We start from the raw sequence: 288,358 nt of genomic DNA, 5'->3' as shown, positions 1-288,358 counted from the left end.
GGTGCCATAGGTTCACCACCCCTGTAGAATATTATGGGGTGAACAAAATGGTGAGACTCAACTTCCACGTAAACAGAGGACCCACTTTACCAGCAGCAGTCTGATCGAAGCTGGGCGGGAGAGCAGTTAAAGTAAGGTGAAACATAAATCCCATCATATAACTGACTGCTTTCCAATCACGTCTCAAAATAAGCCTGGCCTTATGTCCAGCATGCTCTCAGGAAGGAAGTAGGGCCCTACGTTCAATAGTAGATCACGTGCAATGACATCATAAGGATATGAACTGCAATTTTATTGAAAACCTGAGCAAGGTGAGGCACCATTTATTTCCCAGTGAAGCAGACTTTTTCAGAATTGGATTGGGGCAGAAAAACTGAGTAGGCTAATTCAGAAGTTTCACCCCAGCTTTCCTATTGGAAATCCTGGACTTCCTTTAACCAAGTTCCTCATCTGATCTGATCTGTCCAATCCCACCCATTTATCACTGCCAAATGACTTTCTACTTCATCTGCTCCAGTTCTTTGTGTCCTTGAAAAAAAATGTTGCTGATTATAAACCCTTGCAATCTGACCAGAAGATATTTTTCCCAAAGTGCCTTTCAGGGACCATGCGTATGGGTCCTCTGCTGTAGTCCCCTTCTCTCAGATGTCCAATCCTGCACTCTAGTCAAATAGCCAATGTGGCCAGCTGTAAGGTTAGATCTTCCAGAGCTTTATTTAATTGATGAAGTTTGATAAAGATCAACAAGACCTCCTAACTAACAGATTTTCAATATTATTTTCATCTATGCAAGAGAAAAAAATCAAGGTAACAATGTCACTGAGGTTCCTGATAATACGTGGCATTTCTCTTGTGGATTTATCTTCAGTTAGGGAGCAAATGAGTTATCATTCCAAGTTTGAGTTCAAATCTTACTTCAGAGACGAAAGCTGACATAGTCAAGAAACTGAAAGCTTGTACACTTCCATGATTCTCAAAATTTAAAAGCATTGAGTGTTGGCATTCCCTCAGAAAATTACACCTACTCAGTGCTGTGCTTTTTTGTTTTAAACCAAGAAGTAATATGCTATAATGAAGGGACTCTAGAAAAATAATTAAATACAAGTTAATTGTATTTTGAGCAACTATTGAATGCCATGCCCCAAAGCCCACAGCAATTTTCCTTGCCAATATTTAATGTAAAATTGCAGGTAAAACAAAATGTGGAGCTGGAACTTACCAATGCACAGAGTAGATCAACTGCTTCCAAGATAAGTTCCTGATGGCCAATCCGCGTGACACCTAACTCCTCGAGTTCCTGATGTGTAATGTGTAAAAGCTGCTCTCCATTGATCTTCTCCCTCTCAAAGTTCTTTATATATTGTTGGAGACAGTCATCAAGCCCTACATACAAAATTAAAACAAAAGGATTTTAAGTATAACAATTAAATCACACATCTCTCCATAACATTGTAATTTTCTTTTTAATTATATAGCTATTTCCTTTCTGGAAATTATTATTGAATCTGGTTTCACTACCTTATCAGCCAGTGCATTTCAAACCAGAATGTTATTAAAGCTTTAATGCAGTTGCAGAACATGAAATTAATTCCATCAATTATTACAATCATCTCCTGGCCCACACAAAGTTCTAAAGGTATACAAATAAAGATCATAAACTTTCTTACTTGGAGACATGATTAACTGTTGAGGTAGATATAGGCACATAATAGAGCATTTCCAAAAGTGGGTTTGGCTACATTATTCATATTCATAAGTTTGTTGTACAGAAAAACAATTCCTTTGCATTCATTTATTACCTCAGTGCCACAGCATGGTACAAAGTTCAAAGTTCAAAGTACATATATGTCACCATATACTAACTTGAGATTCATTATCTTGTTGGCATTCACAGTAAATACCAAGAAACACAATAGAATCAATAAAAAAAAAACTGCACACAGCAAAGAACCAAAGTGCATAAGACAATAAATGATGCAAATACAAAAAAAAAGAAAAAAGACCCCCCCCCCAAAAAAACTTGAGAACCATGAGTTGCAGAGACCTTGATGGGTTGAGTGAAGTTATTCAGTCTGACTGAAGAACCAGATGGTTGAGGGGTAATAACTGCTCCTGGACCTGGTGGTGGGGTCATGAGCCTCCTGCATATACCCCTTGTGAGAAGAGAGCATGACCTGCAGGGCAGGGCGGGGAGGGGGCCTGATAATGAAAGCTGCTTTTCCACAGCAGCGATCTTTATAGATGTGCTCAATTGTGGGGAAGTTTTTACTTGTGATGGATAGAACTGTATCTACTTCTTTTTGAAGGATTTTCCATTTAAGGTCATTGGTGTTTCCATACCAGGCTGTAATGCAACCAGTCAATAGACTCTCCACTGTGCATCTGTAGAAGTTTGTCAAGCTTTTAGATGGTATGCTGAATCCTCGCCAACTTCTAAGAAAGTACGGGCACTGCCATGCCTTCTTTGTAATAGCATTTATGTGCTGGACCCAGGACAGATCCTCTGAAAAAGTAATGCCGAGGAAATTAAAGTTGCTCACCTCTGATGCCCTATGAGGACTGGCTCACAGAGCTCCAGTTTCCTTCTCCTGTAGACAATAATCAGCTCCCTGGTTTGGCTGATACTGAGTGAGAGGCTGTTGTTGTGGCACTACTCACCCAGACTTTCAATATCCCTCCTATAGGTTGATTCATCATCACGTTTGATCCAGCCGACAACAATGGTGTTGTTAGCAAATTCAAATATGGCATTATAGATGTACTTAGCCTCACAATCATAAGTGTAAAGCCAGTAGAGCAGAAAGCTAAGCACACAAGCTTGTGATGCACCTTGCTGATGGTGATTGTGCAGGAGATGCTGTTGCCAATCTGAACTTATTGGGTCTGGATGTGAGGGATTTGAGGATACAGTTGCAGAAGAAGATATTGAGCCCTTGGTCTGGAGCTTATTGGTTACTTTTGAGGAGATGATAGTGTAGTCAATGAAGAGCATCCTGATGTATGTATCTTTGCTGTCCAGATGTTTCAGAGTCGAGAGAAGACCCAATGAAATGGCATCTGCTGTGGACCTGATGTGATGGTAGACAAACTGGAGCAGATCATCAGGCAAGAGTTGGTATTTTTCATTACCAATTTCTCAAAACACTTCATCACAGTAAGTGCCACTGGATATTAGTCACTGAGGCAGGTTACCACATTCTTCTTGGGCACCGGTATAATTGAAACCTGCTCGGTACCTCAGACTCCCAAAGTGAGAGGTTAGAGATCTCAGTGAACACTCCATCCAGTTGATGAGCACAGGTCTTTTGTACTTGGCCATGTACACAGATGGTACAGATGATGCTTTCTATGATTCACCCTCCTGAAGTATGCTCTCACATCGGCCTCAGAGACCGAAATCACGAGCTTGTCGGGGCTGTGGGAGTTTCTGAAGGTGCCTCTGTGTTCTGTTCATCAAAGTGAGCACAAAAGGCTTTGAGCTCATCTGGGAGTGAAACCTCGTTGTCACATATGTTGCTTGGTTTAACTTAGCAAGAGGTGATAGTATTCAAGCACTGCCACTGTTGTCAAGCATCCTTCTGTGATTCAAGTTCGGTCTGAAGTTGCCATTTCACACGTGTGCTGGCTTTATGATGGCCAGATACTTTACTTGGTCACCACTGATCTAACCCTCAGCAGATTGTGGATCTTTTGGTTCATATGGGTAAACTGGTTGGGTAAAATTCTGAATGATTTTGGGGGGGGGACACTCATCCACAAGTGGCTTTATAAAGTCCATGACAACCATGGCGTATTCATTCAAATCCTCTGATGAACCGCTGAATATAGCATAGTCTACTCACTCGAAGCAATACTGCAGCTGTTCCTCTGCATCGGCTAACCACCTCACCTCTGAAGCCTTACTCTTTAGCCACTGTCTGTACACAGGTGAGAGGAGAACAGCCAGATGATCAGATTGTTTGAAATGTGGTCCAGGGTGGGAATGGTTGGTGTTCCTAATTGTAGTGTAACAGTGGTCGAATGTGTTCAAGTTCAAGTTTAATTATCACTCAGCCTTAAACGTATCTTCTGGGGCCAAGGTGCAAAAACATTGTCAACAGTCAACATAGCACAACGTACATAAAAAAAGGTTTCACCTGCCTCCCCACCACTTGGAAGCCTTCATGTTTTATTGAATTGAATCACAGTGGATTTAATTTGGCCTTTTTTGACACTGATCAACAGGAAAAGACTCTTTCATGTCAAAGTGAAAACAGATCTCTACAAAGTGATCTAAATTAATTACAAATATAAAACACAAAATAATTGATTGCATAAGTATTCACCCCCTTCAAGTCAGTATTTAGTAGATGCACCTTTGGCAGCGATTAAAGCCTCGAGTCTGTGTGGATCGGCCAGTTTTACACATCCGGACACTGCAATTTTCCCATTCTTCAAAGGTCAAGTTTAATGTCAGAGAAATGTATACAATATACATCCTGAAATGCTTTCTCTTCGCAAAACATCCACGAAAATAGAGAAGTGTCCCAAAGAATGAACGAGAGTTAAACATGAGAACTCCAAAGTCCCCCCAGATCCCCCCCACACATAAGCAGTGGCGAGGATCTATCTCCCCTCCCCCTACCAGCAAAAAGTAGCAAGCATTGGTACCCTCACCGAGCCCAAACGTGTGCAAAGCGATAGCAAAGACACAGACCTTATAGTTACCACAAAATTCATCCGAATTCAATAACCCACAGGTTCTCCTGGCAAGGGAGAGGGAGGTGTCCCCCATTTTCACAGCAAGCAGGAGAAATAACAACAACCCGCAGGTTTATGGTCTTAAAAGTCTGTTTCGTCACTTTTTTCAAGCTCTGTTTCCGAAGATCACAAAGACCTCGGGTCTTCAGACCCATGGCAAAAGATTTTCCGGCCTCTCCAACGACACACAAGGCTCTGGCAGTGACACTGACCCTCGATCCGCCCATCTCCAGAGCCCCAAGATCTTAGGCTTCCGAACTCGATCGAGATTCTCAGGCCAAACCCTTGAATGTCAAATAACAGCATGTCCAGCTTGTCTTCCACTGAGTGACCACTAGAGGGCAGAGCCTGCAATCCAGCATGGACTCCACACCACACCGCCTCTGGTGTCTCCCCTCCTGGACTGCTGCAAAAGGCTAGCCCGTGGAATGAGGCACATTCCTCACTGCAACCAAGGCCATGCAGTTCCCCTATCAGTCTCACCAATAAACCAGTGAACCAGACTTGCAGTATTTATATTACCAATGTCTAGTAATATAAAAGAGGATATCAAAAGTCTTTTTCAGATATACAAAAGAGTAAATGAGAGACAGAAGTGGACATCAAACTGCTGGGGAGGTAGTAATGGGGGACAAAGAAATGGTGGATAAATACAGTGGAAGACACCAGCAGTGTCAGGGGCAGAAGTGAGCATTGTTGCCTTACTAAGGAGAAGTTTCTTGGGAAGCTCAAAGGTCTGAAGGTACTGTAGATAAGTCTCCTGGACCAGATGGACTACACCCAGGGTTTTGAAAGTGGTAGCTGAAAACATTATGGAGGCAATAGTAGTGATCTTTCAAGAATCACTGGAATGGTTCCAAAGAACTAAAGAATTGAAAATATCCCTCCGCTCATTAAAGGAAGGAGGCAAAAAGCAAGAAATTATAGGCCAGTTAGCCTGACTGCAGTGGGTGGGAAGATGTTCTACTATTAAGGATGAAGTTTTGGCATGCAAGGAGACACATGATAAAATAGGCTGAAGTCAGCAAGGTTTATCTTGGGCAAAATCTTCCCTCACAAATCTATTGGAATTCATTGAAAAAATGACAGGCAAGAGAGACAAAGGAGAGTCAGTGAATGGTTTATATTTAGATTTTCAGAATGCCTTTGACAAGGTGCCGCACATGAGACTGCTAAACAAGCTAAGGGCCATGGTATTACATGAAAGATACTGCACGGATAGAAGCTCGGCTGACTGGTAGGAGGCAGAGTGGGAATAAACGGGGCCTTTTCTGGTTAGCCGCCAATGACCAGTGGTGTTCTGCATCTTGACCTTTTTCCACACTGCAAGTTGGATCGAGAGAAGATCCTGAAATCTCTCTGGCATGACTTCATGCAGCTCACCTAGGAGGGCTCAGTATTCCTGAAGATCATCATCTGGTATTCTTTCTTTCTCTTCAATTGCTTCAATTATTTGGTCTGGAGACTTAAGCAAAACTGTACTGAGAACCTCCCTTACTGCTGGCAGAACCCATTCCTCTCCAATTGTAATGGACTTTCCAGACTGAGCAATGAATTGCATGAAAGTTGTATGAAGCAACATCACTGTTTTGTTGTGAAGTGCCAGCAGAAATGTTTTGAAGTGCTTTCCATTTCTGAATCTTATTAGCTAACACTGCACTACAATAGTGAATGAGAAAAATGCACAGGTTGGGCCCAGAAATAACATAATTTCATCAGTTCAGATTTCTCATGATATGCCAAATATAGTAACATTATATTGCATTTCATAACCATGACACTTCAAGCAAAGTCCAAGTTTTAGTTGTCAGGTGCTGTAAGAGGACAGATTTGAACTTGTAAAGGAGCTTCGACAACCTCAGTTATTCTAAAGTGTTACTTATCCCTTGCAATAATAATTGCCTCTCTACTTAACACTGAAGTTCCACCACAGTCATTGCAACATCTTCAGAATCAGATTAAAAGCGAAATCACAATCATACTTATCAAGGGGCAACCTAATTAAATTCTTGAAGAACTTATTGCACTTTAAAGTAGCACTGAACCAAGAGGATGTCCTGTAACTGTCACAGGGCACACTGAAGTGTTGATCTAAGAGTATATTGGGTTAGCAAGAGATGAGGTGATTACATGACCACTGTAATCAATTACAAGGCACTGAGGATCAAATACTTATTATACTGTAAGTAATTAAATTAAGCCTGAAATCCCTCAGTTGCCCCACTTGCTACCAAGTGCACCCCATCGGCCCTTTATCTTCCTCGGCCCACTTTGGTAACCGCTGACACATACTATTTTCTAAATGGGGAGCTAATTCAGATTCGCAAGCGGACTTGGGAGTCATTGTGCAGGACTCCCTGAAGTCTAACTTGCAGGTTGAGTCGGTGGTAAGGAAGGCAAATGCAATGTTGGCGTTCATTTTTTGAGAGCACAAGAATATAAAAGCAAGGAAGGATATAATACTGAGGCTTTCTGAGGCATTGGTCAGACCGCACAGAGTATTGTGAGCAGTTTAGGACTCTTTATCTAAGAAAGGATGTTCTGGCATTGGAGTGGGTCTGGAGGAGGTTCACGAGAATGATCCTGGAAATCAAATGCTTCACATATGAGGAGCGTTTGTTAGCTCTGGACCTGTATTCTCTGGCACTTAGAAGAAGGAGGAGATCTCATTGAAACCTATTAAATATCGAAAGGCCTAGATAGAGTGGATTTGGAGAGAACGTTTCCTATAGTGGGGGAGTCTAAGACCAGATGGCACAGCCTCAGAATAGAAGAGCATCCCTTTAGAACATAGATGAGAAGAAATTTCTTTAGCCAGAGGGTGGTGAAATTATGGCATTTGTTGTCACAGATAGCTGTGGAGGCCAGTTCATTGGGTATATTTAAAACTTGGGTGGTGAGGTAGAGATATGACTCCACCAAAGGAGGTGTAAGGCACTCTTTCCATCCAGTAGCTTGCAGGCCAATTCATTGGGCAAGGTAGAGCACATGTTTATTCACCCCGATCAAGCTCATGTGAAGCCATGGGAGCAGCTGGTGCACATCAGAAATCCTGGTTATGTAACCACTGATGCCAGGCAGATAATCTCTGAAGAGTATTGATATTGGCTGTGATCATCTGTCTTGTAAAGATATTACGCAGAGGGCAAACCACTTTTGCAGAAAATTTGTGAAGAACAATCATGGTCATGGAAAGACCATGATTGCCCAAGTCATATGTCATGACACATAATGAATACATGATATTTAAAGTGGAGGTTGATAGGTTCCTGATTAGTAAGGGCATCAAGGATTATGTGGAGAAGGCAGGAGAATGGGGTTGAGAGGGATAATAAGTCAGCCATAGTGGAATGGCAGATCAACTTAGATGGGCTCAATTTCCTAATTTTGCTCCTATGCCCTATGTCTTATTGTGCAATGTTGTGTCAAACTAAATAAATCAGTAAACAAATGCCTAATGAAATCAATCCCTTAGCCTCCATTCACTCCACACTATTGTGCCTATCAAAGAGTGTCATACTTGCCTCCACTGCCAGTACATTCCAACTGAGGAATGTGGTGTCAGCCAATCTGGGTGGTAGAACAGGGAGAAGGTTGTTGGGAGCTGGGATAAGACAGGAGGGAAGATGGCTGAGGATGCCGTCCCTGTTACACAAGTTGCTTTGTGCAGATGAATGGCTTCACGGAAAAAGGACCAATACTCCCGTGAAGAGTTCATTTCTTCGAGATGGATTTTGAGCGACCTTCGGAAGGAGCAGTGTGTACATCAAAGACAATGGCTTTTAGAAGATTTGAGCTCCACCGTGCACATGTGACTGTTTAAGTATCATGGGCCATTGTTGTTTTCTCTTTCTTCCCTTTAGTAATTAATTGCTTAAATTTACATTCTTAAATATACTTCTTTATAATTGTAGGCAGTGTACGATCTGCTATTTCTTGCCGATGGGTAATTGCTGGGGGGAGTAAATCACACAGCATTCTCACAAACTGGGGTTTGGATGGGCGAGACACCCCAAACTCACGGATTTGGCGGGACCGAAGTCGTATTCACCATAGATGTATGAAGCCTGAGCAAGGTGGGTTTCTCAGTGCGGGGTGCAGTGGCTGTTAGCGAAGAGCAAACGTGCCACATTTCCAGAGATACTCAGGAAAAAGGGGCTTCTCATCTATTCTCCATAATCTTATAATCCATTCGATCTCTCATTGGCTCCAGGGAAAATCCTTGAGGAAGAGAAATGCCTTGTTGCTCTTTCTGAAATCTATTATCTTATCAAAGTTCAAAGTAAATTCTTTATCAAAGTATATATACATCACCATATACAACCCTATGATTCAGTTTCTTGTAGACATACTTAATAAATCCATAATAAAATAATAACCATAATAGAATTAATGAAAGACTGCACCAACTTGGGCTTTCAAACAATGTGCAAAAGACAACAAATTGTGCAAGTATAAAAAGAAACAATAATAATAATAAATAAATAAGCAATAAATATCAAGAACACTAAATGTAGAATCCTTAGAAGTGAGTCCATAACTTGTGGGAACATTTCAATAGTGGGGCAAGTGAAGCTGAGTGAGGTTATCCCCTTTGGTTCAAGACCTGATGGCTGAGGGGTGTTAACTGTTCCTGAACCTGCTGGTGTGAATATTGAGGTTCCTGTACCTTCTTCCAGAGGAAGAGAGCATATCATGGTTAGCAGGAGTCCTCGATGATGGATGCTGCTTTCCTGCGACTGCTTTTCATGTCGATGTGCTCAGTGGTGGGGAGGGTTTTACCCATGATGGACTGGGCCGTATTTATTTTTTCTTGTAGAACTTTTGGTTCAAAGGCAGTGGTGTTTCCATTCCGGGCTACCATGCAGACTGTCAATATACTCTCCACTACACAGCTATAGAAGTGAGTCAAACTTTTAGATGTCATGCTGAACCTCCACAAACTCCTAAGGAAGTAGAGGCGCTGTTTATGAGCCAGACTGAGGAACTTAAATTTGCTAACCCTCTCCATCTCTGATCCTCCAATAAGAACTGGGTCATGAACCTCTGGTCTGCCCCTCCTGAAGTCAATAATCAGCTCCTTGGTCTTGCTGACATTGAATAGGAGATTGTTCTGGCACCACACAGCCAGATTTTCAATCTCCCTCCTATAAACTGATTTGTCACCACATTTGATTCGGCCCTACAACAGCAAACTTAAATATGGTATTGGAGACGTACTTAGCCACACAGTCGTGAGTGTAAAGTGAGTAGAGCAGGGGCTAAGGCACAGCCTTGTGGCGCACCTGTGCTGGTAAAGATGGTGGAGGAGATGGTGTTGCCAATCCAAACTGACTGGGGGCTGCAAGTGAGGAAATCCAGGACCCAATTGCATTAGGAAGCATTGATGCCAAGGTTCAAAGGTTCATTTCTGATCAAAGTATGTATCCATATACAAATCTGAGATTCATCTCCAGATAGCCACAAAAAGAAAGAACATGAAAGTCATTCAGAGAGAAACAAAGAATCTGCATCCCAAACATCAACCCCCAATCCCCTGCCCCACACAAAATGCAACAAGAGCATTAACCCCTAAATCCCCTCCCCTCGCACAACAGGAGAGGAATGAGTGAAAAAGCACAGAATATAAAGTCTTGTCTGAAAAATGTCCACAGTCCATAAACACAACATTCCAATCCATAAACACAGAACCGTGGTAACATCCTCTGACCTCACCGACACCGTAACGTCCTGGGTAGGTCTGTAGTCTAGTGTAGTTTTTTTTTTGTGTTGTTTCACGTTGTTCAGTGTTGTTTTTGTACTGCTTCATGTAACACCATGGTCCTGAAAAACAGTCTCGTTTTTACTGTGTACTGTACCAGCAGTTATGGTCGTAATGACAATAAAAAGTGACTTGGCTTGACTTGATAAGTACATGGTCAACATTTGTATCATCTTCAATGTCACATATTAAAGTTTAAATTGTGAATACATTTTACAGAAAGTAAAGAACAAAGTAATGCACCTCTGAAACATCACTGATTAAACAGCTTTTCTTCCACAAAAATACTCAATACTACTACCCTGTTCATTCTACTGCAGATTCAAATTCTGATCCAACTTGCCACTTTACAATGTAACCCTCAGCTTTTAGTTTATTTTTGATCAGCCTGCTATGCGGGTCTTTGGAAGGACCACTTCCTGATTGCAAGGATTGGAGTTGTTATCAAATATAAAAGCTTCCTATTTTAATCCAGCAGTTAACCATTGTATACTAATACTACTTAAGACCTCTTAAATCTATAACCATTATTTGTTGCCTCTCATTCATTCACAATGTTGATTTCGAAGTGGAGTCCCTGACAAAGGTAAATATTACCAAGAACCAGGAAATAAGACTAGATTATTGATTTGTAGACAAAAGGTAGTTCCTCTGATGGGAATCAGATTATAGCAATGAAAACAGAATGAGAGGACTGACAGGTAATTGGAGGTTGGAAAGTTTCTTCAAGGATGTTTAAGGATATCATTATAGACAGGATCATTATGGTGAATACTAATGGTTCCAAATCAACAAGAAACAAGATTTTCTTGTTTGAATGGAAGCAAATTCAGGACATAGATGTCTATCATGGAAACCAAGCTCACTGAAAGATTATGAACATCCTGTCACCAGTCTTGCCCAAGGATCCTGGCCCGAAACGTCGACCGCACTTTTTACATAGCTGCTTCCTGGCCTATGGAGTTCCTCTAGCATTTTGTGTCTGTTGAAGGATTATGAACGCTGACTACTGTATATCAGTTCCTCTGCCACAAGACCCATTGAGTCCACTGGCTACACCTCACCTGCCTGTACCTGTTTAGACCCATTGAGTCCAATGGCTACACCTCATCTCCCTGTACCTGTTTAGACCCAGAGCCTAATGCTTACACTTCATCTCCCTATACCTGTTTGGACCCAGAGTCCAATGTCTACACTTCATCTCACTGTACCTGTTTGGACCCAGAGGCTAATGTCTACACTTCATCTCCCTGTACCTGTTTGGACCCAGAGGCTAATGTCTACACTTCATCTCCCTGTACCTGTTTGGACCCTGAGGCCAATGTCTACACTTCATCTCACTGTACCTGTTTGGACCCATAGAGTCCAATGTCTACACTTCATCTCCCTGTACCTGTTTGGACCCAGAGGCCAATGTCTACACCTCATTTCACTGTATCTGTTTGGACCCATTGACTTCAAAGGGCACTGTAGATAATAAAGCATTGGATATGTATAATACCATGTGAAATAAATTGTTTTCTCAAAAGAAAATTAATTTAATTTAAATTCTTGATATTAATAATATTAATACTAACTATTAATGTAGTAAATTTGTATTAAGTACATTAATAGCAATTAATTAATACTATTTAGGTGTTTGGAACTGTATTTTTTTTGTTCTTTGAAGTAATTGTTTCATAAGTATTATTTATTTCATTTTAAATAACTTTAATACTTCGAAAATTCACAGACCTCAGCATTTAAAACCCCTCACAGATTTGACACTTACTAAATCTGGGTGTGGACCTTTGCCAGAGTTACTGTCAACAAATTTTGCTTATAATAGTTAAAAGTCAAAAAGTCTCAATTTATCAGATAAGATCGATTTATTAGTTGGACCTAAAGGGGCAACCACAAATTATTGCTATCTGCTTCTTTTTTTAGCCCAGCTGTGATGAATTAAAATGCACATATGATCACACTGCTAACATGCATTTGTCTTTCCTAAGGTAGCAAAAACCTTTTCACTTCTTAAGAGGACAAGTCCCACTGCTCTCAGTAACTCTGGCTAGGTAGAACAACAATAATTTGAAACTTTTCAAACAAATAACTTGTACAGCTCATTTTCAAATCATAAGAAAATCAAAATTGACACCCTGATATCATGAACCAGTTTTGTCTGCCACTCAGTTATACAATCCTACCGACGTGTGAAAGGAAATTCAGTCTACGTTATCCTGCTGGAAAGTGTAAGATCTTGGGAGAGTGATCCCTTTAAATGTGATGCCTCTGATACGGTATACATATTGTTTGTGGAATTAAAGCCCATGAACCATGCAGTAGCAGAACAGATGAAAGTTTACTAAATTTTGCAGACTGAAAGGAGACATAGAGGTATTTCTCAGGCTTACTTATAAGATAGTGAGTGCAAGTGCTAAGGATGTTTTGTCTGGAGGTCTGCCCCTCCAATTTTCAAAGTCAATTCCTCCCTACACTAAAAACTGGTCATCTTATATTGATCCACTTTCTTTCCAACTATACCCAACTATGCTTTTTTCCTTGTTGGGTTGGAAAAATTCAGATGAAGTATATACTCTAATCCATAGGTTAGTAACTCAATTCCTCTTCTTTCTGCTCTTAACACAAACTTCAATATTGGTGTCATTAAAATCTTCTTTTTGCACTAGTCTACACTTTTTACACCTCCCTCAATTTATTTTTAAATCAGTACATTAATTGTTGGATGATGAAATATGCTAAGTAAATAATTCCATGATAGTTTCTCAGTTCAAACCTGGAAGGATTTTACCTGTGAATGCTCAAGAGTATTCTCAATTAGAAAACTGAGAAAAACATTCTTACTCTAAAGCTCTGAGTTCATAAATCACCAAGCAAAAAAGAAAGAGAATTAAATACAATTTAATTTACAATTTATAAATAGGTTATTTAATCCAAAGTTCTTTGTCTAAAGTAGTGATTATATGAATCTCATGAATATGTAACTCTTCCCACCCAAATGCTTTATATGCTATGAAGTATATTTTGTTCATCAACGTGAACTTTTCACTTTAAATGTATCAATGCTATTTCCCTAACGTAGGACCGGTACAACAGGAACAATCTCACTAACCCATGATGTCTGTGCCAACCACAATACTAAATCAAACTAATCCCATCTGCCTGGAAATGGTCCATATCCCTCCATGCCCTACACGTTCATGTACCTGTCCAAAATCCTCTTAAATGCCTCTATTGTATCTGTTTCCACCTCTATCCCTGGTAGCTTGTTCCAGGCACCAACTGAAAAAAAATTGCCTTGCACATTTCCTTTGAACTTCCCCCTGCTCAGCTTATATGCATGTATTTAACATTTCCACCCTGGGAAAAAGATACTGGTAATCTACCCTATCTATGCTTTTCATAGTGTTATAAATTACAGTCAGGTCACCCCTTCAGCCTTATGGCACTCTGGAGAAACAACCCAAGTTCGTCCAATTTCTTATACCCTCTAATACAGAAGCATTTCATAAAACTTGTTCTGCATCCTCCACAAAGCCTAATGTCTAATGAGATGAACAGAGATACATACAATTTTCAAAATGTAACCTATACAACTGCAAAATCACTTCCTGACGTGTATAGCTCAATGTGCAGATTGATGAAGGCAAGCATGTCACGTGCCTTCTTTATCACCCTCCTTGTGTTGCTACTTTCAGCGAGCTATGGACCATTACCTCAACATCCCTCTGTACATTAATGTTATTAAGGTCCTGCCATTAACTTTTCCCTCACATTTGACCTCACAAAGGGCAACACCTCATACTTGCTCAGATTAAGCTCCATCACAGAACTTCTCCAGGAGCCGCCTGGAAGGCGCTGGGGTGCTGCCCTGTGTTTGACCAATTCTAGGCTAGTGCTGCCAGCTGAGGTGTTCCAGAAGATAGATAGATATCTCTCTCCCTCTCTCTCCCTCTGTCCCTCTCTCTCTCTCTCTGTGCCCTCTCTCTCTCTCTCTCTCGTGGGGAGAGTTTGTTGCTGATTCGTGAGTCAGAGAACCTCAGAATAAAAAGTGATGCAGCAGATTGTAACATCAGAACAGCGACTGTTTGTTGGTCTCAGCTTTTGCTGTGAAATGAGTGACATCTCTCTGTCCCTTGTTAGTGAGAGAGATCTTGTGGCATGTCGAACTGTTGGATAAACGATCGTTTTTGTTGAGTACAGATCACAGTCTCTCTTTGTGGGCTTTGCTGTTGCTCAGTGAGTGGTGGGTGCTGACATTTTCTGCTGAAGTGGGTGGGGGGAAGTTGATGCTTTGCTGCTGCTTGTGTGGGGGGTGAAGGGGGGCTTTAGTGTTCTAATTATTTTCTGTCATTCATTCTTTTGAGTTCATTTTTGCTTTTCGTGGATGTCTGCGAAGATTCAGAATTTCAGGTTGTATACATTCTCTGATATTAAAATGGAATCATTTGAACTCAGACATTCACTAACAATGTGGCCTCTATTCTGTCTGGGCTCCTCCTAACCCTAGAGAGGGCTCTCCTACCTCCCTCCCCTTGCAGAAACCATTCATTCATGAGCTGCAGTTCTTAATAATTTAAAAGATATGTCTCTTCAAAAGTGACTGAAAATGATTGAACCTGCCGTGCTATGAACCTGCAACATGCAAGAAATCAATACAGTATGCTGCACCAAATTGGACACAGTCATAATTAATAAATGTACTAGTTAATTTTTTTAAGTGCATTCATTTTTCAGCCTTGGGCGCTGCTGTCAAGACTGGCTTTTAATCGCCCTTGAGTGTACGGTGGAGGGTTTCAGGATGCTGCATTGATTAGAGTGTATAAGGTAAAAGAAGAGGTTGTAAAATTATGAGAATATAACTTTTTATATTTATAAAATTATAATAATAATAAAGTATACTCATAAGGTGACAATTATAAAGTTATGAGAGGCGTAGATAGAGTAGACAGCCAGTAGTTTTTTTCCCAGGATGGGAATGTCAAATACCGGAGAACGTGCATTTAAGGTGAGTAGGAAAGTTTTAAAGGAGATGAGTGAGTCTATTTTGTTTCCAAGAGAGCGGTCAGTGTCTGTAACAGGCTGAACAAGCACGAGGGTAGTGCTGGAAGCAGATAAAATAGAGATGATAAAGGGACTTTTTGATGGCCACAGAAATATGCAGGGATGTGGATCGCTTGTAGGTAAAATTAATTTAGTTTGATACGGCATTGGGTTTGGCACGTTAATCGCAGGTAAAGGGACATGATCAATGTCCTATAACGAATATTTTTAAAAACTGCGTATAATCATTATCTACAGGAAGCATTCAACAAATCAGGCTGCATATGTGGAAAGATGAACAGTTAAAAGTTGGAAATGCTTTCTGGTGAATGTCTGTATTTTGTTCGTATATGAAGTACAGACTTATGAAGTGGACTTATCCATGCCCACTTAGCCTGACATAGGCTGGAGGAAAAGGGAATGAAGTTAATGTTCAGTAAGAATGAGTACATTGGTGACCTCCCAAATGCTGCAGCAAGCAGAAATTGTGAAATATGACAAGGTCAACAGCAAAAGCTGAAATAATTCCAAGGTTGGAAGTTAAGAGTGATCAGGCCCGATTCTCCACAGGCAATATAGTCCAGGGACAGTTGTGTTAGCCCTTTAAATAGCCTGGTTTCCTTCTTTATTCAGACTGCTAAGGTTGAAAATCACACTTTAGATAAATTCTGCAAGCTGCTCTACCATTTAACTTCATCATGTAGTTAATCTTGTTCATGAATAACCATTATGGAAGGAGTTGTATAAATGAAAAACTGTAAAAGAAGAGACTAACATCACTGAATGGTGAGAAATCTTTCCAAAGGGCCCCAGGAAACACAGGACCAAATGCTTTGTTCTTCTCAAAGACGAGCTGATGTTTCTGCAGCACAACGTCTTTGCTCAGGATTGTGTGAACTGACGTCCAACACATTAACTGCATTTTAAATCATGAGGTGACTCGGGCTCAGTATATCTCTGAACAAAGGAAAAATAATTGATCACAGGCAATTGGCAGCTGACGTTATTTGTGGACATAAAGACCAATATAATTTTTAACAATTAAATGTGTGATTAAACCCAAAAATGCATAACAAGAATAGCATGTAAGTGTTGATGCATATTTCCAAGGCTTTAAAAACCACAGATTTTGTATCTTTCAAGTATGGATTCCCTCCTCCCCACAGAGGGTGCCAGTCCTTGCTTTTTCCTCTGATTGAAGAATGCTTCATCAGTTGACAGCCTACAATACAAAGCCCATGTGACCACTTGTTTTCAAGTGCCTGGAATATCCTTGAATGTTCAGCTGTTTTAGAAGTGTTTGCTGGTCTTTCTAGTTTAATTCTCTAGTGCATGCAGGAAAATTCTGACTGAAAATATTAGACAGGTCAGCTCATGAAATATAGCATTGCATAAACAAGAATGAGAAATATTTGCCTCCCAGTATGCATCAAGGGCAATACAAACTAATTGCCCAGCTCCGACTAGTAAACTACTCACATAAATGCTGTCTATAGCATCTGTCCACCAGAAACTGTCCTATTTACAGAGAATATTTCACCATAAAATTATACTACGAATCAACACAGATGAATTTTCTGTTTGTTTGGTAGCAGCCAAACCTGCAAAGTCTCTTGGACATTATTGATGCTGAGGTGTTATTTAGCACAAGCGTCAGGATTTCAAATTCTTGGCATGAATTCCATCTGTTGTCAGTGTTAACATTCCTTGCAAAAAGGCAATTTTGGCAGCAGAAATACATCAAAGAGTGAAGCTGGTAATAGACCAATCCAGTGGGGCAAGATTCCCAACAATCAAAAGGAACATATAAAAAGCAATTGTAGTGCAGCTGCAAGATTTGTAGGAAATACTATAACTGAAGGTTTCTTAAACAGGTTTAAAATGATATGTTCTAAATGCAATTAATTGTTATGTACATCAATTACTTAATGGTTGTTCGTGAACAGAATAAACAACATGACTTCATTAATTCTGAAAATGTTTTGACCAAACCGTTTGAATAACCATTCATATCCTTAATTTCTGACCTGGGCTTGGAGATAAACAAGTAACTTTGGCCTTCATTTTACAGACTTACATTGTATTAGGTTACAGGTTGCAAAGTTAAAAATGTCATAGTATGTGCAGAGTGGACAGAACTTGTGCCAAATTGGTTCCAGTGTTACCCCAGTGTGTGGTGAGTTGGGTCAGCACCTGAACACGGTAATGCTGCTGAATACGGTAAAGGGAATAGGCAGAAAATGATGTCATGTTTCTGAGATGAGCAACAGTGGCAGTTGCAAGGGCAATGACCCAGCAGCAGTGATGAGATCATGAATGCTGTGCTCAAAAGACTGATGTAAAGTGGAATGAAAAGAACAGGAGAGTGGTGCAATAGGTCAGTCTTAAACAGTGGACAATAAAGCCTATGAACACCTGTTTGTGGACCCAGAATGAAGAATGTATGCTTCAGCTGAGGCCACAAACCAGGCACGCCCAGGATCCTCTTCAGTTTGCGTATAAGGAGAAGGTGGGAGTGGAGGATGCTATCACATATTTGCTGCACAAATCACTCTCTCACCTAGAGGGGGTCAGTTGTGCTGTGAGGATTACATTCCTTGACTTCTCTAGTGCCTTTAACACCATCCAGCCCAAGATCTTAAGGCACAAACTAACGGAGATGGGAGTAGACTCTCACATGGTGGATTGGATAGTGGACTACTTGACAGATAGACCTCAGTATGTGCGGTTGGGAGACTGTAGGTCTGACACGGTGGTCAGCAGCACAGGGGCGCCGCAGGGAACCGTACTCTCTCCGGTCCTGTTCACCCTGTACACATCAGACTTCCAATATAACTCAGAGTCCTGCCATGTGCAGAAGTTCGCAGATGACACGGCCATAGTGGGGTGTGTCAGGAATGGACAGGAGGAGGAGTATAGGAAACTGATACAGGACTTTGTGATATGGTGCAACTCAAACTACCTGCGTCTCAATATCACCAAGACCAAGGAGATGGTGGTGGACTTTAGGAGATCTAGGCCTCATATGGAGCCAGTGATCATTAATGGAGAATGTGTGGAGCAGGTTAAGACCTACAAGTATCTGGGAGTACAGTTAGACGAGAAGCTAGACTGGACTGCCAACACAGATGCCTTGTGCAGGAAGGCACAGAGTCGACTGTACTTCCTAAGAAGGTTGGCGTCATTCAATGTCTGTAGTGAGATGCTGAAGATGTTCTATAGGTCAGTTGTGGAGAGCGCCCTCTTCTTTGTGGTGGCGTGTTGGGGAGGAAGCATTAAGAAGAGGGACGCCTCACGTCTTAATAAGCTGGTAAGGAAGGCGGGCTCTGTCGTGGGCAAAGTACTGGAGAGTTTAACATCGGTAGCTGAGCGAAGGGCGCTGAGTAGGCTACGGTCAATTATGGATAACTCTGAACATCCTCTACATAGCACCATCCAGAGACAGAGAAGCAGTTTCAGCGACAGGTTACTATCGATGCAATGCTCCTCAGACAGGATGAAGAGGTCAATACTCCCCAATGCCATTAGGCTTTACAATTCTACCGCCAGGACTTAAGAACTTTTTAAAGCTATTATTAATGCTTTTTGAGATGGTGATTTAGATGCATATCATATTTTTTTTTTACTGAGTTAAGTATTGTATGTAATTAGTTTTGCTACAACAAGTGTATGGGACATTGGAAAAAAGTTGAATTTCCCCATGGGGATGAATAAAGTATCTATCTATCTATCTATCTATCATCATCTATCAGCTTGTCTGAAAGCTGCAATGCTTTCATCAGTGTCCCTGATTACTGAGACTGCTATTCCCTGATAAGCTTTCTCTCTGACTCTCCCATCTCTCCTTTGGTACGTTCCAACCCTCTGCAAAGATCCTGGAGGTGACAGAGAAATACAACAGAAAAACAGACCCTCGACCCATTGAGTCCAAACTGACCATCAGCCAAGTTTATGCTAATCCAACATTAATTCACTTTTTATTCTCTACCCATCTTCATCATCTCCATCCAATTAACAGTGGAGGCAACTGATAATCACGATTTAACCCAGCAATGCACATGTCTTTAGGAGGAAACAGCTGTCATAAGGAAAATGTGCAAACTCCACACAGATAACTCCCCAGATCAGGAATGCTCTCAAATGCTCTGGCACTGTGAAGCATCATCTCTACTAACCATACCACTGTGCCACACTGGCCCGCCACTATAAGGCATGCTTTTACCTGAAGGGTGTTACATACCGATAGGTTCTTCCTGGTGTTGCTGGCAATACTCCTGTACTGCATCATATCCATAAGGAAATGTGCTAATTCAGAAACTGAATTTAATATTACTTAATCAATAGGAATTCTTGCTTGATTGCAGTGATTCAGTATGTAAGCCTATTGAAGCACCAATGTTTCAATAGGTATTCACATTGTTTAGTGCATAATTTGGGATGCTTTAAATAAAAATTGCCAAGAATGAAAAATTACCTAGGCACCAGATGTGAAGGGCACAAAATTATTTCCTATGATTCAGTTTTTAATATATGCAAGGCACTCTTTCCTCTACTCATTCAACAGAGGAGAGAGTCAATTAGTTAAATCAGAGGTTTTATTGCCAACACAGTGTCCAAAAAATTAATTAGATGTCGGGTATAGCAAAGAGTCAACTTACTCAGTAATTATTATGGAGCAGCAACATCTCCTGGTAAATGCTGGGTGACTTCTCCAGAGGGAAGGTGGTTACAGATAAATTGTATACATAAAATCAACCCACAGTGGAGATGCTAAGCTTCATTATGCATTTGTTCACTGGTTGATTTTTTAGGATCTGGCCATCATCATTTATTACCCATGCCCAATGGCCTTCAGAAGGTTGTGATAAGCCATATCCTTGAACTACTGCAGTCTGTCTGCTGAAGGTACTCTCTGAATGCTATTGAGTAGCTTGTTCCAGAACTTATAACGAGGGACAATGAAGAAACAGAAATATTTCCAAGCCAAGTTAGAACGTAGACTGAGGGGAAGCTGCCAATGTAGTGTATTTAGATTTCCAAAAGGTGTTGACAAGCTGCCAGTTAAGAGGTTTGCATATTATTTAAATGCCCATGGTATTGGAAGAAACGTGGTAAACTGCATTGAAAATCGGCTGCCTTACTGAAAACAGGCAATTGGAATGAATGGGTTCTTTTCAGAATGGAAGGGGGTAAGTAATGGAGTACTGCATAGATCACTATTCTGTTCACTATTTACACTTACAACCTGGTGGAAGAAACACTACATAAGGTTCCCAAATTTGCGGCAATACAAAAATAAGTGGAATGGTATGTTATGATAAGGATACCGTGATTCTGTCATGGGATAGAGATGGACTGAATGAGTGGAATGAGACTGGCAAATAGAGTTTAAATGTGGGGAAGAGCGAGGTCAGTAAGAGAAGTCAAAAGGTGGAGAGAGTCTGCATGTTAGTGAAATACAGAGAGGTCTACATGTAAAAGCACATACATTTTTAAAATCCTAGCAGACAGATCCAACAGATGATTAAGGGGGCGTGCAACATTTTGGTCTTTGCTGCAAAGGGGCTGGAGTTTAAAAACAGGGAGGCTTTGTTGCAGTCGTAGAGGGTGCTGGTGAGGCTGCATCTGGAATATTATGTACCGACTTGGTCCCTCTCACCTAGAAAAGATACAATAACATTGGAGGCAGCACAAAGGAAATTCACCATTTTAGTTCATGGGATGAGAGGGCTGCTCCACCAAGTGATACTAAATAGCTTGGGCTGATATTCCTTGGAGTTCAGAAGAATGAGGAGTAATCAGAGTAGTCTTATTCATACATTTAAGATCCGAAAGGGGCTTGATGGAGCAGAGGGCATAATTAAAAGACAAGGCGGCCAGTCATTTAAAGCTGAGGTTCATATACAAGCCTCCAGGCAGATAAACATACTGTTGCTTGGGATAAATTAAATGTGAATGCTCCTGTATTTACTCATCCAATAGCAGAGTTAAAATCTTTCCTAAATAGCCTTCACTTAAAGTCTTTGCCATGTGATACATAGATAACATCAACTAAATACAACATATACATACTGTTTATTTCATAAACAGTAAAAATCGTATTAAACTATTTTATGTGGTTCTCCCACAATGAGGCTTTCCCACATGATTTTATTCTTCATAGGGATAAAAAAGCTATGTTCATCAGATTAGCCAAAGGTTAACAAGTTCACAATACTTCACTGTTTAGTTTTTCAGTTGAACCATATATATTAGTAGCAAATAAGACTCAGATACAGAGACTACTGAATGAAAGCAACATAAATTCCTCTATTTTCATTGCATTCTTTATCATTTATCAATTAATTTATTAATCGGGGGCCACAATAACATTTTGGCATGTGGTACTTCAAAAATAACTAACAGAATAATTAGTTTGAAGTGTAGCTGTGATATGAACTAATCCAAGGGGTACATACATACCATTGTAGAGAGCTATATTGTACTTCAAAGCTGGAGATATTATTATCAAAGAATTATATGTACTTGGTCACATAATAAAGGAGGGTTGAAGGAAAATCTAAACCCAGAGAGATCTTATATACAACAGAAAACTACACAAAGGGGTTTACTTTTTCTTGCAATTCTTTATGTATAATGCTTTTAATTATCTTAAACTGTTCCAGGTAGTGGATTTGCATACAAGATTGGAGAAAAATCCTTAGAGACCATATTGTTAGAGACTGAGCATCATGGATGGAAATAGATTTTGCTTTACTTTCGATGATACATATTTTTTGTGCCACACATTGGTGAGAATAACTGCATCAAATCTTAAGAACCTGAGTATGTTAAAAAGATTCCAGGAAAGCAATGCACATAAGTTATATCCTAAAAAAGCTATCCACAACAGGATAAAGTATTGCAGAATGATTTCTTGCAGTCTGGCAGAAATTTTCCTCTTAAATAGGTCACGCTCACATATCAATGTAATAAGGAGACAACTGTCATTACCTTTATGGTTCCACCTCTTTCATTCTTGTTAAATACCATTTTCTACCAGAGAAATAAATGATGACAATCAATTGTCATGTAATGGCTTTCTTCACCACAAGAAGTCTGAAACTATAGCTCCATTACTGGTCTTATCCATGCTAGATAAATCTATTGGTGAGTGGAGGTACTTTCTTGTAATGAATATTGTTCATGGCCATAAAGCTTCAGCAGAAGTCTCAAACTATCAGGACCCAATTGGCTAGACACTATTTCATTCTCTGAACAAAAAAAAGCAGTAAGTTCAATTTCAGTTATTAAGTATTGAGTTCATCTGGAAAAGTGTTCATACTCTACACTGATTCAAAAATGTTGCCCTAGAAGTTTCCTATAACAAATAAAAATTAAGTTCTGTTTTTTTTTATGAAAAGGAGAATAATTGAAACTGACATAACAACAAAATTAGAGACAGAAACAAAAAAGGAAAGCTATGAAGATCGCAAATAGAAAAATAACCAATGGAAAGAATTGACAACATTGTACCTAGGTTTCTCGTGGATCCATTTCTGATTCTACCCTTCCCTTGCACAATATTTTCATTCGAGTTTAGGGGTAAGGATGATGACAAGCAGCCAACCTTGCACAACTAGTTTGACTATACATGAGGAAATCTGCAGATTGTTTTGTTTTTTGTGTGTGTAGCTTGACTATACTTCCATCCCATGTTATATGTAAGCTCCATGCAATTTCTCCGAACAATTGCATTTCTTTCCAAAATGCCATTCTTCTGCTTAGTCTTGGTTTCCCCTCCACCAAATGTGACAAAGCTTTCAACCACACATCTATTTCTCATACTCTCACTTTCTCTCCTCCCACCAATATGGCTATTTTCCAATCCACCATACTTCACATTCAACAGATTATTGTCATTTTCTGACTCTTCCAATGCCATGCTCCAACCAGACACATTTTCCCTAGATTTCATCATCCTCTCTCACCCAATGGCATGACTACTTTCTCCTAATCTTCACTCTTTCATAGACCTTCCTTTTTGTCCTCTTTGTCGCTCTCTCTTTCTTACACAATTTAAACCTTCTTTCATTTTGAACAACATCGAGTTTTGATGGATGGTCTGTTGCTCTCAGGACAGATGCTGGCAAATTTGTGACTATATCAGTCATTTTTTGTTACTTTCAGATTTCCAGCATCTGCAATAATTTAACTTGGGATTAAAGCACCCATTCAGAGTATACTTCGTGCTCTTACCACTCTGAGAAATTTTTCTTAATTTGCTCAAAATGGAACAATGCTGATGGAGTGCACTAAGCCAGATGGTAATTGTGGGAAGCTCCTTTTCCTGGTTTTGATCTTGAGGACTCCTTCCCAGCTGTTTGCAGTTCTGCTGTCACCTCAGCTAGATCTGTTTGTAGCCAGGAATTGTGATGAAGGAGTATGAGCTGCTTTGGGAAGGCTTTAAGCTTCCTAGCTCAACTTTGCCATGGACGGTCCCAAGCCCAGGTGCGAAAGGAGGAGGGCGGGGATGAGGCTAACAAACCCATCCCGTAAAAAAACCTGGTGCTACAGAAACACCAACAGAAGCTCCAAAGACCTGATCCCTGGGAGGGGAAGGACACACCAAGAAGATGGGCTACACCTGGGGACAAGTTGAAAGACTAGCCCCAGGACAGAAGACTCTGTCGAGCAGCTGCCAGCGGCCTATGCCAGAGTATGGGTGATGGCCTTAAGTAAGCAAATTCCTAGCTCAGCTTTGCACTTAAATACCAGATTAGATATCTGATTTGTGTGGGAAGTGCCTTGGCATTTTGATTGGGCTGGGATGAACACTGCTGGTCCTGAGTCAAATCCAAGTGCTCATCACATCATATCATCTTTTAAGTTTGAATCAATCAATTCTTGCTCTGAATTCACAACCACTTAAGAGCAGTCTTGTGAAGGGCAGCAGATTCCATTCCCTGCAGGACACTCTGATAACTTCATCATTAATAGCTCATTATTCATTTCAGATTAATAAATTAACTGGATTTAAATTCCCCAACTTCCTTGGTGGGATTTAAACACCAGACTGTTGGATTAGTCCAAACTTCTGAATTACCTACCTAGTAACTTCACTGTTACACTTTATTAAAGTCAGAGCCATTGTTCAATACAGAGAATCCCACCTAAAGTTGAACATTGAACATACAACATTACCGCACAGAACAAGTCCTTCGGCCTATGAAGTCATGCTGACCTTTCACCCTAGAGAGGGCTTAAACCTGTTTGACAGGGGGATGGGAACCAGATCACAAGGTCAGAAAATGGAGTGATCAGAACCAGGTTTAATGTCACTGGCATATGTTGTGAAATTTGTTGTTTTACAGCAGCAGTACGTTGCAATACGTAATGATGTAGTGGTCAATGCAGAGACTTGGTTGAGAGAGGGGCAGGAACAGGTGCTTCATGTCCCAGGGTTTCGATGTTTTAGAAAAGATAGGGAGGGAAGTAAAAGCATGTGGGGAGAGGGAGGGAAGAGTTGCACTACCAATCAGGAACAATATCACAGCTGCACATGGAGGGAACATAGTGGAAGACACATCCACTGCGTCTACATGGATAGAACTCAATAAAGGAAAGATGCAATCACTCTGATGGAATTGTACTACAGATCCCCAAGAACCAATTCTTCTCTGAAAGATGTCGATTCACTCTGAGCTCTGCTTCATGTCTCTTCCCAAGGCGTGTTCTTGTTGCTTCTCCACTTTGAACAGTCATTGGCCAGGGAATCTCATGGGTCAGTGGTGATGCTGAACACTTGTAAGAGGCCTGAATGCTTTCCTCTGTTCACCTGGTAATCAGTCCCCAAGACAAAATTCAGAGCAGAGTACCTGTTGTGCATGTCTGTGTATTGATATAGTTCCAATCAATAAAGCCATGCAAGAGTAATTAGCTGGGAAGAGGACATTGTCATTAGTATCAAAATGACTACTAATTATTGACATTTTGCTGTAAGGAGTTTTAATAGGGTAGACAAAATAGTTCTCCTGTTAATTGTTGAGGAACCTAAACACGGGCTATAAATATTAGATCATCAAAAATTAATTCAATAAGGAAACCTAGAAAACCCAGAGAGACTCCATGTGGAACTTGCTAACACATGAAATATTTCAGCCACTTAGATACCAAAAGATGAAGCTTAAGGGGGCAAGGAGTAACAAAAGTAGGATATATTGATTATATGGCACATGGTTATACCTATTAACAGATATTTATTAAGTAGATATGTGGTTACATGAAGCCTGCATGCAGCATGTAAGCAGACTATTGAAACCAACTGAGCCAGCTCAGTGTTTAAATGGTAAATTCTAAGTAACTTTAGTGTTAGGTACCAACAGCAATAGATATGAAAATTGAGTTGGGTTTTTATAAATAAACAATGAAATTTATTAACCTCTACTCAAAAACATAGAAAAGTAAACAAACGACTAACTTAAATGGAAGTTAACAGTGGTATGCGTCTATCGTTATCAAACAGTCGAACTTAGAGACAATTCTTAACAGATGTTACTCAAGCAGACTTAAAGCGGTAGTTTAAGAAGTCCATATGATTCATAAAGTAAATGAGAGGAGAGACTTCCCGAACCAGTGACGAATCAATTATTGAAGAAAAGACGAAACTGTTGATGCAGATCCAAGCCGAGAAATGCCTTTTCCGAAGAAATCACAAAGAATAAGATTTCTCAAAGAAACTGACCTTTCACTGGAGGTGGTCACCACACAACACCCGAGACCATGCAGGGATTAACCAAAAGTGTGTGCCACAATTCCAGTCAATCACGTTTGAGACATACGTGATTTCTACCCAATTCTTTGGGTTCACTCTCTCTCTCTCCTTCTACGATTACGTCACCACCAGCTGTGACTCCCCAACAAAACAACTTTGCAACAAACTATGGTCTCCCTTTTTATGTAGGCTGGAACATACCATCGTGTGACTTCACATCGCCCCACTATTATGAGATAATTAGATCATACCAATATCACAAAACAATTACATCTTGCTCACGAGAAACTCATGGGACAGGTAACATTAGAGAAAGTACTAAATAGCCCATGGTCTTGTTCTGAATCAGCCATTTCAAGGTTTATTTTAAAACATAATAAGATAGTAATAAGGTTGCAAGAAAGGCTCTTTGGGGGGAGCCTTGTGTGACTGCACAGATAGCATACTTGCTACGTAGAGTAGATGGTACATGGTGACAATGGGAGAAATCAACCCAGAGGATGGTATCAGACAGAAAGATGATTGAATGTGGAAAGAGAGTATTAAATAGAAACTTTTAAGTTAAGAACCACAGAGCCTTTGAGTTTTTAAGCCCTCAAGTTTGTCACCACTTGAATTCTGCGACAAAATATCATAGTGCCCTGTGCCCATAGTTCATCAGAGTGCCCTGAGATTGATCTAGGTGCACTTATACCAATAAAAAGCAGAGTTGATAGGGAAGAGAACTAATGTGGTTGCAGCTGCTAGAACCTGGAGCAAAAACAAACTGCTGATAACTCAGCAGGTCAAGCAGTGTTTGTGAAGGAGGCAGAGGGATGGTCCGTGCAGGATCTTGACCTAAAACAACAATCATCCTTTTGCCTCCACAGATGAGGCTCGACACACTGAGTTCTTCCAGTTTATTACTTGTTCCAATATATATGAGTGTCCTGTGTATCATGGTTATAAACAGTCTCATTACCAGATTGGCCACTTAATAGCAGCTCAAAGAAAATTGGAAGTGTCTCTGAAAAAGCATTGAAACAAAGTTTTAAAACGGTATAGTCAAGGGCACCAATTGACTAGGGTAGCTCATGATCTTTCAAACAGAACTGAAAATACTGAAGGTAGGTGTATAAATCAGCCAGTCACCAATTCTGCAAGGCAACAGCAACTTTCTAAGCTCATTCTAAGCAAATCAGAAGTTCCCAAATTCTGAATTGCACCTTCAGAATCCCTTAATAAATCTATTCACAAATCAGCAATGGCTAAGATCTTTAAAACACTTCCTAAAAGAATATCCTTGGTGCCATATCATCTGCAGCAATAAATTGATGACCAGATGTTCAAAAAAAAACAGAAATCAACAACAAAATTCATGTGGTTAGCAAACTGAAGCCAAGGCTGTCACAAGATGAAAATCAGTGCATTGGGCGTAGCCTAGAGGAAACCTAATAATAACAACTCATGAAAATGATCTACCAATTTGCCAACATGAAGTCCTAAAACAAAGCAGGAATAATCACAAACATGAGAAAATGTGCAGATGCTAGAAATTCAAGTAACACACACAAAATGCTGGAGGAATGCAGCAGGCTAAGCAGCATCTATGGAAAGGACTGGTGAAGGGTCTCAGTCCAAAATGTCGCCAGTTTACTCCTTTCCATAGATGCTGCCCGGCCTGCTGAGTTCCTCCAGCATTTTGAGTAAGATTGATCACATTTGCTGTGATAATTGTATTTTTTTATTTTTCAGAGGCTGTGTTACAAAGGGAAATTAATTGCATTAAAATATAATGCCTAAATTCAAATAACAATTCACTAAGACTTATGTAATAAAAATGCAGTAAAAAAGAGGAAACTGGTCTTCAGTTTTGTTTAGCATTGCACCATTAATTACATGGGACCACAAAGATTCTGCTTCCTGAATACTTTTGGGCACATTTTATAGATTTTGGGTTGTTGATCATTAAAATCACCATGAAATTTCCTTATCAAACACCGCTATTTTTTTGTAATCTATGTTTGTTATTTCAATTCATAATTCAAGTCAATTAAAATGTTTCCCACGATGTAGGCTGAAGTTTTCTATCTTGCCCAGCCATGCCTGTACATGCTTAGGCAGAGTGGATGCTGTATGGGAGGACAGGTTTTAGAAAGGCCATAAAAGCACACACATAAAATGCACACACCGTTCTATACATTATGTTTACATGTATATCGGTTTGCAATCGCATTGATGCGTATGCTCTACACTCATAGCATATTGTGTGTACTCAATATAATTTTATTTTCAAGTGTATTAGTGATAGCAAAATGTTGCAATGTTGCAACAGCAAAAATACTTTGTTATATTTGTGGCAAGTATATGCTTAAATCTCAAGATAACTCCTTTTATGAAGACCACCTATGAGCTTTATTTTAGGTGTAAAATTGGTGACCAAGACAAAGCCTGGGCTCCTCATATTTATTGCATTCCCATCTAGACTGCTTCCCTGCAAATCCTGGCACTGTCAGTGTCAGCATGGTGAAAGATTTCGAGGACATTCCGGTGATAGAGAAGTGGTATCAGGGCAACTGGAAGCCATCAATGCTGGCAGATTATTGTTGGACACTTAAGCAAGAAGCTTCAGGCACTGAGTACTAATGAAAATTATCAACAAAACATTTTTAGCTTAGTTAAACTATTGTAAAGTGTCAGCATCATTATGCAATTAAATGCATTATATTCAATATAAGTTAATTACTTGTTTCTCCAAATTCCTACATGATACAAGTAGTCTGAAGCTACATTTGTGTTCAACCTCAGTCTATCATAACCAAAAAAAAAATTCTGAGGAAGCAACACTTCTGAATAAATTTGATGTCCAGTGTTATGTTTGCCTAATACACACACTGGAGTTCTTTGCCCTTGCCACTAAATCATTCAATTTGGCTGAAGAAAAATATAGATTTGTTTAAGTTAAACGGCCACAACAAAATCATTGGTGAAAATATAAATATCCTAATACACAGAGTGTTAAACTATTAAGTTAACAATGGAATAAACAACTACCTTATGATATTGCAATAATAGACAGCCTTTTGACTGAAATAATGTAAAGATAATTCACAAAGAACATTTAAAAAGTTACTTTAATATATCAAAGGGAAGCAGATGAATAAAGTTCCTACATGTGGAAATTAAAGACAAATCAACTTAACTCACAGTACATCAATTGGAACACATATTCCAACTGGATATTCTACTTTTCAGAGGAATACAATGATTTTAACATGTCAGCTGCAATTGGGAGAGCCTTGGAAGAATATCTTTCCCTGACAATCAGACAATATTTAGGAAGCATGTGATAATAACCTGGAGATAACTATGTTGAGTGACAGTTTCCAGATCAGCTGTTATGAATGTGCCACAACTCTGAGGGGCCGAAGGGTACAAAGTAGCCCCCTCCTTTTTGAGAATCGCAAGATCGCTATTAATTCAGGTCTGGGGACCCAGGAAATGAGAGAGAGAATCCTCCAGGGTTTGGAATGTGTGTCCTGCCCTCAGCAAGGCAAAGCCACGGATACCGGCCATTGTCTCTTGGAGACGGAATTGTGTATTGAGTACTGTGCTATTCATTGAAGCCCTCAGGGGGTGACCAGAGTGGGCTGGTTGAGGGATTGCATCATCCCAACCTGATTGACATCTGAGACCCCGTGAGTAAGGATAAAAGAGGGTCTGGGGAACAATCCCTTCAGACGCACCAGGAGAAACGCTAGAAATCCCGTGACAGCGTTTAATAGCGACAGCCGGTGGGGGGCCTGCATGCGTCCTTTTCCATTTGCCTAGGAATTGGCAGGCCTTACCACGGAAGACGGATTAGCTAAAGAAGAGACCACTACCAACGAAATTTCGAAGGATCGACATCATAAAAAAAGGAAAAGCTGGCAAGTTCTAAAAATCTGTCTCTCTCCAACCAAAGGCTGAAGCCTGTATGAACTGAATGAACTGAATGACTTTTATATTTCCATCGGACAATACATTATCCCCTAGACAACGATAGAGCTATTTCTTATTGATTCTTATTATACCCGCACTTTTAGAGTTAGTATTGACAACGTATATTATCTGTATGTTTGCATTGATATTATTTTTGTGTATTTTTACCAAAAAATACTGTTAAAAATAGTACCATCAGACTTCAACGGACCTCTCTATCTTTGCTGGTAAGTGACCCAGTTACGGGGTACGTAACACAGCAAAGTAATGGGATTGCAGGAAAATAAGAAAGCTTTTCCCCACTGTTTCGTATATCCTAAAACCAAATGTAACAATGTCAAAGGAGAAAACTCCAGTCCTGCTGAGTGGTCTTTGCCCAAACCATTGACTGTTTATTCCCCTCCAATGACACTGCCTGACTTGCTGAGTTCCATCAGCATTTTGTGTAGCTTGCTCAAAGAAAGAAACTTCTTTTTCTAAAGTGTCCCTCGTGATTTTATTTTCAAGCTACTTCTGTGGGTTTTGAGTTGGCTTGTGAGGCTAACGTGTGAACTGCAAACTTCTCCACAGAGGGAGGCAGAAGTCACTGACAGGTAGGGGGTGGCTGGGTAAGTTGTGAGTTTGTCCACCACTTGTGCAAAGGATCTGTGAGATCCTGATGCATAGTCGCAAGATTCTTAGTACCATCCCAAATGCTCCTTTTCCACTTTGAACCTGAGATTCCTTGGAGTTAATAGGGATGTTGCATTCCTTCTAGGAAGGTTTAAGCCATCCTTGAATCTTTTTTGCTGTCCAGTTGGCACTGTCATAGCTCAGAACAGAATATGTATTTCAAAATCCTAATGTTGGACATGCAGACAAGGTGGCCTGTCCAATGTAGCTGACTAACTAGGCCCTCACTACCAACCTGGGAGAACCAATATTGGTCAATTGTCATGGAATCATGGAATTACACAGCACAGAAACAGGCTCTGTAGCCTAACTAGTTAGAAGACCAAGATTCCTATATTGCTCCAAACCTTTCCTATCATATATGTTTTAATTGCTAATGTATCTGCCTCAACCCCTTCCTCTGGCAATTCATCCCTTACATGGACCACTATTAAGGTGAAAAGGCTCCCTCAGGTCCCTATTAAAATCTTTCCTCTCTCACCTTAAACACGTCTTCTAGTTCTTGATTCTCCAATCCTAGAAAAGGACAATTTACCTGGCCCCTTGTGATTTTATACTTTTCTACAAGATCAATGCTCCTTCTTGAACACCCCAATAAATAATATCCTAATCTGTTCAATGTCCCTCTATAACAGTTCCTTGAGACCTCACAACATCCCCGTAAACCATCACTGCAGTCTTTTCCGCTTAACAGGATCTTTATTATCCTTCCAGCAAATCAAGACCCGAATCTTGGTAGTCAAGATGCAGCATCCAGGCACTTGAAGCCAAGCATCAAGCCATGGGCAGTGCTTTCACTGAACTATTTAAGAGGTAGACCCTTATGCTTAACATCTGCAAAATAAACATTCTCTATCAATCTGCCTTTGCTATACCACAAACACAAGTCCACTCCATCCAGCGTACCAGCTCTCTCTATTTGCGTCTTCTCTCCTCATATCTCCCCAGCAAAAGACCGTGCAATCCCTTCTCCCAGACTCAGAAGAAAGAACAGCATCCCCCTCATTGGATAGCCCCACATTCCAAAGCCCCATTATCTCTAGTCATAACCCAAACATTGCTGTTACAGAGAAACTATTATCTTAGCAGTGAAACCTTACAGTGCGTTACACTTAGAAAAATATCACCAAAAATATACAAAACATACTAAATTCACTGGAAGGATTTGTGGGGTAGCATTGATAAGTAACACGGCCCCTCAGGACGCTCCTGAGATCATTAAGGCCAGATATAGGGTGAGACGTTCAACCAACACCAAAAAACTATAACCATTCAAGGAACAGGAAGAGTAGTAGGTGATCCAGTCTGAGGAATCTACTTCACCATTCAAATCAATGATGGTTGATCTACTGTCTCATCCACTTTCCCATTCTATCCCTACATCCTCTAATTCATTTAGAGTCCAAATTAATCTTTAAAGTTCAAACCTAAAATATAGGTGACAAGGTAAATGATGCAATAAAAACTGTATAGATTATGGTACTCTAGTACACACAACCAGATATAAAACAAGTTGACGTGTACAGTAAGCCTCACACCTTCGACTCATCTACTTCCTATTGATACATTACAAGCTTGCAATTTGATTTTTACAGAATTAATTATATCAGCCTTAGCATCTTCCAAACTTGGTTGTAATATGTCATAAAATGGTCTACATTGGTCAGTTTAAACAATGATTTCTGTCTAGTCATATTTGAGTATGCTTAACTCATGTGAGTCAGCATAATGGTAAAAGAAGCACATGTAATCAAAATTCTCCCTTTTGCACCAACCAATGAAGCCTTCTGTACTACTGTTATTGTGTCTTGATTCTTATTGTTGTAACTGCTTAACCTGTAACTAAATATTTACACTGTTCTTTTGCAAAGCCCCAAGTACATTTCGCAGTATACACTATGTGAAAGATCAGATTTATTTTGAAACAATACAGCACCTATAAAATCCCGAAGTTCATTTCCATTAGAGTAGAATCAAGCATGGTCCTGCCAAGAACATATTAGAGTAAAACCCACCAAATAAAATGGAACTCCAGTATTAAGATGAAAACTGAATTGATTGTAGAAGTCAACACGAGGAAATCTGCAGATGCTGGAAATTCAAGCAACACACACAAAATGCTGGTGGAACACAGCAGGCCTGTGTTAGTTAGTCCTCAGTTAGTCCTGATGAAGAGTCTTGGCCCAAATCGTCAACAGTGCTTCTCCCTATAGGTGCTGCCTGGCTTCCTGTATTCCACCAGCATTTTGTGTGTGTTGATTGCAGAAGTGTCCATGTTGTGTCTGAGCAACATTTATATCTGAGCAATATTTATCTTAAAATAAAAGCACGCACACAGGTGGCGGCTTTAATTGATGCGTTTACATTGCAATGAGAGAGAGAGAACAATGTGCATGTGTAGACAATAGATCAACACGTAGTGCTAAGTGGGGGGGGTCATTGCTCAAGAATAAATAGATCCATAATAGATCCATAGATCCATACATTACACTTCCTCCCTCTTTAGATGAATGTAACATAAAACCTTATATGTACAAAATATTCCATTTCCCTTTCATAAACCCATATTCCAAATCATCATGCTTTCACAAACACAGTCCATAACTAACTTTACAGTTCTCAAGGTTCAGTTTTTTGGATGGTGCTTTGTTTCCTTCAGGGTAACGCCTCTGAACTTGTGGCATGGCATTAGGCTTGATAGGTGTTTTATCTACAATAATGTTCCCATCGCGCTTCTGGACCTGTGGAGTGGCATCAGGTTTGGTAGATGTCTTGTCTAAGACAAGGTTCTTGGTTTCTGGTGTCACATTACTGTCAGTGACATCATCACTGGGAGGTAAGTCTGGTGACTGTAACATGTCCGTCTTGTTGGATGCAGTCGACTCAGGTGTGTTCTTCGGTTGGATCCAGTATCTGGTCCATGTGATGTCTCCATGTCTGATATCCAACACCCACTGTGTACATCAATGGTGCAGTTCTTGTAGCTATGCTACCGGGTGTCCACTTGGCTCCTCAGTATTCATGCGCTAGGACTCCCAGTCCAATTTCAAAGCTCCTCGCTGCTTCACTTGGAAACTGGCTGAACTGTTTATTCTGTACTTCCCTCTGGAGGTCTAGTTTCAGGAGCTCTATGCGAGATCTCAGATTCCTGCTCATGAACAGCATTGCAGGTGCTTGATTTGTCGTAGTATGAACAGAGTTCCGAAACACAAAAATGAAATTGTCCTCCTTGTCCAATTCAATAGACATATTGAAGGTTTGGATAAACCTTTCAGCTGACGCATTTGTTGCTGAGTTGTGAGGACTTAAGTTAAATGTCTGATGCCATTTTTTGTCATAAACAGTTGGATTTCTTCTGACGTGTATTGGGGTCTGTTGTCACTCACAATTTGTCCTGGTAAGCCATTTCTGCAAAGATAGTCCTCAGAGGGAGCCAGACTTTGCTGAGGTGGTGACTTCATTGATATAACCACTTGCCACTTTGAATGAGCATCCACAGCAATCAGAAACATGGAGACCATGAAAAGCCCAGAAAAGTCAATAGACAATAGACAATAGGTGCAGAAGTAGACCATTCGGCCCTTCGAGCCTGCACCGCCATTTTGAGATCATGGCTGATCAATTACTATCAATACCCAGTTCCTGCCTTGTCCCCATATCCCTTGATTCCCCTATCCATAAGATACCTATCTAGCTCCTTCTTGAAAGCATCCAGAGAATTGGCCTCCACTACCTTCCGAGGCGGTGCATTCCAGACCCCCACAACTCTCTGGGAGAAGAAGGTTTTCCTTAACTGTCCTAAATGACCTACCACTTATTCTCAAACCATGCCCTCTGGTACTGGACTCTCCCAGCATCTGGAATATATTTCCTGCCTCTATCTTATCCAATCCCTTAATAATCTTATATGTTTCAATCAGATCCCCTCTCAATCTCCTTAATTCCAGCGTGTACAAGCCCTGTTTCTCTAACCTCTCTGCGTAAAACAGTCCAGACATCCCAGGAATTAACCTCGTGAATCTACGCTGCACTTCCTCTACAGCCAGGATGTCCTTCCTTAACCCTGGAGACCAAAACTGTACACAGTGCTCCTGGTGTGGTCTCACCAGGGCTCTGTACAAATGCAAGAGGATTTCCTGGCTCTTGTACTCAATTCCCTTTGTAATAAAGACCAACATTCCATTAGCCTTCTTCACTGCCTGCTGCACTTGCTCATTCACCTTCAGTGACTGATGCACAAGGACTCCGAGATCTCTTTGTATTTCTCCCTTACCCAACTCCATACTACACCATTCAGATAATAATCTGCCTTCCTGTTCTTACTCCCAAAGTGGATAACCTCACACTTATTCACATTAAACGCCATCTGCCAAGTATCTGCCCACTCACCCAACCTATCCAAGTCACCCTGAATTCTCCTAACATCCTCATCACATGTCACACTGCCACCCAGCTTAGTATCATCAGCAAATTTGCTGATGTTATTTTCTATGCCTTCATCCAAATCGTTAACGTAAATGGTAAACAGCTGTGGTCCCAATACCGAGCCCTGTGGCACCCCACTAGTCACCACCTGCCATTCCGAGAAACACCCATCCACCGCTACCCTTTGCTTTCTATCTGCCAACCAGTTTTCTATCCATGTCAATGCCTTCCCCCCGATGCCCTGAGCTTTGATTTTACCCACCAATCTCCTATGTGGGACCTTATCAAATGCCTTCTGAAAATCGAGGTACACTACATCCACTGGATCTCCCCCGTCTAACTTCCTGGTTACAACCTCGAAAAACTCCAACAGATTAGTCAAGCATGATTTACCCTTGGTAAATTCATGCTGGCTCGGCCCAATCCTATCACTGCTATCCAGATATGCCACTATTTCATCCTTAATAATGGACTCTAGCATCTTTCCCACCACCGATGTCTGGCTGACAGGTCAATAGTTCTCTGTTTTCTCCCTCCCTCCTTTCTTAAAAAGTGGGATAACATTAGCCATTCTCCAATCCTCAGGGACTGATCTTGAATCTAAGGAACATTGGAAAATGATTACCAATGCATCCGCAATTTCCAGGGCCACCTCCTTTAGTACCCTAGGGTGCAGACCATCTGGATCTGGGGATTTGTCAGCCTTCAGTCCCATCAGTCTTCTCATCACCGTTTCCTTCCGAATGTCAATCTGTTTCACTTCCTCTGTTACCCTATGTCCTTGGCCCATCCCTACATCTGGGAGATTGCTTGTGTTTTCCTTAGTGAAAACAGATCTAAAGTACTCATTAAATTCTTCTGCCATTTCTCTGTTTCCCATAACAATTTCACCCAATTCATTCTTCAAGGGCCCAACGTTGTTCTTAACTATCTTCTTTCTCTTCACATACTTAAAAAAGCTTTTGCTATCTTCCTTTATATTCCTGGCTAGCTTGCGTTCGTACCTCATTTTTTTCTCCCCGTATTGTCTTTTTAGTTAAGTTCTGTTGTTCCTTAAACACTTCCCAATCATCTGTCCTCCCATTCACCTTAGCTCTGTCATATTTCCTTTTTTTTAATGCTATGCAATCTCTGACTTCCTTTGTCAACCACTGTGGCCCCTTTCCCCCCTTTGAATCCTTCCTTCTCTGGGGGATGAACTGATTTTGCACCTTGTGCATTATTCCCAAGAATACCTGCCATTGCTGTTCAACTGTCTTTTCTGCTAGGCTATCCGTCCAGTCAACTTTGGCCAGCTCCTCCCTCATGGCTCCATAGTTTCCCCTGTTCATCTGCAACACTGACACCTCCGAGCTGCCCTTATCCTTCTCAAATTGCAGATAAAAGCTTATCATATTATGATCACTACCTCCTAATGGCTCCTTTACTGCAAGATCGCTTATCAAATCCTGTTCATTACATAACACTAAATCCAGAATTGTCTTGTTCCTGGACTGCTCTCGTACAAGTTGTTCCAAGAATGCATCCCTTAGGCACTCTACAAACTCCCTATCCTGTGGTCCAGCACCAACCTGATTCTCCCAGTTCACCTGCATGTTGAAATGTGTATATGTACTCTTTGCCACGGTGAAGATGGGCACTCCCACGCGTGTAACACTGCCTGTGGGGGTGCATTTTGAACTTTTTGGCATCCTGAACAGCTTTCAGCCAGGTCTTCAATTTGTTTATCTATTCTCGGCCACCACATGTAGCTCCAGGTGATCTCTTCATTTGACTGTATCCAGGTGCCCTTCATGGAGATTTTCTAACACTCTGATGTGCAGTTTAGAGGGAACCACATCACAAGATCCACACATCAGCGTACTTTGACACACCAACAGTTGGTCTTGACTCACTGAGAACTCTGGAAACAGGATTACCATGAAGTGGCCATTCTTGGATCCTGATTCCATTCACCTTTGACAATGTCGGGTCAATCCTTGTTTCCCTTTGTATTTTGGAATTTGTTGCCAGCAGCTGGTCCACCAATGCTGTGTGGAACGCTCTCTGCTGGGTCACAGTATGAAGACTTCTCTTCTTCAGTTTTCAGTACTGGAAGACGTGACAAGCCACCAGCATTGCTGTGTTGTTTGATACCCTTGAACTTTATGTCATAAGAGTGGGCTCCTAGGAATAAAGCCCAGTGTTAGAACGAAGCAGCAGTCATCACTGGAATTCCCTTCCTGGGACTGAAAATGGACACAAGGGGCTGGTGATCTGTCACTACCGCAAACCTTTGTCCTTAGAGGTAGCAGTGGAACTTCTTTATTCCCCATACTAGACTAAGGGCTTCTTGATCAATCTGTGCAGTTGCGTTCTGCGCTTGTCAGTGATCTTGAAGCAAATACAATCGGGCGTTCAGATCCATCTTTCATAATGTGTGACAAAATGCCATAAGGGGATGTAGCGCACGCCAATCTGATGGGCAGGGATGGGTCATAACAGGTGAGCAGTGCATCGGATACTGCTAGTCTCTGTTTCCTTGAATGCTTTTTCACATCCTTCTGATCCACTTTACTCAGTCTGTAACAGTGCGTTCAATGGGTGCAGCACTGTAGCAATGTTTGAGAGGAACCAGTGGTAGTAGTTTACCAGGCCTAAGTATGACCTGAGTTATGACACATTTTCCAGTGTGGGTGCCGGTAGCACTGCTTCAGTCTTCTTTTCTGACTTATGTAAGCCATGCTTCTCAATGGCATGTCCACAATATGAGATTTCATTCTTGAAAAACTCACATTTCTCTCTTTGCGCGCTAACCATACTCACTCAGCCTGGTAAGCAGTTTACCAAGGGTCTGGAGGTGGTCTTTATCTTTTTTACCAGACATAATGATGTCATCAAGTTAACATTGTGTTCCTGGAATACCTTGGAGTACTTGGTCCATTGGTCTTTGCCAAATTACTGGAGCTGATGCGATGCCAAAGGTTAGACAATTATTCTGGAATAGTCCCTTGTGAGTGTTGATTGTGAGGAACTTCATGCTTGACTCTTCCATCTCCATTTGCAAATAGGCTTGTGACAAGCCAATCATTGAAAACCTCTCACTGCCTGACAAAGATGCAAAAGTGTCTACTATGTGTGGCAGGGGATACTGCACAGTACACAGTACCAGGCTGATGCTCACCTTGAAATCTCCACATATGCAAATAGCTCCAGCCTCCCTTTCTTGATCAACAGGACAATGGGAGTGGCCCAATCCCTCCACTCAACCTTGGAGAGAATTCCAGACACCTCCAAGCTCTGAAGTTCAGCATCCACTTTAAAACGTAGTGCACAAGGTACTACACACACTTCATGGAATCTTGGTGGTGTTGCTTCATCCATTGTAATGTAATCATTGTACAAGGCATTGGTAAGGCTGAATTTGGAGTATTGTGTACAGTTCTGGTCACCAAATTATAGGAAAGATGTCAACAAAATAGAGAGAGTACAGAGAAGATTTACTAGCGTGTTACCTGGGTTTCAGCACCTAAGTTACAGGGAAAGATTGAACAAGTTAGGTCTTTATTCTTTGGAGCGTAGAAGGTTGAGGGGGGACTTGATAGAGGTATTTAAAATTATGAGGGGGATAGATAGAGTTGACGTGGATGGGCTTTTTCCATTGAGAGGAGGGGAGATTCAAACAAGAGGACATGAGTTGAGAGTTGGGGGCAAAAGTTTAAGGGTAACACGAGGGGGAATTTCTTTACTCAGAGAGTGGTAGCTGTGTGGAACAAGCTTCCAGTAGAAGTTGTAGAGGCAGGTTCAGTATTGTCATTTAAAGTAAAATTGGATAGGTATATGGACAGGAAAGGAATGGAGAGTTATGGGCTGAGTGCAGATCAGTGGGACTAGGTGAGAGTAAGTGTTCAGCACGGACTAGAAGGGCTGAGATAGCCTGTTTCTGTGCTGTAATTGTTATATGGTTATATTTCAATCCTGGCCTTCATGCCTTTGAGTTTACCAATACCCTTCTCAAACCCCGTTCTTAATACCCTTCTCATTAGCATTAAGTAGCTGTGTCAGTATCTGGTTAGTGCTACCATTTGGGCTGCTGTTGTCAGTTGATGCCGCACTGAGAGCTTTGATTGAGTGCCAGTCTAGTTTGAATTTTCTCGACCATTCATATCCAAAAGGTGCTGGCCCTCCACTTTCCAATATATGAAACTCTAACTGTTACATTTGTCCTCCACACATCACATTTACCTTCAGTTTGCCTTTGGGAGACACTTTTTCACTTGTGTAAGTCTTTAAAATCACTGAGGAATTCTCTAATGGTATCTTAGAAAACAATCTGTTGTAGTCAGCCTCTGGAATTATGGACAAAGCTGACCCTGTATCCAGCTCCATTTTCAGTTTTACACCAGACACATCTGTTGTGATCCAGATAATTTTGTGTTCTGCTTCAGTTATACTTTGAAGTTATAGGCATGACAGCTCACTTTATCCGACTCTATATTGTCTAATGCAGTTTTACATTTGGTAACTTTATGCTTTTGCTTAGTTTTGTGTTTGAGACTTTCCACTCGGTTGTGCCTTTGGTCTGCCTTGCAAACTCTCTCCATGTGACCTTGTCTGTGAGACTTTCCGCAAACTTTTTCTTTGAATCAACAGTCATTTGCATCATGGGAGAGTTTGCCACATTGATAACATTTTTGGCTTTTTGGACCTTTTAGGGACGTGCTTGAGTGCTTTGACTATGCACGCCACAAACAGGCCTGTCCCTTACTACATCAGAAAGTCCATCTCTAAAGTCACAGTACAGGAAAAGTTCTGCAACGTATTCAGAAATGCTTTCATCTTTTGACTGGTTCCTTTTGTAAAATCTAAATCTCTCAGCTATTATCAGCAGTTTAGGGTTCAAGAGATTTCGTAAAATTGTAACAATTTCTTTGAATGACATTCTTGCTGGCTTTGCAGGGGTTACTAAGTTGTATAAGAGACTATACGTTCTTGCACCCATTAAGCTCAGAAGTGTAGGGGCTTTTGCTCCTCCCCATTGTTCACATTACAATACAGTTCACCCTCTCGATATACAACTCCCAGCCTTCATTACCAATATCAAATTTGTCAACTTTCCTGACATAAGCCATCACCACTTTATTTTCACTTCAAATTTAATGCATCTTTCTCTGTTACTTGCATTGTACTCGTGCAATTATTAGTGTCTGTGACAGCCTTCTCGTGCTGCCTAACCCTTGCTGTTTTGTCCCAGAACTGTCAGTGCAGTGGCGATGTTCAGATTTGTACTCATTGCCAATTTGTTGTGTCTGTGCACAACTACATATCAAATAAATTAAAGCATGCATGCAGAAGATAGCTTTAACTGGTGTATTCACCTTGCAACAAAAGAGAGAGAGAAAGATAGGGAGGTGGAGAGAGAGAGAAAGCGCATGCACTGACAACAAATTAATATGTAGTGCTCAGTGGGGGGGAGATCATTGCTCTAAAAGAAATAGATCCATACATTACAGTCCGTTCACTCTTGTCTTTATCAACAGCTTCACAGACATCAGAGAACAATATAAAACACTGTAATGGATGACTCAATTTCCCTGTCTAACTGAGAATAATATCACACAGTTGCAGTCAGCCACTACTTAACCAACTGTGCTCTGAGTCTGGACGTGTCATGAAGTGCAGTAAGAGGGGCCTGTTGCAGTAATAGTAGAGGAGAGTGCTCATGAAAATCCCACAATGGCTAGGTCCACTCACTTCATAGGAGGGTGTGGCTGCGTGGGCCTGAGTTGGGAATTATTTATCACCTGTTTCAAAATAAGTTTTTAAATGTTTGGAGATCTTTGTAGGTTAGCAAAGACAAAAAGCTTTAAAGTGGATAATGTTTGGATCATTCCAGACAAACACAAGCTTCATTAGTAACTCAACAGTGAACATGGGCAGAGAACTGCTTCATTCATTATGTTCCATAATCTATTCTGACCCATGTTGGAAATACAGCTCCTGTATTATCACATTCTCTCCAAATTTATGGTCATCTAAAATTCATCAGTCCAGCTTGAAATGTGCATTGTCTTCATTTAATCAAGTAAAATAAAATCTGAATCAATTATTGTCAAGCGTAATAAACTCCCAGCCATTCCTTTTCATTGAAATGAATGGCCTAGTGTGCTACAGGCTGCTTGTATAGATTCCCCTCACTGTAATTACAGTCAGCCTCCCTCAATAGAATCTTTGAGGGATCCTATATTGGATAATTAACCAAACCAATAGTTCTATGTTTCCTTAAAACAGGTTTGCTCACTGTGTCTGCGCAGGATTTTAGGGTATCTCCATTCATTCTGAAACCTATTGTCCCCAATATTCCCATCAAATCCCCACCAGATTTGACCACTCACCCCCACGCTAGGGGCAATTTAGTGAACAATTAACATACCAACCGGTGCATCTTTGGCATATGACAGCAAACAAGAGGTGCTGTGAGTCAGTCACAGAGAGAACATACAATCTCCACACAGATAGCACCATACTACACAAGTCATGAGCTGAAATCTGCTAGCTACGTCGCTGTGCTGCCAATTTTAGGATCCCTGTGTTGACATGAAAATTCAAAGTAGATGACAATTACCTGGGGAGAAGTGGGCTGTCACACTGCAAAATGCAGAGGATTCTCCACAAAATCCATGTCTAACTATCTCTGAAGTGTAGGTTACACATGTGCAGTTATCTAAACAAATGACTGAATGAATGCAGCTATGATTGATTCAAGGCTTTGGGCTGAATTAAACGAATGTTCTACCATGAGGTTCCACAAGGTTTTAACCAGTCCTTCTGCATCTACGTTCAGGAGTTAACCAAATAACAACGATCGAAAGGAAAATCATATATGAATGGTATGTTTGCAAGCAGTTAGTTCCTTGGGCAAGAAGTAAATATCAAGGCATCATAATCAGAATGAAAGCTATTAATCTGACTATAATTTAATCAAAAAATGAAATGTACTTTTTTTAAGAACTCAATTTTAGTAATTTAAACATCCTTGTCTACCAGAGGAAAGGGTAACTGTGAATATCATTCCATGATTTAAAAAGGAAGATGGTTGTTCAAGTTTGGTAGTGCCAAAATTATTTGAATCAATTCTGAGAAACAATATGAACCTCGATCTAGAAAAACACAGTTTCATCAAGAAATGTCAGTGTAGACTTTCTAACAGGCAGCAAAATACAATGACTAATTGGATCCAAAGCTGTCGCAGTAGCTGAAAGCACAGGATGATGGTTCACAGATATTTTGTGACATAAAAGATGTTACCACTGGGATTCCATGGGACTCCCCAAAGCTCAGTCCTTTGCATTTTGTAAACTTTTTTAAAAAATTAATTTTATGTTCCTGATCATCATGATTAGGCCATTATATATTGCTCAATCCTAAACGCAGTGATGAACCACTTTCTTGAACCTTTGCTGTCCTGAGGCTGAAGATATTCCCAGTAACTGTAATGGAAGGATTTTGATCAAGAAATCTTGAATGATCAGTGACATATTCTCAGGTCACCATGGTGACCGACATGACAAAAACCTGCAGGAGGTGGAGTTGATAAGCCTGGTTTGGCAGGTGATGTCAGAGCAATCTGGGCAGTAACTGCAGTGCAATATATTGATGGCATACATTGTAGGTCTGGTGAAGCGCTTGTGGGAGGAAAGAGTGCTTTGGGTAGCTGATGGGGTGTCAGTCAAGTTGCTTTGTCCTGTATGCTGTCAAGCTTCTCAAGAGTTGACTGCATTGCACTCATCAGGCATCATACTCCTGATTTGTGCCTTGTAGTGCGGTGTCAGAATGTGAGTCACACGCTGCAGTTAGCCAGCCCTCTAACCTGATCTTATAGTCTTGATATTAAAGAGGCAGATCCAGCTGAGTTTCAGCCAGCCTTGGGATATTGGTAGAAGATTCTTAGCAATGGCTACTGTGTGTCATTTATGTACAAGGCAGATTATTGGACTCTTTCTGATTGGAAATAACCTAGCATTCTGTAGTGAGGTTACCTGTCACATATTAATTCATACCTGAATGTTCTCTAGGTAATGTTGCAATCAGATGTTGCTTAATTTTGCATTGTTGCAAAAGAATTGAAAATTGTTCAATCATTGGGGAATATCCTCTCTTCTGAGCCTATCAATAGAAGAGACATCATTGATGAAGGGGCTGAAAACAGTTTGGACATTGTCCCAAGGAACTTCTGAAGTAATATCCTAGACCTGGGATGATTGATTTACCAAAACAGTAACCACATTCATTCTCTTTTATGCAAAATATGGTTCCAAACTCTACAGACTTCTCCTTTGATGCCCATATTTTTGGAGTGCAGGTCTTCAAGAACACTGTTGTGATGTTTCTTGTCCCATGGCTTTTGCTGATTAATTTGGACTTACATCTAGGTAGTATGATAAAGGTAATACAAACATAGAAAATAGAATAGTACAGCACATTACAGGACCTTCAGCCCACAATGTTGTGCTGACCCTCAAACCCTGCCTCCCATATAACTCCCCACCTTAAACTCTTCCATATACCTGTCTAGAAGTCTCTTAAACTTCACTAGTGTATCTGCCTCCACCACTGACTCAGGCAGTGCATTCCACGCACCAACCACTCTGAGTGGAAAAACCTTTCTCTAATATCCCCCTTGAACTTCCCTCCCCTTACCTTAAAGCCATGTCTTCTTGTACTGAGCAGTGGTGCCCTGGGGAAGAGGCGCTGGCTGTCCACTCTGTCTATTCCTCTTAATATTTTGTACACCCCTATCATGTCTCCTCTCATCCGCCTTCTCTCCAAAGAGTAAAGCCCAAGCTCCCTTAATCTCTGATCATAATCCATATTCTCTAAACCAGGCAGCATCCTGGTAAATCTCCTCTGTACCCTTTCCAATGCTTCCACATCCTTCCTATACTGAGGCGACCAGAACTGGACACAGTACTCCAAAGTGTAGCCTAACCAGTGTTTTATAGAGCTGCATCATTACATCTCATCTCTTAAACTCTATCCCTCGACTTATGAAGGCTAACACCCCATAAGCTTCCTTAACTATCCTATCTACCTGTGAGGCAACTTTCAGGAATCTGTGGACATGTACCCCCAGATCTCTCTGTTCCTCCACACTACCAAGTATCCTGCCATTTACTTTGTACTTTGCCTTGAAGTTTGTCCTTCCAAAGTGTACCACCTCACACTTCTCCAGGTTGAACTCCATCTGCCACTTCTCAGCCCACTTCTGCATCCTATCAATGTCTCTCTGTAATCTTCGACAATCCTCTACACTATCTACAACACCACCAACCTTTGTGTCATCTGCAAACTTGCCAACCCACCCTTCTACCCCCACATCCAGGTCGTTAATAAAAATCACAAAAAGTAGAGGTCCCAGGACAGATCCTTGTGGGACACCACTAGTCACAACCCTCCAATCTGAATGAACTCCCTCCACCACAAACATCTGCCTTCTGCAGGCAAGCCAATTCTGAATCCACCTGGCCAAACTTCCCTGGATCCCATGCCTTCTGACTTTCTGAATAAGCCTACTGTGTGGAACCTTGTCAAATGCCTTACTAAAATCCATGTAGATCACATCTACTACACTACCCTCATCTATATGCCTGGTCACCTCCTCAAAGAACTCTATCAGGCTTGTTAGGCACAATCTGCCCTTCACAAAGCCATGCTGACTGTCCCTGATCAGACCATGGTTCTCTAAATGCCCATAGATCCTATCTCTAAGAATCTTTTCCAACAGCTTTCCCACCACAGATGTGAGGCTCACTGGTCTATAATTACCTGGACTATCCCTACTACCTTTTTTGAACAAGGGGACAACATTTGCCTCCCTCCAATCCTCCGGTACCATTCCTGTGCACAACGAGGACATAAAGATCTGAGCCAGAGGCTCAGCATCTCTTCCCTTGCCTCGTGGAGCAGCCTGGGTAATATTCCGTCAGGCCCTGGGGGACTTATCCATCCTAATGTATTTTAACAACTCCAACACCTCCTCTCCCTTAATATCAACATGCTCTAGAACATTGCAGAGATTAACAAGAAAGAAGACAGCTTTCAACTAAAGGAGAATATAGATGATCTAATCAGTTAGGCAAATGCATTTTAATTCAAAAAACTAAGGCCAGGCATTTGGGATGTGTAACACAGGAAAGGATTGCAGAATTAATAGAAAAATATTGAAAGGGCCTCAAGAGTGTTTGAACACAAATTTAGGACAGGGAGATAAAGGTGAGGTAAATAACCTGGACCTTTACAAGAATACAACTTCATGTCCTTTCACATATTAGTGTGCATATGGATCCTTTTCTTTATTAGCTGTTACGTACCCCGTAACTGGGTCACTTACCAGCAAAGATAGAGAGGTCCGTTGAAGTCTGATGGTACTATTTTTTAAAGTTTTTATTTATAAAGGGGCACAAAAATAAGGTTAATACAAACATTCAGATAATATACGTTGTCAATACTCAATCTAAAGCGCGGGTATAGTAATAATCATCAATAAGAAGTAGCCCTATCGTTTGTCTAGGGGTAATATATTGTCCTTTGGAAATATGAAAGTCATTCAGTTCCTGCAAGCTTCTGGGTTTTGGGGACCGCTGGGTTTTCACTTGTTGGAGAGAGAGAGATTTGTGAGAAAAGAAACTTGCCCTGGTCTTTTGGTGAGGTCGATCCGTTGAGTCGGGGGAGTTGGTTCCCCATTGTTAGTTCAAGAAAATCGTTTCTGTGATACTCGCCACCGGGTCCCAGGCAAAGGGAACCGAACGCACGTGGCTTCCTTCAAATGGCTGCCCGCTATTACGGGATCGCTAGCGTCTCTTCTGGTGTGACTGAGGGGCCGTCTCTACAGCCCCTCTTTTATCTGGACTCACGGGGTCTCAGATGTCAATCAGGTTGGGATGATGTAATCCCTCCCCGTCGCCCAGCCCACGTTGCCCTGAGGGCTTGCACGTAGCCCAGTCCCCAATCCACAAAGGTGTCTCCAAGAGACAATGGCCATTATCCGTGGCTTTGTCTTGCTGAGGGGCCAGGACACACATTCCAAAACCTTGAGGATTCTCTCTCACTTCTTGGGTCCAAGACCTGAATTAATAGCGATCTTGCGATTCTCAAGAAGGAGGGGGCTGCGGTTATAACATAGCCAAGCACAGTATATAAAATCAGGGAGATTGTGCAAGCATTGTACACATTACTAGTTCGGACACAACTTGTCTGAAGTATACACATACAAGTATGTGTATACTTCTGTTAGCACAGTCACACTGGACAGTGCATGGAGGAGATTTACAAAGAAATTGCTCGGATTGAAAAATTGCAGCAATGATGGGTTTGCTTGGAAATTATGATGCTTAAATAAAGTGCATGAAGTTATAAAGGGTGTATTTCAGTTAGGGCAGGGCAGAGAGGACAAGGCGAGGAGCCAAAACAGAGACAGATATTTAAAATAATTCAGAGAGAGAGTAGAGAGGAGATAAACAATGTTCTCACCTGAAGATTCCTGAGCTCCCAGCATGTAAGAGATAGTAGATTTGGAAAAGCTCACCACATTTTATAAGTGTGTGGATGTGTATTTGAGGCAATGAGCCAAGCGCAGTGGTATTATGTTGCTCCTTTAAAAAACATAAATATGATGGGCTGAATAACCTCCTTTTCTGGCATGAGATGTTCTGATTCTGTGGGTGGCAAGTGCCACATTCCAAACTCATCTAATATAAAGGATTCAAAAGCTAACATTGGCATGAAAGATGAGACTGGATTAATGTCACTGCGAACTTCAGACTTGTAAAATGTTTTTCCATCAATCAAAAACTGGAATATACCAGCTCTGCATTGAAAAGTTTTCTAAAACGCACTGGTTTAGTAAACAGCACTTCAACAAAAGAATCTCTGTAATCATTGTATTTCACCAAAATTCCATAACTCAGAAATAAAAATGAAAAGATAAGAGATGTACTTCAAAACACCTTTAGTTAGCTTTTGTGCATTTATGAAGCAGCAAATAATTCTCACAATTAGTAAATTAACTAAATTGCCACTGGTATCATATCACATGGAGAAGGAAAACTCTGATCTCAAACCTCTGCTGCCTTGTGGCTATACCCACTCACGGGGAAGGAAAAAATCTAGAGTTGGAGTCCCTAAGGCAGTCCTGCGTTGAGTTCAGTGCTGACAGGCAACTCCCACAATGCTACTGGTACCAAACTGTATCGGTCTCTGCCAGTCCTTTAGGTTCATCAGCTCCATGGAGAAGGGGAGCTTGCTACATGGGCAACAGCTTGCTCTCCATATCGCACTGGCCAGGCTTATGTAACAAGACAGCTAAGATGCAATATCCACTGTCAACTCTGACTGACAGAGGCCCTCAACTCCTCAATTCACTTCACATAAGTTTTTGGCCGACATGGTAGTTGTTAATTGGAAAATGCGGAGAGTTCACTGCCATTATGATTGTCACTGTATACATCCTTTTTGAGGACAGTGAGCTGCACAAAGCTCCCATTCTAACAACTTTCTACTGGAGAACCATTGAGAATCTCCTCTCTATGTGGCACGGAAGCTGCAAGACATCGAACCACAAGGCCCTACAGGGGACAGTAAAAATTTTTTACCGGGAGCCTTGCATACGAAGTGCACAAAGCTTTGTTGAAGATCCCTACCATGCATCCCACAATCTCTTTGACCCACTCCCGTCAGGAAGGAGGTACAGGAGCATCAGGACTAGCACTGCCAGACCGGGTAACAGCTTCTTCCCCAGGCTGTGAGACGAATGAATACCCTATCACCACCGAGGTCTCTTCACCAGAACAGCGAGCTGTTTACTGTTTACCTGTGCTGCGTACTTTGCATGCATTTTGAATTATATTTTATTAACTTATTTGTGGTAATGCTTTGCTTTATGTGCTGTATGTGATATATGTATTGTGGGTGTACTGTGATCCTGAGAAACATTTTTGTGATTGGCTACATATACAGTATGTTCAAAGTTCAAAGTAAATTTATTATCAAAGTACATATATGTCACTATATACAACCCTGAGATTCATTTTTGTGGGCATACTCAATAAATCCATAATAGAATAATAACCATTATAGAATCAATGAAAGATCACATCAACTGGGTGATAAACCAGTGTGCAAAAGACAACAAACTGTGCAAACACTGAAAGAAGTAAATAATAAATAAATAAACAAACAAACAAACAAACAAATAAATAAATAAATAGATAAATAAATAAATAACATAAACATCTGTTGAAGAGTTCTTGAAAGTAGGTTGTGGGAACATATCAATGATGGGGCAAGTGAAGCTGAGTGGAGTTATCTTTTGGTTACTCATTGGTTCAAGAGCCTGATGGTTGAGGAGTAATAAATGTTCCTGAACCTGCTGATGTGGGTCCTAAGGCTCCTGTACCTTCTTTCTCTTAGCAGCAGTGAAAAGACAGCATGACCTGGCTGGTGGAATTTCCTGCTGAAACACTTCATGTGGATGTGCTCAATGGTGGGGAGGGCTTTTCCCTGAGACTGACTGGACCGTATCCACTACTTTTTGTAGGATTTTCTGTTCAAGGGAAGTGGTGTTTCCATGCCAGGCTGTCATGCCACCAGTCAATATACTCTCCACTACACAGCTATAGAAGTTTAACAATGTTTTAGATGTCATGCCGAATCTTTGCAAACTTCTAAGGAAATACAGCCCCTACCATGCTTTCTTCATAATTGCACTGATGTATTGGGCCCAGGGAGGAGATGAATCCTTCTGAAGATAATGATATCCGTTGAGGTACATTCACCTCCTCCATCACCTCCATTCAGGGCCCCAAACAGTCCATCCAGGTAAGGCAACACTTCACCTGTGAATCTGTAAGGGTCATCTACTGTATCCAGTCCTCCAATGTGACCTCCTCTACATTGGTGAGACCTGACGCGGATTGGGGGATCACCTTGTTGAGCAGCTTCTCTCCATCCGCAAGAAGCAGGACATCCTGGTCGCCAACCATTTTAATTGCAATCCACATTCCCTATGAATCAGAAGGTTACAGGTTCAGGTCTGAACTGAGACTAACTGATTGTGTCTGCAGAAGGGCAATCTGTGGGTGTTGTAGTGACTGAAGTTTGGAGAAAAGCATGGACTGAAAGTGTGGCAGACAGAAACTCACTTTATTTAGCATGTCCTGTAAGTTTTAATAACTTTCTGGCATTAGATGTCCAAATAGGTAGAATGGAATTTTTCATAAATTAAAATATTTATGCTCTATGTTCTCAGAGACCAAAATCATTTTCCAAAATAGATTATGTAATAAGTACAATAAAACTGATTACAAATTGCACATGGTGTAAACTGAAATTAGATAATTCCACTTTCTGCCTGGTACTGCAGCTGAACTTAGTTAACCAAACACGCAAAAACCAGAGTGCTTGCATGCTAACCAACGGAACCACAGAATCGTAGAAATGTCGTACGTAGAGATGTGCCCTTTTATCCTGCTTCGTCCATGCCCACCGTTATGCTGAGCCCATCTACGCTAATCCCATTTCCCAGCATTAGTCCCATATCTCACCTTTCCTCCAAGTACAGGAACTTTCTGGATTATAGGTGACCTGACTTATGGAAAACTGACTTCAAACAAGTTTTCCCATATATTTTTAAATCATTTTGCAAGATAGGAAAGTTAGTTGCAGAAATGCAGAAGTGCCATGCGGATAACTACCATAACGTTCTAGCACATGGCAGGAAATATTGCCTCCATATACACTCATTTACGTTATTACAGTACCACTGTGCGGGTTCTAGACGTATTTGAGTTGCAACTCACAATATAATAATCACTCTTAAGTGCATTGCAATTATGACTGAAAATCAACAAAGCGGGCAGAAGTGCTGGACCTCCTCATAAGAATAAACTGATTAACGTAGAGAAAAAAGTGAAAGAATTAAGAAATATGAAGGAGGCCAAAGAATTTCTTCCATCCCATGATGTTCTCACTGCCACAACAGTGAATGTGATTTTGAAGGATCGGATGTATAAAGGAACACATGAATGGTTTGTCAGCTTGAAAATCAACTGTGTAACAAAGCAATGATCAGGTGCTATGTGTGAGATTGGAAAGTTACTTTAATCAATGAAGATTAAATTCAACGGTGCATACTGCTTAGTCCAATTGTGATTCAAGCTAACACTAAGTCTTTTCAAAGGCTTGAAAGGGAAGTTTGCCAATCCTAACACCAAATCTGAGGATGGTCATGGCTGCTCTAATAGAGTTAAGGCCTGTGCTTATTTTGTGTTCATGAAAGTGTGTGGCAAGTTGCCAGTGCTGGTGGTTATAGAGCACAGCAAATCTTCACATTAAAAAGATGCAACTTCTCTGCAAAAAAAAAGACAGACAGAGCATATCTTCCCACAGAGGAAAAGACCGCGCAGGATGCGACAAATACATTTTCTTGAGGCAGATGCAGCTGGAGATTATAGACCGAAACCATTGCTTGCTTGTGCATTATTCAGAAAACTCCTGAGGATTTCGAAGTATCATTGGCCAAACATTCCAATTCACTTCTGTCCATAAGTGAAGGTTTGGTTCTCATAATCAGTTTTCAAGGATTGGTTCATCACAGAGTCCTGGGTATCCCATCCTAAATCCTGCTTCTGGCTGATGTTGCTCCTACCCATTCCACACATTTTAAAGATCTTCATACAAACACAAAAGTAGTAATTCTCCCACCATTCACAACTTCACAACATCCAACCTGCCTAAGCAAAGACCTGGACTCACTGGAATTTGCCTATCAACACAATAGGTCCACAGCAGATGCAATCTCACCAGCTTTCCACTCAGCTCTGAATTAGTTGGATAATAACAATACATATGTCAGGCTGCTCTTTATTGATTACAGCTCAGAGTTCAAAACGATCATACCCTCAGTACTAATCAACAAACTCCAAAACCCAGGCCTCTGTACCTCCCTCTGTACCTGGATCCTTGACTTCCTCTCTGGGATACCACAACCTGTGCAGATCATTAGTAACATCTCCTCCTCGCTGGCAATCAACCTCAAGGATCCATGCTTACCCACTGCTGTACTCTCTCTACGCCCATGATTGTGTGGCCATGCACAGCTCAAATGCCATTTATAAATTTGGTGGTGACACAACTATTGCTGACAGGATTTCAGATGGTGATGAAGAAACATAAAGTGGCGAGAGAGATCAGCTGGTTGAGTGGTGTCGAAACAGCCTTGTACTCGACGTCAGTAAGACCAAGAAATTGATTGTGGATTTCAGGAAGGGGAAGTCGAGGGAACACACACCAGTCCTCATCGAGGGATCAGAAGTGGAAAGGGTGAGCAGCTTCAAGTTTCTGGGTGTCAACATCTCTGAAGATCTATACAGGGCCCAACATATTGAAGAAACTGCAATGAAGACACAACAGAGGCTCTGATTTATAAAGGCCAGCATACCAAAAGCTTTCTTCACCACCCTATCCACATGAGATTCCACCTTCGGGGAACTATGCATCATTATTCCTAGATCACTCTGTTCAGCTTTTATAAGCCTACTGACTCTCACAACTATCTTGACTATAACTTTTCTCACCCTATCAATTGTAAAATTGCAATTCCCTTTTTTCAGTTTCTCCACATCTGTCCTCAGGATGAGCATTTCCATTCTAGAACATTGCAGATGTCCTCCATTCCACCACAATCAATGCTGTCCTCACCTGCAGCTCCACCATTTCCCACACAACTCTCCTCCCAGTGCCATAACAGGGATAGAGTTCCCCTTGCCCTTGCCTACCACCACATGAGTCCCCATATCCAGCACGATATTCTCTGTAACTTCCACCATCTACAGCAGGATCCTACCGCTAAGGGCATCTTTCCCTCTTCCCACTCTCTGCTTTCAACAGCAATTGCTTTCTCCATCATTCCCTTGTCCACATGTCCCTTCTCCCTGATCTCCCTCCTGGCACTTATCCCCATAAGCAGGACAAATGCCCCACCTTCCCTTACACCTCCTCCTTCACCACCATTCAGGGGCCCTAACTGTCTTTCCAGGTGATGTGAAACTTCACATGCGAGTCTGTTGTGGTCATCAACTGTATCCTGTACTCCCGGTGCAGCCTCCTCTACATCACTAAGATGTGATGTACATGTAGACTTCATCGAGCACCTTTACTCCGTCACCATACAAGGTGCGCTTTCCCAGTGGCCACCCACTTCAGTGCAACTTCCCACTTCCATTCTGACATGATGGCCCATGGTTTCCTCTACTGCCGTGTTGAGACCACACTCACCTCATATTCTACCTGCGTAGCTTCCAACCTCTTGGCATGAACATTAATTTTTCTAACTTTGGTCATTTATCTCCCTTCCCCCTTCTCTCTTTTTCCATTCCCCATTCTGGCTCCCCTCTTACCCCTTCTATTCTACTCCCCTGCCTATCAACTCCTCCCTCCCTTTCTCTCATGGTCCACTGTCATCTCCTATCAGATTCTTTTTTCTTCAGCCTTTTACCTCTTACACCTATCACCTTCCAGCTTCTTACTTCATTCCCCTCCCCCACCCTCCCACCTTCCCCCCTGTCCTGACGAAGGACGGGAGGTGGGAGTCCTGACGAAGGGTCTCAGCCCGAAACATTGACTGCTCATTTCCACGGATGCTGCCTGACCTGCTGAGTTCTTCCAGCTTGTTGCACGTGTCACCTTCCCCCCTCGCCTGGTTTCACCTATCACTTGCCAGCTTGTACTTCTTCCCCTCCCCCCCACCTACTGATGTTGAATTCTTCTCCCTTGTTCTTCAATCCTAATGTATGGTCTCCGCCTGAAACATCAGTTGTTTATTCTTCTCCTTTGATGCTGCCTTAACTGCTCAAATCCTCCAGCACATGGTTCACGTTGCTCAAGATTTCCAGCATCTTTAGAAACTCTTGTGTTTAAAAACTTTTAAACTTTTCACCAAGGCTACCGTTCACAAATACATTCTTAAAGCAAGCTGGATAAATTGCAATATTAAAGCATAATCAGTCAAGGGCAGAATTAGTTTCAATTATAAATTTATTAGTAACATTGCTGAATGGAGTATTACAATAATATTGAAAACAAACATCAAAATGTGTTGTTGACCCAAAATGTTAATTTGCTTCTCTCTGCAATGATGGTGACTAACATCCTGCATTTTTTCAGCAATTTCCACTTCCGTTACAATTTTCCTTGCTACATTATGGCATTCCATTGGAAGTATCATAACAATTGGAAAATAGCTGAAATGAGTATCTATCCCTACAAATTAGAGCAAACTATTTTGTAGAAAATGTAAAAAGAAATACTCAAAACACTGAACTATTTATAGCTTATCCATAAACTACCATAGAATCCAAGAGGTACATGAACAATGAGCTAAATATCAATACTACTAATGATGTGAATTTTACAAAAATGCTTATCAACACATTTTGGTTGGAAAAAAAGGTTTACCTGGGCAAAAAAAAAAAGACCATAGGAGCAGAATTGGGTCATTTGGCCCATTGAGTTTGTTCTCCCATTCCATGATGGCTGATTTATTATCTCTCTCAATCCTATTAATCCTTGACATCCTTACTAACCAAGAACCTATCAATCTCTGCTTTAAATATACCCAATAAGTTAGCCTCCACAGCCGTCACTGGCCAAGAATTCCATAGATTCGCCACCATCTCACTAAAGAAATACCTCATCATTTCTGTCCTAAAGGGATGTCTTCTATTCTGAGGCTGTGCCCTCCCTCATTATAGGAAACATTCACTCCACATCCACTCTGTTTAGGCCTTCCAATATCCGAGAGATTTCAATAAGATCCCATCCCATTTTTCTAAACTCCAGCCATCAAATGCTCATCATACATTAAGTCTTTCCTTCCTGGAATCATTCTCGTGAATCTCCTCTGGCTGCTCTCTAGTATCAGCACATCCTTCCTCGGATAAGGGCCTGAAACAGCTCACAATATTCCAAGTGCGGTCTGACCATTACCTTATAAAGCTTCAGCATTACATCCTTGCTTTTATATTCTAATCTATTCAAAATAAATGCTGACAGTGCACTTGTTTTTCTTACCAGCAGCTCAACCTGTAATTTAATCTTTAGGGAATCCTGAATGAGAAGGCCCAAATCCCTTTGCATCTCTAATTTCAGAATTTTCTACCTGTTCAGAAAATAGCCTATGCCTTTATTTCTTCCACCAAAGTGCATGACCACATACTTCCCTTCACTATATTCTATCTGCCAGTTCTTTGCCCATTCTCCTAATTAATTTTATTCCTTCTGGAGACTCTCTGCTTCCTCAACACTACCTGCCCCTTCACCTATCTTTGTATTGTCTGTAAATTTTGCCACAAAGCTAACAATTCCATCATCCAAATCATTGGCATTTAATATGAAAAGCAGTTCCAACACTGACCAGAAAAGGCCCTCTTTATTCCCACTGTTTTCCTCCTGCCAGTCAGCCAATCTTCTATCCATGCTGGTATCTTTCCTGGAACACCATAGGCTCTTGTTTAGCAGCCTCATGTGCGGCACCTTGTCAAAGGCCTTCTGAAAATCCAAGTAAACAACATCCACTGCCTCTCCTTTGTCTATCCTGTTTGTTATTACTTCAAAGAATTCCAGTAGATTAGTTACGCAAGATTTCCCCTTAAAGAAACCTTGGCTTAAAGAGAAAATATATCGAACAATTGGAAATAATTCTTATAATATCAAAGCTTTCCCCTGCCTCTTTTATGAAGCTACCTTCAATTATAACAGTGTTTTGCCCAGTTAAACATTTTAAAGCTAATAGGAATGTAGCAAAATAATAAACATAATGAACACACGTATTTTCTTGGGTGAAATATGCCCTGATTTTGTCACAACTTTAATGCATTCCAAAAGTGAGCAGAACGTAATGATTGGTTCATTATATTGCTAAATTAACCAAGTCAGTTTGCATTTAGTTAGAGGAAAATGAAAAGCAATTTAGCAACAAATAAACACAACGATATCATCCAATCAAATTAATCAATGAGCTTTCAAATCTGGTGAGCTGGAACCAATGATCATCAAATGAGCAAATCTAATCACTCAGAAAATTCCTTTACTTTGTTTGCATATTCACAACAATAATTATGAGAAATCTGCTATTCGAGGAAAAAAGATAGTTCATTCATAAACATGAAGACTTCCCTTCGTCCTCCATTTGGGACCCACACTCAGTGATTCACAAACACCTTCCCCCCACCCCCACACCATCAGATTTCAGAACAGTCAATAAGCCTATAAACACAGCCTCATCATTCTCTTTTATGCACTATTTATTCACTTATGTAATAACTTATATAATAATTTTATGCCATTGCACTACTGCTGTCTTAAAATAACAAATTTCATGTCATTTACAGAAAGTCAATGATTCTGCTAATCAGATTCTGAGAGTCTCATTTGCAAATTAATATCTTCCATTGGAGATTGGGTACACATGCTTTGGAGCTGCTGAGGGAAATGTATTTAAAGACTTAGATGGAAAGACTGTGCAACACACCCAGATTTTAAGAGGACACAAAACTAGATGGGAATGTGAGGAGAATCCAAAAAGTCTGCAGTGGGGACATGGTGACAGAAGTATAATCTGCAAAAGATATTAAATTATTAATTTAGTTAATGGAAGAGAAAAACCAAATTTTTTAAATGGTGATAAAACAAGTGTTGATTTACAGAGAGATCTTCGTGTTTCTTGAGAAATTGAAGATAAAAAGTTAAGACAGCAAGCAATAAGAAATAAAAATCTTACATTGACCTTTTGCAGTGAGAAATTGGTGTATTGGTTGTGATTTGAAGACACCATTCAGTATGTGGAGTATAGATTAACCATCTTCAATGCAAACATTAACTGATTTTCCACAGATGCGGCTCAACTTGCTGATTTTTTTCCCAGCAGAAAAGTGAAGTGCAAAAGAATAAAAGATTACACGACTTTAAAAGCACAGTGAGTGTAAGGGCACTTTACTTGAATGCCCGTAGTATTCAAAGCAAGGTCAGTACAAGGGGTATGATTTCATGACCATTACAGAAATGTGGTTGCAGGGTGGAGAGGATTGGGAATTAAATATCCATTGATATCAGGTAATACAGAAGGATAGGCAGAAAGGTAAGGGAGGTGGGGTAGTGCTCTTTATTATAGATGAGATCAGGGCAATAGTGAGAGATGATATAAGATCTAAAGAGCAGAATGTTGAATCCATCTGGGTAGAGACTAGAAATACTAAAAGGAAAAAAAATCACTGGTGGGAGTTGTCTATCGGCCACCGAATAATAACATTACAGTGGCACAAGCAATAAACAGAGAAATATCTGAGGTATGTAAGAATGGAACAGCAGTTATCATGGGGGTTTTAACTTGCACATAGATTGGGTGAATCAAGTTGGTCGAGCCAGTCTTGCAGAGGACTTCATAGAATGCATCTGTGATAGCTTTCTTGAACAACATGTCACTGAACCTACAAGGGAACATTCTATCTCAGATCTGGTCCTGTGCAGTGAAATAGGTACAATTAGCGATCTTGTAGTTAGGGATCCTCCTGGAAAGAGTGATCACAGTATGGTTAAATTTCTTGTATAAATGAAGGGTGCAATAGTTCAATCTAAAACCAGTGTATTATGCCTAACCAATGGAGACTACAATGGGATGAGGGAGGATTTGGCCAGTGTAGACTGGGAAGACAGGCTTTATAGTGGGACTGTTGAGGAACAGTGGAAGATTTTCAAAGAGATTTTTCACGGTGCTCAACAAAAGCATATTCCAGTTAAAAGCAAGGACAGTAACAGTGGAGAGGGCCAGCCTTGAATAACAAAGGAAATAAAATAAGGCATCGAACTAAAAGCTCATGTATACAAAGTCACTGAGTAGCAGGAAACTGGAAGATTGGGATTACTTTTAAAAGCAACAAAGAACCACTAAGCAAGAAATAAAGAAAGGGAAGATAGATTATGAAAATAAACTAGCACAAAATATAAAGATGAATAGTAAAAGTTTTTATAATTATATAAAGCAGAAAAGGGTGCCTAAAATGAATTTAGGCACCTTGGAGGATGAGAAGGGGGGAATTGATATCGGGTAATGAGGAAATGGCCAAGACTTTGAATGACTATTTTGTGTTGGTCTTCATGGTGGAGGACAAGTCTAACATGCCAGAGAGAGATTTTATGGATGTGATGGGAGTGAGGACCTCAAAACAATAGCTAACACTAAAAAGGTAGTGCTGAGCAAAATTGTGGGCCTGAAGATAGACAAGTCCCCTGGTCCTGATGGAATGTATCCCAGCGTACTGAAAGAAATGGCAGAGGTTGTAGTGGAGACTTTGGTGATGATTTACCAAAATCCTCTGGACTCTGGGAAGGTCCTGGCAGATTGGAAGATAGTGAATGTCATGCCACTGTTCAAAAAAAGGATGTAGGCAAAAGACGTTAGTTTAACATCTGTAGTTGGGAAAATGTTTGAAGCTATCATTAAAGAAGAAATAGTGAGGCATCTGGATAGAAATGGATCAATCAGACAGATGCAGCATGGATTCAGCAAAGGCAGGTCCTGTTTGACAAACTTACTGGTGGAGTTCTGTGAGGATATAACAAGCGCAGCGGATAGAGGGGAACAGATGGACATTATTTACTTGGATTTCCAGAAGGCGTTCGATGAGGTGCCACATAAAAGATATATCCATAAGATAAAGATACATAGAATTGGGGGTGATGTATTAGCACAGATACAGGATTGGTTAACTAACAGAAAGCATAGAGCTGGAATATGAGGGTGTTACTCTGGTTGGCAATCATTGGTGAGCGGTGTGCCACAGGGGTAGGAGCTGGGCCTGCAACTGATCACAATATACATTAAGGATCTGAAAAGGGGGCTGAGTGTAGTGTATCTAAGTTTGCTGTTGATACTAAATTGAGAGGAAAATCAAATTGTGCAGAAGACATGGAGAATCTGCAGAGAGATATAGATAGGTTAAATAAGTTTTAAGGGTGGGGCAGATGGAGTACAATGTTGGTAAATGCGAGGTCATCCACTTTGGAAGGAAAAATGGAAGAACAGGTTATTACTTAAATGATAAAAAATTGCAATATGCTGCTGTGCAGAGGGACTTGGGAGTGCTTGTGTATGAATCACAAAGTGTTGGTTTGCAGGTGCAGCTGGGTATCAAGAAGGCAAATGGAATGTTGGCTTTCATTGCTAGAGAGATTGAATTTAAGAGCAGGGAGGTTATGCTGCAACTGTACAGGGTACTGGTGAGGCCACATCTGGAGTATTGCGTGCAGTTCTGGTCTCTTTACTTGAGGAAGGATATACTGGCTTTGGAGGTGGTGCAGAGGAGATTCACCAGGTTGATTCCAGAAATGAAGGGGTTAGACAATGAGGAGAGATTGAGTTACCTGGGACTGTACTCGCTGGAATTCAGAAAAATGAGAGGAGATCTTATAGAAGCATACAATATTATGAAAGGGATAAATAAGATAGAGGCTGGAAAGTTGTTTCCACTGGTAGGTGAGACTAGAACTAGGGGACATAGCCTCAAGATTCAGGGGAGTAGATTTAGATGGAGATGAGGAGGAACTGTTTTTCCCAGAGGATGGTGAATCTGTGGAATTCTCTGCAGAGTGAAGCAGTGGAGGCTACCTTAGTAACTATAAACTATATCTAAGACAAGGATGGATAGATTTTTGCATAGTAGGGGAATTAAGGGTGATGGGGGAAAAGGCAGGTAGGTAGAGATGAGTCCTTAGCCAGATCAGCCATGATCTTATTGAATGGCGGAGCAGGCTCAATGGGCCAGATGGTCTACTCCTGCTCCTATTTCTAATATCCTTAGGTTCATTCTAGTTTTTGTTTCAGATTCCAGAATCTGCCATTCTGCTTGTTTTCCATTACTGTGTGCAGTTTTGACCTCCATAATCATGGAATTATAAGATCATGCACAATTATTCACTGGATTGATTCCTGGGATGAGAATGCTTTCTGGTGGATAGATCAATTAAGGTTGGCCTACTTTTACTGGAACTGATAAGAAGGCGAGGTGATTTAGTTAGCATTTATTAGAATGTGGGGTTTTGACAGAGTAGATGACGACAGTCTTAGTAATTTTTATCGAAATGAAGAGTCATTGAATCATAAAGCAACACGCACAAAATGCTGAAGGAACTCAGCAGGTCAGGCGACATCTCTGGAAATGAATAAACAGTCAACATTTCCGGCTGAGACCCTTTGTCAAGACAGAAAGGAAGGGGGAAGGTGCCAGAGAAAGAAGATGGTTGGAGGGGAAAGAGGACAAGCTAGAAGGTGATGGGTGAAGGCAGAAGCTGGGAGGTGACAAGTGGAAAACACGAAGGGCTAGAGAAGAAGGAATCTGATAAGAGAGGACAGTGCTCATGGGAGAAAGGGAAGGAGGAGGGACACCTACGGGAGGTAATAGGCAGGTGAGAAAAAGATGTAAGGAGGCTGAGTGAGGAAATGGAGAAGAGGGAGGGGGAAGGGGAAAAATTACCAGAAGTCAGAGAAACCAATGTTCATGCCATCAGATTGGAAGATGCCTAGACATCCTGAGAGTGGCCTCATCATGTCAGAGTAGGAGGCCATGGACCAACGTGCCTGAACAGAAATGGATTTGACCACCACGAGATTCTGCTTTTTGCGATGGAGCTGAGATGCTCAACAAAGCAGTCCCCCTAACTACATTGAGTCACACCAATGTAGAGGAGACCATGTTGGGAGCAATGGCTACAGTCGATGATCCCAACAGGTTCACAGGTGAAACGGTGTCTCACCTGGATGGTGTATTTGGGGCCCTGAATGGAGGTGAGGGAGGAGGTGAATGGGCTGGTTTGGCACTTCTGCAACTTGCAGGGCTAAGTGCCAGGAGGAAGGACTGAATGGACAAGGGGATCATGGATGGAGGGATCCCATGGATGGAAAGTGGTGAGTTCAAAAATAAAAATATTATTGAAGTACATATATGTCACTATATACAACACTGAGATTTATATTATTGCGGGCTTACTCAATAAATCCGTCATAGAATGATAACCATAATAGAATCAATGAAAGACTGCAGCAATGTGGGTACAAAAGACAACTGTGCAGATAGAAAAGAAAAAATCAGAATCAGAATCAGGTTTAATACCACCAGCACGTCATGGAATTTATTAACTACGCAGAGCAATACAATGCAATTCATGATTATATAGAAAATAAATACACATGTTTGTATATTATTACAGTATATATGTGAATATTAAATAGTTAAATTAAAAATAGCGCAAAAACAGAAATAATTTTTTTAAAGTGAGTTAGTCTTTATGGGTTCAATGTCTATTTAGGAATCAGATGGCAGAGGGGAAGAAGCTGTTCCTGAATCATTGAGTGTGTGCCTTCAGTCTTCTGTACCTCCTACCTGACGGTAACAATGAGAAGAGAGCATGTCCTGAGTGATGGGGGTCCTTAATAATGGATGCCATATTTCTGAGGCACCAATCCTTGAAGATGTCTTGGATTCTACGGAAGGAAGTAGCCAAAATGGAGCTGACTAATTTTATAACTTTCTGTAGCTTTTTTCAGTCCTGTGCAGTAGCCCCCCTCCTCCCAAGCCAGACAGTGATGCAGCCTGTCAGAGTGCTCTCCATGTTACATCTGTTGAAGTTTTGAGTGTTTTAGGTGACAAACGAAATCTCTTCAAACTCCTAATGAATATAGACGCTGTCTTGGCTTCTTTATTGCTTTCCCAGCATCGAAATTCTGGACCAGGTTAGATCCTCAGAGATCTTGACGCATAAGAACTTGACATTGCTCACTCTCTGCACTTCTGATTCCTCCGTGAGGATTGGTTTGTGTTCCCTCAACCTACCCTTTCTGAAATCTACTATCAGCTCTTTGGTCTTACTGATACTCACTGCAAAGTTGTTGCTGTGACACCACTCAACTAGCTGATATTTCTCACTCCTGTACACTGTCTTGTCTCTATCTGAGATTCTGCCAACAATGGTTGTATTATCAGCAAATTTATAGATTGAGTTTGAGCTCTGCCTGGTCACACAGTGATGGGTATGGAGAGAGTAGAGCAGTGGGCAAAGTACACATACTTGAGGAGATATTATCACCAATCCACACGTATTGTGGTCTTCCAGTTAGCAAGTCAAGGATCCAATTGCAGAGGGAGGTACAGAGGCCCAGGTTGTGTAGCTTATCAAGCAGGACTGTTGGAATGATGGTGTTAAACTCAGAGCTATAGTCAATGAACAGCATCCTGACATAGGTGTTTGTATTGTCCAGGCGATCTAAGGCCATACAAAGACACAATGAGATTATGTCTGCTGTAGACTTATTGTGGCGATAGGCAAATTCCAGTGGGTCCAGGTCCTTGCTGAGGCAGGAGTTGATTCTAGCCATGACCAACCTCCCAAAGCATTTCATCACCATAGATGTGAGTGCTACAGGATGATAGTCATTAAGGCATCTCACTTCTTGGCCACTGGTATAATTGTTACCTTTTTGAAGCAGGTGGAAATTTCCGACTGTAGCAGTGTGAGGTTGAAAATGCCCTTGAATATTCTGCCAGTTGGTTGACACAAGTTTTCAGAACCTTACCAGCTACTTGATCAGGGCCTGCTGCCAGACAGCCTGACGTCAGCCTCTGAAACAGAGGTCACAAGGTCACCCGGTGCAACAGGGATCTTCACAGCTGTAGTTATATTCTCCCTTTCAAAGTGGGCATAAAAGGCATTGCTTGAGAAATAATAGAAATAAATTAATAAGCAGTACATATTGAGAACATGAGGTGAAGAGTCCTTGAAAGTGAGTCCATAGGTTGTGGGAACATTTCAGTGATGGGGCAAATTAAGTTGAGCGAAGTTATCCCCTCTGGTTCAAGAGCCTGACGGCTGAGAGGTAATAACTGCTCCTGAACCTAGTGGTGTGAACCATGAGGTTCCTGTACCTTCTTCCTGATGGCAGTTGCAAAAAGAGAGCATGACCTGGGTGGAGGGTCCCTGATGATAGATAATGTTTTGCTGTGACAATGCTCCATATAGATGTGCTCAATGGTGGGGTGGGCTTTACCCGTGATGGACAGGGCTGTATCACTAACTTTTTGAAAGATTTAACATTTAAATGTATTATTATCTCTATATCAGCCTGTGATATAGGCAGTCAATATACTCCCCACTACACATCAATAAAAGTTTGTCAGAGCTGAATCTTTGCAAACTCCACAGGAAGCAGAGGCATTGCTTTCTTCGTAACTGCACTCACATGCTGGGCCCAGGACAGGTCCTCTGAAATACTAACACCGAGGAATTTAAAGCTGCTGACCCTCTCCATCTCTGATCATGGACTGGTTCATGGACCTCTGGTTTCTATCTCCTGAAGCCAGTAATTAGCCCCTTAGTCTTGCAAACGTTGAGTGAGAGGTTGTTGCTGTGGCACCACTCCGCCAGATGTTCAATCTTCCTCCTATATTCAACCAACGACAGTGCTGTTTACCGCAAACTTGCATATGGTATTGGAGCTGTGCTTAGCCACACAGTCATAAGTGTAAAGTGTGTGGAGCAGGGGCTAAGCACACAGTCTTGTAGTGCATCTCTGCTCTTGGATGTTGTAGAGGAGATGTTGTTGCCAATCCAAACTGACTAGGTTCTGCAAATGAGGAACCTGAGGAACTAATTGCACAGGGAGGTATTGAGACCAAGGTCCTGAAAGTTATTGATTAGCTTTGAGGGGATGATGTCATTGAATGCTGAGCTGCCATCCAGATGTTCCAGGATTCAGAAAAGAGCAAATGAGGTGGACCTGTTGCACTGACAGGCAAATTGGAGTGGATCCAAGTCACTTCTCAGGCAGGAGTCGATGTGTTTCAGCACCAACCTCTCAAAACACTTCAGCACCGGGAATATAAGTGCTATAGGACAATAGTCATTGAAGCAGGTTACCATGATCTTCTTAAGCACCAGGATAAGTGAAGCCTGTTTGAAAAAGGAGGGTACCCCAGACATCCAAAGCAAGGGCCTAAGATCTCATGAACACTCAGCCGGTCTTCAGTGTTTGGCCAGGTATCCCAGCTAGGCCGAATGAGGGGAAGGGGTAAAGAAGTTGAGAAGAATGCTGTGTTGGATGTGGAGGTTCATGGGGTGGTAGGTGAGGATAAGAGGAACTCTTTCCCTTTAAGGAGACAGGAAGATGGGATGAGAGTGGATGTCTGGGAAATAGTGAGGGCAGCATCAATGGCGGAGGAAGGGAAACCCTATACTTTGAAGAAAGAGGACATCTCTGATATCCTGGAAAGGAATACCTCATCCTGGGAACATATGCAGTGGAGATGAAGGAACTGAGAAAAGGGAATGGCATTCATACAGGAGATAAGGTTAAGGTTGAGGACCAGTTCTTCCAAAGGGAGGAGGAACTGATTGGGTCTGCTGTCAGGAAGGAACTGGAGAGCTTTAAGATCTTTTTGATGAGTGATTGAACATTCATAGTGAAAATGAGATGATCAGGGCCAGGGAATTGAACGTTGTTGAGGAGATCGAGAGCACGTGAAGTGTTGTGGATGAAGGTGGGAAGGGACTGAAACATGGGGGATAGTTCAGTGGGACAGCAGCAGGCTGTAGCAATAGGCCTACCAAGACAGTTAGGATTGCGGATCCTGTGCAGGAGGTAGAAATGACTAGTGCAGCATAAGGAAACTATGAGGTTGTGGCTGTGGATGGGAGATCTCCAAGGCTGGTGAGACAATACCCTGATGGTCCTGAGTGGGCTCCTTCTCAGGGGTAAGTAAGAAGGGGTGTCTGAGAGTTGCCGCCTGGCCTAAGAAATGTAGACGTCAGTGTGCTACACTACATGAAGACATAGAGCAATACAGCATGGATACAGGACCTTCCACCCACTGAGTCTGAGCTCACTCTGGTACCCATCAAGACAGTCCCAATATCCTGCTTTCAGCCCTTATCCCTATAAGCCTTGCCCTTCCATGTACCTATCCGAGTGCTTCTCAAATAATACTATTGTAGTTGCCTTAACCACTTTTTTGGCAGCTCAGTCCACATACTCACCATCCTCTGAATGAAGAAGTTGCCCCTTAAGTCCCTTTTAAATCTTTCCCTTTACACCCTAAATCTGTGCCTCATAGTTTTAGATTCTCCCACCCTTGGGAAAAGATCTTTGTGGGCCAAATGGCCTTTATTATGCTGTAGGTTTTCTATGTTTCCATGTTTCCCTGTATCCAGTGCCTCTCATAATTTTTAACATTTCTGTTACTTTTCATTCTCTAATTTCCAAGAAGTAAAGACTTAGCCAGGGCAATCTCTCCCTGTAACTCACACCCCCTTGCCCAGGCAGCATCCTCATAAATCTTTTCTGCACTCTTTCCAACTTGCCCATGTCTCTTCTGATGAAAACTGTACACAGTGCTCCAAAAGCAATCTCAATAAAGGCTTCTATATGTCTCAATTCCCATACTCAGTGCCCTGACCAATGAAAGCCAGCATGCTAAATGCCCTTTTCATCACCCTGTCTACTTGCAACACCACCTTTAAACAACTATGCTCTTGTACTCCTCCATCCTTCTGATTCATACCACCCAGTGCCCTACCATTCATAGTAAAAGTCTTATTCTAGTTAGACTTGGCAAAATGTATCACCTCACGCTTAACTGTATTGAAATCCACTTACAATTCCTCAGCCCACTTTCTAAAGGATCAAGATCCCCTTGCAATCATGATAAGCTTCATCACTACCAACAACATCTCCAAATTTTGTGTCATCTGAAACCTAGTGATTAAGCCTAGTGCATTTACATCCAATTCATTTACATAAGCAACACTGACCCCTGTGGCACACCACTAGTCATTGGCTTCCATTCAAAAAAAAAGAACCTTCAAGCACCATCCTCTGCTTCCTACCTCTGGTCTACCGAATTTTGAATCCACCTCACTAGCTCTCGCTGAATTCCATGGGAGCTGACCGTCCAGACCAGTTTTAGCAAAGTCCACATAGACAAAATCCAGCACCCGATTCTCATTTTGCCTCTTCAAAAAAACTCTAAAAGGTTTATCAAGCATGACTTTCCATTCACAAAGCTATGCTGACTCCTCTGAATATGCAAATACTTGTAGTTCCTGTCCCTCAGAATTCCTTCCAGTAACTTCACCACAACTGGTGACTGGCTGACCAGCCTATAGTTCCCGGCTTGCCCGAGAAATATATTTATACAGAGCATTGCAAATCTTTGGAACTCTCTTCCTCAGAGAGGTATAAATGATTTCTTGCTGAGACTGCTTTTTGTGATGTCAAGAAACATGGGGATTGAGCAGGAAGGTGAATTTGAAGCAAAAGTTTACCCATGAGATTACTGAATTGCACAGCAGATTTAAAGGCTGTATTGTTTCCTTTGCTTCTGTTTACTATATCTTTTTGCCCTTATAAATACTCAACCCCAAATGAAGTATATTCCAGTATATTAAGAGGTAAGAGAGGAAATAGCAAAGGCTGTTTTTCTAATTCTCTCTAGTTCCGTATTAAAAATAGAGAAAAACTGCTGACAATGCTGACTTATTTAAAAGGAAGTGATACTCCTAAGTTTTTAAAGGGGAATTAATCCTGCCTTGGTGACTAGTAAATGAATGGAAACATTTCCACAGGCAGTGCTAAAGGTTGATTAGAAGTGCATCAATAATTAACATCAGTCAGCATGGATTTGCTGCGGTAAATTGATTGAATTTGTTTAAGAGAGTAACAAAGAGGTTAAAGATGGCAATGTGCAAAGATGGCAAAGATCCACTTGAGTTTTGTCACAGATTTTGGCGAAGTCCTGGTTGGAATAATGGACAAGAAGGTAAAAGACAACAAAATCCCATCAAAAGTAATGGATGCAAAATTGACAGTGATAAGAAGCAAAATGTAATAGTTAATGTGGTTTGTGACTGAAAGTCTATTTCCATTTGGACTCCATGAGTTTCAATATTACTACAGCACAGAAAAGACTAAGGGGACATTTAATTAAGTTGCATGATATTTTAAGGATCATATCTGGTAGAGGGGAATGGCTGATGACCATACTTCTTCCAATTTAGACCACTGCATTTAGTCGTTACAATGTGATCTCTTAACGTGTTGAGGAAAACAGACATAGACCAGGTGACGCTTCAAAATACACTTCCAGTCAGAGCCCAGTGGTGACCCTGAGCTTCTAAATGCCTGTTGCTTTCATCTTCCATTTCAGTTTGATCTCTCTTCTGAAGAAGTTAATGTAAACTTACAATACAACACATCATCTTCGAACTAGACACACAGCTGAATTCAGCAATTTCATATACTCAGCCATTCCAGCCTTTTATCTCACATTCCAGCATTCGATATCTTTTTGTCTTCCTTTCTGGGATTTTTATTTCAAACAACTCTTCCCAATTACAAAATTGGAAGACTGCACATGTAAAAAATGAAAATAGAAAATGCTGTTAATACTCAGCAGGTCAGGCACGTCTGTAAGAAGCTCTGGTTCGCTTCCAAGACTTGCTGCCTAGCCTGCAGAGTATTTCCAGAATCTCCTGTTTACATTTGAAATACACTGGCCCCATGCATACCTCTTGTCGTTCACTAGCCTTGACCACTGACTTTCAGCTGCCACCACTGATACATGCTGTTCAATCTCTCTCCATCTCCATGCTATTACAGATCTTCCCTTCTACTACAATGGAATAACATAGGATACATAGCTCATAAACAGGCCATTTTGCCCAAACAGTGAAGATCTACAAAAGCCTCCTTATCTATCAGCATAACATTCCATTGCCTCTTAAACATATCTACATTTGCTTATGCGACTCCCTATGGTCGAATGTTCTACCTTAACTCCATTCTATGGGTATTTCAGAACTCCTTATGAAAGTTCTTAGTGACTACCCATTAGCGTTGGCGTCTGACGGAAAGCTTTGTAATCACATCACAGCTCAGGCTTCTTTTCTTAAAAGATAAGAAGAACAGTCCATTCATTCTTTCCCACTATAGACCTGCTCACAATTATAGCATCCATGTAAACGTTCCCTAAAACCCTTTCTTGTGTCTCTATATCCCTTTTAGTAATATAGTAAATACAGTTGTGTACAGTTCTCTAATGTTGGTCCAACCGAAGTTTAATAATGACCTTATTTTAATGGGTTACCTTATGTTTCATTTCTAACTCCCTATGAATACATGTCTGGGCTTGGGTTGTTTTTGTCATGGGTGTGACACAACTTCGAGTGTTAACTAGACTACTTTGTTCTGCTACCACACCTAGATTCACACCTTCCAGGTAACAAGTGTCCTCCTGTCATATCTCATATTCCATCTGGGTACCCTCTAACCTGATGGCATGAACATTGATTTCTCTAATGTCTGGTAGTTTCCCCCTGCCCCTTCCCTCTTCTTCCATTCCCCATTCACCTCTTTCCTTCCCCTCACCTTCTCCTGGCACCCTTCCTCCTTCCCTTTTTCCCTTTGCCTTTCCCTTTCCTATCAGATTTCTTCTTCATCAGCCCTTTACCTGTCCCACCTATCACCTCCCAACTTCATATTTCATTCCCCCCCCCACCCACCTGGCTTCAACCATCATCTTCTTTCCCTCCCTCCTCACCCCCCCCCCCACCCATCCTTCTTAGACTGGCCTCTTCCCCCTTTCGCTCCAGACCTGAAGAAGGGTCTTGGCTCACAATGTTGACTGTTTGTTCCTTTTCTGCTTGACCTGCTGAGTTTCTCCAACATTTTGTGTGTGCTTCTCTGGATTTCCAGCATCTGCAGAATCTCTTGTGTTTAGTAACAAGTATCCTCTCTCTTCTTGTTATCAAAATCTACTATCTCACACTTACCTGCATTTCACTGCCCTTGCCAATTATTTCCCCTGTTCTGGCAGGTTATTCATGCCTTCCTGTAATTTGTTGCCATCCTCTTCAGTGGTGAGATTAGTTAGAATCCCATCCACAGATTGATATCACAAATCATACCATAAAATATGATTTCAAAGTCTCAATCCATATTGTAAATTGTAAATAGCAATGCTCTCAGCACTCATGTTTATGTAACAATACCATTTTCCTTCTTCCCTGAGAATAACTGCCTTTATTTCCACACTTCTTTTTTTTGCCTAGAAACCAGCTAGAAATCCTTTCTACTATTTGAAACCTAAATGCAGATATCTGACCTTCCTCATTAGTCTGTTATGGGATACCTTACTTGAGAACTTTCATAATCTGAGTATAGTTACATCTACAAGACTATCAATGACAACAGTCTCCTCAAAGGTTGCTCCAGCAAGATTTTCTCTTTTGAAATCTATGCTGACTATACAGTTCTATAGTTTTCATCTCTATAAATCCTTAATGACCTCAATAGGGTGAATTATTATGATTCCCACCACTGAAGTTAAGCATTAATTTCCAGGAGATGGTCTAGCCCTGTTATTGAATATATACATATACATTAGTTCTCAGCCATTTGTCTAGAATCACACCTTTCCCCAATGAGTTATTAGATAATGCATGGTAATGCCTTTGCTGATGTTCTTTGACAGACAGACAGACATACTTTATTGATCCCGAGGGAGACTGGGTTTCGTTACAGCCGCACCAACCAAGAATAGTGAAGAAATATAACAATATAAATCCATAAATAATTAAATAATAATAAGTTAATCATGCCAAGCGGAAATAAGTCCAGGACCAGCCTATTGGCTCAGGGTGTCTGACACTCCAAGGGAGGAGTTGTAAAGTTTGATGGCCACAGGTAGGAATGAATTCCTATGATGCTCAGTGTTACATCTCGGTGGAATGAGTCTCTGGCTGAATGTACTCATGTGCCTAACCAACACATTATGGAGTGGATGGGAGTCATTGTCCAAGAGGGCATGCAACTTGAACAGCATCCTCTTTTCAGACACCACAGTCAGAGAGTCCAGTTCCACCCCCACAACATCACTGGCCTTACGAATGAGTTTGTTGATTCTGTTGGTGTCTGCTACCCTCAGCCTGCTGCCCCAACACACAACAGCAAACATGATAGCACTGGCCACCACAGCCTCGCACAGCCTCGTAGAACATCCTCAGCATCGTCCGGCAGATGTTAAAGGACCTCAGTCTCCTCAGGAAATAGAGACAGCTCTGACCCTTCTTGTAGACAGCCTCAGTGTTCTTTGACCAGTCCAGTTTATTGTCAATTCATATCCCCAGGTATCTGTAATCCTCCACTATGTCTACACTGACCCCTTGGATGGAAACAGGGGTCACCTGTACCTTAGCCCTCCTCAGGTCCACCACCAGCTCCTTAGTCTTTTTCACATTAAGCTGCAGATGATTCTGCTCGCACCATGTGACATTTGTGGGTGTTATCAATTTGGACACAAGACCTTTATCTATATTTTACTTTGATTAACTTTTTTAATACATTCACTTTCTCTATTTTCAATACAAGCATTTTATTACTCATTACATCATCTAATGTTTTGTACATTTATTCTATTGGAAAATTAAATACTGAAGGAAGATGATGATTTAATATTTCTTCCACCTCCTGTCATTAATTGTCTATCCCTAATGGGCCTAATCACATCCCAATTATCCTTTATTTTATTAATGTTTCTGTAAAATATTTTTTCCATTTTATTTTACATCCATATCAATGAATATCAATTTCACAGTCTTCTCTGCTTTCCAGTTTTTAGTTTTTCACTGAATCCCCCTTGTGCTTTTCTTTAACAAACACTTCTGTTACCTATGCTGCCTTTTTCTTCCCCTTATTCAGTAATCCAGCCTCGTGAGCATTTGGTATTTTTCTTTCCTGTATTACAGTGAATTTTATGTATTATGGGAAATCACTTTTTCTTGCATTATGATGAACACTATTTTAAAAGCTCCCATTGTTTTAGTAAGGCATTTGACAAGGTTCCACATGGTAGGCTTATTCAAAAAGTCAGAAGGCATGGGATCCAGGGAAGTTTGGCCAGGTGGATTCAGAATTGGCTTGCCTGCAGAAGGCAGAGGGTCGTGGTTGAGGAAGTACATTCAGATTGGAGGGTTGTGACTAGTGGTGTCCCACAAGGATCTGTTCTGGGACCTCTACTTTTTGCGATTTTTATTAACGACCTGGATGTTGGGGGTAGAAGGTTGGGTTGGCAAGTTTGCAGACGACACAAAGGTTGGTGGTGTTGTAGATAGTGTAGAGGATTGTTGAAGATTGCAGAAAGACATTGATAGGATGCAGAAGTGGGCTGAGGAGTGGCAGATGGAGTTCAACCTGGAGAAGTGTGAGGTGGTACACTTTGGAAGGACAAACTCCAAGGCAGAGTACAACATAAATGGCAGGATACTTGGTAGTGTGGAGGAGCAGAGGGATCTGGGGGGTACATGTCCACAGATCCCTTAAAGTTGCCTCACAGGTAGATAGGGTAGTTAAGAATGCTTATGGAGTGTTAGCTTTCATAAGTCGAGAGATAGGGTTTAAGAGTTGTGATGTAATGATGCAGCTCTATAAAACTCTGGTTAGGCCACACTTCGGAGTACTGTGTCCAGTTCTGGTCGCCTCAGTATAGGAAGGATGTGGAAGCATTGGAAAGGGTACAGAGGAGATTTACCAGGATGCTGCCTGGTTTAGAGAGTATGGATTATGATCAGAGATTAAGGGAGCTAGGGCTTTACTCTTTGGAGAGAAGGAGGATGAGAGGAGACATGATAGAGGTGTACAAGATATTAAGAGGAATAGATAGAATGGATAGCCAGCGCCTCTTCCCCAGGGCACCACTGCTCAGTACAAGAGGACATGGCTTCAAGGTAAGGGGAGGGAAGTTCAAGGGGGATATTAGAGGAAGGTTTTTCACTCAGAGAGTGGTTGGTGTGTGGAATGCACTGCCTGGGTCAGTGGTGGAGGCAGATACACTAGTGAAGTTTAAGAGACTACTAGACAGGTATATGGAGGAATTTAAGGTGGGGAGTTATATGGGAGGCAGGTTTGAGGGTCGGCACAACATTGTGGGCTGAAGGTCCTGTAATGTGCTGTACTATTCTATGAACTCAGCAGGCCAGGCAGTATCTAGGGAAAAGAGTACAGTCAGCGTTTTGGGCCAAGGGCATGATTGACCTGCCGAAGGGTCTCAGCCTGAAACATTGACAGTGTTCTTTTCCATAGATGCTGCCTGGCCTGATGCATTCCTCCAGCATTGTGTGTGTGTTGCTTGGATTTTCCAGATTCTTGTTTGTTTGTGATAAGAAAACACAAGAATTTATTTATTTAAAGTGATTCATAGAAGGCAAATTGATGAGCAACCCTCAAGATTTCCAGCATCCACAGAATCTATTGTGCTCAGGTAAATTTATCTTCTATTTCCACTCAGGGACTAGTGAAGATCTGGAACTGATTGAAAAGGCAGAGATGCTCATCGGGCTCCTTTTCTCATCGCCATGCTTACAAGAGCTAAATGAGGCCTGGAGAGCTTCTATGGTAGAAACAACACTCTAGGCAGTGCTCCAGTTATGACTCTTTCTAACAGTGTTACAAATTAACTTTGGGAAGTAGAAGTAAAACAGTATTCTTCTGTGATTATGTAAATAACTAGGAAAAGCAAAAGTTTGAGAGAAGGCAAAAATGAACAAAAGGACCATTTGCAGCTTTAAACAAACAAAGTTAAGATTGTAGGTAGAGCAAAATTTAATTAAATTGTTGTGAAAGTTGGAAGTAATTCTTTTCCTTCAAATCAACCATGTATTTTTCTCAGTATGTGTAATGAATTTCATTGAGGTTATAATGGACATCAAAACCACAGAAGTGCAATCTTTCTTTGGATCATTTGTATAAATTAAATCTCATTATTTATCAAAGAACTGTTTGCAAATATTTTTTACTGACACAATCTTAATAGTACAGTGCTTTTTATTAATCCATTGTTGCGACTTTTAAAGAGAATCTTCAATACAATAGTCTGTAATTAAATAAGTTTGATGAATTTATTTCACTGAATTCATACAAAGGTTATGGGGGTTGATTTCTGGAATTTTTTTGTTAAAACTTTAAGTAATTGCTTTGATAACTTTAATGAATAATAATTTTGTCTGCCTTTGTCTTATTGTAACCATTAGAGGCCGGTGTGCACAAAAACTATTTTTCATCAGAAACTGATTATTTTCCTTTATACAAGAAAGTATTGAAACCATATCCATTAATTATACATAATCTTCTGTTATTACTGCTTCAGAAAGGTTAAAATTGGAAAGGAGAGGGTGGTTGTAGTTGGGAGGAGGAATGAAGGATGATTTGAAGGTAGGGCCAAGGAACAATGATAGCCAAAAAGGCAGCAAGTCGAATGAGTGAATAAAAGATTAATTTATTCATTTTCTGGGCATCACTGGCAAGGCCAGTATTATCTATCCTCAAAGGCCCTGAAAAGATATTGATAAGCTATACTCTTAACCCACTGTGTTCCTTTTGGTAAAGGTGCTCTCATAATGCTGTTAGATTGGGAGCTTTATGTCTTAGGCAAGGCCACAATAAAAGTACCAGATCAGAATGGTGAGCAACGTGAAAGATGGTGCTGTTTCAATAGACCTGTTGCTGTTGTTATTCTTAGTGATAGAGACTGACATTTGGGAGATGCCCGAGAAGAATTATCACGGTGTCCTTTGTAGATGCTACACAACAGTGAGGATAGAGTTTATGGTGTCGATAAGATCAGTGAAATGGACTGCTTCATCCTAAATGGTGTTCAGCTTCTTGTTGTTGCAGGTGCACTCATCTAGGGAAGTATGGAATATGGCGGCCTGTGTCCTGTGGATGGTGGGGTGTCAAGAGTCAAATCCACTGGCCTGCTCCGTAACTGTGCTGTTAATGTAATTGATCCAGTTGTGTTTCTTATCAATGTGGACCACTGCCCACCCCCACATACAGTCCCAGGATGTTGATGGTGAAGAGTTGAATGATGGTGATGCTACTGATTGCCAAAGATGAGAGTTTAGACTCTCATACTAGCATTTCAAGGTGAAAATGTTGCTGCTACTTCTCAGCCAATGGTGGAATTGTGCAAAGCACTTTAATAGCAGGATCATGTGGAGTGAGAATTAATCACAAATTAAATCCAGCCTATACCAAATATAACAATGACACAGGAATTAAAAAGAAGAGTAAGTCTTGGAATTATCAAAGCAAAAGGCTGTGATAGACCTACTTTGTGCATTGAAATAGGTTTCAGTCCTCATTGGGACTCAACACCCTTCGCTATAACTGAATCTTGGTAGAAAGACCTAAGTTAGTCTGAGTTAGCAGCAACATCTTAAGCTCCAACAGACTGAGCACTGGTGCCTCCCCCCCCCCCCCCCCCCCAGTGCTGTGTGCTCAGCCTCTACTGTTCACACTGCTGACTCACGACTGCACTGCCGGATCCAGCTCCAACTGCATCATCAGCTTCATTGAGGATACAACGGTGGTTGCCCTCATCAGCAACAGTGATGAGCCGGCAAACGAAGAGGGGACAGAGAGGCTTGTCAAATGGTGTGAGAACAACCACCTGAGTCTCAATGCAGACCAGACAAAAGAAATGATTGTGAACTTTAGGAAGACGCAGGTTGACGTCTCTCCATTGCAAATCAATGGCTCTACTGTGGAGAGAGTGAAGAGCACAAAGTTCTTTGGTGTGCACATAACAGACGATCTAACCCGAACCCACAACGTTAGTCAAGAAGGCACAGCAGTATCTGAACTTTTTGGGAAGACTGAGGAATGCAAGGCTCCCCATCCACATTCGAACCCTTTCTACAGGAGCACATCGAGCGTGTTCTCTCCGGCTGCATCTGGAAGCTGTGAAGCATTGGACAACAAGACCCTACAGAGGACAGTAAATATCACTGACAGAATTATTCGTGACATTTACCGGCAGCATTGTTTACAAAAGGCCTGAAGCTTTGTTGATGATTCCTACCAGCCATCCCACAATCTCTTTCACCCACTATCATCAGGAAGGAGGTACAGGAGCATTAGGACTGGGGCTGCTGGGGAAGTGAAACTAAGAGGTTGACTTGTACCTAAATAATGACAAGCATTTCAAAAAGTATTTCACGATTGTCATCAGCAACACGTACAAAATGCTGGAGGAGCTCAGCAGGTCAGGCAGCATTCATGGAAATAAACAAACAGTCGACATCTCAGGCCGAGACCCTTCTTCTACACATATCATGATGAATAAATCTCCATAAAAATGATCCATTTGTTGCAAAATGGTGATCTTAAAAATAACATCAATTTGAAAGTATATCAAGGAAAGGAGCACACTGAGGATTGGTAAATCTGACAAAACTGTAATTACTGAACAAAATTAATGAAAAAGATCAAAATGTTCAGCAAATTATCAGGAAATTGTTAAAAATGTTTAAAATTGTTTCTACACCTCTATGTAAAGCTGGGGTCCCCAACTTTTTTTTTAATGCCATGGACCCCTACCATTAACCAAGGGGTCTGTGGACCCTAAGTTGGGACCCCTAGTTTAAAGGAATAGAGAAGTAAAAATAATCGTTGGTCCCATAAATGTGACTAGAGAGATCAAACTAAGGAATAAAAAACTACCAGAGGCTCAAAACGTCATAGCTGGATTCATTACAGAAGACACAATAAATATGACAGAAATGGAGTGGAACAAAGTAATTAACACACCAAGGAGGGAAAAACTGGAGAAATTAAATAACAAAACTCAAATATTTCCTGCTGATCTTCTACAAGGTTCTAAATGAGGTAACCACCAAGGTAATGGATGCATTAATGGCAACCTAACAAAACTGCTTGAATTCTGGAACAAACTTGGAAGGAAGAAAGACAACAAATTTAAACACAGACCTTAAGAAAGATGGCAGAGGCACAATAAGACTGCTTTCAGGTTGATAGAATGGGCCCTTAATATTTCACAATTTACATCAATAACAGGTGGAAGAGTGAAACACATTCCAAATTTTTGATGATACAAAACTAAATGGGAGACTGTGAAGGGTAATAGGCAGTTAAGCAAGGGGACAAGAAAGTAACAAGTGGGAATATGTGATGAAGTGGGAATGCTTTAGCAGGAAGAGTACAAAACAATGACAAACTTGTAAAGTTTCAGAAGGAAACATAAGAACACAAGAATATAAGAAAACGAAATAAAATAAGGCTGCTCCTTATCCTGCCCCTCTCCCACCTTTTTATACACACACACACACACACACACACACACACACACACACACACACACACACACACACACACACACACACACACACACACACACACACACACACACACACACACACACACACACACACACACACACACACACCTGCTCCACCATTCAGCAAAATCATTGCTGACAATTTTCTTGTGCATTACTTTTTTGTACTAATCCCATTTTCCATGATTTGTTAACATTCAAGAACTTGCCAGTACATTTTAAATACACTCAATATCTGAACCCCCACTGTACTCTTCAGCAAAAATTCCAACGATACACCACTCTTTGAACAAAAAAATTATTTACATCTCACTCCCTGAATTTTGAAACTGTGTTCCTTGATACCCCAGCCAAGGGAAGCATCACCTCTGCATCTATCATGTCAAACCAATTTTGTTTTTTTTTCAGTGAGATAATCTCCTGCTTTTCTCAACTCAAGAGAGTATAAGATCACTGAATGGATCTTGAATGGGGGGTGGGGGCTTCTCCCTCCCCCCATTCAGGACATCGATAAAAAGCGCTGCACGCACAGTGCCTCCAGCATTGTTAAAGGCCCTTCCCATCCCTCCCACAATCTCCTTGATCTCCTGCCATCAGACAGAACCAGAACCGTCAGTCTGGGTAACTGCTTCTTTCCCAGACAGTTCGACTTCTTAACACCCTGGTGCCACCCAGCTTGTCTGAATGCCCTGATGCCCTCCCCTTCCCCTCATTCTCCAACTCAGAGACACACTCTCATCCTGCACTTTTCATCTTTTATTGCTGCTGTTTCACATGCTTATACTACTACTTGTATCATTATAATAGTTCAAGTTCAAGTTTACTGTCCTCTGACTGTACATATTTATAACCAAATGAAGGAACAATCTGCTGGACCACAGTGCACCCACAAAACATATATCACTCACAACAAAAACCACAAAATATTACTATAAATAAGTTAATAAAATATAGATCAAAATGTGTGCAGTGTGCAGCATAGCTAAAGAGTAAACAGCTCGCTGTTGTAGTGACGAGATCTTGGTGGTGGCAGGGTTTTCATTAGTCTCACAGCCTGAGGGAAGAAGCTGTTACCTAGTCTGGTGATCCTAGTCCTGGATGCTTCTGTACTTCCTACTGGATGGTAGTAAGTCAGAGAGATTGTGGGATGGGGGTAGGGATCCTCAACAGTGCTTTGGGCCCTTCGTCTGCAACGCTCCCCGTAAATGTCACAAGCAAAGATAAGGGAAATCCAGTGATCCTCTTGGCAGTTCTCACTGTCCTCTGTAGGGTCTTCTTGTCCAATATTTTGCAGCTTCCATACCACACAATGATGCTGGCAGACAGCACACTCCCAATGCTCCTGTAGAAGGTTGTTAGAATGGGCACAGGAGCCTTGCATGCCTCAATCTCCTCAGAAAGTGTGACACTGATGTGCCTTCTTGATTAGTGAGGAGGTGTTGTGGGTTCAGGTTAGATTGGCCATTATACGCACACCAAGAAACTTCGTGCTCTTTGTACAACAGGGCCACTGAAGTGCAATGGAGAGTGGTTAACCTGCACCTTCCCGAAGTCCACAATCATCTCTTTTGTCTTGTCCACTTTGAGTCTCAGGTTGTTGTTCTCACAACATTTGAAAGGACTCCTACCTCCTCTCTGTATACTGACTCACCATTGTTGCTGATGAGGCCACCCACTGTCATATCATCAGCAAACTTGACCTGGATCTGGCAGTAATACACTTCATATCAACCTGTCAATCTTCAAGCCATGTCACTCAGGGACTTGTGCTGATATTATTTTCTGACTGTATGTGCTGGATTGTACCTATACAGTATATGCTGTGTGTGACTATATGTACTGAGTTTTGCACCTTGGCCCCAGGGGAACGATGTTTCATTTAACAGGTGTATAGTTGAATGACAAAAAACTTGAACTTGAACTTGAGTTGTGTTCAATCTCTCCTCCAGGGGAAATCTCACCCCCAACCTGCCCTTGCTATCCTAAGGATCATTCTGGTAAACTTTTGCTGTACCTCCTCTATAACAGGTGTATCCTTCTACCTCAAAACCCCAGTACCACAAGAATTAGGAAAGTGAGATGACTTCACATTGGTGGCGGTAGAAGTCAAGCTGAGATGGTCCAGAGCTTTGTTGAGACAACCTTTGGAATACCTTGTGTAGTTTTGTATCCATCCTCAGAATGGAGCTACCACAGCATGGTACCCTGTCACCTCTCAATCCCCCCTTTCCCCCACCCACCCACCTTGTCCCTCACCTGGTTTCAACTATCACCTGCCACCTTGTACTCCTTCCTCTCCACCACCTTCTTATTCTGGCTTCTTCCCTCTTCCTTTCCAGTCCAAAATGTCAACTGTTTATTCTTCTCCATAGATGCTGTCTGACTTGCTGAGTTTCTCCAGCATTTTGTGTGTGTTCCTCTGGATTTCTAGCATCTGCAGAATTGATGGTGTTTATAGATTCCCTGAATTGGGTCTCTTGGTAAGAGGGGCACCTAGTTTTAGAATAAGTGGTCAACTTTTAAAGAACTGAAATGAGTAATATCTTCCTGCAGAGATTGTAAGTCCTTCAAATTTTCCACCAACGATTGTTGTCAAGTATATTTAAAGCTGAGACTGATACATTGTAGAAAAACTGGAGAATCAGGGGAAGCTGGGATCAGCAGGAGTCAAGGCATGGATTTGACATAAGTTTATTGAATGATGGTATGAGTTTCTATGACCTACTCCTAAATCTACTTTTCATGTTCCTACACTCATCATTTTCTTTGACGACATTGTACTCAGGGATCCTCAGCTACATATTCTTATTTTATTTCGAACATCAGGGATGGTACTTGGTTATCCAAGTGTTGTAAGGTAGAAACACCACTAGGAACTTTTGGTGTTTCTAGGAAGTAGCTGTTGATTCAATAGTTCATTTGAAGTGCACTTAAACAAAAAAACTCAAAATAAAACTGTAGGAAAATTGATTCTGTTGTGAGTATTGTGCCTTGATCCTCCTTGTTAATGCTTTCATTTCTATTTTCGAGTAACCCAATAAAAGTCAAAGATCTTCAACTGGCCATTCTCTATTATTGGTTAAATGATAAAGTGATAAGAAAAATGAATTATCACAACTTAATTGGCTCAATGCAGAACTCCGGCACAGTGGCTTGAATATATGTCACCAAGAAATCTTTGATCATGTCACAATTCCTGCATTCCAATTGGCCCAAAGTAACATCTTGTTGTGCACTGGATAGCTTCAAGGCCTTAAAGTAAATGGCAGCAATAAAATGTAATTAACTATTTAAAACAACAATAAAAATGGAAAGTTGTATGAAACCAAATTAATGAAAAATATTCAGAACTAACTTAAGAGAATATCTAATTTCTCATAATGGTCTATTATTAACTTCTGTCTGACAAATATTTCATTTCACCCATTATATATGTCAAAAGAAATTCTGTATTTAGGAAATGTTTAGTGTCATGACAGACAGTAATTTAATGCCTTATCAAATATAACTTACTGATGTAAATATAATTTTTGGAGCAGCCATTTTAAGAGGTGCTGCTGTCATGTCGAAGTGTGGGATTTAGTGAACACTGGGCTTTGGGGAGGATAACAACCAAGGTAGCTAAGATACAGTGAGGTCAAGGTAAATTCTTATTTCTTTTTTGTCTCTTTTTTTCCCTTAAAGCCTTTTAATCATGGCAGGCGAGCTCAAACCTGTGTCGTGCTCGTGCTGAACAATGTGGGAACTCAGGGAGGTTGACAGAATCCCTGAAGACTATGTGTGAAGGAAATGTGTCCAGCTGCAGCTCCTCACAAGCCTTATGACAGACCTGGAGCTGTGTATGGATTTACTTTGGAGCATCCGCAAAGCTGAGAATGTTGTGGATAACCTATTTCAGTGAATTGGTCACACTGCAGTTTAAGGGCCCAGGGAAAGACAGGGTTATGAGTGACCAACAGGCAGTGCAGTTGCAGGAAGGTAGTGCAGAAGATCTCTGTGGTCGTCTCTCTCCAAAACAGATATACCACTTTGGGTACTGTTGGGGAAGATGGCTCTTCAGGAGAAGGCAACAGTAGCCAAGATCATGGAAACTAGTCAAGTCAAGTCAACTTTTATTGTCATTTCGACCATAACTGCTGGTACAGTGCATAGTAAAAATGAGACAACGTTTTTCAGGACCATGGTTTACATGACACAGTACAAAAAACTAGACTGAACTACGTAATAAAAAAAACACAGAGAAAGCTATACTAGACTACAAACCTACACTGGACTGCATAAAGTGCACAAACACAGTGCAGGCATTACAATAAATAATAAACAGAACAGTAGGGCAAGATGTCAGTCCAGGCTTTGGGTATTGAGGAGTCTGATAGCTTGGGGGAAGAAACTGTTATATAGTCTGGCCATGAGAGCCCGAATGCTTTGGAGCCTTTTCCCAGACGGCAGGAGGGAGAAGAGATTGTATGAGGGGTGCATGGGGTCCTTCATAATGCTGTTTCCTTTGCGGATGCAGTGTGTAGTGTAAATGTCCGTGATGGCGGGAAGAGAGACCCCGATGATCTTCTCAGCTGACCTCACTACCCGCTGCAGGGTCTTGCGATCTGAGATGGTGCAATTTCTGAACCAGGCAGTGATGCAGCTGCTCAGGATGCTCTCAATACAACCCCTGTAGAATGTGATGAGGATGGGGGGTGGGAGATGGACTTTCCTCAGCCTTCGCAAAAAGTAGAGACGCTGCTGGGCTTTCTTTGCTATGGAGCTTGTGTTGAGGGACCAGGTGAGATTCTCCCTCAGGTGAACACCAAGAAGTTTGGTGCTCTTTACGATCTCTACCGAGGAGCCGTCGATGTTCAGCGGGGAGTGGTCGCTCTGTGCCCTCCTGAAGTCAACAACCATCTCTTTTGTTTTGTTCACATTAAGAGACAGGTTGTTGGCTCTGCTCCAGTCCATTAGCCGCTGCACCTCCTCTCTGTAAGCTGACTCGTCATTCTTGCTGATGAGACCCACCACGGTCGTGTCATCGGCAAACTTGATGATATGGTTCGAGCTGTGTGTTGCAGCACAGTCGTGGGTCAGCAGAGTGAACAGCAGTGGACTGAGCACGCAACCCTGGGGAGCCCCCGTGCTCAGTGTGATGGTGTTGGAGATGCTGCTCCCGATCCGGACTGACTGAGGTCTCCCAGTCAGGAAGTCTAGGATCCAGTTGCAGAGGGAGGTGTTCAGGCCCAATAGGCTCAGCTTTCCAATCAGTTTCTGAGGGATGATTGTGTTGAATGCTGAACTGAAGTCTATGAACAGCATCCGAACGTACGTTTCTTTTTTGTCCAGGTGGGTTAGGGCCAGGTGGAGGGTGGTGGCAATGGCGTCATCTGTTGAGCGGTTGGGACGGTACACAAACTGCAGGGGGTCCAGTGAGGGGGGCAGCAGGGTCTTGATATGCCTCATGACAAGCCTCTCAAAACACTTCATGATGATGGATATATAGAGTGGTTCTAGCACACAGAAGACAGGAAAATGAGTGGCAATGCTATCATGCTTGGGGAACAGGAACTCTGTGGCCACGAACAGGATACCCTATTGGTGCTTTGTCACTCAGTTGCAACCGTCAGTAATGTCTCAGAGTGGCTGCTGGGCATTCTGGAAGGGGACGGTGAACAGCAAGTTGTCATGGTGGATGTAGGTGCCAACAATATAGGAAATTAGTAAGATGAATTCCTGCAAACTGGATTTAGGGATCTAGGAGATAAATTAAAAGATAGGTCCTCAAAGGTAATAATTTCAGGATTGTTACATGCTACAGGCTAGCAGAATAGTTAGGATGAATATGTTGCTTGAGCAGTGGTTCAGGAGGGAGGGTTTCAGATTCCTGGGGCACTGGAACCAGGTCTGGGGGAAGTGGAACTAGTGCCAACAAGATGGTCTACACTTAGGCAGGACCAAGATCAATGTCCTAGACCTAGAGGAATTGTTTTCCAGTGCTATTGGGCAGGATTTAAACTAATATGGTGGGGGGGGGGGGGGGGGGGGGAGGGAGAATCCAGGCAGAACAGAGCAAAGCAATACAAAGATAGAAAGCAAAAGGCAGAAAAGGGAAAAGTCGGAGTGGAGTACAGGAAGCCAAAAGCATGGACACAAAGGTTACTAGATTCTAAAAAGACAATGAATGCAAGGGCACTTTATCTGAATGCCCGTAGTATCCTGAAACAAGGTTGGTGAATTTGTGGCACAAATCAGTACTAAGGGGTATGATTAAATGGCCATAACAGAAATGGGGTTGCAGAGTGGAGATGATTAAGAATTAATTATCTGAGGATATCAAGTAATATGGAAGGATTGGCAGGAAGGTAAGAGAAATGGGATAACGTTCTTAATTAAGATTGCTGCACATAAGTATGGAATGGCAGTTGTCATGGGGCACTTTAACTTGCACATAGATTGAGCTAATCAAGTCAGTCGAGGCAGTCTTGAGCTGAACATAGGTCTTTGGAAGATGACAAGGGGGAATGTGGAAATGGCTGACAACTTAAACAGCCATTATATGTCAGTCTTCACAGTGCAGGACATGTCTAACATGCCAAAGAGAGATGTTAGGGATGTGATGGGAGGTGAAGAACACTCTATAATCATTGTCACTGAAGAGGCAGTAATGAGAAAACTATTAGACCTAAAAGTAATCAAGTCTCCTGGTCCTTATGGGATGCGTCTCAGGGTATTGAAAGAAACAGCAGAAATTATGGCAGACACATTTGTGATAATTTACCAAAATTCTCTGGACTCTGAGGAGTTCCCAACAAATTGGAAGACAGCAAGTGTCACACCACTGTTTAAAAATGCTAGTTTGTTTAACATTTGATGCCACAAAAATGCCTGAAGCTATCATTAAGGAAGAAATAGTGAACCATCTGTATATAAATGGTTCCATCAGACAGAGAAAGCATGGATTTATGAAGGAGTAGATCCTGTGGACAAACTTACTGGAATAATTTAAGGATATAATGAGTGCAGTGGATAGAGGAGAACAGGTGGATATTGTATACTCAGGGATTTCCAGAAGGCATTTGATACGTAGCCATATTAAAGACTCATCCATAAGAATACATGGATTTTGGGGTATTGTATTAGCATGCATAGAGGACTGGTTAACGAATACAAGGCAGAGAGTTGGGATAAATGGGTGTTCAACTGAGTGTAGCATATCTAAGTTTGCTGATGTGGAAAGCTGAGTGGAAAAACAAATTATGCAGAAGTTGTAGAGGGTCGGCAGAGAAATATGGATGGGTTGAGTGAGTGGACAAGGGCCCAGCAGATGGAGTACATTGTTGGTAAGTGCGAGGTCATGCACTTTGAAAGAAAAAAATCGATCCGATTATTATTTTATTGATGAAGACCATAAGACCAAAAGACATAGGAGCAGAATTAGGCCATTCAGCCGATCAAGTCTACTTCACCATTCCATCATAGCTGTGCCCAGATTCCACTCAACCTCATACACCTATCTTCTTGTCATATTCTTTGATGCCCTGACCGACCAGGAAATGGTCAACTTCCACCTTAAGTATACCCATGGACTTGGCCTCCACTGTAGTCTGTGGCAGAGCATTCCACCGATTCACCACTCACTGGCCAAAAAATTCCTACTTACCTCTGTTCTAAAAGGTCACCCCTCAATTTTGAGGCTGTGCCTTCTGGTTTAGTATACCCCCACCATAGGAAACATCCTCTCCATATCCGCCTTATCTACTCCTTTCAACATTCAGTGGGTTTCAATGAGATCCCCACACATTCTTCTAAATTCCAGTGAATACAGGCCCAAAGCTGCCAAACACTCCTTATCTGGTAACCTGTTCAGTTCTGGAATTATCCTTGTGAACTTCCTCTGCACTCTCTCCAATGATAACACATCCTTTCTGAGATACGGGGCCCAAAACAGTTGACAATACCCCAAGTATGGCCTTATTAGTGTCTTATTAAACCTCAACAATATCTCCTTGCTTTTATATTCTATTCCCCTTGAAATAAATGCCAACATTGCATTTGCATTCTTTACTGCAGACTCAACCTGTGAATTAACTTTTTGGGAGTTTTGCACAAGGAGGACTAAGTCCTTCTGCACCTCTGATGTTTGTACCTTCTCCCCATTTAGATAATAGTCTGCACTATTGTTCCTTTTACCAAAATGCATTATCATACATTACCCAACACTGTATTCTATCTGTCACATTTTTGCCCATTCTTCCAATTTGTCTAAGTCCTGCTGCAATCGCATTGCCTCCTCAGCACTACTTACCCCCTGCCACTCATCTTTGCATCATCCACAAACTTTGCCACAAAATCATCAATTCCATTATCAAAATCATTGACAAACAATGTGAAAAGCAGTGATTCCAATACTGACCCCTGAGGAACAACACTAGTCACTGGCAACCAACCGGAAAAGGTCCCTTTTATTCTCACTCACTGCCTCCTGCCTGTCAGCCATTCCTCTATCCATGCCAGTATCTTTCCTGTAACGCTATAGGATTTTATCTTGTTAAGCAGCGTCATGTGTGGATGCTTATCAAATGCCTTCTGAAAATCTAATTAAAGACATCCACTGCCTCTCCTTTGTCCACTCTGCTTGTTACTTCCTCGAAGAACTCTTAACAGATTTGTCAGGCAAGATTTCCCTTTACAGAAACCATGCTGACTTTGATTTATTTTATCACTAGTCTCCAACTACCCCGAAATCTCATTCTTAATAATAGACACAATCCCAACAACTGAGGTTAAGCTAACTGGCCTATAATTTTCCTTCTTTTGTCTTTCTTCCTTCTTATAGAGTGGAGTGACATTTGCAAACATCCAGTCCTCTGGAACCTTGCCAGAATCAAGAGATTCTTGAAAGATCATGACCAATGCATCTGTTATTTCTTCAGCAACCTCTCTGGGGACTCTGGGATGTAGGCCAAATGTCTTATCACCTTAAGACCTTTCAGTTTTCCTAGCACTTTCTTCTTTGCATATCAATGGCATTCACTGCTGCTCCCTGACACTCAAAGACCTCTGGCACACTGTTAATATTCTTCACAGTGAAGACAGATGCGAAGTACCCATTAAGTTCATCTGCCATTTCTTTGCCCCCATTACTACCTCACCAGCATCACGTTCCAGTAGTCCAATATCAACTCTCACCTCTCCTTTTACTCTTTCTTAAACGGAAAAACTTTTAGTATCCTGCTTTATTTACTTGCTAGTTTGCCTTCAAATTTCATTTTTTCCCTTCTTACAGCTTTTTTAGTTGCCTTTTGTTGGATTTTAAAAGCTTTCCAATCATCCAACTACCCACTCACTTTTGCTAAATTATATGCCCTTTCCTTGGCTTTTATGCAATCCTTAATTTCCTTTATCAGTCACGATTGCCTACCACTGCCACTCGAGAACTTCCTTCTTCTGTGGGACATATCTATCCTGCACCTTGTGAACTATTCCCAGCAACTTCAGCTCTCTCTGCTCTGCCCATCCCCGCCAGTATCCTTCTCCAATCCACCTGGGCAAGTTCCTGTCTTAAGCCTCTGTAATTCCCTTTTATTCCATTGTGATACTGGTACATGTGACTTATGCTTCTCCTTCTCAAATTGCAGTATGAATTCATTCATATTAGGATCATTGCCTCCTAAGGGTTCCTCTACATTAAGCTCCCTGATAAGACCTGGGTTATTACACAAAACCTAATCTAATATAGCCTTTCCCGAGTAGGATCCAGCACAAATAGCTCTAAAAAGCCATCCCATAGGCATTCAACAAATTTTTTCTCTTTCAATCTAACACCAACATGATTGTGCCAAACCCTTTGCATGTTAAAGTCCCCCATTACAATTGTGTCATTCCCTTATTGCATGCCTTTTCCAGCTGCCTTTGGAATCTCAGCCCTACATCTTGGCTACTATTAGGAGGCCTATATATTATTCCCACAATTTTTTTTTTACCTTTGCAGTTTCTTAACTCCACCCACGAAGATTCAACATTTTCGATCACCTTCTAAAGATGTAATTCCATCTCTTACCAACAGAACCACACCACCACCTATGCCTTCCTGCCTGTCCTTTTGATAAAAGTACATCCTTTTACATTAAGCTCCTAACTGTGGCCTTCTTTCAGCCATGACTCAGTGATGCCCACAACATCATACCAACCAATCTTTAATTGCACCAGAAGTTTATCCACCTTATTCCGAATGTTATGCATATTTAAATACAGCACCTTCAGTCCTGCATTCTTCACCCTTCTAAATTTTGCCACTGTGTTAAAACTGCAGTATGCTGTTGGCAGAGGGACTTGGGAGTACTTGAGAGTCTCCCTCTCCCTCCCCTTCTCTCCCTCTCCTTCCCTCCCTCCCTTCCTCTCTCTCTCTTTCTTTCTCTCCCTCCCCTTCTCTCTCCCTCCCTCCCGCCCGTCTCCCTTCCGCTCCCTCCCTCTCTCTCTCCCTCCCCCCTCTCTCTCCCTCCCTCTCTCCCTCTCTCTCTCACACATCGTGTGAATTATTAGCATCTGGAAGTTTATCCGTCTGACCCAACAAAATACTGAAATTAACAAATTGAAAATTATGGTAAAGAAAAAGAAATGGGTACACTTTCAAATAGATTTAAAACAAAGCCTTTAAAGAGAGACTGCTCTCAAATCCCACGAAATTCATTTTTATTAAATGAAATGTCACGTGAATGTGCGCATTTGTTACAAACAATAATAATGAACTGGCTGAAGGCATTTTTTTTGGAGTGAAAGATTAATTCGCATTAAATGTGCTAGTATTCGTTGTAAGATTCAATGCGTCTGTCGAAAACCTGAAATAAGTAAAACAAGTCTACAGGTGTCGAGTTCTGCATTCGATCTCTTTAACCAGCAGCAGAATACACTCACGACGCTGGAAGAACTCAGCAGGTCAGGCAGCATCTGTGAGAAAAGAGTAACCAACGTTTCGGGCCGAGACCCTTCATCAGGAATGGGGGGGGGTGGAAGAGAGGGCCGAAGCCCAGTAATAGAGATAGGGGAGTGGGTAGGGCCTAGAGGCACCAGGTGGAAAACCAATCAGAGGAAGGATAAAGGGAGGAGGGGATAAACATGAAAGAACTGTAGAGATAAAGGAGCAGAAAGTTGAAAGGGGAGAGAGGCAGAGAGGGACCTAGGATAGGGGGAGTGGGAGGGGGAGGGAATTACCGGAAATTGGAGAATTCAATGTTCATACCACCAGGCTGGAGGCTACCCAGATGGTAGATGAGGTGTTGCTCCTCCAACCTGAGTTTGACCTCGTCGTGGCAGTAGAGGAGGCCATGTATGGACATATCTAGATGGGAATGAGAGGCAGAGTTGAAGTGGGTGGCAACCGGGAGGTCCTGTCTATTGTGACCGACGGAGCGGAGGTGCTCGACGAAGCGGTCCCCCAATCTGCGTCGGGTCTCACCGATGTAGAAGAGGCCGCACCAGGAGCACCGGATGCAATAGACGACCCCAGCAGACTCGCAGGTGAAGTGTTGCCTCACCTGGAAGGACTGTCTGGGGCCCGGAATGGTGGTAAGGGGGGAGGTGTGGGGACAGGTGTAGCATTTGCGCTTACAGGGATAAGTGCCAGGTGCGAATTCTGTGGGGAGGGACGTGTGAACCAGGTAGTCGCAGAGGGAACGATCCCTGCGAAAAGCTGAGATGCTGCCTGACCTGCTGAGTTCTTCCAGGGTTGTGTACGTATTCTTTGATCCACAGCATCTGCAGTTGTATTTTTGTGTTTTGAGCAGAATACACTGTCGTGGCCCGAAAGAGGTGGGCTGTGACTCATGCCCATATTAAAACTGCACATGTGATTTTAACACAGTCTCCATCCCCACACGGCGAAAAAAAAGGCAGAGCTGTTGTGATATGTTTGTCCTTGCACGTTCGGTCCTCCTACAGGTAGCAGCCCAGATTTTTTCTCAAAAGACTTCAATCATCGATAGAGACAGATCGCGATGGGGTGGGGGGGGGGGGGGGAACAAGCAAACCTCAAGTGTGAGATGAATGTTAACAGGACTGCAGACCCTGAGGGACGGTTCGGCTCTTTTCCAACCCATTGGAATCGCGGAAATACTTCACACCGAGGAGGAAAGGACTAAACGGTTATTTCCGCGTCACGGCTACTTGCTATACCGATCAAATTGACCTTCCTCACGGGGAAGATCGTTTAGAAAGATGCCTCTAATTTTGGTGTGTTGCCTCTATACAACATATACGCGGGTCTAAGTATCAGAAAGAATACAAAGCTATCACCAATGGAAATCACAATACTGTACAATCAAATCCAGATTAGATGTTATCTTTAAAGTGGAAATCACTTTACGAATGTATTTTACATTGAAAAGGTGTGTATTGTGGCACACTACCCCTTTTGGTCATTACAAGTCCGGTTACCAAAGAATGGATCATCATTATCCACCCTGTGTCATTGAATGATCGTCAAATGCGACTAATTAAGATTTGCCAATAGCCTGTTAATAGAGAATAGTAATTGACACTGTCCAAATCAAAAGGCCCGTTGTTGAGGAAGCCAAAACGGGAGAGTGGATGCCGACTGTTCACAGAGACGGAAAAGCGAGAGAAAACGAAGGGAGGGTAATTACAAGAACCGGGGGTGCAGTCAGAAAGACGCCATTAACTATAGATAATAAAGAAGAAATATCTTCATGCTTAATACACTAAATCGATCTCAATTTCAATTAAAAATTGGCCCTGCGATGATCAGACTACACCCTGGATCATCTTCCTTATCTGTTGCACACAATTGTGTATGCACTGCGTTGGAATATCTAAAGATGTGTGTCGCTGTGTAGATATATCAGCGTACAGAAGGAGTCTACCTAAGACTTCGCGCTTCCTTAAGTTTCCATAGCCGGCGCAGTCCTATTCTTGGGCTGCACTTCCTGAGCCAAAGGAGAATCCCCTTTTTCGTCTCCAAACGTGGATGAATACTGGGTGAATCACCAGCCGTGTTACATAAAAAATCAACCTGAACATGAATGGGAAGCACCGCCTGGAAAGGAGCGATTCTTCGGTAATTAGCACCACATGATGTAGAGTTATGGTTTTGTATTGAAGAGAGTTAAATGACATATGTGGGAGAATAAATTAAAGTTGGGACGCGATGGGCAGATGGAAGATTAATTCACCACCTATGACCGTGCCTACAAAGCTGCCATGATGGTTGGCAAGCTGTGGAAATCGTTGCTGAATGGACGTTATGAAAATAATATTTTAAAAGTGTCATGGATGAGTGAAATCTTATGCTGGGATCACTCATATTTTCAATGCGGTAGAAACCGTCTGACTAGTTTGTGAAGGTTTGTGTGTTCCGTTTCGGGCATTCCAGTGAGTCGGACGGCTATTGATTAGGGAGCTGACGGATCACCAGCGCTTCTCTGTATTTAAGATTTTTTAGATTGTGCGTTATGCTAATGATGCATCAGTCACCGCAGAGTTTTGGATGCTGTTCAATTTTCAGACAGAATGAAAACACGAATTCCCGCCAGTGGTACCTCAGAGCACTGCCTTCCCAACACCTCACACTCGGGCTGCTGAATATTCCCATTTGGTCCTCACGCACGACAGAATTAGCTTTTTGTCTATAGGTCAGACTGGGGCTAATTCTGCTACTAACTAATAAACACGAACCGGCAACTCCAAGCCGGAGACTTGTCAAAACGAAGTAAATGTGTACAAATTGTGCGCCAGCTTGTTTTATGGAGGCTCCCTACACATTCGTCTGTAGCTGCCTGCAGCGTCAAGTGCATCTGCCTCCCTCCAATCCTGAGATAAATATTGCAGTTGATCACTCTGCTCAGAGGTGGCAATCTCCCTATTTGACAATAGCTGCATTGGCCTGATGTGAATACAATACATGTTTAGCGGCAGGAGGAGGGTGAAGTGCCGAAGATGCAACACAAATGCAGAATACATGTCAGTGTAATTCTGAGTCGGGAAAAATAACCAAAGACATGGATTTCAAAGGCGGAGATCCCACGTTTCACAAACAGCAAATCACTCGCATCTTGTGAAGCTGTACCGCATCCAATCCGCACCGTATCGCAGGATTACACATCAGTAAAGCCTACTCGACAAGAACAGGCTCCGCTGAAACACCCCTCGGATTCTTAGGGCACAAGTAATCTCCAACAAACGTGATTATAAAACGACACGGGGAGGCGGGGGGGGGGGGGAATTCCTGAATTCACACTCACAATTATACTGGTAAGGTTCCAATAGTGTACAGTGGGTTAATAAGCTAGTACCAGTTGGTTTTTACTATGTACTTTTGCTAGACGGGATTGCGTTTTCCCTCCTCTCTCCACAGACTCTAAATGCAAAGGAAAATTAACAGAGGCAAAAGCTGTCGCTAATTTCAAATCAATCGTAAATGTAGAAAACAGAAGTACCTTTCATCCAGTCCACCACTTGCTTCGGCGTCCACTTGCTGATGGGTTCCATAACCAAAGCCATAGGTGCCCAATTTTTGTGGTACCGCACACCAGGCAGGCAGACACAGGAGGACAGAGAGGGCGGCAGATATTTCAAAGCATGTCCGAAGCAAAGAGAAAGCTGGATGTCATCGTATACTCCAGATGTGTGTGCATGTGTGTGTGTGTGTGTGTGGGTGGGTGTGTTTGGAGGAAGGGAAGAGGAGGAGGAGGGGCTTTTCTTGAAGGTCTGAGAGAGCCCCGTGGTTCCAACCGCACCGATCCGTCGAGATGTTCGCGGCAGCTTCGCCGCGCGCTGGCTGCAGTAACCTCAGCCACGGTGCGCCGGAAATAGCGCAATATGCAAAGTCCGGACTTGTCACTTTCCACTCACATCCTGCTCTTCCCAAACTATCTTCTGGTCTGTGGCGGGGAACTGGCAGGAGGTCAGTGGCTTACAAGCTCACGATGCTGCGCATAGCAGAGTGGACACCGTCCTTGAATTATCACAAAGGAGGGAGTGCTATCCAGAGTTCCAGCTCTCACATGGACGGTACCTGGGACCTTAAACTCGCGACTTTCAAACGGAGATGCATGTTGTTAACTAGCTTTCTGCAGCGACAGGTCTCCTATGTCAAACCGTTGGCAACTCATCTCAGGGCACGAGGATGTTGAATTTCTAGCTCTGCAGACTCGGAATACTACTGATTTCCACATCCCAGGCCGGAAAGTGGACATTAAGATACCAAGCGGAGGTTCCCACCTTCGTGCCAGCCCTTCTTGCACCCTTGCCTTTTCTGGTGTGTTTGCTAGACTGGGAGAGTGCTTACTATTAGTCCGATCTTCCAAGACTGCCGGTTTTAAACTGAGGGCTTCACTGTCCTGTTTATTCATTCTTGCCGCCCAACAGGGGTTGTCGGTGACATCCGAGTAAATGGATGCTAGACAGACAAAAATCCATAAAATAATCGAGTGATCTCAATTAAAATTGGGAAATGATGAATGATACCGGCGACTTCTCAGCATCCGTAAAGAGAACAATAATAAATGTTTAATACTTAAAAGCATCTATACGGCAAATATTTGAAAAACAAATAAATTTCCACAGGTTGGAAATAACCAAGCCAATAACGTACTTCGTTTGACACAGATACCCTGTCCAAGATGCTCACCCGTGCCTCTGCTTAATACACATCTTTCTTGATATATTAATTCTAATGGATTCCGTTGTCGTTATATATAATTTCCTCCGTAAAAAAAAACAGAGCGTCAAGCTACTGATTTCAAAACCCCCGTAACTTAAGTTTAGCGTGCGGAATTCCTGTATTATTTTTTCTAACTTCCGTGAACGAGGTGGGTCACTGTGCGTGAGGATGACCGATAAGATACATGAATGCAGTATAAATTATGGTACTGTAACTTCACAATAGTATTTGGAAAGTTAATTCACCAACTGTAAATCTCTGAAATTATTGTTCATGGGTAATCTAGATCATGTGCGTGGTTAGTGATGTCCATGTGTACAGTTGCCTGTCAATGCAATATAAATTATTTGAATTAAATACGACCAATTCAAATTAACATAATTACGTTGGCCTAAGAAATGCTTCTGCAACATTATGTCAACTCAACTTTACAAAACGCGTTAGCTTTCCTCTTTTTGACCCTCTTGTTCCCAGTTAACAAAATGTTTTCAACTTTCTTCTTGATTTAATCAGGCACCTGCTTTCCACGTGTGTACCTTATTCGTGTGTGTGTGTGTGTGTGTGTGTGTGTGTGTGTGTGTGTGTGTGTGTGTGTGTGTGTGTGTGTGTGTGTGTGTGTGTGTGTGTGTGTGTGTGTGTGTGTGTGTGTGTGTGTGTGTGTTCTGCTAGACTCTGATTAGTTACAACAGACAAGGGAACATCAGCGAACCCACGTCAAGAATAATCTAATTAGACTAATTCTTCGCTTTTTAATAAGCAACGATTGCTTCCGTTTCCTGCGATCCTACTTCTCTACCAATGGAGATTTCCTTATTAATTTTGTCGCAGTTTTTTAGGATTTAAAACGTGTGTTGTCTTGTAAGAAAATAAAATAAGCCAGGCTTCTTCAGTTCCTTGCCCCTGGAATCCTTCAGTAAATAGTTTTTGAACTCACTGGGGTGCAACACTCCAGTATTTTATCAAGTTCCAATATATCTTCCTTGCTTTTCTGTTCTGCTCCACAGCTAAAGCTCAGAATTGTTAAACACAAGGATTCTGCAGATGATGGAAATCTTAAGCAACACACACACAATGCTGGAGGAAGTCAGGCAGCATCAATCAAGGACAATAAACATTCTACATTTCAGGGTGAGATCTTTCATCAGGACCTGTCTTTTAGTCAGCTTCGTGGAACAGTTCATGTTCCAAGCCTACACAGACAACTCTCCACAACTTTTGTACACTACACTGCATTGATTCTGCTTCATGCACACATGCTGAACTCGTCAAATTCATCAAAATTGCCCCCATCTTCCACCCTGCCCTCAAATTTACTTCGCCCATCTCTGACGCTTCTCTCCCCAGTCTAGACCTCTCTCTCTCCATCTTTGAAAGCTGGCTATCTACTATCTTTTGTAAACACAATGACCCTCACGGCTATCTGCTATTCCATTTCTCCAGTTCTTCTGTCTTCCCCACATCTGTTCTCTTGATGAGGCTTTTCATTATAGGACATTTGAAATATCTTTTTTTCAAAGAATAGCCATTGATGCTGCCCTCACCCGCAACTCCTCCATTTTCCACAAATCTACGGTCACCCCAGCCTCCTGCCGCGGTCTCCTCTACATCGGTGACAGCCAAGATAGGTAGAGGAAACTATCACCGAGCGCCCTCCAGAAAAGGCAGCATTTCCCAATGGCCACCCACTTCAACTAGACTTCCCATTCCCACTCTGTCTGTTCATGGCCTCCTCTACTCTGGGATGAAGTCACACTCAGGATGGATATTCCATCTGGGTAGCCTCCAACCTGTTCTGGTTATTTCTCCCTCCACCCTCTGTTTTCATTCCTCATTCTGGTTCCCCTCATCCCTTTTCCTCTCCTGCCCATTACCTTCTCCTTCCCTTTCTTCCATGTTCCACTGACCTCCCTTATCAGATTCCTTCTGTTCAGCCCTTTACCTATCACCTCCCTGCTTCTTACTTTATCGTCCTCTCCCACCTTCACCCCTCACCTGGTTTCACCTAACACCCGCCAACTTGTGCGCCTTCCCTTCCCTCACCTTCCTATTCTGGCTTGTTCCTCCTTCCTTTCCAGTCCCGATGAAGCGTCTGAGCCAGGTGTCGACAGTTTATTCCTTTCTGTACCTGACTTGTTGAGTTCTTCCAGTATTTTGTGTGTGTTTCCTTTTCGTTAAATTGTCTTTTCAACTTTTCCTGGCATCTTCAATATTTTGTATTCCTCCACCATAACTTTAAACCTTACTTTCTTTTCTTGCATTTAACTTGTATTTAGCATACTGCAACTGCATTTTTTGCCGTTATTATTTATGCAGTATTGTCCATTAAACTTTACCTCAACATTTGCAGCTAAAAATATGCTTTAGTCATAATATACAACTGTACACACAGTCACCATTGCAGACATCAGATCAGGTTTCTAGGAAGAGAACGTGCTGAAAGTGTCTGGCCCAGATGGAGTCCTCAGCCATGTCCTTATATCCTTTGCAGATCAACTGATGAGAGCATTTGCAGACATTTTTAGCTTCTGCTTACTTTGGTCTAAAGAACATAAATCTGTACATTGGATACAAATTTACTAATTTAACATTTCTTTGTCTTCATTCACTATACCTAACAGATAATTTACTTATTTACCAGAGGACAAGTTGGCACTGATTTCATTCCCAGCTATTCAGCTGATGAGAAGTTTGAGAGATTCAGCTTTACACAGTGCCCAGGTCTTCAATGTTCAGTGGCAGGAGAGTTTGAATTTTGCCTTCTCTCCAGGCAGCTTCTGCAGTGATGAAGAATCTTGCACCATGGAACGTGCTCATCTGCAACATTCAGTTGTGGACAGATCTGTGTATTAGAAGACCAGCAAGTTTCAGAGAGACTAAAGTGGGTGCAACAGCATTTGAAGTTTATTTTATTGTGTGTCCCTTAGAACAGCTCAAACAACTTAGCGTCCTGTCTCATACGGCTGCTTATGAGAACTTTTCAAAGATCTTGGCATCCCCTTTCAGGCATTCTTTGGAAACACACATTCCAGGAGATAGATAATCTATTTCACCGCAAAATCCTCTCAATGGCAACAAGCAGAGATGTCGGTTGTACAAATAAATGAAGATCCTTCTCAGCTTCGGCTAAGCAAGGTCTTGGTACTTGTTTGAATGTTCTGATAGTGAGGCATTCTACCAAATGACTTTGAGAGCTGTCTCACAGAATCCACCAATTACTTTTCCTGCAGAGTCTCAGGGCCATTCTGTGAAGACCACTGCTTTATTGATTTCTGGGTATCAGTTAATGGCAAAATATAACAGAATAGAACTTTTCAAGGTAATCTTTTGCAATACTGGGAACAGGGAACATCTCAGCACTTTGTGACACTTGGTGTTTGCAAACACAGATTCAGATTTATTTATCACATGTGCATGTCAACGTACAATGATAAGTGTCATTTGTGTTAAAAGTCAAGGATATGCTAGGGGCAGCCCATAGGTGTCGCTATACATTCCGGTGCCAACAATGCTTGGCAGAACAACACAGAACACAACAAGCAACAAAACAACAGCAGCAAAATAAACCCCTTTTCCTCCCTCCCCACTCCCTCGACCCACTCATACACACAGTTCTCCAACTGCAGCACAGGCTTCCAGTCTCTAGGCTTCGATTTCCGAACTTCCAATTGACCTCCAGACTAGCCGATGATGGGACCCTGAACTCCAGGCTTGAACTCTAGGTGCACCGACTCACCAGCCCTTGGACCACCTTGTGCTTCTTGCTCACATTGGCATCCAATCCTGTGAACCAATGAGCTGGGACAGCGCTCCTTTAACAGCTGTCCATATCGCTGGCCTTTGAGCACAAAGAGGAGGCCCAGACTGCATATCTCTGTCCCCAAACCCTAACCTACCTCCCCTTTTTGTCCCCAAAACCATCCCTATGAACTTAAACAACAACTGTTTGAGCCCCAATCTCGACAGAGACTGCAGCTTGGCAGCATTTTCACATAGACCCAGGGTCTACTGACTCATACAGTGGTTGCCATTAGGATGAGAGTCATGCTGAGTACAGTTCCCCTGCTCCTTTTCTTTGGAGATTTATTATTTTGAATCCCCAGATGAAATGGAAGACAACTCAAATGACTGCTGCAGCAATATATTGGCAGACCTACATTGCATGAGACACTTAGCATCTGAATCTACGTCCCTGTGATTCTGCTGCAAGCTTTTCATTGTACCTGTGTCTCACCATACTTGTGCATATGAAAATGAACTCGACTTGACTTAATCAGGTTCTTTCCATAATCAGCAAGGAAAACTATCTCATTTTCACTTAGATTATGTGCTCCACCTAGTTTTCATTCGTCTGAACCATATTTTCAGTATCTTTAGGTAATCAGGTCTGAGAGTGAAGGGCACAAAAGTTCAACTAGGTCAGTTGTCAAAAAACATGGCCTTGATTTTGCTCCAAGTGTGACTGGCTTCTGAGGCCAGTTCTTCAGCAAGATGACAATACAATATATTAACATCCTACAAAGTTTGAAAATAATATATTTTACATAATAGGATATTGGACTTTCTGAAGTCCTATTTTATTCCAGAATTTATCATTAATAAAAAGGCAACATTGAGGAAAATACATTCAAGTGATTTTTTTATGATCAAATAATTATTGTGGCAGATCTGTTTGAATGTCTCGTGATATGGAAATCAGACTTTTAACGTTACATCCCGACATCATTGTTCTGTGCTGATTTTTTAACAAACATTTGGAATCTTGGGATTACAAAAATATATGACAGAGAACAAGGCCCAGATCTCATTGGGTTGAAAAGGGATCCCTCAACTTCCCTCTAGTTGTCCTACCAGTTAGTCTGAGGTTCTCTATCAAGAGAAAAAGGTCACTTCTGAATAGACCTTTGATAATTAATTCTCTCTCCCATCTCCTTTATTCCAAGGAAAACTTCAGCCTATTCAATCTCTCCCTATAACTATACTTCTCCAAGTCTGTAAACAGCCTTGTGCATCTCCTCAGCACTCTATCTATTGCTTTCATGATCATCCTGTAGTGCTGATTAGATTGTATACATACCTAATTAGCATTTTGTGTAGTTTTAGCAGTAATCTTCTTGCTTTAGTAATCTATGTGTTGACAAATAAGCACAAATATCTAATTTTCTTTTTCACAACTTCATCTGCTATCTTTAGGGAGCTGTGAACATGTACAAATATTCTGTATTCGTTCATATTTCTCTCTACACTGAAGACAATTTGACCCATCAGGTCTGTGACACCTCCCTCACCCAATGCCAAACCATTTACGTCCTAATATTTATTGTTTATTTTCTTGCCCTCCCAAAGTGTATTTTGTGCTCATCTAATCACTCCATTGGTATCTTATTGTAACCAAGAACTTTCTTTCTCACTTTCAAACGTAATAGCAATTTTGGTATCATTGGCAAAATGTTCTATGTGGTCCTTACAATAGACCATTAAAATACACCACAGAAGGGAACACACACTAATGAGTCCTGCAGAACCATGTTGCACAGAGCTCTTAGGTCACAAAACCTCCCAATTACCAACACTATTTGATTTTACCTGAGCCATTTTCTTTAACCTATAGAAAAAATACAGAAAATGGAAATAACAGAGACTTAGCTTCCAAATGCTTTAAAGGAGTTTCTACTAAACCAAAGTAATGATTTATCTAATTAATAATGAACCTGGGTAAGAACTTGCAATAAAGATATTATCACCTCAGCAGTAACATAGTTGAACATGGTTGAACACTCTCCTCTTCATGAAAATGGCATCTGTTTCTTTGTAAGCAACATATGTGTAATAAGAAAATGTGTCAGAAAAATTAAAAGTCTTCTCTCAGTCTTTTTAGGTTTCCATAACAGTAAACTATGAAAAGCTAATATGCACTAAATGTTCTGAACATATTAGTCATAATGTTGAGACTATAGGCTTTTCTACTCACTATCATTGAAGGAACATTTAAAATCATAGTCACAACAGCTCAGAAACAGGCCCTTTGACCTATCTAGTCCATGCCAAACTGTAATTCTGCCTAGTCCTATCAATGAGCACCCGGAGCATTGCCCTCCATAACCCTCCCATCCATGTACTTTTCCAAACTTCTCTTAGATGTTGAAATCGAACCTACATCCATCAGTTCTGCTGGCAGCTCATTCCACACTCTCACCGCAGAGCAAAGAAGCTCTCTCTCAGATACCCTTCATCTTTTAACCTTAACCTATAACCTCTAGTTCTGGTCTCACACAAATTCAGTGGGAAAAGCCTGCTTACATTTATCCTATTTGTACCCTTATAATTTTATGTACCTCTATCAAATATCCCCTCATTCTCATACACTCCAGGGAATAAAATCTTAACCTATTCAATCATTTCCTGTAACTCAGGTCCTCGAGTCCCAGCAACATCCTTGTAAATTTTCTCTATACTCTTTCAATCTTATTGATATTTTTCCTGCAGGTAATTCTCTAAAATAGGCCTCACCAATGTCTTATACAACTTCAACGTAACATCCTAATTCCTGTACTCATTACATGTACCTATGAAGGTCAATGTGCCAAAAGCTTTCTTTATGACCCTATCTACCTGTGATGCCACTTTCAAGGAATTATGGACCAGTATTTCCAGATCCCTCAGTTCTATCACACATCTGAGCGCCCAACCATTCTTCCTGTAAGTCTTACCCTGGTTTGCCCTCTCAAAGTGTAACACCTCACACTTGTCCATATTAAAATCCACCTGCCACTCTTCAGCCCAGTTCCAGCTGGTTGAGATCCTGCTGCAAGCTTTGATAGTCTTCCTCATTGTCCACTATGTCCCCCAGCTTGGTGTCATCTACAAATTTGTTGATTCAGTTCACCATATTATCATCCAGATCATTGACATAGATAACAAACAACAATGGACCCAGCACTGTTCGCTGTGGCTCACCACTAGTCACAGGCCTCCAGTTAGAGAGGCAACCATCTACTACCACTTTCTGGCTTCTCCCACAAAGCCAATGCTGAATCCAAGTTACTACCACATCCTGAATGCCAAGCAACTGAACCTTCTAAGCGAGTCTTCCATGCGGGAATTTGTCAAAGACCTTGCTAAAGTCCATGTAGACAACATTACTGCCTTTCCTTCATCAACTTTCTTGGCTGCTAAAAGTTTTAAACTCTGCCAGCTGCATCATGGGCACTAGCCTCCTCAGCATCCTCTAAAAGGTGGCATTCATCATTAAGAACCCTAAGGCATTCATCACCCAGTACATGCCTACTTCTTACTGCTACCATCAAGGATGAGGTACAGAGGCCTAAAGACATACACTCAACATTTCAGGAACAGCTTCTTCCTTCCGCTATCATATTTATGAATGGACAATAAACCCAGGAACACTATCTCAGCATGTTTTCCTCTCTTTTTTATCTAATTGTAATTTATAGTTTTTTATTATTATGCAATGCAATGTACAGCTGTCACAAAATAACATATTTCACAACATATGCCAGTGATATTAAACTCTGTAAGATTGGTTAGACATGACCTACTATGCACAAAGCCATGTTCACCATCTCTAGGCCCTGTCTATCCAAATATTTATATATCTGGTCCCTTAGAATATCTTCAAATAATTTACCCATTACTAACATCAGACTCACTAGCCTATAATTTCCTGACTTATTTTTAGAGCCTTTCTTGAACAACGGAATGACATTAGCTATCCTTCAATCCTTCAATATCTCACCCATGGCTAAGTTTTAAATACTATTTGCTTGAGAGCCTGCAATTTCGGCATTCGCTTCCCAAAAGGCCTGAGGGAACACCTTATCAGGCCCTGGGGATTATCCACACTAATTTGCCTTAAGACAGCAATGACTTCCTCCTCTGTAATCTGAATATAGTCCATGAACAAACTGTTTTGCATCAGTTCTATAGACTCTGTGTTCATCTCCCGAGTAAATAGAGATGCAAAAAAAAATCATTTATATATGATTTTCTCTTCTTTCAGCTCAATGCATTGATAATTACACAGATCTCCAAAAGGACCAATTTTGTTCCTTGCTATCCATTTGCTTTTAATATATCTGTAGAAGTTCTTGGGGTTTTCCTTCACCTTGTCTGTCAGAACAAATTCATACCTTCTTTAGGCTTCCTGATTTCCAACTTGCATTCCCTTGCATTTTGTATGTTCCTCAAGTACCTCATTTGTTCTTGCTGCCTCTGTCTTCCGTGCACCTCCTTCTTATTCTTATCCAGGGCCACAATATCTTATTAAACCAAGGTTTAAACCTAAATCTATTATCCTTGCCTTCTATTCTGAAAGGAATATGCAAACTCTGTACTGTCAAAATTTCACTTTTGAAGGCCTCCACTTTCCAACCATCCCTTTGCCAGAAAACAATTTTATTTCAAAACAATTCAGTATATGATTAATTTATTGTTGACCATCATATCTGAAGTGTACAAGATGTTTCCATATGTATCTGAGAATGTAACCTGTAATCTCATATAGAACACAACAAGTAGAGCAAACCTATTTGGAAAGGTTAGCTACCATAAAAAGAACCTGAGGCAGAATTGTAATCATTACTATATGGTAAACATGGGCTAGGGGGGTGGAGTTCAAGTATACATGTATTTTTAGGAATTAATTAATTTTGTAAAATAATTGTTATTGGTGGAGATTTATGATTAAATGAGTGACATTTTGATAATTAAGTAAATTCGTGGCTTTAAAAGAAACTGAGCTAATTTAATAATTAAGCACCTTGCTGAATCAATTTTTAATTTACAGTTCCAAAAGCTTTTTCATGATTTTATGCACTCATCAATTTGAGAGTGGATCATACAATTTGAGAGTGAATGAAACCTTTAATCTTTTCAGCATCTCCTAACAGAAATCTTAACCTTTTTAGCATTCAATAATGGAACTAATTGTGTTTTCAGGATTGTTTGTCATCAAGCGCTCACTGGTTCAAAGTTCAAAATAACTTTATTATTGTAGTACATGTATGTCACCTATTCAAACTTGAGATTAATTTTCTTGTAGGCAGACACAGTAAATCCAAGAAACATAATAGAATCAATGAAAGATGGCACCCAAAAGGATGGACAAACAATCAATGTGTTAAAGGCAACAAACTGCAAATACAAAAGATAAACAAACATAAATATGCAAGCAATAAATGTCAAAAATATGAAAGGAAAAGTCCTTGAAAGTGAGTCCATAGGTTGTGGGAACAGTACAGTGATCGGGCGAGTGAAGTTGATAGTTCAAGAGCCTGATAGATGAGGGGTAATAACTTCTTCCTGATGGTAGCAGCGAGAAGAGACCTTGGCCTGGGTGGTGGGGGTCCTTGATGATGGATGCTGCTTTTCTACAATAGCGACTCATGTAGATGTGCTCAATGGTGGGGTGAGCTTTACCATGATGGACTGGGCCATATCCACTACTTTTTGTACGATTTTCTATTCATGGACATTGGTGTTTCCATACCAGGTTATACAAGTGCAACAATTTTCCATTTCCTACACTGAATAAGATTATCAAGGTATCACAGCTGGATCCAAAAAATGCAGTACACATTGACAAATCTATCAAAGCATGTGGATACTAAGTCACTGATATTTCCCTTTCTTGCAACTTTTTTTAGCCTCAGTTGGAAAAAAAGCTGCTCAGGAAAAAGCAAAAGGCATTGGTTAATAAGTGTTTTAATTACTTTTATTATCTGTATATAGTTCCTCTAAGAAACTATGCTAACCTACAAATTTATGCACTAAATTCAAGAACAAATGTACCAGATCTTAATTAATGAGTAGTCCCTTCATTTACTAATTTTTTAACTTGATCCATGTTCTTCTGAATCTCATCCAAGAGCAACAAGGATTATTGAAAAAGCCTGTCCACGGCTTTGGACATTATGCAAAATGGAGCATAATGCAGCCTCAATTTTAAGCAGGTAGTATCAGATAATGTGGCAAATGCAATACACACAAGATAAAGTGTGCTCCCTCACAACGCATGTGGGGGCTCCAACAAATTGTGCAGGCTTACATAATGAGAATAGTGTAACTACTCAGCAGGTGAGGCAGAATTTGTGAAGACAATATAAAAAAGCTGTATAACAAATTAATATCATTCATTTCCCACACAATATGATCACCTTTTGGAAACAGTCATCATAAAGAGGCATGCAGTAGCAGTGAAGCACATCAAGAAGGGAAGAATAAATGCAAAATTCTTTTCTCATTAATAATACTATAATACAATGTTGAAAACATCCAGCATTTCTGCGTCCTCATTTGAGATATCATATATCTGATGTAAAAGAAAGATGAAGATAAAATTAAAACAAAAATTTCTGTTAAGTGCTAAAATCAAACTTACATCTACCACCCCTGCTGGCAGCTCGCTCCACAGTCTCACCACCCTCTAAGTGACAAAGTTTCCTCCTCATATTTCCCTTAAAGATTTCACCTTTCACTCTTAACCCATAACCTTTGGTTCTAGCCTCACCCAACCTCAGTGGAAAAAGTCTGCTTGCATTTACCCAGTTTAAACCCATCATAATTTTGTATAACTCTATCAAATCACCCCTCATTCTCTATGCTCCAAGGAACAAAGTTCTAACCTATTCAACCTTTCCCTATAACTCATGTCCTCAAGTCCTTGTAAACTTTCTCTGTGCTCTTCCAATCTTATTTACATCTTTCCTGTTGGTGGGTGACCAGAACTGCACACAATACACCAAATTAGGCCTCACCAACATCTTATACAACTTCAACATAACATCCCAACTCCTGTACTCACTACTTTAATTTATGAAGATCAATGTGCCAAACACATTCTTTATGACCCTATCTACCTGTGATACCACTTTTAAGGAATTATGGATCAGTATTCCCAGATCCCTCTGTTCTATCACACACCTGAGTGCCCAACCATTCATCATGTAAGTCCTACCCTGGTTTGTCCTCCCAAAGTGTACGCCCAACACTTGTCTGTATTAAAATTCATATATAATTTTTCAGTCCATTTTACAGCTGGTCTAGATCCCACTGTGAGCTTGATTGTTTTCCTCACTGTCCACTACACCCCAATCTTGGTGTCATCTGCAAACTTACAGATCCAGTTTACCGCATTACCATCCAGGCTGCTGATATAGATGGAACAATATAGACCCAACATCAATCCCTTCTTAACACCATTGCACAAGCCTCTCATCAGAGAGGCAACAATCTACCACCATTCTCTGGCTTCGTGAAGCCGATGTGTAATCCAATGTACTATCTCATCCTGATTGCCAAGCATCTGAACATTCTTGACAAACCTGCCATGTGGGACATTGTCAAAGGCCTTGCTAAAGTCTATGTAGACAACATTACTGCCTTTCCTACATCAAGTTTTCTGATAACCTCCTCAAAAAACTCTATAAAATTGGTTAGATATGACCTGCCATGCACAGAGCCATATTCACTATCTCTAGGCCCTCTCTATCCAAATATTTATATATCTAGTCCCTTAGAATACCTTCCAATAATTTACTTACCTACTGACATCAGGCTCACTGGCCTATAATTTCCTTACTTATTCTTAGCACCTTTCTTGAACAACAAAGCAATAGCTTTCCTACAATCCTCTGGCACCTCACCCATGGCTAAGTTTTATATATGTCTGCTAGAGACCCTGCAATTTCTTCACCAGCATCCAACAAGACGCAAAGGAACACCTTGTCAGCCCCTGGGGATTTATCCACTCTAATTTGCCTCAAGACAGCAAGCACCTCCTCCTCTCTAATCTGCATATGGTCTATGACCAAGTTGTTTTGCCTCAGTTCTCTAGACTCTGTGTTAATCTCCCGAGTAAAAACAGATCTAATTTGAGAAATCAATTTAAGATCTCCCCATCTCTTTCAGCTTTGCATAGATGTCCACTCTGAGCTTTCAGATGACAAATTTCTCCCTTATTATACTTTTGCTTTTGGTATATCTGTAGATGTTCTTTGGATTCTGCTTTACCCTGCCAGAACAACTTCATGACTCTTTTAGCCATCCTGATATTCCTCATGTGCTCTCTTCCATTTCTTATGTTCCTCAAGCACCTCATTTGTTCTTTGCTGCCTGCACCTTCTATGTGTCTCCTTCTTTTCCTTAACCAGGTCCTCAATATCTCTCAAAAACCAAGGTTCTCTAACCATGACTCCTGGCACACCTTTGTCCCAATCCACACCTGCCAGATCTTTTCTGACACCATCTAAATTGGCCTTTCTCCAACTTAGAATCTTAACTGAGAACAGAACTGATCAATCTCCATAATTATCTTGAAACCAATGGCATTATGATCATTAGATCCAAAGTGTTCTCAATCAGATACTTCTGTCATCTGCCCTGCCTCATGCCCCAATAGAAGGTGCGTTATCAAACATTGGGATTTCTAAATATTGGGATTTCTAGATATTGATTAAGGAAACTTTCCTGAACACATTTGACAAACTCTATCCAATCCAGCCCTTTTCCAGTATAGGGGTCCCAGTCAATATGTGGAAAGTTAAAATCAACTACTATCATTACTGTATGTTTCCTGCAACTGTCTGTGATCTTTCTACAAATTTGTTTCTTTAAATCCCATGGAATATTGAGCATTCTATAATATAATCTAATCAATGATGTCATCCCTCTCTTACTCCTCATTTCCACCCACCTGGCTTCAGTAGACAAGCTCTCCAGACTGGCCTATAAGAGCGTTGCTGTGACATAGTCCCTGACTAGTAACCCTACCCCTCCTTCTTTAATCCCACCTGCTCTACCCAACTAAAGCAACACAAACTCAGAATACTGAACTGCCAACCCTGCCCCTCTTGCAAACCAAGTCTCAGTAATGGCTACAAAATCATTGCTGATAGAGTAGGCTCTTGTACAACTCAGAGAATTATTCCCACCATGCTCAACTTTTCAACTTCTGTCTTTGTATGTAGGCTTAACACCTTTTCCCACAACCACTCCACTATCTGCCCTGGCACTCTGGTTCCCATCCCCTACAATTCTGGTTTAAAACACCCTCACTCCCCCCCCCCCCCACTCACCCCGTGCAGCATGAGCAAACCTCCCCACAGAGATATTAGTCCCCCTTCAGTTCAGGTCCATACAGTCATGTCTATATAGGTCCTACCTTCCCTGGAAAAGAGCCTAATGATCTAAAAATCTCAAGCTCTCCCTCCTGCAGCACCTTCCTAGCCACGTGTTAACTGCATTATCTTCCTATTTCTGTCTTCAGTACCTTCTGGCATGGGTAGCAATCCTGAGATCACAACCCTAGAGCTCCTGCTGTTTATCTTAGCACCAACTCCTTGAACTCATTTTACAGGACCTCATCACCCTTTCTACCTATGTTATTGGTACCAACATGGGCAACAACTTCTGACTGCCCATCCTCCCACTTACAAATGCTAAGCATTCAATACAAGATGTTCCTGGCCCTGACACTTTGGAAGTAACATACCATCTAGGAATCTTGTTCTCTTCTACAAAACCTCCTGTCTATTCCCCTAACCAATGAACTTCCTAACACTACAAATCACGTCTTCTCCCCCATTCCCTTCTGAGCCACAGATCCAGTGCCAGAGACCCAAATGTTGTTGCTCTCCTCTGCTAGGAAATCCCCCCCCCCCCCAACTGTATCCGAAGTGGCATACATGTTATTGAGTGGAACGGCCACAGCTGTACTCTGTGCTGACTGTCTATCCCCTTCCCACTCCTGACCCGTGTCCTGCGCCCTAAGTGTAATTATTTTCCTGTATTGCCTGTCAATCAACTCTTCGGCCTCCTAAATGATCCAGAGTTCATCTAACTTCAGATCTAATTCACTAACATAGTCTGTAAGAAGCTGCAGCTGAATGCATTTCTTGCAGGTATGGTGGTCAGGGAACACTGGAGGTGCACTCTGCTATGCTGTCTGGCATTCCCGCTGCTTTAACTGTGCAATAAGAAAGAAAGAAAGTTACCTGAAATCTACTTACAGCCACCAGGTCTGCTCACCGAAACTTCTCTGAGCCAAAATTTCAAATTCTCCACTCAAACACTGGCCCACTCACATAATGGACACCCCCATAATGGTTGCTTTGCTTAAACCTAACTACTTTTTATGGGCTCTTGCCAAGTGCTTAATTGCTCTGTAATATGTGGCGCCCAGAATGTTACGACCGACTCTGCTTGTTTTTTTTTCAAATTTTGCTCTCCCTGTGCACAATCCAATAATTCCTAGCAATATATGGTGTGCAGAATGTCCCAACTGTCTCAAATCTCGCTCCTGTTATGCACAGTTCAATGGCTCCAAGTCTTCTCTCAGGCCAGGATCTCGGCTTGAGGCCCTTCATTGAGCAGCCCACATTGTTCATGTGCCTGATTCCAGTCTCTTGAAACAGACAATCTATTCCTTTGTCATATGGTAGAAAATATTACCAGATGGGCTCAGGAAAATCTTTAAGGATTTTCTTAAACCCCTCTTGGAGAAATGCATGTCTCCATTGATTGCTGGAAATTCTTAGTCCATAATTGTTCAAAGAGGAGAAGTAGTATTCAGAATTACACTGAGAATTCAGGAGCATATTCTGGGTGCACACTGAAGATCAGGATTGATAGTCAAAGCACACCACTTCACAAACTACATAATGGTTCGTGTTATCAGGCGCCTTCTTCCCCATCTATGGAAGAATCCATAGATCCAACATTAGCCTCAGAAGTCATCTCAGAGCCCATGTAATTGATGTGGGAGCATGTCGTTCTCAATCATAAGGGAATATCTCACAAGAAAAGATTTCAGTATTTGCTCAACTACCAACATTAGGACAAATGGCCTTCATGAGATCTCTGATGAAGTTAGAAGTAACCCAAGATGGTAATTCTTTTACTGCCTCCAAAGATGCTACCTACTGAGTTTTTCCAGCATTTTCTGTTTTTGATAAAGTTCACTATTTCTCTCTTTCTTAAATAAGTTGAATTTGCTATCTTCCAGTCTGTGGGAATCATGTACAACCTATCAAATTGTGGGGGGCGGGTGAGGTCCGGGCCTGACGTCCTGCTCACCCAGGGAAAGGGCACACATAATTCATTGCCTCTCCTTTCTTGTTGTAGTGATCATCGCGTGGTCACTGTTTGGCTTGCTAGGCAGCAGGCCACTGCAAATGGTCTCTCCTACTCTCCTGCGACCGTAGCAACACTTTCTTGTTGGTGACCCCCATTTCCAGTGAGCTTGCTACGTCATGGCGTGACCAAATGTCCAGTGGTATAAGTGGATGGGTAGGCTGGGCTCGTTAGTCTTGGTTGGCAGCCAGCCCAAGAGAAGGACAACTCTGACTTCAAACCTGGGCAGGTGGGGCTAGTCAGCCTTATCAGGATAACTCTGCTCTCCATCGCAGGAAAAATCCTCGCAAGAGTACTCCTGAACAGATTGGTGCCCATCTTTTCAGAAGAACACCTTCCAGAGAGCCAGTGTGGCTTTAGAGCCAACAGGAGCACCACCAACATGGTATTTATCCTCAGGCAGCTCCAAGAGAAATGTAGGGAACAGAACAAGGGATTGTACGTGATTTTTGTCGACCTTACCAAAGCGTTCGACACTGTGAGCAGGGAAAGTCTGTGGCAAATCATGGATCGACTGGGATGCCACCCAGAGTTCCTCAGCATGGTCATCCGGCTACATGAAGATCAGCGTGACCAAGTCAGACACAACAACGACCTCTCAGAGCCCTTCCCAAAATGGAACGGTGTAAAGCAAGGCTGCATCCTCGTACCAACTCTCTTCACCATCTTCTTCAGCATGATGCTCCAAAGAGCCACAGAAGACCTTGATGACTAGGATAGTGTTTACATTCGATACTGCACTGATGGCAGCTTGTTCAACCTGAGGCGACTACAGTCCCACACCAAGACACTGGAGCAACTCATCCGAGAGCTACCATTCGCTGATGATGCTGCCCTTGTTGCTCACAAGAGACAGCCCTGCAGCATGTAACATCCTGCTTTGCAAAGGCTACAGAGCTCTTCGGACTGGAAGTCAGCTTGAAGAAGATGGAAGTTCTCCATCAGCCTGCACCTCAGGAAGATTACCACCCTCCCTGCATCACCATCAGCAAGACAGAGCTGAAGAGAGTCCACCAGTTCAGCTACCTGGGGTGCACCAACTTGTCAGATGCCAAGATCGACAGAGATTGACAACAGACTGGCAAAGGCAAACAGCGCATTTGGCAGGCTGTACAAAAGAGTCTGGAAAAACAAGCATCTGAAGAAAGGCAGAAAGATCAGCATGTACAATGCCGTTGTACTGACCACCCTCCTGTACAGCTCCGAGTCGTGGGTCACCTACTGTCACCACCTACGACTCCTTGAGTGTTTTCACCAGCACTGCCTCCGCACCATCATCAACATCCACTGGAGTGACTTCGTCACCAACATTGAAGTCCTCGAACAGGCGGAGGTCACCAGCATCGAGGCCATGCTGTTGAAGATGCAGCTGCACTGAACGGGCACGTCTCCAGGATGGAGGATCATCGCCTGCCCAAGATTGTGCTGTATGGCGAACTCTCCACTGGCCACCGTGACGGGGGGCACTGAAGAAGAGGTACAAGGACTCTTTGAAGAAATCCCTTGGTGCCTGTCACATTGACCATCGCCAGTGGACTACTCTAGCCTCCAATTGTGAGGTCTGGTGACAAACCATTCACCAGTCTGACTCCTCCTTCGAGAATGCATGCAGGGCTGGCCTTGAGGACAAAAGGAGAAGGAGGAAGAACCACGACATAGCAGCACCAAACCCAGAACAGATCTTCCCTTGCAGCCACTGTGGCCTTGTCAGCCACCAGCAAGCCTGCAGCAGATGTGGGCAGCACCCTTCCTAAATCTTCATTCGCGAAGTCAAGCCATGATGATGATCGAGTTGTGAAGCATGCATTCTCTCTACAGACACCTTCTTCAAAACTTAGGATGATGTTCACTAGGTTATGGGGATTTATCACATTCAGTGACATTAATTTTACTTATATTAATTTCTTTGAGTTCTTTATTTACTTCAGACCTATAAACCTCCAGCATTTTTGGACATTTTCTGTATCTTCTGTTAAGACAGACAAAAATAGTTATTTAATTTCTTTGCCATTTTCTTAATTCCCTAAAATAATTTCTTGGTCTGAAAGAGATGCACACTAATCTTAGGTAATTTTTATCCTATTGCACCTGCGTAGAAATTCTTAACCTCTGTTTATATACTTTGAGCTGGCTGGTGCTTGCATTCAGCTTTTTCTATTTTTATTAATATCTTGAATCACCTTTCTCACATATTCTTTTTTTTTGACAATGTGATTGGTCTTTTCTTTTGATCTTATACCCTCAATGACTTCTCTTTATGAACATGACTGGACTACGTTTGCTGTCATTTTATTACATCAGAAGGTCCATAAATAACTGACACAGTTGCAATAATTCTTTACACCACTGCCAACATTCTGTTTTACAGTTTTTCAACCTGCTACAGCCAACTCATGCCTTCAAATTGTTTATTCAACATTAGCACACTGATTTCACATTTAAGTAAATCAGCTTCAATCCTTAAATAAAATTCTCTCACTCATCAAAAGCTTCCTCAGTACCAGATCATAAATATGTATTTTCTTGTTACACAGTACTAAATCTAAAATAGCCAGTTTGGTTAATATTTGATTAGTTTGATATCTTGATCTAGCAAGGAAACATCACTCATAGATATTATTACTGCTCAATTGATTTGCAAGTCTATGTGTAGACTGTAGCCCCTTGAGATTGTTGTATTACTTTTGACACATGGACCTCTAATTTCCTGATTCATGCTTTGTGCTATATTGCCCAAATTCCTTGTTATTCCTTTGTTCCAACCCAGCTGCTACAATTTGATTTACCAAGTCAAGATCCTTCCTCTTTATTTCATTCCTTAAAATCAAATTTTAAAGCTCAACATTAAATTTATTATAAAAGCTTGTACATGTTGCCATAAACTACCTTGAGATTCATTTTTTGCAGGCATTCACAGTAAGAGAAAGTAATACAATAGAATGGAGCTTAGGACGATGGCGCCTCATGGCTACTCCTTTGATTGCATCTTTGGAAACAGCTCTATTTCTATCTTTGATATCTCTTTTTTCCCCTTTCAAGGTTCTTTTGAAGACCCTGAGCTGGAATTACACGCCGACTTCGGTTCTTTGCGGAAATGGGACCCGCTCTCGGGGCCTCATGACCGGCCGCTTTTCGATATGCCAAGAACGCAGCTTGAAATCCTTCAGTGTGCCGGATTTTCTGGCCGGTGCCGCTGCCCGATGTGTCGTGGGAATATATGTAAGATCAAAAGTAGCGAGCTGGCTGTCACCTGAGTACTCTGGGCACGGAGCTCAGAAAAAGCAAAGCAACAGACTTTTAACACCATAAATCAGCAAGTTGTTTTGTTATGTCTCCCCTCTTGCTGTAAAATGGGGACACCTCTTTTTCCTTTATTAGGGAGAGGGAAAGATATCAAAATACCTGGTGAATAAGTAGTCTCTGGGGTACTACAAGTCTGTGTATTTATTGATGCATTCCTGCACGCCCATGCTTTTTTGCTGGTGGGGGTGGCCTTTGGGGTTCTAAAATTTAACTGTCATTCATTATTTGGGGCACTCCTCTGTTTTTGTGGATGTTTGCAAAGAAAAAAAATTCAAGATGTGTATTGTATACATTTCTCTGACATTACCTATTGAAACTTACTGAATGAAAAACAACACACAACGACTGACAAACAAAAAATATGCAAAAGAATACAAACTGTGGAAAAATAGATAAATAAATAATAAATGCGTTGTAGAGTTATTGAAGGTGAGTCCATAGTGTTATGCTTTGTAACTCCAAAACATAAAACTAACTGAAAGAAAAACACAGAGCCAGGAATAATATGTGTACTCTAGTTTCATTTTTACTTTAGTGAGGTGTGCACTTATGATGTGATGACATTGTGACCATAGTGATGTATAGCATTCACGTACTTTTACAGATAACCTGTAATGAATTATGTAAACAAGAATGCTTAATCAGACAATATATTTGCAATATTACTCAAACATTACTGAAATATTAAATACAGAGTACTGTTTAGCTATAAACTACAACTCAGTATAGAATGCATCTCAGCTTATATACATATATAAATAGTATAATACAAATATTATATAGATATCTATAGCGTAGTAAATTTTAAAATGTCTCATTCAGGCAAATCATTTAATCACTGTGGAGGATTTCTTACTCTTGTGGGATAATGTCTTTCCTGATAAGAGGGGGAAGGGGGGTCACTTTGCTTGACAGGTGAGACTTGAAGCTGTGAAACAATCTCAGGTTCTGAGACCTGTGAAGCAATCTAAGGTTCTGGGGCCCCCTCTGTGATTATTGTAGGAGTTGACTCTGGGACTGCAGGAAGTGGTTCTGTCAGCTCTGGATGCCATTGTTCTCTAACAATTGACTTTACGCTCTTCAACTGATTGATGTGTCATTTCCAGGTGACATAAAATGTAATCTCCACCTCTGAGGAGAATTGTTCGGTCTGTCCTGTCTGGTGTCCAGTTTCAAATATCCCGGGTATAAAATAGACTTGCTCTCTCATCTTTTTTTTAAGGCAAATGGTGAAGTGGTGCACATAGCCATTGGGAAGGTATGCTCTGTATGTGCTTTTAACTAAGTATGTTTGTTAAATATTCAGCTTTGTAGTTTCTGTATCTTGGGGAACATGAATGTTTGGTCGAATTTTTACTGTTTGTAAACAAATGATTAATATATCTATTCGCAGTCAGTGTTTTCAATCACTTGCTAGACCCACGAACCTGATTCAACATAACACCACTTTTGATCACCTCTATAGCCCCTCACCAGGACTCCTTGTCCAGGAGTGAAATATCGAACCTCCTTGTTTGAGGAGCACTCAATTTGTCACAGCTGTTTGCCCTGCATACCCTTTCTGAGATTGAGTTTGAGGAGATCCAAGCGTGAGCACAAGGGCTGACCCAGGAACAGCATAGCTGGTGAGTTGTGGAGTGTGCTACATTGCGATATGCAAGGAGGAAATTGGCAAGCTTCTGATTCAATGTTAGTGTAGTGTGTTCTGCTGGTGCCTAATTATACCGGTGCCTAAGAAGAACATGGTGACCTACCTCAATGACTATTGTCCAGTAGCACTTACATCCACACTGATGGAAAATATCAACTCCTGCCTGAGAAGCTACTTGGATCCACTCCAATTTGCCTACCAGAGCAACACACCCACAATGGATGCCATCTCATTGGCTTATCACTCAACCCAGATGTATGTATCAGGATGCTCTTTATTGACTACAGCTCAGCATTCAATATCATTATCCCCTCAAAACTAATCAACAAGCTTCAAGACCTTGACATAAATACTTTCTTGTGCAATTGGATCCTCAATTTCCACACCTGTAGACCCCAGTCATTTTGGATTGGCAACAACATCTCTTCGATGATGTCCACCAGCACAGGTGCACCACAACGCTGCCCTACTTGCTCTACACTTATGACCTTGTGCCTAAGCACAACTCTAATGCCATTTCAAGAATGCCAATGACACCACTGTTAATGACCGAATCAACAATGGTGCTGAATCAGCATATAGGAGGGAGATTGGAAGACTGGCTGAGAGGTGTCAACAACATCAAGGAGCTGATTATTGACTTCTAAAGAAGAAAGCCAGAAGTCCATGAGCCAGTCCTCATCAGAGGATCAGAGGTGGAGAGAGTCAGCAACTTTAAGTTTCTTGGTGTTATTATTTTGGAGGACCTATCCTGGGCCCAGATCCTAAGTGCAATTATGAAAGAAGCGTAGCAGTGCCTCTACTTCCTTAAGAGTTCATGATGATTCAGCATGACATCTAAAACTTTGACAAATTTTTCTATATGTGTAGTGGAGAATGTATTGACTGGCTGCATCACAGCCTGGTATGGAAATGCCAATGCCTTTGAACAGAATATCGTACAAAAAGTAGCGGAAATGGCCCAGTCAATCACTGGTAAAGCCCTCCCCATTACTGAACACATCTACATGAATTGTTGTTGCAGGAAAGCAGCATCTGTCATTAGGGAACCCCACCACCCAGAACATACACTCTTCTAGTTGCAACCATCAGGAAGAAGGTACAAGAGCCTCAGGGCTCTCACCACCAGGTTCAAGAACAGATATTACCCCTCAACCATCAGGCTTATGAACCAAAGGGGATAACTTCATTCAAGTTCACTTGTCCATCATTGAAATGTTGCAGCAACCTATGGACTCACTTTCAAGGACTCTTCATCTTCATTCCTTTGCACCTATTCCTACCTCCCATCATGGCATACAGCACTCTTGTGTTCCTGTTGACCTACATTCTGCCTCATTTGTTTTTGTCCACCATGATGCTCACCAACATCCCCTTCAGTCCCACACGATGACCTGTTCTAGAACGGAGAGAGAAGACTTTCATCATAGATAAGTGGGGAAAACCCAAATGTATTTCGGTCAATCAACTTCACCAGGCCAAGATTTGGAGGATTCCACTACTGTGTCCCTAGCATCACAACATGACATGTCAACACACCTGTTGATGAGCCAGAGGCAGCTGCTGTTTCTCCACTCATGGAACACAGGACCCTAACCAGTCTGAGCTGCGGACAGGCTCACAGTGCCAGTTTTACTGAATTCTGAAGGGGCCTGTGTAGGGTAATGTACACAATTCACAACCACTGACATTAAGTTGAGGTTCACTTCAAGAGGCTGGTCTTACACAATGATGCATTCCATGAAGTTCTGAGGTAAAATAAATGAGTTGTTATGGTTTTCCTTAAAGATAAAGTGCCTCACATTGTTTTATTTGCAAAAATCTACACATATATATCGCCATACACAAACCTAATATTTATTTCCTTGCAGGCATACTTAATAAATCCAAAGATTAATAACCATAACAGAATCATTGAAAGACTGCACCAACTTGAGCATTCAACCAGTGTGCAAAAGACAACAAACTATGCATATACAAAAAGAAAGAAATAATAACAATAAATAAATAACAAACAAATAGAGAACATGAGATGAAGAGTCCTTGAAAGTGAGTCCATTGGTTGTGGAAACATTTCAATAATGAGGCAAAAGAAACTGAATTAAGCTATCTCCTTTGGATCAAGATTCTTATGGTTGAGGGATAGTAACTGCTCCTGAACCTAGTGGAGTGAGTCCTGAGGCTCTTGTACATTCTTCCTGATGGCAGCAGCGAGAAGACAGCATGGCCTTGGTGATGGGAGTCCCTGATGATGGATGCTGCTTTCCTACAATAGCAATTCATATAGATGTGCTCAATGGTGGGGAGAAATATCTCATGAGGAATTGGGCCATATCCACTACCTTTTGTAGGATTTTCCATTCAAGGGCATTGGTGTTTCCATACCAAGCTGTGACAAGGTTGGGGCAACATCGGACAAAGGAACACATACCAATCCTCATCGAGGGATCAGAAGTGGAGAAAGTGAGTTCCTGATTGTCAAGATCTCTAAGGACCTAACTTGGTCCCAACATATTGATGCAGCCATAAAGAAGGCAAGACAGCGACTATACTTCATTGGGAGTTTAAAGAGATTTGGCATGTCAACAAATACACTCATAAACTTCTATAGATGTACTGTGGAGAGCATTCTGACAGGCTGCATCACTGTCTGGTATGGAGGAGGCTACAGCACAGGACCGAAAGAAGCTGCAGAGTGTTGTAAATTGAGCTAGCTCCATCTTGGGTGCTAGCCTACGAAGAATGCGGACACTTTGAAAGAGTGGTGTCTCAGAAAGGCATCATCCATTATTAAGGGCCACCAGCACCCAGAATATGCCCTTTTCTCATTGCTAGTATCAGGTAGAAGATACAGAAGCCTGAAGGCACGTACTCAGTGATTCAGAAACAGCTTCTTCCCCTTTGCCATCTGATTCCTAAATGGACATTGAACCCATGAAAATTACCTCACTATTGTATATTATTTCTGGTTTTTGCACAATGTTTAATCTATTCAATATACACATAATGTAATTGATACACTTATTTAGTTTTACTTTTATTCTTCTATATTATTTATTGCATTGAACTGTTGCTGCTAAGTTAACAAATTTCACAACACATGCCGGTGATAATAAACCTGATTCTGAAACAGCCAGTCAATATACTCTCCACCACATATCTATGAAAATTGGTCTAAGTTTTAGATGTCATGTCAAATCTTCACAAACTCCTAAGGAAGTAGAGGTGCTGCTGTGCTTTCTTTGTAATTGCACTTCTGTGCTAGGTCCAGGACAGGTCCTCTGAAATATTAACACTGAGGAATATAAATTTGCTGACCCTGTCCACCTCTGATCCTCTGATGAGAACTGGCTCATGGACCTCCAGTTTCCTTCTCCTGAAGCCACTAATCAGCTCTTTGGTTTTGCTTCCAACAGTGGTGTCATCAGCAAACCTGAATATCAAGTCAACTTTTATTGTCATTTCGACCATAACTGCTGGTACAATGCATAGTAAAAATGAGACACCGTTTTTCAGGACCATGGTTTACATGACACAGTACAAAAAACTAGACTGAATTACGTAATAAAAAAAAGCAGAGAAAGCTATACTAGACTACAGACCTGCACAGGACTGCATAAAGTGCACAAAAACAGTGCAGGCATTACAATAAATAATAAACAGGACAGTAGGGCAAGGTGTCAGTCCAGGCTTCGGGTATTGAGGAGTCTGGTAGCTTGGGGGAAGAAACTGTTACACAGTCTGGTCGTGAAAGCCCGAATGCTTCAGAGCCTTTTCCCAGATGGCAGGAGGGAGAAGAGATTGTATGAGGGGTGCATGGGGTCCTTCATAATGCTGTTTCCTTTGCGGATGCAGCGTGTAGTGTAAATGTCCATGATGGCGGGAAGAGAGACCCCGTTGATCTTCTCAGCTGACCTCACTATCCGCTGCAGGGTCTCACGATCCAAGATGGTGCAATTTCCGAACCAGGCAGTGATGCAGCTGCTCAGGATGCTCTCACTACAACCCCTGTAGAATGTGATGAGGATGGGGGGTGGGAGATGGACTTTCCTCAGCCTTTGCAAAAAGTAGAGATGCTGCTGGGCTTTCTTTGCTATGGAGCTGGTGTTGAGGGACCAGGTGAGATTCTCCATCAGGTGAACACCAAGAAATTTGGTGCTCTTTACGATCTCCACTGAGGAGCCGTCGATGTTCAGCAGGGAGTGGTCGCTCCGTGCCCTCCTGAAGTCAACAACCATCTCTTTTGTTTTGTTCACGTTAAGAGACAGGTTGTTGGCTCTGCACCAGTCCGTTAGCCGCTGCACCTCCTCTCTGTAAGCTGACTCATCATTGGAACTGTGCTTAGGCACACAGTCATAAGTGTAAAGCAGGTAGGTAGAGCAGGGAGCTCCACACAGCTTTGTGGTGTACCTGTACTGATGGAGATCATGGAGATGTTGTTGGCAATTCAAACTGACTGGGGTCTGCAAGGGACAAAATCAAGGATCCAATTGCACAAGAATGTATTGAGGCCAAGATCTAGGAGTTTATTTTAGTTTGGAGGGGATGATGGTATTGAATTCCAAGTTGTAGTCGATGAAGAGGATCTGATCAAACTGTTCTTCTTTCCAGTATATTGTTCTAGCCAACATTTCTTCATTGCAGTATTTTCAAATCAGATCTGCTCATATTGCTCCCCACATGACTCCCTTGTCCACTCGCCCCTCCCCACAAATCTACCTCCTGGCACTTTTCCTTGCAAGCAGAACAAGTGCTACACCTGCCCCTACACCTCCTCCCTCACTACCATTCAGCGCCCCAAACAATCCTTCCAGGTAAGGTGACACTTCACCTGCGAGTCTGTTGGTGTCATATACTGCTCCTGGTGTGGCCTCCTGTATATCGGTCAGACCCGATGTAGATTGGGAGGTTGTTTCACCGAGCATCTATGCTCCGCCCGCCAGAAGAAGCGGGATGTCCCAGTGGCCACCAATTTTAATTCCACTTCCCATTTCCATTCCAATATGTCACGATGAGGCCACATTCAGGTTGGAGAAACACCACCTTATATTCTGTCTGGGTAGCCTCCAAACTGATGGCATGAACATCGATTTCTTGAACTTCTGGTAATGCCCCCTCACCCATCTTCTCCATTCCCCATCCTCTTTTCCCTCTCTCAACTTATTTCTTTGCCTGCCCAATGCCTCCTTCTGTTACTCCTCCCCCTCTTTTCTTTCTTCCATAGCCTTCTGACCTCTCCTTTCAGACTACCCCTTCTCCAGACCTTTCACCAATCAACTTTCCAGCTCTTTACTTCATCCCTCCCCCTCCCGGTTTCACCCATCACCCTGTGTTTCTCCCTCCTCCACCTTTTAAATCTACTCATCTTTTTTTCTCCAGTCCTGCCAGAGGGTGTCAGCTCAAAACGTCGACTGCACTCTTTTCCATAGTTGCTGCCTGGTTTCTCCAGCATTTTGCATATGTTGCTTGGACTTCCAGCATCTACAGATTTTCTCTTGTTCATCTGTCATATTATTGTTTACAGGATCTTGCTTTGTGTAAACTGGCTGTTATATTTTCCATATAGAGGTGTACAAAATAATGAGAGCATTGATTGTATGGATAGTCAGAGACTTTTCCCCAGGGCTGAAATGGCTAGCACGAGAGGGCATAGTTTTAAAGTGCTTGGCAGTAGGTACAGAGGAGATGTCAGGGGTAAGTCTTTTTACTCAGAGTGGTGAGTGAGTGGAATGGGCTGCTGGTGACAGTGGTGGAGGTGGAAACCATAGGATCATTTAAGAGACACTTGGATGAGTACATGGACCTCAGAAAAATGGAGGGCTATGGGCAAGCCTAGGTAGTTCAAAGGTAAGGGCCAAAGGGACTGTATTGTGCTGTAGGTTTTCTATGTTTCTAATTTCAAAAATGCTTTATGATTTCTGTTGCACATATAAATGCAAGTATGGTTTTTATTTAGTGCAGTATACAAATTACATGTTGCTTCTTTTCACACCTTGTGGCGCATCAGGCAGCCTTTTTTTGTCGGTTCCTTAGCATTTGTCTATTTTTTAAGATGCCAAGTTCTTAGCTCAATGCTCAACCCAGCATGGATGGCATGCAAGAAGCTGGCCAGACTCGAACCCAGGACCACTGGCCTCTAAGTCTGGCACTGAAGCTCTATACCACTAGCTGGCTACAAGTTTTAAGTAGTGTGAACTAATTGCTGTTTTCCTGAAAAAAGTGGCAAGCAGAGAGATCAAAAGCATTACTGTTCTTGTGCTACTAACATTCCACTTTCACATTCCAGTTGAGTTATCATTCAGCCAAATGAAACAGCACTCCTCCGAAGCCAAAGTGCAACACACATTCCCAACAACACATTGCACATATGGTTACACTTTTAGAAAAGCATACAGTAACAAAGTAAAAGAAAAAACTATATATATATTGCCCAAATCCGAGTGGCATGATTGTAGTCTTGGTCTATTCCAGCACGTTCTTCCATTGAGCGAACACTGGAGGGAACTCCTTGCTTGGAACCATTATCCTGTTTGTAACTTAATCACTTCTATCTTCGACACAATCACATGCTTTTTTAAAATCATCTTTTCTGTGTTTCAATATCTATCTAAAACATGTCACCTTTCTAACATTTCCCAATTCTCATGAATTACTGACCTGAAAATAGTATCTCAGTGTTACTTTGAAATATTAGCCATGATTATTTTCTCAAGTCATGGGGCAGAACACAAGTTTTAGCATCTGATTCAATGGCAGAATTGGTATGCATATGCCAAGCTGACACCTGTAATTCATACTAATTGGAAGTATGCGACTGGTAGTCCAAGGTTTAATTCAAGGCTTAAAATTCTTGAGCAATGCTCTTCATCTTATAGTATGAAATTCAAGTGATTGATCCTGGAACTGTCTGAGATGCAAAATGAAAATGCTGGAAATATTCAGCAGGTACAAGTACAAGTTCAGTTTATTGTCATTCAACTGTGCACATGTATACCACCAAAAAAAACCATTCTTCCGGACAAGGGTGCACAAACAGTACATACAACACATATACATAATGTATAAAGTAGTTGCGAGAGAAATCATTACTGTATTACAGTTCAATAAATATGGTTTTAAATATTGGAGAGTAGGAACTACTGTACATGGTTTAATCATTGGACTAAGTATCTAATAATACAAAACAAATGATCTGGATACTCAAGTTCAAATTTCAACTTAGAAATTTAAATCCAGTTAATTATATAATTTAGTAGTAAAAATATATATCATTTCTTGGTACCATCATGCTAAATGGGACTGAACCAGAACAGATCCAATAGCTTGAACTATTTTTGACAGAAATGCTATACCACAACCAGTAACCTCACTGCCTGGCCACACGTCCCTTACTCTGCTGTTACCATCAGGCCAGTCGATCACCTCTGTTTCAGCTAGGAATGTAGAAGGATAGTACCATGTGTGCAAAGAAATGAAGTGCAAAGATGGCCAAATTACAACAAGGTCCACAAGCGTACTGAGAGTAAAAACAGCAGAATCTCACAACCAGCAAATCAGATCAGAGTACAGCCTCAGACTTTGGTCAACATGAAGGCATCGTGGACAATTAAGTAACTAACACAAAGAGAAGTTTCCAAACCCATTCCAACAGTGGAGACCAATTGTGTGCAAAAAGCTGAAGCATCTGCAACAAACTTCAGCCTGATTTGGACATGTATGCTCCTTCTGAGGCTTTCACTGTCATAGAATCTAGTTGACAGAAAATCTGATTCACCCCATGTGAAAAAAAAAACATGGTTGAATACATAACAAAGGCAAGAGGGTTCAGTAACATCTCTGCTATAGTATATTGCAAAGTGCTCCAGAATAAACCATGCCTGGAGAGATCCTTTTTCAGTACAGCTTGTTAGTGAAGATCCTCAGCAGTACAAAGCAATTATGTAACTCAGTTGATTATGATGAGCTGTCGTTCTTCTACTTTGCATCTAGCCCATTCTTGCTGTGGAGAAAACTAAGAATAGACAGGTCGGTGTGGGAAAGGGGAGTAAAGTTGAAATGGCATACAAATGGGAACTCAAATAGTCCATTGTGAACACAGCACACGATCCATAAAACAGTCGCTTAGTCTACATTTGGTCTTGCAGATACAGAAAAATCCACATCGAGACCATTAAATGCTGTAGATGAAATCGAAGGAGCTGGATGTATATCTTCGAACAGCATCTCATGTCTGGTCATCTACAGCCTTATTGTATAAACATAGAATTTTTCAATTTCAAATACCTGAAGTCCTTCTGCTCTTTTCTTGCTCCTTTTGATTCACCTAGATTCTCCCAGCCCCACTCCCCCGTCACTCAGTTTCCTTCCCCTCCACTACAGTGCCATCTGCCTATCACCTAAACACTTAACCTATAGGTTTCTTATTCTTTCCCAACTGGTTGCACCTGCATATCATTCTGCCCTAGTCTGGTTCCGCATCATCTTCCTTACTTATCAGATTTCAGCATTTGCAGCTTCCAGTTATCACCATCATGTTCCTGCCCCTAACTCCACACTCCATTCCTGACTTGACTTCACCTGCTCCCTTTCTCTTCCCTTATCCGTTTCTACCTATCATCCATCAGCCACCATGTCTTAACTCCAACCCTTCCTCAACCAGCTTTATTTGCCCAATTATCTCCCTCCTCACTTAGTTCCACGTACCACCTATCAGCCCGTCTCACCACCATCATCTCTACCCCATCCTAATCTCTTCATACTGCCTATCTTGCACCTTGCCTCTCACTTCTGATTCTGGCTGTTGACCCCAAATATTGATCACCCTTGTCCATGTTGCCTGACTTTGAGTTCCTCCAGCGCTTTGATTTTCTCTTATTACAGCATCTATAGCCTCTTGTGTATTGATAAACTTTTATTAAATGGGCAGAGCAATGGCAGATGGAATTTAATTCTGAAAATTATGAGAAGTGGTGCATTTTGTGAGGATTAATATGGTGAGGATAAACACATTGAATGGTTGGATATAATGAATTACTGAAAGATAAAGAGATTTTGGTTCAAAGTTCAAAATAAATTCATCAACAAAGTACATGAGATTTATTTTCTTGTAGGCATTCACAGTAGAGCAGAGAAATTCAATAGAATCAATGAAACACTGCACAGACTGACAAACAACCAATGTGGAAAAGATCTGCACAAATGCAAAAAAATTACTATAATAAAAAATCAATAAATAATACTAAGAATATGAGTTGTAGTTGTCTTTGAAATTGAATCCATAGGTTGTGGAATCAGTTCAGTGTTGAAGTGAGTGAAGTTTCCACACTGGTTCAGGATTGGATGGTAGTAACAGTTCCTGAACCTGGTGGTATAGGACCTGAGAGAGAGTGAGAAACGACGATGGCTGAAATTTGGAATGCATTACCAGGGGGAATGGGAGAGAAGATGGGCATTCTCACAACATTTAAAGTAGCACTTAGTTGAGCATTGAAAAGCTATCACACAGAAGACTACAGGTTAAGTAAAAGTTGGTACTTGATTGCCAGCTCAGACATTGTGGGTGGAGAGGCCCATTTCTATGCTGTATGACTCTATAGAATATTTTAATTACCTGAACTTGGGTGTACAGGGCAGTTCCCAAATCTGAAGATTACACAAAATTGGGAGAGGGTAGTAGAGACTGTGAAGAAGTATAGAATAGATTTCAAGTAAACTTCAATACAAAGTTAGGTAGAATTGACTGATAGATGGCAGATGAACTAAATAATGTGAAGTTTTAGTATGAATGAAGAATGAAAAGAGACAATCTAAAAAGACTAAAATACCACAGAACTACAGGTATTTGTCCACAAATTATCAAAACTTTCAGGGCAGGTAGAGGCAACAATTAGAAAGCATATATATAGTGGCATGCGAATGTTTGGGCACCCCGGTCAAAATTTCTATTACTGTAAATAGCTAAGCGAGTAAAAGATGACCTGATTTCCAAAAGGCATAAAGTTAAAAATGACACATTCCTTTAATATTTTAAGCAAGATCACTTTTTTTATTTCCATCTTTTACAGTTTCAAAATAACAAAAAAGGGAAAAGGTCCAAAACAAAAGTTTGGCCACCCTGCATGGCCAGTACTTAGTAATACCCCCTTTGGCAAGTATCACAGCTTGTAAATGCTTTCTGTAGCCAACTAAGAGCCTTTAAATTCTTGTTTGGGGGATTTGCGCCCATTCTTCCTTGCAAAAGGCTTCTCGTTCTGTGAGATTCTTGGGCCGTCTTGCATGCACTGCTCTTTTGAGGTCTATCCAGATTTTCGATGATGTTTAAGTCACGAGACTGTGAGGGCCATGGCAGAACTTTCAGTTTGCGCCTCTTGAGGTACCAATATTCCATTGTGGATTTTGAGGTGTGTTTAGGATCACTAATCTGTTGTAGAAGCCACCCTTTTTTCATCTCCAGCTTTTTTTACAGATGGTGTGATGTTTGCTTCCAGAATTTGCTGGTATTTAATTGAATTCATTCTTTCCTCTACCAGTGAAATGTTCTGTGTCACTGTCTGCAACACAAGCCCAAAGCATGATCAATCCACCCCCGTGCTTAACAGTTGGAGAGGTGTTCTTTTCATGAAATTCTGCACCCTTTTTTCTCCAAATATACCTTTGCTCATTGCGGTCAATAAGTTCTATTTTAACTTCATCAGTCCACAGGACTTATTTCCAAAATGCATCAAGCTTGTTTAGATGTTCCTTTGCAAACTTTTGATGCTGAATTTTGTGATGAGGACGCAGGAGAGGTTTTCTTCTGATGACTCTTCCATGAAGGTCATATTTGTGTAGGTGTCACTGCACAGTAGAACAGTGCACCACCACTCCAGAGTTTGCTAAATCTTCCTGAAGGTCTTTTGTAGTTAAACAGAGGTCTTGATTTGCCTTTCTAGCAATCCTATGAGTAGTTCTCTTGCAAAGTCTTCTTGGTCTTCCAGACCACAACTTGACCTCCACCATTCCTGTTAACTGCCATTTCTTAATTACATTATGACCTGAGGAAATGGCTACCTGAGAACGCTATGCTATCCTCTTATAGCCTTCTCCTGCTTTGTGGGCATCATTTATTTTAATTTTCAGAGTGCTAGGCAGCTGCTTAGAGGAGCCCATGGCTGCTGATTGTTGGGACAAGGTTTGAGGAGTCAGGGTATTTATAAAGCTTTGAAATTTTCATCACCTGGCCTTTCCTAACGATGACTGTAAACAAGCCATAGCCCTAACAAGCTAATTAAGGTCTGAGACCTTGGTGAAAGTTATGAGAGCTCAAATCTCTTGGGATGTCCAAACTTTTGCACGGTGCTCCTTTCCTTTTTTCCCCACTCTAAAATTGTACAAAACAAAAATAATACACTAATCTTGCTGAAAATGTTGAAAAGAATGTTTCATCTTTAACTTTATGACTTTTGGGAATCAATTCATCTTCTACTCACTTAACTATTCACAGTAACAGAACTTTTGACCAGGGGTGCCCTAACTTTTGCATGCCACTGTATATGATCCTAGACTTCAGAAAGCATTACATTGCATATACAAGGAAGGAAGCAATGATGAATCTTCATAAAACACCGGTTCAACCACAACTGGAGCACCCATTTCTGAGCAAAGCACTTTTTGACAAGATGTAAAGGTTTAAAGAGGATATAAAAAGATACACCAAAATGATTCCAGGGAGAGGATTTTTAGTTACATGCCTAGTGTGGAGAAACTTTGGCCATTCTTTTTGGAACAAATAAGCCTTTAAGAGTATGAGATGAAGGTAATTAAAATTGCGTAGATATACAAGAGTAAATAGAAAGAAAGTTTCTAATAACAAACAAAATGTATTAAAAGCTTGAGAGGCGACTCAAATGTACAAATAACAAATTACTGACGAAACCAGAGATAGATTCATGATGAGAGATCAAATGGAGTACAGATATCCATAATTCTCTCTCTAAAAAGAGTAGATGCATTAAAGCCTGAAAGCAATAGACTTTTGTAAGATGTCTCCTGAGTGCAGCAGAAGTAGCCAAATGGCTGAGTTATGGAGAAATGAACAAGTTTGGAATGACTGCATGGATTCCCACAGCTTCGGATGCACCCATCATATTGTTCCTGTCTCTTGAGGCATTTCAACTAATTTTTCTTAGCACTAAAGACACATTAATAGCACTGGCATCTAATCATGAATTCTGGTGCAGTTACCTACTTCATACAGAGTGGTACCTTTATTATTGCGCAGAAAGAGGGTGGGTAATGTCTGTAACATGTTGTCAGAGGAAATGATGGAATCAGATATAACTTTTAAGAGGCATTTAGACACAACATTTAAATTGGCACTCACACGATACATTTCTTATGAAGACAAATGGGATTAATGGAAATGGGCAAGAGCTTTGGTTTGGATGTGGTAGGTCACAGGACCCTTCTCTACTCTGTGCACCCTGGTAATTGGCAAAAAAAAGCCATTTGGACTTAAGCTAAAAATTGTAAATGGCTAAGGTCTGTAAATGCACTGCCAGCCATAGCAATGAAAGACTCAACTGAAACATTGTAAAGAGAGCTAGATAAATATCTGAAAGGGAAAAATCTGCAGGACAATGTAAAAGCCTAGTGAGTGGGACAGAATTTGGGTTTTTCCAGACGTGATATAGATTCAACAGGCTCAATGGTCTCCTTCCATTCTGTAACACTTTTATTAAGTATTTGGGCTAGGTTTGCTTCTTGTAAATAAATGCACTAATTCATTTAAGATGATGGTGTAACATAAAGGGTTAACTTACCTGCCAGTCAAAAGTTGCTTCCACCTTCTCGGTCACTGACTGCTCCAATCAAAAGGATGTGGTGGCTTTCTACCATTGGCTGGCTCTCCTGCCATGGCACCAGCTTCTGGTTTTGGCCACCCCCAGAGGTATAATAAAAGTGTGTGTGGGGGACACTCTCTCTCTTTTTAGCTAGGGGCTCCCATCAGACCGATCACAATCAGAGCTGAAAAACCATTGGGAAAAAGTGCTGCAGATAAGAGGGCCCATGTGCACACTTCATTAAGTACCTGTTTGTTGAATGTTTGGTGTTGTAGTTGTGTAACTTGGTGTCTTAACAAAGTACCTGTTGAATTACAAGTAGTATTACTGAATGTCTGGTGGTGTAGATTTTGTAACTTATGGGCCTTAGACAGGTACTCGTTTGACATAGTGTTAAAGAGTTAACATGCTTACTTGCAATGTGTCTTCTGTCCCATTTACCGAATCCACTTCCTCGAAACATGGTTACCAGGCCGGATTAATGAACTGTGTGTACTGCATTTGAGTCAGGTATTAAAAGAAACTGAAAAATCAGAAAACTACACACACTGGGAATTTAAAATTACAAAAAATAAGAAAATGCTGGGTTACTCCGTATGTTAGACAGCATTCTGTTTTTACGTAAAAAAATTCTGTCTTTATTCACAAAAGATTCTGCAGATGCAGGAAATTGTAAGCAACACACATGAAATCCTGGAGGAACTCAACAGGTTAAGCACCATCTATGGAGGGGAATTAACAGTCAACATTTTGGGCCAAGACTCTTCATCGAGACCAAGGTTGGATTCAGATTTGCAGTGGTCGAGTGAGGTTTTAGTTTTACACATAAGCAAATATCTGGTCTGGCTGATAGACAAGAAACAATGAGTAAAGATAAACAGGTCTTTATTTTTGTATGGCAAGTGGTAATTATTGGGTATCACAGATGAGTGCTTGAGCTCTGCTGTTCACAGTATACAATGATTTTGATGAGCAAATCAAAAATTCCTATTTCTCAGTTTGCTGACTATAGAACTTGATGCAGTTGTGAAGAGAGCTTCAAAACAATTTGGACAAGCTGAGTGAGTGAACAGATACAGTATAACATGGATAATGTGAAGTCCACATATTTTAAAGGTGATAGTTTCCCAAACTTTTGTTGATGTACAAAAGAACCCAGATACCTTGTAAATCAGTCACTGAAAGCAAACACAAGTACAGCAAGCTATTAAAAAGGTACGTGGTCCATTGCAAGATTGGGTGTTGTTTCTCCTGGCTGCAAAGTCAGAATTTGGACAAGGAAAAATATGTTCACTCAAGGATGTTGAACCCACAGTATTCTTGGCCAAGCAAATGAATTTATTTAAGGAGATGGATACATTTCTAAAGACACAAAAAAAATCAAGATGCATGGTATGAATATAGTGTTAACATAGAGAATTAACTATGATCACATTGAACAACAGCCCAGGCTTCAAGAACCAAATGCTCCACAATTACTAATTTCTATTAAAGTGAGATTCAATAATTTACTTCATAAAACTTGCAATTTTGTTCTTTCTTCAGCCTTCCCTTGGAAATTTCTTCTGAACATATTGCCCTATATGCATCAATTTGTCTTCAATTGTAACTATACTTAAGATGTTACAAATGAGAAATTAACTTTTACCAAAGATAAAACATCTTTTAAATTAATATGTTTAAATACCTCCATGTTTTCAGAGATATCCTAGAACTCTTAGTAAGTCCGATGATTACAGCACTCAAGAAGTCCAAAACTTTCTTCAGGCTGTGTTGATAAATTGATTTAGAAACAAAAACACTCAATCTTGATTTCAATTGATATGCTTAAAAGTATTGCCTTAGCATCAATAGGTTGTATTATAATATAAAAGCACCGATGGTGTTAATCAGGGAAAAAACATAAAGGGCCATGATACATGCCACCAATCTCTTTAATCGTTACCTCATGATTTATGCACACTCTGCAGCCTCGATTAATGGAATCTAGTCTAATGTTTCTCTGTTTCAGAAACTGGAGCCTGCCCGGGCCCCGACACCGTGGAGTAAGAACGCCCGGGGCGAGGGAGATTATTTCCGACCGCACATGCGCACTCGGCGCTCGAGTCATTTGGTAGGTTCAGCGCAGGGCGGGCTGCCATTGGCTGATGTTGCTATGTACGTCATGATCATGAGAGCAGGTGTGATTGGACGTGGTTGATTTTATTGTCTGGCTCGGAGAGCAGAATTCTGCTGAATTGATATTCTTCTGATTTTTGCAGGGCTTCAAGGTACGCGCAGCTGATTTTACCATGAATTCAACTGAATTTAGAAGTTTTTTTTTCAACCCGCGCCTTTCTCGGGTTGCGGTGGTGGACAGGAGGGTCGGTAAAAGTGGCTAAAGTTGGCAGTTGAGTGTGGCCTGCCCGCCGGCTGCTGGTAGGTCATCCACCCATTGAATATTCAAGTTCAGACTTCCGAAATCAAGTCATGGCGCCGCCACGCGCAAACTTTCCGTTAACTGGCCCGCGCTGCTGCTCCACGCCGCCACCCCCTCCCCGTCGGCCGCCACTCCTCCTCATGGCCGTCCCTACCCCATCGCACTCCACACTCCAACTCTTCCCTCCCTCTGTCGCGTGCGAGGCTGCTCAGGGAAGATTTCACGAAAGCGGAGCGGCCCGGGCACTTGACTCTGCCCATGCGCAGTGTGGCTGGCGGCTGTCACGTGTGGGGGAGGGGACAACATCCTGTCTGCCCAGCACAGTGCCCGGCCAGGCGCTCTGAATGTAGTGGATAATCAGCGCTTAGTGCAGCAGTGTTCTGGAATGATCCGAGAGTAACCAAAACACAGTCTGCTTTAATGCAAACCGAGGGAGTACAACACGTTCTCTGTGTGGAATATAAACGTTGTTCAGCACATACAAATACAGCGAAGCACAAAACATTGCATTGTTATATAGGGCAGTCGCACGCTGGGACTAATGTAGTTTAGTGCATCACACAGTGCGACAGAATTATTGTTTTTGCATAATTATAGTAGAGAATGTCACGAGTAACTGTACAATTTGGCATCAGTTTAAACTGTTGTGTGAAAGCACTTTGTGCCATTGCAGAGTAATTAATAAATCGGAATATAAAGTTCACAACATAATCTCTTAAAATTCAGTGCAAATTTACTTGGCATGATGTAACAAATAGATGGACTGTAATTTAGTGCAATGCAGTTCAGCATTTGTTTAATACTCAAAAATGTAATTGATAGAATATCATTTTGCACAGCATGATTTGATTCAAAGCACATCATACAATTTAATGTGCAACATGATCTAATTCAAAGCACTGCAATGTAGGTTTTGATTCCTTTAAATTTGTTTGCTTCAATCTTTTATGCTCCTTGAATACTGCAGTTAAAATTATAAATAAATTAACCCTTTTGTCAAAGCCTTATTGTAAAATAGTTATTTGTATTGTAAAGAAAGTAAATGGCAATTACAGTAGCTCGGATTAGAAAGCCCCTCTGCATATTGCTCTTCATTGTCTTATTGTGGTGTAGCTGTATGAATAAGGATAAATTCCTGTAATAATTATCACAGTGAAAGGGGTATGTTTGGAAATGGGTTGAGTTTCTTAATGGGATTAGGACTGTTGTGATTTTACTTTTTTTTCTAATTGACTTCTTGTACTCATAAAAAGAAAACATTGTGACTTAGTTTATTGTAGTCTTTGGCATGCACTTGTTTGACTTTGGAGTAAGGAAGCAAATTGTGCATCTAAGTAACTTAAAGACAACTAGTTATTGCTTTGATTCCCAAGTCCCATGCAGGTTTCCTTCTTGTACCTTTTTCTTATCCATTGAAGTTTTCCTCATGTGATACTGGGTAACACCTTTGATACTTCCAAAATTGTTTTAGTAAACTGCTGATGCTAAGTGGCATTTTACATAGAAAACTGTGTTTTGAGTTTATTCTCCTGTTCCAGCCTCAAACTCTAATCAGAATGGTACACAAATTGTCTTTATAGCATTGTTATTATGATCCTACCAAACGACAGTAAATTTAATTCATTTGCCCTCACTATAACCTGAGTTCAGCTGCTCTAACTCAATATTAATGTTTTCCAGTGTATTTGGCTCTTTATCAAAATGATTTGACACCAAATCAAAACAGTACAGACACAGGTAATAAATTGCTTTCTCAAGGTTGAATATTTGACATTGTCCACTTCAAACTAACTTTGGCTGTTTATAATAACAACTTTTGAGGTTTTTATTGTCTTTTCTTCATCCATTCATTTTGTCCACTATGCTCCTCCAACCTTATTCCCAATTCCCAGCAAGTTCATTGTTATCTGACTTTTTTCCTGCTCTTCCGTTGCCTTTCAATTAACCTTCCTCCATATTTGTTTTTTTCCCTCTAAAGTTTCATAGATTTTGTACCAAAGGGCTCCTCATTTCTACCCTTTACCATGGTATTGAACTGGCGGTTATTAATAATGTGCCAATATCAAAGAAACCACTTTAGACCATAAGACCACAAGACATAGGAGCAGAATTAAGCCATTTGGCACATCGATTCTACTCCACCATTCAATTATGGCTGATCCATTTTTTCCCCTCCTCAGTCCCACTCCCTGGCCTTCTCCCTGTGACCTTTGATGCTGTGTCCAATAAAGAACCTATTAAAGTCTTCCTTAAATACACCCAACAACCTGGCCTCCACAACTGCATGTGTTAATAAATTCCACAAATTCTCAATCCTCTAGATAAAGAAATTTCTCTGCATCTCTGTTTTAATTGGATGCCCCTCTATCGTGGGACTGTGCCCTCTTGTCCTAGACTCCCACACCATAGGAAATAGCCTTTCCACATTACTCTGCCTAGGCCTTTTAACATTCAAAAGGTTTCAATGAGATTCCACCCCCCCCACCCCCCATCTTTCTGAATTCCACTGAGTACAGACCCAGAGATATCAAGGTTCCTTGTATAATAACCCTTTCATTCCCGGAATTATCGTTGTGAATTTCCTCTGAACTCTCTCCAATGCCAGCACATACTTTCTTAGATGAGGGGCCCAACACTGTTAACAATACAGAAGGTGGGGCCTCACCAGTGCCTTATAAAGCTTCAGCATCACTTCCCTGCTCTTGTATTCTAGAGCTCTTGAAATGAATGCTAACATTGCATTAGCCTTCCTCACCATCGACTCTACTTGTAAGTTAACCTTTAGGGTGATCTGCATTTCAGATTTTTGGATTTTCTCCCCATTTAGAAAATAATCTGCACATTTATTTCTTCTACTAAAGTGCATGACCATGCATTTTACAACATTGTATTTCATTTGCCACTCTCTTGCCCATTCTCCTAATCTGTCATTCTGTAGCCTACTTGTTTCCTCAACAGTACCTACACTAATCTTCATATCATCTGCAAACAGCAACAAAGCCATCTATTCCATCATCTAAATCATTGATATACAGCATAAAAAGAAATGGTGGTAACACCGACCCCTGCGGAGCACCACTAATTACTGGCAGCCAACCAGAAAAGGATCCTTTTATTCCCACTCGTTACCTCCTACCAATCAGCCAATGCTATAAGCATACCAATAATTTTCCTGTAATACCATAGGCTTTTAACTTGGTAAGCAGTCTCATGTGTGGCACCTTGTCAAAAGCCTTCTGAAAGTCCAAATATCCAACATGCATCCCCTTTATATATCCTAGTTGTAATCTCCTCAAAGAATTCCAACAGGTTTGTCAGGCAGGATTTTCCCTTAAGGAAACCATATTGACTTTGTCCTATCTTGTCCTGTGTCACCAAGTACTCCATAACTTCATCTTTAACAATTGATTCCAACATCTTCCCAACCACTAAGGTCAAGCTAACTGGTCTATAATTTTCTTTCTGCTGCCTTCCTCCTGGAAGAGTGGAGTGACATTTGGAATTTTCCAGTCCTCTGGCACCATGCCAGGGCCAATAATTTTTGAAAGATCATTACTAATGCCTCCACAATCTCTACCATTACCTCTTTCAGAACCCAAGGGTACGGTTCATCTTGTCCAGGTGACTTGTGTACCCTTAGGTCTTTCAGCTTTTTAAGCAAAGCGAAACTTTTTAAGCACCTTCTACCTTGTATTAGTATCTACACTCACCTCTGTTCCCTCACACCCTTCAACACCTGGCACACTGCTAGTGTCTTCACAGTGAAGACTGATGCAAAATCCTCATTTAGTTCATCTGCCATCTCCTTGGCTTCTGTTATTTCTCTGGCTTCTTTTCCTAGTGGTCCTATATCCACTATCATCTGTCCTTTTTTTGCACACTTGAAGACACTTTTACTATCCATTTACTAGCTTGCTTTCATATATCATCTTTTCATTCCTAATGATTCTTCTAGTTGCTCTATGTAGGTTTTTAAAATCTTTCCAATCCTCTGTCTTCTCACTAATTTTTGCTTTGCTGTATGCCTTCTCTTTTGCTTTTATATTAGCTGTGACTTCCCTTGTCAGCCACGGTTGTACTATTTTGCCACCTGAGTATTTCTTTGTTTTTGGAATACATCTATCCTGCACCTTCCTTGTTATTTCCAGAAACTCACGCCATTGCTGCTCTGCTGTCATCTCTGCCAGCATCTCCTTCCAATTTACTTTGGCCAACTCCTCTCTCATACCACTGAAATGTTCTTTACTCCACTGAAATACTGCTAAGTCAGACTTTACTTTCTCCCTATCAAATTTCAAGTTGAACTTAATCATACTGTGATCACTGCCTCCTAAGGATTCTTTTACCTTTAGCTCCCTAATCACCTCCAGTTCATTCCAGTCAGCTTGATGACAAACTGCTCTAAAAAGCCATCTCATAGGCATTCAACAAACTCACTCTCTTGAGATCCATTACCCTGATTTTCCCAATTAACCTGCATGTTGAAATCTCCCATCACTTATCAGAACATTGTCCTTTTGACAGGCCTTTTCTATTGCCTGTTGTAATCTGTGGTCCATATTACTGCTATTGTTGGGAGGCCTGTATATAAATGCCATCAGGGTCCTTTTACCCTTGCAGTTTCTTAACTCAGTCCACAAGGATTCAACATCTTCCAATCCAATGTCATATCCTTCTACTGTTTTGATGCCATTCTTTACCAGCAGGGCCACAAATCTGATGCAAAGCAACAAATTTCATGTCATATAAGTCACTGATAATTCTGTCTTCCTGTGAATACTTCTTACCGCTATCTGGTTGAATGGGACCACATTTGTAGGATTACTTTTGGGTATTTGTAGTTGGAGCTGTATCTGTTTTCTGTCCTAATATATGTTTTATTTTCTTCAGCATCCCACTGTTGTTCTTGATGTCTCTGTTATCTCTTAATTGTTAGATTAGCTGGCTAACATCCAATACTTGCTCAAAGTTCCTCCTCCAAACAACTGCAAAATGAAAGTTTGATCATCGTTCCATACCACAATGTTCCCTGATTTCTGGCTCCATACCTTCCCCGCTCAATATCTGAAGCTGCAACCTGAGTGTCATACTTCACGACAATTACGAGGACAACATACCAACAATTTTCTTTTTTAAAAAGGTCCTTTCTTCTATAGTATGGCCTGACTACTCCCTTGCTTCCCTTCAAAAAATTTGTTCATGTATTTGTTATCCCTAGACTTGATTATTGCATATAACCATATAACAATTACAGCACGGAAACAGGCCATCTCGGCCCTTCTAGTCCATGCTGACACTTACACTCACCTAGTCCCACTGACCCGCACTCAGCCCATAACCCTCCATTCCTTTCCTGTCCATATACCTATCCAATTTTATTTTAAATGACAATACCGAACCTGCCTCTACCACTTCTACTGGAAGCTCATTCCACTCATTCCCCCTCGTGTTACCCTTAAACTTTTGCCCTCTAACTCTTAAATCATGTCCTCTTGACATGATTTATCCAATATCTTTAAACTATTATTTGTTTTTCTGCTTAATGTAAACCATCATGTTAATTATCAATGAAGGCCATTGACTCTGCAAGAAGCCCTATATTGTTAAAAGCAACAACCTGAGAGTGGGAATTTTGAAACTATATTCCAAGTCTGTGCTTTCTGTAATCACTCCCCGGGTACTTCCAGCCCTAGAACCTTCTGAGTTCCACTAATTCTGTCCTCTCAGAAGTTTAATTAATATTGATGTCTGCATTTTCTGTTGCCAGAGTTCCCTAAATGTCTCTATTCCTCTTGCACCTGAGTCACTGCGTTGATAGCAACTTGGTTTCTTAAGGTGGTCAGAGCTGGGGGGCTGGGGGTGGTAGTGGGGATAAGCTTCCACTATTAAATGCTCCCAATGGCATGCGTCTCAAATAGCCTCTGACAACCAAGTTCAGCTCTTGGCTTTCAAGTGTGGCTTAGTCCAGTGGAACAGTTTCTACTGACAGAAGGGACAAAGGCAGTTTACTGGCACTTTAAAACCAGTCACTTGGGGCAGGTGGGACTCTTCAGTCATGGTTGGCAGCTTATTAGGAGAAGCAAAACTCTGATCTCAAACCCACTCACGGGGAAGGCTTTGGGAGTAAACCATGAGCAAAAATGTGCAATCCCTCAGGAGACGCTGACTGGCAACTCTTGTGACACCACTTGTGCCAAATTGTGTTGGTCTCTGGATTCATCAGCTGTATAGAGCGCGGGGAGGGAGCCTGTTACATTGGCAACAGCTTGCTGTCCAGGCTTGTGTATCATTTAGATAGCTGGCACATGACATCCATGATCGACCCCGAACAACGGAGGGCTTCAGTTGCCTCAGCTTTTAGACAATAGACAATAGGTGCAGAAGTAGACCATTCGGCCCTTCGAGCCTGCACCGCCATTTTGAGATCATGGCTGATCAATTACTATCAATACCCAGTTCCTGCCTTGTCCCCATATCCCTTGATTCCCCTATCCATAAGATACCTATCTAGCTCCTTCTTGAAAGCATCCAGAGAATTGGCCTCCACTACCTTCCAAGGCAGTGCATTCCAGACCCCCACAACTCTCTGGGAGAAGTTTTTCCTTAACTCTGTCCTAAATGACCTACCCCTTATTCTCAAACCATGCCCTCTGGTACTGGACTCTCCCAGCATCTGGAACATATTTCCTGCCTCTATCTTGTCCAATCCCTTAATAATCTTATATGTTTCAATCAGATCCCCTCTCAATCTCCTTAATTCCAGCGTGTACAAGCCCAGTCTCTCTAACCTCTCTGCGTAAGACAGTCCAGACATCCCAGGAATTAACCTCGTGAATCTACGCTGCATTTCCTCTACAGCCAGGATGTCCTTCCTTAACCCTGGAGACCAAAACTGTACACAATACTCCAGGTGTGGTCTCACCAGGGCTCTGTACAAATGCAAGAGGATTTCCTTGCTCTTGTACTCAATTCTCTTTGTAATAAAGGCCAACATTCCATTAGCCTTCTTCACTGCCTGCTGCACTTGCTCATTCACCTTCAGTGACTGATGAACAAGGACTCCGAGATCTCTTTGTATTTCTCCCTTACCCAATTCTACACCGTTCAGATAATAATCTGCCTTCCTGTTCTTACTCCCAAAGTGGATAACCTCACACTTATTCACATTAAACGCCATCTGCCAAGTATCTGCCCACTCACCCAGCCTATCCAAGTCACCCTGAATTCTCCTAACATCCTCATCACATGTCACACTGCTACCCAGCTTAGTATCATCAGCAAATTTGCTGATGATTTTGTCTCAAAGTCATTTTGTTTTATTTGATGAGGCACCAATAATAAATCTTCCAGTGATTGATGAATCAAAGATTCGCGGTATGAATGAACTATCACAGGCACCCAAAACATATTGTAATTGTATTAGTTCTAGCTTGTTGTACAACACTTGAAGTATAGATATAACTGAAAGGTGGAAAGTTGGACAATAATTCACCTGGCTGTATAAATCTTAAAATCTGCTGCATACTGTTTAGAGTAACAGGTGTCATTTTTCAGGTACATTTACACGTCAGCCAAGTTGAACAAGTTTTCAACAAGTTTTAAACTAATGCCCTATAATTAAAAAGCTAGTGTTAGCAAAAATACCATTTGCTTCACACTGATGGTAGTAAAAATAAGCATCAAATATGCCTTAATTCAAAGGGATGCAATTTGTCGGTGTTCAATTGAAAGAAATTACTGTTGGGAAAACTTTCTTTTTGGATATCTGTGGCAGTGTCAATTATTCACGAGTTAATAACCTAGTTGTTGTAATTTTACCTAGACTTTCAAACGATCTGTGATAATGCTCTCTATAATAAGCTAATACAGTCAGCCCTCCTTATACGCGAGTTCCGCATGCGCGAATTCACCCAACCGCGAATCGCGAAAACCCAGAAGTGCACTTGTTGTTCGAGCATGTACAGACTTTTTTTTCCTTGTCATTATTCCCTAAACAATGCAGTATAATAACTATTTTACATAGCATTTACATTGTATTAGATATTGTAAGTAATCTAGTGATGATTTGAAGTATACGAGAGGATGTGCGTGGATCGGGATCGATTATATAAAAAAAATAAAAAAATTGGAAGTTCTCTTACTAAGTAAGTTGGAACTGGTACATCTGGTATTATTTAGCATCAGTTAGTCAAATGTTTGTCTTAGTATATAGTATATATTTTACTTCTCTATGCATATAAAACACTTAAGAACATCTGTTTCAGCGCCGGGCTCGGGAACAGAAGTTCCCGAGTTCGATCCAGTGACAGACCACGCCTGAGCGCGCTCTCCATCCGTGCCTGGTTGATGTGGAGGATCAAAACCCAATAATTAAATCACTGTGTTGCTTAGTAATAATTGTAGCTTTCATCGGGGCAGGGCCGTTCTCACTATCCTTTAAAATTGTTCTGATCATTGACCGACCGTAGCCTAATGCTTTTCCAATGACCGATGGCATCTCACCTCTTTCCAATCGCTTTATTATTTCCACTTTATTTTCAATCGTGATCGTGATTATTTTCGTGAACAGAAACACTGTGGATTCAGAGCTTGGCCACCAGGTTCTAATGTCCACCGCACTGAGACAGGTTAAATAAGGTCTGGGGTTCTGCTGGTTCCTAAGTTCACTGCATTGAGACAGGTTGAATAAGGGACTTGAGCATTCGTGTTTTTTTGGTATCTGTGAGGGGTCCTGGAACCAATCCCTCGTGCTAAGGAGAGCCGACTGTATATCGTAGTTGCGGAACATGGAGTCAGTACATACATTGTTTAAGAGATTTCTGGCTGGCTGCAGGGTATGAACCAAAGAATGGGATGAATTGGTAGCTATTCATAGTGTAAGAACATGGAGAGTGATATTCCATCAGGATCAGTGCTAGGATTGCTCTTGCTCATGCTTTACATTAGAAATTTAGTCTTATAGTGGATGTTGATTGGGAGAGAAGTATAGGCAGAATGAAACAGGAATAGATTGTAGGAAACCATGAATAAGTTTGTAGAATGGGCAAATATTTGGCAAAGGAAATGGAATGTAAGTAGATGCCAGATGGAAGGTTCTTTATAGGTCTGAAGAGGTATTATAAGAAATACGACATTCCTGCTGGGTAGAGGGACAGACTGCAACTGCACCAGCCACTAAAAGTTGTGCGAGAGGCTAGCTAAGCCATCAAAGTAACGGACACTTGGATTTATTTTCAGAAGAATGGAATTGAAAAGGATGGCAGTTGTAATTAACCTATTTTGAGCATTGGTTAGAGCAAATTAAGAATACTGTCTGCAGTTCTCTTCACCGTATTATGAAATCTAAAGACATTTGAGTAAGCGCAAAGTAAGTTTATAAAGATTATATCACCTTTTAAAAGGATGTGTAGGATTTTCTGTGTATTTTTTTGGAAAAGTAAATCTAATAGAGTTCTTTAAGATCTGAAAATTTTGATAGAGTGAGGAGAATAAGTTCTGTTTGTGGTGAAGAGTATAATTTGAGATTAACAATACAAAGTTGTCACCAAAACATCCAGTAGAGAATTGAAGAGAAATTTCTTAGCTGAAAGAGTGATTAGAATATACAGTAAACTATTGCATAAAGTGGTTGAAGAAGCATGTGAAGAAGGAAACAGAGGATTAGGATTATGCTGATTTAGCTAAGGTAAGTGGCAGAGGCCTGATAGAAGCCAAAGTGCTGAGAAGGAGTGTTTGGACCAATTGTCTCGTTCTTATTTTTGTATTGTAGTTCTGCAGAACATACCGTGAATACATCGTGGAGAAATACTCTGTTCTTGATCAATTTGCCTTAATTGCAATTGTGATAAAATTGTAATTTCCTTTCTAAGTGATGTTATAAATTTTGAGCCTTTAAATGCCAAGGGAACTAATGTTGGAAATTTTACACAGATTCAACTGAATGATTTGTTCAGCTATTTCAAAGAGCAGCAAGCTTGCTGTTACTGTGAAGTCATAACATACGAGAAGTAGATTATCTTTTCTGAATGGCATTTTTGAATCAAATGGGTTTTTTTGGAACAGTTTAAGGCATTTTACAAAGTAGTTAAAGATTAGCTTTATTTGTCATATGTACATTGAATTATATGGTTAAATGCATCGTTAGTGTCAAATCAAATCAGTGAGGATTATGCTGAGCAGCCTGCAAATGTTGCCATGCTTCTGGCACCAACATAGCATGCCTACAATTTAGTAATCCTAACTAAGTGTTTGGAATGTGAGAGGAAATCAGAGTACCCAAAGGAAACCCACGCAGTCATGGAGAAAACATATAAACTCCTTACAGACAGTGCTGGGAATTGAATGCCAGTCTTAAAGCTGGTAGTGTGAAGCGATTGTGCTAACTGCAACGCTACCGTGCCATATGAGTTTCAAGATCACCATTATTAATACAGGCTTATTAAAATTAACTTGTATGTCAATTGGATTTAAATCTCACACATAGCATGGTGGATTTTAACTCTTGTCACTGGATTGTCAGTGCAGGTCTCTTAAGTCATGGTCTAATAATTTAACCTCTGAATCATTTCTTTTACATGGGAATTCCAACAATTGATCCTGTGTGTGAACATTTTGTATCTAGCCCATATATGGCAACTAAACCCCTTGGGTAAAGGTTAATCAATAATAGTTTTATATTTTGCATCATCAAAATGGATCGTACTGTCCAGCAAAACTTTTCAGATGTTTATGCTAGGATCCTGGGCCTGTTCAGTTTTTGCCTGATGGCTCAGTTTTGATCTAGTATAGTACTGTGCAAAAGTCTAAGGCACCCTAGTTTTTTTTTAATATAAATGTTGTTTTAGATTTTTTTTTTGTCTTCTGCATTAGTGTGTCAGTAGAAAAGAGCAAATTTGGATTTCCAAACATACATTTTCCAAAAAATTAAATGTTAGAGAAATTTTTGTATTTCCTTAAGGAAAGTTGCATATCATGCAATAGACCATTTTCCAAATAAAAACTTGATGACTCTGTAGGTACATAGCCCAGTACATGATTAAACAAAGATAACAAATGTGCTAATGATCAATGATGTAATGAGTTGAATGAGCTAAACTGATTAACTGAAACAGAAACAGGTGAAGAGGAATCAAACTGGGCAAAGGACACCTAAACTAAAAGGTGAGGGTGTGGCAGATGTAAACCTTCATTTATTCTAACACCATGGCAGGAATAGACATAGCAACAGGGCACAAGGTGGTCATCCTGCATCAGCAAGGTCTCCTAAGCAGAAATTTCACATCAGGCAGGAGTTTTAATATGTGCTGTCCAAGCTCTTCAGAAGAAGCACAAAGAAACAGGAATGGTTGAGGACCAGAAATGCAGTGGTTGGCCATGGAAACTGAGTGCAGCAGACAAGCGATACATCAATCTGTCATCCTTTCTAATTTGGAAGAAGTCTTGTACTGCTATCAGCTCTGAACTCACGGAAACCACTGAAACCCAAGTACTCCTCTCTATAGTCTGGAGAAGTCTTGTCAGAAATGGTCTTCATGGAAGAGCTGCTGTCAAAAAGCCATTTCTCAAAAGTGGAAACAAAGCCAAGAGACACACCTATGCACAAGAACACAATGACTGTGGTGCTGAACAATGGCAGCAAGTGCTCTGGACTGACAGGTGCAGATTTGAAATTTTTGGCTCAAACGGAAGCCAATTTGTAAAAGACCTGGAGAACACTACATGGATGAGTGTCTGCAGCCAACAGTGATGCATGGCGGAGGTTTCCTGCAGCTTTGGGGCTGCATTTCTCCAAATGGAGTTAGTGATCTGGTCACAATTATGTAATCCTCATTCCTGAGAAGTACAAGCAGGTTCTCATCTATTACGCAATACCAGCAGGGAGGTGTCTGATCTATCCCAACATCATTCTGCAGTAGGACAATGATCTCAAACACATGGCCAAGGTCACAAAGAACTACCTTCAGTGAAGAGAAGAACAAGGGGTCTGCAACAGATGGTATGGCCTCCACAGAGCCCTGATCTCAGCATCATGGAAGCTGATTTCAAATTAAGAGAAAATCTGCAGATGCTGGATATCTGAGCAACATACTCAAAATGCTGGTGTTTCGGGCCGAAACCCTTCGGCAGGATATTTTCTGGGATTACCTGGAGAGACAGAAGCAAGCGAGATAGCCAAAGTCTGCCGAAGAACTGTGGCAAGTTTATTGCCAGACAATTATTACCTACCAGACAATTTTATTTTAAAGCTGCATGATAGTGTCTCCAGGAGAATTGATGCCATTTTAAAGGCAAAAAGTGATCACACCAAATATTGATTTGATTTAGTTTTTCACTGTTTACTGCTCCTTGTAGTATATTTTTTGATATTTAGAAACTTTTTATTTTATTTTTTTGAAAACCTTCGCTTTGCAGAATTGTTTTACTTGTGCCAAAGACTGTTGCAAAGTTCTGTAATTTTTCATATTTTCTCTGTGGTCATAGAGAAAAAAATATGTAGAGTAGTTCAACTATCAACTAAATGCAGGCGGGTAGTGGTATTAGTCTCTATTTAAAAATAATTTGACTTAAAAGTACAAGAACACAAAATAGCAGCATAAATGGATTATTTGGAATTTTTAAACTGTTATGTATGATCATATCGGAACTACTCTAGGACATTGGTTCATCTTCTGTGACAGATCCTCATAACACTCGACTCCATTAGTCTTTTTTAAATTATCTACCTCCTCTTTAACTACTTATTATGAGCTTGCTTCCACAAGTCTTGGGCAGAGAATTCCAGAGATTATGAATAAGTATGAAGAATAATTTCTTCATACTTTGTTCTTAAGTGACTAGCACCTATCTTCTAACTGTTCAAGATTTCCCTGTCAATAAGATTGCCTCTTACTCTTCTAAAACAAAGAATCCACACCAGCTAGTTTAGCCTCTCTTGATAGGATATTTTTCCATCCCAGAGAATAACCATGGCAATCTGGTTTGGATTGCCTTCAATGATACTATATCACTCTTAGATAAAATGATGCCTCACCAACACTCTACACATTGTGTCAAAAGTTTCTTATTTCTAAATACCAACGCCATTTGCAATAAAGCCCAGTGTTCCAATAGAAAACACAACATCTCTCAACAGATGGTTTGGTGATAGAATCTCTGCTAATTATTTTCAGCAACTGAAACCAAAAGCTTTCAAACCCCAACTTCACTAGTCACTTGTCCAGCCACCAGTATGAGAGGGGAGGGAGAAAGGAGTTAATTTCTTTGGAAGGGATGTTATCATTTAGGGATTGTGGCTAAAAGTATACAGTTTGGCCATGAGTTGGAGTGACCAGGCATTTATGGCAAGCACTTAAAAGGCTTGGTGATGTTCATTAATTAATGGCGTCTGGCTCCAAAATGGAATGTTTTTTAAGGTGTTGAAAATGTAATAAGAGAGTTACAGAGATTGATATAGATGTGTTTTCAAAAGCCTGTCACAAAATATTGTGTTTATTATTTGTAGAGGTTTCAGAAAGTTATTGTGTCTAGTGATGTTAATCAAGTACTCAGGTCCTTAATTTAAAGAAACTTACATTCACTCTGCAATATTTTGAAATTCATATCTGATCCCACTGATGTAGTGCTTCCATGTTGACAGTACAAAAAGTATACAATTTGGTTTGGATTTTTTTTGTATTTTGCAGATCTTCCCACAATTGGTTGTTAGCGTACAACATGATACTATTGGATTCTGATGTTTTTAATCCAAGGTTCTTTCGGAAGACAGGAAAGGGGCACAAAACTTGTTGCTTCGTGATTGTTTTATTAAGTGTTACAGAACAAAAAAAATTGAGAAATGGACAACGATAGAAGTTAAGGGAGAGAGAAGGAAAAGATGGTGGAGGTCATTTCATGGTCAGCTCTTTTTTTATACCCCAGAGATATGAGTAATATTCCTTTCAAATTTGTAAGTGAGAGACGACCAGTCAGGTAGTCCCTATTCAAATAATGCAATACAAAGAGAAGTTTCCAAATCATATAAATGCAACCAGTGTGGGACACATTGAACAATTGTATATAAATATGTGACCACTAAGTTGTAGGAGCCATATACCTATTTTCTGTCTGCATTGTAGTTTGTGGTGCATTTATTATGGTAATCTGTAATGACAGTTGAGGTGTGGTAAAAGCAAATGAGTGTAGTTCTGTATTTTCAAAAGTTGTTTAGTCTAGTGAAGAGTGAATAAGCCATGGGGGATGATTGCTGACTTAATTGGAACATTGGACTGCTTAAATACACCAATTTGTTACACATAGAATGCTAATTTGGCCGTTATTGGAATGCTAACGAGATTGCTAATTTTGCTATTTTGATAACTACATTTAGTTGTGTTGATTTGAATGGTTATATCACTAATTTAGTTTTATTAATTTTTTTATTGCTGCAAGATTATTCATGTTTGCAGGTTTCATATTAAAGGATCAAACATACCTTTTTGATTTGGAAATAAGTTATTTGGAAGTCTGTCCTACTGTGTCAGGTACCCTGACTTAGTCTCACTGTAGTTTTGGTTTGTTTTCAAGGAACCGCTACATAAATAGTTATTTAAAAAATACTAGCAGGCAATTTGTTAAGCTGCAAAGTAAATACCGGTAAGTTATTTAGTCTAATCTGACAATCTCTCCTTTGATTCCAAATTACACATTTAGAATCATTATATCAGAAAATTCAGAGGCAAAAAAGTTTGTGATATCTACATTAAGTATTAAAGAATGAAAAAATACTTAAGTTCTGAAAATATCAAAGGCTATATATTCAAAGTATTCATTGGATTTTGTCATGGTTAGGTAGACTAGTAGGCACACTTGCATGGGTTTGAACCATTTTATTAATAGTCACCATTATACAAGTAAAAAGATGTAAACTGACCAAGCATATTAACATGAATATTAGTAGTCATTGTAAGTTGAGGAAAATTTTCAAAAGTATAACAACAACTAATATTAGAATAAACTTCATCATGTCCAGTAGTTGTCAACTTTGTTCAAGGTCTTTTGGCCAGCTAATGATTTGCTCGCTGTAGCCCAGCAGCATTCACACTGTGTCAGAGGTTACTAGCACATTAACCACACCATTTGTTATCTTTGTTGGGTAACACTTTAGCTTGCTTTCACATTTGATCAAACCAACCACATGTTCTTATCTTTAACTCACACATACAATGGTACTTGTAAGTTTGTGAGCCCTGTAGAATTTTCTCTATTTCTGCATAAATATAACCTAAAATATGATCAGATCTTCATGCAAATATTAAAACTAGATCGAAAGAACCCAGTTAAATGACACAAAAAACATTATACTTGTCCATTTATGCATCTGTTGGAAAAGTATGTGAACCTTTGCTTTCAGTAACTGGTGTGACCCCCTTGTACAGCAATTAACTTCAACCAAATGTTTCTGGTAATGCTGCAGTCCTATACATCAGCTTGGAGGAATTTTAGGCCATTCATCCTTACAAAACTGCTTCAACTATGGGATGTTGGTGGGCTTTCTTGCATGAACTGCTTGCTTCAGGTCCTTCCACAATATTTCTGTAGGATTAAAGTCAAGACTTTGACTTGGCCGTTCCAAAACTGCAAATTTACATTTGTCTTTCGGATCATTGTCTTGTTGCATTATCCAATGTCTATTAAGCTTTAGGTGACAAACATTATCCTGAGAAATGTCTTGGTACAATTTTGAATTTATTGTTCCCTCAATGATTGCAGGCTTTCCAGGCCCTGAGGCAGCAAAGCAGCCCCAAACTATGATGCTCCTTCTACCGTGCTTCACAGTTGGGATGAGGTTTTGGTGTTAGTGTGCAGTCATCCTTTTCTTCAAACATAGCAATGTGCATTTCTGCCAAGAAGTTCAATTTTTGTCTCATCTGTCCACAGAACATTGTGCCAGATGTTTTGAAGAATATCCAGGTGGATTTCTGCAAACTTGAGATGTGCAGCAATTTTTTTCTTGAGAGCAATGGTTTCCTCTGTGTTGTCCTTCCATGAGCACCATTCGTGTTTAATGTTTTTCTTGTAGTGGACACATGAACAGAGACTTAAGCAAGTTCTAGAGATTTCTGCAGTTCTTTTGCTGTTACCCTTGGGTTCTTTTTCACCTCCTTCAACATTGTGCATTTTGCTCGTGGTACAATCTTTGCTGGTTGCTCACTCCTAGGGTGAGTAGCAACAGTATTGAGTTTCCTCCATTTGTAGACATTTTCTCTTACTGTGGACTGATGAACATTTAGATCTTCAGTAATGCTTTTGTAGCCTTTTCCAGCTTCATGCATCTCTATAGTTCTTTTAGTGTCCTCTGAAATATGTTTTGATCGAGGCATGGTGCACATGAACAGTTTTTTTTTTCTTGAGAAGGGCAGGCTCTGCTAATTACCTGACTTTATCTCTTTTATAGGGCAGGGCATCTCTACAAACCACAGCTCCAATCTCATCTCATTAATGGGAACACTTGACTCCAAGTAGCTCTTGTGGAAGGCATTTCCCAAGAGGTTCACAGACTTTTTCCAACAAATACATGTAATATTGGATCAATTTTCTCAATAAATAAATGAACATGTATAATGTTTTGTGCTATTTATTTAATTGAGGTCTATTTATTTAATTTTAGGACTTGTGAAGATCTGATCACATTTTAGGTCATACTTATGCAGAAATAGAGAAAATTCTACAGAGTTCACAAAATTTCTAGCACCACTGCATCAGGTTTTTCCTTGCCCTCAGGATCTGATCACATGCCTTCTTATTCTTAATAAACTTATTCTTAATGCTGGTATTTTTCATCCAGATTTCCAGATTTTTTCATTAATTTTATCAAACTGAGATATTTTGTTCGTGTAGGAGCTTGGTTTCACGACTTTGGTCATTGTTTTAATCGTACGTATTTCTGAGATCTCAAGATGTTAATAGATCGTAACCCATGGTTTGTCCAGCAGCCAAAGTATTGATGGATCGTGCCACAGAACGGAAACTTCAATAGATTGTCCTGCAACCAAACTATTCTCCCGTGACCTACCGGTTTATATGACCCAGCCCGATATTAATTTCAGTGCTCGTCTTGGTTTTCACAGATTTGTTTTTCAAAATAGCAGCATTATAGTTCCTCACTCCTAACTACCATCTGTTGATGTATTGAAGCCAGAACTAAGTTTCCTCTCAGAGACTAGAATCAGGGCCAATCCCTTACCCCTTTTGTTTGTGCACTATAAATGTTCACTTTGTCTGTGATTCTTCCAGGTCCTTAAATATTTGGAACCATTCCTACTGACTACGCTGAATTGTTGGATTTTGATGTTTTTATTCCAAGGTTCGTTTGGAAGTCAGGAAAGAGGCAAAAAACTTGTTGCTTCACAATCGTTTTATTAAGCATTAATACCACAAACAGAATTGGAAATCAGTTCTCTTTATACCCCATAGATAAGAAACATTTCATTTAAATTCTTAGCTGAGTCAACCAGTCAGATAACCCTTATTCTCATAATATAATACCAAGAGCATCTTCCAGAATCAAACAACTATAACCATTAGTGGTCACACTGAGCAATTGCATATACATACTGTGACCACTAGGAAACTTGCTGAACAGTTACATATATATAAGTATTTATAAAAAGTGCTAGCAGGTAATTTTTAAGGTGCAAAGAAAATAACAAGTATTCTAAACCAACTGTACCCTGTACTATTGTTACCATAACACAGGTAGAAATTGTACAGGAATTATCACTGTATGGTAACATTAAACTTAAATGAACTAGCATTGGGTGCTAAGGCAATATATGAATAGCAGTTGGAAATTAAGCCTTGTAGACCTAATCTATCATATAATTAGATCATGGCTGATATAGGTTCTGTCTAGCAACCTTGATTTCAAGTTCCTTGCGTCCTTGCTGAACAAAACCATAATTCTCAGAAATGAGAACAATAATTGACCTATTCAATAAGTTGTCAAGAGAAAGTTCTAGTTTTCCAGTACTGTGCCTGTTAAAATGTATATTTATTAGCCAGGCCGATTCCTTGCACTCATTTCCAGATCCCTTCAAGACACTTATTGGTCCAGAGAAAGCTGAGTATCAATGTATTGGTACTTCCTTTTATTTATAGGCAAATGAAATTTTACTCTTTTTGATCTGTACAGATCTTAAACTGTCACTTCCAAATATAGTTAATGGTGATATGTTTACTTAATGTACCTGCTGAGCTTGTGTGTTTCTGAGACCTTTGTGCTAATAGGACAAAAGGTGCTGCAATAAACTACTTGAACATCTCAATGAGATAACACAAGCAAATCTGCAGAACATTTATCAGGTTTTAATGAGAATGAAAAATTATTGATAGGGAAAATACTTGTAATTCTTTTATTCTGTAGGTTGTTTGAAAGCTGTTCACTTGTACAGGTTTAAGTTGTACATCTTTTGTACCTCAGCGTTTTTGGAAATGAGCTTTAATGCTGAGCTCATTAATTGGAGTTTTCAATACAAGAACCTGCTCAATAAATGCGGAATAACAAAAAATACATATTTTTATTATCCATCACCAGCTCTGAGTTTATTGAAGCTTCTAGGATTCTGAAACACTTATAATTTCAGTTTCTTTTTGAATTTGGGTGGGAGATGAATGAAAGACAAAGCAGTACAACTTCTTGTATGCTCAGTCAAAAGTTTTAATGTTGTAAAATATTCACTTGAACCTATTTTGAGCTTTGGCACTTCCTTAGGATTTCAGTACTTTTATGCTAGAGAATTATCTGAAATGCCACTCTTTATTATTATCAAATATATTTTTACTCTTGAAAAATAAATTGATTTATTTTTGTTTGTGTGATTCAGTTGGAAGCTGAATTTCAGCCAAGCTTTTAAAGAATTAATAACAAGTTTATAACTGTTTTATAAAAACTTAACTGTTTATGGAAAATGAAAGTCACAGGTTCATGGGCATTTATGGTCCATTTCCCTGGAATTGAAGTGATATTTAAGAGCCAATCACATTGGTGGGTCTGGAGTTACAAACAGAGCAGAGCAGGTAAGGACACCAGGTTTCTTCCTCTGAAGGATATTTCTCAGATGAACTTTTATGGTCCAGTGGATTAGTGCTTATCCTTACTGAGACTGAACTCTTGTTTAATTCCATATTTATTTAATTACTTTAATTTAAATTTCCCATTGTCTCGGAATTTTAACTTCTGTGTTTGAATCAATGATCTTGCAACTCTGATCGCATATCCAGTCAGCCACTATATCCCCATCCTGCTAATGCTCACTAGTGAAGGCAGTGTCACTGGAGAGAACTGACAAGGTTCTACTGCATTTAACTGAAGTGCAATATCAAGAATGATGAGGGAGTGCAAGATCAAACAAAGGAGAGCCAAGGTCAAGAATTAAGGTAGGAAAAGAAATCACCTGGTAGCCAGACACAATTCAAGGCTTTATTTTACTGCATTACCTTGTATTATTCTAGGAAAGAGATGAATTTGCAATGAATTGTGTTTTTCAAAATACTGACCCTCTTCACTGGGGATAAAGTGGAGAAACTTGCCAATTTATAGTTGGTGAGCTTTATTTAAATTATATTCCGTTTTGTTTATATAATCTAGGGAACTAAATTTCTAACCAGTGTTTATGCTTTTTCTCCTTTTGCACTGTTTAGTCTAACCTCATCAGTGTTTTATTCTTTATCTTTGATGGGTCTAAATCTGGGAATTCCTTACCCAATAGTATTGTGAGAACAACTTAACTAGAAGGGCTTCAGTACAAGACCACAGCTCATTACCACCTTCTTGCTGATATGAAAAATCAATAAAGGCCAGTCATATGATTGACATGTGAATCATGAAAAATGAATCAATAAGTAAATAATGGCTCTATGAGTTTTGCTAGCATATTTTATTGAAGCTCCAATGTTATTCTGACCATAAGTGAATTACAACTTTAGCCACTGATGCAGTGTACTGTGAAGTCTTCCGTGGATTCATTTAAACTGATAAAATTCTAAGCAGTGGATTAGAGCCAAAGGACCTTTATTCATATAAAATTATTTAGTCACATCTAAATAGGTTGCCAAGTTTGCATTTACAGTTATGACAGTGACTGCTGGAGAAAGCTCCATAACCATGCTTCAGATTCAGTTTGTGGCCTGGAATTTTGAGAAGCAGCTGTGGGTGAAAAGAACCTGTCAATCTATACTTAACTTTTCTCCCAACTGAAAGAATATGCTCTCACCAATGAATTATCCTGGTGATCTTTAAAAATTCTGTAGTTTTGTCCAGTCATCTGAATTACAAGCTTTGAAAATCCTTGCCTAAATTTTTACACTTTCCTGCCCATCTCTCTTTTTTATAAGATGCTCCTTAAAACCATCCAAACCACCTTGGTTTCGTGATAATTTTGATTGAATCTTATTCTTGAGAAGTTTTCAAGATGGTGAGATCGTATATGTGCACGGTGTTGTAAATATAATGCTGCAGAATACGTTTATCTGGCTGAGCAGAGGCCATCCTGAATTTGTGGCAATTGTTTCCAGACTTTAGGGGTTTATCCAAATCTTATGTTTTATTAAGTGAATAAATTATTAAGGAGGTGGGATTTTGAACAATACAACACAGAATATTTGTTCTGCCTATTGAATCCTTGTGTAGCATATTGAGATCACTGCACGCAATTTAAGCTCTGCAGATAAATACAGTACTAAACTATTGATATTCTGGTGATCCTGGTGCGGCTTCCTCTACATCGGTGTGACCCGATGCAGACTGGGAGACTGCTTTGTTGAGCACCTTTGCACTCTGCCCTGCAAAACTCAAGATCTCCCTGTCGCTACCTATTTCAATTTGACTTCCCATTCCCATTCTGACTTGTTGGTCCATTGCCTCCTCTACTGCCATGATAAGGCCAAAGTTGGAGGAGCAACATCTCATATTCCATCTGGGTAGCCTCCAATCTGATGGCATGAGCACTGATTTCTCTAACTCCACCCCCCCTCCCCAACTTCTCTCTTTTTCCATTCCTTATTCTGGTTGCCTCTTCTCTTCTCATCTGCCCATCGCCTCCATCTGGCGCCTGTCGTCTTTTCCTTTCTTCCGTGTTTCACTGTCCTGTCCTAATGATTACTTAATCATCCCTTTACCTCTTCCACTTATCTCCTCCCAGCTTCTTACTACATTTCCCCTCTCTGCACCCACCCACACATCTTCTCTCTTATCTGCTCTCGCTACCAGCTTGTACTCCTTTTCCTCTCCCCACCTAATTCTTGTTTATGCCCCTTTCCTATCTAATCCTGATGAAGGGTCTCAGTCTGAAATGTTGACTGCTTATTCCACTCTGTAGATGCTGCCTGACTTGCTGAGTTCCTCCAGCATTTTGTAAGTATTGCTGAAGATTTCCAGCACCTGCAGAATCTTGTGTGTTGTTACTCTAACACGATCATAAATTCTTATTTTAGTAACAAGACAGAACAGGTTTCTTGAGATTTTGCAATCTCACTCATGACCAATGTAGTTGATATTCCTGCCTGCACACTTTTTTCATAGTTTTGCACTTTGAAAAATCAGGTGACCAGAATTGGTCCCAAAACTGCAGTAATAACCAAATATCAAAATCGACCAAAATTCTAATTTTGTTCTTGGTACCTTTTGCTTTTGAGTCCCAGAATTATATTTTTGTATTATCTACTTTCTCAGTTTCTCCTATCATTTTCAAAGATCTGTGCATGTGTATAGCTAGGCAATCCTTTTTAGAATTGGACCTTTTTGTGTTATTCTTCTCACCAAAAATATATCAGTTTGGACTTCTCGGCGTTAAAAGTTTATATGCCTATCCCTTTCACAAGGTATGTCTTGAAGTCTGTCAGTATTCTCTACTTCTAAATTATTTATTGTCCTTTTCCTTAGAAGCTCAAATCATAGGTACTATGAGGCTTCTTTTTAAATGTTGCTTCACTTGATACAACAGTATCACTTTGCTTGTTTTGAAATATTGAACGACAAAGTACCTGAACAGTACAGAAATTCTTCCCCTTTGGTGTGTTTTTCTTTCAACAGACATGCTATCATTCAAATTCCCCATGATCACTTCCATGGTTCTACATTCTTGTAATGTCTCCCTGGACTTGCTCTTTGCATTCCATACAACAACCAGTGACATAATAGTAATGTACTGTATCTCAACTTTGACCAATATATTCCAGATGTAATTGTTTCTGGGTACCTTGCAATGCTCTTTTTAAGTGCATTTTATTATTTGTGATAACATTACTTTGTGTGTGAGTTGTAGGTACTGTGTTGTAAACGTTGGTCCGAAGGGACGCAGTTTCATTTGGTGGTATACGTGTATACAGTTGAATGACAATAAACTTGAACATTTAAGACCATTGCTGACCAGCCTCTCCATCCCTTACTTCTAATCTTGACATTTCCTTACCTTAGCTTTAAGAATATTTAAAACCCAATCCTGTCCTCATTCATGAAACATGAACACGGGCAGTTTGGTTGTCCCAAGCCATGGCAAAATCAAGCGTACACTTGGACTAATTCTCTACTAAACCAATCTTCCGCCTGCTTTCCCATCAGGTACTCCCAGGCCTGCTTTAAACTGTGTTGTTGTTAACTAGAATGAAAATACGTTGTGACTGTTTGTACCTATAGCTCACCAAACTTAGTTAGCATGTTGTTTCTCACAATTCCACATCACAGTGCCAAATCTTCTTTAATAATAATGGCAAGCTGTTTCATTCTTGTACAGAATTATATGGATCCCACTTCACCCAGAACCAGCCCAGATGACCCAAGAAACTAGAGCCTCCCTTCTTACACAATCTCTTCAGTTACACACTAACTTGTTTTATCCATTTATCCATTCACCATAATTAACCAGTAGTCATCTAGATATTACTAGTGCTTAAGGTATGTGTTTTAACCTCTTCCTAGCTCTCTAAAATCCCCTTGAAGAATTTTGTCCTCCTTTTACTTAATGAGCCATGATCCCAGGCTAGTTCTCCTTGCATTCTTGCACCATCCTTCCCAGGCCTGTAAACTCCTTTGAGCTGCTTTGCAGTCACTCTGTGACATCTTTGTACCTGCCAGCAGAAAGCCACCTTCTTGCACTGGAAAATTCCTTTTAGTTTCCCCAAAAAGCAAGGATCATAACTTTCCACTCTAGTTTCTGTATTTGCAAGCTTCCTCTTTCTTCTGCAAGTCTGTAGTTTTGTGAACATGGCAAGTTTTACATTTGCCAGCCTTGATTGGACACAGCATCAAAGGTTACAGGAGAAGGCTGAGGAGGGGAGAAAAGGATCAGCCAGGATGGAACAGACTCGATGGGCCAAATGACCTAATTCTGCTCCTGTGTCTTACGGTCTTACGAAACACAGCAGTTACAGCACACAGCACTACGGGTGCATCTCATCTTACACCATTGATCAGTCTAGTCATCCAAATTGCTGTCATGCTTTGTATGCTTGAATGCTAAACTTAGCTCAGAATTTTAATAAAATTAGGTGATTGAAATTGCTTTACAAATCTGACTGCAACTAAAAGTTATTTATTCAGATTTTCAGATGATAATTTCGAGATTAATAACAGGAGCAGATTCAGTCACTTTGAATAGATTTTCCAGTCCTTGGCAAGTAACATGAAAGTTTACTGCACTTCTAGTGGATAGTATTGATTTCTAAATGTGGATCACTGATATGAATTAAAAACTGTATGGCTAGCAACAACCAACGTAGAACACTTAATCAACACTTATGTCACTTCAAGAGGCATACATTGCTTCCATGCTTAAATCCATTTCTTATTGATTCCCAATGATATGGTTGTATATTAATGTTTTAAGCTAGAACTATAGTAATTACTGCAGAACTTTGTGAAGGCTTATTCCAAATCCAATTGCACCATGCTATAAGACTCTTTTTATTTTAAGTCAGGGAGTCTAGTAAAGCATTTTTTTCTAAATTCTGAAATTTAAATTTATGTACTCTCAGTTCTATGTGGAATCTGTTTTTAGCTTTTATTAATTCCTTCTGTTATTTTTACCGATGTATTCTTTTAAATCTGGCAGCGTCTATAGGAACTCATTGACAGCATTATGGTGATACAAATTATATCCCTATGTCGTTTGTAAGTATCCAGATTTACAGCTTAAAAATGACATCTTCAATAAATATGAAGAAACTGGCAGATGGTTCTTCTACTGAAGAACACATTCAGAACAAGTTCATCGGTCCTGAAGCAGAGTCTTAAGTTGAACTATTATTCACATTGCTAACAAAGTTTGGTGAGCTATAGGTACAAACAGTCACAACATATTTTCAAGCTGAACTATAGTGCATGGAATGGGCTGCCAGCAATGGTGGTGGAGGTGGATATGATAGCGTCTTTCAAGAGACTTTTAGATAGGTACATGGAGCTTAGTAAAATAGAGGGCTATAGGTAAGCCTAGTAAGGTAGGGACATGTTCAGCACAACTTTGTGGGCCGAAGGGCCTGTATTGTGCTGTAGGTTTTCTATGTTTCTGTTGACCATCCCTTAAGCCTTCGTGTATGCCTCTGACCTGCTGAGTTTCCCCAGCAGTGTTTTTACTCTAGATTATGGATTTTGTAATCCCTTGTGTCTCAGTGTTCATTGGTCTTTCTAAATGAATATAACTGAGATGATATCAAAATCTAGGCCTCATATGGAACCAGTGATCATTAATGGAGAATGTGTGGAGCAGGTTAAGACCTACAAGTACCTGGGAGTACAGTTAGACGAGAAGCTAGACTGGACTGCCAACACAGATGCCTTGTGCAGGAAGGCACAGAGTCGACTGTACTTCCTTAGAAGGTTGGCGTCATTCAATGTTTGTAGTGAGATGCTGAAGATGTTCTATAGGTCAGTTGTGGAGAGCGCCCTCTTCTTTGTGGTGGTGTGTTGGGGAGGCAGCATTAAGAAGAGGGACGCCTCACGTCTTAATAAGCTGGTAAGGAAGGCGGGCTCTGTCGTGGGCAAAGTACTGGAGAGTATAACATCGGTAGGAGAGCGAAGGGCGCTGAGTAGGCTACGGTCAATTATGGAAAACCCTGAACATCCTCTACATAGCACCATCCAGAGACAGAGAAGCAGTTTCAGCGACAGGTTGCCATCGATGCAATGCTCCTCAGACAGGATGAAGAGATCAATACTCCCCAATGCCATTAGGCTTTACAATTCTACCGCCAAGAGTAAGATATGTTAAAGTGCCGGGGTTAGGACTCAATGTATTTAAGTAAACTACTTAAGAACTTTTTAAAAGCTATTATTAATGTTTTTTGAGAGGGTGATTTTAGATACATATCATATTTTTACTGAGTTAAGTATTGTATGTAATTAGTTTTGCTACAATAAGTGTATGGGACATTGGAAAAAAATGTTGAATTTCCCCATGGGGATGAATAAAGTATCTATCTATCTATCTATCTAAAATATACTTTCAATATTCGCTGCATTAAATTATCACTACTTTGAGATTAGAAATCTTTATTTGATTCTTTTGCTGGTGTGGAGGGAATAATACTGAGTTCGAACTTTCCAACCATTGCTCAAGCCAGTGATTTGAATTGATGGAAGTTTCACCTCGCAGGCTGTTAGAGTTTGCCTAGCTTTACTTTTATTGAACATTACTCATTTGTTGGAAATGGGCGGTATGTTAGATTGACATATATTGCCCATGTCCAGCTTTCTTGTTTACTTACATTGCTGTGCATTTCAATAGAATTTGTGGATATTAAGTTAAGAATTTCTTTGAGAATAATTTATGGTCACCCTTTTAACTTTAGGAATTGAGTCAGTAATGAACTATAGGGAGTAATTCAGGTGGGTGTTAATTGGTTGGCGTAGACATAGGCCAAATAGCCTATTTTTAATGCTGTGTGACTGACTTATTGGGTAAGGAATCTGTTTTATTTTCCTCATGGATATGTTAAAGGACAATTTGATAGACATTTGATGAACTTTACAGTTGCTAGCTTTGCTTTCAATTCTTTTAAAAGAAAAACTGACTTCAAATTCTGCAATTAATGCGTTGATTCATGTAGGATTACTCCCCTAGCAACATTTTAAAATTGTAAAGCTAGCTACTCATCATTCAAACTGGACTTCAGGTCTAACAGTAATGAGGCAAAACTAAAATCAGTTTACAACAGAGTACAGAAAATACACATTAAGCGGGAAGTAGTTAAAATAAAGATGTGAAAGTACATTTTGAGGGCAAGGGAAGGCATGCATTAGCTACTTTTGACAGCAGAGGAATGCACGCTAAGAGAATATGAAGGGTTTGAAGGAAAAGTCAAAATCAGGAATTGTGAAATAAAATTTTCAGGGAACATAAAATTGCAAAATATTTTCAGATAACAATAATTTAAGAAAGTGGATGACAATGAATCAAATGAATCAAAAGATAGATGACAATAGAGAAATATAATGTCATAATTTGAGGTTAAATGATGAGGTGAATTTAAGATGGAGAAGGTAGACATGTTAAATAATAAAATCATGCTCCAAATAAGTTTATGATGAAAATGTACAAGAGGCATTACTACACAGTAGCAAATGAACCAGAATTGGCAGATTAATATCACTGGCATATATCATGAAATTTGTTGTTATATGACAGCAATACATTGCAATACATAATAAAAACTGTAAATGACAGTAAGACATATTAAAAAAGTTAAGTTTAAATATGTAGTCCAGAAAGAGGAAAAAAAAGTAGTGAGGTGGCATTCATGAGTTCACTGTCCATTCAGAAATTTGATGGTAGAGGAGAAGTAGTAATTTCTAAATTGTTGAGTGTGTGTCTTCAGGCTCCTGTACCTCCTCCCTGATTGTAGCGATGAGAAGAGGGCTTGTCCTGAGTGATGGGGGTCCTTAATGATGGATGCTGGTAGTGCCCATGATGGAGCTGACTACCTTTTAAATTTTCTGCAGCTTATTTTGATCTTGTGCTGTTTCTCTCTCCCCTCGATGAGGACTGGTGTGTGTTCCTTCATCTTACCATTTCTGAAGTCCGTAATAAATTCCTTGGTCTTACTGATGATGAGTACAAGGTTGTTGCTGTGACACCACTCAACCAGCTGATCTATCTTGCTCCTGACTGCCTTCTTGTCACCATCTGAAATTCTGCCAACAATAGTTGTATCATTAAATTTATAGGAGGTATTTGAGCTGTGCCTAACCACGCAGTCACGGGTGGAGAGAGAGAGAGAGTAGAACAGTAGATATCGCTGAGTTGCAGCAGCATTATCAGCAAGGTGGAGATGTTATTTCTGATCTACACAGACTGAGGAGTCAAAAATCCCATTGCAGACAGAGGCCTGGACTTTGGAAATTTTTGATCAGAACGGTAGTGGAGAAAATCCAGGAATCTTGAGATGCAAAGGGACTTGGACATGTTAACTTGCAGGTTGAGTTGGTGGTGAGGAAGGCAAATGCAATGTTAGCATTCATTTCAAGAGGTCTAGAATACAAGAGCAGGGATGTGATGCTGAGGCTTTGTAAGGCACTGGCGAGTCCTCACCTTGAATTTTGTGAACCGTTTTGGGCCCCTCATCTTAGAAAAGATGTGCTGGCATTGAAGAGGGTCCAGAGGAGGTTCAGTAGGATGATTCCAGGAATGAAAGGGTTCTCATATGAGAAATGTTTGATGGCTCTGGGTCTGTACTCATTGGAATTCAGAAGGATGTGGTGGGGGGGGGGGGGGGGATCTCATTGAAACCTTTTGAATGTTGAAAGGCCTAGACAGAGTAGATGTGGAAAGGATGTTTCCCATGGTGGGAGAGTCTAGGACAAGAGGGCACAGCTTCAGGATAGCGGGGCGCCCTTTCAAAACAGATGCGGAGAAATTTATTTAGCCAAAGGTGGTGAATTTGTGGAATTTGTTGCCACATACAGCTGTGGAGGCCAGGTCGTTAGATGTATTCAAGGCAGAGATTGATGGGTTCTTTATTGGATGTGGCATCAAAGGTTACGGGGAGAAGGTCAGGAACTGAGGTTTAGGAGATAGAAGAAAAAGTCCAGGAGGTAGACTCTGCTCCCATGCCCAATGGTCTTAGGGTCTATTTCCATCAAACCTGCTCGCACAAGTTGCCACCGGAAGAAATGTAATACCTATATTTAGGGAGGGGGTGGAACAATTAAGAACTGGAGATTAGTTTGGTTATGCTTGGTAATTGGTAAAATAGTTTCATTCTTGCCTAAGGGGGAATGATAGAAACAAGGAGCATGAAGATGAATAGCTAGTGTTCAAAACAATTGTATAATTTGAACAACCTTATAGATTGTCTTGCTCCAGGAGTAAAGGGAGAGAATAGGTAGTGATAAGTAAATTCCATCCAGTGTTCTATATCTTTAAATGACCTTCATTAATATATTTTATAATATTCAAATTAATAAGGTCAGAGAGTGCAGAGGCAAGAGCCAAGTAGCAGACCTGGGATTGCTGGCTGTTATTAAAGTGTTATTCTTTCACAGTTGGAGAATGGGTCATAATGGTACCTCTACAGTTCAAAATTTATAATTTAAACTCTGGAATTAAAAAGAACTTCCAAATTCGCAGGTGATGCTAATTACTTATCACATCAGAGACGGAAGTGATTTATACTTAGCGGGTCAGGTTTTAAAATTGTGATTGTTTTTTGGTAAAGTGGATGGAGCGAAAATGTTACCACCTTGCAGAAGGCATAACAATAAGCCTTCAATATGAAGCAGTCCTATGTAACCACAAGGAAGATTCTGGCTTCAGTTCCTCAGATTCTTTCCATGTCATTTGTCATTACTAAGTCAGACATACAGTGCCTTCTAAGCTGATGCCAATGCATTGGATTGGGATTAATTCATGTATTCTATTAACTAATTCAGAATTTAAATCACCTGAACATTTATTCATATTTAGTAATTGTATATTTGCTTCCCTTTTGTTCAAGCTAACCTCTTGGACTATGACTTACCCCAAGCAACTTTTCAACTTAAAATTAATTAATCTGAACAGTTTGGGAATGCTTTTATGACTACAGGATCTTAGAAGATTGATCTTGTATATATGCTTGACAAATACCTGTTTTTAAATATCATTATATAAACATGCTAGTTCTGCTGAATCAGATGCCTTTCAAATTCCTGGAAATCGACCAGGTGTAATTCAAAGAAAACTGTACTAAAAAAATTGTACTTGTGTTGACTTTTAAGATCTTCATTTCTACCTCATTCCCCCATCAAATTTCTGAATGGCTCATGAACTCTAACACATTATTCCTTTTTCCTTTGCACTATTTTTAATTTGTTGTAGATTTTTTAAGCACTACACTTAGCTGCCACAAAACAACAAAATCCACATCATATATGACTTGATAATAAATCCGATTCTGATTTCCTTGCATGTGTTATCAGTTATGGAAGCATGCAAAGTAGAAATCGTGTATGCTGTTTGGTATTTTGGGCCTGCTTCAGTATTCAGAGCAATCATGGCTGATCCTCTCTCAAAACCACTTTACTGTTTTCCCAGACTCTTTGATGCATTTTGTATCTAGAAAGCTATCCGCTTTATATTCCGCAATTTAGCCTCCGTCACCTATGGCAGAGAATTCTACAAGTTCACCATCATCTGATTGAAGAAATTTTAATATGTTACTGTGTAGCCTGAAATTGTGACCACTTACTCTTGACAGCGCAACCAGAGAAATTATCTCTCTGCCAGTCCTGTTTCAATAAAATTCGGCTTATTCTTGTAACTCTAGTAAATAGAGGTCTAATTGTCCTAAACACTCACGCAACGGTCCTGCTATTGCAGGAGTCTCTTGAACCTCCACTGCAGTCCTATGATGCACCGATCCTTTTTTACTTGCAATGGGACTAAAGCTTCATTAATAAACCACATGTGGTTTCACCGAGGATCTGTGAAACCATAACAGTGCATCGTTGCTCCTATACTCAAAATCTCTTCCAGGAGGCCTTTATGTAGTATGTCACAACCACAAGAGATGCTGCAGATACTAGAAATATTGGGCAGAACACACGGAATGCTAGAGGAACTCAGCAAGCAGATATGGAGAGGAATAAACAATCTTGATGAAGGGTTTTGGCCTGAAACATTGACTGTATATTCCCTTCCATAGATATTGCCTTTTTTATGTCAGTGTTTAACAATGTATCACCATTTCAGTGATACTCTGCTCTTCAATTGTTTTCCAATGATAATTCCCATTTATCCACATTATACCAAATCTGGTATGTACAGTGGATTCCAGTTAATTGATCCATCAATTAATCAGTTGTTTATTTGGGACAACTCTTAAAGACCAAAAACAAGTTGAGAAAATAGTCAGGATTCCTTTTGTTTATTTGGGACACTACGCTGCTTAATTGGGGCAGGAGACTGTTAACAGACATTTTCTAACTAGCGTGCACATCATGTGGCTGTTGAACACTATACCATGCTTGGAGCGAACAGTTGATAGTGTTACTTGCATGTTTGTGTTCAAAAAAACAATATTTTTTATCACTGATAGTTGGCGAATAATAAACAGCAAGACAATTCAGAACTGTTTTGCTCATTGCAGTTTCAAGCAGTTTCAAGGCTTGGAGATGCCAGAAACAACTTCAACAAATTAGAAACTACGAGGATTTGAAGGGTTCGACAAGAATGTTATTATGAAAATGAAGATTTGGAGAATGCAATCGTCAAAAGCACTGTTTGAAGGCTGTCCACTATCTGCACGAGGTGTCTGCACTGATTTTGTTCATCTACAGTCAACTTAAAAAAAACCTGTCTCAGTGTACGCTGAATGAATTCCCCCATCAGTGACTGTTAAGAACTAATACATAGTTTTATAGTACTGTGGTAGTCTTCTAATTGACTCTGTATTTCATTTAATTGTGTAGTTTGCTACTCAGTTAAATGGTAGATTGTCTATTTTTTAATATACCTTTTTAAATATTTCCATGAAATTTCGGCTAATTGGGGCTGTGTAATGTACTAGTCCCAATGTGTCCCAAATAATGGGAATACTGTACTTGGCATTTTCCCACTAGTTATTTAAATTGCTTTGGAGTTAGTTTCCATTCTTCTTAAAATTTTCAATCTTATGTTTTCTGTTTCCTCAATTCATGTAACACTATGAAAAGTGGGGCCCAAATACTGATCTCTGCAGTATTCCTCTAATCACTATCTGTAGCTTTGGGTAAAGTCCTATTAATTTCTTTGGTTGTTTCTGATTTCCATTTTAATCCACTTGAGAAAATTCCATGTGCTTTAATGTTGTACCTTCTGGTTCTGTATTATTTTATACCTTGAGATATATTTGGTAACTAATGTTTTTTTTAAATAATTGAAGGTAAAAAAAGTTTTCAATCTTAAATCTAAACGGGCTAAATTTTAATTTCTGAATTGCTATAGAGTCATAGAACAAAATAGTTGGCCGAACACATCCAAGCTGACAAAGTTGCCTAACTGAACTAGTCCCATTGGTATGCATTTAGCCTTTATTGTTTTAAACTTTGCCTATTCATGTACCTATCCAAATGTCATAATAATGTTCACCTCCATTACTTCATCAGTTACCTTTCTCCATCTACACACCACTGTGGAAAACATTACTTATGAGATCCCTTTTAAATATTTCCCTGTTCACCTTTATCATATACCTTGAGTTCTGGATTCCCCTACCCTAGGGAAAAAATTGTGGCTATTCATCTTACATAGGAGGTCACCTCTTGGCCTCCTGTGTTCCAAGGAAAAAAACCAGAACTATCCAGATGGTCCTTGTCACTCAAAACCTCCAGTCCTAGTAACATCCTTGTTTTTTTAATCCTTTCTGGTTTACTGATCGAACCACAAGAATTGCACACAGTACTCCAAATGTAGCCTAACCAATATCTTATACAGCAACACGACATTCCAATTCCTGTACTCTGTGCCAAGCACTTTCTACTCCACCCTGTGTACCTATGACACTACTTTCAAGGCACTATGTTTTAAAAGACTCCCAGGGGCCTCTATGTTTATTATGCAAGATCTGCCCTAGATTGCCCTACCAAAATGCACTACCTGGTAATTATTTGAATTAAACACTATATGCTATCCCTTGGCCCAGGAATACAGTTGATTAAGATCCTGTTGTAATTCAATGTTCACTAGCTCACCAATTTTAATGTATTTTGCCAGCTTACTATTGCCACCTACATTCTCATCCAAATTACTAATATAAAAGATGAACAACAGTGTACCCAACACCAATCCCTGCAGCATAGTGCAGGTCATTAGCTTCCTCTACCATCACTCTGTTCCTATCATCAAGCCAATTGTGTATCCCTTTGGTTACATCTATGTGATCTAACCATTACAGTCAGCCTACCTTGTCAAAGACTTTGCTGAAGTCTACGTAAGTGATATCTACTATGTTGTCCTCTCTATTTGATCACCTTTTCAAAACAAAATCTCAATCAATCCCATGCATAAACAGGAGTAAAAATCCATATACTTGGATCTCTGGGTGCCAATAAGAAAGGATATCCATGTAAAAAATGGGAGACTGCAGATGCTGGAAATTAGAAGCAACACAAACTGCTGGGGAAACTCAGCAGGTTAGTCAGCATCAATGGTGGGAAATGAACAGTTTACGTTTTGGGCCAACATCCTTCAGTAGGACCTGATGAAGGGTCTCAGCCTTAACTGTTAACAAACAAAATGGAGAGATGGGGATCTGGAGATGCTGGAAATCCAAGCAATGCACACAATGCTGGAGGAACTCAGCAGGCCAGGCAGCATCTATGCAAAGAAGTATAGTTGACGTATTGGGCTGAGAATCTGCCGGAGGGTCTCGGCCTGAAATGTTGACTGTATTTTCTTTCATAGATGCTGAGGCCTGCTGAGTTCCTCCAGCATTTTGTGTGTGTTTCTAAGTGTTAACTGTTCTTTTTCCTCCATTGATGCTGCCCTCAGTATTTTGTGTGTAGCTAAGGGTATATATTTTGTTCAAACCAAAAAGATTGGGATTGATTTGGTTGTGCCAATGTTTTACAGGAGCTGGTATATGTCCTCCCCAGGTTACGGCAGGGTTCTGTTTCTGAGAGCTCTTGGTAACCCAAACAGTTCGCAAGTTGGAAATACGATTGTGAATCGAGTTCCCACACAGCCAAAGATGCCTGAAAAGGTGGGTTATCCCACAGTAATAGATACTCCAGAGAAGCATTTTAAATCTTGTTCTGTCATTTTTAATAATAAAAGCCAGTGTTAGAAAAGTTAATATCATGGATTAATAACATACTTGTATAGCATTTTACTGTAGATGAAGTTTTAAATATTATTGACATTTTAAGAAGACTGCTGTTGGCTTGGGCAGCGTGTCTCCCGATAGGATTTGCAAAGTTTGCTTTAATATGTTGACCAGCATGTATTCTTGAGTTTTGAAGTGGAAAAATTTCAACTATTATCAAGAGCAGTCACCTGCAAATCCATTCTTTCATTCCCTCAAACATTTATTTGTATATGAGTTATGAATTGCACATGAGTTGATGTTTGTAAGCTGTGGAGGTCTTGTGTCTTTTTAAGTAGTATATTCATAGAAGATTCTTGAGATTTATCAAGTAATTCATTATCCAGTGATTACTGGATAACAGAAATTATCCAGGAAATGGGTACCATGGGTACTACTTTTAGTTTGAGACATTCTGGAGTACGGAGTTCAATTCTGGTGCTGCTCTGTAAGGAGTCTCTGCATGCCCTCACTGTGGAATGCATGGGTTTTCCCCAGACGCTCCAGTTACCTCCTACAGTCCAAAGGTGTACTGTGTAGGTTAATTAGTTATTGTAAATTGTCCTATGATTAGGCTAAATCAGAGTTGTGGGGTTGCAGGGGTGGTGTGGCTCAAAGGACCAGAAGGGCCTACAGTACCTCCACTCTGTATCACTAAAAAAATAAATCATGACATGGGCAGGCATAATAAGAGGCTTTACTGAAACCTTTGGGACCTCACCTGGATTTTACATTAGTGGAATTACTGCTTGGTTTGCTGTCTGGTTGCAAATTAAAATTATAATTGTGAGGTTTAGAAGCACTTGCCTATTTGTGTACAGGATAAAACATTCCATGGTGCTTTTTGAAGAAGGCAATTGGCTGTTATATCTAGACCAGCATTTAAATTAAACTATTAAAATGCTTGCTTACCTCACTGATGTTGTAAGACACTGCCATGCAGATAATTGATATCAACGTGAGAAAGTCTTTACATGATTTCGTAGAGTTCTGGCCATTTAAGATTATCTTCCATATTTATATGTACATTTATATAATGAGGTTTCTTTGTATGTGCTTTTGCAACAGGAAATTATATTCTCTTCTCAGGGCTGTAAAATCATCAGAAAGCAAAATGCTGCAGTGGCTAGAAATTGGAAAGAAAATCAGTTATGAGCAACTCGCACAAAATGTTGGAAGGAACTCAGCAAGTCAGGCAGCATCCTTGGAGGGGAATAGGAAGTAGACACTTCAGGCTTGCTTCTGCCCTCTTCCTTTCTATAACTGGAAAAGAAGAGGGCAGAAGCAAGAATAAAAAGGTGGGGGGAGAAGGAGGAATACAAACTGTGAAAACAGGTGAGGGGGAAAGGTGTGTTTGTTTTGTGTGTGTGTGTGCTTATGTGTGTTTTTGTGTGTGCGTGGGTGGAGAGATGAAGTAAGAAGCTGGAAAATGATAAGTGGAAGAGGTAAAAGACAGAAGAATAAGGAATCTGAAAGGAGAGGATAGTAAACCATGGAAGAAAGGGAATGAGGAGAAGCACAAGGGAGGTGACTGGCAGGTGAGAAAAAGAGAAAGGCGAGTAGGAGAACCAGATTGAGGAATGAAAAAAGAGCGGGGGAGAGAGGAGAAATTACCGAAATTTAGGGAAACCAATGGAAATAATCAGGTTGTGGACTACCCAGATGGATTAAGAGGTGTTGCTCCTCCAAAATGAGTGTGGCTTCCTCCTGGAAGTAGAGGAGGCCATTGACCAACATGTGGGAATGGGACATTGAATTGAAATGGATGGCTATTAGGAAATCCAACCTTTTGTGGTTAGTAGAAAGGAGGAGCTCCTTGAAGCAATTCCCTAGTGTACATTAGGTCTCACTGATGTAGACAATGCACTGGGAGCATGAAATACTGTGACCTTTATAGAAAATCAGTAAATGTATCGAAGGTCAGACAGCTTCTGTAAAGAGAGTAAAACAGATAACCAATAAACTGTTATTGACAAAAACATTAACAGTTTTTCTCTCTCTACACTCCCTAATCTCCTGAGAATTTCCAGCATTTTCCTGATGGTCATCACTCTCAAGTCTCCTTATATAGAAGGGATTGAAATGAGTTCATGACTGTTTTGTTTGGCAGATGTAAAACATCCTGTGTCGTCGTTTCAGATAATGGCGAGGGAGCTATCCCCAGGGCCCTTATTTAATTACTGAATCAATATCACTAATAATAGATTGGTGATGGTCACATTTCTGTCTCTAGAAGCTATCTGTGAGAAAACTAATCAATGCCTACAATTCATGAAGTACTTCATAAAGTCCTTTGTAAGTTTTGAAAAGGGCATATAAATGCATGTTTTTTATTTTCATTAAGTTCTCTAATTCCCATTTTAGTTTCCTGTTTAAAACAATTACTAAAGTATAGAGCTCTTTGGTATCTTTTTTAATAAGGAAACTATTATTGATGCATTTTGTAATTAAGTGGAAATAAAATCCAAAAGTGATTGCAAATTCCTTACTTTTATGTGAAATTATCCAGAAAGATGGAATGTCAAGAAACATTAGTGTATTGTGTGGAAGAGCATATTTCAAGAGTATACATTTCATAAAAGTGAAATTATTTCTGAAATTTGTTCTGGCAGTTGAAAATATTTTAGACCACTTTTGCTACTTTAACTGTCCAGTTTTTTTTCCAGCCTTCATTTCTGAAATTTGTTTTGAATGTAATCATATTCAAACCAACGAAAGGCCATTAGTATCTGAATTCTCATGTGAGCTCATATGATTTTGTTCAGTTCTGATAATAAATGATAGCAAGGGAGCTGATTTTCATTTACCATAGTAGAAGTGACATCAATATATTCCATTTATGCTTTCTTAATTTCAGCTGTGAGTGCCAAATTCTGCTGATTTCGACTATCCATATTGTAGTAGCTTAATTTATAATGGCAGACTTCAACTGTGCATTAGTGCTGTGAAATGTAAAGATATTTAATGCGATAAAGAAAAAAAACATAAGGGGGGCCAAGTGCGTGCAGGAGGATGGTTGGGTGAGTTGAGTCATGGGTTGAACAAATGGAAGAGGATAGGACTGTCCATTAAAGAGTCTGATGCATTTGGTATTCAAAATGTCTGATCTGCTCGTGAGTTAAGTTTTAATGTTGCAATTAATGAATTTGAAAATAGTTGGCACATTTATAAAATGTTTTAGTTTTGAGGTCATGATCTTTGTCTATACTCCTTTCAATTGCACAAGTAACATATACCAAGACAAAGCTTTAAAAATTTGCTGCTGAAGAATATGGCTACTGATAGGCATGGAATAATAGGAAGATATCCTTTAAAATTAATTCATAAAGTTATTCTACATGGAACCAGGCCCTTCAACCCACCACGCCCATGCCAACCATAAACCACTTATTTATGTTCCTATTTTATACCCTTTCCATTTATAGGAGCAGAATTAGACCATTTGGCCCATCAAGTTTTCTCCGCCATTTCATTATGGCTGATCCAATTTTCCTCTCAGCCCCAATCTCCTTCCTTCCTTTTCATATCCCTTCATGCACTGACCAATCAAGAATCGTATCAACCTCTGCCTTGAATATACATAAAGACTTGCTCTTCATAGCTGCCAGTGGCAAAGAATTCCAGAGATTCACCACTCTCTGGCTAAAGAAATTATTTCTCATCTCTGTTCTAAAAGGACGCTGCTCTATTCTGAGGCTGTGTCCTCTGGTCTTAGATGCTCCCATTATCCCATTATAGGAAACAGCCTCTCCAAATCCACGCTAGCAAGGTCATTTGATCCCCTCTGCTCTTCAGATCTTCCCCCCCCCCCCCCCCATACATTAGGGACAATTTACAAGGGTCAATTAACCTACCAATAGGTATGCCTTTTGGACATGAGAGGAAATCTATGCAGCCAGAGGGAGAACATGCAATCTCCCTCAACACCAAGATTGAATCTGAGTATCTGGCTCTGTTAACTGAAACACTAAATCACCCAGTTGTTTTGGAGTTGCAATATGGAACTGTGTTCTTTTATATTAAGACAGGAGATCATCTGGCCTCAAGATCCTAGCTACTTTCTGATTTCAAGCAAGATTGTGATCCTGACAGAGTGAATGAAATTTGTCACATGGTTCTTGAATGAGGGCACAAGTTTTTGTGAACTGTTATTCCATCTGGCAATTAACTGTGGAAATACTTGTGAAGCAGGTATCAGAGTATGATTTGAATATAACACTCACAAATACATACATGATTTCTTAAAATATTCAGCAATAGGAGCATGGTAGCCTGTAATATCTGTCTGAATTGCAGAAGAAATGGCACATTTAGTGTTCACTTTGCTTTTATGAATTGTCATAAATTCCTAATGCAAAATGGTAATGCAAAACCATTAATTTTTTGATGGATGTAAACAACAACATTGCAGCTTGATTAAATTTCCCACTCGTACGACTCCCAAGATGTTTTCAGTCTGCACCATTCAACATGTTCCTTCTCTCCTATTCTATTCTATTTAAAAGAAAAAGATGTTTTCACCATCTGGACCGAATACTATTCTATAGATATGTTCCGTCATCGATACTTCTAGCAAACATTAACCATCGCTTTCTTTATATATATATATGCTTGCTCTGACAAATTATAGAAAATATCAGTAGAACTCAGTGTGTGAAAAGAGAAAACACTTAATATTTCAGGTCAGGGACTGTTCCTCAAATCTTGGGGAGAAGTAGAAGGGTTATATTTTTCAAAATAGAGCTTAGGAGAGGAGTGAGGTATACTTGCTCAGACATTTTAATTCTGAACCAAAAGGACTTCTGGCTCAGCGTTTCTTGGAACATCCCAGTAAGTAGTGTAAGCTCTTGAGTACATAACCTCAAGCCCTGTTGTTTTTATTCTGAATTTATTTCAAAATTTCTTCAAAAACAGTGAAATCTAATTTTCATACAGTGGATTGTGTGAGTTATGGATGTAATCTGCTGCTGACTTCATTTTTCAAGAACTTTCCAAGTTTCCTTTCAATTATTAGATTGCATTGATAATTGGGACTCTGTATATGAAGTTCACCATTCAGGTCAGCCTAGAGAAGTGGATTGGATTCTCACTTTAGCAATACTAGAAGAATGCAGCAGGTCAGTCAGTATCTATGGAGGGAAATGGACATTCAGCATTTTGGGTTGAGACCCTTCATCTGGACTAAAAGCAAGAGGAGAGATAGGCAGCATATAAATGTGAAGGACAGGAGTGGAGCAAGAGCTGCAGGTAGATCTTGTGAGAAGGGGTGATAAGGGAGAGTGGGGATAGTGCCAGAAGCTGGGAGGTAATGGACGGAGGCAACAAAGGGATGGAATCAGATTTGAGAGAAAGGTGGCATATGGAATGCAGAAGGGAATGGAGAGGGCACAGGGGAGGAAAAATGGATGAGAAGACCGGTGGAAGGAACGTATGGGAGATATGAAGATGGAGACTGTGCAGGAGGGTAGAGAGACATGGCAATAGGGGCAGATAGATGAGAAGGAGAGACAAGACAGAAGGGAGAGTAGTTATTGAAAGTTGGAGAATTCCATATTAATGCAGCCAGATAGTAATCTAACCCCAAGCACAATATGACATGCTGTTGCTGAAGTTTGCATTTTGCCTCATCTTGGCAGTTGAAGAGACTGAGGACAGATGTTGTTGTGGGAATAGGAAGGAGAATTAATATGGTTGGCTAATAAGAAATCCCGATAGATGGGGAAGGTGTTTGGCGAAGTGTTTGCAAGTCTGTATCCGGTGTTATCAATGCAGGGGAGACCACAACAATCTGCCTATCACCTACCAGCTCCTGCTCCACCCCTCTCCTCTTTTTATACTGGCTGTGTCCCCTCTGTCTTTCAGTTAGATGAGGGGTCTGGACCGGAATCATCAATTGTCCAATTCCCTCCATAGATGCTGCATGACCTGCTGAGTTCTGTTGTGACTGTGATCGAAGTCACTGGAGAGACACTGAAGCTGGTGATATAGAAGGTCTTTATTCAGCACAAGAAGCAGGCAGCATTCTGGAGACTTTCTCGGTAGAGGCTCACAAACGCAAAGGTACATCATATTTTTATACCCGTAAAATCAATGATAACAGTAGGTGATTCAATACAATTTCAATAGTTACAATGATATGGCTCCTTTGAAATACGTAGTGGAAGCAGTTTGTAATTGATAAGATACCTCTGAAGGTCCAAATGCATTTGGGGGAAACAAACTAAAAATTCTAAAACCTTTTGATGACAGAAAGCCAGACACCCAAAATCAATGTTGTCAGGGCTGTTTGATATAGTAAGTACACAAAAACTATTGATTGCCTATACCTTTGACCATGTTTGATATGCTAATTGACAACATCTGTCCAGTCTCCCAGCTTGTACTGAAGTCGTAATGGTGCAGATAACTTAACCATATTGCCTAGTTTAATGCAAGCCAATTAACCCAACCCCGTTGTCTTAACAATTTACTCTTGCATATGCCATCTCTTAGACAGTGGAATAGCCTGTGTTTTAACTTCAATTTACTGCTTGCAATTTACAAAAAAATGAAGGCTAATTACAAACTTCCTGGACTTGTTTACATTTACTAAAGGAACTGAAACCTGGTTCTTGTTTCAATTAATATCTGCTATATTCACATAACTTCAGATTACTCCCCACCATACCTTCCTCTTAGCTCCAGGACAGGAATCTATCCCAGGAGGGCCAAAGTTTAAAGAGGATCTGATTAAGTGAGGCATCAAAAATGCCCTTCACTTCAAATCCCTTCCCCAATTCCCCTATGTGTACTTACATCTACACTACCTAACATCCCTAATTGGCTACCTATAAGACAGTGCAGAGATAGCAATAAAAAGTTCCAAAAGTTTGCAACCAGTCTTTTTGATTGATCTACAGGAGGGTTTTGGGTGGTCTCTATTCAAATAGCTGCAAAGACCTTGTCCTGGTGGTACCCTCTCCCAACTATTCTTTCAGTCACTGGCCCAACATTTGTGTGTTCACACCCCATTCAACTGGGATGGCTACCTTCCAGCATTGTGATTTTCTTCCCCCTGGTCTGCCTTGCCACTGAGGTGTGGAACTTGATGTCTCTGGCTTTTCTCAGATCCCTTTCCATCTATTTTCCCCAGTATTTTTCTATTCTGATCTGCACAACTAATCACCAACATCCAAGGGCCAGCCTTCATTACAAAGAAAAGTTACCGTTGTACTTTAAACTTCATTCTCAATTCACTGACATGCTCTCCGTCTATCTCTTTTATCTGGGGATGTACTTCCATAAGATATAGGAGCAGAATTAGGCCATTTGACCCAACGAGTCTGCTTTGCCATTTCATCCTGACTGATCCAATTTTGGCCCCAATCTTCTGCCTTCTTCCTGTATGCCTTCATGCCCTGACCAATCAATAATCTTATCGACCTCTGCCCTAAATATACATACGGACTTGGCCTCCACAGCTGCAGTGGCAGTGAAATCCAGAGATTCACTACTCTCTGGCTGAAGAAATTTCTCCTCATCTCCATTCTAAAAGGACACTCCTCTATTCTGACGTTGTGTTTTCTGGACTTAGATTCTCTCACCTAACATCCTCTCCACGTCCACTGTATCAAAGCCTTTCAGCATTTGATAGGTTTCAATGAGGTTACCTCTCATTCTTATTTCCAGTGAATACAGGTCAGAGCTATCAAACGCTCTATATGTGACAAACCGTTCAAACCAGGAATTATTTTCTCAAACCTTTGAACCCACTCCAGTTTCAGCACATCCTTTCTAATATAAGGAGCCCAAAACTGCTCACAATACTCCAAGTGAGGCCTCAACATTACATCCTTTTATATTCTAGTCCTCTTGAAATTCCTCACCACAGACTTGACCTGCAAATTACACATAAGGGAATCCTGCACAAGCATTCCAAGTCCCTTTGCACATCACTTTTTTGTATGTTCTCTCCATTTAGAAAATGGTCTACCTTTTTGTTTCTTCTACCAAAGTGCATTTCCTGACACTATATTCCATCTGCCACTTATTTACCCATTCTTCTAATCTGTCTAAGTCCTCTGTAGCCTCTCTACATCCTCAAGGCTACCTGCCCCTCCACCTATCTTCGTATTGTCTACAAACTTTGCAATATAGCCATCAATTTCATCATCCAAATCATTAACATATAACATTAAAAGAATTGATCCCAACACAGACCCCTGTGGAACACCAACCAGAAGAGGCTCCCTTTATTCCCACTCTGCCTCCTGCCAGTCAGCCACTATATTATCCATGCTAGAATCTTCCATGTAATACCTATGGGCTCGTAGCTTGTAAAGCAACCTTGTATGGCACCTTGTCAAACACTTTCTGAAAAGCTAAGTACACAAAATCAACTGATTTCTCCTTTGCCCAGCCTGCCCTTCCACCGTGTTTCATGCCTGCCCATGTGCCCAGCCCACATTTGAGACCACATTTTATGTGTAATTAATGCATAAAACTAGGTAACTGCAAAGGGTACACAAATTTTTTTCTTGCAACTGTACATCTCAAAGAGGAAGAAATATTTTAAAGGCAGTATGACACAATCATAAATAAACGAGAAGTCAAAGCCACCATGAAAGCCAAAGAGAGTGCATATAATAGAGGAAAAAATAGTGGGAAGTTAAAGGATTGGGAAGCTTTCAAATACTAACAGAAGGCAACTAAAAAGTCAATAAGAAGGTTAAGATGGAATACGAAAGTAAGCTAGTCAGTAATATTAATGAGGATACCAAAAGTTTCTTGAGATATTGAAGGTATAAAAGAGAAGTGAGAGTGTGTATCGGACTGCTGGAAAATGATGCTGCAGAGGTAGTAATGGGGGTCAAGGCAATGGTGGATCTTTGTCTAAGATGACCTCTCTTCCCTGGAGATATTTTACCATAAAGATGGAAATAAATTTTCTCCAATGCTGGATGTTTGAGGGATTGTCAGAATTTGCACTAGACAAGTTCAGCACTCTCCAATGATGTGAGGGAATTGGAATAACATCCTTGCTTGTTCAGACTTTAGATAATTTTTGTGTCCCTTGTTTAGGAGCCCAATCAAGAACTTGTGCTGGCATGATGGCATTTTGATTTGCAAATGATAAGTAACTAGGGTATCTTCTCCGTAAACCTAATGAACCAGCTGAAAAATCTGTGCTGACTGACTGCTGGTGTGCAGAGCTGCCTTTCAATCTTGATAATTATGCGTGTTTACATCTTGATGAGATGAAGTGATAAGCCACAGGATCAGTTGTTTCTTCAGCTTTTGACCAGTGTTACAGAGAAACTGCAAAAAAATCACTGAAATAGTTTCATGTTATTATTTCAGTTTGTTCAGTAAAATACACCATATCTTTGCATCTAAGGCAACTAAACCATTGATACCATAATGGTTATATGCTTCCATCTAGGGTATTGAGCATCTCAACACAATTGAGATCTATTAGATTTAACCACAGGCACAGCCCTGCCACTCTATACGTTGTTGGTATCCAGTTCAAAGGAGCTTTGTAGCTGGAATACCAGCTATAATTTGAGGGTAATGCTCCAAATTGTTCCAATCAGGCTAGTGTGACCAAGATCTGCAAAATGATGTATAGTTTAAACCTGGTCCATTACTCTTGGTGCAGCACAAGGACATGTATAGAAAAGGACCAGTGTTGTACCTTAAAGGCTCAGTTTTTTTTAGGATACAGTTGTTCTATAATTAACTGGCCCTTTTGCATGTTCATTGTTCATGCTTTACAGTTCATTTACATTTGCAAGGTTCTTTTGAGTTAGCATAAGAATGTGGTTCTTCATGTTTCTATGCTCAGTCTCTCTCTGGATGCATGTTACATCTTCTTTCTTCCTCTTTGGCTGTGTCTTTTTCTCTGCTTTTGCTCTCTGCACTGACACACCTTCATCAATCATTCTTTTTCATTAAAATATCTCTTATCACAGCTCCTACATGTTGTATCCATGAAACACTTCGGGGAATGTTGCTATGTTGGACACAACCAAAGTGCAAGTTTTTTTTCTTGCTCTTCAGTTTGAATGTTCTCATCACAGTACATAACAATGTATGATTCTAGGAGGTTATTGAAAATTTAAATATAGTGTTCCCCCATGTACAAGTAATAGAAATTCACTCTTACAGAATTCACAAATCACTATTGAAAAAATCGAGATATGAAGTTGAATTTATGTATATAAAAAAAATATACAGAGAACTGAGCAAACACGAGGAAATCTGCAGATGCTGGAAATTCAAACAACACACTCAAAATGCTGGTGGACCCCGAGTCCTGATGAAGTGTCTCAGCCCGAAACGTCGACAGTGCTTCTCCTTATAGATGCTGCCTGGCCTGCTGTGTTCCACCAGCAATTTGTGTGTTTTGTTATACAGAGAACTGAACTAGTTTACCAAAGACAATGATTGCAGGCTGCTGCCGCACAGTGGAATGCCACTTAGGAGATTCATTTGGAAGTTGACCATCTTTTTTATTGATAAATGTAGAATAATACACTGTCAAACAGTGCAACATCTATTTTGAGTTAATTAAAACCACATTCCATCTTCATTATAGTACATCAAATCACAATTCCCTTGTTTAGTTCGTGCACCTAAAGGGATGTGACTTTCGAGAAAAACTTCCCATAGGAACTTATCCTACTTGTAACACGCAATTCAAAGGGAACAAAAAGAGTTTGCATTATGGAAAGTTGCAATATGAATTGTTTTCTAGGAATGCAATCTCACCATAATGGAAGGGTACACTGTTCTGGCAATATCTGGCAATTTTGTGGACTCTTGTTACCATTAAGTGGAACAGAATTGGAGAGTGAAACATTATATGGCAAACTTCATATGTTTTATCAAAAGAGAAATGTGATCCATTAAAGCATAAGATTTATGCAATGTTGGACAGCTGCTCATGGACTCATCCAACAGATGACCATGATGAGGAAATGGAAGACACTTGAACTTATCCCATCATTGTTTTTATTATAGTTTGGACATTTTCATCTGATTAGCAAATTATTCATCCTAACTCTTAGCACCTCAACTTATCTCAACTTATTCAGTCTTGCAGCTTCTTTAAAATTTTAAATTTTTACCACTACAAAGTTTTGTGCTATTTTTATCTCTGAAATATATTTTTCTTTCTCATTGACAGTGACTCAATTTTCCTTATTAATTAAATTTGCTTCTTCACTGAATAGATTGGCGCTGCTGCCCTCCTTGTACATTTCCCTCTGCATACACAAATAAGGCAACCTGGAGGAATTGTGCTCACCTGCTGCATCCCTCATCGTCTTACAATATTTCTTTTTAATTTTTCCCAGGAGAAAGTCTCACAACTGACTTTAACCAGCTGCAAGCCTACAACATAAATGTAGTTCTCACTTACACATTGACTGGCTGTTTTGCACTTTATAGAATATATTTATACTGTATAATTAATTTTTCTCTCTGTGGTGGTGAGGGAGGGCGAACTAATTCAGGGCTCTTCCGTCAATCTAGGAGCATGTAAATTATGGAGTTGCTCCATTATTGACTGTTCTGAGCAGACAGAGTTTAGTCTAGGGGAGCGTCAGCCAGAGAGCTGAAGCTGTTGAAGGGATTGATGTGCACCTTGAATAATGTGAAATCCATGTGGTGTTTGGGAACTTCATTTTTCTTTCCCATCCCACTATTTACATTGTGTAAGAAAACCTTATTCAGACAAAAAAAAGTTAATATAATGGTTTAAAGTTGTATAACTTATGAAATCTCTGCATTGATAATCTCCAACATCAGTTTCAAAATGCACCATGAATGATTTAAATAAGGTAAAATATTCAGTCTGCTAGTCAGCAACAATCCAGAAAACAAATAAAACTTGGCCATAAGAGGCAAGTTCATTCCATTTTATTCCATTTTAATTTTTATCGTGTTATGAATGCACATTGTGTGGCAAGTCGCAAACATGCTACTTTTTATTAATAGAAGTAACTGCAAATAATGGTTATAAAAGTGAATTGATCTTTGTTTCCCCTTTTTTTTGAAAGTCTGATTGTTCTCCTTTGTATCTTCTTTCACTTAAACCAAGCTGAAATTAAAAAATGTGACTTAGTCTCCTTCCATGTTAGTCATAAAGTCGTAAATATATCACTTTTTTATATAATCATTAATTTTTGGTTGCACTTTGGATTTTAAATTCTTGAAAGCAGCTTTTCATACATCTTGTGCCAATTATTGCACTTGGTTTCTTTGGAAAGAATATATTTTAAAAATCCCTCCTTTAATGATTAACCAGATGGAACATATTTCCTTTAGCTTTTTGATTGAATGACAAATTGATAATGCAAGCATTTTGCAAAATTTAACATGAACCTGGCCTTGTTTTGAAATTAATTTTATCAGATTTTCCTTTAACATAAAAGAAAAAAATTGTATTCTTGTGTGTCATAAATCTGTTTTTAAAGTACTTTTTCAGCTGTTTATACTTTTCAAATTGTGGTAACAGTTACTGTACTTTCTTTTTTAGATGAATCTGCGCTCTATATTCACAGAGGAACAGCAACGAGTATTGCAACGTTATTATGACAGTGGAATGACAAATCAGAGTAAAAATTGCTTTGGATTAATAATACAGTGCGCTCGTGAAACAGGTTTAGATTTTAATGTAGTCAGGGTAAGTAGAATAAAATTTTCCCACAATAATATTGAAATAAAAGCTGTAGATGCTAAACAAAATGGAAATACATGCAACATGCTAGAAATAGTCAGCAGTCTGACAGCATCTGTGGAGAAAGAAACAGTTTAAATTCTGATGAAGGTTCATTGACCTGTACTGTTAATTCTGTTTTTCTCCCTGCACATAGGGTGTCTGATCTATTGAGAATTTCCAGCTGAATTGATACCTTCTGTGTAAAATAACTTTTGCATAGTAGGGGAATTAAGGGTTATGGAGAAAAAGCAGGTAGGTGGAGATGAGTCCATGGTCAGATCAGTCAGTATCTTATTGAATGGTGGAGCAGGCTCAACAGGCCAGATGGCCTACTCCTCCTATTTTGTGTGTTCTTATGAATAGTACCCATTGTGTAATTGCAAGATGATTATTATAAACAAGATCAATATAAATAATAAGTCAAGTTTTGTAAGTACTAAAATATTTATTAAGCTTAACAGATTTGTCAGTGTCACAGAGTCACAGAACGCTTCCAGGTCACAGAAAGCTTCTTATGCACCTCTTTCAACCTCATCTACAGGATTTAGTGATCAACTATCTGGCCTAATCTACACTGGGCAGAGCATATGTAGGCAACTTTTGTGGGTATCTGCACTTGTCTACAATGACCTCCTAACCTCTGATGGCAAGATTTCAGTTCCCCTTCCCATTCTCATACTGATCTGTCTTTGGCCTTCTCCACAGACAGGGTGAGGCCAAACGCAAAACTAGAAGGATGACATGTCATATTCCACCCAGGTAGTCTACAGCCCAATAGTGTAAACATTGAATTTTTCAATTTCAGGTACTGTACATTCCTTGTCCTTCATTCTCTCCATCCACAATGGCCATTCTGACTTCCTGATTGCAGTTCATTTCAATTCCTCTTCCCATTCCCATGCTGACCACTTCACTGCCAAGGTGAGGCTGAACGCAAAATTAGAACGACAACAAATTCCAGCTGCGTATTCTACAATCCAATAGTGTAAACACTGAATTTTTCAGTTTCAGGGAATCTGCATTTCTTGTGCTCCATTCTTTCCCCTTCTGATCTAAAAGAGTTTCTATCAGATCTCCACCCCGCCCCCCCATCACCAAGTTTCATTCCCCACCCTAATATTTTCTCCCACCTAATTCCACTTACCTATCGCCCACACACTGAATCAAGAGGAAGTAAGATTTGAAAAAAGCAAGTGGAGTCATTTTGGGACATACTACATGCCAAAGCTTGCTAGGAGCTGTTGGGTTGTGCGTAGCAGGAACAAGATTTTTTTGGGGGGGAGGGGGAGTTAGTGGGTTCAGTCAGGACATTCTACGTGCCACAGATCATGGGGTAATTAGGCACCTTACAAGGTCTAGTTTTAAAAAAAATTAGATTTAAGAGGAGTGGCCATTGTGTGAGTGGGCCAGTGTAAGAATGGGGAGTTATGAGACAAAGCCTCAAAGGGCTCCGGAGCCAAAAGGCAGAGGCTCTGGTTAGATTTTGGGTAATTTTCTTTCAGAGTTAGAGTGCACAGTCAGAGCAGTGGTAATGTCAGGCAGGAGGAGGGAATGCTCCTCTTGTGTCATGTGGGAAGACAGGGAGACCTCCAGTGTCCCTGACAACTACAACAGCAAGCAGTGCATCCAGCTGCAGCTTCTTACAGACTGTGTTAAGGACTTGGAGTTGGATGAGCTCCGGATCATTCAGGAGGCTGAGTGTTGATTGAAAAGACATACAGGGAGGTAGTTACACCCAAGGTAGAGGACACAGTGAACTGGGCGACCACCAGGAGGGGGAAAAGGGATTGACAGCCAGTACAGTTCTGTGGCTATTATCCTCAATAACAGATATACTACTTTGGATATTGATGAGTAGATGACTAGCAAAGGAGAGCCATAGTCGTCAGGTCTCTGGTATTGAGTCTGGCTCTGGCTCAGAAGGGAAGGGGGAGGAGAGGAGAGGTGAACTGTAGTGATAGGGGATTCAATGGTTAGGGGAGCAGACAGGAGGTTCTGTGGACAGAACAAGATTCCCATTTGGTATATTGCCTCCCAGGTGCCATGGTCAAGAACATCTCAGATCAAATCCATAGTATTCTTAGTGGGAGGGTGAGCAGCCAAAGATCATGGTCCACCTTGGTACCAATAATAAGGTAAGAAGGATGATGAAGTACTACAAAGTGAATTCAGGGAGCTGGGTACGAAGTTAAAGGGCAGGACCTCCAGAATTGCTACCGTGCCACGAGTGACGCCAGGCATAGGAATATAATACAGTTTAATATGTGGCTAAAGAGATGGTGCAGGAGGGAGGGCTTTACATTTTTTGATCATGGACTCCTTTCCAAAGAAGATGAGACCTGTACGGATGGGAAGGTTTGCTAGTGGTGCACTGGGAGGTTTAAACTAGACTTTGCAAGGGGCTGGGAACCAGAGTGCCAGGGCAGATGGTTAGAGTGGTGGTGAGAATAGATACTGTTAGGCCTACATAGAAAGACAGGAGTCAAAAGGTTGAGCACAGCAGCAATAACATTCTGAATTTGTCTATTTTAATGAAAAGAGTATTGTAAGGAAGACCGATAGGCTTAGAGCATGGATCAGCATGTTGAGTTATGACATGGTAGCCATTAGTGAGACTTGGTTGCAGGAGGGATAGGGCTGACAGCTCAGTGTTCTGGGATTCTGTTGTTTTAGACATCATAGAGCAGGATGGATTAAAGGGGGAGGGGTGGCATTACCAGTCAGGGAAAATGTCTCGACAGTGCTCAGACAGGACAGACTGGAGAGCTCTTCTACTGAGGCTATAGGGGTGGAACTCGTCATCGTCGTGGCTATCCCTCGAGGTCGAGGATGATGGTCTTCGTTCCGTTTCCACAGAGCGAAGACACCTGGGTGTGTATTTGTTTAATGTGTACTTGATGTTGCACTCCTAGAAGGACACAATACTTCACAAATCAACCAACTGATTCAAATGGCGTGAAAATCACAATGATTGGAGCTGATGGATTTGTTGCAGCCTTCATCTGCCTTCACAGCCATTGAGTTCGAAGTAACTTCGTCCACCTGTTCCACCATTGAGGTCTTGGTTGGATTGTTCTTTGTTAGGGACCTCACCCTTGACCTTACCACCATTGGTGACCTTACCAGGAGCATAGCTCCAGACAGCATCACTCTTGGGATCTCAGGACCACATAAGCTTCACCACCACGACAAGGTGACAATCAATGGAGAAGATGGGTGGAACTAAGAAAGTGATGACCACGTTTATGGGATTATTATAGACCACCTAATAGTCAACAAGATTTAGAAGAGCACATTTGTAGAGACATTGCAGACAGTTGCAAGAAACATACAGGTGATAGGTGATTTTTAACTTTCCATATATTGGCTGGGGCTTCCATACTGTAAAAGGGCTGAATGGGATAGAGCTTGTCAAATCTGTTCAAGAAAGTTTAGTTCAAAGTTTATTATCAAAGAACATGTATGTTACCATATGCTACCCTGAGATTATTTTTCTTATGGGCATTCACAGTAAATAGAAAGAAACACAATAGAATTAATGCAAAACTGCACATGACAGAGACGGACAAATAACCAATGTGCTCAAGACAACAAACTGCAAATACAAAATGAAAAGGGAAGAAAAATAAAAAAGCAGTAAATATTGAGAACACAAGTTGTAGAGTCCTTAAAAGTGAGGCTGTAGGTTGTGGAATCGGTTCGGTGTTGGGGTGATTGAACATCTCTCTGCTGGTTCTAGAGTCCGATGGTTAAGGTGTAATAACTGTTCTGTACCTGGTGGTGAGAGACTTGAGGCTCCTGTACTTCCGTTTAGATGGCAGCAGCAAGAACAGAGCATGGCCTAGAATTTGGGGATCCTTGATGATTGATGCTGTTTTTCTGCAACAGCGCTACTTGTAAATGTGCTCAATGGTGGGGAGGGCTTTACCTGTGATGGACTGAACTGTATCTTTCCCATTCAAGGGCATTGATGATTCCATACCAAGCCGTGATGCAGCCAGTCAGTTTGGACTCCACTGTGCATCTACAAAGGTTTACCAAAGTTTTAGATGACATGTGAATTTGCACAGACCTCTAAGGAAGTAGATGTGCTGTCAGGCTTTCTTTGTAATGAGAGTTACATGCTAGATCCAGGACAGATCTTCTGAAATGACAATGCTGAAGAATTTAAAGTTGCTGACCCTTCCACCTCTGATCCCCTGATGAGGACTGCCTCGTGGACCGCTGGTTTCCTCCACCTATAGTCAATAATCAGTTCTTCAGTTTTGCTGATATTGAGTAAGAGGCGGTTGTTGTGGCACCATTAAGCCAGATTCTCATTCTCCCTCCTTTTTGCTAATTTGTCACCACATTTATTTTGCTGCACAACAATGGTGTCATCAGCAAATGTAAGTATGGCATAGGAGCTGTGCTTGGCTCACAGTCATAGGTATAAAGCGAGTATAGCAAGGGGCTAAAGACACAGTTTTATGGTACAACAGTGTTGATGGTGATTGTAGAGGAGATGTTGTTGCCAATCAGAAATGACTGGGGTCTACAAGCGAGGAAATTGAGGATTTAGTTGCACAAGGTAGTATTGAGGCCCAGGTCTTGAAGTTCATTGATTAGTTTTGAGGGGATGATAGTATTGAATGCAGAGCTGTAAACAGTGAAGAGCACCCTGATGTATGCATCTTCACTGCCCAGATGGTCCAGAGCTTAATCAATGTATTGAAGTCCCAACTAAAGAGTACAATTCTGGATTTCCTATTAAGGAATGGGACATGGCAAGTGACAGAAGTGTGTGTAGGGAAACACTTTGGATTTGGTGATCATAATTCCATTTCAAGACAGTTATGGAGAAGGATAGTTCTGGTCCTTTGGTTGAGGTTCTAAATTGGAGAAAGGTGAATTTGATGGTGTCAGACTTTTTCTGGTACCAATGTGGATTAGGACAGATTGTACTCAAAGTTTCATTTGAGGACCTCCCACTTACCAAGCATACCTTTGCCAGGAAACAGCCTTACTTTTTATTCTGACAAAAACAAAACTCTAACAGGTTTAGGAAACCTTGGTTTTCGAGAGATAATGAGGCCCTCGTTAAGAAGAAGGAGGAGGTGCATAGTAGATATAGGCATGAGGTGCTTCAAAAGTATAAGAAATGTAAAAGAACAATTAAGTAAATCAAGAGGGCTAAAAGAATGCATGACATTGCTGTGGCAGAAAAGGTGAAGGTGAATCCAAAGGGCTTATACAGATACACACAGTGGCCACTTTATTTTGTACCTTCTCTACCTGATAAAATGACAACTCACTGTATGTTTGTGGTCTTCTGCTGCTGTAGCCCATTCACTTCAAAGTTCAACATGTATATTCAGAAATGCCCTTCATCACACAATTGTTGTGAAAGGTAGTTAATTTCAGTTACTTTTGCCTTCCTGTCAGCTTTAACCAGTCTAACCATTCTCCTCTGACTTCTCTTGTTAACCAAGATGTTTTAGCCCACAGAACTGCCACTCCTGGGATGTTTTTGGGTTTTTTTTGTACCATTTGCTGTAAACTCTAGAATCTGTTGTACTTGAAAATCCCAGGAGATCAGCAGTTTCTGGGATACACAAACCGCCCGTTTGGCACCAACAGTCATTCCACAGCTGACATCACTTGTATCACAGTTCTTCCCCATTCTGATGTAAAAAAAAATTGGCCAAGCCTATAGTATATTTTACAGAATTGCAGTCCAAAAGATCTACCGTATTTAAGAACCAGTGATCATCAAAGAACACTAGCTCCCAAGCCATCAGAGAAGTTAGAACTTTTCTGAGTACAACACTGCCTCAATTAGGTACCTGTCTATAGGTTTCACAGGTTCAAACTTCAAAAATTGGCTGCAGCTTAATAAAATGAAATGAGGAGCTCTCTTCACCTAATTTCAACACGCCTGACCTTGCCGATAAGATAGAAAGCAAAATTGCAACCCAAAGTTGGAGTTTGGAGCAATTACCACTTATTTATGAGAAAAATTTGTGAGCGTTCCCCGACCCAAAAAATAACCTACAAAATCATGCCATATAACACATAAAACCTAAAATAACAGTAACATATAGTAAAAGCAGGAATGATATAAATACACAGCTATATAAAGTAGAAATATTTTTCTGCAATCATTATAGTACTATCTCATGTAGCGTATAATCTCACTACGTAGCGGAAGCAGTCTCACTGGAAGCACGCTCTCCAGTAACCTTTAAGCTATGAAGCTGCCAAATCATACCAAATAACACATAAAAATACACAGCCAATATAAAGTAGAAATAATGTAGGTACAGTGTAGTTTCACTTAAAAGAATCGGGAAGACAGCGAGCACACTGATGGTGGTGTTTTAGGCTGAGTCATCGGAGGTTGGGGTGGTCAGCAATTTTTTCCAATAAATTGCGGTTTCATCTCAGTTAAACACTTGCTTATACGAATAACCACCTTCTGTAATTATTTTCTTCAGTTCTGCTGGGAACTTTTCGGCAGCTTCAGTGTCAGCTGAAGCACTCTGTCCAGTAAACTTTAAGCTATGAAGCTGCCCTCGCCTCAGAAACCGATCAAACCACCCATGACTACCTTTACTGGGGAATCCCGATCAGCTGAGTAGGTGACTGAGGAATGACAAATAGAGTTTAACTTAGAGTTGAAGTGTGAGAAGTTACATTATGTAAGGTCATTTCCAAGTAAGTCTTTCACAAGCAGGACCCCGGTGAGTGTTGTACAACAGAAGGACCTTGGAGCTCATTGCATAGGTTCCCTGAAAGTGGCATCGCTGGTAGATAGGGTGACAAAAGTTTAGCAACCCTTCATCAGTCAAGGGACTGAGTATAGGAGTTGAAGGTCATGATGCAATTACAAGATGCTCTGAAACTGCACTTGGAACACTTCGGTCTTGGTCACCTTGCTATAGGAAAGATGTTATTAAACTGGAAAAAGTGCAGAAAAGGTTTATAAGGATGTTGGTAGAATTTGAGGGACAACTTGAGTTATAGGGAGCAGTTGACCAGGCCAGGACTTTATTCCTTGGAGTAGAGGTGACTTTAAAGAGGCATATAAAGTCATGAGGGACAGAGACAGGGTGAATGCAGTTAGTCTTTACCCCACTGTTGGGGAAACCGGAAACTGGGGGCATAGGTTTCAGTTGAGAGGAAAAATTTAATAGGAGCTTGAAGGGATACTTTTTTTAACCCCAAAAAAGGGTGGTATGTATGTGGAATAAGTTGCCTGATGAAGTGGTTGAGGCACATACAATACCAAGTTATAAAAGGCTCTCAAACACAAGGATTGGGAAGGTTATGGACCATATGCTGGCAAATGGGACTAGCTTAGATGGGCATCTTGGTCTGCATGGACTAGTTGGCCCAGAGGGCTTGTTGCTGTGCTGTGATTTTTGACTACCCTTAAATTCCACTTTTGCAACACTCACATCACCATTGTCCAGTGCTTTCTGTTTCAGTTTATTAAAAAGACTGACTGATTTCTCCTTAAGTATAAGAACACTTTATGGAACACCATGCTTTGTACACCCATCAATCCACTCAAACAATAGACTTTCCATTTTATCCATTATTGGATGCCGACTAAGAGAGACCACTTTGCTACGAGCAGAAACAACAGTAACATCGGCAGCTTTCAAGATTCTTTCTGCATATAAATAGTGCGAATTGTTCAATGCATGGACAATGTCCTTACTTCGTTCACCACGATGGAAACGCTTAATTATGTCTAGTTTTACGCTAAGCGTAACACCCTTACGAGCTCTCTTAGGCTTTTCCGATACCTTAGAACTCACCTTGCTAACGGATGCAAAAAATAAATCGACATAAAGCACAGATGCTCAGAGGCACGTGTTTATGCTATGGCAGCTAGAATGCAGTTCCAGGGGAGGAGCTTGACTGCTCGTCGCACGCTGCCTTTTTTTCGTAACAGTGAAAACACCTTCTGTTAGTGAAAACAGGTAACTAATGTAGGTCTTTTGTAACAGCGAGCTGTCGTAAAGCGAACGTTCGAAAAACATGTGGGCCACCTGTATCTGACGTTAGCTTAAATATGTCAGGTTGCAAGGTTTTTCTTAGTTCATTCATCTTATAAAACCATTAAATAAGGTTTAGGACTGTGCCTAATAACAGTAACTTAAAAGAGAGTGAAATTTAAGAATTATGCATTTGTGAAAGGGCAGTTTAGTAAGTTTGTAAAGTGAGCATTGAATTCCAGACTGCAAATTTAAGCTGAAACAAATGTTATCATTTTAAGAAATCAACAGTTGGCTTTTTGACTGATTTGTATATATTTCTGGTACTAAACCAGCTGCAGGTTGGCATTTCATTTTAACACATGAACTGAAAAGTGAGGTCACAGGCTAGAATATTCAAAGCTATTGACTGGGAAAGCAATGACCAATAGGCATACTGAATCAAGCAAAATTGAAAAATTCAATGAAAAAGACTGGAGATGGAGAAAATTTGACATTAACTACAAATCATTTTGTCTCAAAGAAAACTATTACTTGCTCATCTTTTCCTGATTAACTTTGCTAATCAATCAAATTCACCACACTTTCAAAGTTGTACTTGAAAATAATTTTATCTAGCTTGCAGCCAGTTTATTTTTGAGGTAACTATTGAGTCTCCTTCCATATCCCTATCATATGTTCACTTCATTTCAAGCAACATCCCCTCTCCTCCACTCTGGTTCCATGGATAATTATCGTAAATCTGTATGCACAAATAACTAATTTGCCCACTGGCAGAAATTATTTCTATCTATCCAAGATATTTTAAGTTTATAATGTGATGGTGTGTGAGTAAGCAAATGGTGGCCTAGTATAGCTCTTCCGATTATCTGTATATACCCAGTACTCCTATTTTTTTAAATTTCAAAGTGTTGCATCTACTCTTTGAACCCAGAGAGAACTTTGATGTTTTTTTTCCCACAGTTAGGTGATTCAGGAAAGGAGGCAGATAACCAACAAGAGTGCATTCTTCATTAATAAAGTGTATGATTTGAGATTAAATGATTCTAGCGTTATTGTGCAATTTAAAATTTGATGTCTAATGTGCAGTCAAATAAATGCTATACAGAAGATGATGGAAGAAATCAGCAGATCACACATCTGAAGGGATCAACGATGTCAGTGTTTGAAGTCAATGAACTGTTTACATCAAATGTTAATACTGGTTTTGTTTCAGATTTCCAACATTTGTATTTTGCTCTTGATTAATATGATTGTTGACATTTGTGGTATAAGTTGGTAGCATTGTTTAAAAGGAAAGCAATGTTTTAAGTTCTTTATTACCTGTCATCTTGACATTAGTTTTATTATTAGGAATTTTACAGATGATCTGAAAGTTGCCACAAGAATAAAGCATGGATAAGGAGATGGGTAATTTCTAGTATAAAAAATGTTTTGTACTAAAACCAGAGGGCATAGATTTAGGAAGGAGTAGGAAGTTTAGAGGGACCTAAAGATGAATTTTACCACCCAGAAGGTGAATCTGGAACCTAATACTGGAGAGGGTGATAGAGACTCTCATAACATTTAAAAAGAAATTAGCTAACCACTTGAATCACCAGGATGTAGAAGACCTCGGGGCCAAGTGCTGAAAAATGTGATTGGTAGGAATGGGCATTTGATGATCAGCATGGATGTGCTGGGCCATACTGCATTACTTTATGGTTCTAGTTGATTACTTTAAAGCATCACAGATCTGATTTTGGGTTGTTAATGCCAAGTGGGTTGTCAGTAAGGCATATACTTTCCATTGTTAATTTAAAATTATGCAGGTATACAGTTTCAAATCATTCTGATAAATTGATTTAAAAATTCATTATTAAAACTGTACATAGTTAATATTTGAATAAGTTAGAATTGTGAAGTGCAATTTAACCGGGTCAATTTACTTCTTTTCCTGTCCATGTGTTCATATTAATGTGATCACATTGATTTGTGTGATGGGCCAAGTTGGCACTGGTGACCCATGGCAACATATTGCTGGCTCTTTCAAAACTTCTCAGTGTACCTCTTTTGAATCTCACTCACAGCAATCTACAACCTGTAATTTCCTCTTAAGCAACATACTTTTGAACTATCTTTATGAACTAGTGATTTCACAATCTTCTGAAGGATTTGGCGGACTTAACTCTCAAGCATGCAAGTGCGGCAGCTTTAAACGGATGAAGTTGCATCGCCATAGCTGGAGGAGGGTGGGGGAGTCCAGGCCAGGATGAAATGCCAAGTAATGAAAGTTCCTGTACCAAGCATCTTGGTAGCAAATTCACAGTCACTCGAGAACAAAATAGAGGACCTAAGGATGAGATTGTTGTGTTGGAGGGAAGTGAGGAATTGCTGAGTGGAGACACAACAACCTCTCACAATGTCAGCAAGACAAAGGAACTGATTATTGTCTTCGATAGGAGGAAACTGGAGGTGCATTAGCCAGTCCTTCATTGGGGAATTGGAAGTGGAGACTGTCAGCAACTTCAAATTCCTCGGTGTTTTCATTTAGGAGGATCAATTCTGGGCCGAGCACATAAGTGCAATTACAGAGAAAGCACGACAGCACCTCTACTTCCTTAGACATTTGCGAAGACTCAGCATGTCGTCTATAACTTTCACAAACTGCTATAGCTATATGGTGGCTGGTTGCATCATGGACTGGAAACAACAATGCACTTGAATTGAAAATCCTACAAATAGTAATGGCTACGGCCTAGTCTGATACAGGTAAAGCCCTCCCCACACATCTATACACAGCACTACAGGAAAACAGCATCCATCATTAGACCGTAAGACATAAGAGCAGAATTAGGCCATTCAACCCATTGATTCTGCACTGTCAGACCATCATGGCTGATTTATTATCTCTGAACCCCCTTCTTTCTGTGACCTTTCACTGGCTAAAGAAGTTCTTCCTCATCTCTGTTCTAAATGGATGTCTCTCTAGTCTAGAGGCTCAGCCCTCTGATTCTAGACTCACTTGCTAGCATTTTTCCTGTAATACCATGGGCTATTATCTTGTAAGCAGCCCTGTGACAAAGGCCTTCTGAAAATCCAAGTAAACAACATCTACCAACTCTTCTTTGTTTACCTTGCCTGTTATTTCCTCAAAGAATTGCAACAGATTTGTCAGGCAAGATTTTCCCCTTGGGAAACCATGCAGACTTTGGTCTATTTATCGTGTGCCTCCAAATACCCTGAAACCTCGTTCTTAGTAATGGACTGCAACATTTTCCCAACGACTGAAGTCAGGTTAACTAACCTATAATTTCCCTCCCGCTTTCCTCCCTTCTTACAATGGATTGACATTTGTGATTTTCCAGTCCATCTGGTCTGGGTGATTATGTACCTTCAGACTTTCCATCTTCCTTAGTAATAGCAGCAACTCTCCCTTCGGCCCTCTGAAACTCTCTAATATCTGGTATACTGCTAGTATCTTCCATAGTGAAGAATGATGCAAAATACTTAAGTTCCTCAGCCATTTCTTCCCCCCCCCCCCCCCCATTGCTACCTCTCCAGTGTAATTTTCCAGCGGCCCAATATCCACTTGTTGCCTCTTTTACTCTTCGTATATTTGATATCTTCTTTTATATTATTGGCTAGCTTACCTTCATATTTCATTTATTTTCTCCTTATGGCTTTTTTATCTGCCTTATCATCAGGGATCCCCACCACCCAGGTTAAGCTCTCTTCTCACTGTTGTCATTAGGAAGAAGGTACAAGAGCGTCAAGGCTCACACCACTAGAATCAGGAACAGTTACTACCCCTCAACCATCAGGCTCTTGAACCAGAGGGGATAACTTCATTCAACTGCACTCACCCCATCAGGGAACTGTTTCCACAGTCTATGGACTCACTTTCAAGGATTCTTATGTTCTCGATATTTATTGCTTATTTGTTTAGTTTTCATCATTTTTATTTCCACAGTTCGTTGTCTTTTGCATTGCTTTACGTTGGTTGTTTGTCTTGGATTTGCTGTGTATTTATGGTTTTATATTGCTATATTTCTACACTATTTTTGGTTGGTGCAACTGTAACAAAACTCAATTTCCCTCGGGATCAATAAAGTATGTCTGCCTGTATGCCTGCAAGAATCTCAGGATTATATATGATGACATGTATGTCCATTGATCATAAATTTACTTTGTATTATGACCTCCTTCAATGTTATCTTCATAAGGTAATAAATAAGACAAAGGAGGAAGGTGGTAGGAGATTAGAACTAATTTATATCAAATCTTTTGTCATTGCATGTGTTCTTGCAAAGTACCAGAATATCATAAAATGTCCAACATCTCAGCAATGTAATTTCAGTGGCCCCCTAATGTTAGACAAGTATATATTAGGTTATCATTTACAATTTGCAAGCTTTACAACAGCAAATGTTATTGAAATTTGAAGAAGTATTAACTCTGGTTAAAAGTGCATTTTCAGTAAAGGTGCTACCTTGGAAGATGGGAATCAGTAGGACAGAAAGTTAAAGGATTTGTTTAAGTTGTTGAATTAATTTGAAGCTTGTTTAATTTTTGCCTTTGCTATTATGGCATAATCACTTCTGGGCATTTGAAGCGCGCGTGCGTGTGTGTGTGTGTAAATTAAATCACAAACTGGGGTCCGTTTTATTTTGCTTTATAGTCAAACTCCTTTTTCCAATCCAGCCCATGGTTTTGTATCCATGCTTATTTTAAGAAGTGAATTTTTTTCAATAGAGTTTAAAAATTCCAAATGGTGCATAAATTTAAAAGCACTATTGACCTGAGGTGCATTGACCACGGTATCTTCAAGTTGTCTTACAATGTCATATCTTGCTCCATTGACTAATCATTGCATCTCTCGTAATCCTTTTATTCTGATGAAAACCAAAAATTAGGACAAATTAGGTCAAGCAGATCTGCTTGGAAATTACTAGAATCTTTGTGAGTTTCTGTCTCTGATATCAAATACATTAATTTTTTTACCAAAATGAGAATGTAATCCTACAAGTAAAAGTGGTTTTATAAAATTTGTGTTAAAGTTGTGTTTTTTTTAAGTAAAGTTAACTACATCAATAATATCACTTGTTGATTTTGTTACTTTTATCCCCAGGCTATTTCCAGCAAGTTTCATTGAGTTTAAAATTTTCACTTAAAATATGTTCGAAATGATTAAATGTTAAATATATTTTTTTTTAAATGCCCATTTACACCTGTTTTGCAGACTTGGATTGGGAATAAAAGACGAAAATTGAATTCTACGAAATACAGCTTGGATGATACACCGTCAACACAGGGATCAGCAGGAAATGGTACAGTGGGAAAATCTGATGCACCTGTCAAAAACACAAGCTTTGTCTATCCATCCCAGTGCCAGCAAACTATTTTAACATCACCATGCAGAAATGTAATGGTAACTGGTGTGCTTAATTCCACTTATTCTACAAGTAGACAAGGGTTATCTCACCAGAAGGATGCCCACCGGTGTGAAGTTTCTAATCTTGCACCCAGGCCAACTGGGCGAACCATTTCAGAAATAGAATTACAACATGTTTCTGGTCAAAGACAACCTGTCTCTAAAAACCCTGCAATTACTTTTTGTGAGAAAATGATTCCTGGATCGAGACCATTAAATCTTCACAGTCCTACCAACACCATAAATACAACTAGTGCAAAAAATTACAGTCCTGTTTATGTTCAAACTGAAGTAAATAGGCAGACTGCAACAGCTAAGTCAGTTGGTGCATGGCCAAAACAGTTTAATTCAACCATTGCAGAGTGTCCACGGAAGCTCAGTTCTGATCCTCCTTTCTCAAGAAGTATGTCTAGCTGTATATCTGATTCAAAGATTACAAGGAATGCAGGGGACCCAGCTGTCAGCTCTCTCCAAATTCGTGATGTATATTCACTAGCAGGCAGTAAGCAGTCCCCCAGAAACAGAGATCATGCATTTTGGAATTCCTGTCATATGGAAAGTGGGTGTTTTTCCATTGCCATGGAAACTGGAGATGTCGATGAGTATGCAAGGGAGGAGGAGCTTGCATCAATGAGTTCAGAGCTGAAGCATCATCCACGAGTTTCTGAACCAAATACATCAAAGGAAATGGAGTGCACAAATACATCAGTTGTAACGCCAGCGAGGCACATAAGCTCTGGATCAGTACAGACCAGTAATAAGGATATTTCTGGAAGTGTGTTCTATTCCAGTGGCGATTTCAGAGCACCTGGGTCAACAGTAACCTTGAACAGTAATGTAAATTCATCAGAGGACTCACTGAACCCCCACTTTCCATCAACTGGATACCAAAGACCAACTTCCAGTCAAAGCAACTATCAGGTAACTACTTGTCTTGTTCCTTGGATCTGTTTGGAAGTTGTGTAAATGTCTAAATTATGACAAACTCTGGATACCTGACTTTGCACAAATGAAGGTTGCACTGACTAATTTAAATAAAGACTAATTAGATTAAAATATTCATGGTATTATGGGAACTAATAGAGCTAATTGAAACTAATTCTACTGAATGAGGCTTCAAGACAATATAGGGACATGAGTGACTGTAGATGCCGGAATCTAGAGCAATAACCAATCTACTGGAAGAATTCAGCAGGTCCAACAGTATCTGTGGGAGGAAATGAATTGTCAGTCTTTCAGGTTCACCAATTACCTCAGACTCCCTTCTCACCATTCTCCTCTTTATACTGGCTATCTTGCCTCTGCACTTGCAATCCTGATCCAGAGTTTTGATGAACTGTCAACAGTTTTTTTAATTCACAGATGCTGATTGTTGTTCAGCCTTATTGGCTCGAGATCATCTGACTGATCTGTGTCACCTTATTGGCTCTGGTCCAAGCCGGCATCCATTTATTGCTCTCTACCACAAGTGACAACTGATAATCTATGGCTCTTTGTTCTAAAACAGTTACCAAACCAGTAACCAGCTTGAATCATTCAGGGCAGACACAGACCCCACCATTCACAAACCTGCATATTATATCATACCAAAGAACTCCTCACAAATAACTTCTTATTTGGAAATGATCTCTTGTCCAGCCCATTACCAGGAGCATCACTGTGTCTACTTCAAAACATTGACTCAGCTGAGCAAAAGCAGTTCACAAAATGATATAGAGTAGCTTCACAAATTGGCAGCCTCTATTCCTTCGACCTCATGGCAAGACAAAGACAATTGATTTGTCTACTTCCACTGTCCTTGATTCACTCAAATTCACTGATTTGTAGTTGTTTCTGGCCAACAAGTTTGTCAGGATGCCACCTGGCTTAGAGGGTATGAGTTATAAAGAAAGGTTGGACAAACTTGGGTTGTTCTCCCTAGAGTGCTGGTCCATACATCTGACAGAGGCTTTTCAAAATGCTGAGAGGCATAGATAAGATAGAGAGAAACATTTTCCCAGGGTAAAAATATCGAACAGCAGAGACAAGCTTTTAAGATAACATGAAAAACAAGTTTTATTTTAAACTGTGCAGAGGAATCCTTCATTATTTGCTTACTTCCTTTACTTCTCTTGGTGGTCACCTATAGCCTGCACTTAAGGCGTGACCACTTCGCTACAATCTTAAGTTCAAGTTTAAATTTAATTGTCATTCAACCATACATGAATACAACTAAATGAAGCAGCGTTAGTCCGGTTCGGGGCCAAGGTGCAAAACACAGTACCACCAGTATACACAGCACATATATCACATATAAGGTAAGAGTAAAATAGAGTCACACAAATAATATAGGCCAAGCCCCTCAGTCCATAAATATTGCAACAGTCTGTAGTTAAACACAATACAGCTTGCCTTCTGCTCAGCGAACAGGAGGGGGGCTGTTTGCCTGTAAGAAGTTTTGTACGTTTTTCCCATTACCAAGTGTGTTTCTTCCCACAGTCCAAAGACATACTGGTTAATAGGTAGTTGTAAATTGTCCCGCAATTAGGATAGGGATACTGAGCTGCATGGCTTGAAGGGCCTGTTCCACACTTTATCTCAATAAATAAATACAATCCATCTGCCTCCTCTCTGCCCACATCTGTAACTGAACTGTTATCCCACTGCATTCTTCGATAGTCCTGTACACTGGGCAAAACTCCACCAATCTTGGTGTCATCACAAACTTGCCAATCCACCCATCTATAGTTTCATCCTTATCATTAATATATCACACACAACAGAGGTCCCACCACCGATACTTGCAGAGTACTACTGGTCACAGGGCTCCAGCTAGAATAATAACCTTCCTCTCCTACTCGTTGTCTTCTATAGGCAAGCCAGTTGTGAATCCAAACTTGCAATTTATCTTAGATGGCATGCATCATTATCTTCTGAATCAAGATTGAAGAAATGTGTAAAAATAATAGGATTGTTGTCATAGGGGATTTCAACATCCCTAATATAAACTGGGACCTTCTTAGTGCAAGGAGTTCAGATGGGGCAGAATTTGTTAAGTGCATCCAGGAACATTTCTTAAATTAATATGTGGATGGTCTAAAGAGAGGAGGGGCCTTTATTGGAGCTGGTGTTAGGTAATGAGCCTGGCCAGGTGACCATAGGTGAATAGTTAGCTAACAGGAACCACAGACTCCTTAACTTTCAGGGTAGCTATAGATAATGATAAGTATGGTCCAGTGGAAGAGTTTTAAATTGGAGTAGAGCAAATTACAAGGACATTAGGCAGAATTAAGAAGCATAATTTGGAAACGCCTTTTCTCTGGCAAGTCCACATCAGGCATGTGGAAGGTATTTAAAGATCAATTGCACAGAATGCAGGAAAAGTATGTACCTGTTAGAAGAAAGGATAGGGCTGGAAAGATAATCTTGGATGTGCAGAGAGTTGATGAATTTAGTCACAAAGAAAAGGGAAGAGTAGAGCTTTGGAAGTTAGGATCAAATGAAGCACATAAGGAGTACAAAGAAGCCAGAAAAGAACTAAAGAAGGGGATTGGGAAAGCCAGAGGGTCCGTGTCAAGTCCTTGGCAAGTAGGATTAAGGTGAGTCCCAGGGCATTCTATACATACGTCAAGAGTGAGAGGATAATTAGGGAGAGGATAGGCCACTCTAGGATGGGGGGGTGAGGGGGAAGGAACATTTACTTGGATGCAGAGAATGTGAGTGAGGTACTCTGCTTCAGTATTTACCAACAAAAAGGGTATGGGGGACCAGGAGATCAGTGCTGTATGTGAAGAAAAAGAATTTCAAGATGTATATTGTGTGCATTTCCGTGACATTAAATGTACCTGTTGAAATAGGCTAGGACATTTAGTGTTTGAGGAGGAAGTGTTGGGCCTCCTAATGAATATTAAGGTGGATAAGTGCCCAGGGACTGATAAGTTTTACCTGAGGTTACTGAAGGAGGTAAGAGATGAGATTGCTGGGCCCTTGACCAGTATCTTCATGTCCTCTCTAGCTATTGCGGGGTCTCGGAGGACTGGAGAGTGGCTGATGTTGTACCTCTGTTTTGGTAAGTCCTGCGTCAGTTGTAGAGAAATTGCTGGAGAAAATTCTTAGGGATGGGATGTATGAGCATTTGGAAACACATGACCTAATTAGGGAAAGCCAGCATGGCTTTGTTCATGGCAGGTTGTGCCTTATGAAATTGATTGTTTTTTTGACAAGGTGACGAGAGAGATTAATGAAGGTAGGGCAGTGGATTTTGTCTACATGGATTATAGGCATTTGACAAGGTCCCTCATGGAAGGGTATTCCAGAAGATTAAGATGCGTGGGATCCACAGCGTATTGGCTGTTTGGATTCAGAACTGGTTTATGCATAGATGACTGAAGATAGTGGTTGAAAGGACTTATTCCAGCTGGAGGCCTGTAATTAGTGGAGTTTTGTAGGGATTTGTGCTGTGACCTCTGCTGTTTATGATTTATTTAAATGATCTGGATGAAAATGTAGATGGGTGGGTAAGTAAGTCTGCAGATTATACAAGATTGTTGGAATTGTGGATAATGTAGAAGACTGATAAAGAATTCAGCACAATATACTGTAGACCAGTTGCAGATATGGACAAAGAAATGGCAGATGGAGTTTAACCCAGATAATTGTGAGTGTTACAACTTGTAAGGCAAATGCAAGGAGAGAGTACACTGTTAAAGTTCAAAATCCTCAACAGTGTTACGGAGCAGAGAGGTCTTGGGATCCAAGTTCGTACCTGCTACGCAAGTCGATAGTGTAGTTAAAAAGGCTTATGGAATCCTTGCTTTTATATGTTGAGACATTGAGTTCAAAAGTCCAGAGGTGATCCTGCAACTTTATGAAAATGGTTAAGCCATACCTGGAGTATTGCATACAGTTCTGGTTGTTGAGGCTTTGGAGAAGGTGCAGAAGAAGTTTACTAGGATGCTGCCTGGTTTTGAGGGCATGTGCTATCATGAAAGGCTGGATAAACGGGTTGTTTTCTCTGGAGTGCTGGAGGCTGAGGGGAGATCTGAAAGAGGTTTATAAGATTATGAGAGGCGGTGATAGAGTGGACAGAGAGTATCTGTTTCCTAGATTTGTTATGTCTAATACCAGAGGCAATGCATTGAAGGTGAGAGGCAGTTGGTTCAAGGGAGATGTGAGGGGTAAATTTTATACTCTGAGACTGATGGGTGCCTGGAATGCTCTGCCTGGAATACATTAGAGGCTTTTAAGAGGTATTTGGATAGGTGAATGGATGTAAAGAAGATCCATGTAAGGAAGATGGAGGGGTATGGACATAGTGTAAGTAGGAGGGATTAGTGTTTGTATGATTTTGATTTGCATTTTAATTGGTTTGGCACAACATTGTGGGCTGAATGGCCTGTTCCTGTGCAGTACAGTTCTATGTTCTAACCTACCATAAGAGATTATATTAAATGCCTTACTCAAGTCCAAGTAGATAATGTCCACTGTCTCAACTTCATCAAGCTCTTTTATCACCTCCTTGAACAATTTGATCCAAGATTGTAAGGCATAACCTGCCCTGCACAAAACCATGTTGACTCCATAAGCATTACATTTTCTGTTCCCAGGCCTCTAAACCTTGTCTGCTGCTAGTCAAAGTCCTAGCAATTTCCTTGCTCACTTCTTTCAATAATCTGCGATGTATGCCATCAGGCCCTATAAAGTAGTTTGATATTCTGCTTGACCCTGCTTACTAAGAACATTTCATGGCCCCTTTTGGCCTTCCTATTTACCTGCTTCAGCACTTTCCTGCTATCTTTATATTTCACAAGGGCCCAGTCTGATTTTGGTTTGCTGCTAAACCTTTCATATGCTGTCTTTATCTTCCTGACTAAATTTAGGACTTCTTGAGTCATCCAAGATTCTCTTACCTTACCATCCTTGTCCTTGCTCTTTACTGGAACGTGCTAATCTTGAACATCCATCAGCCTTGTTTGACAGTAGTTGTACCCAATCAGTGCACCTTAACTCCAGTCATAATTTGTTCTTCCCTAATTTAATATCTTCCTGCAAGATCTGCTTTTTATTCTTACTCATAACTATCTTAAAACATTATCAGTTGTGGTCACTCTCCCCAAAATATTCAACCATTATCAGGCCTATCGCCTGGCCTAGTTCACTTTTCAAAACATTACAGTACCTTGAAATGATAGTCAGCTCCCACAGCTATTTTCACATTTTATTGTCTCATTTCTAAATTTAAACTATGTTGAAGTAGGATTTTTTGAGCAAATCTACAAAACATGCAATTTGTCAAATCAAAAGAACAATTCCAAAATCTGTCAATAGTTTACTAAAAATAACAAACCAAAATTGTGAGGCTGAAAATGTATTCACCCCCTTTGTAATTACTACACTAACTTTCCAACCTTACCAACTCATCCAGTTTGTTGATGTCTAAATTTGGAGGATCATCTGTTTTCGGTGAATTCATAAAAGAATAAATACTCCCTCTCTCTGTAAGGTACAACAGTATGGTAGATTTTCAACAGGCTAGACCAGAATGAAGGCAAGAGTTTTCAAGACATGTCAGGAAATTAATAATAGAGAAACACATCTGGGAAAGGGTACAAGACCATATCAAAGTTTCTGTGATCTATTCTGAAAGTGGAAAAAATATTAAGACCATGAGATATAGGAGCAGAAGTGGGCCATTCGGCCCATTGAGTCTGCGCCATTCAATCGTGGGCTGATCCAATTCTGGTCATCCCCACTCCCCTGCCTTCTTCCCACAGCCTTTGATGCCCTAGCTAATCAACAAAATTATCTATCTCTGCCTTAAATGCGCCCAATGACTTGGCAGGACATCATTCCCATTCCCCTAAACTATCTTAAGCCTCTCTGAAGGCTGTTCCCTCAACACTACCCACTCCTCCACCTATCTTTGTATCATCGGCAAATTTAGCCACAATCCATTAATCCCATAGTCCACATCATTGACATACATCGTCAAAAGCAGCAGTCCCAACATCCACCCCTGTGGAACTCCACTGGTAACTGGCAGCCAGCCAGAATAGGATCCATTTATTCCCATTCTCAGTTTTATATCGATCAGCAATGCTCCACACATGCTAGTAACTTTCCTGTAATTCCATGGACTCTTATCTTGCTAAGCAGCTTCATGTGCGGTACCTTGTCAAAGGTCTTCTGAAAATCTAAGTACACCACATTTACTGCATCTCCATTGTCTATCCTGCTTGTAATTTCCTCAAAAAAAGCTGCAGTAGGTTGGTCATGCCGGATTTTCCTTTAAGGAAACCATGCTGGCTTTGTTCTATCTTGTCATGTTCCTCCAGGTACTCAGTAATCTCATTCCTAACAATCAATTCCAACAACTTCCCAAACACTGATGTCCGGCTAACAAGTCTATAATTTCCTTTCTGTTGCTTCCCACCTTCTTAAATAGCGGAGTAACATTTGGAATTTTCTAGATATCCTGTACATTGCTAGAATCTATTGATTCTTGAAAGATCATTGTTAATGCCTCTGCAATCTCTCCAGCTACTTCCTTCAGAAACCAAGGGTGCATTCCATCAGGTCCAGGAGATTTATCCACCCTCAGACCATTAAGCTTCCTGAGCAACTTCTCAGTCGTAATTTTCACTGCACATACTTCACTTCCCTGACAGTCTTGAGTATCTTCCACTATGAAGACTGATGCAAAATGCGCAATCAGTTCCTGTGCCATCTCTGCTTCTCTCATTACAATATCACCAATGTCATTTTCTATTGATCCTTTATCTACCTTCAACTTTATTTTACCTTTTATATACTTAAAAAAGCTTTTAGTGTCTTCTTTGATATTAGTCACTAGCTTCCTTTCATAATTCATCTTTTCCTTCTGAATGACCTTCTTACTTCTGCAAGTTTTTAAAAGCTTCCCAATAGCTTTGGCATCCTTGTATGCCCTCTCATTTAAAACACAACTTCACTGCCTAGGCCAAGCAACTGCATATAAAGTTCATGGCTCCACAATCTCAAAGAAAGCTTTGCACAAAAAGGGTATTTATGAAAGAATGGAAAAGAAGCTGCTCTGGCTAAATAAAAAGCATATCCTTGCCCATCAAAACTTAGCAAAATGTCGGTTAGAAGATACTGTAAAGAAGTGGAAGAAGGGCTTGTGGTCTGATGAGACCACAGTGAAATGTTTTGGCCACAACATTGAGCTGCACTATGGTGTAAATCTAATACTGTATCAGCCAGGTAACACTATCTCTTCTGTAAAGCACGATGGAGTTAGCATCATGCTATGGGGATGCTTTTCAGCAGCAGGGACTGGAAATCTGGTCAGGATTGATGGCAAAATGAATGCTGCTAAATACAGAGAGATACTAGATAAAAACGCACTACCTTCTGCCAGAAAGCTTAAACTGGGGGGGAGGAAGCTCGTCTTTCAGTGGGATATTGACCCAAAGCACACCGCCAGAGCAGCTGTAGAGTGGCTTCAAGTCAAGAAAACTGATATCCTTGAGTGGCCCTGTCAAAGTCCTGACCTTAACTCGATTGAACATCGATGGCAACACCTCAAGATTGCTGTCCACCGCTGCTCCTCAACTATACTGGCACCCTCCCCGCTCAGGATGTCCTGTACCCTCTGTAAGATATCTTTGACCCTGGCACCAGGAAGGCAACACCCCATCCTGTAGTTTTGCATTCACAGAAATGCCTATCAGTGCCATTTTTACATTGTTCTCTCTGACTTCATCCTTCCCTTTGCTGCAGAGCCAGGCATGGCGCCAGTGACCCGGCCATTTGTGCTCACCCCTGGAAGGTCATTACCTAGCCCACTCCACTATGTCCAAAGAGCAGTACATGTTACTGAGGATAATCCTACCCTACTTGCTTACTCCCTTTACCTCTCTTTGTGGTCACCATCTACCTATAGCTTGCACTTGAGGCATAATCACCTGATTACAATCTCAAGTTCCAATTGAGTTCCAGTATCATTTAACCGTATATGAATACAACCAAACGAAATATCATTTCTCCAGTCAGGGGCCAAGGTGTAAAACATAGTACCAACAGTCATACACAGTGCAAGGCACATATAGCACATAGAAGGCAAGAGTTAAATAGAGTCACACAAAAAATATAGGCCAAGCCCCTCAGTCCATGAATATTGCATTAGTCTACATCCGAACACTGAGAAGCAGCACTCACTCCAGCATGGATGACACCACAGCTTGATGCCTAGTCCTCACTATGGCTGAAGCCACGCAGCTGCCCTGACATCCACCAATAAGCCAGTGAATCGGACTTGCAGCGAGCCACATTAACTATCTAACAGGGTCCTTTGTTCACTAGAAAAGTGACTAAGACTCACTCGCTGTTAGACTAAATATTGTCTTCATGGACTGACTTCTCTGCCTTTCTGACACAAGGCAGCATGCTCCACACCAAGTCTATAGTGACTGCCCTTCTTCAATAAAGGTACAAACTTTGCTGCCCTCTGTTAGACTCTCACCTGATCTGTTGACCAAGGAACATGTAGAAACTTATTTTCAGAGTCAACAATCTCTTTCCTTATTTTCAATTGCTACCAGGGCAATATATTGTCACACCTTGGGGCTTTATGCACCTTTCAGCCAATTTATATCAAATACCTGTATGGAAACACCAGTGCCCAAGAACAGAAGCACCTATATACAGCCAGTCCATCACAGGGCAAGCCCTGTCCATCATTGAGCATATTTTCCAAAGGAGCAGCCTCCATCATCAAGGACCCACCATCCAGGCAATGCTGTCTTCTCACTGCAACCATCAGGAACGACGTACGGGAGCCCTGGCTCCCACCCTACCCCATTCAGGAATAGTTATTATCCTTTAACCATCAGGCTCCTGAACCAGAATAAATAGGGAATGAAAGGGTTACAGTAACATCTGGCAACTCCTGGGCTGTATTCCCTGGAGTTCAGGAAAATGAGGGGGAATCTCATAGAAACATTCTGAATGTCAAAAGGCCTGAACAGATTAGATATGGCAAAGTTATTTCCCATGGTAGAGGAGTCTAGGACAAGAGGGCGTGACTTCAGGATTGAAGGACATCTATTTAGAACAGAGATGGCGGAGAAATTACTTAGTGGGTGGTAAATCTGTGGAATTTATTACCTGTGAAGGCTAAGTCATTTGGTGCATTTAAGGCAGAGATAGGTTCTTGATTAGCCAGGGCATCAGAGGACATGGGGAGAAGGTAGGGTAGTGGGGATGACTTGGAAGAATTGGATCAGCCCATGATTGAATGGCGGAGCAGACATGATGGCCCAAACGGTCTACTTCTGCTCCTATATTTTATGGTCTTATAAATCACTACACCTTCCTCAATTCTGATTTGATGCCACAGCCTATTGGCTCATTTTCAAGATCTCCACAACTCATGTTCTCAGTACTTATAAGTATTTACTTATTATTATTTGTGTTTTTTATGTGCATCAATGGTCTTTTGCACATTGGTTGTCAGTCTTTGAGTGTAGTTTTTCACTGATTCTATTATTTCTTGGTTCTACTGAAAATGTCTGCAAGAAAATGAATCTCTTAAATGACATGTACTTTGATAATAAATTTACTTTGAAGTTTGGTATTCATTGAAGATCTCACTTGCATCTTCAGACTGTGTACTGATTGCCACTTTTGGTCTCAAGTGAGCACTGTTCCCTTCCTGGTCACATTCTTGCTATTACTGTACTTCTAAAATGACATGGGATATAACTTTTCCTCCTTAACAATTCTATTTTGTGCCCAGTCTCTAACCTGTAAAGGTGAAAATGCGAAATATGTTAGTAAACTTGTAGGAAAAGTTCAGAAATTAAACAGACAAGTAAGAGTCACCTGCAAGTAGTCTTCAGAACATTTTGAAATAACTTGTATCTGAAAAGAATGAGGGAGGATCTCATTGAAACCTATTGAAGATAGAGTGAATGTGGAGAGAGTGTTTCCTACAGTGGGTGAGTCTAGGACCAGAGGGCACAGCCTCAGAATAGAGGGACTTCCATTTAGAATAGATGAGAAGGAATTTTTTCAGCCAGTAGGTAATAAATTTATGGAATTCGTTGCCTCAGATGGTTATGGAGGCCAAGTCATTGGATATATTTAAAGTGGGAGTTGATAGGTTCTTGGTTAATAAGGGTTACCAAAGGTTATGGGGAGAAGGCAAGGGAACAGGGTTGAGAGGGATAATAAATCAGCCATGATGGAGTGGTGAAACAGACTGGACAGGTTGAATAGCCTACTTCTGTTCTTATGTCATATGGTCTAAATTCCTATCGATTGTAATATGAAGTGTTGAAGCTGCTATGTTGGCAGATAATCTTTTGTGCTATTCTTTATGTTTCCTTGAAGTATAAGTAATTTCTTCCCTAGTTCCCAGGATTTGGAAGGACCTGTCAAGGTCTGAAGTGTTGGCAAAGTTAACATATTGCTGTTGTGGTGTTGAATCTTTCAAAACTTGATTAATTTATGTTTTGTAGAATTGAAGTATAGAGCAGAGACATTTGTCCTTTTGTGCTATGCTTTTCTTTGAACTTTCTATTCAGTTACGTTATTCCCACACATTTTTTTTTTGTTTCTGCATGTTTTCTCCTTTGATAGTTTTATCTTTGCTCCTTCCACAAAAGGCAGAATTTCCCATTTGCAGACCATTTTAATTCCATATCCCTTCCCCCTTCTGACATGTTGCTCCTGCCATGATGAGGCCACTCAGTTTGGAGGAGCAACACCTCATATTTTCCTGGTGAAGGGTCACTGCCCAAAACATCAAAATGTTTATTCATTTTCATGGATGCTGCCTGACCTGCTGAGTTTCTCCAGTGTTTTGTTTTGCTCGGGATTTTCAGCATCTGCAGAATCTCTTGAGTTTATGGAAATTTCTTGGTGTTATTAAATGTTATATTATCTTATTCTGTTTAGCTGCTTTGTCCTAACAAAGCTTGATTTTCACAGTTTGAAACTTAATGTTGGATCTGCAACAAGCAGAAGCTGAGGGGAATGGTCCATGGTTGCACTGAAGTTCCATCTAATAATCATTTGCATAGTTTTTGCACATTTTCAGATCACTGCAAAGCTAAAGGAGTGTGTGAAGGACAACTGTTGAATAAATAGTTGGAATAAAGTTATATCCCACAAAATAAAATAAAAGGGGAAATGGTTCTAAAATTCAGTGTGTTGGCTAGAGGTCTGTAGACCTGCTGCTTCTGTGTTCAAATAAGTACTACAATTAATTGACTGCCGTTCATATTTCAGGACAAAATGTGAAATGAGAAAAGAATATAACTCCACAGTGCTTGCATCCATTGTTTTGTATGTCCAAGTGAGTGATTAATGAACACTCGTAGATGCTCAGAAATATATCCACTATTGATTAACACCCGTAAGACAATTTACAGAGATATATAAGCATAGATTTTGATTGGTTCAGTATCCATTGTGGTGAGATTCTCTAAACTCAGCCCCTTTAAGAAGAAAATGTCAGGAAACTTCATGGTGTTGCCATCAAATGCTTGTGCAAACAATTGTTTGATTTACCCAAGGTTTTGAGTAATTTTAAGGAAGCTTGTTGCATGAATGAAGTCTCTGGAGTAAATTACTGGTAGATACAAAGCAGCTTCTTTCAAAACAAGGTACAGCGTGCATCATACAGAGTCGCTTTTGGTTGAAAGGTCTGCTGGTCCAATGTGGGGCTCGATACTTTATGTGCCAAACATCAAAGGACAATTCCATATTTATAATGCATAGACACTGCTTTGAAACTACATACAACCTCCCAGTTCCTGATTCACATTCACACCACAGACATCCAAATGAATTTTAATCAGCATCGTCTGGTCTGGGATTCACTGCCTTTAGGAACCCATTGTTCAGAGCTGCACTCCAAATTAAATCCACAGTACATATTCAGATGTGAATGTTGGTAGCCAAAGTCAATTGTTAAATGTATGTGTCCTAAACCCAAAAATCACTCTAAGGGCTTGCATTGGTAATCTTTGTTTCTGTTGTTCTTAATTTCTCCAATAATATTTTCTGCTTTAGGCGTCAGGATCTCTTGTATTGCCTTGTCTAACTGGAACCTCAAGGAAAAGAACAGTAAGTATCTTCTATGGATCCTGCTACTAACTTTCAGAGTGATGCTCATTAACTGTAAAATATTATAATTTTTCTAGAAAATAGCCTGCATCCTGATCCCGTGATGAGGTGCATTCAATCAGGATGGCTTGCCAGTTTGCCACTCTATAACTACGTGTACTGTAGTGTAATTGTATAAGAGCATTAAGGGAAAAGAAAGGTCCATCCAGATGGCTGAAATTCCTCTGCACTGTCTCATTACCCCAGCTCTCTCACCACTGTGCCTAGCAGTACTTAGTTCAGTTCACCTAATTTGGCCTACATCAAAATTTGGTAACAAGTTATTTCATACCTTTGTTACACTCAATATAAACACTATTGTTGATTAATCTTAAGCTCTTAGTTACATTTCATTTTCATCTCCTGCTTTATTTACCTTTAAAGAGGTCCCACATCTTCATTTTAACATCCTATGGAAATCAAAGTTATGAAGCAATCTTGGAGCTAAGGTGGGTTAATGAAGTTCAGGTAGAATTTGGGTTTGAACTACCTTTATTTTATTTTGAGTTTATTTTATCTTAATGACAGTGCAAACATGCTGACTAACTTGCTCCTGTTGCTGCATCTGTGCTGTAATGGGACAGTGTGATTTATGTCTAGGAAATAATCTAATGGGAACAATTAAGTAAAAAAGATAAAATTATGAAAGCAGATGTTAAATCTATTCATGTGGCTTTTTGGGCAATATTCAAAACAGTGCAATTTTGAGATACTTTGCATCTTTTTCTAGATTTTAGAATTTATTGGTTCTGAAAAGATAAGATAAAATCCTTCCCTTTGAATTTCAGAGGAGTTGCAATACAGATGAAAACAGTGGTGCAGCTAGTAGAGCCATTGCCTCACAATGCCAGTGACACAGTTTCAGTCTTAATGTCAGTGAAGTTTACACATTTTGCCCGCGACTGGTGTGTTTCCTCCAGATGCATTAGTTTCCTTCCGTATCCCAAAATCATATGTGTTACTAGATTATTGGCTGCTGTAATTCACCCATAGTGTGGGATGGGTTGTACAATCTAGGGAGTGGTGATAAGGAAAGGAAGTCAATTGGGGGGAAAAAGGGGATTACTATAGGATTGGTATGAATGGGTAGTTGAGTATCTGTGTTGACTCCATAGGTCAAAGCTCTTTTTCTGTGCTGTATGTCTCTATGACTAAAACTTGAGAGCTTTCGGTAACTGCATAAAAACCATATGTGACTTGTACCTGGAAGCCCAAGACCGTTAGCTGCTCTCCAATCCTTTTTTTAAAATTTGATTTTGATTAACTTCTTTGCTCAGCGAAGTGCATGCTTTATAAATTTATTCTTCATTATCACTTCGTTAAATTCATTCGTGTTTCATGCAAATGTCCAACAAATGTTAAAGATTTGTCATTGCTAATTTTCATAGATCAGAGACATATTTCAATCTTTTCAAAAATCTTTGTTTTAACTTCTCAGCAGCATAGATTCTTCTGCTGATAAAAAATCTCAGCAGGGTAGATTCTTCTGTAGGCAGCAATGCTTAATCTCATGTCTTCTGAATATATACCATTGTGTTATGATCGAGAATACACTCTCTGAAGAATAGTTGAGTATGTTCAGTTAAAAGCTACAATCTTAATTGTTTGGAAAAATTGAAAAATGTCATTCAACTAACCTGCATATCTTTGTCAAAGAGGTGGAATATATCCTGGGAAAGATGGCCTCCTCTGCTATATGAATCTGAGAGGAATTTATTTTTTTCTCTCAATGCTGCTATCAGCAGCTTCAGATGCACCCTCCATAAACTCCATACCTCTGCTACATGCATCTTATATTGTATGTGCTGCTAAATGTGTGCAGGGTCTTCTGAAATCAATCCCAGCATGACATTAACAATACCATTCTTGCTCTTCTTATTGTTGAATGTTGTCATTCCTTTTGTTACTGTGTCATTTTTTTTTGTTGCCAAATGCTTCGGTCCTAATCCTTTGTGAGTTTTTTCTGCCTTAAATATCAGAGATGTGTCTGGGTATTCCTTGGCTTCCCAAGTACTCCTTATACTTTCCAAGTATTCCTTGTTGGGCATCAAGAATACTGAAGCTGTAATAGTCACATTGTTCTTGCATGACACTTCAAAAGTTAAGCTAATATTTTTAGTGAAAATTCTGATGCAACCTCATGCAACATTTAGCTTTCCCTGGTTGTGTAGCTGTTTGGATCTTGAACTATGTGAATTACTAATGGTTGGGAAAGGGCAATCTAGGCGGCTTAACTCTGTTAGCTTCTGTTGTAAACCTAGATGAGAGCTAGCTATTTGGAGAAAAATAGCAGTGGAATCACGCCAGTACTCCAGCCCACAGCATTTTTAAAAATGGGTTCTCGGATATCTCATTTAAAACTTGGCAGCGAAGCTCCATCTTGTGGCCATTGTGTGAGGAAGTTGCAGTCTCCAGGAACTGTGATTAAATGAGAAATTATTGGAAAAACTCATCCTTACATCTGGTGAAAAGCATTAACACTCTTTGCTCTGTAGCTAGTGTCTGACTTTGTGTATCTTTCAGATTTCCTGTATTTGTAGTATTTTACTGCTGATTTGAGATAATTGGTTTTAGTGAAAAGTTGACTATCAATAGAGTCTTTGATCAGAATGAAGTGATCTATTATCTTTTGAGCAATAGAGTTCCAAATCATAATCGCAGCTTGGTTAAGTTCTTCTAACAGTCAGTGTTGATCTTCAGGTCCAGCATTAGTTGTCAGCAGTGTGTTGCCTATGCTCCCCATCTACTCACGGAGAACTTCCTTGTCATTTGTGGATTCTGAAGCATAAGCTTCTTTGAAGGAGCTGTCCAGATCTTTGACAATGAGGCATTGTGTTGGGCATAAACTTCCAGTTTGTTGAAATGCCAGAAAAGCATCACTGATACAGAAAATGTTAGCTTACTTAATCTTGACTCTGGCTCAGTTCCTGAAACTTCAAAGTTAAGTCAATTTTTAAAAAATATTTAAATAAAAATATCTGAAAGTAGTTAAAATAACAACTAGCATTTTTGCTGATTATGGTATACTTACCAGGTCCTTTTATTTTTCTCACCATTGAACCCAGTGGATTCACTATTCCTACTGTTAAAATTGAAAAGGGATTATAATTCTGATTATCTAATATATTTGCTGGAGAACTGAAGAAAGTTTATTTTGCCTAATGCAGTGTGGCCATCCAAATTCAAGTCGTAACCCTTTCACTGTAGGCTTGTAATGAGCTAGCTGTTACTGTGAATACAGACTAACAGCAAAATAACTCTCACCATGCATGAGGAATAATGATGAAAAGGACATTTCCAATAAACAGTCTAAGGTAGGTCTGATTTTGTAAATACGTAATCATTGGAGCTCATGGTTACCTAATCGATCTTGTTTGCTTCATTACATTTACTCATAGTACCAAAACAGTTCTGCGCTGATAAACCAGTCCAAGTGAAACATAAACAAAAATCCAGGCAACATCCAAGGAAAAAGATGTTGAACTTTCTCCAATATTGTATGTTAGCTAAATAACTGAAAATTATCTTCACAGTCTCCATGAATCCATAGTCTGCATGAGAATTTTATGACATTGGTACCTGTCTTTCCATATGGGTTCTGTGAGCATTTCACCATGTTCTTCTGCTGTGTTCATTGTCCGTTTCCATTTTCCTTTTTTCCCTTTCTGCAATCCCATACTCTCTCGAAAATGGCACCCCATTCTTTTTCCCGCATGCTCTCTCGAAATAAAATGTTAACAAGACAAATCCTATTGGCTAATTCAACAAGCCTAACTTATCAATCAACTGAAATTTTATCTGAAACAGCAAAAAAATAAAATAACTGACTGTATAATGTACAAACCCCATTTCCAGAAAAGTTGGGATATTTTCCAAAATGCAATAAAAACAAAAATCTGATATGTTAATTCACGTGAACCCTTATTTAACTGACAAAAGTACAAAGAAAAGATTTTCAATAGTTTTACTGACCAACTTAATTGTATTTTGTAAATATACACAAATTTAGAATTTGATGGCTGCAACACACTCAACAAAAGTTGGGACAGAGTTAAAATAAGATTGAAAAGTGCACAAAATATTCAAGTAACACCGGTTTGGAAGACTCCACATTAAGCAGGCTAATTGGTAGCAGGTGAGGTATCATGACTGGATATAAAAGTAACGTCCATCAAAGGCTCAGTCTTTGCAAGCAAGGATGGGTCGTGGCTTACCCCTTTGTGCCAAAATTCGTGAGAGAATTGTTAGTCAGTTCAAAAGGAACATTTCCCAACGTGAGATTGCAGAGAATTTAGGTCTTTCAACATCTACAGTACATAATATTGTGAAAAGATTCAGAGAATTCAGAGACATCTCAGTGCATAAAGGGCAAGGTCAGAAACCACTGTTGAATGCGCATGATCTTCGAGCCCTCAGGCGGCACTGTCTAAGAAACCGTCATGCTAATGTGACAATTATAGCCACCTGGGCCCGGGAGTACTTCGGAAAACCATTGTCACTTAACACAGTCTGTCGCTGTATCCAGAAATGCAACTTGAAACTGTAATACCCAAGGAGGAAGCCATACATCAACTCTATGCAGAAACGGCGGCAAGTTCTCTGGGCCGAAGCTCATCTCAGATGGACCGAAAGACTGTGGAACCGTGTGCTGTGGTCAGATGAGTCCACATTTCAGCTAGTTTTCGGAAAAAACGGGTGTCCAGTTCTCTGTGCCAAAGATGAAAATGACCATCCTGATTGTTATCAGTGAAAGGTGCAAAAGCCAGCATCTGTGATGGTATGGAGGTGCATCAGTGCCCACAGCATGGGTGAGTTGCATGTATGTGAAGGTACCATTGACTCTGAGGCGTATATTAGGATTTTAGAGAGACATATGTTGCCATCAAGGCGACGTCTCTTCCCGGGACGTCCATGCTTATTTCAGCAGGACAATGCCAGACCACATTCTGCATGGGCTACAAGAGCGTGGCTTTGTAGACACAGAGTGCATGTGCTTGACTGGCCTGCTGCCAGTCCAGATCTATCTCCTATTGAAAATGTATGGCGCATCCTGAAGAGGAGAATCAGACAACAGAGACCATGGACTGTTGAGCAGCTGAAGTCTTATATCAAGCAAGAATGAACAAAATTTCCAATTGCAAATCTACTACAATTAGTACCCTCAGTTCCAAAACGATTAAAAAGTATTATTAAAAGGAAAGGTGATGTAACACAATGATAAACATGCCTCTGTCCCAACTTTTGTTGAGTGTGTTGCAGCCATTAAATTCTAAATTTGTGTATATTTACAAAATACAATTAAGTTGGTCAGTAAAACTATTGAAAATCTTTTCTTTGTACTTTTGTCAGTTAAATAAAGGTTCACGTGAATTAACATATCACAGATTTTTGTTTTTATTGCATTTTGGAAAATATCCCAACTTTTCTGGAAATGGGGTTTGTAATTAAGGGAGTACTTATTCATTTTGAAAGAAAAATAAAATACCCAACAGCATAACTGTATTAATAAAGCATGGTCTTAAACCAGGATATTACATAATGAACAGGGATTTTGATCTGAATCTCTCAAAAATTGCACAGGGAAATTAGATCACGTATCTGAGCCACGTGGAATTTATACTTTCAGGCCACTTTATTAGGTACATCTTTCTAGTACTGGGTAGAATCAGAACTGCCTGAATTCTTCGTGGCATGGATTCAATAAGGAGCTGGAAACATTCTTTAGAGATTCTTGTCCATGTTGACATGATCGCATCATGCTGCAAATCTCCTGTTCCACCACATCCCAAAGGCGCTCTTTTGGGTTGAGATCTGACAACTGTGGAGGCCATTGGAGTAGGCTGAATTCACTGTCATGTACATGGAACCGGCTTGAGATTGTGTATGCTTTGTGTCATGATGTGTTATCCTGCTGGAAGTAGCCATTAGAAGATGGAAACACTGTGGCCCTAAAAGGAATGCAGATGGTCTGCAACAATGTTCAGGTAAGATGTGGCATTTAAGCAATGCTCATTTGCTATTAAGGGGCCTAATGTATAACAAGAAAACATTCCCCACACAATTACACCACCACTGCCAGCCTGAACAATTGACAGAAGGCAGAATGGATTTATGGTGTTTATGTCAAATTCTGACTCTGCCATCTGAATGTTGCAGTAAAGCACAGTACAGGCACTTCGGCCCACAATATTGTGTGGACCTTTAAACCTACTCCATGATCAATCTATCCATTTCCTCCCACATTGCCCTCCATTTTTCTTTTCATTCATGTGCCTAACTGTGTCTTAAATGTCCCTAATGTGTCTGTTTCTACTGCACCCCAGCAGTGCATTCCATACACTTCACATTTTTGAGTTCAAAAATCAACCCCTGACATCACACACCATACCTTGCTCCGATCAGCTTAAAAATGTTCTCTCATATTAGCTATTGACCCTGGGAAAAGGTGTCACTTAAATATTTTTGTCAAATCACTTTTCATTCTCTTTCACTCCGAAGAGACAAGCCCTAACTTACTCAACCTTTCCTCAAGGTATGTTCTGTAATCCAGGTAGTATCCTGGTTTATCTCCTCTGCCACATCCTTCCTATAATGAAGTGGCTGAAACTGAACTCAATATTCCAAGTGTGTTCTATCTAGAGTTTTATAGAGTTGCAACATAACCTTATTGCTCTTGAACTCGGTCCCCCAACTAACAAAAGCCAACACACCATGGGCCTTCTTAGCAATACACACATAATGCTGGAGGAACTCAGCAAGTCAGGCAGCATTTAGAAAAAGAGTACAGTTGACATTTCGGGCCGACACATCGTTTATAAGGTCCTGCTGAAGGGTTTCAGCCCGAAACGTCAATTGTACTCTTTTCCGAGATGCTGCCTGGCCTGTTGAGTTCCTGTAGCATTTTGTGTATGTTGCTTAGATGTCCAGCATCTGCACATTTTCTCTTGTTTGTGATAGGCCTTCTTAGCCACCTTATCAACTTGAGTGGCATCTTTAAAGAACCTCTAAACTTGGGACTCCAAGATCCCTCTTGTTTCTCCACACTGCTCAGAATCTTGCCATTAGCTTTGTACTCTGCCTTCAAATCTGATCTTCCAAAGTGTGTCAGTTCAAGTTTATATGGATTGAACATGTTCGCAGGTATTGTTTGTTTAGTGTGTTTTATATTGTTTTTCTTCTTGGGAAATTTATTAAAGGTTATAAAAGCAAGGGCTAATAGTTGTAGGTCAACAGTTGAATTGATTGAATGGAAGAAAATGTAGAGCATGGTGGATAATGTGCTCTTGACTATATGCTCCTACCCAACATCTTGAACATAAAGTGATGAGGTTTTAAGTAAGAAAATGTCACAGTAGCAAAGAAGTAATATGTGCACCATGATAAAGGATTTCTTTAACTTGAGGATTGTGGAGTAGTAGTGATTGTGCTGGGTAGGAAAGGTTATAAATTAACCTTGCTGTTTTTCTTGGTAGTACAGATCTGAAGAGAGAGGAGGCAGTTTTGAAATAACTGTATGGTGCCTTGAAAAAATACCGTGGATGTCGGATTATAAGCCGCTACTTTTTTCCCACATTTTGAACAGCTTTGAACACTGCGGCCTTTAATACGGTGCGGCTAATACATGATTTTTTTCATGCCGCCAAAAACATTTTGCCTCGTAACAGTAGACCAATAAAATTGATGAGTAGTTCACAGAGGTCCAATGAAATTGTACGATAAATCAAGCGCACTTTCACAATTAAATTATTGTAAATCAGTCATTTGTACTCACCCTCATCAACATGGAAAACACTCGAAGAAAAGCATTGTGCTGCCTTTATGGCAGTTATTTAGTTTATAATATTTTCGCTTAGTAATTCATTTTCTAGTTAAAGTTAGAAGTGTTTTAACTATATTTGTTTTCTGTACTACATCGCGGGATGCTATGACGTCACACCCAGTTTCGCCGCGTCTTGTGGGAAAAATGCCAGTTTGCGATAAACGGGAAGGAGGGGGGCGAACGGCATTGGATCTGAGCGAACGCTGCTTTTAAGTTAAAGGCGATCAATAACTTTTCCTGGTAGGCTGCAGTATATATATTTTTTACCAGTCATTAGGAGATATTGGAATGTTGTTCAGTAAAAAAGTATACGCAACGTATATTTAAAAATAGCCGCGTTATGGGCACGATTCGAAAAAAAGCATTTGCAATATGTATTTGTTTATGTTACCATATGGATTTAATTAAAAGTTAAAAAATCCTCACGTGTAATATCTTTCTGTGTGAATATCTCATATTACAACGTGGGACACCTGCGGCCGAAAATCCGGTGCGGCCTGTACAAGTAAAAAATTGATTTTCTTTCTAAAATTAGAGCCAGCGGCTTTTAATCAGGTGCGCTCTGTAGTCCGGAATCTACGGTACTCAGCGCCCAACCCTTTGTTCACATAAATGAGTATTACAACTAGGGATTGTGTTCAATTTAACTGAGAATTTTTATTTGTGAATCATTCACTCCTTTTTTCACGACAGAGCCCAAAAAAACAAGGAAAATTGTAAAGCATGAGAAACTAAAAATTCAAAAACAAATGTCAGCAGTTCAAAAGTGTTCATCCACCTTTGCTCAGTACGTATTTCAACCACATCTTGTAGCTATTACAGCCTTTTTGGATAAGTCTTTATTTGCTTTGCACAATGTAATGGAGCAAGATTTTCCCATTCCTCCTTGCAAAATTGCTCAAGCCGTGCTGGTTAGTTTGAGAGGGGAGGTGAACAACAACCTTGAGGTCTTGCCAGAGCTGTTTGATTGGGTTAAGGTCAGGACTTCAACTGGGTCATTCTATGGTTGCTCTGGCAGTCTCCTTCTGAAAGACTAACTTCCTCCCCAGTTTAAGCTTTCTGGCAGAGACTAGCAGGTTTTTAAACAGTATCTCTCAAAGTATTTAGCAGTATTGATCTCGCCATCAATCTTGACCAGATTTCCAGTCTCTGCTGCTGAAAAGCATCACCATAGTATGATGCTACCTCCACAATACCTCACAGTAGTAATGGCGTTACCTGGCTGATGTGCATTATTAGATTTACACTACATGTATTGCTCAGTGTTGAGACCAAAATGTTCCACTGTAGTTTCATCCGACCACAAGACCTTCTTCCACTTCTTTACAGCTTCTTCTAATTGACATTTTGCAAAGTCTTGACGAACAAGGATATGGTTTTTATTTAGCCAGGGCTGCTGCTTTTTCATTCTTTCATAAATGTTCTTTTTTTGTAAGGACTTCTTGATTGTAGAGTCATGAACTTTATATCCAGTTAGAGCCACTAACTTCTGCAGCGCACTCAAAATATCTGCTGGTGTCACAGTAACCTCTCTTACAAGTGCCATTCTTCTCTGGCAACTAAGTTTAGAGGAGTGTCCTGACCTGGGCATTGAGGCTACAGTTTAATATTTTTTCCACTTTTTCAGAATGGGCTACACTGAGCTTTGAGGTATATTCAGTACCTTTGAGATGGTCTTGTACCCTTCCCCAGATTTGTGCTTCTCTATTATAATTTCCCTGACATGTTTTGAATGCTCTTTTGTCTTCATTTTGATTTGGTCTGTTGAAAATTTACCATTTTTGTTGGACCTTACGGGGGGTGGGGGGAGAGTATTTATTTTTATGAATTTGTTGAAAATAGGTGATCCTGCAATTTTCGACATCAACAAATTGGATGAGTTGGTAAGGTAGGAAAGTTAGCGTGCTAATTACAAAGTGGGTGAATACTTCTTAAGCCTCACAATTTTGGTTTGTAATTTTTAGTAAATTATTGACAAGTTTTGGAATTTTTCTTTTGATTTGACATATTGCACAATGTTTTGCAGATCAAAATATCCTAATTCAATATATTTTAAATTTAGAAAATGAGACAGTAAAATGTAAAAATATTTGTGGGGGCTGAATACTTTTTCAAGGCACTTTATCTTTCCTCATACAATTTAGCCAACCAGTTTTTAGAGTTACATTTTGTCTTTTGACTCGTTGTAGATAGTGGATGTTATAGACAGGCAAAGTGATGCAAGGCTTTTGCTAACTCTTGTATCACTTTACCCGTAAGGTCAGGACCATTATCTGCTGAGATCTTCCCAGGGATTCCAAAGCTAGGACTAAAGTGTAAGACCAATTACAGTGTCGTTTTTATGAGCTGTGCAGGCTTCTACTTATTAAGAAAACAAACATCCAATAACAAATTCATGTTATAATGCACATATCTAGGTAACTACTTGTACATTATTCGCCTTACATCTTTACCTCCTTTTTCCCATAGTATCTCTGGTCCTTGAGCAAGTAAGCATTTGGTTACATGAACGTTCTGTGTCTGGGAAAGGCTTAGGACTTGATGTTCAAAACTAGTCAGATAGAATTAAGCTCGCTATATGTAGATAGTTGCCTGGGGAAATACTGAAAAAATTCCCTCTGGAAAGGTAGAGCTAACTTCCATTCTAGAGAAGAGGTGGTTAATCATGGTCACATATCTGGTACAGTGGTGTAACATGAAAAATGACATGCAGGCTTACATCAGGTGACAATTTAAAAAGCGGTTTGGCATGAAGTAGCAATTTTATAGCGTCAACAACACATACGCAACCTAAGCAAAGGACGAAAACAGCAAGAGAAGAACACTGTGATGGTCCTGCAGCAATTGCCTCACAGATATTTCATGTCAATGGTGTGGTTCCTTTGCAGATTATTGTGCCATACGGTGGATATGTTCAACTCCCCCGCCATTCCCAGTTCAAATAAGTATCACTTATCCATTCAAAATGCTGGTGGAATGCAGCAAACCAGGCAGCATATATAGGGAGAAGCGCTGTTGAATTTTCGGGCCCAACGTCGACAGCGCTTCTCCCTATAGATGCTGCCGGGCCTGCTGTGTTCCACCAGCATTTTGTGTGTGTTGCTTGAATTTCCAGCATCTGCGGATTTCTTCCTGTTTGCCTCACTTATACATTTCCCTCTTTTGATGCTGCCTGACCTGCTGAGCTCCGCCACTGTTTTATGTTTTGCTCCGGAGTGTAGAATCTGCACTCTTGTGTCTCTATCAGTGATGGAAATCGGACTGATCCCTATACGACAAATAGCAGCAGAAAAATAAAGTACAATTTCCTAAATAATTTTATTTATTTATTTGGCAATACGGCTCGGAGTGGGCCCTTCCAGCCCTTGGAGCCGCACCATCTCAGAAAGCCCCAACAACACCTATTTAACCCTAACCTAATCAGGGGACAATTTACAATGACCAGTTACCCTATCCGGAGTGTCTTTGAACAGTGGGAGAAAACTAGAGGACCTGAGGAAAACCCATGTTCCACGGGGAGGATATACAGAGACTCCTTACAGAGGACATCAGAATTGAACTGCAAATACTGATGGCCTGAGCTGTAATAGTACCATGTTAACTACTACGCCAACTTGCTCAAAATTTTTTTCCTGTTATCATGCTCTTGTCTGCAGTGGAATGTCAGCTGCAGAATTAGATTAGAATTGGCCAAATCTTGCTTTTGCCAGGAAGTTGGTTGCTTTACCTGACTTCCAATGTTTAGAACCATAAAAATTATACTTCAGAGTTTCAGGAAAACCCTGCATGCTTGTATTGATTTTTTAGAAAGCAAGCACCTTATTGAGAAATACCAAGAAACAAAGAACTGAACATAGCAATTCTCATTTTGATTTGCTTTTGGTTTGAAGATGGTGTGAGACTATTGAATTCTGTCCTTCACTTTCACCTGTCTGAGCTTCAAATCCAAATATTTCTGGCTTATAGGAGTCATGTATCTATTTTCTGGCTGTATTGTATTTTGTGGAGTGTTTATTATAGTAATCTGTCAGGTGGGCTGGGGTGTGGTAGCGAATGAGTATAGTTACGTATTCTCTCTTTGTCTTAATTGTTTAGTAGTGAGGGGTTAAACCATGGAGAATGATATTTTTTGTTTACTGTTAATTGGGATGATTTTAGGATGCCAACTAGATTACTAACTTGGCTTACGTGCCAACTTAAATACTAAAATACTAACTTTGTTAGTTCAACTGCTAACCTTGTTACTTCGCTAATTTGAATGTTATATCGCTAATTTAATTCCTTTAGTTTATTATTGTTACAAGTTAATTTATCTTTGCTGGTTTCATAATAAATCATCGAATGTACCTTTTTCAACTTTGGAATTTAATTATTTTGGAAGTGCGTCATACGGTGTCGATCCCCTGGCTTAGTCTCTCTGAGGTTTTGGTTTGTTTTAAAGTAAACACGACATTTTGTGAACAAAAAAAAAGTTATACCAAGCGAACACCAGTCTACGGCTAAAGATTGCCTTGAAACATTGGTGAAATTAGAATCTCAACCCTGAGAAGTCAGAGCAGCTTGCGGCGAGTAAGACGTTTTGTTGATTCTTGCAAAGTTTTTGTGGTTTTAACACAATTTTGAATGACCTGTTTATTGGGGACCATTGCTTGATATTGCGGTGCTTCCCAAGGGTTTGTCACTTTGCTTTATTAAAGTGCTGAAATATTCTGGTTGCTGATGTTTGAATTGAAGGCTGTTTGCTCAGTCTGGTTTAAGCACTATGGATTTGCAGACAGTTTGTTGACTACGTTTATTAAATGTGGGTGAACAAAGAGTTAATTGTGAATTGCGCAACTAGAGAAAGTAACATGAGAGTCGAAGCGTGGAATTGGTGCCAATGACCCTGGAACCAGGGCTTGCAAAAGAGAAATTAAAGCTAAAGCTCAGACTAATCCAATCGAAAGTCTTCCCAAAAAAAATGAGTATGAAACAAATGTGAACAAAATTAAATGTTTAATACCATCATTTAAAGATCTTATGAAAATGAAAGAAAATGTCTCGGGTGCAATCTCATTTTGAAGAATTGACTAATCCCTGTGAAGCTGTTGCTAAGCAACATCACATGCTAATCTCATTACTTCCCAAGCACAAACAGGAAAGACAAAATAGATGTTTTCCCAGCATTGATCGCTATTGTCATGCATTGATAGAAGATGTGAAACAATGGCTGAACCAAACATTATATTTAAGGTTATTTGTTGCAACAAGTGTCTCGCATTCCATCAGGCAATGTTTCTCAAATTCCAAGGCATGTTTTGTCTTCACATAGAGCAGGTGATCCACAGAATGACATGAACCCAAACAGCAGTGTGTCTAATGTCAGCCATTAAATTCTGTTGCAGAAGAAAATCTTCCTCATCTGCTACTTTCTCTGCACACATTAAAACAGAGGCTGTTTTCAGCTGCATTAATTGCATGTCAACAGTTTTAAAGGACAAGCATGCTGGAAGAGCAAGAGGAATTGCTACAAAAAAGAAAGGAACAGATTTAGTTGGAGGAAGAAATTGCTGCACATATAGCCAAAATTAATGTATTAAGGGCTTCAAGTGTGGCGAGAGCTCAAAGTGCTCTAATAGGACAGTCCTATGGTGTGAGTTCCTATGTTGAAAAGGCACCAAGAAAAACAAAAGCACCTAGTGTCAATACCAACACGAGTGAATCTGCAGATGCTGGAAATAAATAAAAGCACAAAATGCTGGCAGAACTCAGCAGGCCAGACACCATCTATGGGAGGAGGTAGTGACAACGTTTCGGGCTGAAACCCTTCATCAGGAGTGGAGTAACATGGGATAGTCGAGGGGGGATAAGAAGTGGGGGGAGGGATGAAGTAGAGAGCTGGGAAGTGATAGGCTGAAGGGAAATGGGCTGGGGGAAGGTGGAGAATTATGGGAAATTAAAGAGAAAGAAAGGTAGGGCTGGGAGGAGATTATAGTGAGGAGGGAAAAAAAGAGAGAGAAAGAAAACCAGACTAAAATAATAGATAGGGATGGGGTAAGGGTGGGGGGCAGGGGTATCAACGGAGATCTGTGAGTTGGATGTTCATGCCGGCAGGTAGGAGGCTACCTAGGCGGGAGATAAGGTATTGCTCCATTGACCTGCATGTGGCCTCATCTTAACGGTAGAGGAAGCCTTGGACAGACATGTTGGAGTGGGAGTGTGTGGAATTGAAGTGTGTGACCACAGGGAGATCCCGCTCAATACCGATTCTTTTGTTCCTCAAGGGTTTGTGAAACATGAATAAGAACCCTCAGAGGTAGTTCAGAGTGTTTACTTGCAGCCCAAAACGAGGTGCTCTGAACCAAGGGCTCATATGAACATTAATCTACAGCATTTTAATACTCTTGTTTTAGCTGATAGAAGTCAAAATAGTACTACTGATATTATAAGAAAGCAAAATGAAATAACAATCTTATTGGTACAACAGCAGCTCAATTCATCTTTGCTTAAAAGAGTGATTCAATCTTCGATGGACATTCATTGCAGTATCAGCGTTCATTAGGGCTTTTGAAAACAGAGTTGAAGACAAGATTGACTACTATAGAAATTGTCTCTATTTTCTTGAACAGTACACTAGAGAACTTGTCAGAAGTTGCCAGCATGTCGACCCTGAGAAAGCCGGGGCTTTACTACAGGAATATTTTGGTAATGAACAGAAAATTGCATCTGCCTACATGGAGAAGGCTCTTCTTTGGGTACCTATCAAATCTGAAGACGTGAAAACTCTTCAAACCTACAGTCTTTTTCTTAGAGGCTGTTGTAATACCATGGAAGAAGTGCAGTACATATTTATCATAAAGAAATTGCCCAATATGCTTAGGAATAAATTGAGAATGGTGGTCTGGAAAGAAAGGCCCAAATGTAATATTATTTTCACTGTCATTGATTTTATAGAAAGGCAAGTAAAGATTGCTACACACCCAGCGTTTAGGAATATACAGGATGTTTCATCACCAGCATTAGGCAAAGTTATAAATAAAACTAAGTCACAATTTTGTTCTAAGACCAAGGAAACAGCTTTGCCACTAACATGGCCACTGTGAGATGTAAAGTTAAAATTGAGCCCAGGACAAATTAAAGGGGAATGGTCTTGTCAGTCAAAAGAGTTTGTTTCTTCTGTGAGGGTGAACACACATTGGATTTGTGCTCCCATCTGGAGAAAAGGGCTCATAGTGAGAAGGTACCCTTCCTAAAGGAAAACAATGTTTCCTTTGGCTGTTTGTGTACAAGAATAGTCAGCAAGGATTGAAGGAATGAAGTATGTATACTTCATATTCACTCTGTTGAAAAGGGTGCAGAATCAAAACACACCATGAAGGATTCATACTCAGCACTGAGAAGTGCCCTGGTATCTAATGGTCTTACAGGGGCTGGCAATCATGATTGTAAACTTCCCATAGTTCCAGTGCAAGTGAAGTGAAGAAGAGTAACAAGACAGTGGACACTTATGCTTTCCTAGATCAACGAGGTACAGCAGTGTTCTGCACAGAGAGCCTCATAAACAAGCTCAGCCTCACAGGAAAAGGGACATGTATTCTCTTGTGCACCATGGCTCAAGGAAAGGTCATGAGTACCTACATTGGTTCAGGATTGGATGTGACTGGCTTAGGTAGTAAAAACTATTGTGAACTACCTAACATTTATATGCAGGAAAGTTTGCCTGTTGATATAGGGAACACTCCTGAACAGAGGGATCTCTCGAATGGTTTCACCTGAAAAATGTCTCTTTGCCAGAGATTGAATCAGGATTTGAGCTGCTGATAGTTACAATTGGGGCTCAAGCATTGGAGCCATTGTAAGTGATTTGTTGTAGTGTTAATGATGGACCCTATGCAGTTAGAACAATGTTGGTATGGACTGTGAATGGACCACTGAAAGGTGACTGTGCACAACCAGAGCTGACAGTTAAAAGGAACTCAGTTTCTTTAATTGCTCTTTTTGGTTTCTTGGCTGAGACAGATATACGTTTGAGTTTGAGTTTGACTAAACGTCGAATATTATCTTTTGCTTCTCTCCTGGCTAGACGTCTAATTCTTCTTAGATGGAGAGATGTTGTCCCACCCACGCACGCTCAATAGCTTAACGATATTATGTCCTGTTTAGATCTTGAAAAAATTCATTACTCAATTCTTAATTCGGACATAAAGTTTTATAAGGTCTGGGGACCTTTTATTGAGTATTTTCATAACTTTTCTTTTGACTAAGTTTTTTTTTCAGTCCCTTGCTTTCAGCTTTTTTTGGGTAGTAGGCATTATTATCTTCTGTTTTAATTGTATTTACAGTTTTGGGGGTTTGAATGTTCTGATTTATATTTCCTGCATTTTGCTCTGGTTGGTCTGGAGTTTTTTTTTCTTGCGGGGTTGGGGGTGGATACTAACTTTACACGACTTCAATTTGGGTGCTTTTTCAATTATTATATTCTGTATTATGTTACCATTGTATGTTTATTTTGCACTGTATTAATTTCCTAATTCATTCTTGGGTTTTTTTTGGTAGTGTTGTAGAAAATGCATTAAAAAAATCAATTAAAAAAAGGAACTCAGTTTTGAATTTGGATAAGTTTTGGCAGTGGCCATTCAAGTCAGACTTTCCTGAATGCAGTCAGGATGAACAACCTGGTTTGTCAAGAGAAGATCAAGGAGCTGGTTGCATATTCTGCAAGACCTGCAAATGACCCCTACCAGACGTTTATCTTTGAGAAAGAACTTAATATGCTAAATAATAGGAAGATTGCTGATAGCGTGTTCTAAATTTAAGGAAGAGGTTTAACAAGCATTGTCACTTCACACTGACTACTTAGCTTTTATGAAGGATACCATCTCCAAAGGTTATGCCAAAAGAGTGCCAGCAGAGGATCTGGAACACAGTGATAGGAAAGTCTAGTATATTCCACATCATGGTGTTTATCACCCCACAAAAGGGAAGCTTCATGTTGTGTTTGACTTTTCAGAGAATATCACTTAATGCTCAGCTTTTACAAGGACTAGATTTTACTAGCTCACTGATGGAAGCCTATTGAAGCATCAAGGAAGATCGAAACATTAAGGCAAATGTGGGAGGCTGGGTCAGTGGTCACTCCCCATGGGAGCCTGGGTTGGCCCGAGCTGGGGGTTGTTGCCGGTGGGAGGCCATGTTGGGTCGAGGGTCGGGAGGCTGCTTCTCGGTGAATGAATGCCCCACAGAAGGACTGATTTTGAGCTGTTACTCTCCTCTATGCCGACAGAGGATGTTTTCGAAATTCTAAGTCATATGTGATTATCAGTGTGACTGTAGTTTATATTGGTTTCCTTCAGTTTTTCTCTGTTTACTTTCTTGTTACCGGTTGGCAGATGGGTGATATGTTACTTTTGGGTGAGGGAGGGGTTGTGTGTTTAATGCTATTGTCACTTTTTTTTGTGTGGGTGGGGCTTGGGTGTTAGTAGTTTGATGTCTTGGCTGCCGTGTCCGGGTGGGTGTTCTATTAGTTTTTGTGCGAGGGAAAGGTTGGGAGATTTAGGATTTGTGAGTTTTGTTTCTTCTACTTTTTCATGTGGGGGGGGGGCACCAATGGCCACCATGGTTTTTATGATCATCTGGCGAAGATGAATCTCAAAGTGTACATACAGTGGTGCTAGAAAGTTTGAGAACCCTATAGAATTTTCTTCATTTATCACAAATATGACTTAAAAAGTGATCAGATCATCACACAGTCCTAAAACTAGATAAAAAGAACACAATTACATAAATAAAATAAAAACATACTGGTAACTTTATTTATTGAGAAAAATGATCCAATATTACATGTATTTGTTGGAAAAAGTATGTGAATCTCTGGAGTAATGCCTTGTACAAAAGCTATTTGGAGTCAGATGTTCCAGTGAAATTGGACGTGTGGGTTGTAGAGGTGCCCTGCCCTATAAAAATGACACACAACGTCAGGTTATTGGCAGAGCTTGCTCTTCTCTTGAAAGATCTGTTTATGTGCACTATCCCTCGATCAAAACATCCTTCAGAGAACATTAGAAGAAGAATTGTAGTGATGCACGAAGCTGGAAAAGGCTACAAAAGCATTTCTAAAGACCTGAGTGTTTACAGTAAGAGTACTTGAGTAAGAGAAATTGTCTACAAATGGAAGAAACTCAATACTGTTCCTACTCTCCCTAGGAGTGGGCATCCTGCAAAGATCACATCATAAGCACAACATGCAATGTTGAAGGAGGTGAAAAGAAGCCTAAGGGGAGCAGCAAAAGACCTGCAAAAATTTCTAGAACTTGCTAAAGTCTCTGTTCATGTGTCCACTGTAAGAAAAACACTGAACAAGAATGGTGTTCATGGAAGGACACCATGGAGGAAAACACAGTTCTTCGAAAACAAAACATTGCTGCACCTCACAAGTCAAGCAAGCAGTTTCTGGCAAGAAAGCCTACTAACATCCCAAAGTTGAAGCAGTTTTGTAAGGAGGAATGGCATAAAATTCCTCCAAGCTGATGTTCAGGACTGATCAATAGTTACTAGAGATGATTGGTTGAAGTTATTGCTGTACAAGGGAGTCATATCAGTTACTGAAAGCCAAGGTTCACATACTTTTCCAACAAATGCATGTAATATTGGATCATTTTTCTCTATAAATGAACAAGTATAATGTTTTTGTGTTAATTATTTAATTGAGATTTCTTTATCTGGTTTTAGAACATGCGTGAAGATCTGATCACATTTTAGGTTAAATTTATGCAGAAATAGAGAAAGTTCTACAGGTTCACAAACTTTATAGCACCACTATACTTTGATAATAAGTTGAGCCTTTGGAGCTAGAACCAGTAGTGATCATAGCAGAAATTGAATTAATGTTTCATCGGGTTAAAGTACTAGTGGAAGATGGAGATCTGCTGAGCTTTTTTCTCTGGTGGTCTAATGGGATGACCTCAGCCAAGATATGGTGGGCTTTAGAACTGTGGTACATCTCTTTGGAGTAACTTGCCAATTTTGCTCTTGGGAAATGTGCAGAAGACAATGAAGAATAGTTGCGAGACGGTGGGTAAGGTTTTGCATTGCTTCTATGTTGATGACTGCCTTGTTTCCGTGTCCTCTGAGGAAGTGGTGTGTCTCTATCATGACCTTTTCTCTATTTGTGCTAAAGGTGGCCTTTCAAAGTGGATAAGCATCAGACATGGTGTGCTAACTGTGATCCCAGGAGAGCAAAGAGTGAAGGACATGAAGGATCTGGATTTGGATCAAGATGTACCTTCAATGGAGAGAGTACTAGGTGTGCAATGGTGCATTTAGTCTCAAACTTTCAAGTTTAAGATCATATTCCTAGATGGACCACTCACCAGAAAGGGTATCCTCTCCATATTTAGTTCCATCTATAATCCTTTAAGAATCTTCTACAAGATTTGTGTAAGAAAGGGATGGATTGGGATGATACTGTGCCAACCTCAATTGCTCATGAGTAGGTTAGCTGGCTGAAGGAACTATGCCACTTGGAAGACTTCAGGCTTGTTCGATGTTTGAAACTCCTGGATTTTGGAGATGTTATTGCTGCGCAGTTAGACCACTTTACAGAAGCAAGTGAAGATAGCAATGGACCTACCTATTGTTGCACAGCACACCTTCTCAGATGCATAGTACTTTCATCATGGAAAAATCTGGGGTAACTATGCTGAAGTCACTTTCCATCCCTTGTACGTAGCTCCCTGCTACTGCGATGGCAAGCCTTGAGGACACATTGTGGAGGAAGGAATTGCACATGCAGCTTCATGATTCAATGTTTCTGACAGATAGTACTTTTATGCTGAAGCATGTCAAGAATGATTCTTCCTGGTTCTGTACCTTCATTGCAAACAGAGTTTCAGAAATTTTGAAGGTCTCACAAGCATTTCAGTGGAGGTAGAAACATAGAAAACCTACGGCACAATACAGGCCCTTCGGCCCACAAAGCTGTGCCAAACATTACCTTGGGTTACCCATAGCCCTCTATTCTTCAAAGTTCGATGTAACTATCCAGGAATCTCTTAAAAGACCCTATTGTATCCACCTCCACCACCGTCACTGGCAACCCATTCTATGCACTCACCACTCTCTGCATTTTTTTAAAAACAAACTTACCCCTGACTGCTCCTCTGTACCTACTTCCAAGCACCTTGAAACTGTGTCCTCTCTTGTTAGCCATTTCAGCCATGGGAAAAAGCCTCTGACTATCCACACGATCAATGCCTCTCATCATCTTATACGCCTCTATCAGGTCACCTCTCATCCCACATCGCTCCAAGGAGAAAAGGCCGAGTTCACTCAACCTATTCTCATAAGGCATGCTCCCCAATCCAGGCAACATCCTTGTAAATCTCCTCTGCACCCTTTCTATTGTTTCCACATCCTTCCTGTAGTGAGGTGACCAGAACCGAGCACGATACTGCAAGTGGGGTCTGGCCAGGGTCCTATATAACTGTAACGTTATCTCTCGGCTCTTGAACTCAATCCCACGATTGATGGCCAATACACAGTATGCCGCCTTAACCACGCAGTCAACCTGCACAGTAGCTTTGAGTGTCCTATGGACTCGGACCCCAAGATCCCTCTGATCCTCCACACTGACAAGAGCCTTATCCTTAATACTATATTCTGCAATCATATTTGACCTACCAAAATGAGCCACCTCATACTTATCTGGGTTGAACTCCATCTGCCACTTCTCAGCCCAGTTTTGCATCCTATCGATGTCCTGCTGTAACCTCTGACACTTCAAGCAACCCAGCAGATGTTGCATTTAGAGGACTGAAGGTGAAGGCATTCCTGAAGAATGAGACATGGGTGTCAGAGCTTCAGTACCTTCAGCCTGAAAGAAAATGACCTGTGAATCCTGATTGTTGTGAAGAACTTATGATAGATGATTTGGAAGTCAGGAAGAGTGTTACAATGAATGACTTGTAAATTGAAGAAGAGATATACATGGTAACATCACTTCTCGTCTTTGTTGAAGGAGTACAGTGAAGAGGTATCGGGTCATATTTACCTGTCTAGCTATAGAAGCTGTCAACATTGAAGTGGCATCTTCAATAGATTTTAACTCCTGGTTACTTTACATCATGGAGGAACATGGGCGAGATTGATCAGGTCTATGAAAGATCCACAATTTCACCATGAATGTACAGAATCTTGACAGAGGGTTTCCACACAACATCCTCCAATCCTAATGATTCGGAAGCACTAACATCCAACCATCTGTTGCTTCTGAAGACCTCACCATCCTCACCGTTAGGAGAGTTCTAAAAGGAAGACATTTATGCTCATCGTAGATGGAAGCAGGTCCCATACATGAAACTTGCTTTGGAAATGGCAGGTCAAGGAGTATTTACCACAGTCACAGAAGCACAGTTACCCTCATGCCTCCCTAGAAACATTGTGCTTATAGTTGGCAACTCAATGCCTGGGAACTCGTGGATCGTGAGAAGAGTCATTCAAGTCTTTACAGGCAGCAGGTGTGCATGAAGACCTAGACCAGCTGTCAGAACAGGCCTATAACCACGCTCTGTTTTCTATAGGAGGCAGAGGTTTGAGGAGCTACAGCTCTAGAAGCTTTATGACTTTAACTTGACTTACTGGTTTAACAGAGGGTGGTGGTAAACAGAGGGTACTGGGCTAAGTGCTGGTAATCTCTGGCCTAAATTATTGCTTAAATGACTGTTGCATGACTTGACTGGAAAAAGGAGGAGAAATGACATTTGTATAACTGTTAAGATGCTTGCTTGTCCTTGAAGATTTTACGTCTCCTATTTTAGTAGTATATAGTTGTAATGATTATAGTGTAATAATTAGAGGCTGGGTTGTAGGAGCCATGTAAGTATTTTCTGTTTGTATTTTATGGCATAATTATTATGGTAATCTATCTTGTGAGTTTGGGCATGGTAGAAGCAAATGAGCAGTTATGTATTCACACTTTGTCGTAGTTGTTTAGTCTAGTGGAGAGGGGTTGAGCCATGATGAATGGCTTGTTGGGTCAGAAGGACCTGTTACCATTCTTTATCCCTAAATTTAAAAAAAAAAATTGCGATTAGTTCAACAGTTTGTAAGTATGGGCACAGTTGTCATGCAGAAAATGCAGCAGTAGGCTGAAACATGTAGTTCTCACAATCATCAATATGAGAAAGGGTTGTTATTCATTTTACTAATGTGAGTTAAGGTATAAATGTTGACAACATTGTTCATTCTTGGCTGAAATAGTAATCTGGGATTCACATTGCATTTCTGAGACAAGAATGTGATTTAATGTCCTAAAGAAAGGTTAGTACTTCGTACAGTGCAGTACTCCCTCAGTAATGCAGCTTGTTTTGTTTTCTGGTAAAGTGTTTGAAATGGGACTTGGACTGAAGGAAGCTGTTTATCAATTGAACCTGGATGAATACAAAGCAGGATTGCAGTATTTGATCCTCCATTTGTACCTCCTGACTCATTAGTAAATTCTTCCCTCAAATACTGACCTCAATCACTTGATGCAGTTTGATTGCCATTTTCGCTATACAATCGGCCCTCTTTATCCGCGAGGGATTGGTTCCGGGACCTCCCGCGGATACCAAAATGCTCAAATCCCTTATATAAAATGGCATAGTATTTGCATATAACTTGCGCACATTCTCCCGTATACTTTAACTCGTCTCTAGATAATACAATGTAAATGCTATGTAAATAGTTGTTACACTGTCTTGTTTAGGGAATATTGACAAGAATAAAAAACTGTACATGTTCCTCTTGCTCACAACACAAGCAGCGAACAAATGAGACGCTGATTCTCCCATGATCTTTACGTTCTTGAGGCTGTAGTGCTTTTCATAGCCCGCCAGCCATCCCTTACTAGCCTTAAACTCTTTTCTCTTACTCTCATCAACCCCGCCACAGTAGTGCTCATAGAGACTAAGAGCTTTTTCATGTATAATTTGGCCATCGACAGGGATATGCTTCTGTGACATGGCCTCCAGCCACACATTTAATGCTTTCTCAGTCTTTGCAAGCACTTTATCACAAACCAGAAAGGCCATTTTTGCCATTGTAGGGGCAGCAGTAACACTTCCACGAATTTCAGCTTCTTTCTGCTTTATTGTGCGAATGCTCGATTCGTTCTTACCAACCTTACGGCCCACTTCGGCAAGTGACATGCCACTTTTCAAAAGATCTAATATTTCTGCTTTCTTGGTGAGAGATAGCACTTTATGCTCCCTCTTGGCCTTTGAGGAATTGCTTTGACTACGTAATTGCTTTTTAGGAGTCATTTTTTCACAGGAACATAGTAGCGAACGAATGAGATGCACGGCAAATAATGCTCAAGCAATGAGTGCTGGAAGAGCACTTACGGGTTTTCTCAATTTGCGGTTGGTTGTATTCACGCATGCGGAACTCACAGATAAGGAGGGCCAACTGTACACGGAAAAGAAGATGTTTAACTTATCATGAAGTTTGGTTTCGGTCTTATTCACAAATAGAAATATTTCTGGAGGTCTGCTATATCATAAATTTGAGTAATTTTAAGGCTTTCATTTGTCCACCCACCCCTTACTATAAAAGAAAAGTGATGCTTTAACTCTTTAAAGATGCACATAGACTTGTCTGTGAATATTTTGTTTCTTGTAATCCATTGTGTTATATACAAATTAAATAGTGTACTATCTTCTAGAAGTAAATCTAATTATTTGCAAGTGAATTATTTGCAATGTGTAAATTGCCCTGATTTGCATCTTACATAAATTTATGGAAAGGTTCACTCTTTCACAGATGCTACGTGATCCAAGTTTCAAAGATTGTGTGGCTCTTGCTTTTACTCAATTTGCTTCAAATTGGGAAATTAACCTTAGAAAATAACTGAAGAAATAGGAGCAGGAGTAGGCCATTTGACCCTTTCAATTTGGCTTCTTGGCTTCCATTTCTCTGTTATACTATAAAACCGATATAATTTAAGTTAAAATTTCTTTTTCCTGTGCATGCTGCTTATATGATGTAATGTGCCTGTGATTTGGCTGTCAATTTTGACTTTGAATGAACTCTGAGACTGACCCCTAGCATCTCTGTGGGAATTCCAAGTATACTCTATTGTTTGAGTGCAGAAATGTTTCCTCACCCCAGTCTTAAATGGCCTACCCCTTACGCTGAGGCTTGGACTCCTGGTGATAAACTCAAAATCCAGTTTATTGTCATACAAATACATGTATGCATAGGTGCAATGAAAAACGTGCTTAGAGCAGTATCACAGAAACACGGTATCAAATAACCAACATTCACAAGAAAAACATAATATTAAATATGAATTGTACACAATTTTTTCAAGGAAAGAAAACACAGAACAAAAGAAGTGCATTTTCGTGCAAAGTCGTCAGAGTGTTGCTCACTGTAGTGATTAGGGTTTTGCTGATAGGTTCAAGAACCAGATGGTTGAAGGAAAATTGCTGTTCTTGAACCCTCTGGTGTGGAACTTCTTCATGTTTCTTTACCTCCTGCCCATTGGTAGCTGTGAAAAGATGGTATGGACCGGATGGTGAGGATCTTTAGTGATGGAGGTTGCCTTCTTGACGCAGTGTCTCCTGTAGGTACTACCAGTGGTGGGGAGGAATGTGCTGGTCCACTACTCGCTGAAGCTTCATGTATTCCTGTACATTCGAGTTACGTGCCAGACCATGATGCAACCAATCAGGATGCTTTCAACAGTACATCTGTAGAAGTTTGTTAGTGTTCAGTGACAAGCAGAACCTCCTTAACTTCCTGAGTGAGCTTGTGATTGCATCTCGGTGCTGAGTCTAGGACCAGTCATTCGATATGTAAATGCACAAGAATTTAAAGCTGCTGACTCTGCACTTCAGATCTCCCAGTATAGATTGGCACATGTTCACACTCACTCCCCTTCCAGAAGTCAATAGTCAGCTCTTAAACCGTGCTGACATTGAGCAGCTTATGGTTGTGGCACCATTCAACCAGATGTCGACTCATTGCCGTCTGTGATTTGTCCAAGAACAGCAGTGGCAGCAGTGGATTTGAAGATGGCAATGGAGTGGTACATTCCACAGTTATGTGTGTATAGAGAGTGGTGCAGTGGACTAAGTACGTAGCCTTGATTTAGATCATCGAGAAGATGTTATTACCAGTTTTCGCTGACTGAGGTCTACCAATGAGAAAGTCAAGTATCCAGTTACAGAGGGAGATGCAGAGGCCCAGGTCTTGAAGCTTGATGATTAGCTTGGATAGGATGATTGTGTTGAACACTGAGCTGTAGTCAATGAACAACAGCCTGACCTTTGCAGTTTCTGCTGTCTAGATGGTCCAGGGGTTAGAGAAGAACCAGAGAGATTCCATCTGCTGTTGACCTGTTATTTCGATAGGCAAATTGAAGTGGATCCAGGCCATCTCTGATGCAGGAGTTGATTCACACCACAACAAACCTCTCAAAGTACCTCATTGTGATCCTTGTAAGCACCACTGGGCAGTAGTCATTGAGGCGGGTTACCACACTCTCCTTGGGCACCAGTAGAATAGATGACTTTTTGAAGCAGAAGTGGACCACACACTGCAGAAGAAAGAAGATGACTATGTCCATGTGCATGTAGATCTTTACTATTTCACCAGGTATGCTCTCTAGACCAGATGCCTTTTGTGGATTCACTCTTTAGAAGGATGCCCAGCTCTCAGCCTCAGAGACTGAAGTTACAGAGTTTTCATTGGGGCTCATTGAGTTGTAACGGGGGTTTTTTTCTTTTTCTTTGTTACTGTGTATGTAATCAAAATGGTGTCTTTGTTTTGTTAAAAGTAGGAATGCTGGCGCCTGTGTTAATAGTAGGAATGCTAGCAGCTTTGTTATGATAAGTGCTGGAAGCTTGTTTGGGACTGTAAACTGATTGTTGGCGGGATTTTGGGGAGTCGGGGCGATGGAGTGAGAGAGAGAGGACGGGATGCTGGAAGCTGGGCAACGGTCCCCGGCCCAAGGTGTTCGGTGATGAGAGGAGACGGAGACAGAGGAGTGTGGAGCGTCTGGTCGACCACCGTGGGGGTCCCAGGAGGCGGGTCGAGGAAGTCGGAGGGGATCGAATGGTGGTCATGAGACTTCAGTAATTGAGCTCCAACGATTGTGCACGAAGTGGTTTGGACTTTGATAAGTTTGGCGCCTTTTTTTTTCTTCTTCATATATACTGTATCGTTAGTAATCGCTTAGTTATAGTAATCTTTATAAATTGTACTCATTTAATCGCATAAGGTGTACTGTCTGTTTTTTTTGGGCGAGGCGGGAACATCACACAGCATCCACACCAGCTGATTACCCAGTTTGGCGGGGCCAAAGGCTGCTCCCCCTAGACTAGAACGAGTTTGAGCGATGCCTGAGGCGACCCAGGGGTTACAGAGTCTATCATAGTTCTCCCTATCAAAGCATACATAAAAGGCACTAAGCTCATCGGGGAATGATGGATCATTGCCACCTGTGCTACCCAGTGTTGTCTTGAAGCACTGGTTCCTGGGTTGGGAATACTCAATGATTTTGTGGGTACACACTCATCCTTATGAAGTTGGTGATGTCTGTGGAATTCATTTAGGTCCAGTAACGAATCCTTGAACATTTCTAATCCACTGATTTGAAACAGTACTGAATTCACTCCTGTCTTTGCCCAACTCTTTGTAGTCCCTTTCTTCAGTTTCTATGTGTACACAGTCAGAAGCAGCACAGCCAGGTTGTCGGCTTTACTGATGTGCAGAGTGGAAAGACTTGTTGGTGATGAAGCAGTGTTTGAATGTGTTGGGTCTTTGTGTTGCAAGTGATGTGTTGATAGAGTTAGGCAGACTACTTCGAGCTAGCCTAATTCTCCCCCGATGAGGTGAAAAGCTCTTCATTCTTATTAATTATGGTACTTAATTCCTCAACTGCTAGCTTGATGTTTGCCTGAGGTGATATGTGGACTGCAGTCATGATGATGGTGTAGAACTCCTACAAAAGATAGAACTTTTAGAACTTCACAACTTCACTACCAGGTGTTCCAGGTTGATGGGGCGTGAATAGGACAAGACCACCATGTCCTTGCACCATGACATGTTAATCATTAATCAGAACATGATAAATTTGTGATGTGCTTATTGCATCTAGCCTATCAGACAGTGAGAATATGTAACTTTGAATGATATGTGCTTTCATTCTTCTAAAACCAAAGAGTTCAGGCCTAGTCTATGTGTTCTCTTCTCAACGGCAAATCTGGAAGCAGTCTGATTTAAAGCAGATCTGTTGCAAGCAACTATATCTGATTAGCCAAGCATGATTCTGGTTTGCATTTAAATATCGAATCTTACTTTTAAGTTTCCATTATGTTGAGTGTTCTAATGGTGCACAGCTTTTATTGGTCATTTTGCAAGTTACTTGTAAACAAATTTGATTTTGCCAAATAACTGATGTTATCGGACTGGGAGACCGTTTTGCTGAACACCTATGCTCTGTCCGCCAGAGAAAGCAGTATCTCCCAGTGGCCACACTTTCTAATTCCATGTCCCATTCCCATTCTGATATGTCAAGCCATGGCCTCCTCTACTGTCAAGATGAAGCCACACTCAGGTTGGAGAAACAACATCTGGTTAGCTTCCAACCTGATGGCATGAACATTGATTTCTCTAACTTCCATTAATACCTCTCCTCCCCTTCTTACCCCATCCTGTATTTATTTATTTCCCCCTTTTTTCTCTCTCTCTCTTTTCTCTCTCTCACAATCACTCCCTGCCTGCTCTCCATCTCCCTCTGGTGCTCCCATCCCCCTTTCTCCCTAGGCTTCCTGTCCCATGATCCTCTCCCTCTCCAGCTGTGTATCCCTTTTGCCAATCAACTTTCCAGTTCTTAGCTTCATCCCTCCCCCTCCTGTCTTCTTCTATCATTTCAGATCTCCCCCTCCCCTTCTCACTTTCAAATCTCTTACTGTCTCTTTCAGTTAGTCCTGACAAATTGGCCCGAAATGTTGACTGTACTTCCTATAGATGCTGCCTGGGCTGCTGAGTTCCACCAGCATTTTGTGTGTGTTGCTTGAATTTCCAGCATCTGTAGATTTCCTTGTGTGTGCGTTTTTATCTCACCATAAGATGTTTACTTTGGGAGTTTCTGCTTTTTTTGCCATTTCTTTGCAATATGCTGTAATTTATATTCTCAGTTTTTTTTTTGTTGTTATAGGTTGAGTATCCTTTATCTGAAATTCCAAAATCCATAAACCTCTGAAATCTGAATTTTTTTTTGAGTGCTGACATAACCTCACAATTGAAAAATTCCAAGAAGTGCTGGCTAAGTTCCCAGGTGATGCGCAGGTCTCTGGGCACCAGAGACAGTTCTGAGAAATGACCTCACATATCAAATGAACGGAAGTTAATGAAAAATAAACACTGCATTAAGCAAAAAATTAGGATCTGGAATATGTATTGAAAGAATGGGTTTGTCAGCGTTGGAGTGTACATTGTCGCTTAACAGTATGCTGATCGTGAAACAAGCAAAGATTCATCTTGATGGATTGAAAATTGAAGGTGATTGTGAATATTCTCAAGCCTGACCCCAAGAGCAAGAAAAAATCCAAGATTTGATCGATTTAGGTGTCATGCTGAATTGGAAAGGTTGGTTACGGGCTAAATCCGGGCCCAAGAGCATATTGAAGCGGCTGGGCCTGAGTGCAAAAGTGAGGAATGTCCTGAGGTTTGGACGATTTAAGTGCCGAGCTAGATTGAAAACGTCAGGTTTAGCGACAGGCCGGTTCAGTTCGCTGCTCCGCCAGGTTTACTTACTTATGCGCTGAACTGAAGCTGTGGCCTGCAAATAATACACTCTTCAGTCGGCTGCAATGATGACTGTCTTCATGGCTGTGTACTCACTTCAGTGAACATTAGTTCTGAATGTTACTTGCTTACTTTTATTGTTTTCACGATTTGTTTTTTCTGCACAATGGGTTTTTGACAGTCTTTTTAATGGGTTCTATTTGGTTTCTTTGTTAGGTTATATATAGTACAGTTGGCCCTCCTTATCCACGGGGGATTGTTTCCAGGACCCCCTGCGGATACCAAAATTCGCGGATGCTCAATTCCCTTATTTGACATGTATCAGTGCAGTGGTCTTTAGGATGCAGCGGAACCCCAGACTTTATTTAACATGTCTCCATGTGGTGGACATTAGGACCTGGCGTCGCAGTTCTGAATCCGCAGTGTTTCTGTTCACAAAAATAATCAAAATCGTGATTGAAAATAAGGTGAAAGAGGTGAAATGCCATCGGTCATCGGAAAAGCGTTAGTCTATAGTCTGTCAACAATCAGATCAATTTTAATGGAGCATGTGAAAGGCCCTGCCCCGATGAAAGCTACAATTATTACTAAGCAACGCAGTGGTTTAATTATTGAAATACGCATGTTTCTTAAGTGTTCTATATGCATAGAAAGGTAAAATATACTAACACTATATACTAAGAAAAATGTTTGACTAACTGACGCTAAATAATACCGGATGTACCTGTTCCGAATTCAAATCTGACTTAAAGACAGACTCAGGAATGGAACTCATTCATAACCCGGGGACTGCCTGTACTTTTAAGTCATTTGTAGATTACTTATAATACCTAAAATAGTGTAAATGCTATGTAAATAGTTGTTATACTGTATTGTTTAGGGAATAGTGACAAGTAAAAATAGTCTGTACACACTCAAGCAACGAGTGCTGGAGAGTGAACTTCCGGGTTTTCCCAATCCACGGTTGGTTGAATCCGTGCATACGGAATCCGCGGAGAAGGAGAGCCGACTGTATACATTCTTTGATAATAAATATACTTTGAACTTTGAATATTTAGTAAATTGGTTTCAGAAATTTAAGAAAAGGCACAGCATTAAAATTTTGAAGGTTTGTGGTGAAGTGTCTACTGATCATGATTCAGCAGAGTAATTCATTGATGAGTTTGCCAGGATTGTCGCTGATGAAGTTCTAACATGCTGAATGGCTGTATCAATATATATGTGTGATGAACAAGTGTGTAAGACAAAGATTGCTTACCAGTGGCAGATAAATTCAAAGTCAGAAATGATGATGGTCCCAAGCTATCTCATTATATATTCCAAAAATCCAAAGAAATCTGAAACACTTCTGGCCCCAAGCATTTTGGATAAGGGATACTTAACCTGATTAGCAGTTATTGAAGGCTGTTAATTATAAAATGGATGCAATAATTAACCTTGAAATTAGTAAATCGTATTTGGGAAATCCTGATTCTCTGTAGTGGAAAGGTTAGTGAATGAGATCAGGAAATCAGAACATGAGATGCTGATTGGAAAAAAGCAACATTAATCTGGGAATTACTCCACTTTTAATTACAAGGAGATAAGAATAAATTTCAAAAAATTGTTACAAGGGCAAACTGAGGCTGACAGCACAAATACAGCACACAGCTGAAGACAAACCTGAAATGGTTTACACATCAAGTTTATTGTCATTTAACTATATGCATGCATATAGCATATATAATCATATATATAACTTGATATAATATATCAAGTTTATTAATATAATAATATATATAATATAATTATATAATATATATAACATTTCTTTGACCCAGGGCGTAAAGCACAGTAATACACAATACACATTGCAAACGTTAACTTATGAAATTAACTTTATAAGTTAACGTTATACATGATAACTTTATGAAAATCTACTGATGAATCACAAATAAATAATAAACTAAAGTACATTAATATTAAATATTGTAATGTATGGAACAGATTAACCAGTGATACTTGGAACATGATGCAGCAGGGAGTTCAGAAGCCTAATGACATAAAGGAAAGAACTGTTTTCCATCCTGGCCGTTCTTGTTTTTATGCGTTGGAGTTTCCTGCATGATGGTGGAAAGTCAAAGAGGATGCTGGATGGATGTGTGGGATCCTTAATAATACTAAGTGCCCTGTGTACTCAGTACTCCTGATGGATGATAGGGAGGCCCCTATGATCCTCTCAGCTGCTCCCTCAGTCCCTTGTAGGGATTCTCGACTGCTGCCATACTAGACGGAGGTGCAACTTGTCAGGAAGCTCTCATTGGTGCTTCTGTAAAACAGAGTTAAGGTGGGGGCAGGCGGGGTTTGCTTGCCTCAATCTTCTTAGGAAGTGGAGGCATTGCAGTGCCTTCTTGTTCAGGGAGGTGATATTAAGGGACCAGGTGAGGTCATCTGTGATATGAACTCCCAGGATCTTTGTTCTGGTTGTGTACTGGAACAATCAATTTCCAATATTTTTGAGACAGCTCCTGTGGTGAAGAAGATCATGGATTTCCATAGAAGGATGAATAAGGAGATCTACAACAAAAAGATCTGCTGATGTATGATCAGCAAATAACATTGATGTCTGGCTCTAGTTCTTTTACAAAACAACACAGTTGGAATAGAATACTTCTACTGCAGTCAAGGTGATCCTGTTTTATCAGTGAAAGGGAGGGGGGATAAAGAAATTGAATTACAATATTGTTCTTGGATGAGAGGAAGTACCGGTAATTTTAGTTTGTGTTGTTCAAGATCAAATTACCTTCTAGTGATAATGCCTCGTGTTCTACCTGATGTCCACTTAAACAATGTCATTGAATGTTGTTGCTAGTTGTAATTTTAGATATGTTCTGTACCAGATGTTTATGGCTCACTCTCCTTTCCTATAAGATTCCTTCTTTAGTCCTTTATCTTTTCCATCTATCACCTTTCAGCTTCTCACTTTATCCCCACCTCCCCCACCCACCTTCCTCCTCACCTGGCTTATCTGTCACTTCCTCCCCTTTTTTTTAGCCCTGATGAAGGATCTGGGCCTGAAACGTTGATTGATTATTACCCTCCATAAATGCAGCCGTACCTGCTGAATTCCTCCATTTTGGGTGTTGCATGTAGAATTATTGTTTTTTTTTACTTGGTGGCAATTGAAATGTGTTGGTGCTTAATGGTGTCTTGTATAAAGAAAATAATTAATAATTTTTTTAAAATATTGGAACAGCCTCCAACTACAGCATACTCTGTACTGGCTTTTATTGCACAAAGACTTGAGGACTATGGTGAAGAGACACTTTTGCTCAAATTATTTAGGGACTTTGTGAGACTGTGTCTGGAATATTATGTATGTATTAGATTTTCCCATCTAAGTAAGGATATACTTGTGATAAAGAGAACTTGACAGGATTGATGTAGAGATAATATTTCAACCGATGGTGGTGTCTAGAAATAGGGCTCACAATCTCAGAACAAGGGCTTTGCCATATTGGATCATTGTGAAGGTATTTTGTCACCTATAAGACAGCCCTTAATTTTCTAATCTTTCAATAATATATTTCCCTTCTCTTTAAATACACCCACTAATTTAACCTCCACAACCTTTTAATGTTGACAGCAACATTGAGTCCTTACCCTCTGAGAAGTTGTTTATGCGCAGGTCACTTTTAAACAACTCCCCCCCCCCCCCCCCCCCCCACCACCACCACCACCACCACCATGGATTTTCTACCTGTCCCTTCATTCAGGATTCCTCCACTAGTTGGAAACATCTCAACATCTACCCTGTCAATACCCCCATGAATCCTAACTTATTTCAATAAGGTTCTTAACTCCTAAGAATGTACATCTAATTTCTTCAGATGTTTATGTTAGAACAACACTCTCTATTCAGGAATTAGCCCACTTGAACATCTTTTGGATTGTTCAGGTACCAGTATATTTTTGTTTTAAGTCAAGGGGCCTAATCTGTGCAGTACTTTGGCTGTGGTCTTATCAGTATCCTGTACAAATTATGGCAATAATTACCCATTTCTAAATTCCAACCTTCTTTCAATAAAGACCAATGTTCACTTCACTTTTTAACCAATTGCTGTGTCTGCCTATTAACCTTTTGCTATTCATGTGCAAGAACTTCAAGATCCCTTTGTCCCTCACTGACCTGCAGTATCTCCTTTTAGTTAAGTCTGTCTTTGGATTCCTCTTATCAAAAAGTACAGAACTCCCCATCTTCCCACATTAAACTCCATTCGTTAGGCTCTTGTGGGGACTAGTAACTTTCAATTCGCTTTCAGTTCACAGCCTAGTGGAAAGGACTTTTAAAAAGAGTATTAATATTTAAAGAACACACACAAACTGCTAGAGGAACTCAATAGGCTAGGCAGCATCTATGGAAAAGAGTATAGCTGATGCTTCAGGTTGAGACCCTTAAGCAGGACTGGAGAAAAAAAGATGGGTCAGAGTTCGAAGGTAGGGGAGGGGAGGAGGAAACACAAGGTGATAGGTGAAACTGGGAGGGGGAGGGATGAAGTAAAGAACTGATAAGTTGATTGGTGAAAGAGGTACAGAACTGGAGAAGGGGGAATCTGATAGGACAAAAAGCCATGGAAGAAAGAAAGGAGGGAGGAGCACCAGCAGGTGATGGTGAGCAGGTAAAGAGATAAGGTGAGAGAGGGGGAGGGTATTACTAGAAGTTTGAGAAATTGATGTTTATGCCATCAGGTTGGAGGCTACCCAGACTGAATACAAGATGTCGCTCCTCCAACCTGATTATGGCCTCATTGCAACAGTAGCCACACCGGGATAACCAGATACAGTAGATGACCTCAACAGACTCACTGTGAAGTGTCACTTTACCTGGAACGACATCCGGTATCTGCAACAGAACCCGCTACCAAGCCCATCTTTCCCTCTTCTCACCCCCCCCCCCCCCCACTTTCTGCTTTCCATAGGGATCACTCCCTATGTGATTCCCTTGTCCATTAGTCCCTCCCCACTGATCTCACTCCTGGCACTTACCCTTGCAAGCAGAACAAGTGCTACACCGCTGTCCTCACTACCATTCAGGGCCCCAAACAGTCTTTCCAGGTGAGGCGACACTTCACCTGTGAGTCTGTTGGGGTCATCTACTGTATCTGGTGCTCCAAGTGTGGCCTCCTGTATATCGATGAGACCCGACATAGTTTAGGAGACCGTTTCACTGAGCACCTACGATGTCCGTCAGAAAAAGCATGTCAGTCCAGGGCCGCCTCCACTGTCACGATGAAGCCACACTCAAGTTGGAGGAGCAACACCTTGTATTCTGACTGGATAGCCTTCAGCCTGATGGTATGAACATCAATTTCTCAAACTTGCAGTAATGACCCCCCCACCCCACTTCACCATTCCCTATCCACTTCTCCCTCTCTCACCTCATCTCTTTACCTGCCGATCACCTCCCTCTGGTGCTTCTCCCAGTTATCTTTCTTCCATGGCCTTCTGTCTTCTATCAGATACCCCCTTCTCCAGCCCTGTATCTCTTTCACCAATCAACTTAATAGGTCTTTACTTCACCCCCCTCGGTTTCACCTATCACCTTGCGTTTCTCCTCCCCTCCCCCACTTATTAAATCTACTCCTCAGCTTTGTTTCTCCCGTACTGAAGGGTCTCGGCCTGAACCATCGACTGTACTTTTTTCTATAGATGCTGCCTGGCCTGCTGAGTTCCTCCAGCATTGTGTGTTGCCTGCTTGCACTCTGCTCTTGATGGAGGGCTGCAGTGCTTAGGCTGGCAGGTGGTGTTCCTGTCAAGTGAGCCGGTTTATCCTTAGCAATGTAAAGCTTCTAGGGTATAGTTGGAGTTGAGAGAGAGTATTCTAAAACTACTGCTTTGGGTACCCTGCAGATGATAAAAAGCATTTATATGCAGCAGGTGAGTTATCTTAAAAAAATTTTTAGTCTCAATGATGACCATAGGATGGTACATGTGATGAATTAGCTGATGGTTGAGTGTCTCCAGGGACTTGCATGCAGGCAAGTACTGCATCATTTTCTGTGAAGCTGCAAATAAAGTTGAACACGGCACAATTATCAATGAGCGTCCCCTTATCTGACCTTTATAATTAAACCAAGGTTACTGGTGAAGCAACTAAGGATGATTGGGCTACCTCTGTGGAACTCCTGCATTTGATTTCCAGAGGCTGATATAAATTCCCTCAAACCCTGGTCAGTGACTTCAGAATGGAGGATGGTGTATATACTCCTGTCTACGTTAATGGTGCAGAGCTTGAAAGGGTTATGGATTGTGCATCACAAATAACCTGTCCTGGTTCAATTATGTAGACACCATGTTCGAGAAAGGTCACCAATACCTCTACTTTATCAGGAAGGTAAAGAAATTTGGCATTTCCTGTCAACTCTTATCAATTTTTATCTACATACTATGGAAGGCATCCTGTTTGGATGTATCATGGCATAGTTTGGCATCTGTTTTGCCCATGCCCAGAAGAAACTTCAGAGAGCTGTGGACACACCTCAGCACATCACAGTAACTAGTCTCCCTCAGTGAACTGTCTATTCCTACCGCTGCCTCTGTAAGGCTACCAGCAAAACCAAAGATCCCACTCTCTCCACTCCCCATTTTCATCAGGCAAAAGATACAAAAGTATCTGAAAGTATGTATTACCAAGCTCAACGGCAACTTCAGCCCCGTTTTAAGGCTACTGAATGGTTCCTTAGGACGCTGGTCCTCACAGTCTACCTCATTATGATCTTGCATCTTATTGTTTACCTGCACTGCAGATTCTCTGTAGCTCTTAGACTTTATTTTGTACCTGTGATTATTTTACCTTGTACTACCTGTGTGAAGAGTGACCTGTATGAACAGTGTGCAAGACGAGCTTTTCATTGTACCTTGGTACGTGACAATAATAAACCAATCCTAATCCTTAACTATCTTCCTTTGTGAGGGATGGTTTCAACCATGAGTGGTTTCTCCTTTTTACCCATTTACTTTAGTTGTACCAAGTCTCCTTGATGCTGCCGTCTGTCATATGCTGCTTTAATGTCATCAGAAGTTACCGTCATCTCTGCTTTGAAATTCAGTTCTTTGGTCTGATATTGCTCTGGCAAATTCCAAACTAAACATCATTCTGCAGGTCCTTGGCAAATGCTGCTTTCAGAGCATCATCAAACACACTTGGATGAATTTGTATTCACCCCCAGTGGCAGCTGGATTGGATTTCTCCTTTGTTTAGTAGACAGGACATACCTTGCCAATTACCCACATGCCAGAGTACTGCTGACACAGATTGGGTAGAGATTCTGCTCATCCAGGAGATCAGATCTTCAGTGTGACAGTACAATAGCTGCAATACTGAAGCAATACCAACTCTGATGGATGGGTCGTTATCCAGACGCCTAACTCGTGTCTCCCCAAACAGATCCCAGTTGAAGGAAGGTCAGCAAGCCCCTGCTGGGCAAAAGAACATCAAAACCACGCTGAAGAAATTCAACATTACATGTAAAAACTGGCAAGATATTGTATTCAGATGATCAGGGAACAGCCAATAGCTGTGAAAGGAGGAGATTGAATAACCAAAAGACCCAACCACCAACCACAGCTATCACTTACTCTTGCCACACTGCACCAGTATATGTGTAAGTCGGATTGATCTCTCCAGCCTCCTAAGGACCCATCAAGAGACAGCCGCTTAGGAGAACATACTCAGCCTGAGTGATTGCATTACAGTCGGCCCTCCTTATCCATGGGGGATTGGTTCCCGGACCCCCTGCGGATGCTCAAGTCCCTTATTTAACATGTATCAGTACGGTGGTCTTTAGGACCCAGCAGAACCCCAGACTTTATTTAACATGTCTCTGTGCAATGGACATTAGGACCTGGCGGCGCAGCTCTGAATCCGCAGTGTTACTGTTCACGAAAATAATCACGATCGCGATTGAAAATAAGGTGGAAGTAATAAAGCAATCGGAAAGAGGTGAAACGCCATCGGTCATTGGAAAAGCGTTAGGCTACAGTCTGTCAACGATCGGAACAATTTTAATGGAGCATGTGAAAGACCCTGCCCCAATGAAAGCTACAATTATTACTAAGCAACACAGTGGTTTAATTATTGAAATACATGTTTCTTAAGTGTTTTATATGCATAGAAAGGTAAAATATGCACTATATACTAAGAAAAACATTTGACTAATTGACGCTAAATAATACCGGATGTACCTGTTCCAACTTCAAATCCGACTTAAAGACGGACTCAGGAATGAAACTTATTCATAACCCGGGGACTGCCTGTACTTTTAAGTCATTTCTAGATTACTTATAATACCTAATACAGTGTAAATGCTATGTAAATAGTTGTTATACTGTATTGTTTAGGGAATAATGGCCAGAAAAAATAGTCTGTACACGCTCAAGCCACGAGTGCTGGAGAGAGAACTTCCGGGTTTTCCCGATCCACGGTTGGTTGAATCCGCGCATACGGAATCCACGGATAAGGAGAGCCGACTGTATATTGTAGCTGTGGGTTAATCAAGCTGGCTTGAGACTAGCCTCTGATGGTGAGGCTTTTGGGAGAAATCTGCTTTTTATAGTATTTATTGTAAGCTGACATTGAGGCAGATTTGTACTTTATAGTAATCTTGTCCTTGAGAGTTTGATAGTGCTAGTCAAGCCAATTTTCCAAACTTCTGTTTACTTCTAAAATACTCAAACATGCTTTTATTTCTTTTGTTTTTACATTATTACGCATGAGATTTAAAGGGAGCAGGAAATACTTGAGCATTCCTGACCCCACTTCTGGTCACAACCCTTCTCAAGTTCTTGTTCCCTGGTGTTTCAGACCCCATTACTTGGCCCACAAACCATACTCCCACTCCTGTCGCCTCTTGACCCTTGCCTCTGCTCATACAATTGGCTCACCATCTGGACCTCCAGCTAACATCGCAGACTAATAATGCAGATGTTGGCTGTCAGGATTTTTGAACAAACAGATGCCAGGTTATCAATGTTCTGTATTGATGGCTCAGTCGACAATATTAAGAACATCACTGAGAAGTACAAAATAAACTTAACCAGTGCTAGCCCCATAAAGAACTCCCATATGACTTGAAAAAAATGTAATTGCATTAATTTTATTTCAGATTTTAATATAATCAAGTAGCTAAGTACAGACTATTGAATACTTTATTGAAATTGAAGTTCTTCTCAAAATGGTTCTGAGTATTTAACTCCAGAAACCAGACTTAAATATAGTTTTTTTTGTGCAATATTCCTGTTACAAACTGAAAACTGTAACTGCTATTTTGCAATATTCAAGTCAAAGTCAAACTAAATTTATTATCAAAGTGCCTATATGTCACATTTTCTACATCAAGATTCATTTTCTTGCAGGCATTTATGAGAAAATAAAGAAATACAATAGAATTTATTTTTTAAAAAACTATGCGTAAGTAAAGACTGATTAACAACCAATGTGCAAAAGAAGACTAATTGTGCAAAAAATATAGAGAGTATGAATTATAGAGTTCTTGAAATTGATTCTGTAGGTTGTGGAATCAGTTCAGAGTTGAGGTTCAAAGGCTTGATGGTTCTAGGGTAGTTGTTCCTGAACCTTTTGGTGTGGGACCTAAGTTTGTGTTTCCTTCCTGACAGTAGTAGCAAGAAGAGAACATGGCTTGGATGGTGGGAGTAGTAGTGATGATGGATGCTGTTTTCATGTGGTAATGTTCCTTGTAAATTAAAATTAATATAATAGTGTCATTGGGTTTTTTGAAAGCTAGACAAGCTTCAAGATTCCTTTTAAATCTTTTGAGAACATCTCAAAGAAGACCTTTATTTTCATAAAAGTTTGTATAGTTGTCATGTCACCCAACAGCTTGCCAAATGTCTATAAATGCTTGTGGAGAGTATTCTAACTGGCTTTATCATGGCCTGGTTTGGAAACACAAATGCCCATGAATGGAAAAGGTTACAGAATTGGGTGAATACATCACAGTCCTTCCCCATTGTGTACATTTACTTGGAGCAAGAAAGCAACATCCACTCCATACTTCCTTCGCACAATTACCATCGGACAAGAGGTGCAGAAGCTTTAGGTCCTACACCACCTGGTTGAGGAACAACTATTACCTGATAGCCATCAGGTTCCTGAACCAGCATGGATAACTTCATTTACCACTACTCTGAACTGATTCTACAACTTCCAGACTCACTGTCAGGACTCCATACTGTTAATGTTCTTAGTATTTTTTTTATTTGCACAGTTTGTCTTTTGCACATTGGTTGCTTGTCAACCTTTTTTGTAAAATTCTACTTTTTTTCTCTATAAATGCAAGAACATACGCATACTTTGATAATAAATTTAATTTGAAGTTTTCACTGTCTTCCTGTTGTTTGATGGCACTCTGAGCTGCAGTGTAACCCTGTGCAACTGGCATTTGCAATTGGGGAATTATATCTATGCACAAAAAATATCTTGGATATTGTAAGATAACATGAGAGGTAGCAACAGTTCATGCAAACATGGCTGAGGAATGTCAGTTATCTCGACCAAATGCCTGTAGAGTTTCTGTAGATTTGGAACTACAAATAGCCTAATGTTTGAAACATTTTACCACAGGTATTCATTGCAATATTTTTACTTTGTTTCTCCATACAAAGTTTTCTCTCTTTAATTTAAGCTGCAGGATCGTACACAGTTTAGTGAGAATGATCTGGCTGTTCTGAAAAAGTATTGGGATGTGGGTATGACCAGCCTGGGGTCAATATGCAGAGAAAAGATAGAAGCAGTCGCAATGGAGTCAAATGTGGACTGTGAGATTGTCAAGGTAAGAAAGTCACTTTGGTGGTTTTGTAATTATTCTTGTCATCAATAGGTTTGTCTTTCTATATTGGGTAAAGTTAAGTGACATTGATAAAATCAATCTGAGCTTGCACAAGGCCAAATGCAATATACATTTGAGTGTTTCTTAAAATAGACTGATATACGGCAAAATGCACTGTCATCTGCTTCTTTAATCACATCCTGACCTCAGTGCGTAATCTGTACCAAAAATAGTTATGTGCTGTTGACCGTGCTTTTGAGCTTCCAAAACCTGTGTGTGGCGGCATCTTAATCACAACCAAGTCATACCTGGAGATCTTGAAAATCTAGCATATGTAGAGTGGGTGGGTGTGTCAGTGGAGTTGGCAGAGGGATCCAATATAAATGTTTGATCTGAAAAGTTCTTTGCATGTCATACATAAGACCATAAGATATTGGAGCAGAATTAGACATTATGGCTGATTTATTGTTTCTCTCAACTCCATTCTTCTGCCTTTTCCCCATAACCTTTGATACCCTTACTATTCAAGAAATTATCAACTTCCACTTTAAATATACCCAATGACTTGGCCTCCTCAGCCATCTATGGCAATGAATTCCACTAATTCACCATTGTCTGGCTAAAGAAATTCCTACTTATCTCTCCTTTGAAGGGAGGTCCTGGTATTCTGAAGCTGTGTCCTCTGGTCCTAGACTCTCGTACTATAGGAAACATCCTCTCCACATCCACTTTATCTAGGCCTTTCAATATTCGATTGGTTTCAATGAGGTGCCACCTCATTCTTCTAAATTCCAGTGAATACAAGAAGTGAGCCAACAAACGCTACTCGAATGTTAACCCTCCCATTCTTGGAATTATTCTCTTGAATTCCTCAACATTTTCCAATGCCAGCACATCTTTTCTTAGATAAGGGGACCACAATTGGTCACAATACTCCAAAAAGTAGTCTGACTAATGCCTTGTAAAGCCTCAGCATGCAGTTTCCTGGGTATTTGTGTTGCCAATATTTTTGAATGGAGTGTATGTGATTTTGTTCCAATCAAGTCCAAAATGTGCTGTGATTGCACTGACCTCAAATTATTTGTCTGAATATCAAATAAGAAAGATGAGAATCAAAAGAGGCTGTTTTGATGCAGGAGTGCAATATGATGAGGGGTTTCAGCATTATTTTCACCTAGTGCAACATTTTATTATTTCAATTGGAATGTGATTTTCATTGTCCAGAACTGCCTTATTATTTCCAACAGGGAAATGTTTGCAGCCCACCCACCTCTGTTACAAGGTAGCAGAATCATAGAATAGCAGAGCAAGGAGGCCTTTTGGCCCATAGTAACCACGCTGACCAGGTATCTATCTACCCCAATCCCATTTACCCACACTTGCTGCTTATCTTACTATGGCTTGGTGGTTCAAGTGCTCATGAAGTTCAAGGTTATTGTCATTCAACCATGCACACATATACTGCCAAACAAGACAATATTCCTTCAGACAAAGATGCACATCACAGTACAGATAACTCACATACATAATACACAGTGATATTACCACAAATAAATTAACAAATAATAAGTTGCATATAGGATACAATTTTTAAAAAGTAAACGGTATAATGCTACTCTTGAAGGACCAGGTGAGATTGACCGTAATGTGCACTGTGAGAAACATGGTGCTCCTAACTCTCTCCACTGAGGAGCCATCTATGTGAAGTGAAGAGTGGTCCTAAAATCCACAATCATCTCTTTGGTCTTGTCCACACTGAGACTCAAATTGCTGTGTTCGCAGCATTCTATTAGCTGCTCTAACTTCTCTCTATATGCTGTCTCATTGTCATCGTTGACAACTGACATGTCATCAGCAAACTTGGTGATTCAGTTTGAACTAGATCTAGCAATGCAGTTATGAGGCAGCAGAGTGAACAGCAGCAGGATGTGTATGCAATCAGGGGAGCACCAACATTTACCATGGTGGAGCTAGAGATGTTTCTGCCAACGAGGGCTGACTGTGGCCTTTTTGTTAAGAAGTCCAGGATCCAGTTCTGGAGAGAGTTATTGAGACTCAGTGAGGACAGTTTACCCACCAGCTACTGAGGGATGATCATGTTGAACTCTGAGCTGAAGTCAATAAACAGCATCCTCATGTATGAGGCACCATTTTCCAGATGGGACAGGACAGAATGGAGTGCAGAGGCTATGACATCATCAGTGGACTGATTTGAGCAAGAAGGATCCAGTGTAGCAGACATTGTAGCAATGCGCATACTTCCAAATGCATCAGAATACCAGCTCCCATCGCCTCCTCAGGCAGTACATTCCAGATTACAATCATTCTCTAGGTGAAAGAAGATTCTCCAGAGCCCTTTGAGCCATCTTACTCTTCACTTTAAACTTATCGCCTCAGGCTCTAGCCATCTGTGTTTGAATGGCTAGTGAGAAACTTGTACTCATGTCTGTAGCCTTCATTTTTTGTATGCCCTATCAGGTTCGCCTTGCCCTCCTCTGCTCCAAATTCAGTCAATCCAGAGTTTTATAACTGAAATATTCCATCCCAGGCACCCGGTTTTATAACCTCTGCACCCTCTCCAATGCATTAACGTTCTTCCTATAGCATTGAGTTATAAATGCATGGAAGTAATGGTACTACTTGGAAAGCTTTGGTTAGGCCAAAGCTTTAATGTCTCCACCTTTCTGTGCGCTTTCTTCATTGTCTTATTAACTCAATTGATTGGTAGGTAGACTACAGATATCTACTCTATACCAGGGCCTTCATCTCCTGTGTAAGACCCAGATGACTAATATGTAGGTCTACACATGGCTTTACCCATGATGAACTGGCTGTAACCACTACTTTTTAGGATTTTCTGTTCAACAGGAATGTAGCTAGTAGTTGTAGTAGTAGTATTTAGCTGAATGGTACCAAAATGAACCAAATCCATCTAGAAATAGACAGCTGAGGTCAGAATTGCATTTCTTGGAATGGGAGAATAATACTGGAGTACAATTTAATGATTTTTTTGGGAAACCTTTCTCATTGTCAACATAACTTCTCAATATTCTTTACTGCTATCTGCACTATTGTTCTAACACTTTTACTTGGGCCTAGAAGTGACAGCAGCACTATTGGTACTACCAACTCACATGGCACGATAATTAAAGATGGTGCCAGAGTATGGTGACTCATTGCAAGCTTCTCCCTGCAGACCAAGCCAAACCAATTAAGACTAATCAGGTGTTCCACAACTTGGTGTTTGATAATATGCTGCTAAATTTTGGGTTGGCCAACAGCAATAAGTGTAATTGGGCATATAGTTCAGATGGTTGAATGGAGGAGTGCAGGTTGGAAATCATAACCAGGTACTGTCTGCTTTTCTGGGGGGTTGGTTTTGCAGGAGTTATCAAGGAGTTTCTAGTACGCTTTGAGATCTAAGAAGATTGTGTCTGGGTGTTGGAATTTTCCGGTGGTGCCAATAAAAAGGCGACTCATGTCAACAGGTTCGATGGAAATCTTCAAATATTCCCATTTCAGACTGATACAGCTACAGCCATGGACAATATGGTAACATTGTTTTAAGGTGTTTAAAAAATCTGTTGCACTCAAAGTTGATGAACCTCGGACGGCAGTCTCCACCTTGCAAGTGTGGTTCCCCTATAAGACAGTGCTGGATCCTGTGCTGGTCTAAAAGTTTGCTTAAGGAGAAAAAGGTTCCAACTTCCACTACCATCTATTCTGCTGGCAAATGTGTAGTCTCTGTAAAATAAAATCCAAGACTTCAGAGCAAGATTGCTATACCAGAGGGACATCAGACTGTTGTGCTTTTTGTTTTACCGAAACTTGGTTATCCCCCACCATTCTGAACACAGTGATTCAGCTCACTGGCCTTACGATTCACTGCCAAGATAAGACTGCTGAGTCCTTCAGGGCAGAGAAGGTGGAGATGCATCACCATTTGGTATGGGGCAGCACTGCACAGGATTGAGAAAAGCTGCAGAAAGTTGTAAACTCAGTCAGCTCCATCATGGGCACCAACCTCCCCAGCATCCAGGATAACTTCAAGGAATGACGCCTCAAAAAGGTGGCATCCATCATTAAGGGCTCCCTTCAACCATGACTTGCCCTCTTCTCATTGCTACCATCAGAGAGGAGGTACAGGAGCCTGAAGGCACACATTCAGTGATTCAGGAGGAACAGCTTCTTCCCCTCTGCCGTCAGATTTCTGAATGGCCATTGCACCCGTGAACAACACCTCACTACTTTTTTTCTCTCTTTTTGCACTACTTACATATATTTAAAATGTTAAATGTGTGTTTATACTTTAATTTACAGTTTTTATTATTATTATATATTGCAATGTACTGCTGCTGCATAACCAACATATTTCGCGGTATAGGCAAGTGATAGTAAGCCTGATTCTGACAATGATATCTCTGGTCATGGTTGAATTGAAAAGAGGAGTGGTATATGGTAGATTGTTGGATGTTGACAAGAAGGCCAGATGAAAATTTAGGTGTTGTGAAAGTTGCTCCCTAAAGTACCCAATCATGATTGCTCCTTGTACAAAATAATTCCAATTCTCTTACGAAGTTAGAAATTTTGTGTTACATACTATCAACATGTGCACCCCTGACAAATTGTAAGGATGGTCCTGCTCTGGATACACAAGGTCAAATTTCCAGAGTGTTGCTCTGGGAAAAAATGAATTAGATTTGCAAATTATGGGTGCATGTTTTGGAGGTGGGGAAATGGTGGGAGCAGTTGCAGGGTTCTGTGGGAAGGAGCATTGCACTGTTAATTTCTCAGCAATTGTTGTTTTTGCTCCCAACTTGAGGAGACCACCTCTCCAGTAAACCAGGAATGCATTCTACATTTCACCTGTCCTTGAATAAAGGATTTTATGTTCTTATCAGTTAAATCTGCAGTGCACGTTGTCATTCTGTTAGATCACAGGTGATCACCCCAGTAATGTTTCATGTGTCCTTGATTCATATCCATTGATACCTTGAATCCTTTCAAACAATATTAATCTTGAATGTCTAATTGTCATCAGCATCTACAAGTCCATATTACTGAGTCCCAATTTCCTGCTAACCTTTTTCATGAAAACACGCTGCTTGATTTTACTCTTAAATGGCCGAGATCCAATTGAGACCCCTTGTTCAAAATGAATCAACCATTTCTCAGCATCTACATTTTTTTACACACCAAACTCTAGAGATACATTGAATCACTTTGTGTCTCTGGAACTACTGTATCAGTTTTAAGCATTAAGAAGATGCTCCAATTTGTCTTTCTCGAACTCAAAGCTGATAATTTTATCATTTAGTACATTACATTCTAGATGCCACAATATTTCCCACTTGATTCCATCAACATTGACTGAGCCTTTAGGTAACAGTTAAGTCGACTATTACTATATTGGAAGAAACTGAAGCTGAATATGGAGCCCAAAGTAAGGTTCCTGTCGAAGTTTCTCTGCCAATACATACCTTTCTAATTATTCTTCTTCACTTTGTGTATTTTTTCTGTATGAATTGTGTTGTGACTCCCAAACACAAATAAATTTCTAAAACAATTAAGCAGAGCCTAGATGATTACATGAGGGAGTAATTCTGAATGACACATTTAGTGGAGTTCTGTTCGGAAGTAACAACCAGCATGGATAAGGGAGAGCTCGTAGATGGATTTGGATATTTGGATATTCAGAAGTCATTTGACATAAGTGCCAAAACAAAAGGTAATGGCACAGAATGAGAACCTAATATGGTAGCACCGATTAGAGAAATGTCAAACCAACTGAAATAAAAGGGAATTGTTCTCTAAGGCCCACTATTCTTTGGAATTCTCTAGAAATGGACAGCTGATGGCTCTATCTTTGAATAAGTTCAAAGCAGAAAGAGATGTTTGGACAAAAGAGAATCATGGATGTATTGAGAGTGGGAGGAAAAAATTAGAGTCAGATTGACCGTGATCTTATTTAAACGTGATACAAACTCAACAAATAATGTCTCTTGTTTCTCCTCCTATGTCCTTATGCTCTCATTCTTGTATTTTTAGATGTTGGCTCAGGCTTAGAATTTCAAACATAAAGTGATTTTATTTAATTTAAATATGATGCAAATACTTAAGATACCTTGTAGAAAATGATCGGCTCCAGGGCACTTGAGGACAGGAAAGTATTCAAACATAAAGAGAAAAAAGAAATCCATAATTCAGCACTCTGGGATTTTGCTAGTGCTGAAGTCTCAGGTTTTCCAGACATGTATCAATGAGATCTCCCCTCATTCTTCTGAACTCTAAATATAGGACCAGAGCTATCAAACACTCCCTTGTACATTAACCCTTTCGTTGCCAGCATCATCCTTGTAAACATCCTCTGGACCCTGTTCAATACCGTCACATCCTTCCTTCGATATGGGCCCCAAAACTGTGGTCTGATCAATGTCTAATCTAGCCTAAACATTACATCCTTGCTGGAAATTAATGTTAGCATTACATTTGTGTTCTTTACTACTGACTCAACCTGCAAGTTAACCTTCAAGGAATCCTACTACTAGAACTCCCAAGTCCTCTTGCAACTCCAATTTCTGAATTCAGTCCCCATTTAGGAAATAGTCTGCACCTTTACTCCTTCTACCAAAGTGCATGACCATACATTTCCCTAGGTTGTATTCCATCTTTATCTATTCTCCCAATCTGTCTAAGTCCTTCTGCAGACTCCCTACTTTCTCAACACTATCTGCTCCTCCACCTATCTTTGTATCATGCACAAACTTGGTCACAAAGCCATTAGTTCATGGTAGTGTAGCAGTTAATGTAACACTTTACAGTGCTAATGATCAAGGAGTTTGTACATTCTCCCTGGGACCGCGTGGGTTTCCTCTCACATTCCAAAGGTGTGTTGGTTAGGGTTAGTCGGCATGCACAGCAACACTTGCAGGCTGCCTCCAACACATCCTCAGATTGTGTTGGTTGTCAAAGCAAATGTGCCTTTTATTGTATGTTTTGATGCATATATGACAAATGAGCTAATCTAATCATTAATGTATCATATGAAAAGTAGCACACTCAACTATGCCTCTTATAATATACACCTCTATCAAGTCATCTCTCATCCTCCTTTCCTCTAAAGTGAAAACCCCTAGTTTGCTTAGCCTTTCCACATAAGAAATGTTTTCCATTCCGACAAGTCTCTGCTCCCTCTCCAAAGCTTCCATACCCTTTCTATAATGAGTCAGCCAGAATTGAATACAATACTCCCATTGGTAGTCTAACTGGAGTTTTTGTAGAACTGCAATATTACCTCATGGTTCTTGAACTCAGTCCCCTGACTAATGAAGACCAATGCACTGCACACCTTCTTAACCACCCAATCAACTTGCATAGTAACTTTGAAGGATCTGTGGATATGGACTCCAAGATCCCTCTTGTTCTTCCACATTGCTAAGACTCTTGCTATTAACCTTGTACTTCGCACTCATGTTTGACCTTCCAAAGAGTATCACTTCACAGTTTTCGGGATTGAACTCCATCTGTCACGTCTCAGCTCAGCTCGGCATCCTATTAATGACCCATTGTAGCCTAAGACTATTTTCTACACTATCAAACACACCACAGACCTCCATATTAACTGCAGTCCTACTTGCTCACCCTTCCACCTCCTCAGTAAGTCATTTATAAAAATCACAAAAACACAGAGGTGCCAGACAGACACCTTGAGGAACACCCCACTAGTCATGGACCTCCAGGCAGAATACACTCTATCTGCTACCTTTGTCTCGCTTTGTGAAGAAGCCAGTTTTGAATCCATACAAATCCTGTTTCCTGGATCCCATGCCCCCTGACTTCCTCAATGAGCCTACCATGGTGACCCTTGTCAAACACTTTACTGAAGTCTATGAACACCAAATCCACACTCTATCAATTTGATTTTGGAAAAGGTCACTCAGACTCTTGAGGCGTGCCCTGCCCCTCAAACAAACTTGCTGATTACCCCTAATTATGCTTAAATCTTGTCTCTAAGAATCCTCTCAAACAGTTTTCCCACTACTGATGTAAGACTTACTGGTCTAGTATTATCCCTTTTTTGAGATACATCATTTGCTTTAACAGCCAACACAACTGAAGGATATGCTGGGCACAATGTTGGCACACAATCTGGCGCCAACATAGCATGCTCAAAGGAACAACACAGAATGCAACTAAACAGAACACAACAAGCAAAAAAAATCAACAACAAGCTCCTTTCCTCCCTCCCACCCATCCACACGCATGGACCATCCTCCAATTCCAGGACAGGCCTCCAGTCTCCAGACTAGGCTGTGGCTTCAACATACTATGTGTAGAACGCCTTGGGGTTTTCTTTAATCTTACTCAGCAAGACTTTCTCAGGTCCTCTTCTAGCTCCCTTTTACTCTCAAGAGCCCTGCCGGATCTTTGCTTTCTAAACCTGAAGTATGTTTCCTTCTCCCCCTTGACTAAGTGTTCCAAATCACTTGTCAACCGTGGTTCCTCCTCCCTACCAACCGTCCCCTGTCTCAATAGGATAAACCTATTCAAAACTCCGTGCAAGTGCTCTGTAGACAACCTCCACATTTCTGTTGTACATTTCTCTGAGAACATCTGTTCCTAGTTTATGCTCCCACATTCCTGCCTTATAGCATCGTAATTATCTCTCTGCTATAAAATATTTTTATATGTACTGTCTTGTCTAAGGCTATATTAAAGGTTAAGAAGTTGTCATTAAATGCTAGCCTACTGAGAGATCTGTTACCTGACCAGATTTGTTCCCTGCTTCTAGATCCAGCATGGTCTCTTCTCTAGTCAGCCTGTCGAAATATTGTTCCTGGACACACAGAACAAATTTTGCTCTACTGAAAACTCTTGCACTAAGGAGGTGTTAATCAATATTAGAGAAGTTGAAGTTATCCCTGACGATAGCCCTATTTTTAAATAAAGTCACTACATTAGCTATTCACCGGTCCTCTGTGACCTTGTCTGTGGCTAGAGGATAAAGAAGTACCTGTAATTTCTCTCTCAATAACCTGGCATAGATACCATCAGGCCCTAGGATCTTAGCCACCTTAATGTTCTATAAGAGACTCAACCATTCTCTTCGATATTAATTGCTGCAAAATATTGGCATACTCCTTTCTGATGCCACTATCACCCATTTCTTCCTGCTTAGAGAACAGTGATGCAAAATACCTATTTAGTATCTTAGCCAGTTTCTCATGCTCCAGCTATAAAAATCCTTCCTTTGTCTTTGAGTAATCCTACCTTCTTCAGAGCTATCCCCTTGTTTTCAGTGTGTATGTACTCACCAAGGACATTTCATGGCCCCTCTTGGCCTCAGCAAAAAAGATCCCCACCATCCAGGCTATGCTGTCTTCTTGTTGCTGCCATCAGGAAGGAGGTACAGGAGTCTCAGGTCCCACACCACAAAGTTCTGGAACAGTTATTACCCCTCAACCATCAGATAATTTCACTCACCCCAACACTGAACTGATTCCACAATCTTAAGGACCCTACAACTTGTGCTTTTAGTAATTATTGCTTATTTACATTACTTTTTTTCTTCTATTTGTATTTGCACAGTTTGCTGTCTTTTGCACGTTGGCTGTTTGTCCATCTGTGTGTGGTTTTTCATTGATTCTATTGTGTTTCTTTGTATTTACTTTGAATACCTGCAAGACAATGAATTTCAGTAGTACAGTACTGTGTAAAAGTCTTAGGCACATGTAAAAAAGATTGTCAAGTGAAGATGCTTCCAACAATACTGAAATTAAAAGTTTCTAAATATCAAAAAAATTACTACAAAATGCAATAAACATTAAAAAAAACACAAAATCAAATCAATATTTGGTGTGACCACCCTTTGCTTTGAAAGCTGTATCAATTCTCTTGGGGATGCTGTTATGCAGTTTTGTAAGAAAATCAGCTGGTAGGTTGTTCCATGATTCTTGGAGAACTTGCCACAGTTTTTCTGCTCTCTTGGTTGCTCTGTGCAGGACATACCATCTGCTGCAGAACTCCTTGTTCTTCTTTTCGCAGAAGATAGTTAGTTCTTTATGACCTTAGCCATGTGTTTGGGGTCATTGTCCTGCTGTAGAATGAAGCTGGGACTGATCAGATGCCTTCCTGATGGTATTGTGTGATAGTTGAAAATCTACTTGTACTTCTTAGCATTGAGGATTCTATTAATTCTGACTAGATCAGCAACAACGTTTGCAGAAATGTTGCCCCAAACTTGCAGGGAACCTCTTGCCGTGCTTCACTGCAGGCTGCTGACACTCATCCAACAAGAGGCTCAATTGCTTCCTGTTTGAGCCAAAAGCTTAAATTTTTGACTCATCAGTTGCCATTTTTCAGCACCCCAGTCCTTGTGTTTTTGTGCACATGTGAGCACTTGGCTTTGTTTCGGCTTTGGAGGAATGGCTTTTTGGCAGCAACTCTTCCATGAAAATCACTTCTGCCAAAACTTCTCTGGACTTTAGAGGGGTATACTTCGGTTTCAGTGGATTCTGTGAGTTCAGAGCTGATAGCAGTGTTGGACTACTTCTGATGCAGAAGGGAAGTCAATTTGATGTATCTCTCATCTGCTGCATTCAGTTGTCATGGGCGACCACAGTGTTTCTGGTCCTCAACCTTGCCTGTTTTTTTGTGCTTCTTCAGAAAAGCTTGAACAACACATTTTGAAACTCCTTTCTGCTGCAAAGTTTCTGCTTGGGGAAGACCTTGCTGATGTAGGATGACCACCTAGTGCCATGCTCATCTTGCCACAGTGTATGAATTAATGATATGATGGTTAAACAGTCGCATCTGCTACACCCTCACCTTTTAGTTTGGTTGTCCTTTGCCCAGTTTGATTCCTCTTCACCTGTTTCAGTTTTAGTTAATCAGATTAGTTCATTCAACTCATTATGTCATTGATCATTAGCACATTTGTTATCTTTGTTTAATCACGCTATGTACCTACAGAGTCATCAAGTTTTTATTTGGAAAGTGGTCTATTACTTAATATTTTAATTCCTTTAACAAAACACAGAAATTTCTATAATTTTGTTTTTTGGAAAATGAAAGTTTACAAGTCTAAAATGTACTCTTTTCTACTGACATACTAATGCAGAAGAAAAAAATAAAAATTTAAAACAACATTTATATAAAGAACCTAGGGTCCTTAAGGCTTTTGCATAGTACAAGATATGTTGCCATATATACTTTGATAATAAATTTAATTTGGTCTTTTGGATATTTTGAACTTTATATTTCCCTGTTTCTTTCCTGTTCCTTTATATTCCTTTATTGAAATATTCCTTTCAAAGAGCTCTGTCCAATTTCAGAAAGGAAGGAAGGCCTCCTCTCCTCAAGGAGCAGGCACTCTGGCTGCAGCAGATATGAGGAAGACCCTAGCCGGGGTCAACCCATGCAAAACCTTCAGGACCCGATAGCCTGCCTGGTCAGGTGCTGAGGGATTGTGCAGCCGTGGTAACAGAGGTTCTAACAGACATCTCAACATCTCTCTGGAATAGTACATTGTCCCCAGAGGCTTTAAGTCAGCCACCATCACCCTGGTACCTAAGAGGACGAGAGTAACTGGTCTTAATGACTACCGTTCAGCGGCACTGACCTCAACAATAATGAAATGCATTGACCAACTGGTTATAGATCGCATTAAATCCCATCTTCCTACTACATTGGACCCTTTCCAGTTCGTTTATCAGTCAAATTGATCCATTGATGATGCCATAGCCTCTGCCCTCCAGTCAGTCTTGTTTCACCTTGAAAATGGCGCATCATTTGCCAGGCTGCTGTTTATCAACTTCAGGTCCGTTAGGAGTTAAATTTCCTCTTTGGCTCTCAACACCTCTCTCTGTAAATAGATCATGGACCTCTTGACAGAAGGTCCGCAGTCGGTCCATGTTCACAGCAACATCTCTAGCTCCATCATGCTGAGCACCAGCGTACCTCTGGGCTGTGTTCATGCCTGCTGCTGACACAACTCTACTGCTAGATCCAGTTCCAACCGAAAGATACTATAATAGTTGGCCTCATCAACAGTGATAATGAGATGGCATACAGAGAGGAGGTAGATCGGCTGGTGGATTGGTGCAAGTACAGTGACTTGAGTCGTAATGTTGTCAAGGCTAAAGAGATGATTGTGGCCTTTAGGAAGGTGTAGTCTGATCATTTCCTCACTGCACATAAATAGGTCCTCCTTAGAGAGAATTAGGGGCACCAGTTTCCTGGGAGTGCACATAGTGGATGATCTCACCTGGTCTCTCAACACCACCTCATTATACAAGAATGTACGCAGTTTCTCTACTTCCTGAGGAGATTGAGGCAAATAAGCTCAAGTTTAGCACTCATTGGATTTGGAATCCTTGAGGCAAAGAGAGAATATTGTGTCTGAGTTTTTATCAATGTTGTCTACTTCAATTGGTGCATAAGTAAGCAAGCAGTAAGGGAACCAATGTAATATTACATTACTGATTGCTTTAGATATTTCACCTTCATCAACTGAAGTACCTGTTGAATACTTTGCTGTTCTTTTAAACATACAGTCTTTTCATCATACAAAATAATTACTGTGATCTTAATGTGTTCACTTTTCCCTCCTTGTTCTTCTGAAAAGACATGGATAGGAAATCGGCGAAGGAAGTATCGGCAGCTGGGGATTGAGTTACCTCCTGCACGTGGTGGACCAGCTGACTTTTCAATTCTATCAAATGCAAGTTCGCCTGCATTGTCTGAAGTCAAGGCAGAAACGACCAAGTCGCCAGAAAATTCTGAAGATAATGACAAGAACAAAGATGATGTCAGTTTATCTGAAGGTACAATCTTATCCAAAGAGTGAAGTTCTGAATGGCTGTTCAAATATATATGTGCTCTCAAAAATACTTGCAAGCATTTTACACTTACATACATACACACAGGTGCATTGGTTTTCCCAATGTTCCTCTGTAAGGTTAATGTCACTTGAAACGTGTTACTCTGGCATCTTACCCAACCTATTTCAAGGCCTCTTTACCTGTAGGTCGTAATTTACAATCTGTCTCTAGGTAATCCAAGTGAATTGGAACAAAGGGAGGATGAAGACGAGGAAGAGGAAGAAGAAACTACTGAAGAGAATGGTGATGGAGGAAGTATTAGTGATGGGTCGTGCAGTATTCCGACATTGGAAAAAGTGGTAAATATTTTTGTTATTTCCTTAAGAATTGTTGAGCAGAACTAGTTTAGCAGAAATAATGGGATTAATTTCTGCCCTATTTAAATACTGTTTTTCCCATACACAGCTCAAATAAAATGAGGAAATGGACAGTACATTCACATATTTGACTGTTTTGTTCCTTTGATCAGATAATTTCTTGCTCAAATATTGATTTAACTATTTGAGTTGCTCTTACAGATACAGTGCATTTCTATTTGTTGAATGGGTGCACCAGTTACATTTTACTAATTGCCGTTCTCAAGTAGGTTATTGTTTCTGTCTTTGAAATCTATGCCACAGATCTGAATTATTGGCACTAAAGGGTATTTATTAAAACAGTACTGAAGCATAGAGTAACAAGTTGCAGACTATGGTTACAGCTCCTTGAAATTCATGTTTCTAATCAGCCAGTGGGTGAATGTTACAGGGACTATTTTGGTAATCATTACGATCAATGTTGCTGTTCTTCCTTTATGGAAGAATTCAAGATCCTAATGAATTGGTTTTCACTGGTATTCCTATCAGCATCAAGTTTGACTGAAATAGTTTGAGATCAAAGGAATAGGATAAAAGAATCAATAAACATCTTGCTTGCAAGTAGATCCTATATTTTCAGTTAGTGCAAGACATTTTGAGACTTAATAAGACCTCTCAGTAACTGCTGTTGGTTTCCATATGCAATTTTTTTCATTAATAAATGCAAACATTGTAAGTGTTGTAGATCATTTTTGTTGATCATATTCATCAGTGAAGCATCCAATGTAGCAATAACAAGTGAGCAATTTCCTTTGTTGCATACAGACACAACACTTTTAAAAGCGTGATTTCTCTATCTGTTTTTGCTAAAGCAGTTAAAAGTAATCTCACTCCTATTTTAATGGGCTTTTTTGAAAAGCATGCTGTTTTATTTCATAGATTTATCTCTATGAGACTGAAATAGATTTAATCAGCATCATCTGCTTGTACTGATACTTCATTTTGTTACATTTCTTTTTTTTTGTAATGTATTTTTTTATTGAAGTTCATCAAACAAATATTTTCATAAGATGTATTTCAGACATTGTACATATATATCATATAATCATGTATATCACAAAATGTCCACAAAATATTTATCTGGGGTATACACTTATAGAAAAGAGTGGAAAGAAAAAACAAGCAAAAGGAAAGAACTATGTACAAGCAGGGAGTGATCTGCTTTTTTGCAACAGATTCATTGATTTGTGAGAATAAAATCAGGCCTATGAGGCATTATGTAGTTAAACCATTTTTCCCAGTATGAATCAAATTGTTCCAGCTTATGATTAACAGATGCTGTTATATTCTCCATTTTGTAAATGTCCATTGTAATTTCCATCCATGTATTTAAAGTTGGGCTCTCCTGTGATAACCATTTCCTAGTAAGAGTCTTTTTACCAGCCACCAGCAGTATATTCATTAAATATTTATCTCTTTTCAACCATTCTTGAGGTATATATCCAAAATATATGGTCTTACTCTCCAAGGGTATTTCACATTTAAAGATGTCTTGTAGGGCATTGTGTATCCCCCTCCAATAGTTTTTGATAACAGGACAGTCCCAAAAAATATGATAATGATTTGCATTTTGACTTCCACAATTTCTCCAGCAAACAGGGAGGTTACTATCATAAAGGGATTTCTGAGAGGGTGTAATAAAATATCTTATCAAGTTTTTCCATCCAAGCTCCCTCCATTTCTGTGAACTGGTACACTTCCATTGATACCTCCATATTGTTGTCCATTCTTCCTCAGATATAATGATCCTTCCTTCCTTTTCCCATTTTGTTTTAATATATGAAGTCGAATATGTTTTAAGATTTGACAACCCCTTATACATGCTTGAAATGATTCTACTACCATTATCTGAATGATATGCTTTTCTAAAGAGCTCTATCAAGCATGTATTTGCCTTGGTTACATTTTTAAGCGTCTTATTAACATATTGTCGCATCTGTAAATATCAATAAAAATCTTGTTTTTCTAATAAGTGTTTCTCTTTAAGCATTTCAAAACTGAACAGTGTTCCTTCTTTCATTATCTTGCAAAGAACTGTTATTCCTTTAGCTGTCCAGTCCTTAAATCTAGCATCCAATTTATTTGGTGTAAAGTCAGTGTCATATGCACACCATTTAAGAATTGCAGTATCTCCCTCTAGATTATATTCTTTTATAGTAGTTTTCCATATTTTAAGAGTCAATTTCACCCATGGGTTATCAGTAGTATTTATGTACCTTCGCAGGTTGTTATCAGCCAAAATTGCTTGTATGGGGATGGGAAGTACCCGCTCAATGTTTTTCCATTGAGCGTCATATGATGGGTTGCACCAACATATCACAGCTCTCAACTGTGCTGAAAAATAATAATCTCTAAGAGAAGGCAAACCCCATCCCCCCTTTTCCTTTGCTAATTGCAAAGTTTTGAGACAAACTCCAGGCCTTTTACCCTGCCAAATATACCTTGATAGCATCTTGTTCCATTCATTGAATTGATTTTGATTAATCTCTATTGGTAGGGTCTGAAAGAGATATAACAGTCTGGGCAGTATATTCATTTTAATAGTCTCAATCCTTGAACTGAGACTGAAGAAAGGAATCAGGCTCCATCTTGCCACATCTTCCTTAATTTTTTTATATAAAGGCTGATAATTACATTCTGATAATTTTGCCAAATCTTTTGGCATAATGATGCCCAAATATTTGAAAGACTCTTTGTGCCATGCCCAAGGGTATCAACTTTCAATTTCTCTTGGTGGGCTACAGTAATATGAAAATAATTGGGTTATATCTATGTTGATCTTGTATCCTGATAATTGACCATATTGTTCAAAGGATTGCATCAATTTAGGTAAAGAGTATGTTGGTTGCTCTAGGTAGATCAAAATGTCATCCGCATAACAAGCCAATTTATGCTCTGTCCCTTTAATAGTAATTCCCCTGATATCTTCATTTTGTCTGATGTATTGAGCTAATGGTTCCAGATATAGCACGAAGAGTAGTGGTGACCATGCACAACACTGTCTCGTGCCCCTTTCTAGGGTAAGAGTATTTGATAAATATCCATTGATTTTAATCCTAGCAGTAGGATTGTCATGTAGTGTCTGTATAGTTTTAATAATTGTCTTGGAAACCAAATCTATGTAAAACTCTGTAAAGAAAATTCCAATTAACCGAATCAAATGCTTTTTCAGTGTCCACGCTTATCACTATTGCTTCGATTTGGGGGGGACGTCACGTGATGACATAGGAGCGAGACGCTGGAACCCAGCTCTCCCGTAAAAAATCAATAAATTAATGTTTAAGTGAAGAAAAGTTAGTCAATACTTTCTAAAAGTTACTTATAAACTACTCCGGATTGTTTCAAGTTATGCCTCACAAACAGAGGATGAAGAAAACTACTACCGTGAAGACAACGCAAGTTGGAACAGAATCAAGGCCCACTTCTGCCAAAGAACCGCGGGCTCAGGTACATTTCACCTCCGGCGATACAGAACAGGGGAACTGCAGCAACATCAATCAATCCTAAAGAAAAAGACCAACGAGAACTGCGCAAACGTGAAGGAAGGAGCATGCGCAAACGAGAGCAACCAGAACTACAAATCCCAGTTACGACTGAAACCGAAAGTGAAAGTGAATCTGAGGGAGAGTCAGATTCTCTGGAAAAATCAGACAAAGATGGAGGCAAAAGTTTTTCTGGAAATATAGAAAAGACTTTGATGCAAATAATGCGTAAATTAGGCACATTAAAAGTAATCAAAAGAAAAATGACAAATATGGAGATTATGTTTGATAAAATGACAAAAAGACAGGAAAAAATGGAAAAGAGAATTATAGATTTGGAAACTACAACGGAAGACATGGTTGAAAGAATGAATAAAATGGAAGATGATACGACTGCCTGGACATCAGAAAGAAAACAATTTATGGAAAAAATTGATAAGCTTGAAAATTTTAGTGGACGAAACAATATTAAAATTGTTGGACTTAAAGAAGATATTGAAGGAGAAGATCCAATAAATTTTTTTCAAAAATGGATCCCTGAAAAATTGGAAATGGAAGGAGAAACTCTAATTGAGATTGAAAGGGCTCATAGAGCCTTAAGGTCAAGACCTCAAGCTGATCAAAATCTACGATCAATTTTGATAAAATGCTTAAGATACCAAGATAAAGAAAAGATCCTGAAGGCGGCTGCTCAAAGTGCCAAAAAGAGAAACGGGCCATTGATGATAGCAGGGAAAGCAGTTCTTTTTTATCCTGATATAAGTTATAACCTTTTGAAGAGAAAGAAGGAATTTAACGCAGCGAAAAAAGTCTTATGGGAAAAGGGTTATAAATTTATAATGCGTCACCCAGCAACACTGATAATTTTTTTGGAGGAGGGAAAAAGAAGATTTTTTACCGATTATCGAGAAGCGGAGGAGTTCGCACAAAAACTTCCATTTATTCACTAATTACACATAGAGACTTCCAAGCGTAATGGATAGAGACAGTGAATGGAAGTGATGGACATTTAAGGATGATACAGGGGAGAAAAGCAAAATTTCAGAAATACTAATTGAGAATAGTATTTTTGTTTCTTATATATATACTTTTTTATGTTGCGGGGGGGCTGGGGAGCTTTGGATTGGTTACTGCGGGATTCACATGTGTAATCATGGCGATCGCCATGACCCGTACAACAGGGGGGTAATGTTGTGTTCTTTTTTTTTCACAACATTAGTAGGGGGGTATTTTGCTTTTTTTCTTTATACTCTATTTTTCTTCGATCTTTCTGCCTGGATGATCGGTGGGGACACACATAGCAACATGGAGAATTTTAAAAAGATTTCCCAAGATACCACGAAAGTTGAAAGATTAGGTATTATTATAGATTGGAGTAATATAATTAAAAATAATGACTAATTTACTGAATTTTTTAAGTTTTAATGTTAATGGGCTTAATGGACTGGTAAAAAGAAAAAGAATTTTAACATTAAAAAAAATGAAAACAGATATAGCTTTTTTACAAGAAACACATTTAACAGACATAGAACATCAGAAATTAAAAAGAGACTGGGTTGGAAATGTTATTGCAGCTTCATTTAATTCAAAGGTGAGAGGAGTTGCAATTTTGGTAAATAAAAATTTACCAATTAAAATACAAAACGTATTAATTGATTCGGTGGAGAGATATATAATTATACATTGTCAAATTTTTTCAGAACTATGGACTCTTATGAATATTTATGCACCAAATGAAAATGATCTAAAATTTATACAAGAGGTCTTTTTGAATTTGGCTAACGCACATGGCAAAATATTAATAGGTGGAGATTTTAACTTTTGTCTAGATCCAGTTTTAGATAGATCAACAAAGTTTGTCACAAAATCAAAAGTAGTAAAATTAACTCTGTCATTGATGAAAGACCTAAATTTGATTGATATATGGAGAAGAATTAATCCAAAAGAAAGAGATTATTCATTTTATTCAAATAGACATAAAACATATTCAAGGATAGATTTTTTCCTATTATCAACGAATATTCAAGATAGAGTGAAAAATATGGAATATAAAGCGAGAATATTGTCAGATCATTCTCCTTTGATAATGATAATGATAGATAAAGAGGAATCAATTTATAGATGGAGATTTAATTCAATATTACTAAAACGTCAAGACTTTTGTGATTTTATGAAAAAGCAGATTCAGTTCTTTTTCGATACAAATTCACATTCAGTTGATGATAAATTTATATTGTGGGAAGCAATGAAGGCATATTTGAGAGGTCAGATAATAAGTTATACTTCTAAAATTAAGAAGGAATATATGATAGAAATAGATCAATTGGAAAAAGAGATTACAAAATTAGAAAAAGAATCTCAAAGAAATATGACAGAGAGAAAAACAAAGACAACTTATTAATAAGAAGGTACAATATAATACACTCCAGACATATCGAACAGAAAAAGCAATTATGAGAACTAAACAGAGATATTATGAACTAGGTGAAAGATCACATAAGGTCCTTGCATGGCAGTTAAAAACAGACCAGACTTCTAAAACAATAAATGCAATTCGAACAAGAGTAAATAAAATTACTTATAAACCTTTAGAAATTAATAAAACTTTTAAGAATTTTTATTCCGAGTTGTATAAATCAGAATCACAAAATGATAATGTCAAGATAAAAAGGTTTTTATCACAAATAACTCTTCCAAAATTAAATACGGAAGAACAGAAGGGATTAGATATGCCGTTTACATTGAAAGAGGTCGAAGAAGCCCTAGGATCACTTCAAAGTAATAAATCTCCAGGAGAAGATGGTTTTCCGCCTGAATTTTATAAAAAGTTTAAAGATTTATTAATTCCTCCTTTTATGGAGTTAATACATCAAGCGGAAAGAACACATAAACTTCCAGAATCTTTTTCGACAGCTATTTTAATAGTATTGCCAAAAAACGATAGAGATCTTTTAAAGCCAGCATCATATAGACCTATTTCTTTATTAAACACTGATTATAAAATAATAGCAAAAATCTTAACTAACAGATTATCTAAATACTTACCAAAATTAGTACATATGGATCAAACAGGATTTATTAAAAATAGACAATCGGCAGATAATGTAACTCGGTTATTTAGTATAATTCATTTGGCGCAAAAGAGGGAGGAAATGAGTGTGGCAGTTGCTTTAGATGCAGAAAAAGCATTTGATAGATTGGAATGAGATTTTTTATTTAAGGTATTGGAAAAATATGGATTAGGAGTATCTTTTATAAAATGGATTAAAACCTTAAATACTAATCCCAAAGCTAAAGTAGTGACAAATGGTCAAATTTCAACGCCATTTCAGTTAACAAGGTCAACTAGGCAAGGTTGTCCATTATCACCTGCTTTATTCGTGTTGGCAATAGAGCCATTAGCTGAATTAATTAGAATGGACCCAGATATTAAGGGTTTCAGAGCTAATCAGGAAGAATACAAGATTAACTTATTTGCTGATGATGTTCTGCTTTATTTAACAAACCCATTGCACTCGTTGCATAAATTATCCTATAGATAAGAAGAATATGGGAAAATATCAGGTTATAAAATAAATTTGGATAGAAGTGAAATTTTACCTCTTACTAAAGGAGATTATAGTCAATGTCGATTAATAACTCAATTTAGATGGATGGCAAATGGTATAAAATATTTAGGTATAAGAGTTGCTAATGATATAAAGAACTTATATAAATTAAATTACTTATTGAATTAATTATTGAAAAAAATTATTGAAAAAAATTCAAGAAGATCTTGATAAATGGATGGTATTACCAATAACATTAGTAGGTAGAGTAAATACCATAAAAATGAATATATTCCCTAGACTACAATACTTATTTCAATCACTACCAATACAACTACCCCAGAAGTTTTTTCAAGAGTTAAACAAATATGTGAGGAAGTTTCTTTAGAAAGGTAAGATGTCAAGAATATCGTTGGAAAAATTGACATGGAAATTTGATCTAGGAAGGTTACAACTTCCAAATTTTAAGAATTATTATAAAGCAAATCAACTTAGATTTATTGCATCTTTTTTTGACAAAGATAGACCGGCATGGATTAGAATAGAACTAGATAAAATAGGAGAAAATACACCAGAAGATTTTATATATAAATGGGAATCTAAATGTTTACGGGAAAAGAAAGAATCTCCTATATTAAAACATTTGATTGACTTATGGAATAAGATAAATGTTGATGATGAGACAAAAAAATCTTTATTAGCAAAGAGATCTTTAATTCAAAATAGACATTCCTTTTACAATGGATAATCAACTTTTATATAATTGGTTTCAAAAAGGGATTAGATATATAGGAGATTGTTTTGAAGGAGGTATATTAATGTCATTTGATCAATTAAAAAATAAATATAAAGTATCAAACAACACTCTTTTTTGTTACTTCCAACTAAGGGCTTATTTAAGAGAAAAATTAGGTCAAACAATGTTATTGCCGAAATCTAATGAAATAGAAACTTTCATTCAAAAAGGAAAGATTAAAAAATTTATTTCTTGTATGTATATCTTGATTCAAAAACAGGCAATTAAACAAGGAGTCCATAAGTCAAGACAAAAATGGGAAAGTGACTTGAATATTAAAATTGAAGAAACAAATTGGTCAAGACTATGTCTTGATTGTATGACAAATACAATAAATGTCCGGTTAAGATTAGTGCAATATAATTTTTTACATCAATTATATATTACACCACAAAAAATGAATAAATTAAACCCAAATTTATCCGATCAGTGTTTCCGATGTAACCAAGAAATCGGTACATTTTTACATTCTACTTGGTCTTGTTCTAAAATTCAACCTTTTTGGACAAATTTAAGAGTTTTATTGGAACAAATTATTGGAACACAACTTCCACATAATCCAATATTATTTTTACTAGGCGATATTGAAGGGATAAAACCGAAACCCAAATTGAATAAATATCAGAAAGAATTTATAAAAATTGCACTGGCAGTAGCCAAAAAGGCTATTGCAGTTACTTGGAAATCGGATGCATACTTAAGTATAGATCGTTGGAAGAAGGAAATACAAAAGACAGGATTAAATATATAGGTGCTCCGAAAATGAAATAATTGGTTATTTGGGGAAAGAAATAAATATATATACTAAAGTTATTACGAACTCCATGGAGCATGTGGGGATCTTCCGATATCCAGGCACTCTTTCTTTTTTTTTTCTATAGGGATGTTAGGGGGGAGGGGTTAAGGGGAGGGGGGAAGGGTATATATATTTTTTCATATATTTTCTTTTATTTCTGTAATTATTTGAAAACTCAATAAAAAAAGTTTTTAAAAAAACTATTGCTTCAATTTTATTTTTTTGTATATGGTCCATAATGTGAAGTGTCCTTCGTATATTGTCTTGAGTCTGGCGTTGTCATATAAAACCTGTCTGATCATTACGTATCAGTATGGGTAGAAACTCCTCTAATCGGTTGGCCATGATGGAGGTAAATAACCTATAATCTACATTAAGAACGGATATTGGTCTAAATGACCCGCATTCCATTTTATTCTTGCCTTCTTTCGGTATAGCTGAGATTATCACTTCCTTCCAACTGGGTAGCATTTGTGCCTTTTTTAGAGCCCAGTTCAGTGTGGGGAGTAAAACAGGAATTAACTCATTTTTAATTCTTTGTACCACTCTGCCATATACCCATCTGATCCTGGTGACTTGCTTAATTTAAGCCTACTAATTGCAGCTTTTAATTCAACTTCAGTTATGTCAGCAGTCATCCTTCTATTTTGTTCTTCGCTTAAAGTGGGTAACTCTAGAGAATTCAAGAAGGTGTCAGTTTGGGTTATGCTTCCCCCGGAACTTTGAAATATAGCGTTTTGTAAAACACTTCAAAAGCTTCTTGAATTTCACTTAGCTAATTTTTTATCATTTTCGTTCTTGGGTCCCTAATTCTACGAATTGTATTTTCTGCTCTTTTTTTCAGTTTCCACTTCAGTATTTTCATAGATTTCGATCCACTTTCATAATGTCTCTGTTTCAGAACCATTAAGTTTTTCCTGATTTCTTGCGTAGCCAAATTATTTATTTCATTCCTAATTTTTTTAATTTCCCCTAATGTATCCTGTGCCAAATTCAATTTGTGTTTTTTCTCTAGTTCCTTCAGCCTATTTTGTAATTCTTCTAATGTTTTATTCCTTACTTTTTTCTTATATGATATCGCTATGATTTTCCCTCTTAAGACCGCCTTCAGAGTATCCCATAAAATGAGAGGTGAAACTTCTCCATTATCATTAAATTCTAAGTAGAGACCAATTTCTTTTTTAATTTGTTCCTTAAAGTATGGATCATTGAGTAGACTTGAATTTAGTTTCCAAATAGTATTCTTTGGTTGTAGGTCAAAATCAACAGATAAATATATAGGTGCATGGTCACTTACATCTATTGTCCCAATTCCACAGGTGTTTATTTTGTCTTTGTCTTTTCCAAATGTTATGTAATAGTCTATTCTTGTATATACAGAATGTGGAGAGGAATAATGAGTGTAATCCCTTCTGTCAGGGAAAAGGTCCCTCCATATATCAATTAAACCAACATCCTCAAAAAGTGTATTAACTTTCTTATGTAAAGATTTTGTTTTATAGGTTTTTCTATTGGAAGAGCCTAAGTTTGGTTGTAATTGTAAATTTAAGTCTCCCCCACATATCAGGAGACCTTCTGTTTCCATTACCATAATATCAGTAATTTTCTGAAAGAAACCAATGTCACTTCCCGGGGTTGCATATATATTCAATAGAGTAACTGAATTGCCGTCTATATTCCCCCTTACCAGAATATATCTGTCGCCTTTATCTCCCATTTCGAATATTTTTTCAAAATTTAGCTTACTTGAGATGAGAATAGCAACTCCTCTCTTATGTCCTGATTTATATGAGGAGAAAAACAGATTAGTGAAGCCCATTCTCTTTAGGTTTTTATGCTCATTATCACTTAAATGAGTTTCCTGTAAATATACTACATGGGCTTGTTCTTTTCTCATTTTGGATAATATTCTCTTACGTTTGATTGGATTTAATAGCCCATTTACATTAAAAGAAATGAATTTTACCTTGTCCTTAGCCATCTGTATTTATCTGTCAATGTATCATTGAAATTAGAATAAAACTTGATCAATCTACTCCCTGAACAAATAAGAACCAAGAAACTCAAATAATAACAAAAATGGCAACAAACGTGTGATTCCAAGGCTGAGGTCTCTAGTAGATGACCCTGCGTTGAGCTAGAGGAAATGTCTAGCTGTGTGGGATAACCTCTCCTATTTGTGAGTTGAGGGCCCCCATTGCAGTATTCATAAAAGTCAGTGAACAAATCCATTACACAGAAAAGATTTCCCTGTGTATTCCTCCTATATATACATATATATATACACAAACACACTACACATACACATATATGCACGAATATATATATACTCATTTTGGTGGGGGGAAAAGGAGTAAGTGAGCGAATAAAGAATAACAACTAAGTAATATAAAATCCACATTATAATAGTATTTCTCGAGATAGGTATATCACCGTGTACTTTTGCTTCTGTTTAGCTTTTCAACATTTTTAAAGTTAGCCAAACCTTATGGCTCTTCTGAAGCGGGTGAGGACTGTCTTTGGGAAACTCCCGGTCTCTTCCTGATACATTTCTCTCGGCCTCCTCCCGTCTCCTGCCTTCTCATTTCTCGCACTATTTCCCAAACCGAGTAGGACAATTCCTCAGCCAGGCTTTCCTTTGATTTGGTCATGCTGACGGGCAACCCTCTGGCCTTCATGTCTGTAGTCGCCTCTTCCACTGTCTGGTACAACCACGTCCCGTTGTCATAAAACACTCGAAGTTTAGCAGGGTACGGAGTTTGAAATCTAATCTTATTTTGCTTTAATATTCACTTTACTTCGGAGTATTCTTTGCGTTTCTGGAGGACCGCGGGGTGGTAATCTTGGTTGAAATATATTAATTTCTCCTCTAAAAACACTCGCTTCTTACTCCAGGCCCTTCGTAGAATCTCCGCCTTGGTGCTGTACCAAAGGAATTTAATTATTATTGAGCGTGGCTTTCTATCCTGGGTAGGCTTTGGGACTAACGCGCAGTGGTCTCTTTCGACTTCCAGCTTCATAGCCGGGGGAAGATCCAGTGCGTCCCACAGTAACTTTCCAACAAACTCCGTCATAGACGAGCCCTCCGCTCCTTCGGGAACGTTGTAGATTCTGATATTTTTCCGCCATGATCTTCCCTCCAGGTCAAGCAGTTTACCTTCTTAGTGATGTATTATTTTTATTGTCTTGCTCAGTATCCGTTCCATGTTTTGAACGCAATCTTTCACCTTCTCAATGCAAGTCTCTGCCACCGCTATTTTTTGATTAACGCTGGCGAGCTCTGCCTTAATATCACGGAGCTGCTGCTCTATTTCTTTCCGGAACTCCCTTATCTCTTTCAGGATTTCGAAGATATTCGCCGCTTCGTCTGAACGAGGCCCAGCAGCCGCCTCGCTAGCACGCAGTCGGGTAGGAGAGCAGCTCGCTGCACTCCTCTCGGACGCAGGCTCCGCAGTGTCACTTTTTTAATTTCCATTTCTTCTCCCCATTCTTGCCCTTCTTTTCAGTTCAATTTTTTTTGAAAAATATTATATTTGACGGGTTAACGGGGCTTAATATGCTTTTTACTGGAGGAGCTAGTGACTTAAGCTGTCATTCTCGACGAAGGCATCACCGGAAACCTTGTTACATTTCTAACAGCAAGACTGATCACTGTTAATCCAGCTATGAATGAGTGGAACAATTTTGACTTTCAGATTAAGGAAGATAAGTCCTTGCCCACGGACTGAATTGCCAATGCTCTCGTTCCCTTGGTACTATGGGTTGCTCCTCCTCACCTTTGCATGCTTGCCTTGGGGTTCACTTTGTCTATATGCTTCTAACTCTGATGTGCTCTGCTGCTCTCAATCTTGCCCTTAGTCTTTCACTCACCCACTCCAAAAAAAATCAAATGTAAACATTAATTGTTATGATGAGTGTAAGTAAGAAAGGCAACTGCTATTACATTATTTATGTTGGTTTTATATTTAAATCTGCATTTAATCAATCCTGATCTAGTTCAAGAAATTCTATGGAAAGAAGTTAGCAATGCAGTATTTTCAAATCAATTTTCAAGATAATGTCATCCTTTGTTCTTGATGAAGTGTGTATTTCTCTCTTTCATCCCTTCCTAGTGTTACTATCGCTTGATTATTTGGGCATGAACTATGGAACATAATGTTTTGAAGGGAATATCTCTCACGTTATCCAAGGCAAAACTGTGCTTCGTTGCCAACTATTGTATGGTACCATACAGGAAGAAATCTAGTTTTGTGCTCAATTATGTTAGATCTATAATTAGAAATCTTGGAAATCTGATTTAGATCTCTTTTTTCGAAAAAAAGTTTGAAGTTTCAAAGTACCGTAGATTCCGGACTACAGAGTGCACCTGATTAAAAGCCGCTGGCTCTAATTTTAGAAAGAAAATCAATTTTTTACTTGTACAGGCCGCACCGGATTTTCGGCCGCAGGTGTCCCACGTTGTAATATGAGATATTTACACAGAAAGATATTACACGTGAGGATTTTTTAACTTTTAATTAAATCCATATGGTAACATAAACAAATACATATTGCAAATGCTTTTTTTTTCGAACCGTGCCTGTAACGCGGCTACTTTTAAATATACGTTGCGTATACTTTTTTACTGAACAACATTCCAATATCTCCTAACGACTGGTAAAAAATATATATTCTGCAGCCTACCAGGAAAAGTTATTGATCGCCTTTAACTTAAAAGCAGCGTTCGCTCAGATCCAATGCCGCTCGCCCCCCTCCTTCCCGTTTATCGCAAACCGGTATTTTTCCCACAAGACGCGGCGAAACCGGGTGTGACGTCATAGCATCCCGCGATGTAGTACAGAAAACAAATATAGTTAAAACACTTCTAACTTTAACTAGAAAATGAATTACTAAGCGAAAATATTATAAACTAAATAACTGCCATAAAGGCAGCACAATGCTTTTCTTCGAGTGTTTTCCATGTTGATGAGGGTGAGTACAAATGACTGATTTACAATAATTTAATTGTGAAAGTGCGCTTGATTTATCGTACAATTTCATTGGACCTCTGTGAACTACTCATCAATTTTATTGGTCTACTGTTATGAGGCAAAATGTTTTTGGCGGCATGAAAAAAATCATGCATTAGCCGCACCGTATTAAAGGCCGCAGAGTTCAAAGCTGTTCAAAATGTGGGAAAAAAGTAGCGGCTTATAATCCGACATCTACGGTACATATATCTCACCATATACAACCCTGAGATTCATTTTCTTGCATGTGTACTCAATAAATCCAATAATAGAATAATAACCATAATAGAATCAATGAAAGACAATTTGTCTTTTGTTTGACCAATGTGAAAAAGACAATAACTGTGCAAATACAAAAAGAAAAAAAGTAATAATAGTATTAAAATAAGCAATAAATATCGAGAACATGAGATGAAGTGTCCTTAAAAGTGGGTCCATAGGTTGTGGGAACATTTCAGTGATGGATGAGGCAAGTGAAGTTGATTAAGTTATCACCTTTGGTTTTAGAGCCTGATCGTTGAGGGGTAGTAACTGTTCCTGAACTTGGTGGTGTGAGCGTATGTCTTTTGTACCTTCTTCTTGATGGCAGCAGCAAGAAGACAGCATGTCCTGGGTGGTGGGAGTCCCTGATGATGGATGCTGCTTTCTTACGACAGTGCTTCGTATAGATGTGCTCAGTGGTAGGGAGGGGTGTACCTATGATGGACTGGGCCATATCCACTACTTTTTGTTGGATTTTCCCTTCAAGGGCTTTTGTGTTTCCATACCATTCTATGTTGCAGCCAGTCAATATACACTCCACTACACATCTATAAAGGTTTTTGTCAAAGTTTTAGATGTCATGCTGATCTTTGCAAACTCCTGAGGAAGTTGAGGCACTGTTGTGCTTTCTTCTTAATTGCACTTATGTACTGGGCCCAGGATAGGTCCTCCAATGAGGACTGACTAATGAGGTCAATAATCAGCTCCTTGGTCTTCCTGACAATGAGTAGTAGGAGGTGGTTGTTGTGGCACCAGATTTTCAGTTTCCCTCCTATACCACCTTTGATTCAGCCAGTGATAGTGGTGTAATCAGCCAACTTGAATGTGGAACTGGGGCTGAAAAAAAGAATGTGCTCTTAAATAATTTATTGGTATTCAAGTTTTTAGTCTGAAATGACACATCATTTTACCTTATTTCTTAGGTACATTAATAATTCCTGGCCACAAATTCCTGGTTGCAGATCAACGATTTTGGAACATTGAGTCACAACTGTAATAAAATAATGAATAAATGCATGTATCAGGGAACTTTTAAAATCAGTTGGCAACTGAGCACAATGAAATTGGAACCAGGATTCTTAAATAAATTTTTGCTAAATACAAGATTTGTTAGGATGACCCAGTTCATTTCAAGTACAGTACACTGAGACTATAAATGAGTGAGGTTATTTGCTTTAGATTTTCAGGAACTGTAATTAATTCAAAGTTCAAAGTAAAATTTACTATCAGACCACATACAACCCTAAGATTCTTTATCTGCAGGCATACTCAGTAAATTTATAGAACAGTAACTGTAAACAGGATCAATGGACAACAAACTGTGCAAATGTAAATATAAATAAATAATGAGCATGATATAACAAGATCAAAGAGGCCTGAGTGGTGAGGATCTTGATGCTGGATGCTACTTTTCTATAGCAATGTTTCATGAAATGTGCTCAGTGATTGGGAGGGTTTTACCCATGATGTACTGGGCTGAATTCACTACTTTTTGTAGGATTTTCCACTCAAAGGCATTGCTGTTCCCATACCGGGCTGTTATGTGGCCAGTCAGCACATTTTCCACCACACGTTTATAAATTTTGCCAAGGTTTTTGATGACATGGTGAATCTCTGCAGACTCCTGAGGAAGTGGGGGTATTGTTGTGCTTTTGTTGCAATTATATTTATATGACGGGTCCAGGACAGGTCCTCTGAGATAGCAGCACCAATGAACTTAAAGTTACTGGCCCTCTCCACCTCTTATCCTCCGATGATCACTGGTTCATGGTCTTGTTTCCCTCTCCTGAAGTCTACAGTCAGTTCCTTGCCTTACTGACATTGTTGTTGTTATTATACCACTCAGCCAAACTTCCAATCTCCCTCCTGAAAGCTGATTCATCACTACCTCACAACAGTGGTATCATCAGCAAAAGTGTATATGGTGTTGGAGCTGTACTTAGCGCAATGAAGTATTGAGCACATTATTTAAATAACCTTGTAGCTAATGACAACCATGATTAAGAGGCTGTATCACTGTCGTAGCAACCAGTTTTCCAGTTGTAATAAAATTATCCTGAAATAAAATAATTCTGTCTTCCTAATATTGAGATCAATACTCCTCTGATATTTCTATAGCAGTTGTCAAGTTGGTTTCTTGTGGCAAAGTCTCAGTTCCTCCAGAACTCTGTCATTTCCTCTGAATTTAAAAGTTCATTTTTAACAAAAGTCCATTTTTGTATTTTTCTCAGAATAGCAAATCTAATATGATTGTGTCATTTTTTCTTTTGTATTTGCAGTTTGTCATCTTTTACACACTGGTTGAACAGCCAGGTTTGTGTGGTCTAACATTAACTCTATTACGGATTTATTGAGTATGCCCACAGGAAAATGAATCTCAGGGTTGTATATGGTGACATATATGTACTTTAATAAATTTACTTTGAACTTTGAAGTTATTTTTTTCTTTTGCTTGTGTTTTGAAACTGTGGAGCCACATAAACAACTTGAAAGTTATGCAACTATGAGGAATTAGAATGAGACATCAGTGAGCACTCAGAAATAATGCATATTAATATGTTTATTTCTAATGCATTTGTATATATTTCCTATGTCCATTGACAGAGGAGTTCATCACTTCCAATGAACAACGGAGAAAATAATTTTGTATATATTAAATTTGGTTGTAGTGATATTTACAATGTGATAAATTCCTTGAGCTTTCCAAATGCTCATGACTGTTTGGATTTGCTCTATAGTGAATATCATCAGTAAAGATTTATGTACTTGCAAGACTAAAACGTTTGTGATTTCTGTATGTGACTGAATTAATGTAATAATAATCCTGACCAGAAAACAGAGGATGATGTTGCTGCAGGATATATTACCACAAATGTGCAGTAGTTTGCCTTTACGTAGATTAGATTACGTAATTGGTTGATTAGGTATTTGCGTTAATGGGCAGATGTTCAGATACACCTAATAAAGTGACCACTGAGTGTAATATAATGGGTTAGGAGAGGGAGCTATCCATGAGAAAATCTCACTCGATCTGACAACTGGCTTCAAGAAGCTTTGATATCCTCTAAGCTACTGTTAGAAAAGGCCACATCAATGAAAAAGGAAATTATTTGTGAGGCAAATGTAACGCAGTTTGAAAGGTCAAGTGAATAAGATTGATCAGCCTTAACCCATTGCAAGCTCTAACAAAAGCTTTGGGTTTTGTTTTAACAGAAATTAGAAGTACTTGATGATGATGCAGTTGAGATGAGCAGTTGTGATCGCATAGCTGTTGAAGTTGAGCAGCTTCAAAAATTACTGAGCTTAAAGGTAAGATATGATACCTGTTAACATTTAACAACATTGGATTACTGTCCAAAACCTGCTGAACCAGCTTGTTTAGCTGCTAGATGCAATCAAGAGATGTTTCCCAAGGTCAAGATTTTAGAATTATTAATGTATCTGCTTCATTGCTGTTACTTGCAATTGTTAGTTCTGGTCTTAATGTTACAGAACTGACAAAATCGTTGAAAAGTTTTGTATTCAATTTCCCATTCTTTTATATTGAGATTGGGTATAAAAGAACTTCTGATTTATTTTAACAGAGCACATTACTGGATATACTTCTTTCTGATATTCAATGTAAAGCACTACATGGTAACTTTTTGCCAATTGGCTACATTTCAGTATGTTATAAAATATAAAATAGTTTGCGCTTTTAGAGTTGTAGTATTTTATTGTCCAGTTAAATATCAGCAGTAAAGCCTTATTTAACTTAAATTTGAGCAATGAAATTTTGAGTTCAGTTTTCTCAAGAAAAATTAAAACAAGGAGACATTGCATGGACAGAATAATAATCATTGGGGAAAGAAGATACAAGTAATAGCCCCAATTTGTTTTAACCCTGTTGTATTGTAAAGGTTTACATTATCCTCAATGTATTTTGTGTATTTTTTTTCATTGTGGGATTTTTTTAATTTTGTACAACACCCAATCAATGTTTCAGCAAATGTTCAATCCTATTGCTTTGTTTAATTGTCAGGGTAGATGCTCTGATTTAATAACTCAAATATTTACTCTCTTGTACAATGTGCAAAATTTTGTTTTAAGACCACATATTCCTTGAAACATTCTATGCCCTCTAATTCACAATGAAGTTTACCATCATAAGAACTCAATATCATTGTGCTTGGAATGGCCAGGCAATCTGATCAGAATGACCACCATAGCTTATTATCCATCCTCAGTGAAGAATGAAGGTAGTTCTGCCTGGCTCAAAATTGCTGCATCTCCTCATTCATCTGGCATTTTTGGCACCATTAATTACATCATTATTCTCTAGTACCCTCAACACTGCCTTGTAGAACTTGTATTGCTATTTGCATTATAATTTCTTCAGTTGATGCACTAAATTCTCTGGTGGTTTGTGTTCTTACACTCTTCAACCTAGTCTTCTCTGCAGTTCCTCAATTAGATGCTTCCTCATAGCAACATTTAAAAATGATATTAGTTTCCAGAGTTCAAATGTTTGTAGCATTCAGAATAAGGTGGACAAACTAATGTCGCAATTAGAGATTGGTTGGTATGACATTGTGGGCAGCACTGAGTCATGGGTGAAAGGCGGCCATAGTCAGGAGCTTAACATCAAGGGATATATTTTGTATCGAAATGACAGGCAGGAAGGCGTAGGTGGTGGTGTGGCTCTGTTGGTAAGAGAAGGATTACCTCTTTAGAAAGAGATGACATAGGGTCAGAGAATATTGAATCTTTGTGGATGGACTTAAGAAACTGCAAGGGTAAAAAAAACATTCTTGGAATCATGTACAAGCCTCCAAATAGCTAAGATGTGGGATTAGAAACATAGAAAACGTACAGCATAATACAGGCCCTTTGGCCCACAACGCTGTGCCGAACATGTCCCTACCTTAGAAGTACCTGGGCTTTATCCATAGCCCTCTATTTTTCTAAGCTCCATGTAGCCATCCAGGAGTCTCTTAAAATGACCTCCGCCGGCAGCCCATTCCATGCACTCACCACTCTCTGCGTTTATAAAAAAAAAAAAATTATTACCCCTGACATCTCCTCTGTACCTACTTCCAAGCACCTTAAAACTATGCTTTCTCGTGCTGGCCATTTCAGCCCTGGGGAAAAGCCTCTGACTATCCACATGTTCAAGGCCTTTCATTATCTTGTACACCTCTGTCAACTCACCTCTCATCCTCCATTGCTCCAAGGAGAAAAGGCCAAGTTCACTCAACCTATTCTCATAAGGCATGCTCCCCAATCCAGGCAACATCCTTGTAAATCTCCTCTGCACCCTTTCTATGGTTTCCACATCCTTCCTTGAGTGAGGCTACCAGAATTGAGCACAGTACTCCAAGTGGAGTCTGACCAGGGTCCTATATAGCTGCAACATTACCTCTCGGCTCCTAAACTCAATCCTACAATTGATGAAGGCCAATGCACCGTATGCCTTCTTAGCCACAGAGTCAACCTGCCTAGCAGCTTTGAGTGTCCAATGGACTCGGACCGCAAGATCCTTCTGATCCTCCACACTGCCAAGAGTCTTACCATTAATACTATATTTTGCCATCATATTTGACCCACCAAAATGAACCACCTCACAAATATATTTGAGATTGCAAAGGGAGCTGGAAAAGGCACGTAATAAGGGTAATGTCACAATTGTAATGAGGGACTTCGATATATAAGGGGATTGGGAAAATCAGGGTGGTGCAGGATTGCAAGAGAGGGAATTTGTTGAATGCCTACAAGATGGACTTTAGAGCAGCTTGTGCTTGAGCCTACTCAGGAATGGCTATATTAGATTGGGTGTTATGAAATAACCCGGATCTTATTAGGGAGCTTAATGTAAAGGAACCCTTAGGAGGCAGTGATCGTAATATGATTGACTTCATACTGCTGTTTGAAAGGGAGAAGCATAAGTCATATATATCAGTATCGCAATGGAATAATGGGAATTACAGAGGCATGAGAGAGGTGTTTGTCCAGGTGGGTTGAAGGAGGATACTGGTGGGGATGATAGCAGAGCAGAGATGGCTGAAATTTCTGGGAATAGTTCACAAGGTGTGACATAGATATGTCCCACAGAGGAAGAAGTTCTCAAATGGCAGGATTAGATAACTGTGGTTGACAAGGGAAGTTGAGGACTGCATAAAAGCCAAGTAAAGGGAATGGGAAGTTGGATGATTGGGAAGCTTTTAAAATCCAACAAAAGGCAATTAAAAAAGCTATAAGAAGGGAAAAGATGAAATATGAGGGCAAGCTAGCCAATAATATAAAGCGGGATACTAAAAGTTTTTTCAGTTATATAGAGTAAAAGGGAGGTGAGAGTTGATACTGGACCACTGAAAAATGATGCTGGTGAGGAAGTAATGGGGGACAAAGAAATGGCAAATGAACTTAATGAGTACTTCCCATCTGTCTTCACTGTGGGAGACACTAGCAGTGTGCTAGGGGTCTGTGAATATTAGGGATCAGGAGTGGGTGCCATTGTTGTTACAAAGGAAAAGGTGCTAGGCAAGCTGAAAGGTCTTAAGGTGGATAAGTCACTTGAACCAGGTGAACTACAAACCACCTGAGAGAGGTTGCTGAAGAGATAACGGATGCATTGGTATGATCTTTCAAGAATCACTTGATTCTGGCATGGTCCCAGAGGACTGGAAGATTGCAAATGTCACTCCATTCTTTAAGAAGGAAGGAAGGCAAAAGAAAGAAAATTATAGACCAGTTAGCCTAACCTCAGTGGCTGGGAAAGTGTTGGAGTCCATTATTAAGGAAGAGGTTTCAGGGTACTTGGAGACTAATGATAAAATAAATCAAGGTCAGCATGGTTTCAGTAAAGGGAAATCTTGCCCAGCAAATCTGTTGGAGTTCTTCGATGATGTAAGAAGCAGGGTGGACAGAGGAGAGGCAGTGGATGTACTGTAAATTCACTGGATTTTCAGAAGGCGTATGATAAGTTGCCACACTTGAGGCTGCTAAACAAGATAAAATCATATGGCATTACAGGAATGATACTGGCATGGATAGAGGAATGGCTGACAAGCAGGAAGCAGCGTGTGGGAATAAAGGGGGCCTTTTCTGGTTGGCTGCCAGTGGCTAGTGGTGTTCCTCAGGGATTAGTATTGGGACTGCTACTTTTCACATAGTTTGTCAGTGATTTAGATAATGGAATTGATGACTTTGTGACAAATTTTGCAGATGATGCAAAGATAGGTGGAGGGGTAGTTAGTGCTGAGGAAACAATGTGATTGCAGCAGGACTTAGACAAATTGGAAGAATGGGCAAAAAAGTGGCAAATGGAATACAGTGTTGGGAAATGTATGATAATGCATTTTGGTAAAAAGAACAATAATGAAGACTTTTATCTAAATGGGGAGAAGGTTGAAACATCAGAAGTGCAGAGGGACTTAGGAGACCTTGTGCAAGACTGCCAGAAGGTTAATTTATAGATTGAGTCTTTGGTAAAGAAGGCAAATGTAATACTGGCATTTATTTCAAAGGGAATAGAATATAAAAACGAGATAATGTTGAGCCTTTATATGACACTAGTCAGGCTGCACTTGGAGTATTGTCAATAGCTTTGGGCCCTATATCTTAGAAAGAATGTGTTGTCATTGAAGAGAGTTCAGAGGAGGTTCACAAAGATGATTCTGGGAATGAAGGGGTTAACATGAGGAGTGTTTGGCAGCTTTGAAATTTAGAAGAATGTTGGGTGGGGAGGAAGCTGATCTCATTGAAACCTGTTGAATATTGAAAGGACTAGGTAAGGTGGAAGTAGAGAGGATATTTCCTATGGTGGGGGTATCCAGAACTAGATGGCACAGCCTCAAAATTGAGTGGGAACCTTTTAGAACAGAGGTAAGGAGGATTTTTTTTTTAACTAGAGAGTAGTGAATCTGTGGAATGCTCTACCACAGACTGCAGTGAAGCCAAGTCCGTGGGTATACTTAAGGCAGAAACTGATGGTTTCTTGATCTGTCAGGGCATCAAAGGATCTGGTGAAAAGGCAGGTTTATGGGATTGAGCAGGATTTGGGATCAGCCATGATAGAATGGCAGAGCAGACTGGATGGACTAAATGGCCTAATTTTGCTCCTATGTCTTACGGTCTTATACCATTCCTGGCTCTGCACTCCTCCATGGTATCCTATCTTGTACGATGACTACCTTTAAACAAACTATAGGATTAATTAAAGTCTGTGCTTTAAATTTTGTTCACTTTCTTTGACAGACACCTGACATAATCTTGATGTTTCGTCTTTGTGATGCTGAGGTTTTATAAGGCATTGGTCAGACCACGTTTGGAGTGCGTGAGCAGTTTTGGAAGGATGTACTGGTATTGGTGAGGGTCCAGAGGAGATTCTGAGGAGGGACAGGATTAACATCTAAGAAGCATTTGATGGTTCTGAGCATTACTCCTTGGAGTTCAGAAGAATGAGATGGGGTCTCAATGAAACCCATCAAATATTGAAAGATCTAGACAGAGTGGATGTGGAGAGAATATTTCCTGTTGTGGGGGAACATAGGAACAGAGGGTACAGCCTCAAAATATAAGAATGTCCCTTTAAAACAGAGATGAAGAATTTTTCTTGAGCCAAAGGGTGGTGAATCTGTGGAGGCCAGGTAACTGGGTATATTTAAGACAGAAATTGATAGGTACTTGATTAGTAAGAGTGTCAAAGGTTATCGGGAGAAGGCAGGAGAAAGGGGTTGAGAGGGATAATAAATCAGCCATGATGGAATACTGGAACAAACTCAATGGGCTGAATTATGTCTTATGGTCTTTTGAGACCTAACAGGTCATCTGATTCTGCTGCTACCTGTATTGCTTATGTTGCTAAACCTTTCATCCTTTTTTTTTATCCTGCCAATATGTGTTTGGCTGGTCTCCCATTTTCCACCTTCCAGGGAAGCGCAGCAGTGTGTCATTCCAGTTATTTTGAGAGTTGAGTATTCCACTAATATCCTGAGAAATGTGATGTTAGTCAATGTCACCAAAAGCAAATGAACACTACTTTGCCTCACTTCAAAGACTCAGACACAAAAGTCCAGGCTGGCACTCCAGTTACTGACAGATTGTTGCAATATCAGAGTTCTATCATTCAGAAAAAAACTTACACCGGGGCCATTTCTCCTTCTTCAGGACAAAGATCCTGTGATGTTATTTTGAAGAATAGTAGGAATGTAATCGCAATCTGTGCTGGTAAATATTTATTTCTCAATCAATCATCACTGGCTATTACCTGTTCTTGCTACTTGCTGTTTGTAGGAATTGATTTTAAAGACCTTCAGGTTAAGTCAGGGAAGACGTTAAATGGAAATCTTTCTGTTCATCTGTCAGTGACTGGTTGGGTCATACTTAATACTAAAGATACCGTGTTAGTATGAAATCAAAATAATTTTTCTCTGTGTAACGCTTAGACAGTTTGATACATTCAGAGGCTACAACACTTGTGACTTTTTTCTATATTGCATATAACTTTCCTCAAATATACAGTTATTTTCTTTCAATGTATGTTTTCAGAACGATGAAATGAAGTACCTTGAGAATGAGTTGGAGAGACAAAAACAGAAATACCTCCATCTTCGGAATTTCACCACAAGTTTAGTTCATGCAGTTAAATCAAATGACAAAGAACAACAACAGGTAACTTTTATTGCAGCAGGATCTTCTTCATGGCATCAATCCCAACTAAGTGGTTTGCTAAATATGTTCTGTTGTAAATCTCAGAACATAAATGTGCACATACTATTGCCTCCTTAATTACCTGGTGTACTTGCATGTTTGCTTTCAATATTTGTTCGACAGTATCACCATGTCCTTTGTAAATCAGCATTTCTTAATTTTCCTCCACTTAAATAATACTCTGCTTTTATTTCCCTTCTGAAATGGGTGACATTTATCTACATAATACTGTATTTGCCCACTAATCAACTGTCTCAATTGAATTGAGATACTTCGGAAAGGTTGTTGTTTAAAAATAAAACTTATGATCCAAAGCTTTAAGAAGGTAAGAAACAGTAAAATGACACCCCACAGTTCTTTGAACCTGCTCCACGATTTAGTAAGAACATGGCTTAATAAGATAAGAGCCCAGGATATACAGGAAAGATACTAGTGTGGCGACCCACTTCCCAGCGCACTCGAACTGGCTCACAAAGCGGCGCGTGCCATGAGGCTGGTCCCAAAGAGGACGCCAGGCCAGCTTCACCAGCAAGGGGAAAAGCCCGCGCGGGACGGGACCGTGAATACGCGCCCCCTACAGCATTCCCGCCCAGGGAAGGCGGGATCAGGAAGGCTTTAAAGCGAGGCCGCGAAGTTTGAATAAACCTCTTCTGCAACTGCAGCTCCAGGACCTCCCCGTAGGCCCCGGTGAGAGGACCCTACTCTGTGATGTCACCACCGGCCAACCCCGCCCCGTTGTTCCGGCAGCCTGGCAGCGGTGCATTTTCAACTCCATTCACAACTTAGCGCACCCCTCCATCAGGACAACCGTCCGGATGGTAGCCAACAGGTTCATTTGGCATGGACTCTGCAAGCAGGTCAGTGAATGGGCCAAAACGTGCATGCACTGCCGAACAGCCAAGGCGCAGCGACACACCAAAGCTCTGCCGCAGCAGTTCCACCCCACCCGCCGGCGTTTCGACCACATTCATGTGGATATCGTGGGCCCCCTGCCACTGTCGCGAGGCGCACAGCACCTCCTGACTATCGTGGACCGGTTCACAAGATGGCCAGAGGCGGTCCCACTCACCGACACCACCTCCAAATCTTGCGCCCGGGCACTGATTGCCACCTGGGTATCTCGCTTTGGTGTACCGGCCCACATTACCTCCGACAGAAGCGCCCAGTTCACCTCCAGCTTGTGGTCAGCTATGGTCAGCCTTTTGGGGACACAGCTGCACCACACAATTGCCTACCACCCACAGTCGAACGGACTAGTGGAGCGTTTCCACCGTCACCTGAAGTCGGCTCTCATGGCCCGCCTCAAAGGGCCTAACTAGGTGGACGAGCTTCCCTGGGTCCTGCTCGGAATCCGCACGGCACCCAAAGAGGATCTGCACACCTCGTCGGCCGAGTTGGTGTACGGCGCACCCCTGGTCATCCCAGGAGAGTTCATACCAGCCCCAAGGGGGCAAGAGGAAGAACTCGCAGTAGTCCTGGGCAGACTACGTGAGAGGCTCGGTAACCTGGCCCCCATACCCACTTCACAGCATGGGCAGAACCCAACCTGCGTACCCAAAGACCTGCAAAACTGTAAGTTCGTTTTTGTACAACGGGGCGGACATCGGGCACCGCTACAGCGGCCCTACGAGGGGCCATTTATGGTGATCAGAAACAACGGGTCCACATTTGTGCTGGACATTGGGGGGAAAGAGGAGGTTTTCACAGTGGACCAACTCAAACCGGCCCATGTGGACTTGGCGCATCCGGTCGAGATTCAGGCACCGCGGTGCAGAGGCAGACCTCCCAAACAGAGTCCGACCCAGACTGTGGACATTGAGAGGTGTATCGCTGGTTCTGTGGGGGGGGGGGGGGGGTTATGTGGCGACCCACTTCCCAGCGCACTCGAACCGGCTCACAAAGCGGCGCGCGCCGGCATTGAGGCCGGTCCCAAAGAGGGCGCCAAGCCTGCTTCACCAGCAAGGGGAAAAGCCCGCGCGCAGGACGGGACTATGAATACGCGCCCCCTACAGCATTCCTGCCCAGGGAGGGCGGGAACAGGAAGGCTTTAAAGCGAGGCCGCAAAGTTTGAATAAACCTCTTCTGCAACTGCAGCTCACCGACTCCGTGTCGTTATTGCAGCGCTGTGTGTAGCACACCGCTACACTAGCATAGATAGAAGATTGGCTGTCTGGCAGGAGAAAAAAGAGTGAGAATAAAGGGGGCCTTTTCTGGTTGGCTGCTGATGACTAGCGATATTCTGCTTAGGTCAGTATTGGGACTGATTCATCTCACATTATATGTCATTGATTTTGATGACAAAATTGATGACTTTATGGCTAAGTTTGTGGACTATATGAAGCTAGATGGAGGTGCAGGTAGTGTTAAGGAGCAGCGAGTTAGCAGAAATACTTAGACAGATTGAGAGAATAGGTAAAGAAATGGCAGATGGAATACAGTGTAGGGAAGTATGTATATGGTCATGCACTTTGTGAGAAGGAATAAAGGCATAGGCTATTTTCTAAATGAGGTGAAAATTCAAAAATCAGAGGTGCAGAGGGACTTGGGAGTCCTTTTGCAGGATTCCCTACAGGTTAATTTGCAGATTGAGTCAGTGCTGAAGAAGGCAAACGCAATGTTAACATTCATTTCAAAAGGACAACTCTCTGCAACTTAAATCAATCCTGTGCAGCCGCGACCCCCCCCCCCCCCCCCCGCTCCCCATACCAGACAGTGATGCAGCCAGTTAGAATGCTCTTCACGGTATATCTGTAAGAACTTTGCATGTTTTTGGGGACGTACCAATTCTTCCAAACTCCCAATAAAATATAGCTGGTGTCGCTGCATCGATATGTGGGTCCAGCTTAGATACTCAGAGATATTGACACCTAGGAATTTGAAATTGCATACTCTCTCCACTCTGATCTCTCTGAGGACCGGTGTGTGTTCCCTCATCTTACCCTTTCTGAAGTCCACGATAATTTCAGAAGGTAATAAATAACATCTGTACAGAGAGACTTGGTTTAGCTTTGTTGTGGAAACAGTTGCATTTCAACTTCCTTCAATTGTCTCTAATCACCTCTCCCTCCAGTGGTTACACCTTATGTAGATTATGATATCTATCAGTCTTGGCTTTTGCAGGCACCACAATTTTATTGAAGGAAATGAGTGCAGTTATCTGCAAAGGCAGCCAGTACTTTTCTCCCCTCTGGTAAATTTGAAAAACTAATTATATTTTAAGGTATCATTGACCTGGAATTAACATCCAGAGTTTTTGGCAATATATTTGTTTGGCATATTTGTATTGTTGTAGTTCCTGGGAACCATAACTGACTTATTCAGTCCAAGATACAAGATTGTTCTTCAAAAGTAGCATGTACATTACACCTGCAAGGAACTTTGTCACAGAAAAGTAACATCCATCATCAAGGACATCCACCATCGGGGCCATACTCTTTTTTGGCTGCTGCCATCAGGAAGGAGGTTGGGACCCACACCACCAGGTTCAGGAAGAGATATTACCCCACAACCAGCAGGCTCCTGAACTAGCGTGGATAACTTCACTCACCTTAACACCACTGAACTGATTCCACAATTTATGAACTCACTTTCAAGTACTATTGAACTCCTGTTCTCAATAGTATTTATTTTTGTATTTGCACAATTTGTTGGCTTTCGCACATTGGTTGTTTGTACGACCTTGTGTGTAGGTTTTCATTGGTTCTGTTGTTTCTTTTTATTTGCCATGAATGCCCACAAGGAAACGAATCTCAGATTACTGTATGGTGACATATATGTGGTCTGGTAATAAATGTACTTTGGACTCACATCTATCTTGCATCTTAGCCCAGCCATGTTTCCAGTCCCAATGTAGCATGCCCACGACTTACAAACCCTAACTTGTACATCTTTGGAATATGGGAGGAAGCTGGACCACTTAGAGCAAACCAATCTCCTAAATTCTTTGTCCCCAAGGCTGGTGAAAGGCAGATAGTTAGATGAATCTAAGATGGAGATGAGACTAGCATAGACCAGCCATGATCATATTGAATGGTGGGACAGGCTCAAGGGGCATTGTACTTCGACAAGAGTTATGCAATACCTGTTTCATCATGGTTAAAGAGGAAATTGATTAGCTAATCACATAATCACAGTCTAAATGCATTTAAACTCTATTTCTTGTGGTTTCATTTGGGTATTTGAAGACATGCATATTACCCCCTTGATAAAATTAAAATAGTTTTGCTTTTTCTACCAAAGAACTGAAAGGAGGTTTTGAGAACATACACATTTAGTACTTAAGATTTTGTTTAGTGATTGTTAGCAGTTTCCTCACCAGATTCTTGAATTAGTCGGTTTTTAATAACTCCCAACATTGCTATTTATTCAACAAAAATTTCCTCCCTACAGATGCTGCTGACAAATTTGCCTCCAGACACTGAACGTAACTTGGATTCACCTGGCAACCGGGAACAAAGCTAATTAGGTTTCCTCTGTATCAGAGGATCTTACTGAATACGAAAGCTTTTTGAAAGTGGTAAAGACTTGTTTAAAATTATTTGTATTATTGTTAAATATTTTACATCTTTAAAAATAAAACTGCCTATACTACAGCTTGATGACAAGATGAAACAACTGCAGAATAAAATAGAATTTGTTTGCTAGCGTTGTTGCTTTTTTGTGACATTTGAAGTGGCAGTGGGAAACGGTTAAAGGTGAAATCTGTTAGTATTGCCAGTATATTGCGAAGCACAAGAAACCTCACTGGAAATTTTTAGTGACTTCCTGGTGATCTGAATGTGCTTTTACTTTCATTCTGCATTACAGTTTACAAATCGCATATTGTCAGGTCCAGTCAATGATCTTCTACACACAGTTCCAGTTGACTAACATTTGGGAAAGTTACAACATTAACAATACTTAAAGCATTTTATTAGTTGCCAAGCACTTTAAGATGTTTTGTAATTGTGGCAGCTGTTTTAATGAATGCAAGTTATTACATTTTAAGTAAGCTGGTGTTTCAAGTGTAGGTTGTTTGAGGACTGGTTTGTGTTGGAGATGAATGGAAGGAAGGGCTGACGCTGCTCTCTCCTTGCACCCAAAAGACCACATATTCTCTAAAGGAAATGAGTGCAGCTGAGTAATACTTGTGTCATTAGATGGCACTAGTATGTAAAAGTTCTACACATAGTGTTATACAACACTAAAACAGGCCCTTGGACCTAACTCGTTCATATGGACCAAGTTGCCAACTAAGCTAGTCCCATTTGGCTCATATCTGTCTAAATCTATCCTATTCATATAACTTTCTAAATGCCTTTTAAATGTCGTAATTATAACCCAGTAATATTCTTGTAAATTTTCTTGCACCCTCTCTAGTTTAATGGCATCCGTCCTATAGCAGGGCAACTAGCACTGAACGAAATACTCCTAATGTGGCTTGCCAGAGTCTGTACAGCTGTAACAAGATGTCCCAAGTGATGTATTCACTATTCTGGTCTATGAAGTCAAACATTCAAATTCTTCTTTCACCAAACTGGAACCTGTGTCACCAGTTTCAAGGACCCTGCACCCCTGGGTCTGAAACCCCCATATAGTACTTCGTGGAATTATTAACCTATTTGTTTCAATAAATAAAGCAACACTTGTCAATAATATCATTGACTGACCACACAAAGTTGATCTTGCAGTTGCTTAGGTGCTTGAAATATTCACTGGTTAGTAATAATCATTCAGTCTATTTACATGAATAATGGTGAGGGAAAAAAGTGCCTTGTCTTCTGTCCACCATTCTCATAAATACCAATTAGAGACATTCAAGACTGAGTCTGTACCAACTACCGAGCACCCATCTACACTAATTTTGCACAAACCTCAATTATTATTCTCTCCATTAATAGGTTTCCCAGACAATTAATCCATGTGGGATCACCACGTTCTGATGGTTTCTGGATGAATTTTCTGTTGTTTTGTTTTACAGCTTTTCAATCTTTCAATATATGTAAAGGATCAAAATAGTGACCTGCTACAAAAAGCGATTCTGCAATGAACATCTTAAGTTGAACTAACAGTGACCTTCATAACACAATGTGTTAGAAAACTACAGCCCCCAGTAAGCATGGCAGGAGATTGGGTACCATACACCGCATTATGTAAAGTGCCAGAGCCTGACAGGACAGCAGAATGATTTTTTTTACACAAAGAAGTAGCTAAAATAGTCTTGAAGATATAGTTACATGGGATGTGCTTTGGTATCCAGAGAATATGTTCTTGTTTGGTGTAGTTTTTCGCTCTTGCTTGCTTCCTTAATTTTCTTATTTGCTTTTCCTTTCTCTTTTTCCACAGTTCCCCTCTCACTATTTATTTCTCCTGCATTTTATTTGACTTATTTACCTTCTTTCCTTTCAGTTGGTTAATGAGGCAGCTCATTGGATGTGATGTTCAGGAAGTTCTAGATGTTAAGTTTCTGAATTATAATTCACCCTGTATTTGTCTTATTGTTCTTGTTTGAAAGTTAATGGTGCTTTGTACAATTACAGAAGTACCAATCTGCAGAGTGTTCAAATATGCATAGTAAATTACAGGATACTGGAGAAAGCCTGAAATCTGGGCTTTTAGACAAGTTTTATTACTCTTGAATCTACCATTCCTCCCCAAATAGAAGCATTCGTTTTAAAATAGCATCTTTTGCAAAAATTGCCTTCATTGACTTTTTCCTTATACAAAGCAACTGGATTCTGCTTTAGAAGTCTTCAGATTTTCAGCTGTCATACACCGAAATTCATGAACAGTGAAGAAGAGCTTTGCCAACCTTTGTTAATCCATTAGTTCACTTTTACTTTTGCAAACACAGCTGAGAATAAAACATGTTTGATTTATTGCAACTTCCTGGAAATGAACAAACTGGCAAAGTTTTGGGCCAAGACCTTTCTTCAGGTATAGAATAGAACATAGAATAGTACAGCACATTGCAGGCCCTTTGGCCCACAATGTTGTGCCGACCCTCAAACCCTGCAGCCCTTATAACACCCACCTTAAATTCCTCCATATACCTGTCTAGTAGTCTCTTAAACTTCACTAGTGTATCTGCCTCCACCACTGACGCAGGCAGTGCATTCCACGCACCAACCACTCTCTGAGTGAAAAACCTTCCTCTAATATCCCCCTTGAACTTCCCTCCCCTTACCTTAAAGCCATGTCCTCTTGGACTGAGCAGTGGTGCCCTGGGGAAGAGGCACTGACTGTCCACTCTGTCTATTCCTCTTAATATCTTGTACATCTCTATCATGTCTCCTCTCATCCTCCTCCTCCTCTCCAAAGAGTAAAGCCCTAGCTCCCTTAATCTCTGATCATAATCCATACTCTCTAAACCAGGCAGCATCCTGGTAAATCTCCTCTGTACCCTTTCCAATGCTTCCACATCCTTCCTATACTGAGGCGACCAGAACTGGACACAGTACTCGCCAAGTGTGACCTAACTAGAGTTTTATAGAGCTGCATCATTACATCGCGTCTCTTAAACTCTATCCCTTGACTTATGAAAGCTAACACCCCATAAGCTTTCTTAACTACCCTATCTACCTGTGACGCAACTTTCAGGGATCTGTGGACATGTACCCCAGATCCCTCTGCTCCTCCACACTACCAAGTATCCTGCCATTTATGTTGTACTCTGCCTTGGATTTTGTCCTTCCAAAGTGTACCACCTCACACTTCTCCAGGTTGAACTCCATCTGCCACTCCTCAGCCCACTTCTGCATCCTATCAATGTCTCTCTGCAATCTTCGACAATCCTCTACACTATCTACAACACCACCAACCTTTGTGTCGTCTGCAAACTTGCCAACCCACCATTCTACCCCCACATTCAGGTCGTTAATAAAAATCACGAAAAGTAGAGGTCCCAGAACAGATCCTTGTAGGACACCACTAGTCACAACCCTCCAATCTGAATGTACTCCCTCCACCACAAACATCTGCCTTCTGCAGGCAAGCCAATTCTGAATCCACCTGACCAAACTTCCCTGGATCCCATGCCTTCTGACTTTCTGAATAAGCCTACCGTGTGGAACCTTGTCAAATGCCTTACTAAAATCCATGTAGATCACATCCATTGCACTACCCTCATCTATATGCCTGGTCACCTCCTCAAAGAACTCGATCAGGCTTGTTAGGCACGATCTGCCCTTCACAAAGCCATGCTGACTGTCCCTGATCAGACCTTGATTCTCTAAATGCCCATAGATCCTATCTCTAAGAATCTTTTCCAACTGCTTTCCCACCACAGATGTAAGGCTCACTGGTCTATAATTATCTGGACTATCCCTACTACCTTTTTTGAACAAGGGGACAACATTCGCCTCCCTCCAATCCTCCGGTACCATTCCCGTGGACAACGAGGACATAAAGATTCGAGCCAGAGGCTCAGCAATCTCTTCCCTCGCCTCATGGAGCAGCCTGGGGAATATTCCATCAGGCCCCGGGGACTTATCCATCCTAATGTATTTTAGCAACTCCAACACCTCCTCTCCCTTAATATCAACATGCTCCAGAACATCAACCTCACTCATATCGTCCTCACCGTCATCAAGTTCCCTCTCATTGGTGAATACCGAAGAGAAGTATTCATTGAGGACCTCGCTCACTTCCACAGACTCCAGGCACATCTTCCCACTTTTATCTCTAATCGGTCCTACATTCACTCCTGTCATCCTTTTGTTCTTCACATAATTGAAGAATGCCTTGGGGTTTTCCTTTACCCTGCTCGCCAAGGCCTTCTCATGACCCCTTCTTGCTCTTCTCAGCCCCTTCTTAAGCTCCTTTCTTGCTACCCTATATTCCTCAATAGACCCATCTGATCCTTACTTCCTAAATCTCATGAATGCTGCCTTCTTCCACCTGACTAGATTTTCCACCTCACTTGTCACCCATGGTTCCTTCACCCTACCATTCTTTATCTTCTTCACCGGGACAAATTTATCCCTAACATCTTGCAAACGATCCTTAAGCATCAACCACATGTCCATAGTACATTTCCCTGCAAAAACATCATCCCAATTCACACCCACAAGTTCTAGCCTTATAGCCTCATGATTTGCCCTTCCCCAATTAAAATTTTTCCTGTCCTATCTGACTCTATCCTTTTCCATGATAATGCTAAAGGTCAGGGAGCGGTGATCACTGTCCCTCAGATGCTCACCCACTGACAGATCTGTGACCTGACCTGGTTCGTTACCTAATACTAGATCTAGTATGGCATTCCCCCTAGTCGGTCTGTCAACATACTGTGACAGGAATCCATCCTGGACACACTTAACAAACTCTGCCCCATCAAAACCCTTGGAATTAATCAGGTGCCATTCAATATTAGGGAGGTTAAAGTCACCCATTATAACAACCCTGTTATTTTTGCACCTTTACAAAATCTGTCTCCCAATCTGCTCCTCGGTATCTCTGCTGCTACCAGGGGGCCTATAGAATACCCCCAGTAGAGTAACTGCTCCCTTCCTGTTCCTGACTTCCACCCATACTGACTCAAAAGAGGATCCTGCTACATTACCCACCCTTTCTGCAGCTGTAATAGTATCCCTGACCAGTAATGCCACCCCTCCTCCCCTTTTCCCCTCTCTCTATCCCTTTCAAAGCAGTGAAATCCAGGAATATTGAGAATCCATTCCTGCCCTGGTGCCAGCCAAGTCTCCGTAATGGCCACTACATCATAATTCCATGTATGTATCCAAGCTCAGTTCATCACCTTTGTTCCTGATGCTTCTTGCATTGAAGTACACACACTTTAGCCCTTCTACCTTACTACCTTTACACCCTTTATTCTGCTTCTCTTTCCTCAAAGCCTCTCTATATGTTAGATCTAGCTTTACTCCATGCACTTCTTTCACTGCTCTATCGCTCCAGGTCCCATCCAGAAAGGAATGTGGAAAGGAAGGGCGAAGATGGCAGAATAAAAAGATAGAGGGAGGGGAAGAAGGATAGCTAAAAGGTGATAGATGAAGCCAGGTGGGTCGGAAAGGTAAAGGGATCTGATAGGAGAGGAGAGTGGACTATATAGGCGGGTAGAGAAGGGGTAAGAGATGAGAGTGAGGAATAGAAGGGGAGAAGAAGGAAATTTGTTTTACCAACAGAAGAAACCAAATTCATGTCATCAGGTTGGAGGCTAACCAGACAAAATGTAAGGTGTTGCCCCTCCTCCCTGAGGGTGGCCTCGTAGAAGCAGAAGAGGAGGCCTTGGACTGACACATCAGAGGGAGCTTAGATGCTCGACAAAGCGGTTCCCCCAATTTACAATGGGCCTCCCAATGTAAAGGAGGCTGCATCGGGAGCACCGGACTCGATACACGACCCCAGCAGATTCACAGGTGATGTGTTGCCTCATCTGGAAGGACTTTTTGGCACCCTGAATGGAGGCGAGGAAAATGGGCAGGTGTAGCACTTTGGCCACTTGCAGGGGATAAGTACAAGGAGGGAGATTAGTGGGGATGGACAAATGGACAAGGGAATCACGGAGTGAATGATCCCTGTGGAGAAACGGAGGGGAGGTAAAGATGTTTTTGGTGGTACAATCCCTTTGGAGATGGTGGAAGTTGCAGAGAATGATGTGGAGGCTCACGAGGCAGTAGGTAAGCAGAAGAGAAACTCTATTACTGTTAAGGCAACGGGAAGATTCGATGAGCACAGATGTTGTGGAAATGGAGGAGATGTGGGTGAGTTCTGAGCAGCATCAATGGTAGAGGAAGGAAATCCTCATTCTTTGAAGATGGAGGATATCTCTAATGTTCTGGAAAGGAAAGTCTCATCTTGACAGATGATAGATAGATAGATAGATACTTTATTCATCCCCATGGGGCAGAGACAAACTAAAAAAAGGAGACATGATGATAAGAACTATAGTCAAGGGAGTTGTAGGTTTATAAAAGATATTTGTAGACAGTTTTTCTCCAGAGATTAAGACTGAAAGAATCAAGAAAGGAGAGGGAGGTGTCAGAAATGGATCAAGCGAATTTAAGGGCAGGGTGGAAGTTGATGGAATTCACAAGCTCAACATGGGTGCATGAACAGCGCCAATGCAGTTGTCAATGGAGAAAGAATTGTGGAGTATCACCAGGGAAGGTTTGAAACATGGACTGTTTTACATAGCCAACATAGCTAGGGCCCGTTGCTGCCTTTAGTGTGGAGAAAGTGGGAGGAGCCAAAAAATTGTTGAGGACCATGAATGAGAAAATCTGCCAGTGCTGGAAATCCTAGCAAAACACACACACAATGCTGGAGGAACTCAGCAGGCCAGGCAGCATCTATGGGAAAGAGTAGACATTTGATATTTTGGGCTGAGACCCTTCATCAGGACAGGAGAGAAAAGATAAGGTGGAGGGAGGGAAGAAAGAAGTACAAAGTTATAGGTGATGGGAGATGAAGTAGAGAGCTAGGAAGTCGATTGAAGAAAGAGATAAAGGGCTGGAGAAGGGGGAATCTGATGGAAGAGGACAGAAGGCCATGGAAGAAAGGGAAGGGGGAGGAGCACCAGGGTGAGGTGGTGTGCAGGTAAGGAGATAATGAGGGGGAAATGGGAATGGAGAATGGTGAAGTGGGGGCAATTGCTAGAAGTTCAAGAAATCGATGTTAGGGGCTACCCAAACAGAATATAAAGTATTGATACTCCAACCTGAGTGTGACCTCATTGCAGTAGTAGAGAAGGTCATAGACTGACATGTCAAAATGGGAATGGGAAGTTGAATTAAAATGGGTGGCTACAAGGAGATCCTGCTTTTCTGGGTAGGTGCCTGGTGAAGCGGTCTCCCAATCTACATTGGGTCTCACCGATTATACAGGAATTGTTGAGGGTGAGTTGGGAAATGGTGGAGGGGACCTGGTTGCTGCTTTTCTTGAGAAAGAAGAGAGCTTTATGGCCTTGATGGAGGATAGAGTGTTAAAGACCGGACATCATGGTGAAAATTAGGCAGTCAGGACCCAGGGAATTGAAAATTAGTGAGGAGATCGAATGGATGAGAAGTGTCGCAGATGTAGGTGGGAAGGAGATAGAATGTAGTCAGGGTATGAGGACACAAATACAGTGGGGCAGGAACAGTCAGCAAATGAGCATACCTGGACAGTCATGTTTGTGATTCTGGGTTGGAGGTAGAAGCAAGCAGTGTGGGGTAAAAGAACCATAGATTGGTGGCAGTGGACCAAATTTGATGAGGTCAGTGATGGTGCTGGAGTCAGTTTTCTGATGGTCTAGAATAGGGTCCTTTTCAAAGTATAGGTAATAGGAAGAGTCTTAGAGTTGCTGCTTGGCCTCAACAAGGTAGAGGTCAGTCTGCCGTACTGTATCAGCACTCCTTCTGTGGGTTTAATGGTAAGGTTGGGATTGGTACGGAGAGAGTGGAGGGCAGTGCATTCAGAGGGGAAAGGTTCAACGATGACTGAGGAGTGCTAAGGTTGAGCCAGGTGGTATCTCGTTGGCAATTAGAGATGAAAAGATCCAGGCAGACAGAGAACCAGAGTGGAATGTCCAAAAAAGAGGAGGAGGGAATGTGTGATCTATTACGCAATTTCTGTCTGAATCTTGCTATTCTTTAGGTTGTTGGCCTGATATTCCAAGTTGTCATAATATCAGTTAGTTTTACCTTGCTGCAACTTGATGTGCACACTTTGCTTTTCATAGACTACAATATAGAATAATAGAAAATTTACAAGACAGGAGACTATTCAACCCATGTCTGTGCTGTCAAAGTGACCCATCTTAATCTTACTTCCCCCCACATACACTGATCCTATTCCATTACCACTCCTTGTCCTCCTCAACTTTAATTCCCAAGCTTCCTACTCTTCCCAAACTCCTATTCCCTTGGCAGAGTAACTAAGGGAAAATATTAAGATAAGGAATTGAACGTTGTCTGAGTATCAGGTGGAAGTGTTATTTTGTGGATTATGTCCATTCCTCATGGAATCTCTTCTGTCTGTGAATGAACAAATTATTACAACCTC

General features: G+C 40.3%; 2 protein-coding genes and 1 long non-coding RNA gene across 11 annotated transcripts in view; 1 reads left to right on the top strand and 2 right to left on the bottom strand.

Annotated features, from left to right (window-relative positions):
- The window catches only part of LOC140734522 (connector enhancer of kinase suppressor of ras 2), a 1,506,781-nt gene extending 1,416,216 nt beyond the window's left edge, over positions 1-90,565 (bottom strand). For both annotated transcript variants that reach the window (XR_012100554.1, XM_073058598.1), the window contains exons 1-2: positions 90,055-90,565; positions 1,220-1,383 (exon numbers count right to left, since the gene is read on the bottom strand). Coding sequence is in view for 1 of the 2 variants with exons in the window: in XM_073058598.1 (XP_072914699.1) it covers positions 1,220-1,383; positions 90,055-90,118 (228 nt within the window). In the remaining variant the exon portion in view is untranslated. The remainder of the gene's footprint in view (positions 1-1,219; positions 1,384-90,054) is intronic.
- A 34,505-nt stretch (positions 90,566-125,070) lies between these two features.
- Positions 125,071-126,420, bottom strand: LOC140734521 (uncharacterized). Its single transcript, XR_012100553.1, has 2 exons — positions 126,148-126,420; positions 125,071-125,564 (listed from the first exon to the last, which is right to left on the bottom strand). It is a non-coding gene; the product is annotated as an uncharacterized lncRNA (long non-coding RNA).
- Positions 126,370-280,012, top strand: hdx (highly divergent homeobox). 8 transcript variants are annotated; one of them, XM_073058591.1, is made up of 12 exons: positions 126,410-126,472; positions 157,216-157,376; positions 159,678-159,807; positions 172,433-172,579; positions 185,822-186,934; positions 199,052-199,105; positions 238,418-238,564; positions 251,187-251,385; positions 251,614-251,741; positions 268,904-268,999; positions 275,219-275,341; positions 279,770-280,012. In XM_073058591.1, the coding sequence occupies exons 3-12, from the start codon at positions 159,688-159,690 to the stop codon at positions 279,839-279,841; spliced, it is 2,199 nt and encodes a 732-aa protein (XP_072914692.1). In that variant the 5' UTR covers positions 126,410-126,472; positions 157,216-157,376; positions 159,678-159,687; the 3' UTR covers positions 279,842-280,012. The 8 variants fall into 8 exon arrangements, with proteins under 8 accessions (XP_072914690.1, XP_072914697.1, XP_072914694.1 ...); XM_073058589.1 differs by lacking the exon at positions 157,216-157,376 and having other exon boundaries at positions 126,370-126,472; XM_073058593.1 differs by lacking the exons at positions 157,216-157,376; positions 159,678-159,807 and adding an exon at positions 165,823-165,969 and having other exon boundaries at positions 126,383-126,472.
- The last annotated feature ends 8,346 nt before the right edge of the window (positions 280,013-288,358 follow it).

Source organism: Hemitrygon akajei, chromosome 10 (assembly GCF_048418815.1).
Source record: "Hemitrygon akajei chromosome 10, sHemAka1.3, whole genome shotgun sequence".
Taxonomy (NCBI): Eukaryota; Metazoa; Chordata; class Chondrichthyes; order Myliobatiformes; family Dasyatidae; genus Hemitrygon; species Hemitrygon akajei.
Note: the sequence above shows the minus strand (reverse complement) of the source record. Positions and strands in the feature narration are given on the sequence as shown.

What these genes read in the sequence shown, in the direction of transcription:
- hdx (XM_073058589.1), top strand. Translation starts at nt 159,688, where the DNA reads ATGTCCTCCCCAGGTTACGGCAGGGTTCTGTTTCTGAGAGCTCTTGGT. An exon ending in CCAGTCAAAGCAACTATCAG is followed by an intron (nt 186,935 to 199,051) that starts GTAACTACTTGT and finishes TTTCTGCTTTAG; the next exon opens with GCGTCAGGATCTCTTGTATT. An exon ending in ATGACAAAGAACAACAACAG is followed by an intron (nt 275,342 to 279,769) that starts GTAACTTTTATT and finishes TCCTCCCTACAG; the next exon opens with ATGCTGCTGACAAATTTGCC.